The sequence below is a fragment of the Hordeum vulgare genome, chromosome 5H (genome assembly GCF_904849725.1).
Source record: "Hordeum vulgare subsp. vulgare chromosome 5H, MorexV3_pseudomolecules_assembly, whole genome shotgun sequence".
In the NCBI taxonomy this organism is placed as follows: Eukaryota; Viridiplantae; Streptophyta; class Magnoliopsida; order Poales; family Poaceae; genus Hordeum; species Hordeum vulgare.
The window spans coordinates 343,673,799-343,962,156 of NC_058522.1; the positions used below are offsets into that span (position 1 = coordinate 343,673,799).

The window sequence follows — 288,358 nt, forward strand, 5'->3', positions numbered from 1 at the left end:
TTGGGAGAAGTGCCACTTTATGGTTAATGAAGGTATCATCTTAGGACACAAAATTTCTGAGAGAGGCATTCAAGTTGATAAGGCTAAGGTCGATGCAATTGAGAAAATGCCTTGCCCCACAGATATCATAGGTAAACGAAGTTTCTTAGGTCATGCTGGTTTCTATAGAAGGTTCATTAAAGACTTCTCTAAGATTTCTAGGCCTTTTACAACCTCTTGTAGAAGGATGTTCCTTTTGTTTTTGATGAGGATAGTGAGGAAGCTTTCGAAATACTTAAGAAGGCTTTGATAACCGCACCTATTGTTCAACCACTTGATTGGAACTTGCCCTTTGAAATCATGTGTGACGCTAGTGATTATGCTGTTGGTGCTGTTCTAGGACAAAGAGTTGACAAGAAGTTGAATGTCATTCACTATGTTAGTAAAACTCTAAACAGTGCCCAAAGAAACTATGCCACTACGGAGAAGGAATTTTTAGCAGTCGTGTTTGCATGTGAAAAGTTCAGATTTTATATAGTTGACTCCAAAGTCACTATTCACTCTGATCATGCTGCTATTAAGTACCTTATGGAGAAGAAGGACGCTAAGCCTAGGCTAATCAGATGGGTTCTCCTGCTACAGGAATTTGATTTGCACGTTGTTGACCGAAAGGGTGCTGATAACCCTGTAGCAGATAACTTGTCTAGGCTAGAGAATGTCCTTGATGACCCACTACCTATTGATGACAACTTTCCTGATGAGCAATTAAATGTCATCCGCACTTCACTTAGTGCACCGTGGTATGCCGATTATGCAAACTATATCTGTAACATCCCAAAATTTTAAATTTTGGAATGTTCAAATAATTATTAGATTGTTTGTTTGTTTGCTTGAGTGATTGAAACTTGTGTGAAATTTGAAACTTTTCAAAAACTTTTGAATGAGAGGGAATAAAATGACTTTCCCCATCTCCGATGAATTCAAATTCAATCTTCTAAAAGAAAAGAGAGAAGATGACATGACTTCTTCAACTATAAAGAATTGGAACGGAGTTTGCATTTGAATCCTTTCAAAATATTTGCCCTTGCTTTTATATTTTTCTTCCCCGAGAAAATGCCCCGACAAAATTCTTGCACGCAAGAAAGAGCGGAGGAAAATGACCCTCCAAAAACCAGGGCCATTCATTGAAATATTTTGAGCCAAGAAAAAACCAAAATTTAATTTGAGAAAATAATTGCAAAAAGAAATAATGCTTTTAGGGATTTTTTGGAAAAACATTTTTTTTAAGTTTTTATTTTGGCCGTGGAAAAATGCCCATCATTTAGATTTTATTTTTCTGATAATTTTAGTATATAGAAACTCTATATTCTGAATTGATTTGATTTCCCTTTTGTCGTTTTAGTTTCCTAGTTTTGAAAAAAGGAAAGAAATCGTGTTTAAACGGGAATAAATGGTGGCCCATTAAGACCTTTCCTTTTCTCTGGCCCAACAAGATCTTCTTCCTCCTTTGTCTCTTCCTCACGTCACAGAAGCTTTCCTTAGCCATGGACAGAGAGATCCCCACCTCCGGGATTCGCGAAGTTCCTTCCCTCCTAGCCTCTCCCGTCGCCCCTATAAGAAGGCCCAGGTCCTGCTCGTTCCATTCCCGTTGGAACCGCCGCCTCTCCCCACCTCCTCCTCCCCCTGTGGACCTCGCCGGAGTTCATCCCCGGGAGAGCCTCGCCGGACTCCTCCTGCCTCGCCCAGCCCCACCTCGCCCCCTGGCACCCCTGCCGCACCGCCCCACCCCTCCTCCGTCGATTCCCTAGTTATCTGGATTTCTCAGCACCATTAAATATATTTGATGAGGGTAATTATTGACAACTCGGGTACGAGAATTGGTTGGTGGAACCATCTCGCTAACAACCAACAACGTAGTAACATTTTGCTCTTAGCCCTCTCTTGATGTAGGAGAAAACTTGCTTTTCGCTAAAAACTTATAGCCCCACCTGCCATATATGCATATAGTATAGATGACATTTTACCCCCTCTCATATGTGACTTTCCGGCATATTCAATATGCTGACCTACACGGCTGCAACGTCTTATGTTGCAGATATTTTTCTTCGACGAGTAAGAGTACGATTCAGGGTTACGGTCTACACTCAACTTGCCGTTGGTGTTTATTGGGACTCCACTCCCTTGACTGCTTCCGCTGAAATATTTAAGGTATATATATCAGTTTTACGCTATTTACATGTGATTGCACTTTGATATATACATTGATGTACTATGTGTGCCAGCATACTGATCCAGGGATGGCACAGAAACACACAGGCTTGACTCGTTTTGAGTCGGGTCGCTACAATATCGTAGCCAAATACATACCATCCAGTTTCACCTATCAGCAAAAGAAGAAATTCTTCTTTCATTTGAGACACTACTTTTGGGATGATCCTCACCTTTATAAGGAAGGAGTAGATGGTGTTATTAGACGTTGTGTGCCTGAACATGAACAGGGACAGATCCTACAGAAGTGTCATTCCGAAGCCTACGGAGGACACCATGCTGGAGATAGAACTGCCCATAAGGTATTGCAATAAGGTTTCTATTGTCCCACTCTCTTCAAGGATGCTCGTAAGTTTGTCTTGTCTTGTGACGAATGCCAAAGAATAGGGAACATCAGTAAGCGTCAGGAAATGCCTATGAACTATTCACTTGTCATTGAACCATTTAATGTCTGGGGCTTTGATTATATGGGACCCTTCCCAAGTTCCAATGGGTACACTCACATCTTAGTTGCTGTGGATTACGTTACTAAGTGGGTAGAAGCTATCCCCACTAAAAATGCTGATCACCACACCTCTATTAAGATGCTTAAAGAAGTCATATTCCCAAGATTTGGAGTCCCTAGATACTTGATGATTGATGGCGGTTCACACTTCATTCATGGTGTTTTCCGCAAGATGATAGCTAAGTATGATGTCAACCATAGAGTTGCATCTCCTTATCATCCTCAGTCTAGTGGTCAAGTTGAGTTGAGTAATAGGGAGATCAAGTTGATCCTACAAAAGACCATCAATAGATCTCGAAAGAACTGGTCTAGCAAACTTGACGATGCACTATGGGCTTATAGGACTGCTTATAAGAATCCCATGGGCATCTCATCATATAAAATGGTTTACGGTAAGGTCTGTCATTTACCTCTTGAGCTGGAGAACAAAGCTTATTGGGCAATCAAAGAGCTCAACTTTGATTTCAAACTTGCCGGTGAGAAGCGGTTGTTTGATATCAGCTCGTTAGATGAATGGAGAGCCCAGGCATATGACTATGCCAAGTTGTTCAAGGAAAAGGTTAAGAGATGGCACGACAAACGAATACAGAAACGAGAGTTCAATGTAGGTGATTATGTCTTGCTATACAATTATCGTTTGAGATTCTTTGCAGGCAAGCTTATCTCTAAATGGGAAGGTCCCTATGTTGTTGAGGAAGTATATCATTCCGGTGCCATCAAAATCAATCACACGGAAGGAAATTTTCCTAGAGTGCTAAATGGGCAAAGAATCAAGCATTACATCTCTGGTACTCCCATAAATGTTGAGACCAATATCATCAATGTCATAACTCCACAGGAGTACATAAGGGATGTTTATCAGCCTGTTTCAGACCTTGCAAACGAAGATATATCTATTTCGGTAAGAAATTGGACTCCGATACTTTTCCAATAGGAAATTTCTTCCATTTTGGATTTTTTGGAAAATTAGAAAAATAAAAGGCAGTCCGGAGAGCGAACGAGGCGGCCACAAGCCCTGCCACCACTCCCTACCCCCTGGTGGCGGAGGGCAAGCTTGTGGGCACCTCGTGTGCCTCCCGGACTCCGTTTTCTTGCGGAGGACTCCTTCTGGCCCAGAAAAAATCAATATATAGTCGCCCGAAGGTTTTGATCTCCGTATCGCGCAGTTTTCCTCTGTTTTCATTTCGAGCTTGTTCTGCCATAGATCTAGGTCAAGATGTCTTCTCAAGATTCAGAGGGAGAGAGCTATGTGGCTGACTACCTTGCTAACCCCAAGGTCTATGGGGACTTGGAACCATATGGCTGGACCACTGATGAGGAAGAGGACTATGAGCCCAAAGGGAAGGAGCAAACGAGTTCCGATGAAGAGGAGGCTCCTTTACCTCAACCTACAAACACACATGTGGAGTTCAAGAAGTCAAGCCTCCCTGACCATAGGAAGAAGTCTAAGACCTTGTTTATCCCTTCTCGTTTCTTGCAGGAGAGTAAGAAAGAGCTTTGCCATAGAGTTTTGAAACTTGAGGAGGAAAATGACGATCTAAGGGAGCAGAACTTTTTGCTCAAGTGGAAATTAGACAAGCTCAAGACTGCTCCAACAACACTACCATCACCACCAAAGGAAGACAACTAAGCATTGGTATGGGCAATCCCCTTGGCTTCTGCCAAGCTTGGGGGAGTTGCCCTGGTATCGTATCACCTTTATATATTTTGCTTTTACCTTTGTTTTAGTTATTTCCTTTTCAGTTTTTATTTCTTCTTTTAGAGGAATAAGACTTTAGTTTTTAGTTTGAGTCAATTGCTTTTGTCTCTCCCCCGATGTATTCGAGCTTACGATCTTTATAATAAAGAGTTTCTTAGTCAAGGGCTTTGCTTTGTGCCATGATCAAAAGTATGAAAAGAACGATAGCATGAAAGATCATGAGACGATCTTATGGAAAGTGATAACTTCACTTATGACACGTATGATGATTGAAATTTGTTGAGAATAAATCAACATAGACAATAGTCATTGTTGCAATTAATAAGAAGTAATAAGGAAAGAGAGGTTCACATATAAATATATCATCTTCGACACTTTCTACAATTGTGAGCACTCACCAAACTATTACATGCTTAGGAGTAGATGTTGGACAAGAAAGACAACATAATGAATTGTGTTTGCTTGGTTCCAAACAATGTTATATGATTAGAGATCCCTTAGCATGTGACGATTGCTTCCACCTCATATTAGCCAAAACTCCCGCACCAAGTAAAGATACTACTTGTGCATCCATAAACCTCCAACCAGTTTTGCCATGAGAGTCCACCATACCTACCTATGGATTGAATAAGATCTTTCAAGTAAGTTGTCATCGGTGCAAGCAATAAAAATTGCTCTCTAATATGTATGATTTATTAGTGTGTGGAAAATAAGTTGTGTACGAACCTGTGATGAGGAAGACATAAAAGCGACAGACTGCATAATAAAGTTCTTTATCACAGGAGGCAATATAAAGTGACGTTCCTCCGCACTAAGAGGACACGCATTCAAACCTCAAAAGCGCATGACAACCTCTGCTTCCCTCTGCGAAGGGCCTATCTTGTACCTTTACTTTTTACCCTTGTAAGAGTCATGGTGATCTTCACCAATTCCCTTTTTGCCTTTGTCTTGGCTACCGTCACATGCTTGGGAAAGATCTATATTCATATATCAACTTGGAGTTGAGTACTCATGCTTTATTGTTGTTGACTTTATCCTTGAGGTAAACCGTTGGGAGGCAAAACTATAAGCCCCTATCTTCCTCTGTGTCCAGCTGAAACTTTGACACCATGAGTACCACGTGAGTTGTAACAATTGTGGAAAGCAAAAGAGATGATTGAGTATGTGAATTTGCCTTGCAAGCTCTTATTTGACTCTTTCTGATGTTGTGATAAATTGCAATTGCTTCAATGACGATGGACTATTGTTGGTTACTTCTCGGTAATATTTTTGCTTCATGCTTTGCTTTGTGAAGGAATTGTTACTTTCCCATAAGAATCTTTATGATATATTTCTGTTCTATGTGTGATCATGATGCCCTCATGTCCATATTATGTTTTATCGACACCTTCGTCCCCAAACATGTGGACATGTTTATGGGACTTGGTTTTCGCTTGAGGACAAGCGAGGTCTAAGGTTGGGGGAGTTGATACGTCCATTTTGCATCATGCTTTCATGCTGATATTTATTGTTTTTTGGGCTGTTATATTACTTGTGGTACCATATTTATGCATTTTCTCTCTTATTTTACAAGGTTTATTTGAAGAGGGAGAATTCAGTCAGCTGGAATTCTGGACTGGAAAAGGAGCAAATCCTAGTCCATTATTCTGCACATCTCCAAATGCCCTGAAAAGTTACGTGGATTTTTTCTGGATTATATAAAAAATACTGGGCGAAAGAACTACCGGAGGGGGGCTACCAGGGCGCCACAAGCCCTGACACCGCCACCCCCTGGTGGCGGATTGGGGGCTTGTGGGCTCCCTGATGGCCCACTAGCCCCCCTCTTTTGCTATATGAAGCGTCTTGGTCCAGAAAAAAATTAGAAGGAAGCTTTTTCGTGGTTTCGCCGCCGCCACGAGGCGGAACTTGAGCAGATCCAAGCTAGAGCTCCGGCAGGACGATCCTGCCGGGGAAACTTCCCTCCCGGAGGGGGGAATCGTCGCCATCATCATCACCAATACTCCTCTTGTCAGAGGGGAGGCATCTTCATCGACATCTTCATCAGCACCATCTCCTCTCCAATCCCTAGTTCATCTCTTGTAACCAATCTTCGTCTCGCAACTCCGATTGGTACTTGTAAGGTTGCTAGTAGTGTTGATTACTCTTTGTAGTTGATGCTAGTTGGATTACTTAGTGGAAGAGTTTATGTTTAGATCCTTGATGCTATTCATTACACCTCTGATCATGATTATGATTATGTTTTGTGAGTAGTTACTTTTGTTCCTGAGGACATGGGATAAGTCATGTTAATAATAGTCATGTGAATTTGATATTCGTTCGGTATTTTGATATGTTGTATGTTGTCTTTTCCTCTAGTGGTGTTATGTGAACGTCGACTACATAACACTTCACCATATTTGGGCCTAGAGGAAGGCATTGGGAAGTAGTAAGTAGATGATGGGTTGCTGCAGTGACAGAAGCTTAAACCCCAGTCTATGCGTTGCTTCATGAGGGGCTGATTTGGATTCACTAGTTTAATGCTATGGTTAGACTTTGTCTTAATTCTTCTTTTGTAGTTGCGGATGCTTGCGAGAGAGGTTAATCATAAGTGGGATGCTTGTCCAAGTAAGGGCAGTACCCAAGCGCCGGTCCACCCACATATCAAACTATCAAAGTAATGAATGTGAATCATATGAACATGATGAAACTAGCATGACAGAAATTCCCGTGTGTCCCCGGGAGCGTTTTTCCTCCTATAATACTTTGTTCAGGCTTGTCCCTTGCTAAAAAAGGGATTGGGCCACTTGCTGCACCATTGCTACTACTTGTTACTTGTTACTTTTTGCTCTCTACGTTTCACCTCACTACACCATCATTTGTTACCGCTACTTTCAGTGCTTGCAGTTATTACCTTGCTGAAATCCGCTTATCAGAGCCTTCTGCTCCTCGTTGGGTTCGACACTCTTACTTATCGAAAGGACTACGATTGATCCCCTATACTTGTGGGTCATCAGTTATCACGTCCCATTCGTCTTTATGTTCTATCTCCTCCGTCTCGGTGTCGACTTCCCAAAACAAGAAGACTAGTGGCATATGATCCTTCTACGCCATGGCGTAGGTGAGTGGAGGTCTGAATGATAGAGGGGAATGGGAGGAGAAGAGAGAGGATTGTGATTGAGTGGGAAGTAAAACCGCTTACTAAACAATGGCTCGGGTACCATGGATGGACAAGTTGGAAGCGAGGTCAAAGGGCTTGCTTCTCGGTGAGCCTGCAACATACTGCTCACATGCCTCCCGCTGAGCCTGCGTAGCGGAGGCCAGCTCACACGCCTCCCGTCAACTCAAACAACTGGTCGCATGACACCTCCTATAGCCAATAAAAGAGTCTGATGTGTGGCAACACGTAAGGGTAGTAGAACGCCCATGGTTTGTAAAGAATGCAATGTTAGCATGGTAATGTGGAAGTTTGTAGGATCGAAAGTATGTCTACCGAGGGGGTGATGAGACTACTTGACAAGATAAAAACTTAGCCTTTTCCTAATTTTAGTTGTGGGCCAGTTTTAGCAATTATGGCAAGTCAAGTACACCCAAAACATGCAGTTCTAAGAGTATAGCAGCGGAATGTAAAACATGCAAGTGTAAAGTAAAGGAGTAAGGTAGGGAGATCAAATGCATGAGGTTTACACGATTGTTTTTGGCATGGTTCCATAGGTGGCTCTATCGTACGTTCATGTTAGTGGAGACTTCAACCCACAGAGGATAACGACTGCGAGAGTCCACAGAGGGCTCCACCCAGAAGGGGTCCACGAAGAAGCGGGCTTATCTATTCCACCACGGTTTTCGTCCATGAAGGACTAGCCTCACTCACGGTAGATCTTCACGAAGTAGGCGATTTCCTTGCCCTTACAAACATCTTGGTTCAACTCCACAACACGAAGTAGGAGGCTCCCAAGCGACACCTAACCAATCTAGGAGGCTCCACCCTCCAAAAGGTAATAGATGTGGTAGAACGATGATCTCCTTGCTCTTGTGCTTCTAAAGATAGTCTCCTCGGCACACAATCACTCTCTCATAGAATAGGCATGGCTATGAGAGGTTGATTTGATGGAAAGCAGCTTGGGGAGGCTAGAGATCAAGTTCTAATGATTGGATTGGAATATCTTGATCTCAACACATGAGTAGGTGGCTTTCTCTCAGAAAAATGGATCTGGCAATGAAGTGTGTGTGTTCTGAGTGCTTCTCCCTTGAATGAGAGATGGGTGGAGGGGTATATATAGGCAGTCCCCAAAATCCAACCGTTACACCTAAAGTGACCAACTCGGTGACACCGAAGTCATGAACTCGGTGGTACCGACTTGCACTAAAGGCATCAACTTTTGAATCTCGGTGGAACCTATATATACAATTCAGTGACACCGAAAAGGTGGATAACGGTTCAAATGACACAACTCGGTGACACCAATACCAAAACTCAAAAATTCCGATTTTGTGTACCGAGGCAACAGAAAGTTGGTCACCTAAACTCGGTAGCACCGACACAGTTTCAGTTGCACCGATTCGGTGCCTTTGGCTAGGGTTTTGTGTGGGATGAAAATTGGTAGGGCCGAATTGAGAAAATTGGTGGCACCGATTTTGTGTATGTGGCTTTGGACATAATGGTTATGTGGTAAAATGACTCAGTATTTTTGGTGGCTATCTCAGAGCACTTGAGCAACCATTTCGTTTTAATACCTTGCCCCTTTTAATAGTATTGGCTTTCCTATGGACTCAAAAGGGATTTATCACAAATATAAAATGAAGAGTCTTCTAGCTTGAAGCTTGGGACAATCTTATTCCTTTCTTGCATCAAGGGATATCTCGACATAGGCCTTTAGCCAATGCATCTTTTGAACTTTTCTGAAATATACTTGGATAAACATATTAGTCCAATGATGCATATGTTGTGATCAATTATCAAAACCACCTTAGGGAGCAATTGTGCTCTCAATCTCCAACTTTTTGGTAATAGATGACAACATATAGACCAAAGCTTCGACAAAAGATATAATCAATGATTAGCATCGATGCTTCGAGAAGTATGTGAAAAGCAAGAACCCCCCCTAAATTTGTGCATTATTTGTAATTTGCATTTGAATGCAAATGCATAATCAATTTGGATCATGGGTCACTCTTCCATGTCACATACATCTTGGTGGTGTGCATACATGATAAGAATGAATAGTAATGCACATGGCACCAAAAAGATAAGTAAAAGATCATCACATAGATAGCTTAAATATAATAATGTAGCATCAAACAATCAAAACGTATGATCAAACATAGGAACAAGTATAAGGTCATCCAAAAGACCAAAGTTTTGTAAAACCAAAATGAGAGAAAATAAAGTCGAAAGCTCTCTCTCTCTCTCTCTCTCTCAGTCCTATGATATATACATTTCTCCCCCTTTGGCAATGATACGTCTCCAACGTATCTATAATTTTTGATGGTTTCATGCTATTATCTTGTCAAAGTTTGGATGTTTTGCATGCCTTTTATTTATTTTTTGGGACTAACTTATTAACTCAGTGCCAAGTGCCAGTTCCTGTTTTTTCCATGTTTTTGACCCCTTTCAGAGGAGATTTTGAAACGGAGTCCAAACGGAAGAAAATCCCCGAAAAGATTTTTTTCTGGAATGGAAGAAGATCGGAGAACTTGGGAGCCAAGCCAGAAGAGCCCCAGGGGCCCCACAAGCCCCCACCCCGTGGCCAGGAGGGCTCCATCCAGTGTTGTGGGCCCCCTGGAGGTCCCCTGACATAGATCTTGCGCCTATATATTCCCAAATATTCCCAAAAAATCAAGAGAGTATCGCAATCGCTTTTCCGCCGCCGCAAGCTTCTGTCTCCGCAAGATCCCGTCTGGGGCACGTCCTAGTGCCTTGCCGGAGGGGGGATTCAGACACGGAAGGCTTCTCCATCAAAACCATGACCTCTCCGATGATGCGTGAGTAGTTCACCATAGACCTACGGGTCCATAGCTAGTAACTAGATGGCTTCTTCTCTCTCTTGGATCTTCAATACAAAGTTCTCCATGATCTTCATGGAGATCTATCCGATGTAATCTTCTTTTGCGGTGTGTTTGTCGAGATCCGATGAATTGTGGATTTATGATCAGATTATCTATGAATCTTATTTGAGTTTCTTCTGATCTCTCTTATGCATGATTTCATATCCTTGTAATTCTCTTCAAGTTGTGGGTTTTGTCTGGCCAACTAGATCTATGATTCTTGCAATGGGAGAAGTGCTTGGTTTTGGGTTCATACCGTGCGGTGACGTCACCCAGTGACAGAAGGGGTAGCGAGGCACGCATCATGTTGTTGCTTAAAGCGTTACTTTGTTCGTCCTGAACTCAATACACTAGATGCATGCTGGATAGCAGTCGATGTGTGGAGTAATAGTAGTAAATGCAGAAAGTATCGGTCTACTTGTCTCGGACGTGATGCCTATATGTATGATCATTGCCTTAGATATCATCATGACTTTGCGCGGTTCTATCAATTGCTCGACAGTAATTTGTTGACCCAGTGTAATACTTGCTATTTTGAGAGAAGCCTCTAGTGAACACTATGGCCCCCAGGGTCTACTCCACACCATATTTTCAGCCTTACACATTTTACTTCGTTGCACTTTCCGCCTTCAGATCTCACTTTGCAAACAATCTTGAAGGGATTGACAACCCCTTTGAAGCGTTGGGTGCAAGCTTGTTTGTGTTTGCGCAGGTACTCTGGACTTGACGAGACCCTCCTTCTAGATCGATACCTTGGTTCTCCAACTGAGGGAAATACTTACTGCTCCTGTGCTGCATCACCCTTTCCTCTTCAAGGGGAAAACCAACGCAAGCCCAATCTCCGTCAACATGTCAATTTCTAGCACTGTTGTTTGAGAAGTAGCAGAAGGATTTCTGGCGCCGTTGCCGGGGAGGAAGATCAAGTCAAAAAATCATCCAAGTAAGTGTCGCAAACTCATCTCGTGCATTTACTTTGTTTGCCAGTTGCCTCTCGTTTTCCTCTCCCCCACTTCACCAATTTGCCTTTTTTGTTCGCCTTTTTCGTTTGCCCTTTTCTTCGTTTGCCTTTTTCGTTCGCCCTTTTCTCTCACTTGATCTTTGTTCACTTTTGTGCTATGTGCCTTCAATATGCTTGCATCTTGGCTTGCTGAAAATCTAGTGATATGGATCCTCATCCACTTGCTAATCTTTTTAAGAGATCCAATTATGTTGATCCAATTTCTAGTGAGTTGAGTGCACTTGACTATCTTTATGGAGTTTTGCTTGAGATGTGTGAATCTAAAAATTGTGAGGAAGAAATTTATGAAGTGATTCACGAGGACTCCTTGGATGAAAAGCATGATTGCAATGGTTTCACTATAAATTCTATTAGTGACAATCATGCTAAAAATATGCAAAACCCTAAGCTTGGGGATGCTAGTTTTGCTATGTCCAGTACTTGTTGCAATGATCATGAGTGCGGCGATGATTTTTCTTATGATCTTGAAAAGAAATTTAAGCCTCATGATGAATATGATATTTGCAATATTATTGAAAGTGGGTTTGGAGAAGTCATGACTTTAGTTGATGATAATCCCACTATTTTTGAAGAGCGTCAACTTTGCATGCATGTGGATCATGAAAAGAATATCCTTTGTGATAGCTATATTGTTGAATTTGATTTTGATCACACATGTAATTGCTATGAGAGAGGAAAATATTGTGGTAGAAACTTTCATGTTACCAAGTTACCTCTCGTTATGTGGAGATTGCTATTGTCTCTTTCTTCTTCCTTGCATATGGTAACTATTGGTTGTCTTGAAAATCTGTTTTCCTATAAGATGCCTATGCATAGGAAGTATGTTAGACTTATATGTGATTTTCACATGCTTTATGATGCTCTCGTTGTGCTTCAATTCTTGTCTTTTGTGTGAGCATCATTGAATTATCAATGCCTAGCTAAGGGCGTTAAACAATAGCGCTTGTTGGGGGGCAACCCAATGAATTTATCTTTTTCTTTCTGTTTTGTTGCGTCCACACTTTCATAATTCTGTTGTGATTGTGTTTTTTGTGTTTCTTTTTGTGTTTGAGCCAAGCAAAGCCTTTATGATTAGTCTTGGTAATGGTTGTTTGATCCTGCTGGAAAAAGACAGAAACTTTTTGCTCACAAGATGATTTTTCATTTTTATTCAGAAAGAGCTTTTGAGTTGATTCCTTTTTCTGCTGATTGATATGCTTTTTCCCCAGACCGTCGTAATTTTTCAGATTTGTTGAGGTACCAGAAGTGTACGAAGTATACAGATTGCTACAGTCTGGTCTGTTTTTGACAGATTCTATTTTTGTTGAGTTGGTTGCTTGTTTTGATGAAACTATGGTTAGTATCGGGGGGTACTATCCATGGGAAAGTGAGAATAGAGTAGCCCATCATCAATATAGATAGAATTCAAGTTTGCTACAGTACCAAAAGAAGTGGTAGTTTGTTTTCTTGTACTAATGTTATCACAAGTTTATGTTTAAGTTTTGTGTTGTGAAGTTTTCAAGTTTTGGGTGATGTTCTCATGGACAAAGAGATAAGGAGTTGAAAGAGCTCAAGCTTGGGGATGCCCAAGGCACCCCAAGCAAAATTCAGGGACACCAAAAAGCCTAAGCTTGGGGATGCCCCGGGAAGGCATCCCCTCTTTCGTCTTCAATCCATCGGTAACATTACTTGGAGCTATATTTTTATTCACCACATGATATGTGTTTTTCTTGGAGCGTCTTGTATCTTAGGAGTCTTTTCTTTTTGTTGCGTCACAATCATCCTTGATGCACACCTTTTTGAGAGAGAGAGAGACATGCACTCATCGTGATTTTGCTAGAATGCTCATTGTGCTTCACTTATATGTTTTGAGCTAGATACTTTTGCTCATGTGCTTCACTTATATCTTTTGAGCTAGATACTTTTGCTCATGTGCTTCACTTATATCTTTAGAGCACGGCGGTGCGTGATTTGGTAGTTGGATTATGCTATGAAAGTAGTCCCATGTGCTAGGTACCCAAAGAGGATGCGAAAACCTCCATCTTCATGTGCATTGAGTAGAAAGACAAGTTTCGACTCCTCTCAATTAGTTTTGAGACATGGATTCGGTAATATTAAGAGTTATGTTAGTAGGGTGTTGTGAATCTAGAAATACTTATGTTGAAGTTAGTGATTCCCGTAGCATGCACGTATGGTGAACCGCTATGTTAGGAAGTCGGAGCATAATTGATCTATTGATTGTCATCCTTTGTGTTGAGGTCGGGATCGCGCGATGGTTTACACCTACCAACCCTTCCCCTCGGAGTATGCGTTTAGCACTTTGTTTCGATTACTAATAAAAACTTTCGCAACAAGTATGTGAGTTCTTTATGACTAATGTTGAGTCCATGGTATAGATGCACTTTCACCTTCCGCCATTGCTAGCCTCTCTAGTGCCGCGCAATTCTCGCCGGTGCACAAACCCACCAAATTCCTTCCTCAAATCAGCCACCATACCTATCTACTATGGCATTTTCATAGCCATTCCGAGATATATTGCCATGCAACTACCACCGTTCCATGACTTGTGCCGTCACTCTCATATTGCCATTGCATGATCATACTAGATCATTGCACATCCCGGTACACTGCCGGAGGCATTTCCTATGGAGTAATCATCATTGTGATCTTCGAGCTGTGAGTAAATAAAAGTGCGATGATCATCATTATTAGATCATTGCCCCATGTGAGGAAAAAAAAGAGGCCAAAGAGCCCAAAAAAGAGAAAAAAAGAGAGTCCTAAGAGCCCAAATAAAAAAAAGAGAAAAAGAGAGAAGGGACAATGCTACTATCTTTTTTCACACTTGTGCTTCATGATAGCACCATGTTCTTCATGATTGAGAGCTTCTTGCTTTGTCACTACCATAAGCTAGTGGGAATCTTCGTTTTATAACTTGGCTTGTATATTCCAATGATGGGCTTCCTCAAAATTGCCCTAGGTCTTCGTGAGCAAGCAAGTTGGATGCACACCCACTAGTTTCCCTTTTGAGCTTTCATATACCTATAGCTCTAGTGCATCTCTTGTATGGAAATCCCCGCTCATTCACATTGATATCTATTAATGGGCATCTCCATAGCCTATCGATACGCCGAGTCAATGTGACCATCTCCTCCTTTTTGTCTCACAACCACCACCACACTCTATTCCACCTATAGTGCTATATCCATGGCTCACGCTCATGTATTGCGTGATAGTTATAAAAAGTTTGAGAAAGTAAGAGTGCGAAAACAATTACTTGGCCAATTCCGGGGTTGTGCATGATTTACATTAGTTGTGTGAGGATGATGGAGCATAACCAAACTATATGATTTTGTAGGGATAACTTTCTTTGGCCTTGTTATTTCGAAAGTTCATGATTACTTTGCTAGTTTGCTTGAAGTATTATTGTTTTCATGTCAATAGCAAACTATTATTTTGAATCTTACGGATCTGAACATTCATGCCACATGGAAGAAGTTGCAAGGACAACTATGCTAGGTAGCATTCCACATCAAAAATTCATTCTTTATCACTTCCCTACTCGAGGACGAGCAGGAGTTAAGCTTGGAGATGCTTGATACGTCTCCAACGTATCTATAATTTTTGATGGTTTCATGCTATTATCTTGTCAAACTTTGGATGTTTTGCATGCCTTTTATTTATTTTTTGGGACTAACTTATTAACTCAGTGCCAAGTGCCAGTTCCTGTTTTTTCCATGTTTTTGACCCCTTTCAGAGGAGATTTTGAAACGGAGTCCAAACGGAAGAAAATCCCCGAAAAGATTTTTTCTGGAACGGAAGAAGATCGGAGAACTTGGGAGCCAAGCCAGAAGAGCCCCAGGGGCCCCACAAGCCCCCACCCTGCGGCTAGGTGGGGCCGCGCCATCCAGGCTTGTGGGCCCCTTGGAGGTCCCATGACCTAGATCTTGCGCCTATATATTCCCAAATATTCCCAAAACAATCAAGAGAGGATCGCAATCGCTTTTCCGCCGCCGCAAGCTTCTATCTCCGCAAGATCCCATCTGGGGCACGTCCCGGTGCCCTACCGGAGGGGGGATTCAGACACGGAAGGCTTCTCCATCAACACAATGACATCTCCGATGATGCATGAGTAGTTCACCATAGACCTACGGGTCCATAGCTAGTAACTAGATGGCTTCTTCTCTCTCTTGGATCTTCAATACAAAGTTCTCCATGATCTTCATGGAGATCTATCCGATGTAATCTTCTTTTGCGGTGTGTTTGTCGAGATCTGATGAATTGTGGATTTATGATCAGATTATCTATGAATCTTATTTGAGTTTCTTCTGATCTCTCTTATGCCTGATTTCATATCCTTGTAATTCTCTTCGAGTTGTGGGTTTTGTTTGCCCAACTAGATCTATGATTCTTGCAATGGGAGAAGTGCTTGGTTTTGGGTTCATACCGTGCGGTGACCTCACCCAGTGACAGAAGGGGTAGCGAGGCACGCGTCGTGTTGTTGCCATCAAGGGTAAAAAGATGGGGTTTTCATCATTGGTTTGAGATTATCCCTCTACATCATGTCATGTTGCTTAAAGCATTATTCTGTTCGTCATGAACTCAATACACTAGATGCATGCTGGATAGTGGTCGATGTGTGGAGTAATAGTAGTAGATGCAGAAAGTATCGGTCTACTTATCTCGGACGTGATGCCTATATGTATGATCATTGCCTTAGATATCGTCATGAGTTTGCGCAGTTCTATCAATTGCTCGACAGTAATTTGTTGACCCACCGTAATACTTGCTATTTTGAGAGAAGCCTCTAGTGAACACTATGGCCCCCAGGGTCTACTCCACACCATATTTTCAGCCTTACACTTTTTACTTCGTTGCACTTTCCGCCTTCAGATCTCACTTTGCAAACAATCTTGAAGGGATTGACAACCCCTTTGAAGCGTTGGGTGCAAGTTTGCTTGTGTTTGCGCAGGTACTCTGGACTTGACGAGACCCTCCTTCTGGATCGATACCTTGGTTCTCAAACTGAGGGAAATACTTACTGCTCCTGTGCTGCATCACCCTTTCCTCTTCAAGGGAAAAACCAACACAAGTCCAATCTGCGTCAACGTGTCAATTTCTGGCACTGTTGTTTGAGAAGTAGCAGGCAACAAGTTACCAAAAAGTTCAAAAGTATAGAGCTAATCGTCTCTGTGGGCAGTTGATGAAGGAGTGAACAGAAGAGCGTCCACGAAGGCTTCTGCTGAGGTTCCTGGAGGTGGAAAAGGTGATACTGGAGGTGGAAGAGGTGATACCGGAGGTGCTTGAGGTGGAGCTAGTGCTGGAGTAGATGCGTGAGCTAATGAAGTCTGTCTTGTCTCCTGAACTGGCACAACAGTTGACCTAAGCTTGGTGGTGAACTGAGTGGTAGTGCGAGGAGGAAAATCTTCATCATCACTGGTAGAAATGGATGTCTTCACCCTATCAACTTCATGCTTAAGATGTTCTACACTTGTAGCCATCTCTGTCACTTTGACATCCAAATCATGGAACTTTGTTTCCACGATTTTCTCCAAACTCTTCTGTTTTGCAGAATCTCCAAAATGTTCTTCTTCATTCCTTTGACAGAGCTTAATAGAAAATCCATTTGCTCAGCTTGAGTTCTGGGTTGTGGAACTGGTGGTGGCACATTTCTAGCAGCCTCAGCATTTGTTGCCTCTGCTTCCATTCTAGCTGCAGCTGAGCTGGGATCATTGGCATCCATCACCACTTCGTTGTCTTCAAATTTTGGCTGAAGGGGTAAATGGGGACGATCAAGTAGATATGCATGCTTGCCTAGCTTGGCATTAATAAGCATTTGAATGTATGTGGCATATCCACAAGATCTTTTCTGGTCAGCAGCAGTCCTCCTAATAGTCTCTACTATCAAGTCCATCACTTTGAATCTAGTGTGAGAGTCCAAATGGTGCAACAAGTTGATGGAGCGACCTCTAGTCATTTTCTCATCACCTGATTTAGGCATCAAGGTGTATCTCATAATGGTATTGGTTGTAGGTATCCCTGCTTGCAAGAAGTACGCTGAGCCAAACTTGTGAGTTGCCAAGAACTTGTGAGGAATTGGCTTGTACATGTTGGCCATGGAGTTGTGGCTCATCATCAGCTTAGAGTATACATCCACATAACATTCTTTATGCTTAGGGGCACCAATGATAGTGGCCCAATCATCAACAGTGGATTCATACTTGTGACCATCAGTCTTCGAGACTATAGAACCATCACCATAGAAATGAATAGTTGAATAGAGTTGCATAATCAGTTCATCGTTCCATGGGGTCACCCTCTCCCAACAAACTCTTCAATGTCCACAAACTTGAAATTATCTTGCACATGGGAAATAAATATTCATTGGCTTTGAGGTAAGCTCAGTCAACATATCTCATGTTACTAACAGTTGGACTTGTCATACAGAACAGTCTCATAGAAGTCTTGTTGTTCCCTGGTGTGGAAGCTTGGATCAACAGGAGTTCTTCTCCTTATGGCATATGAATCTACAACTCTCCATTTTCTCAATCCTGCATCTTTCCTCTTCTTCATATCTTCAGGTACTGGATGAGTAGCATTGTGTAGTGGCAGATGAGGTCTTGAATTTCTGAGAATGGGTGCATCATCTTTTTCTTCCACTACAGCAAAGGCACTTGAAGCAGGGCCTTTCTCCTTGGCAGCTGCAGGAATATCCTTCGTAGTCCTCTTGGAAGCTACAACCTTTTTAGCCTTAGAAGCAGGTTTTGGAGCAGATTTCCTGGGCATGGCATCAACCATGAGCTTCTTCTTCTTTTGAGGTGGAGCTTCGAATGGGATCTCTTCTTCTCTAGCAACATCTCGGCCCTCATACATTGAGGTTCGTTTCCCAATAACATGAATCACCCTCTTCCTGGCTCTCTTCACACGAGCCTTCTTAGGAGGATTGTCAAGGGAAAGTGTCATCCCTTGCCTTGCAAATTCAGGGGCTCTAAGATCAGAAGGCATTGCATACTCTTTCCTGACAGTCTTCTTGACAGGAGCTTTCTCTTTCAGTTTCTCAGGTGCTGAAGTTTCCTCTCATAGAACATCTGAATCCTCTTCATCTGAATTAAGCTTCTTTCTCTGCCTGGTGGCTGCCTTGGGCAAGCCATGGGAGCTGTAAGAACCAGGGTTAGAGTCTGTCCTCTCAGGACTTGTGCCTAAGTCCATCTCAAGGCTATTTTCCCTGAAGTTGTTCTCGCTGTTCTCTGAATTAGACATATTGGCAGACAAGCAACAACACACCAACAAACCAGCAAACATCAACCATGTGAAATAGATATAGAAGAGCAGAAGGGTTGAGCATCACAAAACACAACTGATTTTTCAATGTTTGATTTCACAAATTGTGGGTGTGATTTACTGCAGAACGCAATTTGGTGGAACCGGGTTTTTCGTTTTGGGGTCACTGAGATTGTCCACTCGAGTAACAGAAACTTGGTAGCCTTTTCTGTGTCACCAAAAGAGCTACTCAGTCTCACCGAGATGGTTCTCAGAAACCCTAAACACGAAATTGATGGAATAGATTGCACAAACTCGGTGTCACCGAGATGCATGCTACGGGTCAATCTCTATTCTACGGGAGATTTCTGGTGGATAGAAGAACTTGCACATGGTGGATTTTAGATAAAAACAAGTATTGCGCATGGATTGGATTTGGAAGTGCAAAAAAGGAGCGAATCCGTACCCTAACTTGACAGCGGTCCGACTACAACGGCGATGGTGGTGTAGATTCCATCGACAGTGTCGAATCCCAGCGGCTGAGGAGCTCGGGGATGCAAAGGCGACGACAAGGGGTCCTTGGAGGCAAACTAGGGTTTGGGGACGAAGGGTTTTGAGGAAGCGACTTCAAAAACCCTGTCTGCCAGATTATATACCCGTCACAGTCGGTGTCACCGAGATGACAAAATCGGTGTCACCGAGTTCCTCTGCTGTCAGCTGACAGGGAAACTCGGTGTAACCGATTTAGTGATTTTGGTGGTACCGAGATGGAAAATTCTGATCAACTTTGAATTCTGTGGAACCGATTTTGTGGGATTGGTTTCACCGAGATTCATAAAAGGGTTCTGGAAGGCAGCCATTGATGATACGGAACTCCGAGTGCTCCTTCACACCGAGGGATCGAGAAGTGCTTGTTCAAGTTTTGTGATGAAGCATGAATATAACTTGAGATGAGAAAGCATAGATAACTAGAGGAGGGTCCTAGGCATTCTTATACATTCAATTGGCAAAAGATGAATCATGAACCAAATAACCATAATTGGATCTCCTCGAATGAGCAAAAATATGGAGACCAACATGCTCACACAATAAGATGATAGATAAAACATGGTGAACATGCACAAACATTCCATATATGAGCAAAATTCATCTATATATCTGAGTATATTGACTTAGGAGCCAAGTAAGAATACTTGATCATAGGTCATACTCATCATTTAAACACAAGTGGGGTTACCACTTTTACATAAAGCATTAATGTGTTCATATCCTTAGGATATGCTTATACTCAAAATTTAGAGTAAAGTTCCCCCTTGGTATTACACCCCCTAAGAGGGATAAACTAACCTTGGGTTTTGTTGGAGATGATTTCAAGTAGGTGAAGTAGTGGCCGATGCTCAATGTTGATGACGATCATCTTGAGTTGGGAGCAATCCTTGTTGTTTCTTACTCTTCTCACCTACATGGGTTAGTCCCAAAGCACAAGGAACATATGCAAGAATATCTATGGACATGGAGTGAAACACATATGGGATGATGTCCAAAGATACATTAATGACCTTGTTCCTTGCTTACCTTTGAGGGAATGTGTGACTCCTTGAACTAATGCATATGGTTGAGGTTGATTGCATATAGTTCTTGCCAAAATGAAGAAGAGTGAATTTCATTGGCGGAATCACCCCCTCAAGAACTTCCTAGTTCTTCCTCTTGGGGTGTGGCACCCCGATAGAGGGCCGACACACGCCCGTCCCCAGGATAAGACTGGACACACGCCAAAGACATGATACAACAATTCTAGGAAAAAATGGCTTTATTGATTAAAATGGAGTATTACAATACTGTTGCTTACAACAATATTACATAACTCCAGAGCTAACTAATTGGCAGCAGAGGTCTTGGTTCAGCGGCAACGACGTCTCTAGCTGGGCTCCATAACTCGCAGGACTGGCTGGGTTACGATCTAGCACGGCGAATCTTCTCCTGCAACTGGCCACGTGCAAGGCCAGGTGAGTACTTTGAATGTAATCGCAAGACAACCAAACACATAGCATCCAAACAAGCAGAGAACAAAGAAAGCCCTATGCTATATAAGAATTATTCTAAGCATGGCATGAAATTAACAGGAAAACATTGATCAAGCATAGCATGCCATGGATCAAGCATCTAATCTACATAGCATGGAAATGATCACACTAGGTACTTGAAGTATTTACTGTTACTGGATACCAACTTACTCTCTTCTGGGTTGTCCCACAACTCTCGATATACTCATAATCTAACCTGAACGGATCCAAATCCCATCCAAGCCATATGGTCATCCGACCACTCATCATATAGCCATCTCTTGGCTAAGATATCATATTCCCGACATCCTTTGATGTCCACACAAGATGAGTTCTTCCATTATTATTATCATTGTTATGGTTGACCACCTAGTGAGGTCTAGACGGGCTGTCCAATACTATGGACTCGACTATTCGAATAGATTCTTACACTATGCAGAGGTTGCACAGTTTACCCACACCATGGAGCACTGACCTCGTAATCCCATTCGGGCGGACCAGTGTTGCTCCAACGAAACTTGTCTGACCCGTGACTCTTCCATCGTACCACCGGCATTCATCCTCCCCCGGAGTCCTGCCCTGGGTGGCCCTGTGTCCTCATGACACCTGCCACCGTCATGGCCAAACTAAACTGTCCCAAACGGGGACGCCGACACAAAACAACTCAACTGTCTCACAAGGTTATCACCGCCTACCTGATCAGGGTAGCGCGCGTGCATAACCCTCCCTCTTTGGAGGTACCGATGAAAGAGCACGCAGTCAAACCAAGTCAAGACCGTCCCATACATGCAAATGTGGTTGCACGGGTAAGCCCACACAGGTGACTCAAGATCAACCAACTAGGTTGCATCTGTTAACTCAACTCAACCTATCCATCACCGTACCATTACCTCGACAAGTATAAGTGCTAACCAATAGCATAACAAAATCATAGTGCTGATAATCATGGCATGAGATCAAACCATAGTACTAACATGTCAATGTTATTAACAATATTATTATTAGTATGGTAATATGTAAGCAAGACAAGGCATTAGATGAAAAGTAATGCTAGTAGCTACTACCGATGTCATCATTAGTGTATGCAAAGGCAGACTAACAGGTGATACAGATAAACACACAAGGTGCAAGCAAAGTCATCACGCAAGTCTGGAGCTCATGATAAGAGGTGGGCTTGCCTAGGGGTCGATGAATACGTCGGGAAGAAGCACGATAAAACACCGGAAAGATTTGCGGGAGAAGTTTCCTTCTCGGAGGACTCAATCGGAGGGCAAGGGCAAAATGGTCAATTTCCACTATATTAAAACAGTATGGAAATGGTAGCAACATGACGGGCTCGAAGAGATGAAGGAGTGGGCGCTGGTTTTACCTCAATCGGAGTTACGGTCGCGAAGTTATGAGTGTTAGAGCACCAGGGACCAATCTGTGAAAAGAATTGCTACAAACAGGTCCGTGGGGCTAAAACAGAAAGCGCCTCCGGCTAGAGTACACTTTCCAACTGGGAAAGCGTATTTAGAGAAATAAGTTTCCACTTAAAACACGCGGGCCCGGGCGCTATCTCACTTACAGCCGGGCCCCACCTTATCCACTGTCTCTCTCTCTAACGAGTGGGGACCGCCCCATCTCTCTCTCTCTCCTCCTAGTGCCTTGTTCTCCAACACGACACCAGGACAGAGGAGGAGCGGGGGCCCTCGGCCGCTAGCGCTGCCGTTGCCTCAACGCCTGGGAGGGGCGACCGGAGGGTGCAGGGGCTCCGCCAGTCCACACCGCTCCCGTTGGTGGCCTCGGGGCCGACTGGGAGTGCCCACGGCGCCCGCGCCAGAGGGGACCACGGCGGCTTGGAAGGTACTCGCCGCCGACGCCTCACTGCTCGGCTAGATGATGCCGGACGGAACTTCGAGAGCCATGGCGAGATTCCGGTCGGCAGACACCTCCAGGAGCAAGGGGACGAGGGGGAGAGGACTCTGGAGGGCTCACGTACGCCACGGGAACCTCCACGACACTCCTAGATGTGGGGACCCCGACTAGCAAGTCGAGTTCGCCGTGCCCGGTGACCCCAAGGATTAGTGTTCACTGAACACAGATACTGAATAATAGAGTCTTACATCCAAGTACCGAAATTATTACATCAAACGACCAGAAGGTCGGGTTCAAGAGGGAGGCCTAAAGACAAATTAAACAGATACATCGAGTAGCGGAAACTCGTAAGGGCTAAGCGGTGCCCATGCCATCAAGCCTACACCGACAGGCATTCTGACGTGGAAGCATCCTAGATCGCAGGTTCGTCTCCGACGGCGTACTCGTCGCCAAACTCCGGTCCTTCCATGTCTGGTCAATAATATAACCAGTGGCAAGCCAATGAGTACTTTGAATGTACTCGCAAACAGCCCATGATACGAACAATGAAAGTGAAGGATAACAGTATCATGCATCTTTAGTGTAACTCATCTGGGTGGAATGATCAGGTATATGCAACAAGTTAAAGAACTACTCTTGAAGAATAGGTTACAGATATCGACATATCTGACAAGGGTTGAACACACCGGGTTCACCCTATATGCCAAGTCACCGAACTTGGTCATATCAATTCCTCAAGTAACTCCGGTTATTAACACCATTCACCGAACTCACACACACACACTTGGTTTATGCGGAAACGCTAAATATTTTTATAAAAATTCATTTAAGCTGCAGGTTCAAAAAATAAAAGAAAAAGGCCACGGGGGAGACCGAGTCGGCCCAGTCAGCAGACCAGCCACCAGGCGCGCGCGGGCCAGGTTCAAACCTGACCTGCAGGCCCCTGGGGTCAGTGTCAGCGGCTGCACGCGCTGGCTGCCCCAGGACACCGACAGGTGGGCTCCACCTGTCGGGTCCTTCTCCTACCTCCAGCCAGAGAGGTGGAGACGGACGCCGGCGAGGCTACCGTTGCCCTTAGGCTAAACTAGGAGTGGGAATGGGTCCCTCGTTCCTCCACCTACCTGCTCGTGGTCGGGACGTCACCGGAGGTGGTTTGGGTCGCCGGCGACGAGGTGATCGTGGCGGAAAGGTTTCGGGCTGGCGTCGAGCTAGTGGCTAGGCGCACGGATTCGCTCGGGGAAGTTGGGGGAAATGATCCTGGCGTCAAGGGGAGTGCAATGGGAGGTCGGGCGGCGCAGGAGCCGGCGTGTAGCCGAAGATCGACCGGAGCTCCGAGGCAGAGGGGCCTCGGTCGATCTCGAGCACCGGGGCTCTGCGAGCTCGATTGGGCGGCTAGGGGGAGTCTAGTGGTTGTGCTGAAGCTGCTTGGGGAGTGCTGGGGTGCCGGTGGGACCTATTTATAGGCAGCGGCGATGAGCCGACTCGGGCGCGCCGGTGACTCACCGTGGCGCGCGTGCGTGCACAGTGAGGTGCTGGCCGCGAAACCACGGGTTCGGGACGTGGTTTAGGACCTCCTGGTGCATCGGCCGCAGAGGGAAAGCGAGTGGGGTCGAGCCGCAGCGACCATGCATGCTCGGCCGCGTCGGGCGCGCGTGGGCACGCTTCGCCTGAGCTCTTGCGCAAGGAGAGGGCCCCCTGATGGTAGCTTTGCACAGAGTGGGTGTCGGGGGAGCGTTTGGACATTACTGGGGGTTGGAACTGGCCGGGGCGACGTCCCCTTGCTGGAGGATCTCTGTAGCGCGCCCAGAGCGCAGTTTTGGCATGCCACGACATGCTGGCGCGCTCTGGGGCACTTGGGACGTGTCCTCCATGTCCCGAGTGTTGCTGGGAGTGTGCCTAGCCGTTGTGTGTTAGTGGGAGCACGAGCTGGTCAAAGGAGGCAAGGAACACCAGTGTTGCCAGTACTGGCGTGCGGCTCAAATTGAAGATCTTGTCACTAGTGCTTGGAGTTGGGGAGGGGCTGGTTGACTCGGTGCTCAGGGTGTTCTAGGGCTCTAACTCACCAAGTTTCGGGCTTTGCCATTGGGTAAAACATTGGCTAGGAGGGTTTTTACCTTCCTGTCAGTAGGTGTTCGACAATGATTTGGGGTGCTTCCACTCCACCACTGGAACTGAAACTTAACAGGTTTGGTCTTGGGGTAAAAACATGGGGTTTCACCAAATTTGAGCTCCATTGAACAAGTTTAGCTTTGTAAACTTGAAAATGCTTCAAAATGACCAGTACTGTCCTTTACAAAGGAAGTGTGGCCAAACAGAGTCTCACAAATCCCATCTTTGGTGTGGAGTCCTTATTTGGGGTGTCAAACACCTCTGCAAAGTTTTAGCTCCATTGGAGAAACTTTGCAATGTAGAGTTGTTCCAACTCTTCTCTGGACAGAGAGGGTTTTGGGCTCATTAGGTGCATTTCCCCACCTTGGATGAAGGTGAGATTTCATGTGAGCACCTAATATGGTTTGGGAGGGCTCCTGTAATTTTATGGGAATTTATTGAGATTATTTCCTTTGGAAACATCTCAAAAAGCTAAAATAGACAGAAATGATTTTCAGGGTTTTACTCAAATAATATTAATATAAAATAGGGTTGAAAATCTTATATATGGAAAATATATGCCCTTGTGAGCTTCCATGAATTTACTCAGAATTTTCTAAGGCAGGAAAACAATTTTCCTTGTGGGAATATCATTCCTGGCCTTAGAAACAGACATAAATATAAAATAGGAAAATAATATTTTAAATCACCAATTAATGTTTTCAATGAAAGAAAATAATATTTGGATCAGATCACCAACTTTTGTTGGAAGTGCCACTTGGGTTCATGAGCTAGTAGTGTATCCCAACATGATGAAGGTGATCTTGATATAAAGGAAAAAGGGTTTTTGAAGAGAGCAAGATAATAAGTTTTTCATGGGTTTGAGTCATCAAGCAAGCAAGCATTCACTCATACAAGGGCTGACATTGCACTCACAACATTATTTGAAAAAGTTTTAACAAGCTCTGATTTTTGCAACATAAAATACTTGTGATGAAAAACAGGGTGTGACAGACCTATCCCTCTTACAAGAATCTCGTCCCCGAGATTCCTAAGCTAAGCGTTAAATAGCTCGGGAAATTCTGATCGGAGATAGTCTTCACGTTCCCACGTGGCTTCTGCTTCGGTATGGTTGCTCCACTGAACCTTGAAAAACTTGATGGTGCGGCTTCTGGTGCAACGTTCGGCTTCATCCAAAATGCGGATCGGTTTCTCGCGGTAGGTAAGGTCCGGTTGAAGGTCAATAGCTTGATGATCAATGTCCTTGTAAAGATCGGGACGGTTGGCACTTGTAAACACTTCCGGAGCTGTGACACGTGAAACACGTTGTGTACACCCGAAAGCTCAGGAGGTAGCTCCAACTGGTAAGCTACTTCCCGCGCCTTGCCGTGATCTTGAAGGGTCCAATGAACCTGGGAGCTAGCTTCCCCTTGACGTGGAAACGCTTGGTCCCCTTGAGAGGCGTGACTCGCAAGTACACCTGGTCTCCGGGAACAAACTCCACATCTCTGCGGCGATGGTCCGCATAGCTCTTCTGCCTTGACTTAGATGCCTCCAAGTTCTCTCGGACAAGCTGAACCTTATCCCCTACTTCCTGAAGTGCTTCTGGTCCGAAAACTATTCCTTCACCGGTTTCGGACCAATTGAGCGGGGTGCGGCACTTCCGCCAATATAACACTTTGAATGGGGCCATCTGAAGACTAGACTGGTAGCTGTTGTTGTAAGAAAACTCAGCAAATGGCAGGCAATCTTCCCACTTGGCACCATGAGCCAAAACACAGGCGCGGAGCATGTCCTCAAGTATCTGGTTTACCCTCTCGGTCTGTCCGCCCGTTTGCGGGTGGAAAGCCGTACTGAAGGAGAGTTTGGTTCCGAGAGCTTCTTGAAACTTCTTCCAGAATCTTGAGGTGAATTGTGTGCCGCGGTCGGACACGATCTCCTTGGGAACTCCATGGAGACTCACCACTCGATGAATGTATAGACTGGCCAGCTGGTTGCCATCATAGGTGGTGTTAACGGGGATGAAATGGGCCACCTTGGTCAAATGATCGACTATGACCCAAATGGAGTTATGACCCTTATTCGACCGGGGCAACCCGGTGATGAAGTCCATGTTGACTTTATCCCACTTCCATTCCGGCACTTGAAGAGGTTGCAGCAATCCAGCAGGTCGCTGGTGTTCAGCCTTGACTCGCTGGCATACATCGCATTTAGCGACATAGGAGCCAATTTCCCTCTTCATGCCATGCCACCAGAATTGTTCTCGAAGGTCTTGGTACATCTTGGTACCACCTGGATGGATAGAGTACGGTGTGTCATGAGCCTCTTGCAGGATCAAGTCCTTAAGTTCGGCCTTGTTAGGTACGCATAAGCGCTTCCCGTACCACAGTACTCCTTGCTCATCAATCGAGAATCCTGGGGCTTTGCCTTCTCGCACCTTCCTCTTGAGGCCTTCGATACTCTGGTGTCCCTTCTGGGCTTCCTTGATGTCGTCTGCCAGAGTAGGCTTGACTTCGAGGTTGGCCAGGTATCCTGGTTCGACTATCTCAAGCCCGAAGCTCTCCATCTGTTCATACAAGACGGGTAACCTTTCCTTGAGCGTGACGTTCAAGGAGCCTGCCTTCCGGCTTAAGGCATCGGCTACCACGTTCGCCTTGCCGGGATGATATTGAATGCTGAGGTCATAATCCTTGATTAACTCAAGCCATCTCCGCGGCCTCATATTCAGCTCCCTTTGAGTGAAGATATATTTCAGACTTTTGTGGTCTGTATATATCTCACATCGCTTCCCCAGAAGGTAATGCCGCCACGTCTTCAGAGCATGCACTACAGCTGCTAGCTCGAGATCATGGGTGGTGTAGTTCTCCTCATGCGGTCGCAGTTGCCGTGACAAGTATGCCACGAACCTGCCATCTTGCATCAGGACTCCACCGAGCCCGGTTCCAGAGGCATCACAATATATCATGAATTCTTTGTTGATGTCTGGGGTAGCCAATACCGGGGCGGTAGTTAGCCTCTTCTTCAACTCCTGGAAACTTGCTTCACACACCGGTGTCCACTCGAACTTTCGGCCTTTCTTCAAGAGCTGAGTCATAGGTCGAGCGATGCTGGAGAAACCTTCTACAAACTTGTGGCAGTATCCCGCGAGCCCGAGGAAACTCCTGACATCCTTCACGTCCTTTGGTGATTCCCAGTTGGTCACTGTAGTAATCTTGGACTGATCTACGGCCAAACCGCTTGCCGTCAGGGTATGACCCAGAAATCCAACTTCGTTCAGCCAGAACTGACACTTGCTGAATTTGGCATAAAGCTGGTGCTCTCGAAGCTTTCCTAGAACTAACCTCAGGTGTTGCTCATGCTCCTCTTCGGACTTGGAGAAGATTAATATGTCTTCGATGAACACGACGACAAACTTGTCCAAATATTCCATGAAGACCTTGTTCATGAGGTACATGAAGTAGGCTGGGGCATTTGTCAAACCGAAGGGCATGACAGTGCATTCATATAGACCGTATCGGGTCACAAATGCAGTCTTGGGTATATCTTCGGGTCGAATCTTCAAATGGTAGTATCCCGATCGAAGATCGATATTGGAAAATACCCTGGCCCCGTTTAACTGGTCAAACAGGTCTTCGATCTTGGGGAGCGGGTACTTGTTCTTAATTGTGACTTCATTAAGAGAACGGTAATCGACGCAGAGTCGAATGGTACCATCCTTCTTTGAAACAAATAGAACAGGTGATCCCCAAGGTGATGCACTCGGACGGATGAACCCTTTCCTGAGTTGCTCATCCAGCTGCTTCTTCAGCTCTGCCAGCTCTTCGGAACCCATCCTGTAAGGCTTTTTATATATAAGACTCTATCCGGGCATGAGCTTGATGATGAACTCGATGTCTCGGTTGGGAGGCATTCCGGGTAGCTCGTCAGGAAAGACGTCCGGGTATTCACAGGCTACAGGCACTTGATCAAGCTCTACCTCAGATAGATTGTTAACTCGAGGCACTTGAGCCGATACTGGCTCGGAGACAATCTTGACCTTGACCCCTTGGTTGATTCTCATGGTAATGGCCCTGTTGGCATAGTCCAAAAGACTCTGGTGCTTGGCCAACCAATCCATGCCGAGGATTACTTCTACACCTTCCAATTTAAGCACAATGAGGTCTGCCAAGAAACTTGTTCCATTGATAGCTATCTCGACCCTTTTACACCCTAGGTTGGTCCTCAATACTGCTCCCGGGGTTTGAATTGCCATCTGTCCACGAAGTAGAGTGGGTTTTAAACCACCCTTCTCCGCAAACCTTTGAGTAACAAAAGAATGCGAGGCACCACAATCAAACAACACTGTTGCTAGAGTTGAGTTGACGAGGAACGTACCCAGAATGCTGTCCGGGTCTTCCTGCGCCTCTTCTGCAGTGATGTGATTGATCCTGCCCCTGCCATTGAACTGCTGGTTGCGGGGGGCCTGGTTCCTTCCTGGTGCACCTTGACCGGGGTTGGGTGCATTGGGACGCGGTGCGTCGGGCTTCTTGTTGGGGCACTGCCTGGAATAGTGCCCGGTCTGACCACACCCAAAGCAGGTGACCTGCCCCGGAGGGTTGGTCTTGACTCCACCGTTGTTCGGCTGGTTGACTACTGGCTTGGCTTGCTGCTGAGGCTGATAATTCTGGCGGAACACCGGGTGCTTGTACTGCTGCTGCTGAAAGTTGGGTCTTGCAGGTGCTGACTGCCATGGTCTTGGTCTTGCGCTACTGGGTCCTCCACTGCCTATCAGTTTGCGCTTGCGGGTGTCGTCCATCGCACGACGCTTGCCTTCCAGCATACGCGCCTTGTTAACCAACTCGCTGAAAGTCTGGCAGTCGCAAACCACCAGCTGGTATTGCAGGGACTGCTGTAACCCTTCCATGAAGCGTTCCACCTTAGCGGCCTCAGTGTTAACATCTTCGGGCGCGTACCTCGAAAAGAGGTTAAACTTCTGCAGGTACTCCTTAACAGTTCCACTGCCCTGCCTCAAGGCTCGGAATTCCCGCTTCTTAATGGTCATCAGTCCAGGTGGAATGTGAGCTGCGCGAAATCCTTCCTTGAACATCACCCAAGTGATGACTTGCCCTATCCGCATGATCTGGAATCCATCCCACCATGCCCTGGCGGTGCCTCCGAGACAGTGAGAAGCATAAATGACCTTCTCATGATCGTCTGTGCACTTGACCAGCGCAAGGAGGTCTTCAATGGTGCGGATCCAGTCATCGGCGTCCAGTGGTTCAGTTGTCTCCGTGAATATGGGGGGCGTAGTCCGCATGAACTCAGAAAGAGTAGAGCGGCCACCGCCATTCCCATTCCACGGCGGGTTGTCCACCAGGACTTGAGTCAGCTGCTGAATAGCGGCATTGCTGGCTTGACGCTCCTCCCAAAGAGATTGAAGGAACTGAGCCATCGTCAAGTTCTCAGGAGGAGGTGGTGGCGGAAGTTCTCTAGGCTACTCGTGGTGACCTCGAGCGTGAGCTTCTCCTTCGGTTCCCTGTGGCGTCCCTGAGGAGCCGGTGCCGGGGTTGCCGAAGGTGCTGTTGCAGGTTGCGTTCACCATCCTGTCATAGAAACAGACATGTCAAAATTCCACCTTGCTCGGGAATACAAGGATTCGTTCCTAGTAAGAGGGGGTCCAATACGTGCAAGTGCCAAGTTTTCAAAACCAAAGTTTTTGACAAACGAAAATTGCATTCATAAAAACTAGGTGATGTAGTCACTTATAGGCTGCCTAAGGCAATAGGTGACTTACATCATGTACACATACATAAATTAGAAACGGATACATGGATACCCTATGCTCGGGGTACTCCTAATTGCCTACGCTAAATCCTACGCGGCAGACTGCTCAGTCTCAAAGGCCGATTCAACAGGATCCTCATCTTTGTCCTCATCTTCAACAACATCTTCTTCCTTTATAGGAGTGGAAGAAAGAATCCGCACATCACGGCGTCTCTTCGGCGAGGCGGCGAAGATCTCAGTGTACTCTTCCGCTGTCAGGCGGCGACTCCGAAGAGGGACTGCCTGGATGGGTAACACACCACCCCTAGTAGCAACAACTGTCCTCCCTTCAGGTGCGCCTACCTTCTTTACTTTGCGATTCTGCATCTTCTCAGTGTGGAGCAGGCCCTTGACTAGGTGCAGCTCTTGGCGAAGCTTGGCTGATTCCTTAACCAGGAAGTGCGTCAGGGTGTCCGACGAGAGGCTGATGTAGGTCTGAAACCTTAATGGCATCCCATCCTCCGTGGCTGGGGTGAGTGTCCAACTCCCATCCACCCCTTCCTTAATGAAAGGTAGGTGACGAGTGACAGGCTCATTAGCCATCTCAGGGAGGATGCTGCGGAGACGAACGAGCGCCTCCCGTGCGGCCGTCTCCACTCCCATCATCAGCTCTCCCATCTGTGGTCCTTGGAAGAACCAACTAGACGGGGAGTCATTAGCCTTCACTATCACGTCCACGTGATATTCCTTAGTGTCGGCGTTGACCGAGTGCTCGTGGTAGAGGAAGATGGGCGTGCGACGTACGTGGCACTTCTCGAGACAATCCACCAGGAGTAGTGGAAAGCCGGTCTCCAGAAGCATCTCAGGTACGACAGCCATCTACAAGGCATAGGAGAGAGGTCAGAAGGTTGTATGTGCAAAAGTTTGCAAGGCTAGCGTTCTAACGTTCTCGGCTAATGTCCATGCTATCTAAGGCTTCCTATAGTCAGGATGGCTCTGATACCTGTTCTGTGGGGACCCCGACTAGCAAGTCGAGTTCGCCGTGTCCAGTGACCCTAAGGATCAATGTTCACTGAACACAAATACTGAATAATAGAGTCTTACATCCAAGTACCGAAATTATTACATCAAACGACCAGAAGGTCGGGTTCAAGAGCGAGGCCTAAAGCCAAATTAAACAGATACATCGAGTAGCGGAAACTCATAAGGGGTAAGCGGTGCCCATGCCATCAAGCCTACACCGACAGGCATTCTGACTTGGAAGCATCCTAGATCGCAGGTTCGTCTCCGACGACGTACTCGTCGCCAAACTCCGGTCCTTCCATGTCTGGTCAATAATATAACCAGTGGCAAGCCAATGAGTACTTTGAATGTACTCGCAAACAACCCATGATACGAACAATGAAAGTGAAGGATAACTGTATCATGCATCTTTAGTGTAACTCATCTGGGTGGAATGATCAGGTATATGCAACAAGTTAAAGAACTACTCTTGAAGAATAGGTTACAGATATGGACATATCTGACAGGGGTTGAACACACCGGGTTCACCCTATATGCCAAGTCACCGAACTTGGTCATATCAATTCCTCAAGTAACTCCGATTATTAACACCATTCACCGAACTCACACACACACACACACACACACTTGGTTTATGCGGAAACGTTGGACGTAGTTTAAGCAGCACCACCCAACTGTCCTTGACCGTGGACACAGCTATTCGAATATTTTACACTCTGCAGAGGTAGTACGCTGGAACCACGAGAAACAGGAAACTTCCGTGTCATCCACGACTCGCGGTATATCACATATACCCGAGGTAAGTACCCGATCATCATCTTTCCCCTGACGATAATAGACAAAGAGGTCCACTCGATTGGTACCCAGCCCACATGTTGTACGTCTTACGAGCACCGACTCTCGATAGTATCAACCATGCAGGGACCAACGGTGTGCCTGGAACTCATAATAATGGCATAGTCGTCCTACCTGGGACGACCCTATCACGAGAGTGACACCGATCACTCCCGCCACTAGTAATGTGGCTCTTTGCTAGCACCGACCAGAGTAATCAACAAAGCCCCGTCCCATAAAGGGGTATCGTGGTCGTACTAGTAAGGTTGGGACGGTCGACACATCATAAATCTAATCCCATTTCCGAAACCATACTCACACAAAACACCGGTGCATCACTTCACCAAAAGTGATCACCAACTCATCATCATCCTCAGGCATTAGTGGCACCCGACGGGGTTTTCATAAACTCTTTATTTAACTCATCATCATGCTCATGATAATATGCTCTATCTTTACTTGTCAACATGGTATTATCATGACCCTCAAGGGGTAGGGTCAAGCTCAATGCAATGATCTTACTCTACTAGTCAGCATGACACTTGCATGATCCTAATAGATGGTAGGGTCAAGCTCATCATGCTTGTGCTCCGAGGAGCCATATGAATAACATTACTATCATGCAAGTGCTTCGAAGAAGCCTTCGGTACCGTCACCACAATGATGAACCGGCATCGTGATCACATGCAACGGGAGAATGCCAACTCTACTAGCATGCAACAATGTTTGTGCTCAAGTCATGGTCAAAGGGCTGCTTGCCTTGGTCAGCTAGGTATCCGGGGTCTTCGAGGTCTTCCGCTCCGGATCCTCCGTCACTCGGTAACTCTACCGTCGAGAAAGGAATAAATAAATAATAGCTCACACCAAACAGATCACAGGGTGCTTTTAAAAATGTTGCAACGCTTGAATAAATCCAGTTTATTATTTTGGAAAATGTTTCCTATGGTTTTTATTAGCTAAGCATATTTATTTAAAAGCAAACAGGAGCAAACAAGTGCTTTTAATATCATTTTATTATACCAAAACAGATTCTGTTTTTGATAAATGTCAAACTCTACAGAATCAATTACTACACATTTTTAGAAAATTGTTGGTGGAAGAATCATATTTTTCTACTGGCTGAATATTTTTATAAAAATTCATTTAAGCTGTAGGTTAAAAAAATAAAAGAAAAAGGCCAGGGGGGAGACCCAGTCGGCCCAGCCAGCAGACCGGCCACCAGGCGCGCGCGGGCCAGGTTCAAACCTGACCTGCGGGCCCCTGGGGTCAGTGTCAGCGGCTGCGCGCGCTGGCTGCCCCAGGACACCGACAGGTGGGCTCCACCTGTCGGGTCCTTTCCTACCTCCAGCCAGAGAGGTGGAGACGGACGCCGGCGAGGCTACCGTTGCCCTCAGGCCAAACTAGGAGTGGGAATGGGTCCCTCGTTCCTCCGCCTACCTGCTCGTGGTCGGGACGTCACCAGAGGTGGTCTGGGTCGTCGGCGACGAGGTGATCGTGGCGGAAAGGTTTCGGGCTGGCGTCGAGCTAGTGGCTAGGCGCACGGATTCGCTCGGGGAAGTTGGGGAAATGATCCTGGCGTCAAGGGGAGTGCAATGGGAGGTCGGGCGGCGCAGGAGCCGGCGTGTAGCCGGAGATCGACCGGAGCTCCGAGGCGGAGGGGCCTCGGTCGATCTCGAGCACCGGGGCTCTGCGAGCTCGATTGGGCGGCTAGGGGGAGTCTAGTGGTTGTGCTGAAGCTGCTTGGGGAGTGCTGGGGTGCCGGGGGACCTATTTATAGGCCAGCGGCGGTGAGCTGACTCGGGCGCGCCGGTGACTCACCGTGGCGCGCGTGCATGCACAGTGAGGTGCTGGCCACGAAACCACGGGTTCGGGATGTGGTTTAGGACCTCCTGGTGCATCGGCCGCAGAGGGAAAGCGAGTGGGGTCGAGCCACAATGACCGTGCATGCTCGGCCGCGTCGGGCGCGCGCGGGCACGCGTCGCCTGAGCTCTTGCGCGAGGAGAGGGGGCCCCTGATGGTAGCTTTGCACAGAGTGGGTGTCGGGGGAGCGTTTGGACATTACTGGGGGGTTGGAACTGGCCGGGGCGACGTCCCCTTGCTGGAGGATCTCTGTAGCGCGCCCAGAGCGCAGTTTTGGCATGCCACGACATGCTGGCGCGCTCTGGGGCACTTGGGACGTGTCCTCCATGTCCCGAGTGTTGCTGGGAGTGTGCCTAGCCGTTGTGTGTTAGTGGGAGCACGAGCTGGTCAAAGGAGGCAAGGAACACCAGTGTTGCCAGTACTGGCCTGCGGCTCAAATTGAAGATCTTGTCACTAGTGCTTGGAGTTGGGGAGGGGCTGGTTGACTGGGTGCTCAGGGTGTTCTAGGGCTCTAACTCACCAAGTTTCGGGCTTTGCCATTGGGTAAAACAGTGGCTAGGAGGGTTTTTACCTTCCTGTCAGTAGGTGTTCGACAATGATTTGGGGTGCTTCCACTCCACCACTGGAACTGAAACTTAACAGGTTTGGTCTTGGGGTAAAAACATGGGGTTTCACCAAATTTGAGCTCCATTGAACAAGTTTAGCTTTGTAAACTTGAAAATGCTTTAAAATGACCAGTACTGTCCTTTACAAAGGAAGTGTGGCCAAACAGAGTCTCACAAATCCCATCTTTGGTGTGGAGTCCTTATTTGGGGTGTCAAACACCTCTGCAAATTTCAGCTCCATTGGAGAAACTTTGCAATGTAGAGTTGTTCCAACTCTTCTCTGGACAGAGAGGGTTTTGGGCTCATTAGGTGCACTTCCCCACCTTGGATGAAGGTGAGATTTTTTGTGAGCACCTAATATGGCTTGGGAGGGCTCCTGTAATTGTATGGGAATTTATTGAGATTATTTCCTTTGGAAACATCTCAAAAAGCTAAAACAGACAGAAATGGTTTTCAGGGTTTTACTCAAATAATATTATTATAAAATAGGGTTGAAAATCTTATATATGGAAAATATATGCCCTTCTGAGCTTCCATGAATTTACGCAGAATTTTCTAAGGCAGGAAAGCAATTTTCCTTGTGGGAATATCATTCCTGGCCTTAGAAACAGACATAAATATAAAATAGGAAAATAATATTTTAAATCACCAATTAATGTTTTTAATGAATGAAAATAATATTTGGATCAGATCACCAACTTTGGTTGGAAGTGCCACTTGGCTTTATGAGCTAGTAGTGTATCCCAACATGATGAAGGTGATCTTGATATAAAGGAAAAAGGGTTTTTGAAGAGAGCAAAATAATAAGTTTTTCATGGGTTTGAGTCATCAAGCAAGCAAGCATTCACTCATACAAGGGCTGACATTGCACTCACAACATTATTTGAAAAAGTTTTAACAAGCTCTGATTTTTGCAACATAAAATACTTGTGAGGAAAAACAGCGCTTGGCCTGATCTTAGGCAGGGGTCAATCATCTGCTAAGGTCACTATCCTGCCAAAATTTCAGCTCAAATGAGCAAAGATAACTAGCACTTCCTTTGTAACCTGGCAATTTGACCAGAAATGAAAAAGATGATGCTGGGATCAAATGGTTAGATGAAAATGTTTCCAATTTGGTGGAGATCAGTGATTTAGGCATATGGAGGCACTATAAAAAATTGGTACCATTTGCATAAGTATAAATGGGACTTCCTTCACAGTGCTCCAATCTGGACAGAAACTTGGATAATTTGCTAAGGAAGAATGGATTTATGGAAGGGGCTAAATTTTGGTGGACAAGGGTCATTTATCATAATGAACTACCGTGCATAATTTCAGCCCAAGGGGATCAAGGAATCAAGCACTTCCTTTGCAAACAGGAAATCTGGACAGAATTTGTAAAGGGATGTTGTGCTCAACTTTTGCATTGTGGAACTTAATATTTTGATGGAAGTGGTGAATATATGGATATGAGAAGCTTCACAAATTATTTGGTATTTTTCCTAGCTACCAAAATGGTAGTTCCTTTGGGAAGGCCCCAAATTGGAATATTAGATGCATGCTTGTATCTTGCTCGGAGGACATGCCTTCTCTCTTACTTACTTTCTCTTGCGAGAGCCTTGAGTTTTTCCTTTCATCTCACTATTGTATTTGTTTATTCAATATAATATGTTTCCTTTTTTGCAAAAAAGGTCAGATCTATTATAAAAATTCATGAGAAGTAAAATACCTCTCAAACATAATAGAAATTATTGAGATTCCGACACCATCGAGGGACCACTACTATTACTAGAATTAGCCGCCGATGCGCCGCTGGCACCTCTCCCCTACCGGTGTTGGCTTGATTTTGTGGATGACAGCTGGAAAGTCTTCGTGCACGTGTCCTAAAGACCAGCGCCCTAGAGCCACAATCGTCATTCTTAAACCCTTGGATAGATCTGAAGCATCTAACATCAAATCTCATCACATGACGAGAAATCCTAGCCTCACTATCCCAAGAAGACATCTGAAATCTATATCGGAGCTCCATCAACCACATCCAAAACTCGAGAAGGATCAAAATCCGAAAGACAAACTTGAAGAAGTGTCTGTGTGCCGCACCTACGAGGACTAAAAAATCCTAACATAAACTACTAGACATCCAAAGCGACGAGGGGAGAAGAAATGCATGGGCTCGCTGATGAATTCTGGAGGGAAAATTTGCTCTGGCCGCCTAGGGTAAGGATATCCTTTCTACATGCTCTTTTGGCTTTTCAGTGTTGAGCTTGTAATACTTTTGGTCGCTGCCGTTTCAACATCTATTTTTCGCTATAAATCACCTGTTGTCTGTTGGTCCCAAAAGAAATTAGTCTTCTATTTCTGGGTCACAAAACACTTTCTATGGCTATGGGACATCCAAGAGATTTAAAAAAATAAAACTCATAATTGCCACACGTCAGGTATAGACACATGTTAACTCCGAACAATTTTTGTGACAAGTTTAGTGACGCGAGGATGACAGCTTCAGTTGCCAAGCATGACAACTTTGATGCTTTAGTTTATTTTTGACAAAAACTTGTCGCGCGTCACTGAATTGCCATCCTTAAATGATTGATGTTGTCAACAAAAAACATCAGGGCCAGAGTGTCACGCTCCTGATATGTGGTACTCCCTTCGTAAACTAATATAAGAGCATTTAGAATACTACTTTAAACAGAGCTGGTCCAAAACAGTTTTGGGCCCGGGGCCATATAAACAATTATTTTTTATACTAAAATTTTATATTTATTCTAAATTAAGTGAACCATATTATAGATGTAATTAATATATATTTTATTACTTAGTTACATAAGAATATTTTAAAATAGTATTATATTATTAATTGTTAAAAAGTTGTGGTGTATATCATAATTTTTTTTTTCAAAATAGAATTCTTGTGATATATAATTTTCCCTTCATTGTTAAAAAAATGTTTCAAATTTATTTTATAATATTGCATAAATAATGTAGTGTATACATATTTGCATATCCATGCGTGTGTTCATATTAATCTTTTAATATTATTGAATATTACGGTAAAGATTTCTAAATCATATAAACTAATAAATATCATAATAATGGTTTCTAGTGTATATTAGGCAGCCATATTCATGGAAAATTTATGGCATAACAATGCAGCTTGCAAGTTGGGTTCAGTAATTGAATCATCGAAGAACCAAAGCTATTGTTGATTATACTTCAACATATGATTCAGTTACATATTATGCTCGTCTAGTTTCACTTGGTTTGGTTTGATGCAAATGAGATGTCCTACATAATTATAAAATTAAAAATTGTGCATAGGTTTAAATATTGAAATCTAGTTATCATTATTTTCATTATGATACTAAACATTCATCCTAAAGGGAGACTACTGTAATTAAACCTAAAGTTCGCAAATCGAATTGATTTGCCTATATATGTGTGGTATACTTGTATGGAGGCTATATTTTATCCATTTAATAATCTTTTAGATGTAACATATACTTCTATGATGTTGACTGGTATAAATTTTAGTTAGGCCCTCCCCTCTTGGGCCCGGGGCCGTCACCCCCTTTGCCTCACCCATGGATCAGTCCTGACTTTAGAACAGTACTTAATGTAAACGTTCTTACATTAGTTTAGAGAGGGAGTACTTCTCATATGGGAAAGAAGGATGCATGTCTTGAAAGAAAAAAATTCAACCCAACACGTGAATGAATTGTGAGTTGCACGTCTAAACACAGGAGGTATATGCAAACATAGGCATGGGGAATGGACGAAACACCCGGCCAGCCAGAGATGGGAACGGATTCACGAGGCGCGCGCGTATATATACGTGGAGGAATCACGAGGGGGGGTCGGCCTGGTTAGCGCTTGGCAGGGAGGGGAGGAGGAGGCGAGCTAGCAGCGAAAGAACCAAGGAGGACGATGCCGAGGACGACGAGGACATGGCTGCTGGTGGCGATGGTGCTGGCGGCCGCCACGGTGGCGACGGCGAACGTGGACTCGGGCGAGCTGGGGGAGTACTATCAGAAGCGCTCGCAGGAGACCCGGTTCCGGCGCGGCGGCCCCCTCCATGACGTCCTCAGCGCCGCTAGTCGCTACCACGAGGACCTCTTCAGTTCCAAGTACGTGCTTCCTCCGTAAAGAAATACGAGTTGCATGGCGTCCTAGACATGGATAGCTAGCTGGGTCCATTTTGATGGATGGATCGGCCGTGCGCAGGTTGTACGGCACAGGCCGGCGGTACCTGCTGGAGGAGGGAGGAGCAGCACCATCCGACGCGGAAGCCCCCGCCGCCTCCACCGGCGATGCTACTCCTATCCACAATACGCTCAAGGATCACGAATTTCTTGGCGCATAACGACTGATTTTGATGATTAATTCCTTACTATATTTGCGTACGTGCATGTATGTGCGTATCTATTACACAAGTTGTAAACTGTACGTACATTCTTTTCCCCTTTTATCATTAACTGGAACCAATATGATCCACGCATGAAGCCGCTGCAAAACATGTGTACAAATGTGCGTAAGAGCAATTCTCCGAACGGATGCGTACTTTGTTCGTTTTTTGTCCGTTTGGCTTGGGGGTGTCTGTTCCTTTTTGCAAATGGATCGGCCGTGCGTCTAACTGACGGAACCAAATCTCATCCTTACGGCCCGTCGGCATTCATTTTTAATCATACAATTTTTGGTTGATATTTGCTCGTTATTTTTATTTCATCAAATGCATGAGCTTAACAATATCTTTCTTCTTGGATTCTAAAGAACTAAACATAGCTTTATCTTTGATCTCTTCTTTACTCTCATCTATAGCTTAAATTCTAACTAGAAGTACATAAACATCTAGCAAATTTCATGAAATACATGATGTATTCTTCTTCCCAATACCAAAAGTACACACAAAATTTAGCAAATAAGCTACAGAAATTGCATCGAATCAAAGAGCAAAAGGCCTAACAAAAATCACTTGCCCCGTCATTTTTGCACTCGACGAACACCCAACCGAGATGTTCTGGCTTCCAAGAAACGCGTCGAGCGACCTGCAGCGGGCAGTTGTCGCACTTCATGAACGGCAATGGTGAGCCGGCAAACATCTAGGCAAGCGTCGAGTTAGGGAGACAGCCAGCTGTTGCTTTGCCAGCGGACCGACGACGGTACAGAACTGAGCGGCTAGAGGCGGATTGAGCACCTGCATGCGGCATCGAGGCATTTTTCAGGCTGGGTGGACCGGTACCCGGCCAATCCATGACAAGCGCAATCCGTCGGGGGGGGGGGGGGGGGTCGTTAAATCCCATCGGTAGGATGCGCCAAATCTCGCCGCCGCCACCGCAGATCTACCACTCGGCCTTCCGCACTGGGACAAAGGAGGCACCCTGCTGATGGATGTGCTGCTGGGTGGAGGATGGAGGGGCTAGAGATCAAGGTGGCCCGGAAAAATGGACTCCGGCCTAAGATTTGTGCACTTGCGGACGACGGGTAGAGGAAGAGGATACAAAAAGAGAGATTGTGCCATCGATGGGCGGGCAAGGAAAGGAGCACGCGGACGAGGCGTGTGTCGACTTTGTGTCTGACCAACGAAAATGCGGCTCAAATTTGGGCATGGAATGGGTCACGGGCGGACAAAAAACGGGGCACATTCATTTGAGTCGTCGCGTTGGACTGTGTTTTGTGTCCACGGCGATCCAAATGGACACGCACGATTGAAATGGATCGCCCGGTTAAAGTTGCTGTAAGCACTGATTAATTTATAAAACTTTGCGTGAGACTAATTTGTAACTAAGTAATGTAATTATATTTTGTATGCCTTGTAAAAGGTTATATACACACATATGCTCCACCTCTAATGACCTCATGTATACGCGATAGCATACCAAAGTTATATAATGTGCTCAAGGGTATGTCTTACCATTGTAAAAAAATGTTTTTCTCTCACTTTATATTATATAAATAATAAAGCGCGCAACGCTTCTGTTATCCATCGCGGTCATTTTGCAAAAACACCCCTCGCTTTTCCAGTATTCATCCCGCAGTTCGGTTTTGAGTCAAAAAAGAATCGTTTTTTGCATTTTTCAAAAAACCCCTGATGTTTCAGGTAATCAACCCGCAGTCCGGATTTAAGTCAGAAAATGAATCTTTTTTTTGCATTTTTCCGAAAACCCCCTAATGTTTCAGGTAATCAACCCGTCCTCCGTATTTAAAAAAAAAATACCCTAACTTTTCAGTTAATCAATCCACATTTTATGTGAAACAAAATTATCCATATCTTTTAAATCGTAACTCTGATTTTAACATGTTACATGTGAAATTTGATTAAAAAATGTGTAGAATCTAAATACGATGTTATTTTTAGTTGTTGAATATTTCTTAAATATTATTTTTGGTGCAAACTTAATCTGTAGTGCACGGTCCTTTTTTCTCTTTTTCCGGTGACGATACGAATTGCAATAAACATCCATTAAATTAAAACCAAATTGAGAGGAAAGAAAACATCGTTAACAACACATGCACACCTTTGGAAAACCTCGTGGGGGAGAAACAACATATTTCTCATCTTATTCCGAGTGACTGTATATTCAAATGTGTTTTTATTGTGTGAGCACTAAAGCCATCGTCGGCAACACAAATGTGATGCCATGTGAAAATATATTACGTTCAGAACGTGTGTTATTTTCTCTTCCGCTGCAACGCACGAGCTCTTTTGCTAGTATTATATAAAGGAACCATTACTAAATACATCAAAAGGACCGAACAAACACGTACCAACACCATACATAGCGCACACATCCAAGGCAAGATGCAAAAGGTGTCGGGAACCAACACACCATCTCACCGACAACCAAACAAACTACAAATGAACGAGGAGGACCGCTTGTAGCCGACAAAGACCTTCACAATGGGCATCCACAATAGAGAGGTGAACCGGACAACAACGAATCCAGGCCTCCAAAATGGTGCCTCCCACAAGGGTACGACCATGCATTGCCACCACCGTCCGATCACGAAGATCATGTTTTCACCTGCAGCAAGATGACAAGAGTGGGAACGCCGCAACGGAGCCTTCAGAAAGGATACAACATCATTTGTCGCCACCATATTCTGCTAGTAAGAGGTCTGGGCAAGTGGTGTACGCCGTCGCTCACACCCCTCCATCGCACCCTACCTCCGTCAACCACCCACAACCATGCCACCCGCATGGCCATGGTTGCCCGCCCGCACCTGAGACGCATGCTCTGTCCCAAACACTGCGCCTCCCGCTGCCAGAGTTACCGCCCTACAACCAGACAACCCCGAGACCTACGCAAAGGCCCCGGCTTTGGACCAATAAGCAGCCCTCGACCGACCGACAGATCCACTCGCAGATGCTCCGTTCGCCACCCTGCGCCAACCCGCCCGCTGCCGAAGGAAAGGGGGAGAAAAGGGAGCAGACGAACCCAGACCGACACATCTATGCCGGTGACAGGTGACGCGACCGCATTGAGGCCATTCATCCCTCGAGCCGACCTCCCCGCCAAACTCGGTGGAAGGGGAAGAAGGAGCAGCGCACGCATCCGGACCGACAAATGTGCCGACAACAGGTGGCCCGACCGCATCGAGGACACCCATCCCTTGTATCGAGCTCCACATCACCTTCGGGTCACCCCATCATGGTAGCTGACACACATCTCCGTGAGGCCACCTGCAATCGCGCAGATGCCAAAGAGGGAAACCAAATTAACCCACGGCAGCAGCCAAGGTAGCTCACGAGGGAGGCCCTCCCGTGTCGAGCGTCGCCGTCCAGCTGCAAGGGTCAACTGGATGAGGGCCACCCACCTTCACCATTGCTATGCCGCCCCGTCACCATCGCGTCACGGCGAGAGGGTCGCCCACGGCCTAGGGCACCCGCAGCCCCAGAGATGGAGGTGGATCTGGATGCGTCGTCGAATTATCGTACCGTCGCCACCCGTTGGCCTGCACCATCAGTACTATTGCGCCATCACGCCCCAACAGCATATCGCCACCCCAAAGGGAGGTCGCCCGCACAAGGTCGCCTATGACTCACACCGCGCGCCGACCGGATATGTCGCCACCGCAAAGTCGCCCACGCCATCTGATGCATACACACTCGCGCCACTACGTGCCGCCTATCACACCGCCAACCTGCATAGCTATCGCACCTCAGTGTCGATGAGCCGCTGCGTCCCTGAGTAGCCGTCATAGCCCACCCCGAGGCCACCACGTGAGGAGACGAATGAGAGCTGCCGCTTCCGGCAACGACCATCCTTCGCCTGGTCTAGCCCTCGGGTGACGGCGAGGGCGGAGGAGAGTAGGAGGAGGAGACCCCGGAGGCGGTGGCTAGGGATCCTTCTTGATCGCATGTGGGGTGACGCGAGAGGGAGATGCCGTTAGAAAATCCGATACTGCTACTCCATGTTGACGTGGAGCATCCGGTAATCATCCCCATGGACTCTACACCAACATCTCAAGCTCCAAGTGGTCCTATGACAAGAGTCCGCGCATGCGACCTATAAACCAAGGTGATATCTCTCCTTAATGGAATTTCGTTCGAAACACTCAAGACATGCATACTACCTCAAGCAAAAACACTATGTATACTTAGGTACCATTCAGAGCAAAGGTCAAGTCCACACGAAGACAGATGACAGAGGAAATCAAGTGAAGATGTAGGAAGCCTACAACGGCCGGACATCCATGCCAGGTCCCGAACATCCGACGCCCCAATACCCAACCCACAACAAGGCACGACCGAAGCTACATCGGTCGGACATTGATACTTATGATTTGCGTTGGGTTTTTCATGAAGAGGAACGGATGATGCATCACAATATAGGTAAGTATTTCCCTCAGTAGAGAACCAAGGTTTGTCAAACCAATAGGAGTAACAACCAACCCCTGTCTTCGGTGATTGCACACAAAAGAAACAAACGCTTGCACCCAACGCGGGCAAGAGGGTTGTCAATCCCCTTGTCTCGTTATTTGCAAGCAAGTACGTAGTGTGGTTGGAAGTTGCAAAGTGAAAAGTAAATAAAAATTAATTAAAGGCATCAAGGAAATTGTAATGTTTGTAAATATTTAACTGAATAGACCTCGAGGCCATAGTGTTCCCTAGTGGTATCGCTCATGAAAGCAAGCGGATAGTTATGAATTAGTATGTGATATTCACGGCAATGATCATGTGTATATAGGCATCACATCCATAAGCAAATAGGACGACTCCTTCCTGCACCTATTAATATTACTCCACCCATCGACCGCTATCCAGCATGCATCTAGAGTATTAAGTAAAACATAGCAATGCTTGAAGAATGATTACATCATGTAGACAAAGAGAACTCAACTAATATGAATTAACCCCATTGTTTTACCCTTAGTGTCAACCATACAAAGACGTGTCTTGTCCCCTACTATGTCACTGGGATATAGAAACCCCTCAGATCGAACCCACTACAACACACCTCTCTCACTGAAGAAAGATCAATCTACTTGGCCAAAGCAAATGAATAGATCGAAGAGATTTACGAAGCTATGACGATCTTGCACATAAGAATCATATTTAGAATTCAGAGAAGACTCAAATATTTATCATGACTAATCTGAACATAAACCCACAATTCATCGGATCCCAACAAACAAATCGCACAAAAGAGTTACATCGAATAGATCAAAGAAAAGATGCGATGATCATTGTATTAAAGATCAAGGGAGAGAGCGATAACCATCTAGGTACTAACTACGGACCCGTAGGTCTGTGGTGAACTACTCAAACATCACCATGGGAGAAGCGAGGCTTATGTAGAGGTCATCCGTGGTCGATTCCCCTCCGGATGGCACGGAAAAAGGGCTTCAGATGGCCTCTCGGTGGAACAGAGACTTGCAATGGTGGAAAAGGTGTTTCGGGGTGCTCTCTAGGATTTTCGGGATTAATTTGAATTTATAGGACGAAGAGGTATGCCAGCAGGCACCCGAGGGGGGCATGAGGCAACAGGGCATGGCCACCCCCTGGACGTGCCTTATTGTGTGATCCTCCCCTTGTTAGGCCCGTGGCCTTCTCCCAAAGCTTCGAGGTCTTCTTTTGGTACAGAAAAAATCTCCAAAAATTTCATGGCAATTGGACTTTGTTTGGTCCTGTAAACCTGAAAAGCTAAAACACGCAGAAAATAGCAAATGGCGTTGGGCACTTGGTCAATAGGTTACGGCTCAAAAATAATATAAATTGGTAAATAAATACCCAAAAAAGTATCCTAAAATGATAATATAGTAGTATGGAACAATTAAAAATTACAGATATGTTAAATACGTATGAGACGTCCGGCCTCGCCCTGGACATCCGGTGCCCTACCAAATATACGGCCTTTGACCGGAAATCCGGTCCGAGGACATCCGAATGCAATGCTCCCTCACTAGCTCTAGCCCGGACATCCGACCTCCAGCTCGAACATCCGACACATCGTGATGTCCCGGATATCCGGCCCCTGCGTGGTGATGTTTGCTGTGTATCCCCGGCAACGGCGCCAGGAATACTTCTGATGTTTGCTGTGTATCCCCGGCAACGGCGCCGGAAATACTTCTGCTACTGCCACAAAAGACCTTCCAACGGCGCCTGAAATAGGAGTGTTGCTTGATACTCCTCAGCAACGGCACCAGGAATCCTTCAGCTGCGGCTACGCCTTAAGGGACTTCTTAGGCAAGTATGCAAAGGATTTCCCCCACGGCCTTGGAGCCTTGCGTTGGTGTTCCCTCGAAGCGGAAAGGGTGATGTAGCACAGCGATGGTAAGTATTTCCCTCAGTTTGAGAACCAAGGTATCAATCCGGCGGAAGAGTATCTCAAGATCCTGCACAAACACAAAAGCTTGCACCCAACGCTATGAAGGGGTTGTGAATCCCTTATAGATTGTTTGCCAAGTGAGAACTGAAAGCAACAAAGTAACAAAGCAAAGTAAAAGCGTAGATGTATACGATGGATGTGAATAGACCCCGGGGCCGTAGTGTTTACTAGTGGCTTCTCTCATGAAAGCAAGTAGACGGTGGGTGAACAAATTACTGTCGAGCAATTGACCGAACAGTGCAGAGTCGTGACAATATCTATGCAATGATTATTTCTATAGGCATCACGTTCGAAACAAGTAGACCGATACTTTCTGCATCTACTACTATTACTCCACACATCGACCGCTATCCAGCAGGCATCTAGTGTATTAAGTCCATAAGAACAGAGTAACGCCTTAAGCAAGATGACATGATGTAGAGGGATAATCTCAAACCAATGATAAAAACCCCATCTTTTTACCCTTGATGGCAACTGCTTGATGTGTGCCTTGCTGCCCCTACTGTCACTGGGAATGGTCACCACATGGCAGAACCCAAAACCAAGCACTTCTCCCATTGCAAGAATCATAGATCTAGTTGGCCAAACAAAACCCAAGACTCGGAGAGACTTAAAAGGATATCAAATCATGCATATAAGAAATCAGCAAAGACTCAAATATATATCATAGATAATCTGATCACAAGTCCACAATTCATCGGATCTCGACAAACACATCGCCAAAGAAGATCACATCGGATAGATCTCCATGAAGATCATGGAGAACTTTGTATTGAATATCCAAGAGAGAGAAGAAACCATCTACTCCCTCCGTTCCTAAATATAAGTCTTTTAAGCAATTTCACTAGGGGACTACATACGGAGCAAAATGAGTGAATCTACATTCTAAAGTATGTCCATATACATCCGTACGTAGTCTTTTAGTAAAATCTCTAAAAAGACTTATATTATGGAACAGAGGGAGTAGCTACTAACTACGGACCCGTAGGTCTGAAGTGAACTACTCACGAGTCATTGGATGGGGGATGATGATGAAGAAGCCCTCCAGCTCCAAAGTCCCCTCCGGTAGGGCGCCGGGAAGGGTCTCCAGATGAGATCTCGCGGAAACGGAAGCTTGCGGCAGCGGAAAAGTATTTTCGAGGCTCCCCGATTTTTTGCGGAATATTTGGGAATATATAGGCGCAAAACCTAGGTCAGGAGGCGGCCAGGGAAGCCACAAGCTTGCCCACCGCCGCCTCCCCCTGGTGGCGTGGTGCAAGCTTGTGGGCTCCCTGGGGCCCACCTGGCTTGGCCCAAAGGCTCCCAGGTCTTCTTTCGTTCGGGATAAATCATTTCGGGGATTTTATTCCGTTTGGACTCCGTTCCAAAATCACATCTGAAAAGAGTCAAAAACACGGAAAAACAGGAACTGCCACTTGGCACTGAATCAATAAGTTAGTCCCCAAAAAAGATATAAAAAGGTACATAAAATATACAAAGAAGACAAGATAACAGCGTGAAACCATCAAAAATTATAGATACGTTTGAGACGTATCAAGCATCTCCAAGCTTAACTCGTGCTCGTCCTTGAGTAGGGAAGTGATAAGAATGAATTTTTGATGTTTTCATGCTACCTAACATAGGTGTCTTTTGTAATTCCTCTTATGTGACGTGAATGTTCAGATCCATTAGATTCAAAACAATAGTTTTCTATTGACGTGGAAACAATAATAATTCAAGCAAACTAGCAAAGTAATCATGAACTTTCAAAATAACAAGGCCAAAAGAAAGTTATCCCTACAAAAGCATATAGTCTGGCTATGCTCTATCATCATTGCACAAAGAATTTAAATCATGCACAACGCCGGTATTGGCCAAGTAATTGTTTCACACCTTTACTTTCTCAAACATTTTCAACTCTCACGCAATACATGAGCGTGAGCCATGGTTATAGCACTATAGATGGTGTGGAATGTGGTGGAGGTTGCAAGACAAAAAGGAGAAGATAGTCACATTAACTAGGCATATCAATGAGCTGTGGAGATGCTCACCAATAGATATAATTGTGAATGAGTAGGGATTGCCATACAAATGATGCACTAGAGCTACAAGTATGTGAAATCTCTTAAAGAAAACTAGTGGGTGTGCATCCAACTTGCTTGCTCACGAAGACCTAAGGCAATTTTGAGGAAGCCTATCATTGGAATATACAAGCCAAGTTATATAATGAGAATTTCCCACTAGCTATATGGTGGTGACAAAACGAGAGACTCTCAATCATGAAGATCATGGTGCTCAAAATGCACAAGTATGGAAAAAGTGGTAGCATTGTCCTTTCTCTCTTTTTCTCTCATTTTTTTATTTTTTTATTTTGGTGGGCTCTTTGGCCTCTTTTTTATGGGCTTCTTTGGCCTCTTTTATTTCCTCACATGGGACAATGCTCCAATAATGATGATCATCACACTTTCAACTCAAAACTTAGAGCAATTATGACTCTATATGGAATGCCTTCGGTAGTGTACCGTGGCAACGATCTAGCATGGCATAGACATCAATGGAAACATCCTGCTAGCTATCTTACGATCATGCAAAGGCAATGTAGACGTGGTGGCACATATCATGGTGGTAGTTGCATGGCAATATATCTCGGAATGACTTTGAAAAAGCCATTGTAGGTAGGTGTGGTGGCTGTTTTGAGTGAGGCTAATGGTGGGTTTTGTGCACCGGCGAAAGTTGCACGACACTAAGAAGATAGTGATGGTGGAAGGTGAAAGTGCATCTAAACAATGGACTCAACATTAGTCATGAAGAATTCATATACTTGTTGCAAAAGTTTTATTAGTAATCGAAACAAAGCATTCAACGCATACTCCTAGGGGAAGGGTTGGTAGGTATAAACCATCTTGCGATCCTGACCGCCACGCAAAGGATGACAATCAATATACTAATCATGCTCAGATTTCATCACATAGAGGTTCTCCATACGTGCATGCTACGGGAATCACTAACTTCAACACAAGTATTTCTAGATCCACAACACCTTACTAGCATGATTTCAATATTACCATAACCACAACTCAAAACTAATTGAGATGAATCAAACTTCTCTAACTATTCAATGCACATGAAGGAGGAAGTTTTAGTATCCCTTTGGATAACTACCCCTTTTTGAGACTACTTTCAAAGCATAGATCAACTACCAAGCCACGCACCGCTGCGCTCTAAAAGATATAAGTGAAGCACATAGAGCAAAAGTATCTAGCTCAAAAGATATAAGTGAAGCACATGTGAGCTGAATTGTCTACTAAAAGATATAAGTGAAGCTCGACAAAATCACGGTTTGTGCATGTCTATATCTATAGGTGTGCAGCAAGGATGATTGTGGCACAACAAAAATAAAAGACTCCCACGATACAAGACGCTCCAAGCAAAAATACATAACATGTGGTGAATAAAAATATAGCCCCAAGTAACGTTACCGATGGATTGAAGACAAGAGTGGGGATGCCTTCCCGGGGCATCCCCAAGCTTAGGCTTTTACGACATCCTTGAATCTCTTGGGGTGCCTTGGGAATCCCCAAGCTTGAGCTCTTGCCACTCTATATCTTTTTGTCCATAAGAACTTCACCCAAAACTTGAAAACTTCACAACACGAAACTTAAACAGAAACTCGTGATAACATTAGTACAAGAAAGCAAACCACCACTTCCATAGGTACTGTAGCAAACTTAAATTCTACTTGTGCTGATGTTGGGTTACTATACTTTCAATCTTCCATGGCTACTACCCCCCCTATACTATCCATATTTTCATCAAAATAAGCAACCAACACAACAAAAAACAGAATCTGTTAGCAGCAGACTAGTCTGTAGCAATCTGTATGTTTCGTATATCTCTGTACTGCAAAAATTCTGAAAAATTATGACAGTCTGAAGAATTTGCGTAGCAATCAGAAGAAAAAAGAATCAACTCAAAAGCTCTTACATAAAAAAATGAAAATTCTTTTCGTGAGCAGAAAGTTTCTGTCTTTTCCAGCATGACCAAACGATCATCCTCAAGACTAATCATAACGGTTTTGCTTGGCACAAACGCAAAAAGAAACACAAAAAACACAATCATAAAAAAATTATGAAAGTGTGGAAAACACAAAACATAAAGAAAAAGGATAGATTCGTTGGGTTGCCTCCCAACAAGCGCTTTTGTTTAACGCCCTTAGCTAGGCATTCAATGATGCTCACACAAAAGACAAGAGTTGAAGCACAACGAGAGCATCATAAAGCATGTCAAAATCACATCTAAGTCTAACATACTTCCTATGCATAGGAATTTTATAGGAAAACAGATTATCAAGGCAACCAATAGTTACCACATGCAAGGAAGAAGAAAAAGACAAGAGCAATCTCAACATCACGAGAGGTGATTTGGTAACATGAAGGTTTCTACCACAATATTTTCCTCTCTCATAGAAATTACATGTGGGATCATATTCAAATTCAACAATATAGCTATCCCAAGGGATATTCTTTTCATGATCCACATGCATGCAACGTTGACGCTCTTCAAAAATAGTGGGATTATCATCAACTAAAGTCATGACTTCTCCAAACCCACTTTCAGTGTTATTGCAAATATCATATTCATCATGAGGTTTGAACAAATTTTCAAGATCATAAGAAAGATCATCACCCCAATCATGATTATTGCAACAAGTAGTGGACAAAGAAAAACTAGCATCCCCAAGCTTAGGGTTTTGCATATTTTTAGCATGATTGTCACTAATAGGATTTATAGTGAAATCATTGCAATCATGCTTTTCATCCAAGGAGCCCTCATGAATCACTTCATGAATTTCTTCCTCACAATTTTCAGATTGACGCATCTTACGCAAAACTCCAAAGGAATAGACAATTTCCCTCAACTCAATAGCAATTTGTGCCACACGAGTGGGTCTCTTAAAGAGACTAGCAAGTCAATGAGGATCCATATCACTAGATTTTCAGCAAGCGAAGATGCAAGCATATTGAGGGCACATGGCACACAAGAGAACAGAAAGCAACCGAGAGAAAAGGGCGAAGGCGAAAGGCGAATGAAAACGGCAAATGTGAAGTGGGGGAGAGGAAAACGAGAGGCAACTGGCAACAAAAGTAAATGCAAGAGAAGAGTTTGGGAGACCTACTTGGATAGATCTTGATTTCTCCTCCCCGGCAACGACGCCAGAAATACTTCTGATGTTTGCTGTGTATCGCCGGCAACGGCGCCAAAAATACTTCTGATGTTTGCTGTGTATCCCCGGCAACGGCGCCAGAAATACTTCTGCTACTGCAACGAAAGACCTTCCAACGGCGCCATAAATAGGAGTGTTGCTTGATACTCCTCAGCAACGGCACCAGGAATCCTTCAGCTGCGGCTACGCCTTAAGGGACTTCCTAGCCAAGTATGCAAAGGATTTCCCTCGCGACCTTGGAGCCTTACGTTGGTGTTCCCTCGAAGCGGAAAGGGTGATGTAGCACATCGATGGTAAGTATTTCCCTCAGTTTGAGGACCAAGGTATCAATCCGGCGGAAGGGTATCTCAAGATCCTGCACAAACACAAAGGCTTGCAGCCAACACTATGAAGGGGTTGTGAATCCCTTATAGATTGTTTGCCAAGTGAGAACTGAAAGCAACAAAGTAACAAAGCAAAGTAAAAGCGGAGATGTAAACGATCGATGTGAATAGACCCGGGGGCCGTAGTGTTTACTAGTGGCTTCTCTCATGAAAGCAAGTAGACGGTGGGTGAACAAATTACTGTCGAGCAATTGACCGAACAGTTCAGAGTCGTGACGATATCTATGCAATGATTATTTGTATAGGCATCACGTTTGAAACAAGTAGACCGATACTTTCTGCATCTACTACTATTACTCCACACATCGACCGCTATCCAGCATGCATCTAGTGTATTAAGTCCATAAGAACAGAGTAACGCCTTAAGCAAGATGACATCATGTAGAGGGATAATCTCAAACCAATGATAAAACCCCCATCTTTTTACCCTTGATGGCAACTGCTTGATGTGTGCCTTGCTGCCCCTAGTGTCACTAGGAAAGGCCACCACATGGCAGAACCCAAAACCAAGCATTTCTCCATTGCAAGAATCATAGATCTAGTTGGCCAAAAAAAAAACAAGACTCAGAGATACTTACAAGGATATCAAATCATGCATATAAGAAATCAGCAAAGACTCAAATATATATCATAGATAATCTGATCACAAGCCCACAATTCATCGGATCTCGACAAACACACCGCCAAAGAAGATTACATCGGATAGATCTCCATGCAGATCATGGAGAACTTTGTATTGAAGATCCAAGAGAGAGAAGAAGCCATCTAGCTACTAACTACGAACCCGTAGGTCTGAAGTGAACTACTCACGAGTCATTGGAGGGGCGATGATGATGAACAAGCCCTCCAGCTCCAAAGTCCCCTCTGGCAGGGCGCCGGGAAGGGTCTCGAGATGAGATCTCGCGGAAATTGAAGCTTGCGGCGGTGGAAAAGTATTTTCGAGGCTCCCTTGATTTTTTGCGGAATATTTGGGAATATATAGGTGCAAAACCTAGGTCAGGAGGCGGCTAGGGAAGCCACAAGCTTGCCCACCGCCGCCTCCCCCTAGTGGCGTGGTGCAAGCTTGTGGGCTCCCTGGGGCCCACCTAGCTTGGCCCAAAGGCTCCCTCGTCTTCTTCCGTTCGGGAAAAAATCATTTCGGGGATTTTATTCCGTTTGGACTCCGTTCCAAAATCAGATATGAAAAGAGTCAAAAACACGAAAAAAGGAACTGGCACTTGGCACTGAATCAATATGTTAGTCCCCAAATAAGATATAAAAAGGTACATAAAACATACAAAGAAGACAAGATAATAGCGTGAAACCATCAAAAATTATAGATACGTTTGAGACGTATCACGTGGTTATATGCGGGCCAAAGGCCCATGTATTTCCTCTCTCCCTCCTATCTCGCTTAGGACTATATAAAGTACCCATCATCCTCCATCTAGGGTTAGAATATGTTTAGCTATTGAATTAGTTGAGTATTTCTCCTTCTACTTCCTCCTTCTCCATGGAGATTCCCTCTATGTGAGAATATCTAAGAGGATAGCAAGGCCCCTTATCATAAGGAAGACCCTCCTAGGATTCAAGGCCCCATCTATTTGACTGGGAAGAATTATCATCTTTACTTGTATCACATGTGGAATTTGAATCATTGTATCCTCTTGTGGTTCATGGTTTTAGCAGATGTGTGAGCGGGGATTGTCTTGAGTGTTTTCTTTTTTCTCTCCTTTTCCCCTCCAAGTGTGAAAAGATCGACACCCTCGGGTTTGCCCCGTATCTTGTTGGTATGAAGAGCCATGTTGATTCACATCTTGGAGTCTCCCCCCATTTGGTAGACAATTTCCGTTTGTTTCGACCTAATTTCGAAAATCTCCACAAAAATAGCCATACCAAAATTTCTTGGATTTGTTGGTTTTGACGAGATTTTGTTGATTTTGATATGTGGATTCAAAGTGTTACACGTGGATCTAGATATTCCCCATCATTTCCATCCACAAATTTGTCCCAATTTTGCCAAAAAAAACTCGTGTTCATCCCCATAATTCGTGAGATCTGATTTGGATCGGGCTGCCCGGACATCCGGTCAGACCCTTGGACATCCACCTCCCCCACCCCCACCACCACCTCGTACATCCGGCCCGTCGCAGCCACTTCAGCAGCTTTGCCCCTATCTTGGCTGTTTTTGTCGATTTCCATCACTTTCTTCTGCAACCACCGCAATTATTTCTGCAACCTTTTTCCATTTGAGATTTTGAGCCATGGATTTTCCGTTTCCTAAGGTGGTTTGGCTAATTATGAGTTGTTCATCATCATAATCACCACTCATCATCGCCCGGAATCATTGCCAACCAACTCATCATTGACACTTCACCATAAGAAAGGACAGTAACTGCAACGACACTCTCATATATTCCCTTGCCATTCCATTGTCACCTCTAGCCTATTTGTGTTACTTGCCTATCAAGACTAGCCATTAAGTATTGCGAGGTGATACGTATCCAACGTATCTATCATTTTCTATTGTTCCATGCTATTATATTATCATTCTTGGATACTTTGTATAGATTTATATGTTGTTTTATATCATTTTTGGGAACTAACCTATTAATACAATACCTAGTGCATGTTGTTGTTTTCTGCGTGTTTTCGGCTTCTCAGGAAATTAGTACCAAATGAAGTCCAAATGCCACGAAACTTTTTGATAATTTTTCCTGGAGAAAAATAAGACTTGAAAGCTTTGGAGAGAGGTCGAACGCCGCACGAGGTAGTGCCAAGGCAACAGGGCGCACCGAGATGCCTTGGGACCACCTCGTGGCTCAGTTTACCCTAAATCCGCCTCTAGAAATTCTCGAAAATAAAAAAAACACTAGAGAGCCACTCAAAATACTTTTTCCTCCACTGCAATCTTTTGTTCGTCCCTGATCCCATCTCGACCCATTATCTAGTGCCCTGTCGGAGGGGGTCGATCAGGGAGGGCCTCTACATCAACCTTGCTTCTCCCATGATGTTGTGTGAGTAGTCTACCACACACTTATGAGTCCATAGCTAGTACTAGATGGATATCTCTCTTTCTCTCTCTCTCTCTGTGTGTGTGTGTGTCTCTCTCTCTCTCTCTCTCTTTATGATCTTCAATACAAAGGTCACCACGATTCCCGCGGTGATCTATTCGATGTAATATTGCTTGTGATGTGTTTGTTGGGATCCGATGAATTATGGGTTTATGATCAGATTATTCATGAATATTAATTAAGTATTTTCTGAATTATTTTAAGCATAATTATTATTGATTCATATTTCTCTCTGATCTATCAATTTGGTTTGGCCAACTAGATTGATTTATCTTCGGTGGGTGTGGTGCCTTGTGATGCGTTCAATCTTGTCGTGCTCAATCCTAGTGACAGAAGGAGACTTAACAGGTATTTGTATTGATATACTAAGGATAAAAAGATGTGTTTTATTCATATTGTTTGAGTTTATTTTGTCTACATCATGCCATCTTGCCCCGGAAGGCATCCCCTCTTTCATATCCATTCCATTAGTATGTCACTTGGAGCTATATTTTTATTCATCACATGATATGTGGTTTGCTTAGAGCGTCGTGTATTATAGTTTACTTTTGTTTTAGTTTTACACAATAGTTGTTTGCTGGACACACCTATTTAAGAGAGACACATGTTCATCATGATTTGCTAAAATACTTTGTGCGCTTCACTTATATCTTTTGAGCTAACCAGGTGCTCTAGCGCTTCATTTATATATTTTAGAGCACGACGGCGTGTAGATTTTATAGAAATAATTGCACTCTCGTTGTTCACTTATATTTGTTTGAGACTCTCATAGGGAGTAACTGTCATGGCCTGGCTTATTAGGGATGATAGACTACTCATATCAATAAGGAATTCCTTCTTTTCTGGGAGCCCATTCAAACAGAACTCCCAGGTTAAGCATGCTCGGCTTGGAGTAGTTTTAGGATGGGTGACCAACCGGGGAGTTGGTCCCGGGTGCGCATGAGTGAGGACGAAGTGCGTAGAAAAGACTAGTATTGATATGTGCGGCCAGTCTAGATCGCGCTAGGAGTAACGACCGCCGGTGGGTGTGTCCGGGGTGTTACAAGTTGGTATCACAACCGACCCTCGTAGTTACACGGATGTTTGCGGACAGATGTGTGGTCATGTTGTTCATGACGTTTGTGACCCGTCGTGGCACACATCATGGCACATGTACTGGACTGGATGCACAGACGTTTGTGCCAAGAGGGAACGCTCCTGTGGCCAGACGAGGACGTCGGTTCCTATGAGTGGTGGTGTATGTGATGACCTGGCTTATTAGGGATGATAGACTACTCATATCAATAAGGAACTCCTTCTTTTCCAGGAGCCCATTCGAACAGAACTCTCAGGTTAAGCGTGTTGGCAGGTGTGTCCGGGGTGTTACAGTAATGGTAATTTGCATTGGTTATAAGACTAGTCCAAAAATGACAGGTATTCAAGGAGGATATAATAGAAACTTTCATGTAGCACACAAAAGAGAAATTATGGGTTAATGATATTTATGTAGCAATATGAAAGGGCATGATTACATGGTTGTTGGATAGTAGAAATATCTATAATTAAAGTTACTTGTCGTTCCTCTAAATATTGGTTATGGCATGGTGATGATGTGTGAGCATTCTTATTCTTTGTTAAGACCCTAGTGTTGTTCAGGTTGGGGGCATGCGATGGTTAACTCCTACCACCACCACCACCCAGGGGCATGCGGTAGTACTTTGCTTCAATAGAGCGAATAAGGTTTTGAAATAAGTATCTGAGTTCTTTAAGACTAATATGAATCCATGGATGTACGCACGCTCACCTTTCCATACTTGCTAGCCTCTTCGATACCGTGCATTGCCGATTCTCACCTCGAGGATCGATGCAACCTTCACCGGTAAGTCCAAACCCCGTGATATGATACTCTGTGTCACACATAACACACCTTATATCTTCCTCAAAACAGCCACCGTACCTACCTATTATGGTGTTTCCATAGCCATTCTGAGATATATTGCCATGAAACTTCCACCCTTACATCAAATGACTTGTGGGTTCATGATCATATTGCTTTGTATAATAATGTAGCTGACATAGTATTTGTGGCAAAGCTACCATTCATCATTACCTACATGCTACTTGATGTCTACTATGCAACTTTATTCTTGTAGAAGTTATTGAGCTCCAAGTGCAGAGTTTTGTAGGATAGCAGCAAATTTCTCTCAAGTGGATGAAGCAAGGTTTAACAATCCATGGGAGGTGTAGGATGAAGATGGTCTCTCTCAAACAACCCTGCAATCAAATACAAGAAATCTCTTGTGTCCCCAACACACTCAATACAATGGTAAATTGTATAGGTGCACCAGTTTGGCGAAGAGATGCTGATACAAGTGTAGTATAGATAGTACATATAGGTCTTTGTAATCTGAAAATATAAAAACAGCAAGGTAGCAAGTGGAAAAGAGAGAGAAAAACTTTGTATAAATTCTTGAAATAAGGCCTAGGGTTCATACTTTCACTAGTGTAATCTCTCAACAATGCTAACATAGTAGAATCATATGATCATCCATCAACATGCAATAAAGAATATTTCTAAAGCTCATATCTAGCGGAGAACATATGAAATTGTTGTAGGTAGTAGAACCACCTAAAAATTGTTCTTTCCGATTAATCTTTTGGGCTATTCATATAAGTGTCACAAATAGCCCTAGAGTTTGTACTACAATAACACCCATGATACATATCATTCTACCCTAATGTCACCTAGATACTCCAATGTCACCTCAAGTATCCGTGGGTAATTATTCGACATGCTTCAAACAATTTAAGATTCACCATATTCAATCCAACACAAAGAACTTCAAAGAGTACAACAAGATTTCTATCAGAGAACGTAGGATGAAAACGTGCAATCAACCACTATGCATAGATCCCCAAGGTCACCGGAATCCGCAAGTTGACGCCATAACATACATCAAGTGAATCAATAGAATACTGCATTGTCACCATGGGTATCCACATGAAAGACATATATCAAGTGTTCTCAAACCCAAAATATTCAATCCAACGTAACGAGATCTCAAAGGAAAAGATTCAATTCATAACAACAAGATAGCAAGGGAAGAAGACCATATGATCCAACTATATTACAAAGCGTGATACATCAAGATCGTGACATCTCAAGAACACGAGAGAGAGAGAGATAGAGATCAAAAACATAGCTACTAGTACATACCTTCAGTCCCGAGGGTGAACTACTTCCTCCTCGTCATGGCCTCCGTCAGGATGATGAAGATGGCCACCAATGATGATTTCCCCTCTCTTGCAGGGTATTTGAAGGGCTCCAGATGGTTTTTTCTTCGATACAAAGATTTGCAGCAACGGAATGGAAGTTCTAGGTTAAATTTTGGAGGTTTGTGTATATATAGGAATTTTCAATGTTGGAATTAATTACGCCAAACGAAGCCACGTGGGCCCCACCACACAACAGGGTGCGACCAAGGGGAGTGGTCGCGCCCTATTGCCTCATGGCCCACAGGTGGCTCCCCTCCGGCGGTTCTTCGCTTCGTATTTCTTATTTTCCTAGAAATAATCATAAAAAAGTTCTGGGTAATTCCGAGAACTTCTATTTTCTGCACAAAAAACAACACCAAGGTAATTATACTAAAAACAACGTTAGTTCGGGTTAGTTCTAAATAAATCATATGAAGTGCATGAAAACCATATAAAAGTAATGTAAACATAGGTAAATATGTAATTAATACTTCATAAATTATCGATACCTTGGAGACGTATCAGCATCCCCAAGCATAATTTCTACTCATCCTTGACATGGTAAATGATAAAAGAAGAAATTTATGAAGTGTGAATTCTATCATAGTGAGTAGTTTTGATCATTGATAATTTCAGTCACTTTGCTAGCATCATAACCAGCAAGTTTTTCTCATAAAAATCATCATGATAGAGTCGCAATCACTTCACATGTCATGTTTCAAATAATGCATTCTCTTGAAACTTAACAACACATGTTCTTAGTTGTCAAACAATTTCAATGCATCATCAAGTCTAAGTAAGAGCTCCACATACTCAATTATCATATAGTCTTCTATGACTGCTAATACTCAAAGCATATTTTTAGAATAAACAACATCCAGCGAACACACATAAACATAGAGGCTTAATGTTTCGCCTCCCAACGCACTTACCATGAAGATGATTGTTAACAATAATGAATCATGATCAAATATATTTGACTCGATATATGTGTTTAGATATTTCCCTCTACATGGTGCTTGCTAATTAATAGATTGGGGTTGTAATAGGAAGTTTACTCAATATTAAATGTAAATAACATAAAAGTAAATAGATTTTCCCTTCGCACAGGAAATCAGGGATTTGTGTGGGTGCTAGAGCTCATTGTTTAACACGGAGATGAAAATATTTTGGGTGGTGTGCTTTTGTTGTCAATGTTACAAAAAGCGATTTCAATATCTTCCATGCTATTCACATTATTGGCAGTTCCCAAACAGAATTGAAAATTTACTCCCCCTCCACCATTCAAACACATTCCATGGCTAGCTGTACCACGGGTGCTCTCCAAACAATCAATTTTCTAGGGGGGTTCTTCTTTATTTATTATTGTATTATGCATGATTAGTCATCCTTTTTACCAACCTCTCTCATGCAATGACAAGTGAATAAACACTCATCTTGAGAACAACCCACTTAGCATGGAAGGTATTGACCACCCCGGTCGCTCTATGAGTGGTACGAGCACACAAAACAGATGTTTATTTGAAGGATTTGGAGGTGGCACATACAAATTTACTCGAAATGGCAGTGAAATACCATATATAGGTAGGTATGGTGGACTCTCATGGAAGAAACTTGGCTCAAGGATTAGGATGCAAAATTAGTATCTCTACTTAGTACGAAGTTTTGGCTAACAAAAGGTTCTAAACAAGCACCACATGTTGGAGGATCCATAACAATATAACTTCTATGCAAATATAACCAAACATAACCATTATACTGTCTTCCTTGTCCAACATCAACTACTTGATAAAGTTTTAAAATAATTAATGGACATTCACAATCATAAAATATGTCCAAGATAATATATTTGTATGTGAAAGTTCTCTTTCTTGTATTAATCATTCATGAATTGCTTGTATATATGCCCAATATTGTGGTTATCAAACTTCAATAGATTTTACTTTCTGAACCAAATGTGAAACTGCTACTAAGGATATAGCACACTGATAATTTCAGAATTATTATATTTGATTCATTCCCAATTTACTGTTAGGATATAGTGAAGTACATGAGTAAACATCAAACTACTTTCAAAAGGTATAAGTGAAGAACAATGAGTAGTCGAACAATTAAGTAGCTATATGACGACTCTCTCAATGAAGATTTTCAGATATGATATTTATTTCAAATGTCGAACTAAACAAAAATGCACTCCAACAATAGCACATATCATGTGGACAAATAAAAACTTAGGATCAACATAGGCTAATCGATAGTTGTTGATGAAGAGAGGTGGAATGCGTAGCATCCCCAAGCTTATATGTTTTGAAATTCTTGTAATATTGACTTGGGGTGTCTTGGGCACCCCCAAGCTTGAGCTTTAGTATCTCATCCAATCCTCTCATATCCCGGTTTCACCTTAGTCTCAAAAACTTCATCCACACAAATGAAAGGAACTCGTGAGATCGGTTAGTACAAAGAGAATAAATGAACACTTCATGTACTTCCAAGGCAAGTTTCATAATAATTTTCAACCATTATTTACTGTTTACTATCATTTCCGCACTTTATATATACTAATATAAGCCATGAAAACTATAGGATAAGTAGATAACAAAACTATGGCAGCAATCGGTCCAAACAGAACACTCTATAGAAATCTATTTAAATAGTGTACTTATGTATCTCCAAACATTATGAAAATTTAGGAAATCATAAATAATTTGTATGAAAGTATTTCATAAAAAATCATAAACTTTCCAGGTTCCACTAAAATATGATAATTAAAATACTACGGCAAAAGTTTTTGTTTTTGTACAACACACATCACACATGCAATTCAAGCATTCTAAAGACAATTCTTGGAACTTTTTATCGAAAAACAAGATTATAAATAACATCTACCATATAACAACAAAATAAAATGACACTCCAAGAAAGACACATATCATGTGACAAATAAAAACATATCTCTAAGTAAGGTATACTGATGTTTGCTGCGTATCCCTTGCAACGGCGCGAGAAATAGTTGTGTCGACGGCACCAGGAATCCTTCAGCTGCGGCTACGCCTTAAGGCACTTCCTAGGCAAGTATGCAAAGGATTCCCCCCCCCCCCGTGGCCTTGGAGCCTTGCATTGGTGTTCCCTCGAAGCGGAAAGGATGATGTAGCTCAGCGACGGTAAGTATTTCCCTCAGTTTGAGAACCAAGGTATCAATCCGGCGGAGGAGTATCTCAAGATCCCGCACAAACACAAAAGCTTGCATCCAACACTATGAAGGGGTTGTCAATCCCTTATAGATTGTTTGCCAAGTGAGAACTGAAAGCAACAAAGTAACAAAGCAAAGTAAAAGCGGAGGTGTAAACGATGGATGTGAATAGACCCGGGGGCCGTAGTGTTTACTAGTGGCTTCTCTCATGAAAACAAGTAGACGATGGGTGAACAAATTACCGTCGAGCAATTGATAGAACCACGCAAAGTCATGACGATATCTATGCAATGATTATATCTATAGGCATCACGTCCAAAACAAGTAGACCGATACTTTCTGCATCTACTACTATTACTCCACACGTCGACCGCTATCCAGCATGCATTTAGTGTATTAAGTCCATAAGAACAGAGTAACGCCTTAAGCAAGATGACATGATGTAGAGGGATAATTTCAAACCAATGATAAAAACCCCATCCTTTTACTCTTGATGGCAACTACTTGATGTGTGCCTTGCTGCCCCTACTGTCACTAGGAAAGGTCACCACATGGTAGAACCCAAAACCAAGCACTTCTCCCATTGCAAGAATCATAGATCTAGTTGGCCAAACAAAACCCAAGACTCGGAGAGACTTACAAGGATATCAAATCATGCATATAAGAAATCAGCAAAGACTCAAATATATATCATAGATAATCTGATCACAAATCCACAATTCATCGGATCTCAACAAACACATCGCCAAAGAAGATTACATCGGATAGATCTCCATGAAGATCATGGAGAACTTTGTATTGAAGATCCAAGAGAGAGAAGAAGCCATCTATCTACTAACTACGGACCCGTAGGTCTGAAGTGAACTACTCACGAGTCATTGGAGGGGCGATGATGATGATGAATAAGCCCTCCAACTCCAAAGTCCCCTCCGGCATGGCGCCGGGAAGGGTCTCCACATGAGATCTTGCGGAAACGGAAGCTTGCGGCGGCAGAAAAGTATTTTCGAGGCTCCCCTGATTTTTTGCGGAATATTTGGGAATTTATAGGCCAAAGACCTAGGTCAGGGGGCGGCCAGCGATGCCACAAGCCTGCCCACCGCCGCCTCCCCCTGGTGGCGGAGTGGGGGCTTGTGGGCTCCTTGGATCCCACCTAGCCTAGCCCAAAGGCCCCCTGGTCTTCTTCCGTTCAGGAAAAAATCATTTCGGGGTTTTTCTTCCGTTTGGACTCCGTTCCAAAATCAGATCTGAAAAGAGTCAAAAACACGGAAAAAACAGGAACTGACACTTGGCACTTAATTAATAAGTTAGTCCCAAAAAAGATATAAAAGGTACATAAAACAACCAAAGAATACAAGATAACAACATGAAACCATGAAAAATTATAGATACGTTTGAGACGTATCATATACCGATACTGTTGGAGACGAAAGAGGGGATGCCTTTCGGGGCATCCCCAATCTTAGACGCTTAAGTTTACCTTGGATATTACCTTGCGGGCGCCTTGGGAATCCCGAAGCTTAGGTTATTGCTGATCCTTATCACCTCATATCGATACCTCACCCACAACTTGAAAACTTCAATCACACAAAACTTAATGGAACTTCGTGAGATGGGTTAGTATAATAAAGATAGATCATTCACTTAGGTACTGCCAAGACAAGATTCATAATTGTGCTCACATAATACCTACTGTATTATATCATTCTCATAATTTATCTCACTCAATATAAGCTATGGAAGCACTAAAACAAGAAAACTATGCATGCAAAACAGAATCTGTCAAAAACAGACCAATGTGGGAAGATCTGAATGAACACCATACTTCCCTGACTCTAAAAATTCTGAAAACCTAGGAAAATGCAGAGAATTTTCATATAAAAACTTTTTAGAAAAAATCAGATTTTTTTGAATATCCAATAAAATCATAGAAATTCTACATTGGATGTAGAAGTTTTTGTTTGTGCACAGAATCAAACACTCAAGTATCCACACTATCCCAAAGGTTTTACTTGGCACCTTATTGAAATAAAAGACACAAAACAAAATTACTACATTAGCTTAATCATCTGAACACAAAAAAATAGAAAGGAAAAATGTTGGGTTGTCTCCCAGCAAGCGCTTTTCTTTAATGCCTTTTAGCTAGGCATGCCGATTTCAATGATGTTCACATAAAAGTAATGAATTGAAACACAATGGCAGCATCATGAAGTATATGAAAAGCACATTCAAGTCCAACCCTTTTCCTCTGCATAGGGATTTTGTGAGCAAACAATTCATGGAAGCAAGAATCAACTAGCATAGGAAGGCAAAACAAGTATAACTTCAAGATTTTCAACACGTAGAGAGATAACTTGATATTATTGGAATTCCTACAAGCATATGTTCCTCCCTCATAATAATTATCACTAGAATCATAAAGTAATTCAATAATATAACTATCACATAAAGCATTATCTTCATATCCGCATCCATATAACTTCTGTTACTACCCACACAAGCAAAATCCTTCTCATTCAAAGTAATGGGAGCAAACTCAACAAATTAACTATCATGAGATACTTGGTTGATATACTCGAAATGAGAATTAAAATCATGATGAAAAGTTTGATTGTTATCATTATTCCTTATAGCATACATGTCATCTCTATTATCATCGTAGATAGAAACTTTGCTTTCATGGTCAACTGAAACCTCTTCCAAAATAGTGAACTCATCACTAAATAAAGTCATGACCTATCAAAATACACTTTTATAACTACTACAATAATATTAAACACCCTCCAAAATAGTGGGATCATTGGTACCCAGAACGGACACTCTTTGAAACCCACTTTCAACAATACAATCATCATAAATAGGAGGCATGCTTTCATCATAATAAATTTGCTCATCAAAACTTAGGGGACTAAAAATATCATCTTAACCAAACATAGCGTACCCAAGCTTATGGCTTTGCATATAATTAACATCATGGATATTGAGATAATTCATACTAACAATATTACTATCATGCTCATCACTAAAATAATTCACATTAAGCATTTTATAACTTCTTCCGCTAACAATTGAGCACAATTTTCCGAACCATCATTTTCACAAAAGACATTAAAAAGGCAAAGAAATTGAGGAAACCTAAATTCCATTTTTTGTAGTTTTATTTTGTAGAACAAAACTAGTGAAAGGCAAGAAAATAAAAGAATTAATTATAAGATCTAAATATATACCTTCAAGCACTCACCTCCCCGGCAACGACGCCAGAAAAGAGCTTGATGTCTACTACACAACTTTGTTCTTTTAGACGTTGTTGGGCCGCCAAGTGCATAGTTTTGTAGGACAACATCAAATTTCCCTCACGTGGATGACAGAAGGTTTGTCAATCCGTGGGATGTGTAGGATGATGATGGTATCTCTCAAACAACCCTGCAATCAAATGCAAGAAATCTCTTGTGTCCCCATCACACACAATACAATGGTCAATTGTATAGGTGCACTAGTTCGGCGAAGAGATGGTCATACTAATGTAGTATGGATAGTACATATAGATTTTTGTAATCTGAAAATATAAAAACAGCGAGGTAGCATGTGGAAAATAACGAGCAAAACATTGTATAAATGCTTGGAAATAAGGCCTAGGGTTCATACTTTCACTAGTGTAATCTCTCAACAATGCTAACATAGTAGAATCATATGATCACCCCTCAACGTGCAACAAAGAATCACTCCAATGTTCATATCCAACGAAGAACATAAGATGAAATTGTTGTAGGTAGTAGAACCACCTCAAAGTTATTATTTCCGATCAATATTTTGTGCTATTCCTATAAGTGTCGCAAACAGCCCTAGTGTTCGTACTAGAATAAAACCCATGATACATGTCAACCAACCCTAATGTCACCTTGATACTCCAATGTCACCTCAAGTATCCGTGGGTTAATTATTCGGCATGCATCAAACAATTTAATATTCACCATATCCAATCCAACACAAAGAATTTCGAAGAATACCATGAGATTTCTATTGGAGAACGTAGGATGAAAACATGCAATCAACCCCTATCCATAGATCCCCATGGTCATCGGAATCCACAAGTTGACGCCATAACATATATTAAGTGGATCAATAGAATACCACATTGTCACCACATGTATCGACATTCAAGACATACATCAAGTGTTCTAAAGCCCAAAATATTCAGTCCAACATAATGAGATATCAAAGGAAAAGATCCAATTAATCACAACAAGATAGCAAGGGAAGAACACCTTACGATCCAACTATATTAACAAAGCATGTGACACATGAAGATCATGACATCTCAAGAACACGAAAGAGAGAGAGAGATCAACCACATAGCTACTGGTAAATACAGACAACCCAGAGGGTGAACTACTCACTTCTCAACATAGCCTCCGCCGAGATGATAAAGATGGCTACCGGTGATTATTTCCCCTCTCTGGCAGGGTACTGCAAAGGCTCCAGATGGGTTTTTCGTCGATATAGAGAGTTGTGGCGGCGAAACAGAAGTTCTAGGTTAACTTTTGGAGGTTTCTATATATATAGTAATTTTTAGCATTTGAATTACACCAAACGGAGCCACATAGGCCCCACCACACAATAAGGCGCGACCAGGGGGTGGTCGCGCCATGTTTCCTCGTGTCCCACAAGTGCCCCCATCTCCTGAATGGTTCTTCACTCTGGTATTTCTTATTTTCCCAAGAAAATCCATAAAAAATATTCGGGCGATTCCGAGAACTTTTATTTTTTGCACAAAGAACATCATCACGGTAATTCTGCTGAAAACATCATCAGTCTAGGTTAGTTCTAAATAATTCATATTAAGTGCATCAAAACCATATAAAAGTATTGTAAACATAGGAAAATATGGCATGAATACTTCATAAATTATTGATATGTTAGAGACGTATCACTACTCTAGATCATTGCACATCCTAGTACACTTCTAGAGGCATCCATATAGAGTCATTCTTTCATTATCATTGAGTTGTTATATCGAGTTGTAAGTAGATAAAACTGTGATTTTCATCATTATTAGAGCATTGTTTAAGTGAGGAAAGGATGATGGACACTATGATTCCCCCACAAGTCGGTATGAGAATCCAGACAAAAAAAGAGAAAAAGAGAGAAGGGGCGGTGCAGCTACTTCTTTTTCCACACTTGTGCTAATAGAGAACACCGTGTTCTTCATATAGAGAGTCTCATGAGTTGTCATTTTCATATACAAGTGGGAACTTTTCATTATAAAACTTGGCTTGTATATTCCGATGATGGCCACGCCAAATGAATGAGGTCTTTATGAGAAATAAAGTTGGATGCACGCCCACTTAGCTTTCATTGAGTTTTCATACACTTATAGCTCTAGTGGATCCATTGCATGCAATCCCTACTCCTCGCATTGATATTGATTGATGGGCATCTCCATAGCCTGTTGATCCGCCTAGTTGATGCGGGACATTCTTTTCCACTTCTATTCCTTTTGATCTCTATCGCCACACTCTATTCCATCCATATGCTATGTCCATGGTTCACACTCATGTATTAAGTGAAGTTGAAAATGCTGAAGTGCGTTAGAAGTACGATCCAATTGCCTCATTTGACACCATGGTGCTCATTGTTTGTACTTAATTATGTGGTGAAGACGGAGCCATGCCATGCTAATATGATAAAATGAGTGGGGAGTAACATTCTTTAAGGATCGTATATTTTGAAAGTTAATGGTTGTGTTATTTATGTTTATGGGTATTACTATGTCGATGCTTATTAATTCATCATTTCCCAATGATTATACCTGAAAAAGATTACATGTTCGGTAGCATGTCACATCAAAAAATTTGTTTTTATCATTTACCTACTCGAGGATGAGCAGGAATTAAGCTTGGGGATGATGATACGTCTCCAATTTATCGATATATTTTTATTGTTCCATGCTATTTTATTATCTTATTGGATATTTCATATGCATTTATATGATATTTTATATCATTTCTAGGAATTAACCTATTAACCCTTTCCTAGTGCCAGTTATTGTTTTCTGCATGTTTTTGGCTTTTCGGGAAATTAATACCAAACAAAGTTGAAATGCCATGAAACTTTTTGACGATTTTTTCTAAACAAAAGTAAGACATGGAAGCTTGAAGGGAGGCCGGAGGCCGCACAAGGTAGCGCCAAGGCAACATGGCGCGCCCTGGGGGTAGGGCGCACCCTGATACCTTGGGACCACCTCGTGACTCCGTTTACCCTAATTCCACCTCTACAAATTCTAAAAAAGGGAAAACACCAGAGAGCCACCCGAAAATACTTTTTCCGCCGCCACAAGCTTTTGTTCCACCGTAATCCCATGTGGAGCCCTATTTCGATGCCCTATCAAAGGGGGGTTGATCACGAAGGGCCCCTACATCAACCTTGATGCTCTCATGATGTTGTGTGAGTAGTCTACCACAGACCTATGGGTCCATAGCTAGTACCTGATGGATATCTCTCTCTATGATCTTCAATACAAAGTTCATCACGATTCCGACGGTAACCTATTCGATGTAATTTTCTTTGTAGTGTGTTTGTTTGGATCCGGTGAATTGTGGGTTTATGATCAGATTATATAATCTGGTTTATAAAAATAATCCACGTGGACATGTTTGGTGGCCAGATTATATAAACTATAATTCAGGTTTTACATTGCATAATGACCTGTCCGCCTCTGTTTTTTTAAAAGAGAAGAGTGACGGTGGTAGGAATGTAATTATCTCCAACTTTACAAGGGTAATGGATCATTAGCAATCCATAATCTGATTTTAGCTGGTGTAAAGTAGATTATGAGTTTTTAATAATCTGTCCATCTAGTTTTTTATAATCTACACCATAATCTGTCCTGTTTGGAGACATAATAGATTATAAAAACTCGATTATATAATCTAGGTGGTTCCAAACAGGGCCTTAATAGGTACGGCTGCTAGCGGTTTACAAGTTCCTGTCCACGTTCGCTACTCCCAACGAACCTGGTTGCATAGTACTACGAACCGGGACACATGGAGGCCAAGGAAGGTGGTGGTAACTACCACTGCTTGTAGATAAAATTTATCCTATATATATATATATATATATATATATATAGGTTCGTGCTATTCGTCATTCTGGGTGAGGAATAGTTATTCTTCACCCCCTTCTATTTTAATATCAATGCACCGTAGTTTTACGTTCCGTAAATTTTAACTTCACACATAAAAAGGAAATGTAAGAAAATACATAATCACCGTAAAATTATTTTATGTTACGTATATTTATGAACGTAAAATTACAGTGTAAAATGTACATAAAAACAATTTTTCACGTCTTGTGACTCATAAATTTTTTTATGTCAAATTTTACGTTGCGAATCAATATGAATGTAACTATTTGTATATCATATGTAATTTATGTATAAAACAATCGTAAAATTACCTCGGGTGAAGAATAACTTATTCTACATCCTGGATGATGAATAGTGTTAGAGTTTCTATATATAGGGTCGCACTATTCGTCACCCAGGGTGAGGAATAGTTATTCTTCACCCCCTCTATCTTAACTCAATGCATCGTAATTTTACATTGTGTACATTTTGTCTTATTTGATTTGTAAAAAGAGACCGTAAAAATATTTTATGTCACATAAAATTACGAACGTACAAAAATAGTGTAAAATACATAATAAATTCATTTTTTTCTCGTCTTGTGACTTATATTTTTTGTTTTCTTATGTCAAATTTGCGTATTGATACAATATAAATGTAACTATTTGTGTTCTAAATATAATTTATTTATAAATTGATTGTAAGATTATGTCGGGTGAAGCACCCTAGGTGAAGAATAGAGTTTCTATATATATATATATATATATATATATATATATATGATTGTTGCTGTTAATAAATATTTCATAACTAAGTGCTAGTCTTTCCAACAGTAATTTGTTTACCTACCGTATACTATCTTCGAGAGAGAGGCCTCTAGCAAAAACTATGGCCCCCGGGTCTTAACAAAATATATTAATAAAACCCTTAAATTATCGCTTCCATTTATATTATCAATCTATCACTAGTTAATCCTTGCAAGTAACAAGTTCTAGGGGCTTGACAACCCGCTTGCCCGTGTTGGGTGCAAGTGTTTGGTTTTTTTAGTAGGTGTTGATGCGAGAATTTGCATGGTTCTCCTATTGGTTCGATAACCTTGGTTCTCACTAAGGAAAGTACTTATATCTACTATGTTGCATTTTCTCTCCTCTTCGGAAAAAACCAACGCAGTTTACAAGTAGCATCAGGCTATGCTACTTTTGCTCTTTAGTGATGCATACTCCGCATAGCATCAATTATGTGCATCAATCATCGTATCATCTCTTGTGTTACAAATTGTACCCACATATACATAACTTCTATCTTGGTGTGCACGTTTCACATGGTGACCATACAAAATAGCATCGCCAAAAGAAAAGATAAACAAAGCTTTTAAGCAAAGAGAAAGAGCAAAAGCAATGACATCGCCAAATTGCATATCGTACTTGATCATCTTGGATAACTTGAGTGAATGTCATCGTGCCTCATACGTGCATAGCATATTCGTTATAGAAAGACGACATATTTTGTTTCTTATAGGTTGTGCACAAGTTTGTATCACGCCCATTTGAGCAATCATGCTAGTGTCTCTCTAGTGTTGTGCAACACTAGCTTTTTTCATGGATACCACATTTTGTGTTCGTTGCTTGGTTGCATGACCCCACTTAGCTATCTTTATGTGTGTTTCCGTGTACTCATTTCCTTTAATATATTTGTCTCACTTGAGAATATGCGAATATTTTTCAAACATTTTTGAATCTTGCCTCACGAATTGCTTGAATTGTGTGCCACTATCCTAAAGAAGTTACTCGATAAGCCTTATTTGTGTAGGTAAGAGAGTGACAAGCTCCCGTACCAATTCTACTACTTCCATATTGAACATTGAGTGATCTTTTATCCATTTTCAACATACATAATGGTAAATTTGGTATTGTTCTTCTCATTTTCCACTCACATTTTCTTGAGTACGATGGATAGGTCAAGCATACCCAACCCGACATTTGAGGAGAAGATGGCGACGTGAATGATGATACGTCTCCAAAGTTTATGTAATTTTTTATTGCTCCATGCTATAATATTATCATTATATGTTACTTTTTGGGAATTTATTTCCTCATTCATATTCTTTTTTAGCACTAACCTATTAACCCAATGCTATGTGCCACTTGTTGTTTTCTACAAGTTTTTGGCTTTTCAGGTTTATAGTAATAAACAGGGTCCAAATACCACGAATCTTTTTGATGACTTTTTGGACCAAAAAAAGACCTAGAGGCTTTGGGAGAAAACCGGGGCCGCACGAGGGCCCCACAACCCAATAATGCATGGCCAAGGGATGGTCGTGCCCTGTTAGCTTGTGGCCCCCTGCTGACTCTCCTAACCTCGTTCTCTGACCAATAAATTCTCACTTATTCTCCAAACCCTAGGAAATCTCCCTAAACACTTTTTCCACCATCACGACCTTCTATTCCGCTGTGTGCACATCTTGAGCCATGTTCCAGTGCCCTGCCAGAGGGGGGCAACTAGGTAAGGCCTCTACATCATCCCTGTTGCTCCCATGTTGTTGTGTGAGTATTTCACCATAGACCTACGGGTCCATAGCTAGTACCTAGATGGATCTCTCTATCTATCTATCTCTCTCTGTGTTCTTCATTTCCATAATCACCGTGATTCCCGCGGTGATCTATCTTATGTAAGCACTTTGTGCATTGCTTTGTTGGGGTACGATGAATTGTGGGTTTATGTTCAGATTATTCATGAAAAAGATTTGAGTCTTCTCAGAAGTATTATTTGATTCTTATTTGCATGATTTTTATAGCTTCGTAAATCTCTCCGATATTTTTGATTTGGTTTGGCCAACTAGATTCATCTATCTTAAGTGAGAGGGGTGTGTTTTAGTGGGTTCAATCTTATAGTGCTCTATATCCCAATGACAAAGTAGGGGACAAGACATGTATTTGTATTGCTGCGACTAAGGATAAAATGATGGGGTTGATTCATATTACTGTTGGGGAATGTTGCATGGAAAACAAAAAAATCTACGCACACGCAATACCTATCCATGGTGATGATCATCTACGAGAGGGGAGAGTGAATATACATACCATTATAGATCGCTAAGCGAAAGCATATATAACGCGGTTGATGTAGTGGAACATCTTCGCGATCCAAATTGCAGCCCGTCCCGCGATCTCATCACGATCCGTCCCGCGATCCCATCACGATCCATCCCGATCCATTCCGATCTAGTGCTGAACGGACGTCACCTCCGCGTTCAGCACACGTACAGCTCGATGACGATCCCCGCCTTCTTGATCCAGCAAGAGGGGCGGAGAGGTAGATAAGTTCTCCAACACAAAGGCATGGTGGTGGTGAACTAATCCAGCACGGCTTTGCCTAAGCACCGTCGGACTAGAGTAGAGGAGAAATAGATCTAGAGAGAAGTAGAGGGAGCACGTGGCAATTAGGGTTATCCCTCACCTCTAAAACCTCTAGTATATATAGGAGGAAGAGGAGGGGAGGCTTCCCTGGCCCCTCCTCCAAGGAGAGGTTTGACCGAGCCAACAAGGGAGGAATCCACCTCCCACGAGGGAGGTGGAATCCTATTAGGACTCCTTCCTAATTTAGAAACTCTTTCCACCTTTTGGCTTTTTTCCTTATTCCTCCACTCCGACCGCATGGGTCCTTAGGGGAGGCTTCGGCCAGCCCACCAGGGGCTGGTCTGCCTCCTCTCATAGCCCATGAAGCCCTTGGGTCGTCACACCCCTCCTCATGGTCCCCCGGTACCCTCTCGGCACTCCCGATACACTACCGATGAGCCCGAAACTTTTCCGGTGACCAAAACAATACTTCCTATACATCAGTATTTATCTTCAGACCACTCCGGGGCTCCTCGTGATGTCTAGGATCTCATCCGGGACTCCAAACAACCTTCGGTCACCAATACCTATAACTCAACTATACCGAAACGTCACCGAACCTTAAGTGTGCAAACCATGTGGGTTTGAGAACTGTGTAGACATGACCTTAGACATTCTCCGGTCAATAACCAATAGCAGGACCTAGATGTCCATATTGGATCCTACATATTCTATAAAGGTCTCTATCGGTTGAACCTCTATGTCAAGGATTCAGTTAATCCCGTATGTTGTTCCCTTTGTCCTTCGGTATGTTACTTGCCCGAGATTCGATCATCGGTATATCTATACCTATTTCAATCTTGTTTCCGGAAAGTCTCTTTACACGTTCCGTAATACAAGATCCCCTAACTAAATCCTTAGTCACATTGCTTGCAAGGCTTGTTGTGATGTTGTATTATTGAGTGGGCCCCGAGATACCTCTCTGTCACACGGAGTGACAAATCCCAGTCTTGACCCAACCCAACCCAACAAACACCTTCAAAGATACCTGTAGAGCACCTTTATAGTAACCGAGTAACGTTGCAACGTTTGATACACACAAGGTATTCCTCCGGTGTCCGGGATTTGCATGATCTCATGGTCATAGGAACACATACATTGACATGCAGAAAACTGTAGCAATAAACTAACACGATCATATGCTACGTTCATAGCTTGGGTCTTGTCCATCACATCATTGTCCTAATGATGTGATTCCGTTATCAAGTGACAACACTTGTCTATGGCCAGGAAACCTTGATCATCTTTGATCAACGAGCTAGTCAACTAGAGGCTCACTAGGGACAGTGTGTTGTCTATGTATCCACACATGTATTCGAGTTTCCAATCAATACAATTCTAGCATGGATAATAAACGATTATCATGAATAAGGAAATATAATAATAACCAATTTATTATTGCCTCTCGATCATTTTTCCAACAATGAATTGGATTTTCTTTGTCTATATCATGTCATTATTCTCCAAGCATTACTCTATTTACTTAATACTCTAGATGCATGCTGGATAGCGGTCGATGGTGGAGTAATAGTAGCACATGCGGGCAGGAGTCGGTCTACTTGCATATGGTCGTGACGCATATATAGAAATGATCATTTTCTTGAACAAATATTGCATAACTATGTGCTTTTCTATCAATCGCCCAACATTAATTTGTGTACCCACTATATCCCTTCTTCGAGAGAGAAGCCACTAGAGAACACTATGGATACCGTGTCTATTCAAATATATATTTACAAATGCTACTATTTCCTTGTTGGTTTTATTTACTTTTTATTTATTTTCCAATTCATATTTATACAACTATCATCTACACTACGCATTTGCTTACAAGTAACGATTTCAAGGGGATTGACAAATCTCTTGCACACCTTGGGTGCAAGGGTGTGCTCTTTTGTGTGGAGGCGCTGAAGACGGGAAGTTGTGTGACACTCCTATTGGTTTGATAACCTTGGTTCTCAATCAGGGAAATATTTATGTATACTGTGTTGCATCATCCACTCCTATTTTGGGGAAAACCCCAACGTAGATCACAAGTATAAGCGACTACATAAAAAAGATGCATTTCTTTCTCGTGCAAAAAGCCATGTGTCAATCGTAAGATGTCTTGAATGACCGCATTGCTACTTGTAAACTGCATTGGGTTTTTCCCTGAAGTGGAGGGGAGATGCAGCATAGTAGAGATGATTATTTACCTTAGTGAGAACCAAGGTTATAAAACCAATAAGAGAACCAAGCAAACTCCCGTCGTCAGCACCTACACACGCGAAACCAAACACTTGCACCCAATGCAGGCAAGAGGGTTGTCAAGCCCCTTGAACTTGTTAGTTGCAAGGATTAAATCTGATAGATAGATAATATAAATAACAAAAGTAGATAAAAATTAAATAATGTGCAGCGAGGTAAACAAACTTTTTAACAATAGGATTAAGTAGACCTTGGGGCCATAGTTTTCGCTAGAGGCTTCTCTATCGAACATAGCACACAGTGGGTAAACAAATTACTGTTGGACAATTGACATAATAACACATAGTTATGACATGTTATTCAGGGCACTCATTATGTGTACTTAAGCATAATTCTCATAAACAAGTAGACCGACTCCCGCTTGCATCTACTACTGTTACTCCACTGCAAGAGCGCTTCTATGCTTGCCTCTCTAGGTATTAAGTTCATGAAAACAGGGTAATGCTTGGAGCAAGATGACATGATGTAGACAAAGTAAGAGAAACAATATGTTCAGACCCCGTTGTTTTATCCTTAGTAGAAACAATACAAATATGTGTCTTTCCCCCTCTATCACTCGGACACACATGACTACAAGATTGAACACACTACGACACACCACTCCCATTGAAGATAAATCAATCTAGTCGGCCAAACCAAACGAATGGTTCAGAGAGCAATACGAAGCTATAACAATCATGCATAATAGAATTCAGAAAAGACTCAATTGTATTCAATGAATAATCTGATCATTAATCAACTATTCAGCGGATCCCAACAAACACATCGCAAAAGAGGATTGGATCAGATAGATCACCGTTGGAATCATGACAAACATTATATTGGAGATCATAGAGAGACGATGTTGATGTTGATGGCCTCTGATCGATTCTCCCTCTGGCAAGGCACCAAAAAAGGTCTCCAGGTGGGATCACGGTGGAACAAAGACTTGTGACGGTAGAATAAGTGTTTCTGGTAGCTCTCTGTTGGCTTTTCGAATTTAGAGAATTTATGGAAGTGGAATTAGGTTAGATGGAGCCACGTGGGGCACACAAGGCATCAGGACGTGCCTACCCCCCTAGGTGCGCCTTGTTGCCTTGTCATCTCCTCGTTTGTCATCTGGTCTCCTCCCGAAGCTCCTATGGTCTATTTTGCTCAGAAAAAATCTTCAAAAAGTTTTGTAGCATTCGGACTTTGATTGGTACTGATTTCCTGGAAAACCAAAAAAAAACAAAAAAACATCTGGCATTTGGGACCGGGTTAATAGGTTAGTTCCCAAAAATGACATAAAATAGCATATTATTTCATATAAAGTAGGTCGATAATATAATAACATGGAACAATAAAAAATTAGCGATACGTTGGAGACGTATCAGCATCCCCAAGCTTAATTCATGATCGTTCTCGAGTAGGTAAATGGTAAAAACAGAATTTTTGATGCGACATGCTACCCAACATGTAATCTCTTTTAGGTATAATCTTTGATAAATGATGAACTAATTGATATAAACATAATAATATCCATAAACATAAGAATCATAATCATTCATATGCAAAATATACAATCCTTAAAGAATGTTATTACCTACTCATTTTATCATATTAGCATGGCATGAGTCCGTCTTCACCGCATAAGTACAAATCATGAGCACCCCGGTGTCAAGTCAGGTAATTGGAGCATACTTCTAACGCGCTTCAACATTTTTGACTTCACTCAATACTTAGTCGTGAACCACGGATATAGCATATGAGTGGAATAGAGTATGGTGGTAGATATCAAAAGGAGTCAAAGTGGAAAGAAAGTCTCACATCAACTAGGCGGACCAACGGGCTATTGAGATGCCCATCAATCGATATCAATGAAAGGAGTAAGGATTAACATGCAACAGATGCACTAGAGCTATAAGTGTATTGAAGCTCAAATGAAGCTAATTGGGCGTGCGTCCAACTTTTTTGGTCACGAAGCCCGTCATCGGAATATACAAGGCAAGTTTTGTAACGAAAATTTCCCACTGCCATATGAAAATGATGCCTCACGGGACTCTCTATATGAAAAACATGGTGCCCTCTAAGCACAAGTGTGGAAAAAAGGATAGTAACGCCGCCCCTTCTCTATTTTCTCTCATTTTTTTTTCTTTTCCTTTTTTCATGGTGGGCTTATTTTTCACATCCCCCATTTCTATTTTCTTTCTTATTTTTTTTCGTCTGGAGTCTCATCCTGACTTGTGGGGGAATCATAGTCTCCATCATCCTTTCCTCACTGGGACAATGCTCTAATAATGACGATCATTGCACTTCTATTTACTTACAATTCAGTATGAAAAACTATACAAGATGACTCTATATGAATATCTCTAGCAGTGTACCAGGATGTGTAGTGATATACGTAGCGAAGACATAAAAAAATGGACAAGCCATAGAAATATCATGCTTGATATCTTACGATCATGCAAACAAATATGATGATGAATACACAACTCATATGACGGAACGGTAGAAGTTGCGTGTCAATATATCTCAAAATGGCTATGTAAATTCTATGATAGGTAGGTGCTGGTAGTTTTGAGGAATATGGAGGGTGGCTTATGTGCAATAGAGCATACCATATCATGGGGTTTGGATGCATCGGCAAAGGCTTCACAGACTCTTGAGGTGAGGATCGACAATTCACGGTGAAGGCTGCACCGACTCACAAGTCATGTGAAGGAACGATGGAAGTCGCATGGCAATATATCTCGGAATGGCTATTGAAATGCCATGAAAGGTTGGTATGGTAGCTGTTTTGAGGAAGATATAGGGTGGCTTACGTGCGATAGAGCATATCAAATCACGGGTTTTGGAAGCACCATCGAAGACTGCACCGACTCTCAAGGTGAAAACGCACAACGCAAGTAACGAACAGGCTCGCAAATTATGGAAAAGTGACAGTGCGTACATCCATGGATTCACATTAGTCATAAAGAACTCACATACTTATTGTAAATACTTATTAGCTCTCTCTCTCTCTAAGCAAAGTACCACCGCATGCCCCTAGGAAGGAGGTTGGTAGGAGAGTTAACCATCATGCGTCTCCAACCCGAACAACACAGTAGGATTTCAACCACACATAAAAATGATCACACCTCATCACCATAAGAAATATTTAGATGAATAACAAATAACAAGCTTTAATACTTATATTTCTACCAACCAATGATATGTACTCATGCCCTTTCATATTACGACATCAATATAATTAGCCCACATTTCTTTTGTATGATGACCTACATGAATGTTTTTATTATATACCCCTTGAGCACCTATCCTTTCTGGACTAGTCTTGTAACACGTCCGCATTACTATTACTATTTCATAGATTCTCAAAAATATATAGGTGAAGCATGAGAGTATAATTATTTCTCTAAAATCTAAAACTGGCATGCTCTATAAGATATAAATGAAGCACTAGAGCAACTACCTAGCTCAAAAGATATAAATGAAGCATAAAGAGTATTCAAACAAATTATGATGAACATGTGTATCTCTAAAATATGTTTGTCCAGCAAACAATAATTCTGTCAAACTAAAACAAAAACAAGCTATAATACATGACACTCCAATTAAAACTCATATCATGTGATGAATAAAAATATAAGTCCAAGTGACATACCGATAGAATGAAGACGAAAAAGGGGATGCCATCTGGGGCATCCCCAAGCTTAGATACTTGGGTCTTCCTTGAATATTAACTTGTGGTTCCTTTGTGTGACCCCTCGATTTGATCATACGCTAATCATACACGCAAATGCGTACGACCAAGCTCAAGGACTCACGGGAAGATATCACAACACAACTCTAGACACAAATAAAACATACAAGCTTCATATTACAAGCCAGTGGACTCGAGGGCTAGAATACAGAAGCTCGATAAACACACGAGTCAGCGGAAGCAACAAATAATTAAGTACAGACATTAAACATGAGGTGCCTTAGAGAAGGCTAGCACAAAATATACAATGATCGAATGAGGCGAGGCCTCCTGCTTGGGAGCCTTCTAACTACTCCTGGTATTCAGCGGCCTCCACGTAGTAGTAGGCACCGTCGGGGTAGCAGTCGTCGTCGGCAGGATACTCCATCTCCTGGGCTCCATCCTCTGGTCGCAACAATGGATCAAGGGGACAAAGGGGGAGCAAAGCAACGGTGAGTACTCATCCAAAGTACTCGCAAGACTGACATCAGAACTATGCTAAGTATACATTGGTATCAAAGGAAGGGGATTTATATGTGGACTAATTAAAGTAATGTGAGAAAGAGAGAGAAGACCTAGTCCTATCGAAGACCAGCATCTTCAAGGTTCTTGCAGCAATAGACGAGAGTAGAATAGGTAACACAATTAATCGTCATATTGGTGCAACAATAATTAATATGAGGTCACGCCCAGAGATTCTCCCTCGACTCCCTCCGAGGAAGCAATCCCGGAGCAACTATTCCAGTTAAGTAACAGTTGTGGTTGTATAAGATCGGGGGACAACTCTAAGTCGCCATGTAACCGTGGACACGGCTATCCGAATAGTTAATGTTCATCCCTGCAGGGGTGCACCAAGTTTCTCGTCACGCTCGATAAACTCTGGCTGGACACACATTCCTGGGTCATGACAAGCCTCGGAACATCGACATATCACAGCCCCACCTAGACTCAACAGAGAGGCCAGCCCGCCGGTCTAAATCCTAAGAGCGCAAGGGTCACGGGCACATCACACTTTGCACTCCTGCATGATGCGTGAACGACCGAGGTCAGTCCTAGAACCCCTTATTACAAGCGTGATGCCTATCCGGACCACTCGGGCGCGCGCCACTCCATTGCTGACATTTGAAGAGCTTCGGCTGGTACCACGACGCCGTGTACCCATAACTTCTCTCGCTTAGCCGGTTAGTGCGAAAAGGTCTCCGACCAACCGAGATCAAATACCCAAATCCATTAACATTTCAATTAACTCATCGACACATCCACGCGGGAATCCACCCGCCTAATATTTCTTCATACAATGATCCCAGCAACATGGTCAAGTAACTGTGCGGTTGTAACATCAGGGGGATCTGAGGTATCACCCTCCTTGGATCCCGAACGATGTAACCGTCAAGGTGGACTTAGAGGAATCACCCTCGAGGGTATCACACTTGAGGGGTTGCACGATAGAGTCATCATTGGGAGTGGTCAAGGAGGAATCACCCTCTATAACCATGACCGACTAGCTGCACTACAGAGATATCATCATGAGTACTTCGCGAGGTGTCACCCTCGGTACCCGATAGTAGCTCTACAGCGTCGTACAACTAAGGGGGTTGTAAGTGCTGTGTCGGGTCTTGGCTCATCGATCAGGGATCGACACTCGACGATAAAGCGGGGCAACTGGACTAAGGGGTCAGAGGGGTTGACTGCTCCACCTATACTAAGCAGTTTAAAGTGCGGTACTGAAAGTAGTAGTTCATCAAAATTAGGCTATGCATCAGATATAGGAGCTAACTACAACAGTAGCAAAATTCTAATGCAAGCATGAGGGAGAAAGAATAGGCGATATAGGGATGATCAAGGGGGGTTTGCTTGCCTTGCTGCTCTACGACAAAGGGCTGGGTGTCAGGAGGGTAGATGTACCCGGCAACAGTGTCAGTCTCGGGGTCTACCGGTAAGAAGAGAGGGGAGAAAACAATAAATATAACACCGATGCAAACACTAAGAGTGACATGACAATATGAAGGTCTATGCATGAGCTAACACAGTGCTATCCTTCATAGACGGATGGGGAAAATATCAGATGATATTTTCCGCGTCTCTCGCTACTACCGGTCAGACGAAAAACGATGGATACACAGTGATATTAATTATGAAAGTTTTATTCATTATTTAGGAATTGACAGATTTAATTATATTGATAAATGCAATTATGACATCAAGGTGATGTCATGCTGACATCAACAGTCAACACGGGTTGACTGGTCAATATGACTAGTGGGTCCCTTGTGTCATAGGCACATTTACTTTTAAGGTTTAATAAATATTTAACCATGTTAATTAGTGGTGTGGGACCCAGCTCTCATATAATGCTTAGGTTTATTAATTAACAGAATTAAATTAACAGTTTTAATTATTCGTTAATTGGGTTGGACCCACATGTCATTTTCTTATCAACTTAAGAGGTATTAAAACTATCTAATTGCACTAGTTGAGTTAATTAATTAATTTATTCATTTATTTATTATATATTATCATTTTTTATTCATTTTAAATTCTGTTTTTGTGTTTTTATTTGAGGCGAGGGCCCGCATGTCATTGGAACAACGAGCAAAATACATTACATCTACACACATAAATTCATACATACATATTTTCATGTTTACACACACATATAAATCTGCATACATTCACATACATATGCTTACATACATACATATCCTGTTTTCTTTCTCTTATTATTTTCTTTAAACAACTACATGGCTAATCCCCTCCTAACAGGAAGGGCCAGGGGCTCGGTGGAGGCCGCCGGCCAGCAGCGGACGTAGCGCGCGCGACGGCTGGAGTTCGCCGGAGTGCGGGAAAACGGGAGGAGGATGGTGGCCGGAGCCGTGGTCCCTCACCACCGTTGACGGGGAGAGGGGGCGGCAAGGCTCGTGGGAGCTGATACGTCTCCAACGTATGTATAATTTTTTTATGGATTCATGCTATTACCTTGTCAAACTTGGGATGTTTTTGCTACTGCAACAAAAGACCTTCCAACGGCGCCACAAATAGGCACGTCGACAGGAGAATACCTGGCTTGATCTTTCTGCTGCAGCTACGCCTTAAGGGACTTCCTAGGCAAGTATGCAAAAGATTTCCCCCGTGGCCTTGGAGCGTTGCGTTGGTGTTCCCTTGAAGCGGAAAGGGTGATGTAGCGTAGCGGTGGTAAGTATTTCCCTCAGTTTGAGAACCTAGGTATCAATCCAGTGGAGGAGTATCTCAAGATCCTGCACAAACACAAAAACTTGCTCCCAACGCTATGAAGGGGTTGTCAATCCCTTATAGATTGTTTGCGAAGTGAGAACTGAAAGCAACAAAGTAACAAAGCAAAGTAAAAGCGGAGATGTAAACGATGGATGTGAATAGACCCGGGGGCCGTAGTGTTTACTAGTGGCTTCTCTCATGAAAGCAAGTAGACGGTGGGTGAAAAAATTACTGTCGAGCAATTGATAGAACCGTGCAAAGTCGTGACGATATCTATGCAATGATTATTTGTATAGGCATCACGTCCAAAACAAGTAGACCGATACTGTCTGCATCTACTACTATTACTCCACACGTCGACCGCTATCCAGCATGCATCTTGTGTATTAAGTCCATAAGAGCAGAGTAACGCCTTAAGCAAGATGACATGATGTAGAGGGATAATCTCAAACCAATGATAAAACCCCCATTTTTTTACCCTTGATGGCAACTACTTGATGTGTGCCTTGCTGCCCCTACTGTCACTGGGAAAGGTCACCACATGGCAGAACCCAAAACCAAGCACTTCCCCCATTGCAAGAATCATAGATCTAATTGGCCAAACAAAACCCATGACTCGGAGAGACTTACAAGGATATCAAATCATGCATATAAGAAATCAGCAAAGACTCAAATATATATCATAGATAATCTGATCACAAATCCAGAATTCATCGGATCTCGACAAACACACCGCCAAAGAAGATTACATCGGATAGATCTCCATGAAGATCATGGAGAACTTTGTATTGAAGATCCAAGAGAGAGAAGAAGCCATCTAGCTACTAACTACGGACCCGTAGGACTGAAGTGAACTACTCATGAGTCATTCAAGGGGCGATGATGATGCTGAAGAAGCCCTCCAACTCCAAAGTCCCCTCCAGCAGGGCGCCGGGAAGGGTCTCCAGATGAGATCTCACGGAAACGGAAGCTTGCGGCGACGGAAAAGTATTTTCGAGGCTCCCCTGATTTTTTGTGGAATATTTGGGAATTTATAGGCCAAAGACCTAGGTCAGGGGGAAGCTAGGGAGGCCACAAGCCTGCCCACCGCCGCCTCCCCCTGGTGGCGGAGTGGGGGCTTGTGGGCTCCTTGGAGCCCACCTGGCTTGGCCCAAAGGCCCCCTGATCTTCTTTTTTTCGGGAAAAATCATTTCGGGGTTTTTCTTCCGTTTGGACTCCGTTCCAAAATCAGATCTGAAAAGAGTCAAAAACTCGGAAAAAACAGGAACTGGCACTGAATTAATAAGTTAGTCCCAAAAATATATAAAACGGTACATAAAACATCCAAAGAAGACAAGATAACAGCATGAAACCATCAAAAATTATAGATACGTTTGATACGTATCAAGCATCCCCAAGCTTAACTCCTGCTCGTCCTCGTTTAGGGAAGTGATAAAGAATGAATTTTTGATGCTTTCATGCTACCTAGCATAGGTGTCGTTTGTAATTCCTCTTATGTGACGTGAATGTTCAGATCCATTAGATTTAAAACAATAGTTTTCTATTGACGTGGAAACAATAATAATTCAAGCAAACTAGCAAAGTAATCATGAACTTTCAAAATAACAAGGCCAAAAGAAAGTTATCCCTACAAAAGCATATAGTCTTGCTATGCTCTATCATCATTGCACAATGAATTTAAATCATGCACAACCCCAGTATTGGCCAAGTAATTGTTTCGGACCTTTACTTTCTCAAACCTTTTCAACTCTCACGTAATACATGAGCGTGAGCCATGGTTATAGCACTATAGATGGTGTGGAATGTAGTGGAGGTTGCAAGACAAAAAAGGAGAAGATAGTCACATTAACTAGGCATATCAATGAGTTGTGGAGATGCTCATCAATAGATATATATGTGAACGAGTAGGGATTGCCATTCAATTGATGCACTAGAGCTATGAGTATGTGAAAGCTCTTAAAGAAAACTAGTGGGTGTGCATCCAACTTGCTTGCTCACGAAGACCTAAGGCAATTTTGAGGAAGCCTGTCATTGGAATATACAAGCCAAGTTATATAATGAAAATTCACCACTAGCTATATGGTGGTGACAAAACGAGAGACTCACAATCAGGAAGATCATGGTGCTTAATATGCACAAGTGTGGAAAAAGTGGTAGCATTGTCCCTTCTCTCTGTTTCTCTCATTTTTTTTATTTTGGTGGGCTCTTTGGCCTCTTTTTTTATATATATTTTGATGGGCTTCTTTGGCCTCTTTTATTTCCTCACATGGGACAATGCTCCATTAATGATGATCATCACACTTTCAACTCAAAACTTATAGTAACGATGACTCTATATGGAATGCCTTCGGTAGTGTACCGTGGCAATGATCTAGCATGGCATAGACATCAATGTAAACATCATGCTAGCTATCTTACGATCATGCAATGGCAATGTAGACGTGGTGGCACATGTCATGGTGGTAGTTGCCTGGCAATATATCTCGGAATGACTTTGAAAAAGCCATAGTAGGTAGGTATGGTGGCTGTTTTGAGGGAGGCTAATGGTGGGTTTTGTGCACCGGCGAAAGTTTCACGACACTCAGGAGATAATAATGGTGGAAGGTGAAAGTGCATCTAAACCATGGACTCAACATTAGTCATGAAGAACTCATATACTTGTTGCAAAAGTTTTATTAGTAACCAAAACAAAGCATTCAACGCATACTCCTAGGGGAAGGGTTGGTAGGTATAAACCATCGCGCGATCCCGACCGCCACGCAAAGGATGACAATCAATAGACTAATCATGCTTAGATTTCATCACATAGCGGTTCACCATACGTGCATGCTATGGGAATCACTAACTTCATCACAAGTACTTCTAGATCCACAACACCTTACTAGCATGACTTTAATATTACCATAACCACAACTCAAAACTAATTGAGATGAATCAAACTTCTCTAACTATTCAATGCACATGAAGGTGGAAGTTTTTGTATCTCTTTGGATAACTACCCCTTTTGAGACTACTTTCAAAACAAAGATCAACTACCAAGCCACGCACCGCTGTGCTATAAAAGATATAAGTGAAGCACATAGAGCAAAAGTATCTAGCTCAAAAGATATAAGTGAAGCACATGTGAGCTGAATTGTCTACCAAAGGATATAAGTGAAGCTCGACAAAATCACGGTGTGTGCATGTATCTCTCTCTAGGTGTGCATCAAGGATGATTGTGACACAAAAAAAATAAAAGACTCCTACGATACAAGACGCTCCAAGCAAAAACACATAAGATGTGGTGAATAAAAATATAGCCCCAAGTAACGTTACCGATGGATTGAAGACGAGAGAGGAGATGCCTTCCCGGGGCATCCCCAAGCTTAGGATTTTACGGCATACTTGAATCTCTTGGGGTGCCTTGGGCATCCCCAAGCTTGAGCTCTTGCCACTCTTTATCTCTTTGTCCATAAGAACTTCACCCAAAACTTGAAAACTTCACAACACGAAACTTAAACAGAAACTCGTGATAACATTAGTACAAGAAAGCAAACCACCACTTCCTTAGGTACTGTAGCAAACTTAAATTCTAATTGTGCTGATGTTGGGTTACTTTACTTTCAATCTTCCATGTCTAATACCCCCAGATACTATCCATAGTTTCATCAAAATAAGCAACCAACACAACAAAAACAGAATCTGTTAACAACAGACCAATCTATAGCAATCTGTATATTTCGTATATCTCTGGTACTTCAAAAATTCTGAAAAATTACGATAGTCTGAAGAATTTGCGTAGCAATCAGCAGCAAAAAGAATCAACTCAAAAGCTCTTACATAAAAAAATGAAATTTTTTTCGTGAGCAGAAAGTTTCTGTCTTTTCCAGCATGACCAAACGATCATCCCCAAGACTAATCATAACGGTTTTGCTTGGCACAAACGCAAAAAGAAACACAAAAAACACAATCATAACAGAATTATGAAAGTGTGGAAACACAAAACAAAAAGACAAAGGGTAGATTCGTTGGGTTGCCTCCCAACAAGCGCTTTTGTGTAACGCCCTTAGCTAGGCAAAAGTGATGGAATCACGTATAGTCATCTTTGGTGCTCAAACCATAGGTAGCCCTCATCATAGATTAATAAGGCAATCTCATTTTCTTTCTAGGAAAGTTCTCCATGCCCTTCTTTAAAGGGAATTGAAATCTAATATTCCCTTCCTTCATATTCATGATAGCACCAATAGTCCTTAGGAAAGGTCTACCAAGAATAATGGGACATGAAGGATTGCAATCTATGTCAAGTACAATGAAATCCACGGGTACATAGTTCTTATTTGCAACAATAAGAACATCATCGATCCTCCCCATGGGTTTCTTGACAGTAGAATCCGCAAGATGCAAATTAAGAGAACACTCTTCAATCTCATGAAAACCAAGAATATCACATAAAGACTTTGGAATCGCGGAAACACTAGCACCCAAATCACACAAAGCATTGCACTCATAGTTTTTGATCTTGATTTTGATAGTAGGTTCCCACTCATCATGAAGTTTTCTAGGTATAGAGACTTCTAGTTCGAGCTTCTCTTGAAGAGATTTCATCATAGCATCTACGATATGCACGGTAAAGGCTTTGCTTTCGCTATAAGCATGTGGAGAGTTTGCAATGGATTGCATCAAAGAAATGCATTCAAACAAGGGGCAATTATCATAATTGAATTCCTTGAAATCCTAAGTGGGAGTTTCATTACTACCCAAAATTTTGACTTCTTCTACTCCACTTTCCACACCTTTATCATCAAGATAGGTGGACTCCGAATCATTGGGGCGTTTTTCAACCAAAGTGGATTCATATCCAGCCCCTCCATAAGTAGGTTTGACACGCAAAAACAAAGATTCAAGAGGAGACACACCAAGCACTTTCAGATCTTCGTGATTTGCATCACTAGAACGCACCCTTTTAAACCATTCATGTCTAGCGCGAATTTGGGCGGTTCTTTCTTTGCTCTCATTCATGGAGATACGCATAGCTTTCAAAGTTTCATCCAAGTTGACCTTGGGAGGAGCGCATCTAACTTTCAAAGCATCAATATCACAAGACATCCTATCAACGCTCTTAGCCAAATCGTCTATTTTGAATAGTTTTTCCTCTATGGACGCATTGAAAATCTTTTGAGAGTTGATGAACTCTTTGATATTACTCTCTAAATCAGAGGGTAATTTGTTGTGATTTCCATAAGTGTTGCTGTAGGAATTGCCATAATTGTTATTGGAGTTACTAGGAAAAGGCCTAGGAACATAGTTTCCTCTAAAAGCATTGTTGTTGCCAAAATTGTTCCTACCAACAAAATTCACGTCCAAACTAGCGTTGCTACTCTCAATCAAAGAAGATAGTGGCATGTGAGTAGGATCTACAGTAGCGTTTCTACTAGCAACCAAATTAATGAACTCGTCCATCTTAGCACTAAGTGAGTTAATCTCTTCTATAACGTGCACCTTTTTGCTAGCACGCGACCTTTCAGTGTGCCACTGAGAGTAGTTGGTCATGATATTGTCTAGGAGTTTTGTAGCGTCTCCTAACGTGATTTCCATGAACGTTCCACCTGAGGCAGAGTCCAAGATATTGCGAGAAGCGAAATTCAAGCCAGCATAAAAGATTTGTATAATCATCCACAAACTCAAGCCATGAGCGGGACAATTTCTGATCATAAGCTTCATCCTCTCCCAAGATTGTGCAACGTGTTCATGATCAAGTTGCTTGAAATTCATGATATCGTTACGTAAGGAGATGATCTTAGCCAGCGGAAAATACTTGGATATGTAAGCATCTTTGCACTTATCCCAAGAATCGATACTATTTTTAGGCAAAGAAGAAAACCAAGTTTTTGCGCGATCTCGCAACGAGAAAGGAAAAAGTTTCAACTTAATCACGTCATTATCCACATCTCTTTTCTTTTGCATATCACAAAGCTCAATGAAGGTATTGAGATGGGATGCGGCATCTTCACAAGGAAGGCCAGAGAATTTCTCTTTCATAATAAGATTCAACAAAGCTGCGTTGATTTCATACGATTCCGCACTAATGGCGGGAGCAATCGGAGTACTAATAAAATCATTATTATTAGTGCTCGAGAAGTCGCAAAGTTTGGTGTTTTCAGCCATGATGACTTCAACAAACAAACAAGCACACACGCAAGCAAGAAAACCGGCAAAGGCAAAAGAAAACGGCGAAGGCGAAAGGCAAATGAAAACGGCAAATGTGAAGTGGGGGAGAGGAAAACGAGAGGCAACTGGCAACAAAAGTAAATGCAAGAGAAGAATTTGTGATACCTACTTGGATAGATCTTGATTTCTCCTCCCCGGCAACGACGCCAGAAATACTTCTGCTACTGCAACAAAAGACCTTCCAATGGCGCCAGAAATAGGCACGTCGACGGGAGAATACTTGGCTTGATCTTTGTGCTGTGGCTACGCCTTAAGGGACTTCCTAGGCAAGTATGCAAAGGATTTCCCCCGTGGCCTTGGAGCCTTGCGTTGGTGTTCCCTCGAAGCGGAAAGGGTGATGTAGCATAGTGGTGGTAAGTATTTACCTCAGTTTGAGAACCAAGGTATAAATCCAGTGGAGGACTATCTCAAGATCCTGCACAAACACAAAAACTTGCTCCCAACGCTATGAAGGGGTTGTCAATCCCTTATAGATTGTTTGCCAAGTGAGAACTGAAAGCAACAAAGTAACAAAGCAAAGTAAAAGCAGAGATGTAAACGATGATGTGAATAGACCCGGGGGCTGTAGTGTTTACTAGTGGCTTCTCTCATGAAAGCAAGTAGACGGTGGGTGAACAAATTACTGTCGAGCAATTGATAGAACCGCGCAAAGTCGTGACGATATCTATGCAATGATTATTTCTATAGGCATCACATCCAAAACAAGTAGACCGATACTGTCTGCATCTACTACTATTACTCCACAGGTCGACCGCTATCCAGCATGCATCTAGTGTATGAAGTCCATTAGAACAGAGTAACGCCTTAAGCAAGATGACATGATGTAGAGGGATAATCTCAAACCAATGATAAAAACCCCATCTTTTTACCCTTGATGGCAACTACTTGATGTGTGCCTTGCTGCCCCCACTGTCACTGGGAAAGGTCACCACATGGCAGAACCCAAAACCAAGCACTTCTCCCATTGCAAGAATCATAGATCTAGTTGCCCAAACAAAACCCAAGACTCAGAGAGACTTACAAGGATGTCAAATCATGCATATAAGAAATCAGCAAAGACTCAAATATATATCATAGATAATCTGATCACAAATCAACAATTCATCGGATCTCGACAAACACACCGCCAAAGAAGATTACATCGGATAGATGTCCATGAAGATCATGGAGAACTTTGTATTGAAGATCCAAGATAGAGAAGAAGCCATCTAGCTACTAACTACGTACCCGTAGGTCTGAAGTGAACTACTCACGAGTCATTGGAGGGGCGATGATGATGATGAAGAAGCCCTCCAACTCCAAAGTCCCCTCCGGCAGGGCGCCGGGAAGGGTCTCCAGATGAGATCTCGCGGAAATGGAAGCTTGCGGCGGCGGAAAAGTATTTTCGAGGCTCCCCTGATTTTTTGCGGAATATTTGGGAATTTATAGGCCAAAGACCTAGGTCAGGGGGCGGCCAGGGAGGCCACAAGCCTGCCCACCGCCGCCTCCCCCTGGTGGCGGAGTGGGGGCTTGTGGGCTCCTTGGAGCCCACCTGGCTTGGCCCAAAGGCCCCCTGATCTTCTTCCGTTCGGGAAAAAATCATTTCGGGGTTTTCCTTCCGTTTGGACTCCGTTCCAAAATCAGATCCGAAAAGAGTCAAAAACACGGAAAAAACAGAAACTGGCACTTGGCACTGAATTAATAAGTTAGTCCCAAAAAGATATAAAAAGGTACATAAAACATCCAAAGAAGACAAGATAACAGCATGAAACAATCAAAAATTATAGATACGTTTGAGACGTATCAGTTTTGCATGCCTTTTATTTATTTTCTGGGACTAACTTATTAACTCAGTGCCAAGTGCCAGTTCCTGTTTTTTCCATGTTTTTGACCCCTTTGAGAGGAGATTTTGAAACGGAGTCCAAACAGAAGAAAATCCCCGAAAAGATTCTTTCTGGAACGGAAGAAGATCGGAGAGCTTGGGGGCCAAGCCAGAAGAGCCCCAGGGGCCTCACAAGCCCCCACCCCGCGGCTAGGGGGGCCGTGCCATGCAGGCTTGTGGGCCCCCTGGAAGTCCCCTGACCTAGATCTTGCGCCTATAAATTCCCAAATATTCCCAAAAAAACCAGGGGAGCATCGTAATCACTTTTCCGCCGCCACAAGCTTCTGTCTCCGCAAGATCCATCTGGGGCACGTCCTGGTGCCCTGCCGCAGAGGGGGATTTGGACACGGAAGACTTCTCCATCAACACCATGACCTCTCCGATGATGCGTGAGTAGTTCACCATAGACCTACGGGTTCATAGCTAGTAACTAGATGGCTTCTTCTCTCTCTTGGATCTTCAATACAAAGTTCTCCATGATCTTCATGGAGATCTATCCGATGTAATCTTCTTTTGCGGTGTGTTTGTCGAGATCCGATGAATTGTGGATTTACGATCAGATTATCTATGAATCTTATTTGAGTTTCTTCTGATCTCTCTTATGCATGATTTCATATCCTTGTAGTTCTCTTCGAGTTATGGGTTTTGTTTGGCCAACTCGACCTATGATTCTTGCAATGGGAGAAGTGCTTGGTTTTGGGTTCATACCGTGCGGTGACCTCACCCAGTGACAGAAGGGGTAGTGAGGCACGTATCGTGTTGTTGCCATCAAGGGTAAAAATATGGGGTTTTCATCATTGGTTTGAGCTTATCCCTCTACATCATGTCATCTTGCTTAAAGCGTTACTCTGTTCGTCATGAACTCAATACACTAGATGCATGCTGGATAGCGGTCGATGTGTGGAGTAATAGTAGTAGATGCAGAAAGTATCGGTCTACTTGTCTCGGATGTGATGCCTATATGCTAGATCATTGCCTTAGATATCGCGATGACTTTGCGTGGTTCTATCAATTGCTCGACAGTAATTTGTTCACCCACCGTGATATTTGCTATTTTGAGAGAAGCCTCTAGTGAACACTATGGCCCCCAGGGTCTACTCCACACCATATTTTCAGCCTTACACTTTTCACTTCGTTGCACTTTCCACCTTCATATCTCACTTTTGCAAACAATCTTGAAGGGATTGACAACCCCTTTGAAGCGTTGGGTGCAAGTTTGTTTGTTTTTGTGCATGTACTTTGGACTTGACGAGGCCCTCCTTCAGGATTGATACCTTGGTTCTCAAACTGAGGGAAATACTTACTGCTCCTGTGCTGCATCACCCTTTCCTATTCAAGGGAAAAACCAACGCAAATCAGAGAAGTAACAAGAAGAATTCCTAAGTGCCAGGGAAGGACTCTTGTTGCCGCAGCAGGAGCCTGCGAGGAGGAGGTCCAGCGAGGTCAGTGTAGGTAGTCGACAAAGAGATGGGCGGCGGGGAGCTGCACGGAGGAGTCTAGCCAGAGTAGATCCGGCACCGGCCGGTGTCGTGGTGGCCGGAGGAAGCGGAGGGGGCCGACCGGTGGTGCAGGAGGCCAAGGCGACCTCCGGTGGTGGGCGATGGGGCATCGGTGGAGCAGCGCGGGGCGGCGCCGGGTCGATGTTGGAGGTCGCAGGAGTGCCGCGGGGGCAGCACTGGCCAGTGCCGGCGAGGGCGGCCGGAGGAGGCCGGTCGACAGTGGGGTTGTTGCGCCGGGGGAGAGGGAGACGACGAGGGAGCGAGGAGGCCCTAGGCGAGCGCGGGTTGGTGAGGCAAAGGTGAGCTGGCGAGGCAAGGGAAGCTGGCGCGCTGGGGGATGCCGAGCGAGGCGAGTGGAGCTGGCCTCGAGGGGGGAACGAGGGAGAAGGGGCTGGTGCAAGCGGGGCCTGGTGAGCGATGGGAGCGGAGTGGGGCGAGGGATCGGGGTGAGGTCAGGGAGGCGCTCTTGAGGGACGGAACGAGGGGTGGGATTCCCCTCGTGGGCTCTGGCAGCGAGGTGGATGGAGTTGGACTCGGTGCGTGAGTTAGGGTTAGAGTGGGGGTTTAAATACCCCCACGGGTATTATGTGGGCTGGGTGGCCGGCTAGGCTGGGCTGGCTGGCCCAGTGGGGTTTTCTTTCTTTTTATTTTTCCCTTTTGCTTTTTTTCTTTTCATTTTATTTTTAGTGTCTGTTTTAGCTTTATTTTTTTTGTGAACTTAAATATCTCCAGAAATATTGATTCCTAAAAGTAATTATCTATGCAATATTTGACACACACCGAACATTTTTATTTTGACATTGGAAAACTTTTATCGTTTGTTTTTATTTTAAATTTGAATTTGAATTTGAATAGGGTTGGATCAAAGCGTGATTTACATCAATAACAGTGATAACATGACATCATTAGCATAGGATTACTGTAGATTAATTACAGAGATCACTGTAGCAAAAGCTGAGGATGTCACAACTCTCCCCTACTAACAAGAATTCTCGTCTCGAGAATTAAGAGCTAGAAGGAAAGAGTTCGGGGTATTCATCACGAAGATGATCCTCGCGTTCCCAAGTGGCTTCATCTTCAGAATGATTTGACCACTTCACTTTAAGGAACTTGGTGACTTTGCGACGAATCTGACGTTCAACTTGATCAAGAATGCGGATCGAATGCTCTTTATAAGAGAGGTCTTGTTACAGTTCAATCATATCATGATCCACTGCTCGAATAGGATCCTTGAAGCAGCGGCGGAGTTGAGACACATGGAAGGCATCGCGAACCTGAGAAAGGTTCGTCGGCAGTTCCAATTGATAAGCTATTTTTCACGCCTTTCGAGAATAGTGAATGGACCAATATAGCGAGGAGCTAACTTGCCCTTGATCCCAAAACGGTGTGCACCTCTCATTGGTGTGACACGAAGATAAGCCTTTTCGCTAGGTTGATAGACCATATCTTGATGATGACGGTCATATTGACTTTTCTGACGAGACTCAGCAGCCTACAGATTGTCGTGGATAATGCAAACTTGATCTTCAGCATGTTGGATAATATCCAGACCGAAGAGTGATCGGTCCATTGAACGATGGCTCTAGAATTCCACACGAAGCCAAGTGTAAAGGATACCTTCGAGTCAAAGATGTACAAGAGAGTTAGGTTTCGATCATGTGGAACTTAGCTTATGGGTCCAACATGTGGGCCAAGAGTAGCCACATCGATGACATCTTGCACGTTCTTAGGAGCAAGCCATGTCAGACGATAGTCTGTCAGTTATGTTGGCAACAACATCGGTACCAAGGGCGGGGGACGAATAGAACCATTTTCCTGCTCGTTGAAACGAGGCGGACCAATAGGCAAAGTTCTCGTCCACCGGCGGCTACCGTAATGTTATCCACAATAGTAACAGGGTCTTACTGACAGAGTTGTACACCAAGGTTTCTACCTAAGTAGGGGGTTAACACTGCTTAGATAAGTTATGCCACAAGAAAGTTCAAACAGACCAATGGGAAGGAAAATGTGTTCACACACACAAGTATTAAAGTATACCATTCCCGAGGAAAACACAGAGTATGGTATACATGATAGGTCACCAAGTACATAACCATTTTGATAAAAGGGCAAGGAGAATCATGATGTTTACCCATACCGTGCGGTTTGGATAATTCATCAGGAACAATTTAGCATTGCGCTTCCATTGTTCCTGTTGACATTTGAAGTACCACACCCGTGCTTCGGGGTAGCGTCGACATGGTCATCTGATAAAGGTGGGACCTTGGGTATACAAAACGATCCATGAGGAACAACTTATAAAACTTAGTCATACAATTTCCTCACGGGAGAATGGCTAACCTTACACATGGAACAAATTATAACAATAGGTCCTTCGGCCACGTGTGCGAGACAAGGCATCACCGTACCAGGTTACACAAGACCAAAGTTACAAATATTGAGAAATGTTCCAACCATCATATCTGCTCGAGATTAAGATCTGATTGGTGTCAGGATACCTCAGGCTTAGGGTGCTTGAGGTGAAAAGGGGACCACCAAAAACAGACGAGATGATAATGCAAGATTCTCGGGATATGAACTACGGAAGCAAGTTTTGGATCATGAGTTGGAACGTAAGTCACATGAACACAACGTCAAGACATTCGTACCCACGTGGCATTCTTACAACACAATGCAACTGAGATCTGAATTGGGAACCATCATCGAGGATAACAAGGTTCCATGTGTAAGTCTAGATTAGCTCTTATGAAGGAACTTCTTTTCCTTGATCAAATAGTTACTCGCTTGGCGTGCTAAGAGAAGTTATATGAAGTGAAGATAACAAATCTTCAACACATATAACACTTCGCACATGCGTGAATGATTTGGGATGTCCAGAGAGGAACAGAAACAAAACTTTCTCGTATTCACGGCGATAAGAATGCACATGAACTTTGGGAAAAACACTTCTTCTATTGAACATATTTTTCATGAGCTAGGCACAAGGATAGTGCTTTCAAGAGCTTCATCGTGGAACATGGAGAAGTTGAGGGTGTGGCTGATGGGCTCAACAACAATCCCTCATGATTTTGACAGGGATGAATTTCCAAAATTATAATATCAAGGAGATAGCATTTGTCAAATCAAATGGTACAATGTCGTATGCTCGAGGGAACAACAAGAACTAAACATTGGTCAAAGGGTGCACTCAGAAATACTCAATTTGTAGCACGACCATTGCTAGAATGGTGAGTCAACATCCAACACACCAAGAATGAAACAATCAATTGTTAACCTCAAGGCAATAGGGTTGCCAGAAGTCTTGGGATCACACATCAAAGTCCACTTGTTGGTATTCCGGTTTGAAACAACACGGGACCAAGAAATGAATGGTGATGGCGAGAAGTATTACTATATCAAGAATTCTTAAGACGTGTGCAATTTTTACGACATTCTTGACGTAAAAGATAGTAATACTCCAAGGTAGAGGATAACATAAGTTGAACAGCACGGAACTTAAGGGACACACAAAACATGATCAAGTTTGTGTTGGAGGGAAGGCAATAAGGTTTGTTGATGATAACACAAATCATCGAGGGGAAAGGATGGTAGTTCTTATCATCAAGAATCTGACTGATACCCTAGAAGAGTTTAGAATGCTAATAATTGATCACGACACATTTGTCGAGAAGTTTCATGAAGATGTAATCATTCAGCGACATCATCTAGCAAAGGAATGGTGGCGTGAAAGGTTGTCGGAACCATAGATAAGACTGCTAGCTCAGAATCAAATTGCCTTTTAAGACAACCAACATGATGTTGACAGATCGATGTAAGCTTATCACACTGTTGAAAATGTGTTCCGGGGATGAAGGACAGAGATAACATGGTCAAGCTTTAGCATGATGATGATGATGTAGCTTAACAACTTGGAATGACCTGATCGAGTACAAACTCATAAGCAAGGAATATTAGTAAGAGTTGTTGAATCGTAGTGCATACTTGATTCAGTTATCGGTGTCGTTGAGTGTCCAACACCTCAAAACACGAGGAAACTGGAATCAACAAAATATAATAGTTGATGAGGAGCTCACAAGAAGTTATGTAGCTCCGTGATATCCTCGAGATACCAGGGCCAATACTCGGAGATATTTCAGAATAGAGGTTAGACTGGTGTATTGATCTGTGGAAGACAAGCACTTTAATTTATCTACATATGGGATCAAAGAAGAACAATCATGGCTAAAACCACGATTGCAAAGCACAACGAATGATTATTGATACGAGAAGTTACTATGATAGGATCAACGTCGTTTCCTTGGGCATGAACACAAGTTCAAGGTCGACTCCCACTTCATCAATGCATCACCTTCAATTTACCCCTCGCCTTTGATGAGGTTGCAGTTTTGAAGGAATATCGGGAAAACACGAGAAGAATAAGACTCGTGAAAACTCTTCGGATCATATTGATTAAGGAAGGCATATGTTCAACCCATTTGGGAATCTTAGGAACATATACCACAAACTTCAAGAGTAATCAACACATGCTTAACAACAGAGCATGTCCTGACAAAAGCATAGGATGTAATTTATCAAAGGGAGAAGACACAATTTACCAATGGCATCATGTATCAGGGGAGGAATATCACAAGAATTTTTTCAATGTGAAGGATGTCGTTGGATAATGACCCAACAATGGGTCTGATGGTCCACAAAGGACCCGATGTAAGTATAAGTACTCAATCAGAGGGAGATATAATGCAAGGCATCGTATTATAGAACATCTGAAAAATATCGATACTTAAGTACCAAAGGAATTTTTATTTCCATGTTGGTGTATCAGATTCAGATGCTCCGATCAAACATAAGTAAGGTGAATGGACTTATATGGACAATCAATCAAGGTTGATTTGTCTAGAACCAGCTCCTGTCTGGAAGGGCGTCTGAGCCGGAAAGCTAATTTATGACTACCAACAAATGATTGTATGCATTCACACAAAGGTTGAATCAACAAGATCAAAGGAAAATCACAAAAGATTTTAATGAATGTTGCTAGACATAAGGATTTGACCATAATGCAAACAGGTGAGAAAGGAAAAGAGCAATAGGCTACTGGGGATTTCAGAAGATCGAATGGTAACTTGAAGGACTTTGTGAAATACATGAATAACCGTGGACAAACAAATCCCCGATAAGATAATCCGTTGTAACTTGTATAGCAAGAACAACTGGAAAGAATATATGAACAACATTTGTATGTAGTCATCCATAGGGGTTGACAGAGGAAGGAAACTGCAAAAGGGATGAGCACAAGTTCTCGAGAGAACATCGGAGAGTATCTTCGGAGTCTTCTGACGACTCAAGTCACCGTATGGAAAACGGGGCTCTCCGGGAGGCAGTATTTACGAGAACCTAATGTTAGCAAAATCTTTAACCCGAAAGAGAAGAGAGAGTAGAACCCAGAGTATAAGAATGGAGTAAAAGATACTAATACCACTCGATTGAGATGTGATCCCGTAAGCCACAGCATCAGTGTTAGTAAAGTTCTTCAAGTACTAGACTCAACTTCGGCCAAGGAGTTGGAAAGGGGGCTTGATGTATACTACGCAACCTTCTCCTTGTAGACGTTGTTGGGCCTCCAAGTGCAGAGGTTTGTAGGACAGTAGCAATTTTCCCTCAAGTGGGTGACTTAAGGTTTAGCAATCCGTGGGAGGCATATGATGAAGATGGTCTCTCTCTAGCAACCCTGCAACCAAATAACAAAGAGTCTCTTGTGTCCCCAACACACCCAATACAATGGTAAATTGTATAGGTGCACTAGTTCGGCGAAGATATGGTGATACAAGTGCAATATGGCTAGTAAATATAGGTTTTTGTAATCTGAAATTATAAAAACAGCAAGGTAATTAATAATAAAAGTGAGCACGAACGGTATTGCAATGCGTGGAAACCAGGCCTAGGGTTCATACTTCACTAGTGGAAGTTCTCTCAACAATGATAACATAATTGTATCATATAACTAGCACTCAACATGCAACAAAGAGTCACTCCAATGTCACTAATAGCAGAGAACAAACGAAGATATTATTGTCGGGTACAAAACCACCACAAAGTTATTCTTTCTGATCGATCTATTCAAGAGTACGTAGTAAAATAACACGAAGCTATTCTTTCGTTCAATCTATCCTAGAGTTCATACTAGAATAACACCTTAAGAGAAACATCAACCAAGACCCTAATGTCACCTAGATACTCCATTGTCACCTCAAGTAGCCGTGGGCATGATTATACGATATGCATCACACAATCTCAGAATCATCTATTCAACCAACACATAGAACTTTAAAGAGTGCTCCAAAGTTTGTACCGGAGAGTCAAAACGTGTGCCAACCCATATCCGTAGGTTCCCGATGTCACGAAACCCGCAAGTTGATCACCAAAACATACATCAAGTACTCACATGAATATCCCATTGTCACCACAGATAGACACGTGCAAGACATACACCAAGTGTTCTTAAAGACTCAATCCGATAAGATAACTTCAAAGGGGAAACTCAATTCATTACAAGAAGGGAGAGGGGGAAGAACATCATAGGATACAACTATAGTAGCAAAGCCTACGGTACATCGAGATCATGACATCTCAAGAACACGAGAGAGAGCGATCAAACACATAGCTACTGGTACATACCCTCAGCCCCGAGGGTGGACTACTCCAAATCCATTAACATTTTAATTAACTCATCAACACATCACGCGGTAATCCACCCTCCTAACATTTATTCATACAATGATCCCAGTAACATGGTCAAGTAACTGTGCGGTTGTAACATCAGGGGGATCCGAGGTATCACCCTCGTTGGATCCCGAACGATGTAACCGTCAAGGTGGACTTAGAGGAATCACCCTCGAGGGTCTCACACTTGAGGGTTGCACGACAGAGTCATCGTCAGGGAGTGGTGAAGGAGGAATCACCCTCGGTAACCGGATCCGGCGCTGGCCGGTGTCGCGGTGGCCAGAGGGAGCGGACGGGTCCAACCGGTGGTGCAGGAGGCCGGGGCGAGCTCCGGTGGTGGGCGATGGGGCGTCGGTGCGGCAGCGCGGGGCGGCGTCGAGTCGATTGTGGAGGTCGCAGGGGTCCCACGGGGGCCGCACCGGCTAGTGCTGGCGAGGGCAGCTGGAGGAGGCCGGCCGACAGTGGGGTTGTTGCGCCGGGGGGAGAGGGAGACGGCGAGGGAGCGAGGAGGCCCTGGGCGAGCGCGGGCTAGTGAGGCGAAGGTGAGCTTGCGAGGCGAGGGAAGCTAGAGCGTTGGAGAATGCCGAGCGAGGCGAGTGGAGCTGGCCTCAAGGGGGAACGAGGGAGACGGGGTTGGTGCGAGCGGGGCCTGGCGAGCGATGGGAGTGGAGCGGGGCGAGGGATCGGGGCGAGCTGGGGGAGGCACTTGCGAGGGAGGGAACGAGGGGTGGGATTCCCCTCGTGGGCTCTAGCGGCGGGGTGGATGGAGTGGGAGTGGGTGCGTGAGTTAGGGTTAGAGTGGGGGTTTAAACACCCCCAGGAGTATTAGGTGGGCTGGGTGGCCGGCTGGGCTAGGCTGGCCAGTCTGGGCCGGTTGGCCAGTGGGGTTTTCTTTCTTTTTCTTTTTCCTTTTTTTCTGTTTTATTTTCATTTTATTTTTAGTTTCTGTATTAGCTTTATTTTTTTGTGAACTTAAATATCTCCAGAAATATTGATTCCTAAACGACAATTATCTATGCAATATTTGACACACACCGAACATTTTTATTTTGCCATTGAAAAACTTTTATCGTTTGTTTTTAATTTAAATTTGAATTTGAATAGGGTTGGACCAACGCGTGATTAACATCAGTAACAGTGGTGACATGGCATCATTAACATAGGATCACTGCAACTTAATTGCAGAGATCATTGTAGCAAAAGCTGAGGATGTCACACTTTGTCATCTCCAAGCTTAGGGACTTGCCACTTCTTATTCCTTCATCCATCGTTGTATTACCAAAACTTGAAAACTCAAGCACACAGAACTTAATAGAACCCTCGTGAGATCCGTTAGTATAATAGGTAAATAATAAACTTTAGTTACTCTTGTAAATTGGTTCATATTTACATATTTGAATAATGTGTTGTATTATAACTTATCCATGACTTATATCCCCCGATATAATCCATAGCGTCATCAAAACAAGCAAACTATGCAAGCAAAAACAGAATTTGTCTAAAACAGAATAGTGTGTAATGATCATACTTAAAACCATACTTCTATAACTCCACAAATTCTAAAACATTAGCAAAACCAGAGAAATTTGTATATAAATATATTGTGTGAAAAATCAGATTAAAAATATTTCCGAGTGAAATCAGAGAACTTCTGCACTCGATGTAGAAGTTTCTGTTTTTGCACAGAATCAATTCTACTATCATCGAAATCACCCCAAAGGCTTTACTTGGCACAAACACTAATTAAAACATAAAAACACAAACATTACATTTGAAATAATCATCTCAACACACCAAAAACAGAAAATATTGGGTTGTCTCCCAACAAGCTATTTTTTATAGCCATGAAGATAGGCTTGGGATAATGATGATACTCACATAAAGACAAGAATTGAACAACAAAGAGAGCATCATAAAGCATGTGAAAATAGACCTAAGTCTAACATATTTCCTATGCTTCGGCATTTTATAGGAAAAAAGTATCAAGACAATTAATATCTAGCATATGGAAATACGAAGAGTGAAGCTTCAACACAAAGAGAGATAATTCAATAACATGCACATTCTTATAACCATATTTGCCTTTCTCGTGAAGTAGAATCATAATCAAAATAAACAATATAACAATCATGTAAAAGATTCTCTTTGTGATCCATATGCATACAAGTCTTATAATCTTCCAAGGTAGTGGTATTAACATCAACTAAAGTCATGACCTATCCAAACTCACTTTTCTCAATAGTTTCAAACGATTGATCACTCTACAAAGTAGTGGGATCATTATTACCTAAATTTGACGCTCTTACAAACCCACTATTAGTAGTATTGCAAATATCATTATCAATAATAGATTCATCATGAAGCTCAAATGAAGTTTCAAGATCACAAGAAACATCATGATTATCACCCCAATCATGATCACTAGAACAATTGAAATTCATAGAATTTATACTAACAACATTGCAATAATAATTTATGTTCAACGAATGTATTCAAATAGCATTTTAACTTATCACTTCTTCATTATTATCTATTAGTTTACAACATGCACCAAGTTTAAAAAGATTAGCTAGCGGATGAGGATCGCTTTATCTCAGATTTTTGTTTTTTCCTTATGGTCTTGTGTTAGAGATAAGGGTAGCATAGTAGGCAAGTTGAAAGTAGAATAAGTAAATGATACTTTGTATGTAGGTACCTCGTGAAATTTGATGATGTCTCCTAGGCAATAGGACCATAAATTCTTCCTGCTACTTGTAAAATGTGTTAGGTTTTCCCGCACAGAGGAGGAGAGATGCAGTATAGTAGAGATAAGTATTTCCTGTAGTGAGAACCAAGGTTATCGAATGAATAGGTGAACCAAGAAAACTCTCATCGTCAGCACCAATACACACAAAACCAAACACTTGCACCCAACACGGGAAAGAGGGTTGTGAAGCCCCTTGAACTCGTTATTTGGAAGGATTAATTCTGATACATAGGTAATATTTAAATAAGAAGTAAATAAAGTGCAGGAACGTAAATTGAATTTCTAACAATAGGATTATGTAGACCTAGGCACCATAGTTTTTGCTAGAGGCTTCTCTCTCGAACATAGCACACGGTGAGTAAACAAATTGTTGTTGGGCAATTGACAGAATAGCACATAGTTATGACATGTTATTCACGGAAATAATTATGTGTATATAGGCATCACGTCCATAAACAATTAGACCGTCCTGCCTGCATCTACTATAATTACTCCACTTTGAGAGCGCTTCTATGCTTGCCTCTCTAGGTATTAAGTTCATGAAAACATGGTAATGCTTGGAGCAAGATGACATGATGTAGACAAAGTAAGACAAGCAATATGTTGAGACCCCATCATTTTATCCTTTGTAGCAACAATAAAAATATGTGTCTTTTCCCCTTCTGTCACTCAGATATAGCTCATCGCAAGATTGAACCCACTACAACGCACCACCCCCACTGAAGATAAATCAATCTACTCGCCCAAACCAAATGGATAGATATGAGAGCAATACGAAGCTATAATAATCATGCACAATAGAATTCATAAAAGACTTAATTGCTTTCAATGATTAATTTGATCATAAACCCACAATTCATCAGATCCCAACAAACACACCGCAAAAGAGGATTCCATCGAATAGATCACTGTAGGAATCGTGGCAAACATTATATTGAAGATCATGGAGAGAGAAGAAGTCATCTAGATACTAGCTATGGACCCGTAGGTATGAGGTGGACTACTCACACATCATCATGGAGGCAGCAAGGTTGATGTAGATGGCCTCTCTACTCGATTTCCCCTCTAACACGGCACCGAAAAAAGACTCCAAACGGGATCACAATAGAACAGAGATTTGTGGCGGGAAAAAAAGTGTTTCTGGTGGCTCTCGGTTGGTTTCCTTATTTAGAGAATTTATGGAAGTGAAGTTAGGCCAAACGGAGCCACGTGGGGCCCACAAGACATCAGGGCATGCCTGCCCCCAGGGCTTGACATGTTGCCTTGTTGTCTCCTCATTTGCCATCTTGTTTCCTCCTCAAGCTCCTAGGGTCTCTTTTGTCTAGAAAAAAAATCGTCAAAAAGTTTTGTACCGTTTGGACTTGGTTAGGTATTGATTTCTTGGAAAACCAAAAACAAGCAGAAACAACAACGGGCACTTAGCACTTTGTTAATAGGTTAGTTTCTAAAAATGACATAAAATAGCATATTATTGCATATAAAATATCCAAGATTAATAATATAATAGCATGGAACAATCAAAAAATATCGATACGTTGGATACCTATCACGCATCGAGCAGTTCTCCAGCTACTTGCGCCAAATGGAGGAGTGTACGAGGGACAACCTCAACAACAAGCTATCAAGACAAATGGTTGATTTCCATGCCATGATGGTTAACTAAACTTCTTCAACATCTAAATCGTCAAGGCGATGCCCCTCATCGGTTTCATTTTTTGGCGCAAGTCCACGTTGAGCTCGACATTATCATGTTGACGACCATCGCAACCATCATGAGTCGGACAATCATCTCCATGGCAATGGATTGCAAGACTGCCTTCATGAGCATGAACGGCGTCGTCACCAAGAACATGAAGTTTTGGAACAAGAACATCACATGAAGTTTTGGAACAAGAACCAACGCCGCAAACAACAACATCACCGTGAGAAACAAGCGCTTCAACCTCAACGTGCCCTCCATGATGCAACTTGTGCCTTGGAAAAGCGCCACCGCCAAGCGCATGAAAAACAATAAGCATTCTGGCATGAATGCCAAGAAGAATCCGGCTACCAAGAGGGGCGCCAAGAAGAGAGGAACTAGGTGTGTTTGCCTCACCAATACCCTCAAGAAAATCACGACGACCCTGATGAACCAAAACCACCAAGGCAAGAGCATTACATTGACAATGATGTGCCACCTCCAAGAGAAGGGCATCTTCATCAACACCACAATGATGAACAACATTTCGGCAAGCTCAAGTTCACCATGCCTTAGTTCTTCAGAAGAAATGACCCTGAAGACTACCTCTCATGGGCACTTAAGGTTGATAAGATCTTCCGTCTCCATAACTATGAAGAACAAAAGAAGATCACCATGCTTCACTTGAGTTCCAAGATTATGTTCTCATTTGGTGGGAACAAGTGATCGAGGAGAGAAGATAAAAGGGTGAATGTCCTATCACCACTTGGAATCAAATGAAGGACCTCATGAGAGCTCGCTTCATGCCAACCCACTATAATCGTGATCTCCTAAAGAAGTTACAACTCCTCAAGCATGGAACCAAGTCAGTAGAAGAGTACTAGAAAGAGATGAAAATGGCCATGATATGAGCCAATGTCAAGGAAGATGATGAGCAAACAATGGCGTGTTTCTTGAATGGGCTCATCTAACAAATCAAGAATACCACGGACTTCCAACCCTACTCCAACCTACTCAAGCTAGTGCATCAAGAATCAAAGGTGGAACGCCAAGTGCAAGATGAGTACAAGTACTCTGAATTCTCTTCCAAGACCTACGACTCAATTATTCAGTCTTTTGCAACTTTGACGCCTTCAACTAAAAGAACTCCAACAACTACCAGTGACAATTCAAGTTACAAGCAAACAACAACATCTTCAAATCGTCCTCCTCCTACATGAAAATACAAACCAAGAGCTTCATCCTCTATGACTCCAACGGATGCACTCTCCAAGACAAGTTTGATACAATGTTTACTTGCAAGGGCCGAGGTGATAAGACATTCAAGTGCCCCAAAAGAAGAACTATGATCGCTCATGACAATGACACCTATGACTCCATGAGTGATGAAGAGATGGAAGCTTTGAAGCACATGGTGATGCACCACCAAGACATGAATACGCACAAATATATTGCTACACTGACCTAAGCCCTGCTCCAGTTGTTTTCCAGGTTTCCACACAAAAGCGTGCATCCAAGGGAAATTCGTCGATGTCGTTATCGATGGTGGAAGTTTCCACAATTTGGCAAGTGAAGAACTTTGTTCCTAACTACAATTGGTCAAGAAGAAGCACCTACGCCCCTATAAGGTTCAATGGCTAAGTGACTCCGGCACCATCTAAGTCGACCATATTGTGTAAGTCTCCTTCAAGATTGGTGCGTATGAAGACACCTTCGTGCAATCCTCCTTCAAGATTGGACAGTTTGGACCTGACAAGACATTTGCCATGCTATCCAAGAAGTACTTTTGGCTGAAGATGTTCCGTGATGTGGCACGCTTCACCAACCGATGCTCTACATGTCGCAAAGCTAAGTCAAAGAATCAAACCCATGGTCTATAAATGCAATTTCCTATACCTTTTGCCCCTTGGGAAGATATTAGCATGGACTTTGTGCTTGGTTTGCAAAGAACTAAGAATGGCCAAGATTTTTTATTTGTTGTTGTGGACAGTTTTTCCAAAATGCCTCATTTCATTCAATGTCATAAGATCGACGATGATTCACATGTTGCAAATCTCCTTTATAGGGAAATATTGAGACTACATGGAGTCCCCAAGACAATCGTGTCGGACCACAATGTCAAGTTCCTAAGCCACTTTTGGAAGACACTATGTGGCAAGCTCGTAATCAAGATACTCATATCTTTAGCTTATCATCCACAAACAGGTGGCCAAACGGAGGCCTGAAACCACAACTTCTCCCTATGTGGTTTTGGTAATTAATAACAACACATATTTCATTGGACTAATGCTTCTAACAAGTATATTTCAGGAAAAGTTCAATGAATGGATTGACAAAGGATTGTGAGGGGATCCCCTAGATGCAAGCAACATAAAATGGCTTCAAGATTTAAGAGTCTACTTTTTTCATTTTGTGAGAAATCACATTTGAGTCCATAGGAAAGCCAAGACTATTAAAAGGGGATGAGGTATCCATGATGATCTAATTGCTCAAGTGCTTAGAGTTAGCCACCAAAAACCCTAATGAGATTCTCCCACATGAATATTATATCTAAAGTCTAACACTCAAATTCGGTGCCACCAACTTTTCCAAATCATCCCTACGAGTTTCACACTAAACAGATCCAGAGCCAAATCCTAGCATCTCAGCGACACCAAGCTTGATTTCAGTGCAAGCGAAATCACTGACCAACTTTATGGTAACCAATTTATAATAATCAGAAACTCCAATTTTTAGGAATTGGTAACACCAAAAGTGGAAAGTGACTAGGCCAGCCAAAATCTGAACCATCAAGAATTATATATCGGTCTCACCGAAACGCAAAAAATTGCCATATTTTGCAATATTCGGTGCAACCGAGTTTGGGTTTGATTTCACCAAGTTAGGGAATAATGTTGTAATGGTTGAATTTTTGGAGATGCCTATTTGTACCCCTCAACCTCCCTCTCATTCATAGAGAGAGAACTCAGAACAAGCCAACACTTGCCCTATCTATCTTGTGAGAGAGAACCTCCTACTCATGTGTTGAGATCAAGATATTCCACTCCAACCATATGAATCTTAATTTCTAGCCTCCCCAAGTTGCTTTCCACCCAAGCAATCTCTTCTACCAAACCAAATCTATGAGAGAGTGGTTGAGTGTTGAGGAGACTCTAAATTCATGTGGATTTGAACCAAGAAGTTTGTAAGGGCAAGGAGATTGCCTACTTCGTGAAGATCTACCCCGAATGAGGCTAGTCCTTCGTGGACATAAGCCTTGATGGAATAGACAAGGTTGATTCCTCGTGGACCTTGCGGGTGGAGCCCTTTGTGGACTCTCGCAGCCGTTAGCCTCCATGGGTTGAATTCTCCATCACTATGGACCTATTATAGCACCAGCTATCGGAACCACAGGAAAAATCTCTGTGTCCCCATTGAGTTTCATCTTCATATCCTTTCCTTCTAGTTACATGTGCATGTCTTTACTTTCTGCCGCGATACTCTTAGACTTGCATGTGTAGGGTGTGCTTGACTTGGTATAATTGCTTAAATTTTCCAACTATTAAAATTGGGAATAGGCTAAGTTTTTATTTCTTCAAGTAGTCTCGTCACCCCCTCTAGACATACTTCGGGTCCTACAAGTGGTATCAAAGCTTTGGTATGCATTGCATTGGTTTCACAACCTAGGAGAGTATGGTGTTTAGTGAGGGAAATTACCACCGAAGAGGTTCATATTTTGATGGTACAAACTTTGCCAGTTGGAAGCATAAAATAAAAATGCATATTCTTTGTCTAACCCCACCATTTGAGTTGCTGATCGTGTTGGATTGCAAGGTGAACTCTTTGGTCATGGAAAGGAATCGAATCATGAAGCGACTGTAGAAGAATTGAAGATGTTGTAATATAGCGCTCAAGCATGTGACATTCTATTCAAATGCCTATGCCCCGAAGAGTTCAGCAAGATTAGTCGTCTTGAGAATGCAAAGGAAATTTGGAATGCTTTGGTTGATATGAACGAAGGTACCAAATTCATCATGGAATATAAGTTGGATGTGCTACAAAGTCAACTTGACAAGTTCAACATGAAGGATGATGAAGGAGTCATTGAAATGTACTCTAGGCTCACTCTCATAACAAATGACATTGGCGGCTTAGAAAATGAAGAGATGGCCAACACATTCATCATCAAGAAGATCCTTAGAGCCTTGGACGGAAAGTATGACACCGTGTGTACATTAGTCCAAGAGATGGCAAACTACAAAGATCTCAAGCCTACGGAAGTTATTGGAAGGATTGTTTCTCATGTAATGTCACACAAAGACAAAGAAGAGCTTCACGACTAGTCAAGCGGTGCATGCAAAGCTTCAAGTGACACTCCCGCTACCTCAAGTGACAACATTGTTACCAATGAAGAGGTAAGTCTCATGATCAAGAAATTCAACAAGTTATACAAGAATAGAGGCAAAGAGAGAAGCTCCAACTCAAGATATGAAGAGAAGCGTTCATCTAGTCGTGAATAAAAAATTTATAATTTTGGAAGGCCCGGACACTATTCAAATGAGTGCACCCCCTCTGCAAAAGAAGAGAGAGTCACCTAGAATAAGAAGCTGAAGACATGAGCCACCTCGTAGACACAGAAGTAGTAGAGAAGATGGTTATGCATGAAGACCCTCCCGGAGAAGCAAGGACTCGGAGAAGAAGGACAGGTACACCAAGAGCTACTCAAGAATAAGACATCAAGATCATGTTGGTGAATGGGTTTCTTGCTCCGATTCTGACAACAAATCCGAGAGAAGCTACCACTCCAACTCTGACTATAGTCAAGATGAAGGTGTTGCCGAACTAGCACTCATATTCTCCAACTCTATGACATATTTGATTCACCAAATGAAGGAACTGGAAGTTACTTCGTGGTTAAAGGCCCCAAGGTATCATACCCCGAATACTTTGACTTTAATAGTGATGAGGATAACTTACTAGGAGATGATGACTTGTTGTTTGGTTAAACAAGTGAGGATAGTCAAAATGAACTTGATAATAATCATTCTAGTCAAGATAAGTCGTGTGATAATGATAAGAAGGATATTGAGCATCTAACTAAGGAATTAAACTCGTGAATCTACTCAAGATGATCATAGAGAGCTTGTAAGAACTCGTGGAAAGCTACGCCTTGAGAAGCTAAATTTAGAGCAAGAACACGAGTATCTTAAAGCTATCAATGACGGTCTTCGAAAGAAGAGTTCTTCTTATCTAGACAAAAGATTACTCTTGTCTACTTTTGTTCCAAAAGTTAAATCTAAGCAAAAAAAGTAACAAAGGCAAGAATGCTTCTTCACCTAGTAGCAACAATAAAATTGCTAAATCAAATGGTGTTGCTTCTAGTGCTTCTATTGATTCCAGTAATGATTCTCTTAGCCAAGTTATAGTTGAGCAAGAAAACAATTTATTGAAAGGGATTACAGTGAAAGGTGTCTACATGAGTTTTTCCAGAAGTAAGCAATTTGAGGAGATTGTACGGAGGCAAGGATGGCATCGGAACCAAGGCATTGGTTATTTCAATGCCAATGGATTTGAATGGGAAGAAGGTCAACACCCCAAGACTAAGTTTGTTCCCCAAAAGGAGAAGTATGATCCTACTCTCCTCAGGGGAACAAAGGCTCCAAATGACCTTCCACCACAAGACCACAAGCTCAAGGGAAAGGACAAGCTTCAACATGACATTGACTCATATGAATAAGAATCCCAAACCATAGTCAAGTGGGTTCCGAACGCCACCACTAGCTCTACTTCATCAAGTGCTACCTCAACTCCAAGGATCCCCATCAATTTGATATGGATCTCCAAGAAGAACTAGAGAAGTTCTTGAGGGGTGACTCCGCCAACAAAATTAACTCACATTCATCATTGGCAAGAACTATTTGCACTGAAATCCAACCTTATGCAATAGTTCAAGGAGTCACACATTCCCTCATAGTAAGCAAGGAGCAAGGTAATTAATGTATCAATGGACATCATCATACATGTTCTTCATTGCATGTCCATAGATATTCTTGTATTTGTTCCTTGTGTGGGACTAACCCATGTAGGTGAGAAGAGTACAAAAACACAAGGATAGCTCCCAACTCAACATGATCTTCATCAACTATGAGCATCCACTACTACAACACATACATGAAGTCTTCAATGACAAACCCGAGGTTAGTTTATCCCTCTTAGGGGGCTGTCATATCAAGGCAACATCACTCTAAGACTTGAGTCAAAGCATCTCACAAGATGTGAACCCATTAAAAGATTCATGTAAAAGCATCTCACAAGAATGCCTATGTACCCCCTCTAGCTATCTATGCTTTCTTGCCTAAAATTCTACTCATGCTTCATCACTAAATTTGAGCAAGCACTTCTCGGACTCTTTGTGTAGGGAGCACTTGGAGTTACTATTTTGACAAGAGCTGGCTACCAAAATCTCTCATGGGTCTCTCGGTGTAACCAACTATCAAAAGTCAGTTCCACCAAAGCACTAGGCTTGATCCAGGTTTTCAATCTCCGTACCACCAATCCCAAAGTCTCGGCTTCACCGAGTTTCCATGTCTACACGTAGTTGTGCATCTCGGTGGAACCGAAACTTTTGGCTCGATGTCAACAATAGTAGGTGGGTATAAATACCTCCGCAGGTCCGTACTTTGAAATTTTGCTTCAAACGAAAACCCCGAACCCCAAGGCTGCCGCCCCTCGAGCCAACGTATGATCTACCTTGCCTCTCGTGCGCCTTCGCTGTAGGAGTCCGCCGCCATCAACGGGAATCCCCTCCGCCGTTGCCGCCATAGCGAAGTTTCACCTAGTTAGGGTAAAACTTTGACCCCCTCTTGCACTCCAACCTCTGATTCTTGCGCATTAGGATGCCTTCCTCTTCTTTTCGCTATTTGTAATGCCCCTATCCATGAGAAATTTCCATAGAGATAGTCGAACGAGATAAAATAGGTTTAGGTGTCTGTCGTATGTGTTTTGAAGTTGCCGAGTGGAAATGAATCGGTGTAACCGATGTGGGTCTCCCACAGCACGAAGGGCTTCTCCAGGAAACAAAAAGTACCTATCAATTGTTAGCGATTTGGAGTTTTAGGGTTTCTCGGCACAACTTCAGTGAGACTGAGTCACTTTTCGTGAAACCAAAACTGGTGACCAAGTTTCTATTAGTGAACTTGGTTGACTCGGATGCTCCGAAGTTGAAAACTCGGTGGAATAGAAACCCATACGGTGAAAATCAGAAAATATGTTTTTGAATTCTTATTTTGCAAAAAGACTATATTTTGTGATGCTCATATACTCCACTACTCTAAATCTAATTCACAGTGTTAGAGCTCAATCATGTCAAGATCAGAAGAGAGTTAGAATGATTTCACAAAGCCAAGTCATGATGTTTAAGCTCGAACTAGTCTTGAGGCTAGTTCTGAGAACCCGGGCACCCCCAACTCACATGGCTTGCCCAAGGCAGCTGCTCATATGTCCATTTTGCATCATGATTATTTATTAAGATTTGTCTTATTCTTGTCCATTATTCCCTATTATCGTACAATTGTTATTCCCTTTCACTTTGAATGTGCAAGGTGCATCACAAGGAGGAAAATATCTTGAAACTGGAATTCTGGACCGGGAAATCGAGAAAAAGGCAGAAAAATCAACATACTCCAAATGATCTGAAACTTACCGAAGAAATTGTTCGAAATATTTCAGAATTATTAGGCCCAAAATATACCAGAGGGGGCCACCTGCTGGCCACAAGCCAACAGTGCGCCCCACCATGTCGTGCCCTGATGGCTTGTGGGACCCCATCAGGCCCTCTCATGTCTTTCTTTTCCTCTATGGTGTGTTTTGACCTATAAAAAATCATAAGAAACCTTTTGAGATGAAGAATTTCTGTCTTGAGGCGGAAACTTGGGTATATGCCCTTTTGCTCTCCGGCACAAAGATTTTATCACGGGAATTCCCCTCCATGAGGGGGAAATCGAAGCCATCGTCATCACTAACGTTTCCTCCTTTGTGGGAGGACCAATCTTCATCAATATATTCACCAGCACCATCTCATCTCCAACCCTAGTTCATCTCTTTTAATCAATCTTTGTCTCAAAACCTCATATTAGTACCATGGGTTACTAATTGTGTTGATTACATCTTGTAGTTGATGCTTGTTGGATTACTTGGTGGACGATATTATGTTCAGATCCTTAGTCATTATTATTATACCTCTAATATTGAACATGTTGCTGAGGTGTGCGTAGTTACTATTGTTCCCGAGGACATGGGAGAAGTCTTATTATAAGTAATCATGTAAAGTTGGTATTCGTTCGATATTTTGATGATATGTATGTTGTTACTTCTCTTAGTGGTGTCATTTGAACATCAACTACATGACACTTCACAATGTTATGGGCCTAAGGGAAGTCATTGGGGAGTAACATGTAGATGATGGGTCGCGAGAGTGACAAAAACTTAAACCCCAGTTTATGTGTTACTTCATGAGGGGCTGATTTGGATCCACATGCTTAATGTTATGGTTAGACTTATCTTAATTCTTCTTTTATAGTTGCGGATGCTTTTGAGAGAGGGTAATCATAAGTTGCTTGTTTGTTCAAGTAAGTACGACACCTTAGCACTGGTCCACCAACATATCAAATTATCCAAGTAAGGAACGTGAATGAACTCAACATGATGAATATAACTAGAGAGAAATTCCCATGTGTCCTCGGGAGAACTTTCTTAACATAAGAGTACTTTCAGGCATTTACTTTGCAATAAAAAGGATTCGGCTACCTTGCTGCACCTTTTCTACTATTGTTACTTTTCACTTGTTATGAATTATCTTGCTACAAAACTATCTTTCACTGTTACTTACAGCACTTGCAGAGAATACCTTGTTGAAAACTGCTTGTCATTTCCTTCTGCTCCTCATTGGGTTCGGTACTCTTTCTTATAAAAAGGACAACAATTGATCCTGTATACTTGTGGGTCACCAAGACTTGTTTCTAGCTTCATTGCCGGGGAGTGAAGCGCCTTTGGTAATTGGAAATTGGTAAGGCAATATTTTTGGTTTGTGCTTGTCACTATGAACGGTCACCCTTTAAATGGCTTGTTCGGGGCATCTTCGCCTTGAACATAAGTTAAGAAAGTTGTTACTCAACCTACTGAAAATATTTATTATGAGATTCCTTCGGTTATGGTAGAGAAACTATTGGCTAATCCTTATAATGGTTCAACTCATCGTGATTACCGTTTGATATATGTCGAAGAGATTTGTGGATTGTTTCAGATTTCAAGTCTATCCGAAGAAAAAGTTAAGAAGAAAGTTTTCCTATATCTTTGGAGGGAAAAGCAATAATTTGGTATAGGCTATTGGATGATATTTGATCATGCGACTAGAATCTCTTAAAGCTAGAATTTCACCAGAAGTTTTATCATATGCATCTAATTCATCGTGATCGGAACTGTATTTATAATTGTTGGCCTCGTGAAGGAGAAAGCATCGCTCAATCTTGGGGGAGGCCTAAATCTATTATGCACACTTTTTCCAACCATGACCCCGAGAAAGAAATGATTATACTTTTTTTTGCTCGGCTTTCTCATGATGATCAAGCATTACTCAATTATTGTGCTATTTGTTCCTATATGAAGGAGACTATTGAATTCAAATGGGATCTTTTGGAAAGGATTAAACACAACTCTGAAGATTGGGAACTCAATGAAGGTAAAGAGTGAGGTATAAAGCTTAATTTGGATTGTGTTAAATCTTTTATGGAAACTCCATCTTTCCATGAGTTTAGCAATAAATGTGGTATTGACTCTCAACTAGTAGCTACTTTATGTGAATCTTTTGCTACCCATGTTGATATTCTCAAGGAGAAGTAGTTTAAATATCATCCTCCCATTGAAAAATTATTTGAGGAACCTGTTAAAATTAAGAAGGAAGAAATAATTGTTAGCCATGTTGATCCAATTGTTCCTACTGCCTACAATGATAAACCTCCTTTTCCTATTAGGATTAGAGAAGATGCTAAGGCTACAACTCTCGTTAATAAAAGTCATGTTAGGACACCTAAACCTTTTGAACAAATAAATGGCGAGCCTAATGTTGCTATAGTTGAAGATCTCCTAGTTGATAATATTGATGGGTAAGTTATTTACCTCTGTGGTGAAGCTGATGTAATTGCAAAACCTGTTAGAAACAAACGAGATGAGCGCGATAAAAATAAACCAGTTGTAGGTATACCTGTCATTTCAGTTAAAATTCGAGATCATTGCTACCATGACTTTGTCGGATATTGGTGCTTGTGTTAGTGATACACCTTTCACATTATATCAAGAAATTATGCATAATATAGCACCATGTGAGATTGAATATATTGATGTCACTATTAAACTTGCAAACCGTGATACTATTTCACCACTTGGGATTGTTAGAGATGATGAAGTCTTGTGTGGAAAAGTCAAGTACCCCACTGATTTCCTAGTACTTGGCTTAGAACAAGATAAATTTTGTCCCATTATATTTGGTAGACCTTTCTTGAATATTGTTAATGACGAAACTAATTGTGCTACTGAGAAGGTCAAAGTAAGCTTTGGTGGTATGTCTCATGAATTTATTTTCTCCCATTTTAGTAGACAACCACATGAAAAAGAATTGCCTAATAAGGATGCAAAAATTGGTGTTGCTTCTATTTTCGTGTCTGCTACTAATCCGCTAGAACAATATTTGCTAGACTATGAAAATGATATGCATATAATTGAAAGGAATGAAATATATAAGATGTTCTTTCAGCAACAACCATATTTTAGGGTATCCTCCTTCACCCAAGGGAGATCTCCTGTTTGAGCTTAATACATTACATGATACTTTGAAATATGCTTATCTCGATGAAAAGAAGATATATCATGTTATTATCAGTGCTAACCTTTCACGGCATGAAGAAAAGAGATTACTTAAAACTCTAAAGAAGCACACGGGTGCTATTGGATATATGATACGTCTCCAACGTATCTATAATTTTTGAATATTCCATGCTATTATATTAGATATTTTGGATGTTTTATATATTGTTTAATATTAGTTTTGGGACTAACCTATTAATCTAGAGCTTAGTGTCAGATTCTGTTTTTCCATGTTTTGGAATATTGCAGAAAAGGAATATTAAATGGAGTCATGCTAGTAAGTAATTGTGAATTAGAAAAAATAATTGTGTTAAAGCTTGTGATTCCCATAGCATTCACGTATGGGGAACCATTATGTGATGAAGTTGGAGCATGAGTGGTTTAATGATTGTCAACCTTTGTGTGGAGGTCGGGATCAGGCGATGGTTAACTCCTACCAACCCTTCCCCTACGAGAATGTGTCTAATACTTTGCTTCGATAACTAATAGGCTTTTGCAATAAGTATGTTAGTTCTTTATGACTAATGTTGAGTTCATGGATTATACGCACTCTCACCCTTCCACCTTTGCTAGCCTCTCTAGTACCATGCAACTTTCGCCAATACATTGAATCCACCTTCCTCAAAAGAGCCACCATATATTTTCGTGAAAACAACCACCATACCTACCTATTATGGCATTTTCATATCCATTCCGAGATATATTGCCATGCAACACCACCGTCCCGTTTTCATTACACGCACCATCACTTCCATAATGCTTGTAGAGCCATACTTTGTTGTAGATATCGAGTTGTAATATTTTGAGTTGTAAGTAAATAAAAGTGTGATGATTTGCATTATTAGAGCATTGTCCAGTGTGAGAAAAAGGATGATAGAAGCGATGATTCCCTCACAAGTTGGGATGAGTCTCCGGACGTTACAAAAAAATAAAAGAGGCCAGCGAAGCCCATAAAAAAATAAAAGAGGCCATAGAACCCCATCCAAAAAAGAGAAGAAAATGAGAAAAAGAGAGAAGGGACAATGCTACTATCTTTTTCCACACTTGTGCTTCAAAGTAGCACCATGTTCTTCATAGAGACTCTCCTATCTTTTGCACAACCACATAGTTTTCTTTTTGAGCTTTTATACACATATAGCTCTAGTGCATTTGTTGCATGGCAATCCCTACTCACTCACATTAATATCTATTGATGGGCATCTCCATAGCCCTTTGATATGCCTAGTTGATGTGAGACTATCTTGTTCCTTTCTTTTTGCAACCTCCACAACATTCTATTCCACCTATAGTGTTATATCCATGGCTCACACTCATGTATTGCGCGAGCGTTGAAAAGGTTTGAGAACATAAAATGTGTGAAACAATTTCTTAATTTTCATCGGGGTTGTGCATGATTTAGATACTTTGTGTGGTGAAGATGGAGCATAGCCAGACCATATGATTTTGTAGGGATAACTTTCTAAGACCATGCTATTTCGATAGGAAGCAATTACCTTATTAGTATGCTTGAAGTATTATTGTTTTTATGTCAATGTAGACTTTTGTTTTGAGTCCTATGGATCTAAATATCCATGCCACATTAGAGAATGTTACATGGATAAATATGTTAGTTAGCATTCCACATAAAAAATTCTGTTTTTATCATTTACCTACTCGAGGACGAGCATGAATTAAGCTTGGGGATACTTGATACGTCTCCAACGTATCTATAATTTGTAATTGTTCCACGATATTATATTATATGTTTTGGATGTTTTATATGCATATATATGCTATTTTATATTATTTTTGGGGCTAACCTATTAATCTAGAGCCTAGTGCCAATTTCTGTTTTTTCCATGTTTTTGAATATTGCAGATTAGGAATATTAAACGGAGTCCAAACAAAATAAAATCTCCGAAAAGATTTTTCTTGGACCAGAAGACACTCAATAGACTTGGAGTAGGGGGCAAGGCAGTTGTCGGGAGGCCACAAGCTTGTAGGGTACGCCCTCGGGGTGGCCGCGCCCCCTAGCTTGTGGGCCCCATGCAAGTCTCCTAACCCTAATTCTTGGCCTATAAATTCCCAAATATTCCTGTATCACCAGAAAGAGCAACGAAAATACTTTTACGTCGCCGGGAGCCTCTGTTCCCGAGAGATCCAATGTGGGAGCTTTTTCTGGTAATCTGCCGGAGAGGGAATTGATCACGGAGGGCATCTACATCAACTCCATTGGCCCTCCGATGATGTGTGAGTAGTTTACCACAGATCTACGGGTCCATAGCTAGTAGCTAGATGGCTTCTTATCTCTCTTTGGTCTTCAATAACATGTTCATCATGATCTTCATGGAGATCTATCCGACGTAATACTCTTTTGCGGTGTGTTTGTCGAGATCCGATGAATTGTGAGTTTATGTTCAGATTATCCATGAATATTATTTGATTCTCTTCTGAATTCTTGTATGCATGATTTCATATCTTTGCAAGTCTCTTCGAATTATTTGTTTGGTTTGCCCAACTAGATTGGTAATTCTCGCAATGATAGAAATGCTTAGTTTTGGGTTCAATCTTGCGGTGTCCTTAGCCAGTGACAGTAGGGGAAGCGAGGCACGTATTGTATTGTTGCCATCAAGGGTAAAAAGATGGGGTTTTCATCATATTCCTTGAGTTTATCCCTCTACATCATGTCATCTTGCTTAATATGTTACTCTGTTCTTCATGAACTTAATACTCTAGATGTAGGCAGAAGTCGGTCAATGTGTGGAGTAATAGTAGTAGATGCAGAATTGTTTTGGTCTACTTGATACGGACGTGATGCCTATATGCATAATCATTGCCTTGGATATCTTCATAATTATTTGCTTTTCTATCAATTGCTCGACAGTAATTTGTGCACCCATCGTATTATTATCCTTTATGAGAGAAGCCTCTAGCGAAACCTATGGCCCCCGGGTCTATTTTCCATATCATATTTTCATATCTATAAACCAAAAATACCAAAAATCCTTTTCTGCAATTTATTTACTTCAGTTTTACTTTCAGATCTATCAATATTTTATATCTATGTCTATTAGATCTCATCCTTGCAAATAACTCTGAAGGGATTGACAACCCCTTTATGGCGTTGGGTGGAAGTGTTTGATTATTTGTGTAGGTATTACTATTGGAGTCTCGCTTGTTCCTCCTACTGGATTGATACCTTGGTTCTCAACAAATTGAGGGAAATACTTATCTACTTCGCTCCATAACCGTTTCCTCTTCAAGGGAAAACCAACGCAGGCTCAAGAGGTAGCAAGAAGGATTTTTGGCGCCGTTGCCGGGGAGGATACATAGCAATATTACTAAGTACGCATCACCAACTCATCTCTTCTGCTTACTTTATTTTCCATTTGCCTCTCTTTTTCCTCTCCCCCACTTTTAAAAAGATTTTCAGAAAATACCAAAAAGATTTTTCCCTTTTATTCGCCTTTCTTTCTTTGTCTTTTACTCGTCTCCATGACTAGCATTACCATTTCCCCTTTGTCACCAGATTTTGAAGTTCTATACTTCAAACAAAAACAAAGGGAAAATTTGAAAGATGCCTGGTATAGGCTAATGGAATCCTATCGTGTCTCCAACTTAAAAGGGGATGCAAAGGTCTTGCTCAAATTTTTTTACATTGGATTGGCTTTGCATCATAGAGAACTTCTAGATTTTGCCTCGAAAGGGAATTTTATTGAATTAAATACAACCGCTGCTTATGAAGTCTTGGAGGGGATTTTGGGGGTTCCTCCACAAAAAAGGGGCTTAATTTTTTAGAAGAGGGAGTTCAAATTCTCAAAAAAATGAGTGGCTTACAGAAGCACTTAATCGAGTTACAACAATCACTACTGAAATTCAGAAATTTGCCAAGGCAGACGACAAAGGGGGGAACCACGGACCGCAAAGGCTTTGCCGTCGGTCAAGAGACGGCAAAAAAAAATCCGGTGAAGAGGTTCTTTGCCGTCTGCTTTTTAAAGCGGACGGCAAAGAATCTTTGCCATGAGGGGCAGACGGAAATTCAGAAATTTGCCGTCTGCCATGGCAGACGGCAAAGGGGGGAACCACGGATGGCAAAGGCTTTGCCGTGGGTCAGTAGACGGCAAAAAAAACCGGTGAAGAGGTTCTTTGCCGTCTGTTTTTTTAAAGTGGATGACAAAGAATCTTTGCCATGAGGGGGCAGACGGCAAATTAAATGGGACGACAGATACACCAACGGTCCCGTTAAGTGTTAATGGCAGGCCTCCTCTCTTTTTCGTCTGCCATCCCCCCTTTGTCATGAGGGGGCAGACAGGAAAGGGGGGAACCAAGCCCCCCTCTCTCCCCTCTTTGCCATCTGCCATTCCCCCCTTTGCCATGAGGGGGCAGACGGCAAAGGGGGGAACCAAGCCCCCTCTCTCCCCTCTTTGCCGTCTGCCATTCCCCCCTTTGCCATGAGGGGGCAGACGGCAAAGGGAGGAACCAAGCCCCCCTCTCTCCCCTCTTTGCCGCCTGCCATGCCCCCTTTGCCATGTGGGGGCAGACGGCAAAGGGGGGAACCATCCCCTTTTTATTTTAGTTCTTATTATATCCAACATTTTTCACAATAATAAGGATATATATATATATATTTGACATAAATAAATTTGTTTCCATACTCATAACCATATTAAAATAACTTTCATCCATAGTACATACATATTATACAAGTTCCATCCGTACCAAACCATATATTACACCATATTCATCCACATGCATACAAACTTTCATATATATCCATATACTAAAATAGTTTCAATACAAGCTTCCGTGAAGCCATGGTACAAGAAATGATCTTCAAGCATTCCATCAATATAATCCAAGTTCCCGTGAAGTGAATGTAATCTGCAAAATGACAAATAAGAAAGTTAGAAGAATAATACTAGATGAAGAAGTATATATAGGTTATTTCGGAGAGAAATTAGCCAAGTGAGAAGAAGAAGAACAACAACATATGATGTTTATGAGGTAATCAACAACAACAACAAAAATGTGAATATGAAAGAGGAGAAGAAAGAGGAGGAGTAGGAGAAGAAGAAGAAATCAAGAAGAAGGAGAAGAAGAAGGATAAGGAGGAGAAGGAGGAGAAGAAGGAGAAGGTCTATCCTCCTTCTCCTTCTTCTCCTCCTCCTCTCCTCCTCCTTCTCCTCCTCCTCCTCCTTCTCCTTCTCATCTTCTTCTCTTCTTCTTCTTGTTCTTCTTCTTCTTCTTCTTTTCATTTTTCCTATTTCTTCTCCTCTTCTCCTCTTCTTGGAGCTAAATTATCTAATTATGTCTTTTTGTAGCTAAATGAGCTAATTATGTCATTTTAGAGGAAAACAAGCTAAGTATATAATATTCATGAGCTAACCAAAGTTCTTATGCCATTTTTATCTTATTATGTCATTTTGGAGCTAAATGGGCTAATTATGTGTTTGTTGGGGAAAATAAGGTAAGGAGAATATGAAATAGGAGAAGAAAGAGGAGGAGGAGAAGAAGAAAAAGAAATCAAGAAGAAGGAGGAGAAGAAGGAGAAGAAGGTGGAGGAGGAGAAGGAGGAGAAGAAGGTGAAGGTCTTCTCCTTCTCCTTCTTCTCCTCCTCCTTCTTCCTCTCCTCCTTCTACTACTTCTCTTCTTCTTCTTCTTCTTCTTCTTCTTCTTCCTTCTTTTCATTTTTCCTATTTCTTCTCCTCTTCTCATCTTCTTGGAGATAAATTATCTAATTATGTCTTTTTGTAGCTAAATGGGCTAATTATGTCATTTTGGAGCTAAATGGGCTAATTATGTCATTGTTGGGGAAAATAAGGTAAGGAGAATATGAAAGAGGAGAAGAAAGATGGGGAGAAGAAGAAGAAGAAATCAAGAAGAAGGAGAACAAGAAAGAGAAGCAGAAGGAGGAGAAGAAGGAAAAGGTCTTCTCCTCTTCCTCCTTCTTCCCCTCATCTTCTCCTCCTCCTTCTTCTCCTCCTCCTCCTTCTCCTTCTCTTCTTCTTCTCTTCTTCTTCTTCTTCTTCTTCCTTCTTTTTATTTTTCCTATTTCTTCTCCTATTCTCCTATTCTTGGAGCTAAATTTTCTAATTATGTCTTTTTGGAGCTAAATGAGCTAATTATGTCATTTTGGAGCTAAATTGGTCATTTTGAGCTTATTATTTCATTTTTAAACTAAATTGGTCATTTTAATGAGCAAACCAAGGTTCTTATGACGTTTTCACCTAACTAAGCTAATTATGTCATTTTGTAGGATAATTAGCCAATTTAGTCTTTCTTGGACGAGTCTAAGCTACGTAGAAGAAGAGAAAGATAAGAATCAAGAAGAGAAGAAGAAGTAAAAGAAGAAGGAGGAGGTGGAGGAGGAGGAGAAGGAAGAGGAGAAGAAGAAGAAAAGAAGAAGGAGAAGGAGAAGGAGGAAGAAGGAGGAAGAAGAAGGAGAAGGAGGAGCTCCTTCTCCTTCTTCTCCTCCTTCTCCTTCTTCTTATCCTTCTTCTTCTCTTCTTCTTCTTCTCTTCTTCTTCTTCTTCCTTCCTTTCATTTTTCCTCTTTCTTCTCCTCTTGTCCCCTTCTTCGGGCTAAATTAGCTAAGAATGCCTTTTTGGAGCTAATTATGTCATTTCGAGGATAATTAGCTAAGTTAGGCCATGTTTTACTGAATAGACAATTTTGGAGCTCACTAAGCTAAGTATGTCATTTAGGTGGAAGCCTAGCTAACGATAGGTCATTTCGGAGCTAACTTGGGTAAAATGTGTCATTCATGAGCAAACTATGCTTATTAAGCCATCTTGGATCTAGCTAAGCTAATTATAGGCCATTTAATACCTAAGTTAGGGGGAATTGGTCATCTTTGAGCTACCTGAGCCTTATTATGTCATTTAGGAGAGAACTTAGCTAACTATAGGTCATTTTATATTAAATAGGTAATTTTGGAGCTAACTAAGCTAATTATGTCATTTAGATGGAAGCCAAGCTAAGTATATAATATTCATGAGCTAACCAAGGTTCTTATGCCATTTTGAGCTTATTATTTCATTTTTAGCTAAATTGGTCATTTTAATGAGCTAACCAAGGTTCTTATGATATTTTCACCTAACTAAGCTAATTATATCATTTTGTAGGATAATTAGCCAATTTAGTCTTTCTTGGATGAGTCTAAGCTACGTAGAAGAAGAGAAAGAGAAGAAGCAAGAAGAGAAGAATAAGTAAAAGAAGAAGGAGGAGGAGGAGGAGGAGGAGGAGGAGGAGAAGGAGAAGGAAGAGGAGAAGAAGAAGACAAGAAGAAGGAGAAGGAGAAGGAGGAAGAAGGAGGAAGAAGAAGGAGAAGGAGGAGCTCCTTCTCCTTCTTCTCCTCCTTCTCCTTCTTCTTATCCTTCTTCTTCTCTTCTTCTTCTTCTTCCTTCCTTTTATTTTTCCTCTTTCTTGTGCTCATGTCCCTTCTTCGGGCTAAATTAGCTAAGAATGCCTTTTTGGAGCTAATTATGTCATTTCAAGGATAATTAGCTAAGTATAGGTCATATTTTATTAAATAGACCGTTTTGGAGCTAACTAAGCTAATTATGTCATTTAGATGGAAGCCTAGCTAAGTATAGGTCATTTCGGAGCTAACTTGGGTAAAATGTGTCATTCATGAGCAAACTATGCTTATATATTAAGCCATTTCGGATCTAGCTAAGCTAATTATAGGCCATTTAATACCTAAGTTAGGGGGGATAGGTCATCTTCGAGCTACCTAAGCCTTATTATCTCATTTAGGAGAGAACTTAGCTAACTATAGGTCATTTTTTATTAAATAGGTCATTTTGGAGCTAACTAAGCTAATTATGTCATTTAGGTCGAAGCCAAGCTAAGTATATAATATTCATAAGCTAACCAAGTTTCTTATGCCATTTTGAGCTTATTATTTCATTTTTTTAGCTAAATTGGTCATTTCAATGAGCTAACCAAGTTTCTTATGATGTTTTCACCTAACTAAGCTAATTATGTCATTTTGTAGGATAATTAGCCAATTTAGTCTTTCTTGGATGAGTCTAAGCTACGTAGAAGAAGAGAAAGAGAAGAAGCAAGAAGAGAAGAATAAGTGAAAGAAGAAGGAGGAGGAGGAGGAGGAGGAGAAGGAGAAGGAAGAGGAGAAGAAGAACAAAAGAAGAAGGAGAAGGAGAAGGAGGAAGAAGGAGGAAGAAGAAGGAGAAGGAGGAGCTCCTTCTCCTTCTTCTCCTCCTTCTTATCCTTCTTCTTCTCTTCTTCTTCTTCTTCCTTCCTTTTATTTTTCCTCTTTCTTCTCCTCTTGTCCCCTTCTTCGGGGTAAATTAGCTAAGAATGCCTTTTTCAAGCTAATTATGTCATTTCGAGGATAATTAGCTAAGTATAGGTCATGCTTTATTAAATATACCATTTTGAATCTAACTAAGCTAATTATGTCATTTAGATGGAAGCCTAGCTAATTTTTATTGAAACACTAGGAATAACATACCATTATCGTCGTCACGGCGGTGAAGTATGGTGGCTGTGGCTTGTTTCACCTAGAGAAGGCTGCCGTGGAGAAGGCTCCACTGTAGAAGGGCCGTGCGATGCTTTCGGGAGATATTCTGCACCAAATATTGTTTGCAATGTGTCGTTAGCATGAGGACACTCTTAAGATCACTACACTGAAATGAAACTCACCGTCCCCGCCATGTTAATGACTGGCATCGGCGGAGGGACTTGGCCGCTCTTCTCGCACATAGACTATACATTTGGTTTTGACAAGTCAAACTTTTTATTTATTAATGAAACGGACATTAAAATGCAAGATTTGAAATAACATGAAGAAGAAACTTACCACGAAGAGCTCGTATATGGCCCTATTAGACGCATCATTCTGTGCCCTCTCCGCCTCCACCAATGCAGTCGTCCTCTCCTCCAGCTCCCTCATCTCCTTATCCTTCTCCGCCATAGCCGCCTGCATTGTCTCTCTCTCTTTCTGAATAGCAGCCTGCAACACAACTCATTGTTAGCAATGTAATCATATTGGTTCCAACGCACAACATAATGCGGAAAGATAGTTGAGTCCATTAAACTAACCTCGATGCCTCGCTCGACTGGCCGTGGACGAGGTGTTATCTCTGGACAGGATCTTGTTTGGCGTGCCTTTATCTGCCGGAGAGTGCTAGGACAATGTATAAGGCCGTCTCCAATGGCGAGCGAGCCATGGGGCCTCCCGTTGCCAGCTATCATCACCAGCTCTGGATCAATAGGCCCCTCGCTCGGGTTAAAGTCCTCCCCTTTCCTCGCCTTCCCGTGATCTCTGTACTTCACGAGCTTGTGGTAGGAGGAGATGTTGGTGAAGTTTTCTGCATGCTCGAGGTCAGACTAAGAGAATGCCTTGACCTTCTTGTACGAGGCAGTATGGGCCATCGCATACAGGTCGTACATCTGTGGCACCTCCGTCTTATTGTGACGCGCCTAAAAGAGAGAGAGAGAGGAAAATTGTAATAGTAAAGGGCTCAAGATAACATTAAGAATGAATTGCATGAGGCACGAAGCAAACCACATACCCAGTTCTCGCCAAATTGGATTAAGTTGACGCTCCCTTGATGGTGTGGCACACCAACCATTTTGCCATGTCTCTCCTTGGCCTTGTTCTGGCTGGCCTCCCACGTTTCGGAGCACCACTGATCCACCAAGGCCTCCCAACAATCCATCTTATCCACACACCATCTCGGGGGCACCTAAGTTAATAAAGAGAAATTTGAGCGCGTAAGAACCAAATCAAGGAAACTAACAACAAAGCCTTAATAATATGTAATTACCTTCATGTAATGCTCCTTCTCCATCTTAGAATAACGGCACTTAGCCTTGTCCATCCTAATACGCCGCGTGGCATAGTAGTGTCGAACAACCTGCACCCGAGCCTCGTGCCAAAAGTTTTGAAGTAGGCGGCGACATTCGGTTTCAATAACCTTTGTCGTGTCCTCCTCGTATCCCTCCTCACACCTGTAGTAGGTCTGCAAAAGAGACAACACCGATTAGTACAATAACTAGCTATGGTTGATTTATAATTGTGTGAAGGAGAAATTACCCAGAACTGTCGCATCAACATGTCGGCCCTCGTGTGGCACAAAACACCGTCGATATCCACCTCCGGCGGGGCCGGGGCACCCAAGTAGTGCTCCCAGGTCATTCCTACCTCTCGCTCCCAACCGGGCAACGTAACAAACCATGGGAAGTTTTTACGGCAAAGCACACCAAGGATGTTGTTGGGCTTGCGGACACCCTTGGCAACAATCCAACCCCTACGGTATGACAAATTAAAGCCAAAACATTAGATATTTGAGAAAACGTGAAGGCAAAAGGTTAAATAAGAGTAAATTAACTTACTTGTCCCCATTTGGCCTAATCGACCACCTCTTCTCGGGGGTCGCCGGCACGAGCGGGAGCCCCGAACTACCACGCTAGTAGACGGTAGCCCCCTCACCCAGCTCCTCGTTGCTATGAGCATGGCCACTTGGCTCAGCCCAGGTATCCCACTGGGTCTCTCGGAATGTACCCTCATCCCTACTTTGCTCCGGAGTCGCCTGGAATGAAGCCTCTGGGACACGAGTCTCGTGGGTTGAAGGCTCGTCGACCCAAGGCTCGTGAACCGGAGACCGTGTAGCCTCCACCTCAGACGAATCCACCCTAGAAGTCGTGTGCTCAGGTGAATCAGCTTGAGGTGGTGGCGGAGACCGTGTAGCCTCCACCTCGGAAGGCGTGGCAGCCACCGCCCTACCTCTCCCGCGGCCACGTGTAACTTTAGTACAACATAAATACCAACATGAGTAATAAAATGTATATAAATACCAATATGTATACAACATGAGTACAACATAAATACTAACATGAATACAACGTGTACCTTTAGTACCTCTCGGCTTCGCGGGGGGTTGACCTCCTCTCACGGGGGCGCTCCTTGCATAGTAGAGAGCAACACTCTCCGAAGAGGCAAGGCAGGAATGGAAGTACCCATCCCATCACCCGCCGACGAAGGAGCCGCGGAGTGCTTTCGACCCTTTCCCACCATCTTTCAACACATGTCATGACAAACAGTAAATGAAACTAGTACAACATAAATACCAACATGAGTAATAAAATGTATATAATTTAAGTGTATCATCGTCATAAATACCAACATGACTAATAAAAATTGAATACCTAACATGAACTCAAAATTTATATATAGTATAATAGTTGAATACCTGACATGAACTAATAACAATCGTGCTCATCTATATATGCTTCGGGGTCAATAGACGCATCATGATCATCACTATCATAAATAAATGCATCATCATCATCACTATCACGAAGAGCATGTGGAAGGCCACCATTATGTAATCGGTCAAGAAGTGACAGGTCATCCCCAGCAGTAACCTCTTCTTCTTCCAGCTCTTCCTGTTCGGGCTCAGGTGTTAAGACGGATTCACTGTCGCTGTCTACTTCAATGTTCTAGGGTGAAGTAGAGCGGTTCTTGAAACGTTTCTTGGACATACGTGTTTCTTGGAAGAATCCTCCTTCATATGTGTCTGGGTTAATGTGAGGTTCGTAATCCTCTTCATTGAGGGTAGGTGGTCTAAAATGTGGTGGCACTTCATAAACGACATCCCAACCTTTGAGATTTGGATCAGTTTGGCAGGCGCACGGTAGATAGAAAACTTGTGTCGCCTGTTGAGCCGTAATATAGACATCGGGAACATCTAAGTGGGTGTTTTGGTTGATTTCGACTAGTCCTATATGTTCATGAGTCCTTCTAGTCTCCCTCGGCTCAAACCAATAACATTTGAAGACTACGACGGTCGGTGGATTTTCACCATAGAATAGAAGTTCATAAATTTCTTCAACTCTTCCATAATACTCGGTGTCTCCTTCGCCGATAGCAGAGACAAAACAATTTGTAGTCTTTAGGTCGGGCATAGATAACTCTTTGCCAAAGGTACGAAAGTGATATCCGTTGATGTGGTATTTGTCAAATGAACAGACCTTATAGTCAAAACCATTAGGGACTTGTCTCAACTCGGCGTCCATAGACTCTGCATCAGCCTACAAGTTTAATACGAAAGAATGGATGCATTAGCCGCAAATTAGACCAAGAAATCAAATGGACCCTTAATGGTAATTAATTACCCTTTGTTTGAACCAAGATATGAAACCGGGATAGTCGCCTCCATGCTTTGCGAGAAGCTCATAGTCTTCGACGGAATCCTTTTCGATGACCGCTCCATCCGAGAATTCGGCGACATATCGACTATATCAAATATCCGGGAATAAGAGTAGTTCAAAACAATTAGAAGTTGCGGAACAATAATTTACCGAGAACTTACTCGATGTACGGCCGCACTTCTGTTAGGTTGGTGAAGATATACAATGAAATGGTCCGCCATTCTTCGACATCCAACGATTTCCCTTTCGAAGCACCAGATGGTGCGAGCTTACCTTTGAATAGGCTGAGGTTGGATCAAAAAAATTTTGGATCGCCATGATTGTACCGAGGCTTCAATTCTACGTTTATTTTTACACTTAGCTCGAAGCGTCTTCTACATCCTCTCAGTTGAGTAGCACCATCGATTTTGAACGGGCCCCCCCATTCTTGCCTCGGTCGGGAGATGCAAAATCAAATGTTGCATTGGATTAAAGAAGCCCGGTGGAAAGATCTTTTCTAATTTGCAGATCAACTCCGGCCCCAACTCTTCCATTTCATCTAGCACGTGAGGCGATAGTTCTTTCGCACAAAGAGAACGGAAGAAATAGCTCAGCTCTACCAGTACTAGCCATTCATCCTTAGGGATAAAGCCACACAACATCACCGGCATTACCCGCTCAATCCATATGTGCCAATCATGACTCTTGAGACCAAATATTTTCAATTTCTCAAGACTCGCTCCCCTCTTTAGATTCGCAGGATACCCATCGGGGAACATCAACCGCATTTTCACCCACAATAGCATTTCCCTCATAGCCGGCCTTTCAAGATTGAACCATGCCTTTGGCTTCGCTATGCTTTGCTTTCCTTTCCGTTGTCGCAAGTTTTGCAACGGTCTATCACATAGAGCCTCCAGGTCAATTCTAGCCTTAGGATTATCTTTTGACTTCCCCTCTATGCCGAACAATGTACCAAAAATGGCCTCCCAATATTATTTTCAGTGTGCATCGCGTCGATGTTGTGTGGGCAAAGGAGGTCTTTGAAGTAAGGCAGATCCCATAAGCATGACTTGTGAGTCCACGCGTGTTCTGTATTATACCCTTTGAAGTATCCTGGACGCAAAGGATCAGGCTCGAGAGCGTTTAACTGATCAAGGGTCTGTTGGCCTGTTAACGCAGCTGGTGCAGTGTTTTTGACAACTCTACCTTTGATGAAATTCTTCTTGTCTTTTCTGAACATATGGTCAGGATCCAGGAATTGTCTATGCATGTCGAAGCAAGAATACTTGCGACCAGCCTACAGCCAACGGAACTGAAGAGCTTCCTTGCATGTGGTGCACGGGAACCTTCCATGCACACACCAGCCAACGAATAGCGCAAACGCCGGATAATCATGCGTCGAGTACATGTACCACACATGCATTATGAAATTTGTTTTGGTAGCCGCGTCGTAGGTCTTGATCCCATTATCCCAGGCTTCTTGCAACTCATCCTTAAGTGGCTGCATGTACACATTCATATTCTTCCCCGGATAGTTGGGCCCTGGAATTATCAACGTCATGAAAATGTTCTTTCTTTTCATAATCTCTCCGGGTGGCAAATTTAGTGGAATGACAAATACATGCCAACAACTGTATTGTGCTGTCGTCATACCATACACATTGAACCCATCCGTGTTGATGGCAACTCTAGGTTGCCTTGGATCTTCCGATTTATCCTTATGTAATGCATCAAAGTGCCTTCACACAAAACCATCTCAAGTGTGTACCAGCATCTTGTTCCCATCCGGATCTAGTTCGGTTCTTTTGCCCAATTTGTGCCATGTCATCTGTCTGGCCGTCTCTTCGACCATGAAAAGACGTTGAAGTCTTGGTACGATTGGCACATACCGAAGAACACTAATGGGGATTTTGGTCTGATTCTTCTCACCCATACAGTTGTCTACCACAATATACCTGGAAGAATTGCAAATGGGGCAATAGTTCAAGGCCGCATACTCAAGCCTAAATAAGGCACATCCATTCTCACAGGCATGTATCTTCTCATAGGGCATCTTAAGTACACGGGGGATTTTCTCTGACTGGTACAGGTTTGCAGGCAGTACATGACCTTTGGGTAGAAAGCGTCCAAATATCGTCATCATCGCGCCGTAGCATTCTCTGCCTATGTTGAATTGAGCCTTCGGAGCCATTACTTGCGCGATGGCATCCAGCTGACAAAGCTCAGTCTGGTCATGGAGAGGATGTTTTGAAGACTCCAACATTTCATAGAAGGCCTTTGCAGATTCCTCCATCTCATCGTCCGAATCCCGAGCATCATCAAAGTCTTGCACCATGTCTTCAATCCCGGTACCATGCTCGTCGGTGCGATGACGAATCACCTCAGCTCTGGCACATTGGTTAGACTCATCATGAAAAGTCCACACCGTATAATTAGGCGTAAAACCCCACTTCTGCAGGTGTTTACCCATTTCAAACTTTGTCTGCTTTTTCCAGTTGTCGCAGTTGGGATAGAGGCACCATGTTTTTTGCTGGCCATTTGTAAATGCGGCTCTCACAAACCCCCTGGTTTTTGTTAACCATTCATGGGTCATGTATTTCTGACTAGGGTGACCAGTGTACATCCAAGCACGATCACTCATGTTGCCTAGCTACCTATGGGGGCACAAGAAATAAATATATAATTCATCATCTACATTCATACGCTAATCAAGTTTGTCAGTTTTATTACGTCCATGCAACCTACACGCTAATAGGTAAAGATAGGTCCTAATCCCACCTGAGTATGTGTAGATTGGGTTCGTTTTCCCATGCTCTGCTCTAGATGCGACGCAGAATTTCGGCAGCACCTCCCCGCTGTTCTCCTGATACACGTCTTGGCAATAAGCAGAGAGGATGTGTACCCGGAGAACAACAAGGAGGCACTGACAAAATTATGCATCGGATCCAGAGCACAGCATACGGGAAAACGAACCCAATCTACACATACTCGGGCTGTCCATGGATAATGTTGGACAATTCGAAAGGATGGCGGTTATAAATATGCAAAGAAATGCATAGTTATAGATGTCGCCCTTTCTAACGGGAGACGCATACTGGTCATGCATACTCATGATTGAAGAAACCTATAGCTAGCAAGTTTCATCGGCACGAAGACCGGGACAGAGCAAATTAAGTGGGTAGGAGGAGAAGTCATTTGTGCTCGCCAACAAACGCAAGGGCGGAGCTCGTCCAACGCACGTGGAGGTCGTCGAACAACTGCACATTGAAATTCACACGATCAACACAAATACGATGTTTTTGTAATTAACATAATCGGAAAATATGTGGCCTAACTCATAATTTATAAACTATGACCCTCGTCGGCCTCTAGAAGGCCGAAATGCACCTTCTCATTCAAAGTAGGCAGAAGAGGTGTCGGGGGTCGGGGCTTAGTGGCGTCGAGGGTCGGTGGTGTGGGGTGTCGGTGGCGTCGGGGGTCGGGGGTTAGTTGCATCGGTGGTTGGGGGTCAATGTCATCGGGGGTCGAGGGTCACTAGCGTCGGGGGTTGGGGTCTTTTCGGTCAACAAGAGGCCGAACATGTGTCGGGGGTCGGGGGTCGAGGGTCAGTGGCGTCGGGCATCGGGGATCGAGAGTCGGGGGTCGATGGTCAGTGGCTCGGGGGTCGAGGGTCGAGGGTCAGTGGCGTCGGGCGTCAGGGGTAGGGGGTCGAGGGTCAGTGCCTGGGTGCCGGGGTTCCTTTTTCCTCTCCTTTCTTCTTTTCCTCTCTCTTCTTTTTCTTCGTCTTCTTCTTCTTCTTGATCATCTTCTTCTTATTCTTCTTCTTCTTCTTTTTTCTCCTCCTCCTCCTCCTCTTCTTCTTTTCTTCTTTCCTTTCTCCTTCCCCTCCTCTCCTCTTTCTTCTTCTTCTACTTCTTCTTCTTCTTCTTCTTCTTCTTCTTCTTTCTTCTAGTTTTTTTCTTCTATTATTATCTTCCAAGTTTTTTCTTTTCTATCTATTTTATTCTACCTAAAATAACTATCCTCTAAGTTATTTTTTCTATCTAGTACCTAATAAACTAACTATCTAATTTAACAAAAAAAATAGAAAACAATAATTATCTAATTTTAAAAAGAAAAAGAAAATATGGGTACCGGAGTTGGGGACGGCCGGTGAGGGGAGGGGCGTCGCCGGAAGCCGGTGAGGGGAGGGGGCGGCGGCGGGGGCGGCGCCCGCAGCCGGTGAGAGGAGCGGCGGCATCGGGGGCGGGTGAGGGGAGGGGCGGCGCAGGGTGCGGGTGAGGGGAGGGGCGGCGCATGGGCGGGTGAGGGGAGGGGCGGCGCAGGGGGCCGCGCCGACGGCGAGTGAGGAGAGGGGGCGGCGCAGGGGGCCGGCGGCGGGTGAGGAGAGGGGGCGGCGCAGGGGGCCGCGCCGGCGGCGAGTGAGGAGAGGGGGCGCAGGGGGCCGGCGGCGAGTGAGGACAGTGGGCGGCGCAGGGGGCTGCACCGGGGGCGGGCGGCGCAGGGGCTGCACCGGGGGACGTCGTGGCGGCACGGTGAGGGGAGGGACGTCCGGGCAGCATGGGAGGGACGTTGGGCGGGGTAGGTTCGAGCAGGCCTAGGGCTACGTGGGAGGAGGGGGTTGGCCTGATGGTGGTTGGTGGGCCGCCCCTTTGCCGTCCGCCGTGCCCCCAGGCAGACGGCAAAGGACTCCCAGGCAGACAACAAAGGGGCGGGGTGGGGAGGCATCGGGTGGGGGTAACCGCCGTCCCCTTTGTCGTCCGCCATGCTCCCAAGCGGATGGCAAATGGCACCCAGGCAGACGCCAAAGGGGAGGGGTGGGTGGGGGTGGGGGTTTCAGCCGTTTGGGTGGGTGGGGTGGGGGATTTGCCGTCCGCCAGCGGACGGCAAAGAGGTGGCCGACGGCAAAATAAACCTTTGCCATTAGACACCTCTTTGCCGTCAGCACTGCAACAGCTGATGGCAAAGAGTACCTTTGCCATGCGTCAGCAGATGGCAAAGGCCAGGCAGACGGCAAATTTATGAATTCCAGTAGTGAATATCATGAACCCCTTAAACATATCAGTGGAAATCTCAACCGTTTGAACACTTTGATTACCCTTTGCAATAAGCGTTCGGATATTTTGGACAATAAGGTGGTTTCTTCACCTACAAAACCGAGGAAGAGGAAAGAACCCCCCGGATTTGAGAAAGCCCTCATGAAAATTGCCAACACCAAAGATGACAATTCCTAGATCTATTGCATTATGTCTAGCTAGGGGTGTTAAACAATAGCGCTTCTTGGGAGGCAACCCAATTTTATTTATTTTTGTTTTGTTTTTGTTTTTGTTTTTGTGTGCTGCACACATTATTACCTCTATAATAATTGTGTTTTCATGATTTAATTATTGTTTGAGCCAAGTAAGACCTTTGGGATGGCCTATGGTGCTTGCAAGTTGATTTTGCTGAAAAACGAAAACTTTCGCTCTCAGTCCAGGAATTTTATAAATTCATTAGAACGCGCGTTTGATCTGAATGTTTTACACAATATTAGTTTACAAATTTCCCAGATCGTCTAAATTTTTCAGAATTTTTGGAGTTACATAAGTATTCGAAGTAAATAGATTGCTACACACTGTTCTGTTTTTGACAGATTCTGTTTTTTCTTTCTGTTGTTTGCTTATTTTCATGAATCTATGGGTTGTATCGGGGGGTATGAACCATGGAGAAGTTGGAATAAAGTAAATATTACATCAATATAAATAAATAATGAGTTCACAACAATACCTAAGTGATGATTTATCTTTCTTATACTAAAGGATCTCATGAGTTTTCTGTTATGTTTTGTGTTATGAAGTTTTCAAGTTTTGGGTACAGATTTGATAGACTATGGAATAAGGAGTGGCAAGAGCCTAAGCTTAGGGATGCACAAGGCACCCCAAGCCATATTCAAGGATACCAATGAGGCTAAGCTTGGGGATGCCCCGGAAGGCATCCCCTCTTTCATCATCAATCCATCGGTAAATTTACTTGAGGCTATATTTTTATTCACCACATGATATGTGTTTTGCTTGGAGTGTCATGTATGATATGAGTCTTTACTTTTTAAGTTTCCTCAATCATCCTTTCTTCACACATATTTAGAGAGAGAGAGACAGTGAATCATGAATTTATTAGAGTACTCTTTATGCTTCACTTATATCCTTTGAGCTAGGCAATGTTGCTCTAGTACTTCACTTATATCTTTTAGAGCACGACGATGTTGCGAAATTATTAAAACTCTCGCTCTTCACTTATATTATTTTGATAGTTCTTTAAACAGCATGTTAATTGGTTTAGGTTATGAATTTCGTCCTAATATAAAAGGCATCCAAGAGGGATAGAATAAAAACTTTCATATTAAGTGCATTGAATATGATGAGAAGTTTGATTCCTTGCATATAGTTTTGAGATGTGAAGATAGTGATATGAGAGTCATGCTAGTAAGTAATTGTGAATTAGAAAAAATACTCGTGTTAAATCTTGTGATTCCTGTAGCATGCACGTATGGTGAACCATTATGTGATGAAGTCGGATCATGACTTGTTTAATGATTGTCAACCTTTGTCTGGAGGTCGGCATCACGCGATGGTTAACTCCTACCAACCCTTCCCCTAGGAGCATGCGTCTAATACTTTGCTTCGATAAGTAATAGGCTTGTGCAATAATTATGTGAGTTATTTATTACTAATGTTGAGTTCATGGATTATACACACTCTCACCCTTCCACCTTTGCTAGCCTCTCTAGTATGCGCAACATTCGCCGGTACATTAAACCCACCTTCCTCGAAACAGCCACCATATATTTTCCTAAAAACAGCCACCATACCTACCTATTATGGAATTTTAATAGCCATTCCGAGATATATTGCCATGCAACACCACCGTCCTGTTTTTATGACACGCACCATCACTTCCATATTGCTTGTAGAGCCATACTTTGTTCTAGATATCGAGTTGTAATCTTTTGATTTGTAAGTAAATAAAAGTGTGATGATTAACATTATTAGAGCATTGTCCCATGTGAGAAAAATGATGATGGAAGCAATGATTCCCTCACAATTTGGGATGAGTCTCCAGACTTTACAAAAAAAATAAAAGAGGCCAGCGAAGCCCATAAAAATAAAAGAGGCCATTGAAGCCCATCCAGAAAAGAGAAAAAAAGAAGAAAAAAATAAGAGGAAGAGATAAGGGACGATGCTACTATCTTTTTCCACACGTGTGCTTGAAAGTAGCACCATGTTCTTCATAGAGAGTCTCCTATGTTATCACTTTCATATAACTAGTGGTATTACATCTTTTGCACAACCACTTAGTTTTCTTTTTGAGCTTTCATACACTTATAGCTCTAGTGCATTTTTTGCATGGCAATCCCTACTCACTCACATTAATATCAATTAATGGGAATCTCCCTAGCCCTTTGATATGCCTAGTCATTGTTCAAGAAATCAGTAACTGGTAGCTGCTCGGTTGGCTTGGGTGTAGCGATTAATCGGTGAATAGACCTATTAACTGGATTAATCGGTAGATTAAACAAAAACTTGCCAACATATATCTAAATTTTTTATGTATCATACCATAATTCCATGCACCGAGCTATGTAATATACCAAAATATTCTATTGTAGGCATATAAAAAATAGATAAGAGGTAAAATTAATAATCGTTATACATCTAAATATATAAAATCTCAAAATTCAAAATGAGAAATTAAACATTTAAACTTATCCATATACTTGCTAACATACACATAATATACTACAGATAACAGCCAAAACCAACAGTTCCATCCATCCATCTACAAAATTGTAATTCATAATCTACTAATATATGACTGTTGAATTCTCCAGTAAGCCTGATAGTGACGCCATTCAGGAAGAGATTGGGAAGCATCCCATGGGAGAGGATGGGGAGTGTCCAAGGGGGGTGGTGTCGAGGCAAGCGACCAGAATTGCGGAGCAACTAGATCTTCGAGGTACAGTGTGGAGACTCGCACTGGTGAGAACATGACTAGCCACCAGCCAGGTTAGGAGGGGATGAAAGGAGCATGAGGAAGCGCGAGGAGGGCCAAACCCTAGGTATTTAGTAGAAAGAGGGGGTGGGAGGCATTATGTGCCAAAATTTTGGGATTTGTTTGCCCACCAGTTAATAGGCCTGTAGTGATTAATCGGTCTGGCAACTAATTAATCGGTCCAACTGACCAATTAATTGGCATGGCAAGTTAACACGATGAATAGGTGTTATTCGATTCGGTCACCCTAAGAGTAGCAATTAACTGGCAAGTTAACTAGTTAATCGGACGAATTCTTTAGCAGTGTGCCTAGTTGATGTGAGACTATCTTCTTCCTTTCTTTTTGCAACCGGCACCACATTCTATTCCACCTATTGTGCTATATCCATGGCTCGCGCTCATGTATTGCGTGAGAGTTGAAAAGGTTTGAGAAAATAAAATGTGTGAAACAATTGTTTGATTTTCATCGGGGTTGTGCATGATTTAGATACTTTGTGTGATGAAGATGGCGCATAGCCAGACCATATGATTTTGTGGGGATAACTTTCTAATACCATGCTATTTCAAAAGGAAGCAATTACCTTATTAGTATGCTTAAACTATTATTGTTTTTATGTCAATATAGACTTTTGTTTTGAGTCTTATGTATCTGAATATTCATGCCACATTAGAGAATATTGTTGGGCAATGTAGTAGTAATTCAAAAAAAATCCTACGTCAACCAAAGATCTATCTAGGAGAAACCACCAACGAGCAGAGGGGTAGAGCATCTTCATACCTTTGAAGATCGCTAAGCGGAAGCGTTACTATAATGCGGTTGATGGAGTCATAATCGCAGCAATTCAGATCGCGGTGGGCTCCGATCTTAGCGACGAACAACAGCGCATCCGCGTTCAACACACGTGCAGCCCGATGACGTCTCTACGCCTTGATCTAGCAAGAAGAGAGGAGAGATTGAGGGAGAGCTCCGGCAGCACGACGACGTGGTGACGGTGGAGCTATGCAGTTCTCCGACAGGGCTTCGCCAAGCACTGTAGAGGAGGAGGAGAGGGAGAGGTAGGGCTGCGCCTTGGAGAGGCTGAATTGTGTGTGAATCCCTCCCTAATCCCTCTCTATATATAGGAGGGAGGCAGAGGGGGGGCCAGCCACCCCTAAGGAATACCTAGGAGGTGCGGCGGCCAAGGAGGAGGAGGGGTGGCGCCCAAAGCAGTCCCCACGCCTAGGGCTTGCCCCCTTAGCCCTCTTATGCCCCTTGGGCCCTTAGTGGTGGCGCACCATCCAACCTAGGGGCTGGTTACCATCCATGTTTGTCCCATATTGCCTCTTGGGGCTGCTAGACCCTCCCGGTGGACCCGCGGAACCCTTCCAGTGGTCCTCATACATTACCGGTGATTCCCGAAACACTTCCGGCTATCAAATCTCCACTCCCTATATATGAATCTGTACCTCCGGACCAATCCGTAGCTCCTCGTGACGTCCGGGATCTTATCTCAGACTCTGAACAACCTTCGATAACCACATACTATTCCCATTACAACCCTAGCGTCATCGAACCTTAAGTGTGTAGACCCTACGGGTTTGGGAACCATGCAGACATGACCGAGACACCTCTTCGGTCAATAACCAACAACAGGGTCTAGATATCCATGTTGGTTCCAGCATATTCCACGATGATCTCATCAGATGAACCACGATGTCTGGGATTCAATCAATCCCGTATGCAATTTCCTTTGTCTATCGGTATGACACTTGCCCGAGAGTCGATCGTCGGTATCCCTATACCTTGTTCAATGTCGTTACCGGTAAGTATCTTTACTAGTTCCCTAATACATCATCACGTGACTAACTCCTTAGTCACATTGAGCTCATTATGATGATGGATTACCGAGTGGGCCCAGAGATACCTCTCCATCACACGGAGTGACAAATCCCTGTTTCGATTCATACCAACCGAACAGACACTTTCGAAGATACCTGTAGTGCACCTTTATAATCACCCAGTTACGTTGTGACGTTTGGTACACCCAAAGCACTCCTACGATATCCGGGAGTTGCACAAACTCATGGTCTATTGCTATGCTTAGGATTTGGTCTGGTCCATCACATCATTCTCCTAATGATGTGATCCCGTTATCAATGACATCCAATGTCCATGATCAGGAAACCATGACCATCTATTGATCAACGAGCTAGCCAACTAGAGGCTCACTAGGGACACATTGTCATCTATATATTCACACATTTATTACGGTTTCCGATTAATACAATTATAGCATGAATAATAGACAATAATCATGAACTAAGAAATATAATAGTAACCATTTTACTATTGCCTCTAGGGCATATTTCCAACAGTCTCCCACTTGCACTAGAGTCAATAATCTAGTTACATTGTGATGAATCGAACACCCATAGAGTTCTGGTGTTGATCATGTTTCGCTCGTGGAAGAGGTTTAGTCAACGGATCTGCGACCTTAAGATCCGTATTTACTTTACAAATATCTATATCTCCATCCTGGATGTATCCACGAATGGAGTTGAACCGACGCTTGATGTGCTTGGTCTTCTTGTGAAACCTGGGCTCCTTGGCAATGGCAATAGCACCAGTGTTGTCACAAAAGAGAGTCATCGGGCCCAATGCACTGGGAATCACTCCTAGCTCGGTGATGAAGTCCTTCATCCAGACTCCTTCGTGTGCTGCTTCCGAAGCAGCTATGTACTCCGCTTCACATGTAGATGCCGCCACGACACTTTGCTTGCAACTACACGAGCTGACTGCCCCACCATTCAAAATATACACGTATCTGGTTTGTGACTTGGAGTCATCCGGATCTGCGTCAAAGCTAGCATCGACGTAACCCTTTACGACGAGCTGTTCAGCACCTCCATAAATGAGAAACATATCTTTAGTCCTTTTCAGGTACTTAAGGATGTTTTCTACTGCTATCCAGTGATCCATTGTTGGATCACTTTGGTAACTCCCTACCAAACTTATGGCAAGGTTCACATCAGGTCTGGTACACAGCATAGCATACATAATAGAGCCTATGGATGAAGCATAGGGGATGGTACTCATCTTTTCTCTATCTTCTGTTGTGATCGGGCGTTGAGTCGTACTCAACCTCACACCTTATAATACAGGCAAGAACCCCTTGTTAACCTTATCCATATTGAACTTCTTCAATATCTTATCAAGGTATGTGCTTTGTGAAAGACCAATGAGGCGTCTCGATATATCTCTATAGATCTTGATGCCTAATATGTAAACAGCTTCTCCAAGGTCCTTCATTGAAAAAATCTTATTCAAATAGTCCTTTATGCTTTCCGAAAGTTCTATATCATTTCCCATCAACAATATGTCATCCACATATAATATGAGAAATGCTACACAGCTCCCACTCACTTTCTTGTAAATACAGGCTTCTCCATAAGTCTGTATAAACCCAAACGCTTTGATCACCTCATCAAAGAGAATGTTCCAACTCTGAGATGCTTGCACCAACCCATAGATGGAGCGCTGGAGTTCTCATACCTTGTTAGCATTATTAGGATCGACAAAACCTTCTGGATGTAGCATATACAATTCTTCCTTAAGAAAGCCATTCAGGATTGCCGTTTTGACATCCATTTGCCAGATCTCATAATCATAAAATGCGACAACTGCTAACTTGATTAGGACTGACTTCGACATCGCTACAGGTGAGAAGGTCTCCTCGTAGTCAATCCCTTGAACTTGTCGGTGACACTTAGCAACAAGTCGATCCTTATAGATGGTCACATTACCACCCGCGTCAGTCTTCTTCTTAAAGATCCATTTATTTTCTATGGCTCGCCGATCATCGGGCAAGTCTACCAAAGTCCATACTTTGTTCTCATACATGCATCATATCTCGGATGTCATGGCTTCAAGCATTTGTTGGAATCCGGGCCCGCCATCACTTCTTCATAGTTCGAAGGTTCACTGTTGTCCAACAACATGATTTCCATGACAGGGTTGTCGTACCACTCTGGAGCGGAACGTGTCCCTGTGGATCTTCGAGGTTCAGTAGCAACTTGATCTAAAGTTTCATGATCATTATCATTGACTTCTTATCTAGCCGGTGCAGGCACCTCAGAAACATTTTCTTGTGCTGCGCTACTCTCCGGTTCGAGAGGAGGTACAATTACCTCATCAAGTTCTACTTTCCTCCCACTTACTTCTTTCGAGAGAAACTCTTTCTCTAGAAAGGATCCATTCTTGGCAACAAAGATTGTGCCTTCGGATCTAAGATAGAAGGTATACCCAATAGTTTCCTTAGGGTATCCTGTGAAGACGCATTTTTTTGCTTTGGGTTCGAGCTTCTCAGGTTGAAGTTTCTTCACACAAGCATCTCAGCTCCAAACTTTCAGAAACGATAGCTTAGGTTTCTTGCCAAACCATAATTCATACGATGTCATCTCCATGTGTCAGGGGGATAACCCCGGGGTAGGCTCATCGAGTGTGCTTCTTCATTTCCTGACCAAAGGTTATGACCAAGTACAGTTTCCCAAGGCCCAAGTCTTCTGGCCGGCTAGGCTGCGCCTGCCGACTGGAGGACAAGGCAGCCAACTCTCTGACCGGCCAGGAAACCTCTATCGGCTAGAGCCGAGACGGCTACCTCTTCCTGACCGTCTTGGCCAAGCCAGCCGACTAGGAACGAGGCAGCCATGCCTAAGCCGGCTAGCTAAGCAGGCTAGCCGGCCGGGGATCTCAAGTCACATCAGATCATAGGTCATGACGAGACCCTACGATTAAAGGCTGCTACACGTCAGCAAAGGTACTCGATCGGAGTGCCCGGCAGGGACGAGCGTCGGCGGCCACGCCGCTGACCTACCCCGGCTCTGATCCATCACCTAGCATAGTGTTGGACCGTTAAACTCCCACTCCATTACTGTACTCGGCGTGGGGGACAGTGGAGGCGGTCGTACTATTTGCCCATGACGAATCTCGCTGGACGATGCCGGACGTACAACGCGTGCTCGGCGTCAACCTTATGTGAGAGCTTCATTGGCCAGCCGACGGGTCCCACCGCCAGACGAGACCATGCAGCAGGCGGGCCCCTCAAGCGACAAGACAAGACCCTCATGGGCCCCCTGGCCAGCCGGCGAGGCTGCCAGGCGGTTCCCACTCTTGTACCCTTTATCCATATTGTAGGCCGGTGGGTTCGTCTATAAAACCCCCCTGTCACCCTCCATGCATAGGGTCGGTCGAACAACACTTCACACCCACCAACCACATAGAGAGAGGCAGGGACGAGTTGGCTGCTCCCCTCTTCCTCCTCCTCAACACAGCTCCAGGAGAAACCTTGTAATCCATCCATATACATCATACACTCCGGCAGGACTAGGGGTCTTATCTCTATGGAGAGCCCTAGACCTGGGTACATCGTGCGTTCCATGCTTGATCCAACCTCGTCCCCAGCGCCCTCTATTGTCCCTTCGGTTTTCACCGACTTTAGCCTACCTATGGCATATGTTGTCAATATTCACCGACATTTGGCGCCCACCATGGGGACGATCGCGACATCGGCTGGCTTTACGCGCTGGGCGGGGCCCCGCACCAACATCACCGGATGCATCGCGTTCGGATCAATCTGCATGCCCGTGGAGCCCGCTTTCGATGAGGCAACACCAATGATGATCAACGTCCTTGTCCGCCATGCTTATTCGGATAAAGATTCTGATGACGAGGCGCCTCCTAGCATCGTCGTCGTTGCTATGCAGAACCTCAACGTTCTCTTTAGCGACCTGTGTCTCAACGACGGTCCTCGCTACTTCGGCGAGGACTTCGACGTTGAGGCGATATGCGCCACTTTCAGCACGCTCTGTATCACTGAGATGCCTGCACATGACGTGTACCCCTGCAACGTACTCGTCTTCGACGGCCCTCCGCCGTCGGTGGGGTTCTTCACCCCGTACCATGTCGCCGCCGTCTCCAACGTCGTGGAGATGATGGTTATCGGCGCTGGCACCAGCATGGCTCATGGCAAGGCATCAGCAGACGTTGGTGAGCATGTTGCTGTCCCCGCTGATACCCTTCAGGACGCTTTTGCCGGCCTGAAGACACCCATCGCTGCTTCCGCAAACCCTAACAATGCCTGAGCCTCACTTGAGGAGGCTCGCAAGCATATCTTGGAGGAGGGCATTATTGTCGCCTCGGCAAAGCGTCGGATGGAGGCCACGCTGCGCGGGTATAACTCCGCATACGGTCTCACTCCGATTTCTGAGGCCCTTAGCCGTCTTGGCTCGGTCCGCAGTCGCGACCGGTTTGTTGCTGAGATCTTAGGCGACAACCAGCCCACCTACGAGACCCCTGCGTCCAACTTGCGAGCGGCGCAGGCTGCCATGGAAGAAATGACAAGCTTGGAGGGCGAGGAGTGCGCCTTCGAGGAGAAGCGGATCAAGGATCTCCTTGACGCCGCCAACGAACGACAGACCCGGCTTGACCCCGGTCAGGCCCAATCAGAGTCTCCGGGACCCAACCCCGGAGCGCGCCACAACCCCAGCGGTCAGCACCACGCGGAGGGATCTTCCTCGCATCGCACCTCCAGCCAGAGGGGCGAGGGAAGTCAAGACCGGTGCTCCCAGCGCCAGAACAAGCATACTTCGAGCAGGCGTCGCGGAGGCGACGACAGTGACTCGGCGTGTGAGGTTCCTCGTCCTGGGAGGACTCACGCTTCCGGTTCGCGAGGTGCTTCTCCTCTCGCAGCTCGGATCGGCGCTCGCATTCCCCAGGGTGACCAGGATCCCCACATGCCTCTCATCACCCTGGCCCAGTCAGCCCTCCTGGAGGAGGACGGTCCCATCAGTCTGGCCTGCTTCGGCCCCCGGATTCGATGGGAGCCATTCCCCCGAGGCTTCACCTTGCCTCAGGACACGCCCAAGTACAATGGCACTGCAAACTCATGGGGTTCTTTGTGTCCGCTCGTGGCATCGGGGCGAACCCCGAGAAGATCGGCACCATCGAGCGGATGGTGCGGCCGGCTCGGATCCTAGACGTCCATAAGTTCGCCGGTTGCCTGGCGTCCCTTAGCCGGCTCGGCGAAAAGGCCCTTCCACTCTACCAGCTCATGAAGAAGACGACGAAACTCGAGTTGAACGACCAGGCGGACGAAGCCTTCCGCGACCTCAAGAGGGTCATCTAGAGCCTGCCAATCTTGTCAACGCTGGCTGAAAGGGAACCCATACTCATATACATTGCAGCGACCACTCGCGTGGTTAGTGTAGTGTTTGTAGTTCAACGCAAGGAGGAGGGCAAGGTACTGTTAGTGCAGCGCCCTGTCTACTACATCAACGAGGTCTTGTCCGCCTCCAAGCAGAACTATCCCCACTACCAAAAAAGGTGTTATGGTGTTTACCTTGCTGCAAAGAAGTTGAAGCAATACTTCCAAGAGCATGCTATCACTGTGGTGAGCACTGCTCCACTTTGAGAAATCATGGGAAACCGTGATGCAATGGGCAGGATCGCCAAGTGGTCAATCGCCAAGGCGGACCACGATATCCGCTACGAACCTCGCACCGCTATCAAATCTCAGGTGGTGGCCGACTTCTTAGTCGACTGGGCCGAAACCCAGTTCGAGCCGCCACCTCCAAATTCTACGCATTGGCGGATGCACTTCGATGGCTCAAAGATGCGGACCGGTCTGGGAGCTGACATCGTCTTGACATCTCCGAAAGGAGACCAGCTCAAGTATGCTCTCCAGATCCACTTCACCGCCTCCAACAACGTCGCCGAGTACGAGGCACTGGCTCATGGCCTCCGGCTCGCCAAGGAGATTGGCATCCAGTGGCTCATATGCTTCAACGACTCAGACTTGGTGGTGCAGCAAGTTTCTGGCGAATGGGACGCCAGGCACGCCAACATGGCAAGCTACCGCTTCCTCATCCAGCAGCTCAGCGGCCCCTTCGAGGGCTGAGAGTTCCACCATGTTCCCAGAGCAGACAACGAGGCGGCTGATACACTGGCCAAAATTGGCTCCATGAGACAGGCTATCCCAGTCGGCGTCTCCCTCGAGCAACTCCACAAGCCGTCTATCAGGCCATCTCCAGAGTCGGCATCGATCTTCGTGCTGGCTGATTCTATGATGCAAGCGCCGCCGGCTACATCTCCTGTCCCGGCTATGCTGGCTATGCCGATTCGAATTGCGGCACCGGCTGAATCTTCGGTGCAAGCGCCGTCGGCTCCACCAGCTACGCCGGCTACAGCTCCTGTGCCGGCTATGCTGGCCATGCCGATTCCAATAGCAGCACCGGCTACAACAACAACTCTGGCTCCGCCCTGCCTCGAATCATGTCGTCTCGACACCCAGTGTGTGGATGTCATGGAGGTAGACGGCGAGCCAGCTTCCACGAAAGCACCAGAGACACCTCGTCTCGAGCCCACGACTACTGCTTCATCAAGCGCGGGGGCTGCAGAAGCCCCTAACAGTCAGGTCGAGGCGGAGCCAACCCTTGTGTCGGCTCCGTCATGGGCTCAACCCATCCAGGCCTTCCTCCTTCGCAGCAAGCTTCCTCAAGACGAGGCGGAGGCGCGGCAGATCCAGCGCAGATCTACAGCCTATGCCATCATCAATCGCGAGCTGGTGCGGCGTAGCGTGACTGGCGTGTTCCAGCGCTGCGTCAAATTAGAAAAGGGACAAGAGATCCTCAGAGACATTCACCAGGGGGGAGTGCGGGCATCATGCCGCCTCTAGAACCCTGGTGGCCAAGGTGTTCCGCCACGAATTCTACTGGCCCACGGCCCTCGAGGAGGCCGTGGATCTAGTCGATAAATGTGAAGGCTGCCAATTCTTCAGCGCGAAGAGCCACATGCCGCATTCGGCCCTCAAAACCACCCCCCTGTCATGGTCGTTCGCCGTTTGGGGGCTGGACATGGTGGGGCCCTTCAAGACGGCTTGTGGTGGCATGACCCACCTCTTGGTAGCCGTCGACAAATTCACCAAGTGGATCGAGGCCAGACCTATCAAGAAGCTTGATGGCCCCACGGCTGTCAAGTCCATCACGGACATCTCTGTTCGATATGGCGTCCCCCACAGCATCATCACCGACAATGGCACCAACTTCGCCAAAGGCGCTCTGGCGCTCTACTGCTCCAATGTAGGCATCCAGCTCGATTTGGCGACAGTGCCACATCCCCAGTCAAATGGCCAAGCGGAGAGGGCCAACGGCCTGATCCTGGCCGGCATCAAGCCAAGACTGGTGGCACCACTTGTCAGGCCGGCCGGCTGCTAGATCGAAGAACTGTCGTCTGTACTATGGAGCCTCCATACCACGCCCAACCGGTCGACCGGCTTCACTCCATTCTTCCTTGTATACGGGTCCAAGGCTATTATTCCTATGGATATCAAGTTCGACTCGCCTCGGGTCACCTTGTACACGGAAACGGAGGCGAAGGAGGCAAGATAAGATAGTGTGGATCTCCTCGAAGAAGCAAGGGACTTGGCCTTGAGCCAGACGGCCATCTATCAACAGAAGCTGAGATACTACCACAACAAGAAGATCAAGCCTCTCTCTTTCAGAGAGGGAGACTTGGTCCTCAGAAGAATCCAGCACACCGCCGGCCAGCACAAGCTCTCATCCCCATGGGAGGGACCCTTCATCATCAGTAGGGCATTGCACAACAACGCATACTACTTGATCGATGCCCAAAAGGCAAGGAAGCGCCAGAGGGACGACTCCGGCCAGGAGACGAACGTCCATGGAACACGGCATTGCTTCGCCCATTCTACTGCTAGAAGGCAAGTATCAAACACGGAAAGAGCATGCACATATGTATCTTTCTCCCTCTTCAGGGATTCCCAATGAATGCAATGAAAAAAGCATGCCTCATGCTTCTTTTAAATTCATATCTAGAGTGCTCACTCTGCGAAGCCCCTTGCTGGATCTGATAAGCTCGGGGGCTCGCAAGCCGCCCGGACGCCTTCCTTACATTGTAGAAGAACACATAGTGTACACCTGATCGATCCCTGGTCACCTCGTAACAACTGCAGACCGGCTCCCGGCCGTCCGGCCAGCGAGGCAACGCCAGGTAAGGCCGGATGCATGCAAAGTTTGACTACAAAAAGGTTCTTGGCTCGAGTTGGCTTGATCTATTTTATGATCTCATTCTAGCTGGCCTCTGCTGGTTTATGTCTGAATCTTGAAGTCTTGATGGCTTCGAAAAATCTAAGTCTTGTATTCTAAGGCCAGAAACCTCGACCCAGTCATAGACCGGCTCTCGGCTGTTGGGCTGGCGGGGTGGAAACTTGGGAATACAGGGATTGGAGAAAAACAAGTCAACCAGGAATCAAAAGATAAAGATCTAAAACAACATGCATGGCAATACGAATATAATGCTGAATACATACATTCAAAATGCGTTGGCCCACGGCCGAGGTTCATTACACCCCCCAGTGGGTGGAACTGTTGGACTGACAAAATAATTTCAGACAACAAAAACAGGACACCGGCTACGGGGCTGCGGCCTCATTGGTCGCCTCGGCTGCTGCTCCTGAAGTGGTGGCTTCACCATCTCGGGCTGCTCCCGAGGCGGTTGTGCCGTCTCCTTCGCGTGGTCTCCCGGCTCCGTCCGCACCAGAGTTGGCGTATGTCGCGCCGCTAGAGGCGGCAACATTATCCACCTTGTGGGCCATCTCGTCGAAGCTGCCATCAGAGTCATAGGGCTGAAGGCCATGTAGATCCTCAGGGATCACATCGCCGCCTTCACCCCGCTCCAAGTTGAACTCGTCCCAAGCGGCGTACATGGCGATGTCGTTGGCCCTCACGCGCAGCGCCTCCTCCACAGCCTGCAGCTCTGCCTCCGAGCCGTCATGCTGAGCGACAAGCTTGCCCAAGTCCAGGTTTCGGTACGAGGACTCGGCCAAGCACAGGGCCATGAAGGCTCCAGCACGCGCAGCCGAAGCGCGCCAGGCGTCAAGGCGATCCTCGCCGGCCGCAAGCCAGCGGGCGAGCCGGCTCATCGACGTTGGCTCCACGCCATCCGACCACACGGCCGCCACCATCGACGAGCCTGCGACCTAGAGCCGAGCCACAGACTCGCCCAGGACGCGTAGGTGGGCCCTGAGGCCCACTCCGATCTCCTCCATGCTCTAGCCGGAGGTAGCATCTACCTCCTGCCCAGTCGCGCGGCGCTCCTCGCGTCTCACCTCGACGGCCGTGTCGGCTGCGCCCTATGTCTCAGGGAAGAGGCCTGAGACAGGGAAAAGGTGCAAAAATGAGTAAAAAGAGGAGACGGCCATGAAAGTTCAAGACAAACCAAAAAGAAGACTCGCGATGGAAGGCGCCATCGGTCTCCTGAGCGCTCTCCAGGACCTCGAGCTCCCGCACCTTGCTCGCTTGAGTAAGGCGGGCAACTTCCTCCTGGAGGGTCTCCACAGAGTCCAGGGCCTTGGCCAGCTGCGTCCGCTTCTGGACAAGGGCCTCCTCCTTCTCCCTCAAGGCGGCGTCCTTGAGCTTCATCTCCCCGAGATGAGCTGACACGAGGCGTTCCACGTCGACAGAATGGGAGGCGTCCTTCTCCTGCAGAGAGGCACGCAGCTATTGGAATTATGCCCTAGAGGCAATAATAAATATAGTTATTATTATAATTCCTGTATCAAGATAATCGTTTATTATCCATGCTATAATTGTATTGAATGAAGACTTATATACATGTGTGGATCCATAGACAAAACACTGTCCCTAGCAAGCCTCTAGTTGGCTAGCCAGTTGATCAAAGATAGTCAGGGTCTTCTGATTATGAACAAGGTGTTGTTGCTTGATAACTGGATCACGTCATTAGGAGAATCACGTGATGGACTAGACCCAAACTAATAGACGTAGCATATTGATCGTGTCATTTTGTTGCTACTGTTTTCTGCGTGTCAAGTATTTGTTCCTATGACCATGAGATCATATAACTCACTGACACCGGAGGAATGCTTTGTGTGTATCAAACGTCGCAACATAACTGGGTGACTATAAAGATGCTCTACAGGTATCTCCGAAGGTGTTCGTTGAGTTAGTATGGATCGAGACTGGGATTTGTCACTCCGTGTGACAGAGAGGTATCTCGGGGCCCACTCGGTAATACAACATCACACACAAGCCTTGCAAGCAATGTGACTTAGTGTAAGTTGCGGGATCTTGTATTACGGAACGAGTAAAGAGACTTGCCGGTAAACGAGATTGAAATAGGTATGCGGATACTGACGATCGAATCTCGGGCAAGTAACATACCGAAGGACAAAGGGAATAACATACAGGATTATATGAATCCTTGGCACTGAGGTTCAAATGATAAGATCTTCGTAGAATATGTAGGATCCAATATGGGCATCCAGGTCCCGCTATTGGATATTGATCGAGGAGTCTCTCGGGTCATGTCTACATAGTTCTCGAACCTGTAGGGTCTGCACACTTAAGGATCGACGTTGTTTTATGCGTATTTGAGTTATATGGTTGGTTACCGAATGTTGTTTGGAGTCCCGGATGAGATCACGGACGTCATGAGGGTTTCCGGAATTGTCCGGAAATGAAGATTGATATATAGGATGACCTCGTTTGATTACTCGAAGGTTTTCGGAGTTACCGGGAATGTACCGGGAATGACGAATGGGTTCCGGGTGTTCACCGTGGGGGGGGGGGGGGCAACCCACCCCGGGGAAGCCCATAGGCCTTGGGGGTGGCGCACCAGCCCTTAGTGGGCTGGTGGGACAGCCCAAGAAGGCCCTATGCGCCATAGGAAGAAAATCAAAGAGAAAAGAAAAAAAGAGGAGGTGGGAAAAGGGGGAAGGACTCCTCCTTCCAAACCTAGTTGGATTCGGTTTGGAAGGGGAGGACTCCCCCCCTTGGCTCGGCCGACCCCCTTGAGGGTCCTTGGACACCAAGGCAAGGCTCCCCCTCTTCCCCCTATATATACGGAGGTTTTAGGGCTGATTTGGGACAACTTGGCCACGGCAGCCCGACCACATATCTCCACGGCTTTACCTCTAGATCGCGTTTCTGCGGAGCTCGGGCGGAGCCCTGCTGAGATTAGATCACCACCAACCTCTGGAGCGCCGTCACGCTGCTGGAGAACTCATCTACCTCTCCGTCTCTCTTGCTGGATCAAGAAGGCCGAGATCATCGTCGAGCTGTACGTGTGCTGAACGCGGAGGTGTCGTCCGTTCGGCACTAGATCGTGGGACTGATCGCGGGACGGTTCGCGGGGCGGATTGAGGGACGTGAGGACGTTCCACTACATCAACCGCGTTCACTAACGCTTCTGCTGTGCGATCTACAAGGGTACGTAGATCGAATATCCCCTCTCGTAGATGCACATCACTATGATAGGTCTTCGTGCGCGTAGGAAAATTTTTGTTTCCCATGCGACGTTCCGCAACAGCAGCTGCTCCAGCTCGACCCGAATGGACGCCTCGAGCTCCTTCTTCTCCGTCTGGAGAAGAGCCAGTTGCTCCTGGAGCTGGCCGCCTTCGCCCAGCCGGGCTTGGAGCTCGGCAACCTGGCCATCGGCCTCCTGGTTCTGAGCCCCCAGCTTGTTATAAGCCTGCACCTGGGCTTCATAAAGATCCTGCAAAGCAAAGAAGAAGCAGAAGTGCGATTCGGCCTGGTTAAGTCATAACCAGCCCGATTCTCGGGGGCTACACCCAGTGGGTGCGCTAGCGCGCCCCCACTAAAGAAGCAAAGCAAGAAGAGAAGCTCAAAGAGATTCGGCCTGGCCGATGCTCGGCCGGCCCGGTTCTCGAGGGCTACACCCAGTGGGTGCGCTGTCGCGCCCCCACTGATTCAAGAAGAAGAAAAGGAAAAAAATCGAAGACCAAGTGGAGGCACTTACCCTGGTGCGCTCCTCCAGGCGCTCCAAATCGCTGCCCACCACACGGGCCGCCTGGTCCACCTTGAACCGGCTGTTGGCAAACAACGACACCAACTCTGGGACACCATGGAGCGCGGTGCCTGTGGGTAGCCTCGCGAGCGCCAGGTTGGCCGCTCGCCAAGACTTCATCGACCGGCTCCCGACGCAGCCGGACCGTGGTGGGGGACGACGATGGCACCGGCGTGGCGGCCGGCTCCGCCGATGTCCCGGCCGGCGCCGCCTCCTCGATAGGAGGTGGATGAGCCGCGTCCGGTGCATCCATAGTCACCCCTAGCGCATCCAGAATCACATCCGGCGCGTCGGGCGCTGCCTCGGCCCTAGGGGAGTTAGGGATCACCTCTAGGTCCACCGGTGCAGAGGCGTTCGGCTCGGAGGGCTGGGCCTCCTCAGCCCTTGCGGCGCGCCTCGAGCCCGCCTCGCTAGCTGGCCCCTCCATGCGAACGTGCACAGAGGGGTCGTGTCTAGCCTTCGTACGCTTCTCCACCAGCTTCTCGGCCCGGCTGGGCGTCACTGGCCCTCGGCCGTCTTCCCCGCGGCCGCGTCACACCGGCGCTTGGACTGCTCCTCGAGCTCCCGCTGGGCAGCATCGGCTGCTGCCCAGCCGGCCCGCTCGGCTGCGGAGGCGGTGTCTTCCTTCACGTCCTACACCTCCCTGCCGAGCGACATTCTTAAGGCACAAAGCTTCCCACAAGACAAATGAACAAAAGGGGGAGGAACCCTTACCCCGCGACGATGGGCACCTGCCTCCTGCCGGCACCACGACGCTTCTTGGCACCGCATGCCCGTGTTCCGGCTGGAGGACCCGTCGCCAAGCGCTTAGGAGCCGGCCTGGAAGCTGTGGCACCCTTGTCCTTCTTCCTGGCCGCCTCGTCAGTACCGGCCGCCTCGGCCCTTTGACGCCGTCTGCGCGTCAGCGGCGGGCTGGTGACCTCCTCCACCCTGTCGGAGTCTCCCTCGAAGGTTGCATCAGATAGGAATGAGGAAATCTCGTCATCATGCATCCAGTCTGCGACAGAGGGCCGTGGATACTCTCCAGACGGCTCCGTCCCTTCCGACTCCAACGCGTTCTCCGAGCCTTCGGAGGAGTCCGAGAGGAACTCGATCGCGCCCTCATCCTCGATCTCCGAGGTGTCGTACACCGCCACGTCGGGAGCTGGCGGGCAGAGGGCTGCCTGCAGCTTCTCAAACATCTGCGCAAAGGATTCAACAGCCGGCTCAGCGAGACGGCCAGTCGCGAGACAAACATCAAAGAACAGAACATAAGAGAACACTTACCACCGGAGGCGGACGGGACCTGTTGTAGGGGGTCATCCCCCATGACCAGTTCCCGTTGTCTTCCATGCGGGCGGTGGAAATCAGGTTCACCCCTCGTGCCACCGCGTTGGGTGTGAATCTCTTGGTGGATGTCCTACAGGGGTCATGCCGGCCGCTCATCTGGCACACTAGATGGGGCCGCCTCTGCAGCGGAAGGATCCTGCGAGTCACCATGGTGGTGAGCAGGTCGCGGCCAAGAAGGCCGCCTTTCTCCAAAATCTCAAGGTGGGCACCGATCTGCGCCACCTCGGGAATCGGCGTCAGGAGCTTCGCCGCCCAGTTCAACTTCGTTGGAGGATTGACGTTGAATGGGGGCATGTTGAGGGCATCCCGGGCAGGGTCGGCGTTCTTCACGTAGAAGAAGCCCTTCTGCCACTGCTTGATGGACTCTTGCAGCGGCAGCTGGGGGAAACCGGACTTCGAACGATGATGCACCAGTGCGGCTCCGCACAGCGTCATCAGGCGCGGTCCGGCGAGCTTCTCCAGCTCGGCCTTCTCCATCGTGATGGACTGCTGCTTAAAGAAGAACAAGCTTCGCCAGAGATCGAGGCGGGGCTCGATCCCAAGAAACCCTCGCACAAGACCACGAAGGCCGACAGCGGCAAGATAGCGTTCGGCGCCAGGTGATGCGGCTGCAGGCCGAAGAAGTGGAGCCACTCGGAGAAGAAGGAGCTCGCCGGGAGCTCGAAGCCCCTGTAGAAATGCTCGTTGAAAATGATGACCTCTCCCACGGCTGGTGTTGCGGCGGTCTCGGCGCGAGGGATTCGCACCAGCACCTGGGAGGCCGGGGGCAACAATCGGTGATGGCGGAGCGCCTCGATATGGCCTTCGTAGATCTCGCTGCCTAGCCAAGCTCCCTACAATGAGGTCTTCTTCGAGGAGGAGCCGTCGACCATGGCTGCGGGCGGTTGGAGCTCGAAAGGGCTGGTGGCTCAACGGCGACGAAGATGACGAAGACGAAGAGGACGGACTCTTTCTCTCTGGGCTCAGGGAGGAAGAGGGCGTCGATGCGGGGCGAGAAGGGGGGCGAATGGCCTCCTCGGAACCCCACATCCTATTTAAACCCCACAAAGCGTCATGGGGAGGGGATCCGGTGCACGCGGAACCCCACTAACCCCGTGTATTATGGGCGGAAGCGCTTCCCTAAGCCCAACCGTCGCGGAGTAAATCCGCAGAGGATCTCTCGCGTGGAGGCTGAGGAGGAGTCGTGGCGGGACCCGGGGCCCAGGCCCGGTCCCGTCACCAGTAATCACCATCATTACGTCAGGCGGGGCCTGGCACGTGGCGCGTTCTGGGCGACCTACGACGAAGCCGAGGTGTCGCTTCGAAGCCAACCGGTTTCGGAGCCGGCGTCGCCTTCCGCGGATGGCAACAAGAATACCAAGACAAAATATCAAGCCAGCGAGGCCGCCCGTCCGCAGACGGCGGGCCTCTCCAGCTTTGGGGACTACTGTCGGGGGAATAACCCCGGGGTAGGCTCATCGAGCCTGCTTCTTCATTTCCTGACCAAAGGATATGCCCAAGTACAGTTTCCCAAGGCCCAAGTCTTTTGTTCGGCTAGGCTGCGCCTGCCGGCTGGATTACGAGGCGGCCAACTCTCTGACCGGCCAGGCAACCCCTGCCGGCTAGAGGCAATACAGCTACCTCTTCCTGACCGTCTTGGCCAAGCCAGCCGGCTAGAAACGAGGCGGCCGTGCCTATGTCGGCTAGCCAAGCAGGCTAGCCGGCCGGGGATCTCAAGTCAGATCAGATCGTAGGTCATGACGAGACCCTACGATTAAAGGTGGCTACGTGTCAGCAAAGGTACTGGATCGGAGTGCCCGGCAGGTACGAGCGTCGGCGGCCACGCCGCTGACCTACCCCGGCTCTGATCCATCACCTAGCATAGTGTGGGACCGTCAAACTCCCACTCCATTACTGCACTCGGCATGGGGAACAGTGGAGGTGATCGTACTATCTGCCCATGACGAATCTCGTTGGACGACGCCGGACGTACAACGCATGCTCGGCGTCAACCTTACGCGAGAGCTTCATTGGCCAGCCGGCGGGTCCCATCGCCAGACGATACCATGCAGCCGGCGGGCCCCTCAAGCGACAAGACAAGACCCTTGTGGCCCCCCTGGCCAGCCGGCGAGGCTGTCAGCCGGGTCCCACTCTTGTACCCTTTATCCATATTGTAGGCCGGTGGGTTCGTCTATAAAACCCCCCGGTCACCCTCCATGCAGAGGGTCGGTCGAACAACACTTCACACCCACCAACCACATAGAGAGAGGCAGAGACAAGCCGGCTGCTCCCCTCTTCCTCCTCCTCAACATAGCTCCAGGAGCAACCTTGTAATCCATCCATATACATCATACACTCCGGCAGGACTAGGGGTCTTATCTCTACGAAAAGCCCTGAACCTGGGTACATCGTGCGTTCCATGCTTGTACCAACCTCGTCCCCAGCGCCCTTCGTGGTCCCTTTGGTTCTCACCGACTTTGGCCTACCTATGGCATATGTTGTCAGTATTCACCGACACCATGGATTTAGACAGTGCCCTATTTAAAGTGAATGCGGTAGTTTCAAATGCATATCCCCAAAATGATAGCGGTAAATCAGTAAGAGACATCATAGATCGCACAATATCCAATAGAGTGTGATTACGACGTTCAGACACACCGTTACGCTGCGGTGTGCCAGGCGCGTGAGTTTTGAACCAATTCCACATTTCCTTAGGTGCGTGCCAAACTCGTGACTCAAATATTCTCCTCCACGATCACATCGTAGGAACATCATTTTCTTCTCATGTTGATTCTCCACCTCACTCCGAAATTCTTTGAACCTTTGAAAGGTTTCAGACTTGTGCTTCATTAAGTAGAAATACCCATATCTGCTTAAATCATGAGTGAGGTGAGAACATAACGATAGCCATCGCGAGCCTCAATGCTCATTGGACCGCATACATCGGTATGTATTATTTCCAACAAGTTGGTTGCTCGCTCCATTGTTTCGGAGAATGGAGTCCTGGTAATCTTGCCCAGGAGGCATGGTTCGCATGTGTCAAATGATTCAAAATTAAGAGACTCCAAAAGTCCATCTGTATGGAGTTTCTTCATGCGTTTGACACCGATATGACCAAGGCGGCCGTGCCACAAGTATGTGGGACTATCATTATCAACCTTACATCTTTTGGTACTCACATTATGAATATGTGTAACATCACGTTCGAGATTCATCAAGAATAAACCATTGACCAGCGGGGCATGACCATAAAACATATCACTCATATAAATGAAACAACCATTATTCTCATATTTAATTGAGTATCCATCTCGCATCAAGCAAGATAACAATACAATGTTCATGCTCAAAGCTGGTACAAAATAACAATTATTAAGGTTTAAAACTAATTCCGAAGGTAGATATAGAGGTAGCGTGCCGACGGCGATCACATCGACCTTGGAACCATTCCCGACGAGCATCATCACCTTGTCCTTTGCCAGCCTCCGCTTATTCCGTAGTTCCTGTTTGAGTTGCAAATGTGAGAAACAACACCTTTATCAAATACCCAGGAGCTACTACGAGCGCTGGTAAGGTACACATCAATAACAGGTATATCATATATACATTCAACATTGTCGACCTTCTTATCCGTGAAGTACTTGGGGCAGTTTCTCTTCCAGTGTTCGGTCCCCTTGCAATAATAGCACTCAGTCTCAAGCTTGGGTCCTTTCCTTGGCTTCTTCCCGGCAACTGGTTTGCCTGGCGCGGCAACTGCTTTGCCGTCCTTTTTGAAGTTATTTTTACCCTTGCCTTTCTTGAAACTGGTGGTCTTATTCACCATCAATACTTGATGTTCTTTCTTGATTTCTACCTCCGCAGATTTCAGCATTGAATACAACTCGGGAATGGTCTTCTCCATCCCTTGCATGTTGTAGTTCATCATGAAGACCTTATAGCTAGGTGGAAGCGACTAGAGGATTCTGTCAGTGACCGCGTCATCCAGAAGTTCAACTCCCAGCTGAGTCAAGCGGCTGTGTAACCCAGACATTCTGAGTATGTGCTCACTGACAGAACTATTTTCCTCCATCTTGCAGCTAAAGAACTTGTCGAAGAACTCATATCTCTCGACCCGGGAATGAGCTTGAAAAACTAGTTTCAGCTCCTCGAACATCTCATATGCTCCATGTTGCTCAAAACCCCTTTGGAGCCCCGGTTCTAAACTGTAAAGCATGCCACACTGAACCAGAGAGTAATCATCACTCCGCGACTGCCAGACATTCCGGACGTCCTGGGTTGGCGCGAGAATGGGAGGGTCACCTAGCGGTGCGTCAACGACATATGCCTTCTTGGAATCCATGAGTATGAACTTTAAATTATGAGCCTAGTCCGCATAGTTGCTCCCATCGTCTCTGAGCTTGGTTTTCTCTAGGAACACATTAAAGTTGAATGGGACATTTGCGTTGGCCATTGGATCTACAATATTTGTAAAGACAATTTTAGACTAAGTTCATGATAATTAACTTCATCTAATCAAATTATTCAATGAACTCCCACTTAGATAGACATCCCTCTAGTCATCCAAGTGATACATGATCCACGTTGTCTAGCCCGTGTCCAATCATCACGTGAGACAGACTAGTCATTAATGGTGAGCATCTCCATGCTGATCATATCATCCATACGACTCATGTTTGACCTTTCGGTCTCCTGTATTTCGAGGCCATGTCTTTACATGCTAGGCTCGTCGAGTCAACCTAAGTGTTTTGCGTGTGTAAATCTGGCTTACACCCGTTGTATGCGAACGTTAGAATCTATCACATCCAATAATCACATGGTGCTTCGAGATAACGATCCTTCGCAACGGTGCACACTTAGTGGAATACTTATCTCAAAATTTAAATGAGGGATCATCTTATCTTTGCTACCGTCGTTCTAAGCAATAAGATGAAAAACATGATAAACATCACATGCAATCATATAGTGACATGATATGGACATTATCATCTTGCACCTTTGATCTCCATCTTCGGGGCACGGCATGATCATCATTGTCATCGGCATGACACCATGATCTCCATCTTTGTGTCTTTGCGAAGTCGTCTCGCCAACTATTACTTCTACTACTATAGCTAACGGTTAGCAATAAAGTAAAGTGAACACATGGCGTTGCATCTCATACAATAAATTAAGACAACTCCTATGGCTCCTGCCGGTTGTCATACTCATTGATATTCAAGTCGTGAATCCTATTACAAGAACATGATCAATCTCATACATCACACATGTAACATCACATCCCTTTGTCCATATCACATCACATAGCATACCCTGCAAAAACAAGTTAGACGTCCTCTAATTGTTGTTGCAAGTTTTACATGGCTGATTTGGGTTTCTAGCAAGAACGCTTCTTACCTACGTGACAGCCACAACGTTGATATGCCAATGCTATTTACACTTCATAAGGACCCTCTTCATCGAATCCGATCCGACTAAAGTGGGAGAGACAGACACCCGCTAGCCACCTTATGCAACAAGTGCATGTCGGTCGGTGGAACCAGTCTCACATAAGAGTACGTGTAAAGTCGGTCCGAGTAGCTTCATCCCATGATGTTGACGAATCAAGATAAGACTAGCACCGGCAAGCAATTGACAAAATCATCTCTCACAACTTTTGTGTTCTACTCGTGCATAGAATCTACGCATAGAACCTGGCTCTGATACCACTGTTGGGGAACGTAGTAGTAATTCAAAAAATAATCCTCCGACAACCAAGGATCCATCTAGGAGAAACCAGCAACGAGCAAAGGGGTAGAGCATCTTCATACCTTTAAAGATTGCTAAGTGCAAGCATTACTAGAATGCGGTTGATGGAGTCGTAGTCGCAGCAATTCAGATCGCGGTGGATTCCGATCTAAGCGCCGAACAACAGCGCCTCCGCATTCAACACACGTGCGGCCCGATGATGTCTCCTACGCCTTGATCCAGCAAGGAGATAGGAGAGGTTGGGGAGATCTTTGGCAGCACGATGGCGTGGTGACGGTGGACCTATGCAGTTCTCTGGCAGGGCTTCGCCAAGCACCGCGGAGGAGGAGGAGAGGGAGAGTGGGAGTTGCGCCTTAGAGAGGTGGAATTGTGTGTGCAGCCCTCCCAAATCCCTCTCTATATATAGGAGGGAGGGAGATAGGGGGCCGGCCACCCCTAGGGAAACCCTAGGAGGAGCGGCGGCCAAGGAGGAGGGGCGGCGCCCTAGGGTGGGCTTGGCACCCAAGGCAGCCCCCACGCCTAGGGTTTGCCCCCCTGAGCCCTCTTATGCACCTTGGGCCCTTAGTGGTAGCGCACCAGCCCACCTAGGGGCTGGTTCCCATCCACTTTTGGCCCATGTAGCCTCTTGGGGCTGGTGGTTGATGACCCACAAGTATAGGGGATCAATCGTAGTCCTTTCGATAAGTAAGAGTGTCGAACCCAACGAGGAGCAGAAGGATCTGACAAGTGGTTTTTAGCAAGGTAAAATCTGCACGCACTGAAATTGTCGGTAACAAGTGATTGTGTGGTGAGATGATTTGTAGCAAGCAACAAGTAACAAAAGTAGCAATGGTGCAGCAAAGTGGCCCAATCCCTTTTGTAGCAAGGGACAAGCCTGGACAAAGTCTTATAGGAGGAAAAACGCTCCCGAGGACACACGGGAATTTCCGTCATGCTAGTTTTCATCATGTTCATATGATTCGCGTTGGTTACTTTGATAGTTTGATATGTGGGTGGACCGGTGCTTGGGTACTGCCCTTACTTGGACAAGCATCCCACTTATGATTAACCCCTCTCGCAAGCATCGGCAACTTTGAAAGAAGAATTCAGACAAAGTCTAACCATAGCATTAAACTAGTGGATCCAAATCAGCCCCTTACGAAGTAACGCATAAACTAGGGTTTAAGCTTCTGTCACTCTAGGAACCCATCATCTACTTACTACTTCCCAATGCCTTCCTCTAGGCCCAAATAATGGTGAAGTGTTATGTAGTCGACATTCACATAACACCACTAGAGGAAAAACAACATACAACATATCAAATTACCGAACGAATACCAAATTCACATGACTACTATTAGCATGACTTATCCCATGTCCTCAGGAACGAAAGTTACTACTCACAAAGCATAATCATATTCATGACCAGAGAGGTAATGAGTAGCATCAAGGATCTGAACATTAACTCTTCCACCAAATAATCCAACTAGCATCAACTACAAAGAGTAATCAACACTACTAGCAACCTTACAAGTACCAATCGGAGTCGCGAGACAGAGATTGGTTACAAGTGATGAACTAGGGTTTGGAGATGAGATCGTGCTGATGAAGATGTTGATAGTGACGAGTCCCATCCAATGAGAGGAGTGTTGGTGATGACGATGGCGACGATTTCCACCTCCGGGAGGGAAGTTGCCCCGGCAGGATCGTCCTGCCGGAGCTCTAGATTGGTTCTGCTCAAGTTCCGCCTCGTGGCGGCGGCGAAACCACTAAAAAGCTCCTCCTTGATTTTTTTCCTGGATGAAACCCTTCATATAGCAGAAGAGGGGGCAAGTGGGCCAGCAGGTTGCCCACAAGCCCTCATGGCGCGACATGGGGGGTGGCTGCACCGTGCAGGCTTGTGGCCAACCCCTGGCACCCCTCTGGCACTTCTTCGGCCCAGTATTTTTTATAAATCCGGAAAAAAATCCTCATTGATTTTTACGGCGTTTGGAGTTGCGCGGAATAGGTATCTCAAACTTGCTCCACTTTCAGGCTAGAATTCCAGCTGCCGGCATTCTCCCTCTTCATGTAAACCTTGCAAAATAAGAGAGAAAAGGCATAAGAATTGTACCGTGAAGTGAAATAACAGCCCAAGAAGCGATAAATATCAACATGAACACATGATGCAAAATGTACGTATCAACTCCCCCAAGCTTAGACCTCGCTTGTCCTCAAGCGAAAGACTAGCTCAATAAATATGTCCACATGTTTTGGGAGAGAGGTGTCGACAAAACAAGACACGAACATGCATGCATCATGATCATAATTAGAACAACAACACCAACATATAATCTCTCATGCTAAAGTGATAATTCCTTCACAAAGTAAAGCATGGATCAAGAACCATACCGAGAAGTCACAACCGATATCATTTAGTCATCGAAGCAATTGCAATTTATCACAACATCAGAAAGAGTCAAATAAGAGCTTGTAAAGTAGATCCACATACTCAATCATTCTTTCGTTCTCTACAATTGCTACAGTTCACGTGGTAATCATGAGATCAAAGTTTCAGCTGGACACAGAGAAAGATAGGGGCTTATAGTTTTGCCTCCCAATTGCTTACCTCAAGGGTAATGTCAACAATAATAATTCATGAGTACTTACCTCCAAGTTGACATATGAATATAGATATTTCCCAAGCATATGACGTTACCCAAGATAAAGGCGAGATAAGGAATTGGTGAAGTTCACCTTGACTCTTTCAAGGGCAAAATGTAAACGTACAAGATAGGCCCTTCACCGAGGGAAGCAGAGGTTGTCATGCGCTTTTAAGGTTTGGATGCGTGTCCTCTTAGTGCGGAGGAACGTCACTTTATATTGCATCCTGTGATAAAGAACTTTATTATGCAGTATCTCGCTTTTATGTCTTCCTCATCACAGGTTGGTATAAAGCTTATTTTCCACACACTAATAGATCATACATGTTAGAGAGAAATTTTTATTGCTTGCACCGATGACAACTTACTTGAGGGATCTTATTCAATCCATAGGTAGGTATGGTGGACACTCATGGCAAAACTGGGTTGAAGGTTTATGGATGCACAAGTAGTATCTCTACTTGGTGCGGGAGGTTTTGACTAATATGAGGTGGAAGCAATCGTGACATGCTAAGGGATCTCTAATCATATAACATTGTTCGGAACCAAGCAAACACAATTCATTATGTTGTCTTCCTTGTCCAAGATCTACTTCTAGGCATGCAATAGTTTAGTGAGTGTTCACAATCATAGATGGTGTCAGAGATGATATATTTATATGTGAACCTCTCCTTCTTTATCACTTCCTATTAATTGCAACAATGACCAAGGTCTACGTTTTCCTACCCTCAACAAGTTTCAATCCTCATTCTTTTTATATGTGAAGCCATCACTTCCCATACGATCATTACATGATCTTTCATGCTTTTGTTCTATTCTCAATCTTTTGATCATGGCAAGAGGCAAAGCCCTTCAACTAAGACACTCTTTATTATATGTCTCACGAGCTCAAATACATCGGGGGTGACACAAAGCAAAACTCAAGACTAAAACACTAAGACTTATAATCTACTAGAGAAAGAGAAAACTGAAAAGGCAAACTAAAACAAAGGTAAAGGAAAAAGATGTGATGGTGATACGATACCGGGGCAACTCCCCCAAGTTTGGCACAAGCCAAGGGGGTTGCCCATACCAATGCTCAGTTGTCTTCCTTTGGTGGTGGTGGAGGAGTTGTTGCAACATGGGTTTGATCCTCCATCTTCCAAGGCATAGGTGCTCCATCATGGAAAGATGAACGAGTCTCCGGAATTGTCAAATCTGTAGCCAACCGTATTGATTTAAATCTATACTCATACTCATAGTTTTGGTTCTGCAGGTCAAAGATCTGGGCCTGGAGTTGATCAATCCTATCATAGAGCCTGGAGAGGTGCTTCCCAATGTCATTGGCATCAATCTTGTGCTTCCTGGTGAACTCCGTGATCATCATATGGTTGGCGTTGAGTCGACGCTCCACCATCCCTTGGCACTTGAAAACTTGTTGCTCCATTGCTTCGAGCCTCGTCTCCAGGCTTCCGGTCTTCTTGGGCCCCTCAACATCACGGATGTGCAACATCCCCTCACGCATCTCGATAGATTGAGGGTGTTGCAGCACTCCTGTGAGGTAGGGATTGATGACCTTCTCGAAGATCTTGTCCTTCGGAGCTTTTGGGGAAGTCATAGCAATCTAGATCTGCAACAGAAACAGGCTCGAAACGAAAAACAGAGGAAACCTGGGTGATGCAGGGGTCAGACCAAACGGGAGTATATATAATGATTTTTTCCAGACCAGAAGGAGTGCCGTGCATGAAAACAGAGTCCGGGAGGCGCACGAGGTGGCCACAAGCCCTCACAGCGCGGCCAGGGGGTGGGCCCGCGCCGTGCAGGCTTGTCGCCTCCTCGCGCACTTTCCGGACTACTTCCAATTTTTTTATTTTTTTCAAATATTCCAAAACGGAGAAAATTTCCTACTGGAAAAATTTTGGACTCTATTTTCTTACCGAATCACATACCTCTTCGTTTTCGGAGTCTGAAACAGGCTGATAAATATCCCTTAGGTATTCTTCCGGAGTTATGGTATTGATAATATTGCTCTCAACATTTATGGGAGTACCTGAGATATAATGCTTGATTCTCTGCCCATTTACAACTCTCGGACAATTACCTTCCCTGTTGTTGATCTTGATAGCACCGGAACAATATACTTCCTCAACAACATAGGGACCTTCCCATTTAGAGAGAAGCTTGCCTGTAAAGAATCTTAAACGAGAGTTATGTAGCAAGACATAATCACCTACATTGAACTCACGCTTTTGTATCCTCTTATCATGCCACCTCTTAACCTTTTCTTTGAACAACTTGGCATTGTCATATGCTTGAGTTCTCCATTCATCAAGCGAGCTAATGTCAAATAACCTCTTCTCACCGGCATGTTTGAAATCAAAGTTGAGCTCTTTGATTGCCCAATAAGCTTTATGCTCTAGCTCAAGAGGTAAATGAAATGCTTTACCGTACACCATTTTGTACGGAGACATGCCCATGGGATTCTTATAGACAGTTCTATAAGCCCACAGTGCATCATCGAGCTTCTTAGACCAATTCTTTCTAGACCTGTTGACAGTCTTTTGCAGAATTAGTTTAATCTCTCTGTTGCTTAGCTCTACTTGACCACTGGACTGAGGGTGATAGGGAGACGCAATTCTATGGTTGACATTGTACTTAGCAAGCTTTTTATGGAAAGTACCGTGAATGAAGTGTGAACCACCGTCGGTCATTAGATATCTAGGGACTCCAAATCTAGGGAAGATAACTTCTTTAAGCATCCTGATAGAGGTGTTGTGATCAGCACTACTAGTGGGGATAGCTTCTACCCACTTAGTGACGTATTCAAGAGCAACTGGGATATGAGTATACCCGTTGGATTTTGGAAAAGGTCCCATATAATCAAAGCCCCAGACATGAAATGGTTCAATGACAAGTGAATAGTTCATAGGCATTTCCTGACGTTTGCTAATATTACCTATTCTTTGACATTCGACACAAGACAAGGCAAACTTACGGGCATCCTTGAAGAGAGTGGGCCAATAGAAACCTGATTGCAATACCTTGTGTGCAGTTCTATCTCCCGCATGGTGTCCTCCGTAGGCCTCGGAGTGACACTTCTGTAGGATCTATCCCTGTTCATGTTCAGGTACACAACGTCTAATAACACCATCTACTCCTTCCTTATAAAGGTGAGGATCATCCCAAAAGTAGTGTCTCAAATCAAAGAAGAATTTCTTCTTTTGCTGGTACGTGAAACTAGGTGGTATATATTTGGCAACGATATAGTTTGCATAATCAGCATACCACGGTGCACTATGTGAAGCATTGATGACACTCAGTTGCTCATCGGGAAAGCTAACATCAATAGGTTGTGGGTCATCAAGAACGTTCTCCAACCTAGACAAGTTATCTGCTATGGGGTTATCAGCACCCTTTGTGTCAACAACGTGCAAATCAAATTCTTGTAGCAAGAGAACCCATCTGGTAAGTCTAGGTTTAGCGTCCTTCTTCTCCATGAGGTACTTAATAGCAGCATGATCAGTGTGAATAGTGACTTTGGGATCAACTATGTAAGACCTGAACTTTTCACATGCAAACACGACTGCTAAAAATTCCTTCTCCGTAGTAGCATAGTTTCTCTGGGCACTGTCTAGAGTTTTACTAGCGTAGTGAATAACATTCAACTTCTTATCGACTCTTTGCCCTAGAACAGCACCAACAGCATAATCACTAGCATCACACATGATTACAAAAGGTAAGTTCCAATCAGGTGGTTGAACAATAGGTGCAGTTATCAAATCTCTCTTAAGTATTTCGAAGGCTTCCTCACAATCATCGTCAAAGACAAAAGGAATATCCTTTTGTAAGAGATTGGTAAGAGGCCTAGAAATCTTAGAGAAGTCTTTAATGAACCTTCTATAGAAACCAGCATGACCAAGGAAACTTCTTATACCTTTGATATCTGTGGGGTATGGCATTTTCTTGATTGCATCAACCTTAGCCTTATCGACTTCAATACCTCTTTCAGAAATTTTATGTCCTAAGACGATGCCTTCATTAACCATAAAGTGGCACTCCTCCCAATTCAAGACAAGATTGGTGTCTTTACAGCTCTGTAAGACTCGATCAAGGTTGCTGACGCAATCATAAAAGGAAGACCCGTAAACGGAGAAGTCATCCATGAAAACCTCGACAATCTTTTCACAAAAGTCAGACAATATAGCCATCATACATCTTTGAAAGGTGGCAGGTGCATTACATAAGCCAAAAGGCATACGTCTATAAGCAAAGGTACCGAAAGGGCAAGTGAAAGTGGTTTTCTCGTGATCAGATTGTGCAACTGGTATTTGGGAGAAACCAGAATAACCGTCTAGAAAGCAGAAGTGTGTGTGTTTAGACAGCCTTTCTAGCATTTGGTCGATAAAAGGCAAAGGGTAATGATCCTTCCTAGTGGCTTTATTCAGTTTCCTGAAATCGATCACCATCCTATAACCAGTAATAATCCTCTGTGGGATCAATTCATCCTTATCATTAGGGACAACAGTAATGCCTCCCTTCTTAGGGACGCATTGCACCGGACTCACCCAATCGCTATGAGCAACAGGATAGATAATACCCGCTTCCAGGAGCTTTAGTATTTCTTTTCTTACAACCTCTTTCATCTTAGGATTTAATCTCCTTTGATGATCAACAACTGGTTTGAAATCAGGATCGGTTTTAATCTTGTGCTGGCATAGAGTGGGACTAATGCCCTTAAGATCATCAAGAGTATATCCTATAGCAGCACGGTGCTTACTTAGATTTTTTAGCAACTTCTTTTCTTCATGCTCTGAGAGGCTAGCACTAATAATGACAGGATATATCTCTTTTCATCAAGATAGCCATACTTAAGAGTATCAGGCAACTGTTTAAGCTCGAACACAGGATCACCCTTTGGTGGGGGTGGATCCCCAAGCAGTTCAACAGGCAAGTTATTCTTAAGAATATGATATTGTTCTAAGACAACTCTATCTATCTCATCCCTTTCATCCATATGCATATCATTTTCATGCTCAAGCAAGTATTGCTCTAAGGGATCAGTAGGAGGCACGACAATAGAAACTAAGGCAATAGTTTCATCCCTACTAGGCAACTCCTTTTCATGAGGTTGTCTACCAAACTTGGAGAAATTGAACTCATGTGACACACATTCAAAGCCAACAGTGACAGTTTTCTTCTCAGTGTCAATATGAGCATTAACGGTATTGAGAAAAGGTCTACCAAATACGATGGGACAAAAGCTATCTTGTGTGGTAGCAAGAACGAGGAAATCAGCAGGATACTTCGTTTTACCACACAAGACTTCAACATCCCTAACAATTCCCACAGGGCAGATAGTATCTCTATTGGTAAGCTGAATAGTGACATCAATAGGCTCTATCTCAACAGGTGCAATCTCATCTTTGATTTCATCGTATAAGGATTGAGGTATTGCACTAACACTAACACCCGCGTCACAAAAACCATGATAACAATGATCTCCTATCTTAACAGAAACCACACGCATGCCAACAACAGGCCTATGTTTGTCTCTAGCGTGAGGTTTAGCAATTCTAGCAGCATCTTCACAGAAGTGAATATTATGTCCCTCAACATTGTCGGACAGAAGATCTTTGATAATAGCAATGCTAGGTTCAAATCTAATTTGTTCAGGGGGTGTAGGTGTTCTAATATAGCCTCTACGTATCACAGTTGAAGCTTTAGAATGATCCTTTATCCTAACAGGGAAAGGTGGTTTCTCAATGTAAGCACTGGGAACCACAGGATCATTATAGGCAATGACTTTCTCTTGAACTGCAGTGGGTTTAACTACATTGACTTCTAAAGGAGGATGATATTTGAACCACTTCTGTTTGGGGAGATCAATATGGGCAGCAAAGGATTCACACAATGAAGACACTATCTCAGAGTAAAGTCCATACTTAGCACTAAAGTCACAAAAAGTATTTGTCTCAACAAAGGATTTAATGCAATCAAACGTGAAATTCATACCTGACTCCTTACCTTCTTCAAGCTCCCAATCTTCAGAGTTGTGTTTAATTCTCTCCAATAAATTCCATTTGAAGTCACTATCTCTCTTCATAAAAGAACCGGTACAAGAAGTGTCAAGCATGGTGCGATCATCATGAGAAAGCCGAGCATAGAAGTTCTGAATGATAATTTCTCTCAAGAGCTCATGATTGGGGCATGAATATAGCATTGATTTAAGCCTCCCCCAAGCTTGAGCGGTGATTTCTCTGTCACGAGGCCAAAATTTTATAAATATAATTCTGATCACGATGTACTAAATATATAGGATAAAACTTTTGATGAAATTCCAATTTCAACCGATTGTAGTCCCATGATCCAGTATCATCACATAGCCTATACCATGTCAACGCTTTATCCTTCAAAGATAAAGGAAAGACCTTCTTCTTGACCTCATCCTCGGGAAAACTTGCAAGCTTAAATAAACCAGAAACTTCATCTACATAGATTAGATGCAAGTCTGGATGTGATGTTCCATCTCGTGTAAAAGGATTTGCTAGCAGTTTCTCAAGCATACCCGAAGGAAATTCAAAGCAAATATTTTCAGTAGGTGCAGCAGGTTGACGAGCAACTCTTTGTGCTTCCGTTCGAGGTGAAGATACCCCGAACAAGCCCCTCAAAGGATTAGTATCCAAAGTGACAAGTGATAAAAAAAATTCAGCACATTATATGAATGTTTCCTTACCAAGTTCCACTTACCAAAGGCGCTTCACTCCCCGGCAACGGCGTCAGAAAAGAGTCTTGATGACCCACAAGTATAGGGGATCAATCGTAGTCCTTTCGATAAGTAAGAGTATCGAACCCAACGAGGAGCAGAAGGATCTGACAAGTGGTTTTCAGCAAGGTAAAATCTGCAAGCACTGAAATTGTCGGTAACAAGTGATTGTATGGTGAGATGATTCGTAGCAAGCAACAAGTAACAAAAGTAGCAATGGTGCAGCAAAGTGGCCCAATCCCTTTTGTAGAAAGGGACAAGCCTGCACGAAGTCTTATAGGAGGAAAAACGCTCCCGAGGACACACGGGAATTTCTGTCATGCTAGTTTTCATCATGTTCATATGATTCGCGTTCGTTACTTTGATAGTTTGATATGTGGGTGGACCGGTGCTTGGGTACTGCCCTTACTTGGACAAGCATCCCACTTATGATTAACCCCTCTCGCAAGCATCCGCAACTTTGAAAGAAGAATTAAGACAAAGTCTAACCATAGCATTAAACTAGTGGATCCAAATCAGCCCCTTACGAAGTAACGCATAAACTAGGGTTTAAGCTTCTGTCACTCTAGGAACCCATCATCTACTTACTACTTCCCAATGCCTTCCTCTAGGCCCAAATAATGGTGAAGTGTTATGTAGTCGACATTCACATAACACCACTAGAGGAAAAACAACATACAACATATCAAATTACCGAACGAATACCAAATTCACATGACTACTATTAGCATGACTTATCCCATGTCCTCAGGAACGAAAGTTACTACTCACAAAGCATAATCATATTCATGACCAGAGAGCTAATGAGTAGCATCAAGGATCTGAACATAAACTCTTCCACCAAATAATCCAACTAGCATCAACTACAAAGAGTAATCAACACTACTAGCAACCTTACAAGTACCAATCGGAGTCGCAAGACAGAGATTGGTTACAAGTGATGAACTAGGGTTTGGAGATGAGATGGTGCTGATGAAGATGTTGATAGTGACGAGTCCCATCCAATGAGAGGAGTGTTGGTGATGACGATGGCGACGATTTCCCCCTCCGGGAGGGAAGTTTCCCCGGCAAGATTGTCCTGCCGGAGCTCTAGATTGGTTCTGCTCAAGCTTCTCCTTAATTTTTGTGTGGACGAAACCCTTCATATAGCAGAAGAGGGGGAAAGTGGGCCAGCAGGTTGCCCACAAGCCCTCATGGCGCGGCCTGGGGGGGGGTGGCCGCACCGTGCAGGCTTGTGGCAAACCCCTGGCGCCCCTCTGGTGCTTCTTCGGCCCAGTATTTTTTATAAATCCGGAAAAAAATCCTCGTTGATTTCTACGGCGTTTGGAGTTGCGCAGAATAGGTATCTCAAACTTGCTCCACTTTCAGACCAGAATTCCAGCTGCCGGCATTCTCCCTCTTCATGTAAACCTTGCAAAATAGGAGAGAAAAGGCATAAGAATTGTACCATTAAGTGAAATAACAGCCCAAGAAGCGATAAATATCAACATGAAAACTTGATGCAAAATGGACGTATCAGTGGACCCCCGGAACCCTTTCGGTGGTCCTGGTACATTACATGTGATTCGTGAAACACTTCCGGCGATCAAATATCCACTTCCTATATATGAATCTTTACCTCCGGACCATTCCGGAGCTCCTCGTGACGTCCGGAGTCTCATCCGGGACTCTGAACAACCTTCGCTAACCACATACTATTCCCATTACAACCCTAGCGTCATCGAACCTTAAGTGTGTAGACCCTGCGGGTTCGGGAACCATGCGGACATGACCGACACACCTCTCCGGTCAATAACCAAAAGCGGGGTCTGGATATCCACGTTGGTTCCCGCATGTTCCACAATGATCTCATCGGACGAACCACGATGTCGGGGATTCAATCAATCCCGTATGCAATTCCCTTTGTCTATCGGTATGACACTTGCCCAAGATTCGATCGTCGGTATCCCTATACCTTGTTCAATCTCATTACCGTCAAGTCTCTTTACTCCTTCCGTAATACATTATCCCGTGACTAACTCCTTAGTCACATTGAGCTCACTATGATGATGGATTACCGAGTGGGCCTCAATATACCTCTCCGTCACACGGAGTGACAAATCCCAGTCTCGATTTGTACCAACCCAACAGACACTTTCGGAGATACCTGTAGTGCACCTTTATAATCACCCAGTTACATTGTGACGTCTGGTATACCCAAAGCACTCCTACGATATCTGGGAGTTGCACAATCTCATGGTCTAAGGAAATGATACTTGACATTAGAAAAGGTTTAGTAGACGAACAACAAGATCTATTTCTATGCTTAGGATTGGGTCTTGTCCATCACTTCATTCTCCTAATGATGTGATCCCGTTATCAATGACATCCAATGTCCATGATCAGGAAACCATGACCATCTATTGATCAACGAGCTAGCCAACTAGAGGCTCACTAGGGACACATTGTGATCTACATATTCACACATGTATTACGGTTTCCGGTTAATACAATTATAGGATGAATAATAGATAATTATCATGAACTAGGAAATATAGTAATAATCACTTTATTATTGCCTCTAGGCCATATTTCCAACAAATATTACATGGATAAATATGTTAGTTAGCATTTGTAAGTGCATCTAGTGCCCTTAGTGATTTTGGCGGTTTGAAGACTTATAGGTTACGTATCTAATGTCTTTATAAGTGTACACATGCTCTATAAGTCGCTGAGTAGTTTGAGTTATACGATGAATATCGACCCCTAAAAATGTATATCTTCAGCTGAAGAAATTGTTCTTATGCTGAAGACTTTAATCGCGAAGAAATTGCGATGAAATTGATATTCCTCATGAAGATACTGAAGATGAGAAACTTGGTGTGTCCTGAAGAAAATCAGTGCAAACACTTTGAAGCGTGAGGATTTATTCTTTCTGTTTCATTTTCTTCACTCTTGAGTCATAGGAACACCGTACTGTTAAAGGGGGTCGAGGTAACACTACGGAATAAATTTCCTCATGATACTCAACCCAAGCCTAATCCTACAAAAGCCTCAAGTGAGGAATATGAGAGACATGAGGACTCTCACAGTTGAGAGTCCTGACCGTTGCCGCGATTCACGCCACCTGACCGATCTTTTCCACACCAACGTTCATAATTTTTAAGGGCATTTATGTCAAACCATGTCGGGATGCTCCCAGGTTATAAATAGCCGCCCCCCACAACCATTAGATGGTTGTCTGCTCCGCGAGAAACTGACACTTTTCATTTAGAGCAACCCAAATTCCTCAGAGTCTTCGAGAGAAAATCATCAGTGAGGAAATACCCCAAACACCAAACCCCAAACCAAAAACCAAGTGATTGCGCATCATTGAAGAATTGTTCGTGTGTGGAACTGAAGCCCTTTACCTTTGAGGACTGTGCATCCTTCAGACGGTTAGGCATCATGGTCTAGAGAAATCCAGCAGTCAATTGTGGATCGTCGGGTGACCAAGTTTGTGCGGGTTTGGAAGTCTGCCCTAAAGACTTACCACGAGTATTGGGCGAGGACTATGTATCCTTAGCTCAAGGAGAATACGGTAGTGACTCTGTGTCCCGGGACTATGTGTCCTTTGGTTTCAATACCAAACCGCTCCAAACCAGACGTACGACTATCACAGCAGTTGGAACTCGGTCATCAACAATTGTCTTCACTGTGATACGGGTTCTATTTCTTCAACTCTTTCAATTCCTCAATATTGTATGTTGAAGACTTTCATTGTCTCTGGTTGAAGAATTTGCTGAAGATTTTCTCTGAACTTCCTCAACCCAAATTTTTCACACCCGTTAATCCTCACCTGCTTCCTCTGTGTCTGCATACTGTGCAAACTGTTTTTCATAATCCTCATCGAGAAAACTGATGTTGTAATACTTTGCACTTCTTATCCTTTGCTATTTCCGCTGCAAGTTATTTATCAGCGAGGAATTTCCTCAAAAGGAATTTCCTCAGCGATGCAATTCTAAAAATCTCCTATTCACACCCCCCTCTAGTCGATATAACGCACTTTGAACTAGTATCAGAGCAAGGTACTCCCTTGTTTTGTGTGATTTTGGTTTAACCACCTGGAGTTTTAGTTATGCCGACTGCACGCATGATCAAGGTTACTACAGGATTTCCTGCCTTCGAAGGAAAGGATTTTCCCTACTGGAAGACCAAGATGCACATGCATCTTCAAGCTATTGACAATGATCTCTGGTATATTGTGGAACATGGCGTTTCCTCCATCGCTGGTACTGTCTCTGCCTCTGATGTGAAGAAATTCAAGCAACTTGATTCTCAAGCGAAGAATATCATCTGTGGCCATCTGAGCAAAGGTCAGTATTGCAGAGTGAGTACTTTGGGCTCAACAAAACAAATCTGGGATAGGTTGTCCAAAGTCAATGAAGGAATATCAACTCAGTGTTACTCTCGTGTTGATGTTCTTCGCAATCTCTTCAATCGCTTCAAGAGGCTTGACAATGAAAGCTGCCAAGATACCTTTGATCGCCTCACTGACATCTCAAATGAACTGCAAGCATTGGGAGCTCAAGACAATACTGACCATGAAGCTGTGAAGAAACTGCTAAGATCTTTGGATTCATGATTTGATACACTGGTTCTGATGATTCAAGAAAGATCATACTACAAGATGCTTGATCCTGCTGATATACTCGAAAGACACAATACTCACGAATTACAACAGGGAGAAAAGAGAGTTTTGTATGGACCAAGCTTCTCTAGACCTCGTGCACTGAAGGCCAAAGCAATTTCCTCATCTGAAGAAGAAGACTCAGATTGTAGCATTGGTGATCCTGAAGAACTTGGACAAGAGCTTGCAATGCTCGTGAGGAAATTCTAGAAGTTTACAAGACATGGCCAGTTTGGTAAATCTTCAAGAAGAGATATGAGGAAATCAGAATCTTCATCTGAGGACTAAAAGAAAAGAACCTGCCACAAATGCAAGAAATCAGGTCACTATATGTTGGAAATATGCCCTAGAGGCAATAATAAATTAGTTATTACTACATCTCTTTGTTCGTGATAATCGCTTATTATCCATGCTATAATTGTATTGATTGGAAACTCAAATACATGTGTGGATATATAGAAAAAACAATGTCCCTAGTAAGCCTCTAGTTGACTAGCTCGTTGATCAAAGATGGTCAAGGTTTCCTAACCATAGACAAGTGTTGTCGCTTGATAACGGGATCACATAATTAGGAGAATCATGTGATGGACTAGACCCAAACTATGGACGTAGCATGTGATCGTGTCATTTTATTGCTATTGTTTTCTCTGTGTCAAGTATTCATTCATATGACCATGAGATCATGTAACTCACTGACACCGGAGGAATACCTTGTGTGTATCAAACGTCACAACGTTACTGGGTGACTATAAAGGTGCTCTATAGGTATCTCCGAAGGTGTCCGTTGAGTTAGCATGGATCAAGACTGGGATTTGTCACTCCGTGTGATGGAGAGGTATCTCGGGGCCCACTCGGTAATACAACATCACATACAAGCCTTGCAAGCAATGTGAATCAAGTGTAAGTCACGGGATCTTGTGTTACGGAACGAGTAAATAGACTTGCTGGTAACGAGATTAAAATAGGTATAGGGATACCGATGATCAAATCTCGGGCAAGTAACATACCGAAGGACAAAGGTAATATTATACGAGATTATATGAATCCTTGGCATAGAGGTTCAACCGATAGTATCTTCATAGAATATGTAGGATCCAATATGGACATCCAGGTCCCTCTATTGTATATTGACCGAGAAGTCTCCCGGATCATGTCTACATAGTTCTCAAACCCGCAGGGTCTGCACACTTAAGGTTCAATGATGTTTTAGTATAGTTGAGTTACATGTGTTGGTGACCGAAGGTTGTTCGAAGTCCCGGATGAGATCACGGATGTCACGATGGTTTCTGGAAACGAATATTGATATATAGTAAGTTGGTGTTCGGATTCCGGAAAGCTTTCGGGCTTTGCCGGCAGTGTACCGGGAGTGACGAATGGGTTCCGGGGGGGCACTGGGTGGGCCCACCACGCCCCAAGGGGTCCAAGCGGGTTTATTGGATGCACAATAATGTATAATGGGCTAACAAAGTCATCCAAGAAAGGCCATGAGGAAAAAGTGGAAAATTCAAAAGAGGTGGGAAAATAAGGAAGGAATCCTAATCCAAGTGGGATTGGAGAAGGACTCTTCCCTTCCCCAAGTCGGCCGACCCAAGGAGGCCTTCTTGGCCGGCGCCCTAAGGGCTTGCCTGTCATGCCCAAGATGCGACCCGATCCTCAATTTGGCACGAAGGCCTCGTCAGGGATAGAAGCGCATCTCGTCGTGTCGCAAGAATGGATATCGTTACAAGTACATGTACTGAAAAGATGATATATATAGAATTGGCTTACACTCGCCACAAGCTACATCAGAGTCACATCAGTACATTACATAACATCAAGAGTAAGAGCAGGGTCCGACTATGGACGAAAACAAACGAGAAAAATAAGAACGACGTCCATCCTTGCTATCCCAGGCTGTCGGCCTGGAACCCATCCTAGATCGATGAAGAAGAAGAAGAAGCAACTCCAAATGAACAATCAACGCGCTCGCCTCAAGTAACCTTTACATGTACCTGCAACTGGTGTTGTAGTAATCCGTGAGCCATAGGGGACTCAGCAATCTCATTTCCAAAGGTATCAAGACTAGCAAAGCTTAATGGGTGAGTTAAGGTTAAGTGGTGAGGTTGCAGCAGCGACTAAGCATATATTTGGTGGCTAAACTTACGAGTACAAGAAATAAGAGGGGGAAGATCTACACTCAGCGGACGTGAACTACGGATGATCAAATGAATGATCCTGAACACCTACCTACGTCAGACATAACCCCACCGTGTCCTCGATTGGAGAAAGAACTCACGAAAGAGACAGTCATGGTTACGCACACAGTTGGCAAGTTTTAATTAAGTTAACTTCAAGTTATCTAGAACCAGTGTTAAACAAAGCTTCCACGTTGCCACATAACCGCGGGCACGGCTTTCCGAAAGATTTAACCCTGCAGGGGTGCTCCAACTAGTCCATCATAAATTACCACAAGCCGCATAGAAATCCTCAATCACGAAGCTCGCGATCTCGTCGGTTTCCCTAGTGGAAAACCTCAACTCTGAGATTACCCAAAGCATCACCGGAATTCCGATGCACAAGATATCTCGTCAAAGGTAAAACTAATCCAGCAAGGCCGTCCGGCGTGTCGACGATCCCGATAGGAGCCGCGTATCTCGTTCTCAGGACACGACGGATAAGCACAGCGTACGGTGGCCTGATAGAAATCTCCCGAGTTTCCCCGGGTTGGCCCCGCAAACGGCTCTAGTTTTGGACCAGCATCAACAGCACTGGCCCCCCTGTATTATGTAGAATTACTCCTCGGGTAGCGCTAACTCCCTATGCATTTCATTTTAACAGAATTATTATGTTGGGCAAATAGTACCAATGTTGGGCCTTGCCAGACCAGCTTTAATCTAAAACAAATTATCAAGGGGGTCCCCATAACAACCCCGATCGTGTTAGGAGCGCTCGTTTATGGAACATAACACCGGTAGCCGAAACTAAGGGGGCAAAGGTGGAACAAAACACCAGGCTAGAAAAGGCCGAGCCTTCCACCTTTTACCAAGTATATAGGTGCATTAAGTTAAATAGCATTTAATATGATGATATAACAAGGAACCCATGTTTTCACATGGAAGCAACTGCACCTGCAACTAGAAACGCTAACAACATGGTTAAGCAAGCAGTAACATGGCCAATCAGTGGTTTGCTAGGTCGAACAGGTTGAAGGTAATCATGGCATTGTTGAGAGGCTGATATTTGACATGTGGTAGGCAACGAGACATAATCGGTAGAAACGGTAAAACTAGCATGGCAATGATAGTAATGGTATCTGGGGAAATGATCATCTTGCCTGAGATCCCGCTTGGAAGAAGAATGCCTCCGTGAAGCAGACGAACCGACGTAGTCGAACGGTCCTCACATCCGACACGCTTGCGGAACTCTATCGAGACGGAGGAAACCGGAAACAAGCATCAACACACGAGAATCACCACACGATGCAAGACACATATGATGCATGAATGGTCTAATGCAAGGCATGACAATCACAACAATCAAACACTACACATTAAGTGAAGCTCGATATGCAACGAGTTGCATATCGACGAAACTCCACATTTACCTATTTAGTTCTATCCCGATTATTTACACGGCGATGTTAATGTTTTCAAACATGCAAGAGGTGAAGCGGAAATTAAACTACCTATCTAGACATTTTAAATGAGGTCGGAAATGACATATAGCACCTCCGAAACGACCTCACAAGTTAATTTACAATTCTGTCCAGATCTGAACTAATGCATTTAATTAGTTGTTAAACAGCAAAACAAATAGGTTCACGTGATTCTACGCGTCAAGGCAAGCAGTCCACACATAAAGAACATCTCCAACGGAGCTACGGTTCAAAAGATACAAGCACCACAAGATATGATGGCATGAATGCAATATGTGTGCAACGACGGTCACGAGCACTTCAAAACATACAAACAGCAAGAGAAAACGAAACTACATAAGATCCTAAGCAAGTTTCATGTAGGACATGATCAAATCGGAGCTACGGTTCAAAAACTACGAGCAAAACAAGAAATGACTACAATCTGCCAAAATCAGCCACATAGCACTTTCTACGCCCCACAACTACGAGCTACACAACTCCGATAAACTCAAGCAAGGCATGGCACGGAAGAGGGCAAGAAGCACTACTACGAACAACTAACAACACCTAGCATGGCATCATGGATCGCTAGGAAACGAAGACACAACATGGCATCTCACACACTATTCCAGACTTAGTGAAAATTACACCTCGTGAAAGTGCAGTTTTCGATCTGAAGCTATATTGACAGTAGCAAAACCTATATCTACAGGACTCCAAATGGCATGAAACTTAACAGCATGCTAGAGAAACATAAGGGGTACAACTAACTCCATTGGACCAACCTCAAAAGAGCTACAGATCACAAGATGTAAGCAAGACAAGACAACAACAAAATAATAACAGAATCCAGACTTAGAAATATTTCAGCTCCTCTAAACAGCACTATTTCTAGCAACTTGAGAACAAGCAAACAACACCTAAACATGCATTTCTATTGAAACCAAAATTACTAGGGGCTAAACAAAACATCCAAGACCAACTCCCTAGTTGACAACTAACTCAAACGAGGCACGAAATAAATCCTACGAATTAAACAAAAGGGCATCACGACAAAAGATCGCGCGAACTAACTTACTCGAAAGCTAAAACTAATTGCACAGAAAAATCCATGGGATTTTTCTACCCCGAAAACATATAAAATATGTGGCGTCTGCAACACAAAATAAAGCCACACGAAAATGCGGGAAATAAACCTAGACACGAAAAATAATCTAACGGCAAATCCCTACACGCAAAAATATCAATGACCGCTCTAAAATACGTGCAAAAATGATTCCTAAAACGTGGGCATTTATACCACGGCATCCGGGTTATCCGAACATGCGCGAAAATAAATACTGGACGTTCCCCTATTGGGACAGCACGCTAAACAAATCATTTGGCATGTTAAACTACGTCAAACAAAAGTGCAAGATGTAAAAATGGATTCTACGCGAAATTCTACACCAAAAACGTATATAATTCATCGCGATCCGACTTACGGAATAAAAGATACGACGTTTTTAATATTCGATTATAAACTGGAATTATCTAAAACTAAATAAGAACCTAAATTACTAAATGGGCCGACAAGGGCAGCGCAAGACACTAAGAAGCGCACGCGGCGCTGGATAGGGACGGGACTCACCTGGGGCCATGGGCCAGGTCGGGGCGCAGCAGGCCCACGCGGTGACGGGGTTGTGGCGGCTGCTGGGGCTGCCTGCTGGGCCGCTGCGAAGGCCGGCCTGGCCTGGGCTGGCTCCTGGGCCTCGGATGCCTGGCAGTGGGTCGGCTCGAGGAGCGCCTGGGAGCCCGCGTGGGGGAGCGAGTGACGCGAGGTCAACGCGGGCGAGGGCTGCTCCCCTCGGCGGTTCCTCGCCCAGGATGCTGGCGGCGGCGCTTGACGGCGACAGGAACGGCGGGGAAGACAAGGGGAAACGGTGGGGGGCGGCCGGATCTGGAGGGATCCGGGCACGGCAGCCCCATTCCCGGCGGCGGCGGCGAGCTTCGGGCGGAGGACGGCGAAGATCTGGCAGCGGCCGGTCGGGGCGACGAGCAGAGACCTCGCGCGGCGGGGCTCGGTTCGGGCACGGGATCCTAGCGGTGGGGCGGCACGGGACGCGGTTGCCACGCCGGCGAGGGCTCCGGCTCGCCGCGCGGGATGGCCACCTCGGGCAGGAGGAGCTCGGGACGGAGATCTCCGGGCACGGCAGCCTCGGGCCCAGATGGGCTCGAGCGGGCTCAAAACGGGACCCGCGGGCCTAGCTCGAGGTGGGAGGAGGGAGAGGCTGGCTAGGGTTTCGGGGTTGGCACGGATTTCGAGGAGAGATGGGAGGGGGCTGTCTAATTAATGGCATGGGGCCTATATATAGGCAAACGGGGGGGGGGCTCGGTTAACCAGAATCACGTTCCGGATCCAACCGCGGGGTCGGATTCGGACGATTCCGAACGCGGGTATGGGTACGCGGCCGTGTAGAGGGGATATCCGGAGACGAGAGGGAGAACGGGCAGCGCGGCAACGCAATTTAAAACACCGGAACACGTCCGACGGTAGACCGAATACGGTGCCGCTACGGTCGACCGTTCGGGTACCAGACGAACTCCAATCGCGACGAAATTCGACAGGCGGCCTAGCTACAAATTAATAATACCGCACGACAAATCTCAACCCGATCAGAGGAAGTTTTACGCACACTTTTAAAACAGGGTTTGACGATGCCACGTGCGCGTGCGAGTGCGGTCAGGCTCGGAACGAACAACAACGTTAACCGGCAACTAACAACGGATGCAACGTTTGAAAACTGGCGGCAACGGAGATGCCGATGCCATGCAGATGATGCGAATGATGCGATGATGATGCGACAAATGAAAATACCCACACGACGAAAACGGAAAGAGAGGGGAATCTTCTGGAACGTCGGCATCGGGCTGTCACGTTGCCCCACCCCTTGGCTCCTCCTATATATACTTGAGGTTTAGGGTTGTTTGAGAGACATCTTTGCCACGTGCAACTCAAACCTACACCTCATAGTTCTTCCTCTAGATTAGATTTCTGCGGAGCTCGGGCGGAGCCCTACAGGAATAGATCATCACCAACACCGGCGCGTCGTCAAGCTGCCGGAGAACTCATCTACTTCTCTGTCTCTCTTGCTAGATCAAGAAGGCCGAGGTCGTCATCGAGCTGTACGTGTGCTGAACGCGGAGGTGCCGTCCGTTCGGCGCTAGATCGGAACGGATCGTGGAACGACGGTGATTTGAATCATGAAGTTGTACCACTAAATCAACCGCGTTTCTTAACGCTTTCGCTTAGCGATCTACAAGGGTATGTGGATCCGATCTCCCTCTCATAGATGATCGTCACCATGATAGGTCTTCGCATGCGTAGGAAATTTTTTGTTTCCCATGCAACGTTTCCCAACATTATATTGTTGATTGTCTTCACTGGGTGAAGGAATCAAAGAAGAAGAAATACAAGGATGAAAGTTCTGATGACTCGAAGAAAGAAAAGAAATCTTCAAAATCCTCATCCTCAAAGTCCTTATCGCACAAGAAGACTAGTTTCAGAAAGGCTCAGGCACTCATTGGCAAGGAAATGGATTCCGAGGAAGAATCTCAGGAATGTGATGAAGGGGAAGGTTCTGAAGAAGACTCGGAGTCTGGTGTGGCTAGTCGTGCAATGGCTACCACATTAGTCCGCAAGTCAATCTTCAACCTTGAAGAAAACGACAACGCCATCTACACTGATGACTATGTTGATGACTTCGCTCCAACCTATTGCTTCATGGCAAAAGGTTCAAAGGTACCGAATGGCACTTCCTCCTCTAATTCAAGTGACTATGAACCTGATGATTATAAAAAAACCCATTTACAGTAAACTGGCCAACATTTCAACTAAACAATAAACTTCCCTTGAAAAGCTTCAGAAACTGCTAGACAGAAGCGATGACCTGTTGAATGATGAAATGAGTCTTACCCAAATCCTCACTGAAGATATGAAAAGTCTTCAGTCCAGATTTGATAATCTTCAAGATCATCATGGCACACTCTTGGCTGATCATGAGAAACTTTCCTATGAATTTCTTCAAATGAAACTTGATCTTGAGAAGTTGAGGATGTCTCATGATGATCTTCGAATGGAAAATGATTCATTACTTGCTCAACAGATCAGTGCCGCTCAGGTTGAATTAATTCCACCATGTCTTAAATGCATCAAACGTGAAACTGCCACTTCTTCACCAGAATCATCAAATGCTTCTATTGCTATAAAATTTTCGACTGCTCATGTGGTATCAAATTCCTCACTTGAGGAAACCACAAATGTTACTGACGAAAATGCAGGGCTGAAGGAATTGTATGTGACAGGCATGTACAAAAGTTTCAAAGGGCATCAAACCCTTTACGATGTGCTCAAAGAGCAGATATTGAACAAGAACCCGAGGAAATAAGGAATTGCTTTTGAAAGGAAACTGAATGCTGATGGATCATACTGGAAACCTGAGAAGTATCCCAAAACCTCATGGGTGGCTGCTAAAGGACCTCCTATTGATCCATCCAATCTAACAGGCTTTGCATGTGAATTATCCTATTCCTCAGATGAGTCATTTGACTCCAACTATAAACTGTTGAAAAATCAATCTGGTGAAGTATTTGCTCGATATGTTGGAACTAACTGTAGGAATGGACCACCCTTGAGGAAAATCTGGGTCCCCAAAAGCTATTTGGAAAATCTTCAGGTGAATGTCCTCATGAGACCACCCGTGAAGAATTTGAACCCCAGATCAAATTCCTCAGGTGGACCGAAGTCTTCAAGATGATCAAAATTCTCAACTGGTCTAAACTATAATCGTACTCGTGCTAATGCTTCTGATATGTAGGGAAATTATAAGGGATATGAATATGAGCATTACTCCTCAAATCATTATGTTCATAAATCCTCAAAGAACTTCTCTGCCTATTGATTTGAGTACTCTAACCCCCCTACTATGAAGAGAAGTGCATTAGCTTCAATGCCCCCTTTCTCATATGGTGCTCGCAGGATGATGAACTCTTTACCACCCCTTCAGATGTGGGTGGTGAAGAAATTGAACTAATCACTTCTGTAGGTCAGGTCTCTAGATGAAAATCATCATTTGAATAATTTGCTGGAGACCTAAGGAAAATGTTTGATTGGACGCAAGCTAACATTGATGAAATGATAACATTTCACACATCCTCAAATTTACTATTTATGATGAAATTCATATCTGATGAAATTGATATCATATTCTTCAAGTTCGAAGCATATGAGATGGTAAGTTGTACTAATTCATCTGCAGGATGACAAACCCAAGAGCACTGAGTGGGTTCTTGATAGTGGTTGCACATACCACATGACTGGTGACAAAAGCTTGTTGATGAATATGCCACTGACTCCATCACCACTGAAGCAAATCACTTATGTTGACAAAGGTAAAAGCAAGGTATTGGGACTTGGCAAAGTGTCTATCTCCAAGGACAGGCACATGGACAAAGTGATGCCTGTTGAATCCCTTGGGTTAAACCTCATGTCAGTCTCAATGATCTGCGATCTTGATATGGTTGTTATCTTTGGAAAATATAGATGTGTAGTCATCATGGAATCTAACAGATCCAAAGTCTTCGAAGGTGTTAGGAGAGGAGATTTGTACATTGTTGATTATTCCACATGTCCTCAACCAGCCACATGCTTACTAGCAAAAACATCGGAAGGATGGCTATGGCATCGAAGACTTGGTCATGCAGGCATGAGGAATTTGCACACGTTGGCGAAGAAGAAGCATGTCATTGGCACCAAATCAGTCAAATTCCTCAAGGACCACCTCTGTGGTGCTTGTGAGCCTGGAAAAATGACCAGATCCAAACACCCCTCGAAGACCATCATGAGTACTAATCGTCCATTTGAATTGCTTCACATGGATCTATTTGGACCTACTCATTATGCTACTCTAACCAATGCAGCATCCTTATATGGCTTTGTCATAGTTGATGATTATTCTAGATATACTTGGGTGCATATCATTCTGTATAAAACTGAAGTGCAGTCTTCAAACTATTTTCTTCAAGGGCCTCGACGAACTTCGGCGTCAAGATCAGACACATCAGGAGTGATAATGGGACAGAATTCAAAAACACTGGTCTTGATGATTATCTTGATGAACTTGGTATTACTCATGAATTATCTGCTCCTTATACTCCTCAACAGAATGGCGTCGTTGAAAGAAAGAAGAGAACTCTGGTTGAAATGGAATGGACTATGCTTGAAGAATATCAGACTCCTCGTCGTTTCTGGCCTAAAGCAACCAACACTTCTTACCATATCATCAACAGGGTATATCTTCACAAATTCTACAAGAAAACTTCATATGAACTCCTCACTGACAAAAAATCCAATGTAAGTTATTTCAAAGTCTTCTGTGCAAAATGTTGGATTAGAGATCCTCACCACAGCTCAAAATTTGCACCTAAAGCACATGAGGGTTTTATGCTCGGTTCCAGAAAAGACTCGCACACCTACACAGTCTTCAACAACTATCACAACAAGGTTGTTGAAACTGTAGATGTGCGGTTCGATGAAACTAATAGCTCGCAAAGAGAGCAATTGCCTCCTGATCCAGATAAATTATCCCCTGAGGAAGCAATCAAGTTCAAAGCTACTGAAGACATTGTTCCTACTGAGGAAATTGCTGAAGAAATCGTTCCCAGCGCTGATGAAATTCAGGAAGACGCTCCTAAGGAAATTGCTCCAGATCAAATTCCTGAGCCCAGACGAAATCCTCAACTAGCTCATCTGAGGATTGCAAATGAAGTAGAACTTGACAAAATCCTCGATGACATCAACGCGTCAGGTCCTCTCACTCGCTCAAAAGCTTCACACTTAGTTAACTTGTGTGGGCATTCTTCTTTTGTGTCTGTCACAGAACCTTCAAAAGTTGCTGAGGCTTTCATGGAACCTGAGTGGATTCAAGCCATGCAAGATGAATTTCTTCAATTCAAGCTAAATGACGTGTGGGAGCTCATCAAAAGACCAGATCCTCGCAAGCACAATATCATCGGCACCAAGTGGATTTTCAGAAACAAGCAAGATGAGGATGGTCAAGTGGTGAGGAATAAGGCACGACTTGTAGCCCAAGGCTACACACAAGTTGAAGGAATTGATTTCGATGAAACTTTCGCACCTGTTTCTAGACTTGAAGCTATTCGAATACTACTTGCTTATGCTAATCATCATAACATTACTTTATATAAAATGGATGTGAAAAGTGTATTCCTCAATGGTAAGCTTGAGGAAGAAGTATATGTTGCTCAGCCCCCAGGTTTTCAGGATCCAAAGAATCCACACAAAGTCTTCACACTCAAAAAGGCACTATATGGCCTCAAGCAAGCCCCTCGGGCGTGGTATGATACATTGAAGGAATTCTTCATGAAGAAAGGCTTCAAACCTGGTTCACTCGACCCAACTCTTTTCACAAAATCCTATGAAAATGAACTATTTGTGTGCCAAATATATGTCGATGACATCATATTTGGTTGTATTGACAAACATTACATTGATAAATTTGCTTACATGATGAGTGAAGAATATCAAATGTCTATGATGGGGGAGCTGAAATTCTTCTTAGGTCTTCAAATTCATCAACAACGCAATGGCATCTTCATATCACAAGAGAAATACCTCAAGGATGTTATGAGGAAATTCGACATGCATGAATGCAAAGGTGCCAAGACTCCCATGCCTACCAACGGCCACCACTGCACTGATGAAAATGGTAAAGATTTCGATCAGCAGGTATATCGCTCAATGATTGGCTCTTTCTTGTACCTGTGTGCATCGAGGCCAGATATTATGCTTAGTGTTTGCATGTGTGCTCGTTTTCAAGAAAAATCGGAGGAATCACACCATAAGGTTGTGAAGCATATTCTTCGATACTTAGCTCAGACACGAACACTAGGATTATGGTACCCCAAGGGCTCAAATCTTCATCTCGTGGGATATTCTGATTCTGACTATGCTGATGACCATGTGGATCGCAAGTCAACTTCTGGCACTTGTCATTTCCTCAGAAGATCATTAGTCCGCTGGTGCTCAAAGAAGTAGAACTGTGTTTCTCTCTCCACTGCCGAAGCTGAGTACATTGTTGTTGGATTCTGCTGTGCTCAATTGCCATGGATGAAGCAAACCCTCAAGGACTATGGCATCAACATGAAGAATGTGCCTCTCTACTGCGACAATGAGAGTGCAATCAAGATTGCATACAACCTAGTACAACACTCGAAGACTAAGCACATCCAGATTCGTCATCATTTTCTTCGAGACCATGTCCTCAAGGGCAATATCATCATCGACCAGGTGCAGACTAATGATCAACTAGCAGATATTTTCACAAAGCCCTTGCATGAGAAAAGGTTTTGCAAGTTGAGGTGTGAGCTAAATATCTTAGAGTCTTCAAATGTTTTGTGAAAACATGCACACATCCTAACACTTATGCAAAATTGATGACTTAGATGTGCAAGACACGAAGAATCGATTTTCTTCAATCAATGAAGAATATCATTCTTAGTGTGAGGAAATTAATGAAGAATTTGGTTCTCAAGGCCCTAGGACAATTGTACGCGGCGCCTGAAATCATCATTCTTATACGGTGGGTCACGCTACCACCCAACTTCGAAAACCTTCAAGCTGTTTTTCTTCAAAGTTGAAATTCGTCAACCTGATGCTTTGTCACAAAATCCTCAAGTTTTACAAAATCTTCAAAACACTTAATGTTTTTTTCATTTGCCTATATATATATATATATATATATAAACTAAGATTTCAAAGTCCTCAACAGCGTTCACTTATAGCTATTTCTTCAATTTGATATTTCATCTAACTGAATGTGATCGGACCCGACTCCCCTCTATGCTATACTCAACCCAATCTATTCAATTCTTCATATGCGTTCTACTTGAAACCTGTTCAAAATCCTCACTGTCTCCTTGTCAACTGAGGTTTTTGCAACGAAATCCTCAAATCTTCAAAAATTGTTTTTTTACGTTACACTGTAACTGAACCCACTTCCCACGCTAGGATAAGCACGATCTCCACCACTTCTATTATGGGCTACATGTGTCGTGCGAAGATGAACAGGCGAGGGCACTTCGGTCCTAAAGATTCGCTTGAACAGTTTTCCACCTGAGCTATAAATAGGTCCTTACCCCCTTAGTTAAAACCCTTCGACCTCTCTTCATCTCTCCACTTGAGATCAAACCTAGCATCACGGCTAGCAATCTCGTCGCCGGTGAGGAACACCTTCACTGCCTCGACCTCGTCGTCGCCGAACTCACGCCGGAAGGGGAACATCTTCCTCCGCTGCCGCCGTAGCTGTCTTCTGCCGCCAAGTTAGGGAGCAGTAGACTTGAACCGTAGGGTGTGTCATTGTTACTGCCACTGTTCTTCGTGTTCGTCACATAGGGTAATTAAAATCTTATTTTACTGCCCCTTTTGGTCTACTATTTCACCTTAGATTCGAAAAATCTGTTTTTCCTCAGTGTTTGTGAGCTTCACACACTCAATTCCTCAAACACTTGATGAATTTCACTAGGCCACTAAAATTCTTCATGTGATTCCTCGATTGTGTAAATTCTCGAATCTGCACAACTCTGGAAGCCAATATCAGAATGCTTAGTAAAATTCCTCAACCCACTGGTCAAATTCCTCAACTTCTAAAATTTCAATTTCTTCAAATCTGAGAACGCATATGACCTCTCCAAATTTCTCGCACCCATACTCTGTTCACAGGTACAAAATGGCAGTTGATGAATCTCTAGGTTCTCATCAACTTAACTCATTTGCAGCGTTCCTCGAAGAAACTTTGCCAGGGTCATCAGAATCTTCAAGAGTGCAAATTCCTCAGCAAAAGCATCAGTTGAAGAAAATGGAAGATGATAGAAAGCAAAAGGGTGGAAAGAAACTTGAACAGAACACTGCAGTTGATATCCCTGATGATATATACGTTGATTACTGCACGTGAGATGAGGAAATACATGGAAAAGAACCCATCCGAAAGCGGAAAATTAGGCTTCATAAAATTGAACGCGGGTGGACTAAGGAGTGGAAGGAATATCGCTATGCCACTCCAAAGTATGCGAAGAAATTCACCCTCCAGCCACCTTGCAAGAGGCCTCCTCTTGGTAATCAACAGGCTGCACATCCCTCAAGCGTCAAAATAGTTGAGGATTACCCTGAGGAGAAAGACAAACACTTGTCTAAACTTCAAAGGAAAGCAGAAGTTGCAGTGAAGAAATTCAATGAGTAATCTGCTACTGCCACTGCAGCCACCTCTTCTGCTACTGAAGCTTCTGGTACAGCTATTCCTCAAATGAAGATTGTGCCAAAGAAACCAAAGGCCTCAGTGCCTAAAGAACAATTGCCTCAGAAAGCTGCACCAACGCCAAAATCTTCAATAACAACACAGGCCTCAAAGCCTGAACAAAAGCAGATTGTCAAGCATCAACCTGCTCATTCTACCTCCTCTGTGCCATCTGCCACGAGCTCAGCGACAAAGTCTACACCAACACTTCTGAAGACTCAAATGACTGCTGGAAGAGGCATCAGGCCCAGCCCAAGCACAGGTTCTGCTAGATTTCATCAATGTCTGGTAAGACCCAAACACTCCCATTGATGATTTGAAGTTTCCCCCTGGTCTCAGCCACATGGTTTCCACATTCATCAATGAGGCAAAATGGAAAGAGCAGCAAGCCAAGCAAGCAAAGGCTGCAAAACTGAAGAAGGAGAAATTCCTCAGGCAGAATCTCCTCAATCTGACGCCTGAAGCTCTTGTGTCCACCCAGGCTGAACTAAAGACTTTGACTGACAAGTACACGAATCTATCTGATCGTCAAATTCTCAAGGTAAATTTCATCAAGTTTGCAACTGATGCAATTGATGAATACAACAAGAAGGTTGCTCCTCCTGTGAAACAAAAGTTGCCTAAGTCCAGCTATTCGGTTCAGCTGACCGAAGAAGATGAAGTAGATGAACCTGTTGTTGTGGAAATGCCTCAAGATACTCCAACTGATGAATCTGCTCCAGCTGATGAAAATGCTCGAGCTGAAGAAAATGCTTCACCTGAGGAAACTGCCAGTACTGAGACTGCACCATCTCCTGAAGAAAGAATTCCTTCACCTCAACCCTCAAAGGTGAAGAATATGGTTCCGTCTGCATCAGACGTGAAGAAAACCAAGGTTGCTGAGAAAGAAGCAAAGAAACGAAAAGCTTCAATGACCTCAGAATCATCAGAGGACAAGCACCCAAAGGTCACTCAGACAAAGCCTTCAACTGCCCTAATGGATGCTACGCCTCTGAATGTAGCCCCATCCTATGAACTTGGTCCCTTCAGAATTGACTATGTCATTCCTGAAGAAGATGAGGAAATGAAAGATGTTGAATCTGAAGAAATCATGGATTAGAAAATACAAATTGATGGTATTCATCAGTCCTCCATTCCTCAAAAGACATCTGATGATATTGATTGCACCACTCGTGTTTTCCGTGATGACTTATGGGAAGATACAACCCAGGTCCCTCCTACCCCTGTTGCAACAGAAATCCTCACAAGATCTTATGGGAAGACCATCTGTGATGAATCTGCTCAAGGATCAGCTGCATCAGCTGAAGATTTTGCCTCCTCCACCAAGCAAATCCTCAAGCTGAGGAAAATCCTCAACCTGGGGAAAAAGGACAAAATGAAGAAAATGCTCCTGCACCTAACACCAAAACTGCTATTGTTGTGGTCAACACAGAAACAACAATGATAGTAGCTCCTCTTCAAGAACATCAGCATAATCTTCAACCGTAGCAAAATCAGCGTTTGTCAAGGAGGCCAAAGTTTCAAAACGAAGCTTTCTATGAAGAACGGATGTACTTCACTAGTGCAAATCCATATGATAAGCTTCGCATCAGGCACAGGAAATTCTAGACAAGGACTCAGCTCAACTACTATGCCTTTGTGCTCTGTGGGAGGAACAAGATATTTTAGCACAAGCATATTCCTCATGTCGACATGGAAGAAATTCCTTGCTTCGTTCCAGTCCTCAATGTTCTTCATGAAGATGGACTGCTGACTCTCTGCACTGACATAGGTGACTAGAACAGCGACATAATTCTTCAGTTTTATGCTACTTTGCATATCTCTGGAGACTCGAAGGATGTCAACACTTGGGTATTGGACTAGATGACTCAGCACACGCATTACGAAGCACCAGCCACTGAATTGCTTCGTGCACTTCTTGTCTCAATTCCCTTAGAAAATGCCATGCTGATGTATGATGAACGGGTTGCCCAACAGACTGATGGAAGTCTTCATGAAGCCTTTGGCCAAGGATCAACCTCCAAGAACAACCTTTCTGGTTTAAGACTTGAAGTATGAACCACGAACTGTCTACAGGATCTTGTGCAATGTCATCGCTCCAATCAAAGGCCGTGATGATGAAGAAGATGTCGTAGGCATCATGAAGAATGTCCTCTTCAACATCATCCATGGCATACCAATAAATCTTCACGACTTCTTCCTGAGGACTCTGGCTGATAATGCTCTGTCGCCCTTCGACATGAAGATTTATGCTCCTTGGATCATGAGATTCATCAGAAGCAGGTCAGGCATCAACTACCTTGCTGATTTTCCTAACCACATTGGGGATCTGCTGCCTGTCAGAGTCATCAAGAAGACATTTGAGCCAGTTGAAGGCGAAGGAAAGTTTGTCATTGATGAAGGAAAAAGGCCCCTTGATGGCCAGTTCCGTGAAGCGGAATCATATTCTTCATATGATGACACTGCTACCCAAGATCCACCAAGCCCTCTTGCCCCAAGAGTGATGAATAACAGAGAGCTAGTCCTCAGTCTTCATTAAAAGGTCGATTGCAATCACAAATGGGTAGAACGTCAGTTCCGTGCCATTGTGAAAACCCTCAACGCTACTCAGAATGCAGTGAAGAAAAATCACTACTATCTTCATGAGGTGTTTGATCGTACCTGGGTCACCTTGGCTCATCTGAAGACTCAAGAGGAACTTGATGAATTGTAGTTCACTCAGGACTTCGACTGGTCGTGGACTCCTAAGAAGAAATTCAAGCCAATTCTAGTTCCTGACCTTGAGGACAGTTCTTTTTCTTCATTCCGCACTGCAGAATCTGATGAAGAACCAGAAGACACTGGTACAGTCCCAAAGAAGAAGCCCGTCACCAAGAATCCTCACGCCTCTTCATCAGCCAAGAAGTGAAAGTCTTCATGGGGCGTTAGTCCTCTGTTTTGTCCCTTTTTTGTCACTTGATGACAAAGGGGGAGAAATCTGAGTTAGTCTTCACGCGGGATATATTTTGGGGCTTATGAACTTCATTAAGTTCCAAACTCTTGGTTCTTCTGAAGTGTTTTATGTAATGAGTTGTAACTTAATCCCGATGGTACTCTGACGCTTTTGAATGTTTTTATTCGCGTGCTTATTCCTCAAAATATTAATGCACGCTTGCTGAAATTCATCAGATACCATTTCTCATCATGCATTCTCAAATTCCTCATTTATATGTCAAATGTATGCATGATTTACAAGATACAGGGGGAGATCTCCATGATATAAATCAACAGTGTGCATTTGTTGTGAAAAGCAATTTCCTCAAAATGTGCACATCTTCAGGGGGAGTCTCTCATTATCTTGTTTTCAAATTCCTCAATTGGGTATTTACACTTCATATTTTTATCCCCGTTGAAAACTTAACATAATTGTCATCAACCACCAAAAAGAGGGAGATTGTAAGTGCATCTAGTGCCCTTAGTGATTTTGGTGGTTTGAAGACTTATAGGTTAAGTATTTAATGTGTTTATAAGTGTACACAAGCTCTATAAGTCGTGGAGAAGTTTGAGTTATACAATGAGTATCGACCCCTAAAATGTACATCTTCGGCTGAAGAAATTGGTCTTGTGTTGAAGACTTTAATTACGAAGAAATTGCGATGAAATTGATATTCCTCATGAAGATACTGAAGATGAGGAACTTGGTGTGTCCTGAAGAAAATCAGTCCGAAATCTTTAAAGCGCGAAGATTTATTCTTTCTATTTCATTTTCTTCACTCTTGAGTCATAGGAACACTGTACTGTTAAAAGTGGTTGAGGTAACACTACAGAATAAAATTCCTAATGATGTTCAACCCAAGCCTAATCCTACAAAATCCTAAAGTGAGGAATATGAGAGACATGAGGACTCTCACAGTTGAGAGTCCTGATCGTTGCCACGATTCGCGCCACGTCACCGATCTTATCCACACCAACAGTCATAATATTTAAGGGCATTTATGTCAAATCATGTCTGGATGCTCCCAGGCTATAAATAGCCGCCCCCCACAACCATTAGCTGGTTGGCTGCTCCGCAAGAAACTGACACTTGTCATTTAGAGCAACCCAAATTCCTCAGAGTCTTCGAGAGTAAATCATTATTGAGGAAATACCCCAAACACCAAACCACAAACAAAAAACCAAGTGACTGAGCATCACTTAAGAATTGTTCCTGTGTGGAACTGACGCCCTTTACCTTTGAGGATTGTGCATCCTTCACACGGTTAGGCGTCATGGTGTACAGCAATCTAGCAGTCACTTGTGGATCGTCGTATGACCAAGTTTGTGAGGGTTTGGAAGTCTGCCCTGAAGACTTACCACGAGTGTTGGGCGAGGACTGTGCATCCTTAGCAAAAGGAGAATACGGTAGGGACTGTGTGTCCTAAGACTATGTGTCCTTTGGTTTCAATACCAAGCCGCTCCAAACCAGAAGTACGACTGTCACAACATTTGGAACTGGGTCATGAACAACTGTCTTCACTGTGATACTGATTCTATTTCTTCAACTCTTTCAATTCTTCAATATTGTATGTTGAAGACTTTCATTGTGTCTGGTTGAAGAAATTGCTGAAGATTTTCTCTGAACTTCCTCAACCCAAATTCTTCACACCCGTTAATCCTCACCTGCTTACTCTGTGCCTGCGTACTGTGCAAACTGTTTTTCATAATCCTCATCGAGAAAACTGTTGTTGTAATACTTTGCACTTTTGATCCTTTGTTGTTTCTGTTGCAAGTTATTCATCAGTGAGGAATTTCCTCAAAAGGAATTTCCTTAGCGATGAAATTCTAAAACTCTCCTATTCACCCCCCCCCTCTAGCCGATATAATGCACTTTCAGCATTCCACATCAAAAAATTTGTTTTTATCATTTACCTACTCGAGGACGAGCAGGAATTAAGCTTGGGGATGCTTGATATGTCTCAAATGTATCTATAATTTGTGATTGTTCCATGCTATTATATTATATGTTTTGGATGTTTTATATGCATTTATACGTTACTTATATTATTTTTGGGACGAACCTATTAATCTAGAGTCTAGTGCCAGTTTCTGCTTTTTCCACGTTTTTGAATATTGCGGATAAGGAATATTAAACAGAGTCCAAACGGAATAAAATCTTCGGAAATTTTTTTGTTGGACCAGAAGACATGCAACAGACTTGGATTAGGGGGCAACGCAGTTGTTGGGAGGCCACAAGACTGCAGGGTGCCGTGGGGGGGTCGCACCCCCTAGCTTGTGGGCCCCCTTCAGGTCTCCTAACCCTAATTCCTCACCTATAAATTCCCAAATATTCCCGTATCGCCAAAAAGAGCAATAAAAATACTTTTACGCTGCGAGGAGCCTCTGTTCCCGAGAGATCCAATCTGGGAGCCTTTTCCGGTAATCTGTCGGAGAGGGAATTGATCACGGAGGGCATCTACATCAACTCCATTGCCCCTCCAATGATGTGTGAGTAGTTCACCACACACCTACGGGTCCATAGCTAGTAGCTAGATGGCTTCTTATCTGTCTTTGATCTTCAATACCATGTTCTTCATGATCCTCATGGAGATCTATCCGATTTAATACTCTTTTGTTGTGTGTTTGTCGAGATCCAATGAATTGTGAGTTTATGTTCAGATTATCCATGAATATTATTTGAGTCTCTTCTGAATTCTTATATGCATGATTTCATGTCACATCCCTAATCCCTAATAGAGTATAGCAAGTTTGTGCTCATGTCTTCTTCATTGCAACCAAGAAAATGACAAGAAATCAAAGGCAAAGCAAAGAAAACAAAAGTGAACCCTAGCAACTCTATATTCAAAAGCAATTCAAATTTGGTGACAAATTAAAAATTCTAAAATGGCCATTAGAAAAGTTAATCATTTCTGATAAATGTTGAAAACAAAATATCAGGGGTGAAATATATTTTCAAAGTGCTTTTGGCATTTTAAATTAAAGTTAAAAACTACTGAAATCAACTATATAATTGATTTAGAATAATCCAAAGTTTTCAAAAATGCTGAAACTTTTATATATGTTTGGAAATATTCCAAATAACACTTCACCATGTTTCGAACTATGTTCGGAATAGTTTGGAGCAAAAAATAAAACAAAACCATATCAAAAATGTTTTAACAGAAACAGAAAAGAGAAAAAAAATAGAAAAAGAGTTATAAGACACTTACCTAGCCCAGGCCCAGCTTCTCCCCTGTCGTCTACCTTCTGCCAGTCGGGAGCAGGAGGTGGCCGTCGCCTCCTCCGGCGCGGCCACGCACCTGCGTGCCTGCCTGGCCGCCGCTTCGTGCTGGCGAGGAAGGGATAAGCCTCCCCGAGCTCATTCCCAGCCTCTCCCCCTCCTCATTTGCCCCTGTTCTTTCCCCTCTCGACCGCCATTGTTGCGAGCTCGAGCTCGAGCTAGCCTTCGTTCCGGCTGTCCTCCCTCGCCTCTGAGTGCACCGTTCGCTCTGCCTCGACGAGCTGGTTGTCCCTGCCAAAGGAGAAGAGCCCCCGGGCCCTACAACGCCCTCGACACCGTCGTCTTCAACCTTCGGCCGCCGGCAAGCCACGGTCGATTCACCGGATCCAGTGCCTCCCCGAGCAGCCTGAGCATCCCTTCGTCACTGCAGTGAGCTCCAGAATGTGCCCCCCCCCATTTTCCCCTCTCTTTCCCGAGCTCTAGGCCCAGTTTCACCGGAGCCCGACGAGGACCCCCGCTGTAGCTCGTCGCCGGTGACCCTGCGGTGACTGGTTGGTCCATCTGAGGCCCGCAACAGCTTCAGCTCAACGCGTAGGTGCTTTAGGAGCCCAGCCCCATGCGTTTTTCCCCCGTCTTTTATGACCTCGACGATGGCCGAGCTTCGGCCGCCGCGAAGCTCGTCGCCGGCGTCGATTCCGGCCACCCCAGCCCCTGGGGTTTGCTCCATCGTGCGCGTCGTCGAGTGGTCGTTCTCCCTGTGCCTTCTGCCGCTCAAATGGTCATCGGAGACGCGTTTCCCACGCCCTCCGCCATCTCTGGTGCTGCCGGAGGCTCACCGCCGGCGAGATCGACCTCGTCGCGAGTGGGTTCAACCCCCCTAAGCCTATGACAGGCGGGGCCAGCCCCTGAATAGTTAAATTTAAGTTAAGAAAAATAAATAATTAGTTAAATCCCTAACCAGCCACTGACATGTGGGACCAACCCAGTTAATTAGCTAATTAAGTTTAAACTTAATCTAAAACTGGCCAGAGTCACTGATCAGTGGGTCCCACTGGTCAGGTTTGACTTTCAACGGCCAGCTGACCTGTTGATGTCATGCTGATGCAATAATTCTAATTCTGGTTTTAATATAATTCCGGAATAATTGCAAAACTTTGGAGATTCATAGAAATTTGAATATAACTCCAAATTAGACAAATAATATATGCAAATTGATCAGAAAAATCAATGAACACAATGGTGGTTCTTTCACGCATGAAAAACAAAGTTATGAAACAGCATCAGGTCAAATCAATTAAATGATTAAGATAAATATGCCATTTCAAATAATATTTGAATTTGGAGTTCAAACCAGGTGCAAACTAAGGTTTCACCAACTACATTGAAACATATCACCTTCATTTCATGTCATGTTCATGCATCCTGACTATTGCATATGATTGTTAATACTTGTATGTTGCTATTTGGTAGGCCCCGCCCCTCCGGATACGACTGATTATCCGACCGACGGATATCACCCCTCTGCTGAGCAACAAGGCAAGCAACCATTTTGATCATCCCGATAAATCCCATGTTATCGCTCGTGCTCTTCTTTATTGCATTAGGTAAAAATGCTTCCAATGCTTTTACCAAGTTAGTTGAACCCATTCCTTTGCATGACCTGTCTTTGTCACAGTAATTAGCTAAACCTTGCAACCTAGCATACCTGGTAGATGCTTGAGCCATGATGTGTCTTATCCTGCTATGCATGCTATGCTTAGAGTTGTGTCTGGTCTGTCATCTGGGTGATGAACAGGATCATGAGAATGTGCTCAGTTAATAAGGTTGTGTGTTGAACTTGATTTGGTAAAGGTACCAGTGAAAGGCTATGTAGGAGTACATGGCGGGTTGTTTCATTGGAACCATCCTTAGGAACTGAGTTCCGTGTATGTAATCCAAGACTAGATACTACCACACGTTGGGATACTTAATCGACCCTCTTGACTTATTAATCGCCTAGTACTTGGTCCAGGAGTTGCAAGTAGTTTCTGGTGTTTATAGTCATGCTGGAGGCCGTGCATAGTGCTGACCTTAGAGGTGGGATATAACGCGGTAGGCAGTGGCACGGTGTACCAAGTGGCACCCAGATGGTGGGCTTGGGAACCCTGCGCACATCGTTTGTGTCCGTGGCAGAAACCTCGGCCAGACTTCCCTGCGGGATACCCTCAGATAGGCGATAAACCTGGACTAGGTATTAGCATGGTTAACGGTCGTGGCCGACTCCCTCGTTGGGCTTCCGCTTGAAGGTTGCCGAGGTGCATGACGTGAAAATAGCGATAAGTGGTGAGAGCATGTGTGAAGAAGTACACCCCTACAGGGTTATGATCTATTTGAATAGCCGCGTCCGCAGATATGGACTACTTGGAAACATATGTTGTTCATAGAGAACTACAATGGCTACTCCTAAAAGTATCAAGATAAGTGTGAGTGTCGTGGATGGAATTCCCATAGGGAGACGGGAATGATTCCATGATGGTGTATTGTTGTGGAGTTAGTGGACTTGTGTGCGAGAAATCAAAGTTGTTAAAATTGTTTTAAAATGTAGTTTTGTCTAGCCAAGAGTCAAAGCCGGCTTTCTGCATGAAACCCCACAACACCTTGTTGATACATTGCATGAGTAGATAGATTATTCTAAAGTCTTGCTGAATACTTTTGTACTCATGTTTGCTTAATAAATTGTTGCAGAAGTTGATAATGACCCTAATGATGGGTTCTATCTAGATGTTGACGACGATGAGTAGCTGGTGTCCCAGCTACGATCTGGCCCTAGGTTGGGTCTCTAGATAGTCAGGACATGTGTCTTTTACCTTTCCATCTGTCTATACTCAGACATTTTTAATCTTCCGCTGGCTTGTAAGACTTGTTTGAATGACTTGTGATGATGGGTCGTGAGACCCCTATCTGTGTAATATTATGTGTGAGGCTCTTCCGAGCCCTCTAAATAAAGTTTGTATGTTTATGGTTACGTTGTGATGCCATCGATGTATCTATGCATATCGGGTATGCGATGCGTACGTGTGTTGTACTTGATATGTATGGGGTTCGAACACCTAGTCGTATGCCTTAGTAGCACTCTTTACGGGGAAATGCCCCTTTGTGTTTCCACCGAGCCATGGTAGTTCGCTACTGCTCCAGACACATTGGTTGACCGGCATGTGTCCTTCTTAGCTGTTGTGTCTGTCCCTTTGGGGAAATGTCACGCGGTGTAATGGAGTCCTTGTAGCTTGCTACGACTCGTCTACACTCACTCATGACCGACACCTGCTTCGCTGGGTCATGTATGCATGTCCCTGTACGGAACTGCCACTTGAGTTTATGACTAGACATGTCGACCCGGTTTCTTTGACATCGGAATGCTAGCGACACAATTGCATACGCGAGTCAAAAGGCGCAAACGGTCCCGGCTAAGGTAAGGCTGCAGTCGTGGGGATAACCGTGTGTGAAAACGCGAAGAGATGTGATGTGTTACAGGCTGGATTTCTATGGCTTAGGATCGGGGTCCCGACATTTCATATCTTTGCAAGTCTCTTCAAATTATTTGTTTGGTTTGGCCAACTAGATTGGTAATTCTTGCAATGAGAGAAGTGCTTAGTTTTGGGTTCAATCACCTAGGGACAGTAGGGGTAGCGAGGCACGTATTGTATTGTTGCCATCAAGGGTAAAAAGATGGGGTTTTCATCATGTTGCTTGAGTTTATCCCTCTACATCATGTCATCTTGCTTAATGTGTTACTCTGTTCTTCATGAACTTAATACTCTAGATGCAGGCATGAGTCGGTCTATGTGTGGAGTAATAGTAGTAGATGCAGAATCATTTCGGTCTACTTGATACGGACGTGATGCCTATATGCATAATCATTCCCTTGGATATCTTCATAATTATTTTCTTTTCTATCAATTGCTCAACAGTAATTTATTCACCCACCATATTATTTTCCTTTATGAGAGAAGCCTCTAGTGAAACCTATGGCCCCCGGGTCTATTTTCCATATCATATTTTTAGATCTATAAACCAAAAATACCAAAAATACTTTGCTGCAATTTATTTACTTTAGTTTTACTTTCAGATATATCAATATTTTATATCTATCTCTATCAGATCTCATCATTTAAATAACTCTAAAGGGATTGACAACCCCTTTACGATGTTGGGTGCAAGTGTTTGATTATTTGTGTAGGTACTACTATTGGAGTCTTGCTTGTTCCTCCTACTGGATTGATACCTTGGTTCTCAACAAACTGAGGGGAATACTTATCTACTTTGTTGCATCACTCTTTCCTCTTCAAGGGAAAACCAACGCAAGCTCAAGAGGTAGCAATATACTCTTGATGATCTTAAGGGCACAAGTCCTACTCTATGTGAGCACAAGATTAATATGGAACCGGATGCTAAACCTGTCGTTGATGATCAACATCGTCTCCAACCTAAGATGAAAGAGGTGGTAAGAACTAAAATACTAAAACTTATGGAAGCATGTATAATTTATCCTATTGTTGATAGTAGATGGGTAACTCATGTTCATTGTGTTCCTAATAAAGGGGGCATGACCATTGTTCCTAATGATAACAAAGAATAGTAACTGTTTATAGCATGGTAATTGATTTTAGGAAATTTAATAAAGCTACTAGAAAATATCATTACCCCTTGCCTTTTATTGATCAAATGTTAGAAAGATTATCCAAGCACACACACATTTGTTTTCTTGATGGATATACTGGATTCTCTCAAATACCCGTGTTAAAAGAGGACCAAGAAAAAACTACCTTTACTTGCCCTTTTGGAACTTATGCTTATAGGCGCATACCTTTTGGACTATGCAATGCACCTCTACCTTTCAAAGATGTATGACTGCTATATTCTCTAACTTTCATGAAAAGATTGTTGAGGTTTTCATGGATGATTTTTTCTATTTATGGGACTTCTATTGATGATTGCTTGGGAAAACTTGATTGAGTTTTACAGAGATGTGAAGCAACTAATCTTGTGTTGAATTGGGAGAAGTGCCACTTCATGGTGAATGAAGGTATAGTACTTGGGCATAAAATTTCTTAACGAGGCATTGAGGTGGATAAAGCCAAGGTTGATGCATACCAAAGGCATAAAAAGTTTCCTCGATCATACTGGTTTTGGTAGGCGTTTCATTTAATATTTCTCAAATAATTATAGGCCATTAACTAATCTCCTTCAAAAAGTTATTACTTTATTTATGATGATTGTGTAGAAGCCTTTGAAATACTTAAGAAAGCCTTAATTTCTGCACCTATTGTTCAACCACGTGATTGGAACTTACTATTTGAAATCACGTGTGATGCTAGTGATTATGTTGTTGGTGTTCTTCTAGGGATTATAGTAGACAAGAAATTGAATGTAATTCATTATGCTAGTAAGACCCAAGATAGTGCTCAAAGAAATTATGCTATTACTGAAAATGAATTATTAGCAGTTGTGTTTGCATGTGATAAGTTCGGACCTTACATCATTAATTCTAAAGTAACTATTCACATCAATCATGCTTCTATTAAATATCTTATGGAAAATAAATATGCTAAACCTAGACTTATTAGGTGGGTGCTTTTACTCCAAGAATTTCACTGGCATGTCGTTGATAAGAAGGGAGCTGAAAACCTTGTAGTAGATAACTTATCTAGGGTGGAAAATGTACTTGATGACCCACTACCTATTGATGATAATCTTCCCAGTGAGCAATTTGCTATTATAAATACTTCATGTAGCATTCCTTGGTATGCGTATTATGCTAATTACATTGTTGCTCAATATATTCCGCCTAGCTGCACCTATCAACAACAAAAAATTATTTTATGATTTACGACATTACTTTTGGGATGACCCACATATTTATAAAGAAGGAGTAGATGGTGTTATTAGACATTGTATATTTGATCATGAACAGGAACAGATCCTAAGGAAGTGTCACTCCGAGGCCTACGAAAGACACCATGCTAGTGACAGAACTGCACACAAGGTATTACAATCTGGATTCTATTAGCCTACTCTTTTTAAAGATGCTTGTAAGTATGTCATTTCATGTGATGAATGTCGAAGAGTTGGTAACATTGGTAAACGTCACGACATTCCTATGAATTATTTATTTGCTACTAAACCATTTGATGTTTGGGGCTTTTAATTTATGGGACCTTTTTCCTTTCTCTAATGGGTACACTCATATTATAGTTGATGTTTATTATGTTACTAAGTGGGTAGAAGCTATTCCAACTAGTAGTGCTGATCATAACACATTTATTAAAATGCTTAAAGACATCATTTTACCTAGGTTTGGAGTCCCTAGATATTTAATGATTGATGATGGTTCGCATTTTATTCATGGTGCTTTACGTAAACTTCTAACTAAATATGATGTTAATCATAGAATTGCATCACCTTATCATCCTCGGTCTAGTGGCCAAGTTGAACTAAGTAATCGAAAAATAAAATTAATTTTGCAAAAGACTATCAATAGGTCTAGAAAGAATTGGTCTAAAAAACTTGATGATGCTTTATGGGCTTATAGAACTGCTTATAAAAATCTCATGGGTATGTCCCCATATAAAATGGTCTATGGAAAAACTTATCATTTACCTCATGCGTTAAAACATAAATCTTATTGGGAAATTAAAGAACTTAATTATGAATTTAATCTTGCCGATGAAAAGAGGTTTTATTTGATATTAGCTCATTAGATGAATAGAGGACACAAGCCTATGAAAATGCCAAGTCATTAAAAGAAAAAGTCAAAAGATGGCATGATAAGGGAATCCAAAAACGAGAATTAAATGTAAGAGATCTAGTGCTTTTGTACAATTCTCTTTTCAGATTCTTTGCAGCTAAACTCCTCTCAAAATGGGAAGGCACATATTTTATCGAGGAGGTCTATCGCTCTGGTCCTATAAAGATCAATAACTTTCGAAGGCAAAAATCAGAGAGTGGTAAATGGGCAAAGAGTTAAGCATTACATCTCACATACGCCCATTAATGTTAAAACTAATAATATTCCTGTAATAACACTGGAGGAGCACATAAGAGAGACCTTCTGGAATGCTCCAGAAACCTGAAAAAGGAGTACGTACGTGAAATGCTAAGAAAACCGACTCCAAAAATTCCAAAAAGTGTATGTTATGTTGGTTGGGTATTTTAGAAAAAATCCAAAAATAAAAATGAGTGAGGGGTACACGTGAGGGAGGCACAAGCCAACACGGCGCGCCCACCCCCTAGGCACGCCGTGATGGCTTGTGCGGCCCTCGTGTGCCTCCTGAACTCTGTTTTCTTCCTCGACTCATATTCTGACCTGGAAAAAATCATTATGTATACTCCTAACTGTTTTGACAACCATATCGTGAGTTTCTCCTCTTTTCTTGTTTCATGCTATTGTTTTGGCAGATCCGGAAATATGTCATCACAAGATTCAGATGGAGAGAGCTATGTTTCCCACTATGTTTCAGATCCAAGGATCTTTGGGGATATTTATCCCTTCCTTTGGTCCATATATGAGGAGAAATACACCGCCTTAGAGGAGACAAAGGATGCCAGTTCAGATGAAGATGAGGTTCCACTACCTCAGCCTGGCGATACGCATGTGGAATTCAAGAAGTCAAGTCTCCCAAACGGAGTAAACAAATCTAAGATCCAATTTATCCCGTCCCATTTTCTGCTAGAAAGCAAGGAGGCATTTTGCAAAAAGATATTGAAGCTTGAGCAAGAAAACAATGACTTGAGGTAGGAAAATTGTATCCACAAACGTAGGCTGGAGACGAAGAATGACACCTCAACATAACCACCATCAACCAAGAAGGACGCCTGAGTACATGGGTATGGGAACCACCCTTAGCTTGTTCTATGCTTAGGGGAGGTGCCCCGATATCGTATCACCATCACTTATACTATTACCACATATCTTAGTTTGATTCTTAGCTATTTCATGAATTAGAGAAATAAAATTTCAGATTTTCTTTTCTTAGAACTTTTGCTTTGAGTTCTACCTACCCTTGTAATCGAGTATAAGAGTTATATAATAAAGATTAGTTGAGTTTGTGTGCTATACTTGTGTGCGCCCATCATCATAGCATGGGAATAAAAGAAATAGAAAGATCATATGCTTATCTCATGAGGAGTAATGACTTCACATAGAAAAGTTGTTGAGAAGAAACAAACATAGTATTAGTCATTGTTACAACCTAAGCACGATTATGATAGAGGAGAGGAGATCCTCGTATAAATACACTATCTTAGACATATTTTATGATTGTGAGCCCTCACTAAATAGTATATAATGATCAAGTGTTGATGTAGGACATGGAAGACAACATAATGATCATGGTAATTTATATTCACATAGAAGTTATATGGTCATGGATCCTTTAACATGTGATGCTTGCTTTAGATCCTTTTCTAGCCCAAAAACTCGCGCTAAGTACAGATACTACTTGTGCATCCATAACCATGAAACCCAGTTTCTTGCCATCAGAGTCCATCATACCTACCTACGGATTGAATAAGATCCTTCAAGTAAGTTTTCATTGGTGCATCAAGAAATAAAAATTGCTCTTAAATATGTATGATCTTTTATTGCAAGGGAAAATAAGCTTTGTACGATCTTGTGATGGCAAAGGAATAAAAGCGACATAATGCATAATAAAGTTTGCTATCACAAGGGGCAATATAAAGTGGTGTCCCTTTGCATTAAGAGTTTGCACATCCAAAAACTTAAAAGTGCATGACAACCACTGCTTCCCTCTGTGAAGGGACTTTCTTTTATCTTCAGGAGTTCACCCTTGTGTGTGAGTCAATAAAGTTTATTCCTCTTCCTTCCTATTAACTCTATAGTGGCAAGCGTCATGTGTGGGGGGAGATTCAGACTTACATATCCAAGTGGATGTAGATGATCATGATGTATTTTTGTTGACACTATCCTTGAGTTAAATGAGTTGGGTGGCAAATCATTTATGCCACTATCTTCATGTGTGTCGTATGGAAACATGAGATCCAAAAATTTGTCTTGAGCATGAGCAATCATAGAAGATTAAATGATTGTTGAGTATGTGAACTTGCCAACAAGAAAGCTCTTACATAGACTCTCCGCTCAAATATGATGAATTTTGATTGCCTCAATGACTGAGAACATAGTTTGTTTGATTGTTAGTAAAGTTTATGCTTCATACTCCAATAATTGTGAATTGATTGTTACTTGTTTATCACGAGATATATGATTAAATACTTGTTGCTATCATATTATTCATGATGCTTACATGTCTATTTTTATTTTTATCGACTTCTCTCCCTGTTATCATGCGGTCATTATTTTCGAGCTCGGCTTTTGCTTGAGGACAAGCAAGGTCTAAGCTTGGGGGACTTGATACGTCCATTTTGGATCATGATTCTTTATTGATATTTGTCTTATTCTTGTTCATTATTCCCTATTATCATACAATTCTTATTCCCTTTCTATTTGAATATGCAAGATACATCACAAGGAGGGAAATATCTGGAAACTGGAATTCTCGACCGGGAAACCGAGAAAAGGGAAGAAAATAAATAGACTCCAGATGGCCTAAAACTTCATGGAGAATTTTTCTAGTATATTTAAGAATTATTGGGCAAAAAACATACCAGAGGGGGCCACACCTGCTGGCCACAAGCTAACACGACGCGCCCTGATGGCTTGTGGGCCCCCTATAGGCCCTCTCACATCCCTCTTCGCCTATATGGTGTGCTTTGACCTAGAAACAATCATAAGACACATTTTGAGATGAAGCGCCACTGTCTCGAGGCGGAAACCTGGGCAGAGTCTCTTTTGCTCTCCAGCGGAGAGATTCTACCAAGGGAATTCCCCTTCGGGAGGGGGAAATCGAAGCCATCATCATCACCAATGCTTCCTCCTTCATGGGAGGACCAATATTCATCAACATCTTCACCAGCACCATCTCATATCCAACCCTAGTTCATCTCTTGTATTCAATCTTTGTCTCAAAAGCTCAGATTGGTACCCGTGGGTTACTAGTTGTGTTGATTACATCTTGTAGTTGCTGCTTGTTGGGTTACTTGGTGGAAGATATTATGTTCATATCCTTAATAATTATTATTATACCTCTAATCTTGAACATGTTGATGAGGTGTGAGTAGTTACTATTGTTCCTGAGGACATGGAGGAAGTCTTATTATAAGTAATCATGTAAAGTTCGTATTCATTCGATATTTTCATGATATGTATGTTGTTACTTCTCTTCATATGAATGTCGAAGACATGACACTTCACTATGTTATGGGCCTAAGGGAAGTCACTGTGGAGTAATAAGTAGATGATGGGTTGCGAGAGTGATAGAAGCTTAAACCCTAGTTTATGTGCTGCTGCATGAGGGGTTGATTTGTATCCACACATTTAATGATATGGTTATATTTATCTTAATTCTTCTTTCGTAGTTGCGGATGTTTGCGGGAGAGGGCAATCATAAGTTGGTTGTTTGTTCAAGTAAGAAATACACCTTATCACCAGTCCACCCACATATCAAATCATCAAAGTAATGAACGCGAATCAACTTAACATGATGAATATGACTAGATAGAAATTCCCATGTGTCCTCGGGAGCGCTTGCTTAATATAAGAGTAGTTTCAGGCATGTCTTTTTCTATAAAAAAGGATTGGTCTACCTTGATGCACCTTTGATACTATCGTTACTTGTCACTTGTTACGAATTATCTTGCTACAAAACTATATATCATTGTTACTTACACCACTTGTTGAGAATACCTTGTTAAAAATTGCTTGTCATTTCCTTCTGCTCCTCGTTGGGTTCGACCGCTTACTTATCGGAAGGACTATGATTTATCCCCTATACTTGTGGGTCATCACCCACGAGGGCGTGGAAGAAGAAGAATTATGATGAGGAGGATGAAGATTTCATTCTTGATGATGCTACATCAAAAAGGAAGCCTATCAGAAAGGAGTATGCCAATGTCATTGTTTCGTCACGGCTGATGACATGGGTTGTCCTATCAAGTGTGGTTGGGCCCAAAGTGCGTCGACGGGCTTCGTAGGAGGGATTGGGTGTGCTGGCTAGCGGCCCCACTTACAGCACTATAAGTCATGGTAATCAGCTACGTTGCCCTCTGCAAAACCATAGTGGATGGCAAAGGTGTTGTCGTCGGTCTTCCTAACCAAGCTGACGGCAAAGGTGATAGACGACAAAGTATAGTTGTTAAGCCCATTAGGTGGCTAACGGCAGCCTTTGCCATCCACTTGTAGATGGCAACGAACACCTGCCTTTGTTGTCTGCTCTTTGATGTCAGCAGTCCTATGGCTGCGCGTCACTCGTGCCTCCACCTTTGTCGTCTTCCAAGTGTGTCTTTGCCATCTGTCGACCACCAGCTAACAGAAAAGTGACAAAAGACTCGGTGCTCCCAGGTTGCACATGTAGCTTCCATGTGGCACCTTTGCCATTAGCTGGCAGATGGCAAAGGTCTTTGTTGTCAGCTGCCACATGGCAAAGTGTTTGTATTACCACTTTTAAAACTGTTTTCTGTTATTCCCTGCATTTTCACAACACATATATGACATATATAGTTTCAAGCACTAATGTAGTCCATGTATTCCAACAATTACTATGTAATGTCCAACATCATCGTGAATTATTAAACAAGAGAACACATATGCTATTAAAAGAACTAATACATACATAGTTTCACACTATTCATCCATACATAGTTTCACATTGTTCATCAGTACAAAACAAAAAAAAACTAAACACTAGTAGTCCATCAATGCCATCTTCCATGAAGTGAATCAAATATGCAAAATGGGAATAAGGAAGTTAGAAGAAGAAGAACAAGAAGAAAGAAAAAAGAAGGAGAAGAAGAAGGAAAAAAGAAGAAGATGATGATGATGAAGAAAGAGAAGAAAAATACTAAGAGAACTTACGTGCATCATCATGACGGAGGTGAAGCACCGGGGTTGCTCGAGCCTGTTTCACCTAGAGAAGGGGTGTGCGATGCGGCTCAGGAGTTACGTTGCACCAAAGATTTTTTGCAATGTCTCATTAGTGTGATGACACTCAAATGTTAAGACCAGTAACTAATGACCATTGAAGTGAAACTCATTGTCCCCGCCGTAGTAATGACTGGCATCGACGGAGGGGTCAGACCGGTCTTCTCGCACACACACTGCACATTTGGTTTTGATGATTCAATCATATTAGTTAGTAAAGAAACATACATTTATGTGCATGATTTTGCAAATATGCAGAAGAAACTTACCATGAGGAGCTCGTACATGGCTCGGTGAGATGACTCATTTTGTGCCCTCTCCTCCTGCAACAACCGAGCCGTCTTCTCCTCCACTGCTCCATGACCAGTTCCTTCTCCGCTGCCACTCGGTCCCTCTCCTCTACAAGCACCTGGGTTGTTGCTCTCTCTTTATGAAGAGCAGCCTACAACACCACTCCTTGTTAGCATTGTAATCATCGTTGGACACACACACAATGTAATGGAGGAAAGATATCGGAGTCCGTATAACTAACCTTGATGGTGAGATCTACTAGCCGTGGATGAGTCCTTATCTTAGGAGAGGAGCTTGTTTGGCATGCCTTGATCTACGGGAGAGTGAGAGGACAATGTATCAGTCCATCACCAATGGATATCGAGCCATGGGGCCTTCTGCCACCAGCTGTCGTCACCAGCTCTAGATCAATAGGATGCCGGCTCGGGTTAAAGTCCTCTCGTTCCCTCGCCTTCCCCTCCTCGTTGTATCTCATGAGGTTGTGGTGGGAGGAGATGTTGGTGAACTTTTCTGGATGATCGAGGTCAGACTCAAAGAATGCATTGGCCTTCTTGTACGAGGCAATATGGGCCATGGCATAGAGGTCGTACACCTTGGGCACCTCTGTGCTATTGTGTCTTTCCTAAAAGAGAGGTACAGAGTATTAGTGAAGATCTCAAGCTAGCATGAAGAATGAATTGCATGAATCATGAAGCAAACCACATACCGAGTTCGCCCGAACTGATATAAGTTGGCATTGCCTTGATGGTGTGGCACACCAACCATTTGAGCATGCCGGTCCTTCGCATTGTCATGGACGGCTCGCCAGTGTTCTATGCACCAGTCATCCAGCCATGCCTCCCAACAATCTATCTTATCTACACTCCATCACGGGGGCACCTAAGTTAGTAAAGAGAAGTTTGAGCACTACACCTACGAATCAAATCAAGGAAACTAAGTACAAGGCCTTAAGAATAAGTGATTACCTTCAAGTACTCCTCCTTCTTCAGAAACTTTTCATGGCACGAAGGCTTGTCCTTCTTAATACAACGCATGGCGTAGTAGTCTCGAACAGCTTTGCGCTCGAGCCTTGTGTCGTAAGTTCTGCAATAGGCGCTTGCACTCGGTATTGATAACCTTTGTTGCGGCCTCCTCGTATCCCTCCTCACACTTGTAGAAGGTCTACAATCAAACAAGAAAACACTGATTTGTACAATAACTAGCTACAGTTAATTTTTTATCGTGTAAAGGATAAATTACCCAAAAGCTTTTTATCACCATCTCGGCCCTTGTATGGCACAAGACACCATCGATCATCTCCTCTGGAGGGGACTGGGCAGCCTTGTAGTGCTCCCAACTCAATCCTAGTTGTGCAAGCTCACCCTCACCGGGCAATATGACAAACCCCGGGAAATTTTGCCGGTAAAGCACACCAAGGACGGTGTTGGGCCTGCGGACTCCACAAGCATGATCCCAACCCCTACAGTATGACAAGGCCAACACATTATATATTTGAAGAAATGTGAAGGCAAAAGGTACAACAAGAGTAAATGCACTTACTTCTCCACATTAGGCCTAATCACCAGCCTCTACTCACGGTTTGCCGGCAGAGGCGAGTGTCGTGTACCACCACATTGGTACACGATGACCCCCTCAACCACCTTGCCATCACTATCAGTAAACTGATCCCCCTTCGGATCTGTTGGCCTGTCAACGCAGATGGTGCGGAATTTTTGAGAACTCTACCTTTGATGAATATCTTCTTGTCTTTTCTGAATTCATAGAGAGGATCTAGGAACTGTCTATGCAAGTCGAAGCAAGAATACTTCCGACCTGCCTGTAGCCGATGAAACTGAAGATCTGCCTTGCATGTCGGACACGGGAACCTTCCATACACACACCAGCCAACGAATAGTGCATACACCGGCAAGTCATGCATCGAGAACATGTATCAGACATGCATTTTGAAGTTTTCTTTTCTAGCGGCATCATATGTCTTGAACCCATTATCCCGAGCTTCTTGCAATTCATCCTTAAGCGGCTGCATGTACACATTCATATTCTTCCCCGGATAGTTGGGCCCTGGTTATTAACGTCAGTAATATGTTCTTTCTTTGCATAATCTCTCCTGTTGGATTGAGTGGAATGACAAATACATGCCAACAACTATATTGGGTTGATGTCATACCAAAGGGATTGAACATATCCGTGCCAATGCGGACTCGAGGATGCCTTGGATCAACCGCTTTATCCGGATGTAATGCATCGAAGTGTTTCCACGAAAAAGCATTTGATGTGTGTACCAACATCTGATTCCCATCTGCATCTAGTTCGGTTATTTTGACCTATTTGTGCCATGTCATCTGTCTGGCCATCTCTTCGACCATGAAAATACGTTGAAGTCTTGGTGTGATTGGCATATACCGAAGAACATTAACAGGGATTTTGTCTGCCTCTTCTCACCCATATTGTTGTCTGCCACAACATACCTAGAAGACTTGCAAATGGGATAATAGTTCAAGCCCGCATACTCAAGCCTAGATAAGGCACATCCTTTATCACATGCATCTATTTTCTCATAGGGCATCTTAAGTACACGGAGTATTTTGTCCGACTGGTACAGGTTTGCAGGCATGACATGGCCCTTGGGTAGAAAGCGTCCAAATAGTGCCATCATCTCATCATAGCATTCTCTACCCAAGTTGAATTTGAGCCTTCAGAGCCATTACTTGTGCGATGGCATCCACCTGACAAAGCTCAGTGTGCTCATGGAGAGGATGTTTTGAAGACTCCAACATTTCATAGAAGGCCTTTGCAGATTCAACCATCTCATCGTCCGAACCCCGAGCATCATCAAAGTCTTGCACCATGTCTTCGATTTCGGTACCATGGCGTTGGTGCGAAGATGAACCACCTCAGCTCTGGTATGTTGGGAAGGCTCAGCATGAAATATCCACACCCTATAATCAGGCATAAAACTCGTCTTCTCCAAGTGTTTACCCATTTCATCCTCTGTCATGTGTGAAAAGTTGTCGCACCTACGACAGGAGCAACAGGTATTTCTCTCACCCTTTGCAAATGCGGCTTTCACAAACCCCTTGGTTTTTCTCAACCATTCATTGGTCATGTCTTTCTGACTAGTGCGATCACCCATGCCGCTGCTTGCACTCACAATACAAGCACCAAATTCCTATTCATCAAATTATATATAGTGTAATTAAGACTAGATACATAACTAATTATTGTTGCCATATTATTTACGCCATAGTTTTATGGTTTACCATACAAAAGGGAAATGGGCATTCATGGATTTAATCCTATCTCTAATAGATAAAGATGGGTCCTAATCCCACCTGAATACGTGTAGAATGGGTTTGTTCTTCGTGCTCTACTCTGGTCCCAGGAAAAAATTTGGCAGCACCTCCCCACTGTTCTCCAGATACGTGTCTCGGAAACAAGCCGAGAGAATGTGTACCCGAACAATGGGGTAGCGCTGACAAAATTTTGCCTCAGACCAAATTAGAGCATGGGAAACAAAACCCAATCTACATGTACTCGAGCTGTCCATGGACAACGTGGACAATTCGAAAGGATGATGGTTAAAAATATGCAAAAACTTGCATATTTATAGATGCCGCCCTTTCAAACAGGAGACACCTAGGTTATGATACTTGACATGAAAGTAAAATCTAGTCACATAAGCACGATGACCGGAATAGAGCAAAATGGGGGAGGGGGAGGAGATGACAGCCGAGCTCACCCCTAGACCGTAGAGGCGGTATTCGAAAGATGAAGGCAACACGGGAATGATGGTGCTCCTAGAGGTAAAGAAAGGATCTGCACATGAAAATCACCGTCACAACAAGCATAAGCACTCGCACAACAACCTAATAAACAACAACATCAGCATCATCTCGCACTTCAACAACATCTAACCTAAAGAAACTAAGCCGGAAACTAACTTTTAGATGCCACCCTTTTGAACAGAAGACACATATTGGTCACGCATAAATTTGCTACTGGGTATTCCTGTCAAAAAAATTGCCAAAGCAATAATATAGATTGTGGAAATATCTATGACTCAATGACCATATGGATAAAAGTAGCAAAATATCATTGTGGTAATATCTCTAACACTTAATGAAGGTTACAAATATCAAAGAAAATTACAATATGACTTTACGATCTCCCTTTTGGAAGAGATTGATAACATCCTCATCTTTCACTTGTTGAAGAATTCTCTCTCAACAAGTGTAACCAAACAATTGTTCAAATATTCATCATCCATTTTGTTTCTTAGAAAAAATTTCACATATTTCAGCAAGCAAAATAACCTCTCAATAGTAGTATGGCTACTTGAAAAATGAGCAACAACGTAAGTAGTTTGTAGACAATATAATATTGTTCATTCTTTTTTGACAGAATCATCAAATCCATCACATAAACATTCTTCTTCTTGAAACTTCAATGTCCATTTAGTTCAATTTCAGTTTACAAACAATCAGTGAATGGCTTCTACTCCTTATAGCAATCATAGGCAGTGCCATTTATAACAAATATTAAGATTTTTTAAATAAACAAAGGGAAAAATACCTTGCGATGGAGCGGCGGAGCTGTGCCGCGGTGAAGCCATGGAGGAGAGGATTAGAGGTGGAGGATGCCAGCAGGCAACGGTAGCACGGGGTCTGGGGAGGCCAGAGGCTGGATTCTCGAGCGGCGGAGGGGCATGGAGAGAAGGCCCTTGCCGGAGTTGACCAGGGCTCCGGGCCGCGGGACGATCCCCTCGACCTCACTGGTCGAGGAGGCGAGCACGCTAAAGGCGAGGGAAAGAGTGCGGGCCGTCGCTGGAGCCGTGCGTCGTCTCAGGGGCTGAGAGCACGTGGAGACGGAGGCAGAGACGGAGGTGGTGGGTCCTCAGCTCCAGTGGTGGCGAGAGAGGGAGAGACCAGCGGCGGCGAGACACGGAGAGAGAAGGGGAGTACTTGTGTGACTAGACACGGGGGCATGGCTAGTGGAAATAGACGGCGTTTCCCATCGAATTTTCTTTGTCGTCTACCGGCAGCATCTCTTACCAGTCAGCTGGCAGATGGCATTTGGCCTTCCGTTTGACCTAACCTTTTTGTCGTCAACTAGAGGACGGCATATTTATCGTCCATTTCACCTAAACAGTGCCAGACTCTAGTGGGGCCCATATGGTCTCTTTGTCGTCTATGATTTGGTATGTTGCCATCCGCCTACCTTTGTTGTCCGCTTTTTGTTGGCCGACGGCAAAGACCGGACTGACGGCAAAACATATGTTTGTCATGATGCCAATCTTTGTCGTCCGCCTTTAGGAAACATATGGCACAAACCATCTTTGTTGTCTGCTAGCAGACGTCAAAGACAAGATTGGTGGCAAATTCTCTGATTCCAGTAGTGGGCGTGATACGCTCATTTTGCATCATGAATTAGTATTGATAATTGTGTTTATTCTGCCCATTATCCCTTATTATCATACAATTCTTATGCCCTTTCACTATGAATATGCAAGGTACATCACTGAGAGGGAAACATCTGGAAATTGGAATTCTGGACCACGCAACCGAAAAAAGCAAAAAAAAACCAAGTTGCTCCAAATGACTTGAAACTTTAAGGAGAATTTTTCTGGAATATTTGAGAATTTCTGGGCCAAAAATATATCGGAGAGGGGCGACCAGCTGGACACAAGCCAATAGCCCCCCCCCCCCCCCGTGTGCCCTGATAGCTTGTGGGGCCCCAACCGGCCCTCTAGCGACCATCTTCTCCTATATGGTGTGTTTTACCCTAGAAAAAAGCATAAGTCATCTTTTGGGACGAAGCTCTGCTGTCTCAAGGCGGAAACCTGGGCAGAGGCCCTTTCGCTCTCTGGCACAGAGATTCTACCGAGGGAATTCCCCTCCGGGAGGGGCAAATCAAAGCCATCATCATCACCAACTCTTCCTTCTTTGTGGAAGGACCAATCTTCATCAACATCTTCACCAGCACCATCTCATATCCAACCCTAGTTTATCACGTGTATTCACTCTTTGTCTCAAAACCTCAGATTGGTACCTCTGGGTTACTAGTTGTGTTGATTACATATTGTAGTTGATGCTTGTTGGATTACTTGGTGGAAGATATTATGTTGAGATCCTTAATTATTATTATTACACCTATGATCTTGAACATGTTGATGATGTGTGAGTAGCAATTATTGTTCCTCAGTACATGGGAGAAGTCTTGTTATAATTAATCAGATAAAGTTGGTATCCGTTCGATATTTTGATGATATGGGTGTTGTTACTTATCTTAGTGGTGTCATGTGAACGTCGACTACATGACACTTCACCATGTTATGGGCCTAAGGGAATTCATTGTGTAGTAACAAGTAGATGATGGGTTCCGAGAGTGACAGAAGCTTAAACCTCAGTTTATGCGTTACTTCATAAGGGGTTGTTTTGGATCCACAAGTTTCATGCTATGGTTAGATTTATGTTAATTTCTTATTTCATAGTTGCGGATGCTTGCGAGAGGGATGATCTTAAGTGGGTTTTTAGTTAAATTAAGAACATCACCTTAGCACGGGTCCACCCACATATCAAATAATCAAAGTAGTATGATGAACATGACTAGACAGAAATTCCCATGTGTCCTTGATACATCTCCAATATATATATAATTTTTTATTGTTCCATGCTGATATATTATAATTCTGTAATACTTTGGGGGTACTTATTTATCAAATTATATTATTTTTTAGCACTAACCTATTGACCAAGTGCCCAGTGCCATTTGTTGTTTTCTGCGTGTTTTTCACCTTTCAGGTTTTCCATACCAAACGAAGTCTAATTGCACTAAAAAATTTTGGTGATTTTTTCTGAACCAAAAGAAGACCAACGAGCATCGGAAGATGGTTGGAGGCCTCATGAGGGGCCCACAAGCCAATTGGGCGCAGCCTCGGGGCGCCATGATGGCTTGTGCCTCCTTCATGGCCCTCCCGACTCCATTCTCTGGCTTATAAATTCACATCTACCCTAAAAACACTTTTTATGCCGCCGCAAGTCTCTATTCCGATGGGGGCCATGTGGAGCTCCATTTTGGCACCCTGCCGGAGGGGGGATCGATCACGGAGGGCCTCTTCATCAGCCTTGCTACCCTCACGATGATGTGTGAGTAGTTCACCACAAACCTATGGGTCCATAGCTAGTACCTATATGGCAATCTCTCTCTCTTTGATCTTGATACAATGATCATCACATCTTCGCTTTGATCCATATGATGTAATTCATTTTATGCGGTGTGTTTGCTGGGATCCAATGAATTATGGGTTTATGTTCAGATTATTCATGATAAATATTTGAGTCTCCTCTGAATACTTATATGATTTTTATGTGCATGATTATGATAGCTTCGTAATTCTCTCTGATCTATTGAAATAGTTTGGCCAACTTGATCGATATTTGTTCGGCGAGAGAGGTGTGTTGTGGTAGGTTCAACCTGACGAATTTCTATAACCCAGTGATAGAAGGGGACAACCTGCGTCTTTGCGCTGCTGGTACTAAGGATAAAAGGATGGGGTTTATAAATATCATGTCATTGTTCTTCATGCATTACTCTGTTTTACTTAATACTCTAGATGCATGCTGGATAGCGGTCGATGAGTGGAGTAATTTTATCTTTCTTTTTCAATATGCATCAACTTTTTATTCTTTACGCAATACATGAGCGTGAACCATTGGACATAGCATAAAGGTGGAATAGCATATGGTGGTAAGTTTCAAATGGGTAAAAGTGGAGAAGATTGTCTCACGTCAACTAAGTGTACCAACGAGCTATGGAGATGCCCATCAATAGATATCGATGCAAGGAGTGGGGATTGCCATGCAAATGATGCACAAGAGCTATAAGTGTATGAAAGCTCCACTGAAGCTAAATACGGTGTGCATCCAACTTGCTTGCTCATGAAGACCTTAGGAATTTGAGGAATTCCGTCATTGGAATATACAAGCCAAGTTTATGAAAAAGTGATTACCACTAGCATATGAATGATATAACATGTAACTCTCTATATGAAGAACAAGGTGCCACTTTGAGGCACAGGTGTGGTAAAAGATAGTAGCAAAGTCCCTTCTCTATTTTTCTCTCATTCATTTTTTGATATTTTGTTTTATTATGGTGGGATCATTTGGCCTCCCTAATTTTTATTTCCTCACTTGGACAATGCTCTAATAATGATGATCATCACACTTTTATTTACTTACAACTCAATATGAAAACTGATAGGACGATATGACTATATATGAATGCATCAGGCAGTGTACCAGGATGTGCAAAGATCTACCGTGACATGTATCAAAAATATGATGAACGGTGGCTTTGCCACAAATACTATGTTAGCTCTATATGATCATGCAAAGCATTCTGATGATGAACGAACTAGTCATGTGAAGTGACGATGGCATTTGCATGGCAATATATCTCGGAATGGCTATGGAAATGACATGATATGTAGGTATGGTGGCTGTTTTGAGGAGGATATAAAAAGGTTCATGTGCAACAGAGCGTGTCATGTCATAATGTTTGGATGCACCGGCGAAAGTTGCACCAGTCCTCAAGGTGAGAACGGGCAATGCATGGTACCGAAGAGGCTAGAAAATATGAGGAGTTGAGGTTCTGTATGTCCATGGTGTCACATTAGTAAAGAAGAACTCGTATACTTATTGCAAAGTTTTATTAGTTTGAGATTGCGTATGTCCATGGTGTCACATTAGTCAAGAACAACTCATATACTTATTGCAAAGTTTTATTAGTTTTATCACAAATCAAAGTACTACTCGCATCCCCGAGGGAGAGGGTTGGTAGGAATTAACCATCGCGTGACTCCGATTCAAAACAATACTAGGATTTCAATGAGGAATAGAAATGCTCACACATCATCACCATGCCCTTTTAATTTTTTAGATGAACAAAAAGTTTAACATCTCTTAATATCAACACCTTTCTGAATTAATAATAATGCACTCACACCTTTTTCATATCACCACATCAATATCATTATCTCCCAATTTCTCTATATGTGCTACATCATGCTTTTAATTATCACTCAGTGAATATCCATTATTTTTTATCTAGTACCATGAGCCATGCAAATTACCATCACTATTTGTCTAGATATCAAACAAATATAAGTAAAGAACGAGAGCATAATATTTCTATAAAATCTACAAGCCACCGTGCTCAAAAAGATATAGGTGAAGCACTATAGCAATTTCTATGCTCAAAAGATATAAGTGAAGGACATAGAGTATTCTAAAAAAATGTGTTGATGTGATATCGCTCTCAAAGAGGTGTGTCCAGCAAACAATGATTGTGGAAAACTGAAAGTAAAAGAAAACAAAAGAAACGACGCTCCAAGCAAAACCCATATCATGTGATGAATAAAAATATAGCTCCAAGTAACATACCGATGGATTAAGACGAAAAGAGGGGATGCCTTCTGGGGCATTCCCAAGCTTAGACGCTTGAGTATTCCAAGAATATTACCTTGGGGTTCCTTGGGCATCCCCAAGCTTAGGATTTTGCTGCTCCTCAATCCTTTGTCCACGGGGATAATACCCAAAACTTGAAAACTTCAATCTCACAAAACTCAACAAAACTTCGTGAGATCCGTTAGTATAAGCAACGTATCAAATACTTGCAGGTGTTGTTATAAGTTCATTATTATTTTATTTTAGCATAGGGTACAGTATCCTAACTCCTGCATGGCTTATACCCCCCCCCCCTCACATAGAATCCATAGCATCATCAAAACAAGCAAAATACGCAAGCAAAAAACAGAATTTGGCTGAAATAGAACAGTGTGTAGTAATTTGTAATGAACCTATACTTATGTAACTTAAAAACTTCTGAAACATTAAGAAGACGTCAGGAATTTGTATAGTAGTACTTTGTAAAAAATCAGCTTAAAAGACGTTTTTGTGAAATCAGAGAAATTCTGCACTGGACATTAAAGTTTTTGTTTTTGCACTGTATCGATTCTCCTCATCATGCAAATCATCACAAAGGCTTTACTTGGCACAAACACTAATTAAAACATAAAAAACAATAATTACAGAGTCAATAATCATGTTAGCACAAACTAATAGAAAGTGAAAAGCAAAAATAAAGATAACTATTGGCTTGCCTCCCAACAAGCGTTGTTGTTTTATGCCCCTAGCTAGGCATATTGCATAGTTTCAAGTGTTTTCAGCTTCGACACTCCACCCATAAGTGGCTCTCATGATTGATTCATAGGGTGGTCTAATTCTATTCCTAGGGAAGTTTTCCATTCCTTTCTTTAATGGAAATTGGAACCTTATATTTCTCTCTTTCATGTCAATGATTGCACCTCTACTGCGTAGGAAGGGTCTTCCAAGTATAATTGGACAAGTAAGGTTGCAATCAATATCAAGCACAATGAAATCTAAAGGCACATAATTTTTTTTTTGGAATTATCAGAACATCATTTATTCTTCCCAAGGGTTTCTTAATGGTAGAATCCGCAAGATGCAAGTTTAGGGAACACTCTTTAATATTGGTGAGACCAAGCACATCACATAAAGTTTTAGGTATAGTTGAAACACTAGCACCAAGGTCACACAAAGCAATGCATTCATATTTATTTATTTTAATTTGGATAGTAGGTTCCCACTCATCATGCAACTTTCTAGGAATATAAACTTCAAGCTCAAGTTTCTCGTCATAAGCTTTCACCATAGCTTCCACTATATGTTAAGTAAAAGCTTTGTTTTGTTCATAAGAATTGGATGAGCTAATAATGGATTGCAGAAAGGAAATATATTATACTAAAGTGCAATTATCATAATTAAAGTCCTTGTAATCCAAGATAGTGGGCATATCACCAGTTAAAGTTTTGACCTCTCCAAACCCACTCTTTCAATTTTAGCATTAAAATCATCACCCTCCAAGAAAACGGGGCGGTCCCTTACTAGAGTTGACTCATATCTAGTACATTTATCATTAACATTCAGATAAGTAAACAAAGATTCAGTGGGAGAAGTACCAATTATTTTAAGGTGTTCATCATGATTCCGATAAAAACCGAGTGGAAGAGCCTCTTCTTCTAGAAATTCCCGTTTAGCTTTCAACTTAGTGGTCCTATCCTTAATTTAATTAATATAAAATTGTATAGATTTAATAGTATCATTAAAATCATGCTTAGGAGGCAAAGCTTTTTTAAGAGTTTCTACATCAAGAGCAATCATATCCATGTTTTTAGCTAAAGCATCAACAACATGCAATTTTTCCTCTGTCATAGTATTGAAAACTTTTTGAGGATTAATAAATTCCTTAATTTTTTTCTCAAGATCAGAGGGTATACTATTATAATTTGTCGAATAATTTCCAAAAGAATTATATAAAAACTTCCATAACCATTAGGATTATTACCGGGATTAGACTAGCATTGAAATTACCCCTATAAGCATTGTTGTTGAAATTATTTTGCGAGACAAAGTTCACATCAATAGAATCATTATTTTGTTCAATCAATGTAGAAAAGGTCATATCATTAGGGTCAAACATGGGTATTTTTATTAGCAACCAAATGCATAAGAGCATTCACTTTTTCACTCAAAGTAGCGGTTTCCTCAACAGAATTTACCTTCTTGCCAGTTGGAGCTCCCTTGCTATGCCACTGAGAATAATTGACCATGATGTTGTCCAGAAGTTTGGTGGCATCTCCTAAGGTCACCTCCATGAATGTACCACCTACGGCAGAATCTAGAAGATTTCTAGACACAAAGTTTAGTCCAGCATAGGAATTTCGGATAATCATCCACAAGTTTAAACCATGTGTTGGGCAATTTCTTATCATCAATTTCATCCTCTCCCAAGATTGTGAAACATGTTCATGATCTTGATATTTAAAATTCATTATTTATTTCTAAGGGAGATGATCTTAGCACGAGGAAAATACGTGGCAATAAAATCATATTTACACTTATACCATGTTCCAATACTATTACGTGGTAAACATGAAAACCAAGCTTTAGCTTCCTCTCTTAGTGAAAAAGGAAACGTTTTTAATTTCAAAATATCATTATCCATATCCTTTTTATTTTGAATATCACAAAGTTCAACAAAGGTATTGAGATGTGAAGCGGGATCCTCATTAGGACTTCCCGAAAGTTGCTCTTTCATGACAAGATTCAGTAATGCAGCATTAATATCAAAAGCATCCGCACTAGTGGCGGGTGGTATAGGAGTACTAATAAAATCAGTGTTATTAGTATTTGAGAAGTTACACAACTTACTAGTATCTTGAGACATGGTGATCGAGAGAGCAAAGTAACAAGCAAGACAAGCAATCTAGAAAGCGAAGATGCAATCTAGTGACAAGCAAAACAAGCAAAGATAAATGTTTTTGTATTTTTATTTTTTATGAGACAATCTAAATATACAAGAAAATAAAAATAGGAACAAGTGAATGGAATTTTGTGTGGAGTTACTTGGTACTTGTTGATAATATTCCTCGGCAATGGCGCCAGAAATCCTTCCTGATACTTGTGATCTGTGTTGTGTTTTCCGTGAAGAGGAACGGGTTATCGCAGCACAATGTGGGTAAGTATATCCCTCAGTTATGAAACCAAGGTTTATTGAACCAATAGGAATATCAACCACAACCGTCTTCAGCGGTTGCACACAAAAGAACAAACAACTTGCACCCAACGCGATCAAGAGGGTTGCCAATCCTCTTATCTTGTTATTTGCAAGCAAGTGAGGTGTGTAGATGATTGTAGATAGCAAGATAAAATAAAAATAGGTAAATGGAAGCAAGGTATTTAAGGTTTTATCAATATGTTGTGAATAAACCCGGGGGGCATAGTTTTCCCTAATGGCATCTCTCATGAAAAATAGCATACGACGGGTAAACAAATTAGTGTTGGGCAATTGACAAAAAAGCGGATAGTTACGCGATATTCACGGCATGATCATGTGTATATAGGCATCACGTCCATAAACACCTATTACTATTACTCCACTCATCGACCACTATCCAGCATGCATCTATATTAAGTAAAATAGAGTAATGCATGGAGAACAATGACATGATGTAGACAAAGTAAACTCAAGCAATATGAATAAACCCCATCTTTTTATCCTTATAGCAGCAAAAAAATATGTATCTTGTCCCCTTCTATCACTGGAATATAGAAATTCCCCGTGTTGAACTTCCCGCAATGCACCTCTCTTACCGAAGAAATATCGATATAGTTGGCCAAACTATTTCAATAGATCGGAGAGAAGTACGAAGTTATCAAAATCATGCACATAAGAATCATATAAGTATTCACAGGAGACTCAGATATTTATCATGAATAATCTAAACAAAAACCCACAATTCATCGGATCCCAACAAATGCACCACACAAAAGGAATTACATCATATGGATCAAAGTGACGATGCGATGATCATTGTATTGAAGATCAAAGAGAGAGAGATTGCCATCTAGATACTATCTATGAACCCGTAGGTCTGTGGTAAACTACTCACACATCATCATGAGGGCAGCAAGGTCGGTCCCCCCTCTAGTGGGTGCCGAAACGGAGCTCCATATGGCCTCCCGTTGGAATAGAGACTTGTGTAAAAAGTGTTTTGGGACTCCCCCTGATGTTTTTAGGGTAGATGAGAAATTATAAGCCAGAGAACAGAGTCGGGAGGGCCACGAGGGAGGCACAAGCCATCAAGCCCCCCCCCCCCCAGTTGTGCCATGTTGGATTGTGGGCTCCTCGTGAGGCCTCCAGCCTTCTTTCAATGCTCGTTGGTCTTATTTTGGTCCAGAAACAATCACCAAAAAGTTTCAGGGCAATTGGACTTCGTTTGGTATGGAAAACCCCAAAAGTGAAAAACACGCAGAAAACCACAACTTGCACTGGGAGGTGGGTCAATAGGCTCAAAAACAATGTAAATTGGTAAATAAATACCCCAAAAGATTCTAGAATGATAATATATCAGCATGGAACAATCAAAAATTATAGTTACGTTGGAGATGTATCAATATGCTTAGCTAGTGTTCACGTTTTCAGCATAAGTCATAAGTAATCATATCCATGATAACAATTAAGCATCGTATTCAATCATGACAATACATAACCAACTAGAAAGAAATAATAAGATATCTCACATGCCAACAATTTTTCAAAACAATCATGATATAATATGGTGACATGGTATCTCGCTAGCCATTTCTGAGACCACCAAACATAAATGCAGAGTACCTCTGAGGTTCATGCAACGACAAAACATTATAATTCAGGGAAGAAGAGATCCACTTCATGCTCACATCCAAAATTAGCTAGACTCAATGCATAAGAATGACAATAGTGCTCTCCAGTCTCGTGCTTTTAGTAAGAGGGTGATGACTCAACATGAAAGTAAGTAGATAGGATCTTCGCAGAGGGAAGCACTGTTTTACAGAGGTGTGAGAGCTCAAGTTTTAAAGCAGGATTGAAAATATAGTTTCGGGGTGGTATACTTTACTATCAATGTTACAAAAAAGGTTTTTAATATCTTCCATGCTAAACTCAGTATTGGCAGTTCCCAAACAGAATTGTAAAGTTTGCTCCTTTCCACCATCCATACACAAACCATGGCTAGCCGAATTTATGGATGCCCTCTCATACGTCTCCAACGTATCTATACTTTTTGATGGTTCCATGCTATTATCTTGTCAACTTTGTATGTTTTGTATGCATGAATGTGCTATTTTATATCTTTTTGGGACTAACCTATTAACTGAGTGCCAAGTGCCAGTTTCTGTTTTTTTGTGTTTTTGACCTTTTTCAGAGAAGAATATTAAATGGAATCCAACCGGAATAAAACCTGCGGAATGATTTTTTCCATAACAGAAGATACGCATGGGGACTTGAGAACCAAGGCAAAGGACCCCGGGGGAGGTCACAAGCCCCCTAGCCGCGGCCTGGGGGCGCGCCTAGCAGGCTTGTGGGCCCCCCGTGGCTCCTTTGCCCTACTTCTTCCGCCTATAAATTCTCTAAAAATCCAAAACCACCAGAGAGAGCCACGAAAATACTTTTCCACCGCCGCAAGCTTCTGTCTCCGCAAGATCCCATCTAAGGACCGTTCAGGTGCCCTGCCGGAGGGGGATTCGGACACGGAGGGCTTCTTCATCAACACCATTGCCTCTCCGATGATGCGTAAGTAGTTCACAACAGACCTTCGGGTCCATAGCTAGTAGCTAGATGGCTTCTTCTCTCTCTTGGATCTTCAATACAAAGTTCTTCATGATCTTCATGGAGATCTATCCGATGTAACCTTCTTTTGCAGTGTGTTTGTCGAGATCCGATGAATTGTGGATTTATGATCAGATTATCTATGAATATTATTTGAGTTTCCTCTGATCTCTTATATGCATGATTTCGTATCCTTCTATTTCTCTTCGAGTTGTGGGTTTCGTTTGGCCAACTTGATCTATAATTCTTGCAATGGGAGAAGTGCTTGGTTTTGGGTTCATACCGTGCGGTGTCCTCACCTAGTGATAGAAGGGGTAGCGAGGCACGCATCTTGTTGTTGCCATCAAGGGTAAAAAGATGGGGTTTATATCTATTGCATGAATTTATCCCTCTACATCACGTCATCTTGCTTAAGAAGTTACTCTGTTTGTTATGAACTCAATACACTAGATGCATGTCGTATAGCGGTCGATGTGTGGAGTAATAGTAGTAGATGCAGAAAGTATTGGTCTACTTGTCTCGGACGTGATGCCTATATGTATGGTCATTGCCTTAGATATCATCATGACTTTGCGCGATCCTATCAATTGCTCGACAGTAATTCGTTCACCCACCGTAATACTTGCTATCATGAGAGAAGCCTCTAGTGAACACTATGGCCCCCGGGTCTACTTCACATCATAATTTCAGATCTACACTTTTACTTTGTTGCACTTTCCACCTTCAGATCTCACCTTGCAAATAATCGTGAAGGGATTGACAACCCCTTCATAGCGTTGGGTGCAAGTTTGTTTGTTTTTGCACACGTACATTGGTGCCTCATCTTGATACTCCTACTGGATTGATACCTTGGTTCTCAGACTGAGGGAAATACTTACTGCTACTGTGCTGCATCAACCTTTCCTCTTCAAGGGAAAAACCAATGCAAGCTCAAGAGGTAGCAAGCAGAATTTCTGGCGCCGTTGCCGGGGAGTATTCAAAGTGAAGCATATCGAAGTAACTATCACAAACTCATCTCTTGCATTTACATTATTTGCCTTTTGCCTCTCGTTTTCCTCTCCCCCACTTCTGGAAAAAAAATACAAAAATATTTGCCTTTTTCGTTCGCCCTATCTTTCGCTTGCTTTCTGTTTGCTTGTGTTGCCATGTGCCTTCAATATGCTTGCATCTTTGCTTGCTAAGTATCTATTGATATGGATCCTCATCCACTTGCTAATCTTTTCAAGAGATCCAATTATGTTGAACCAATTGCTAGTGAGTTTTGTGCACTAGATTATCTCTATGGAGTTTTGCTTGAGATGCGTGAATCTGAAAATTGTGATGAAGAAATTTATTAAGTGATTCACGAGGGCTCCTTGAATGAAAATCATGATTACAATTGTTTCACTATAATTCCTATTAATGTCAATCATGCTAAAAATATGCAAAACCCTAAGCTTGGGGATGCTAGTTTTGCTATGTCCACTACTTGTTGCAATGATCATGATTGGAGAGAGGATTTTTCTTATGATCTTGAAAATATGTTTAAGCCTCATGATGAATATGATATTGATAATAATGTTTGCAATAAGATTGAAAGTGGGTTTGGAGAAGTCATGACTTTAGGTGATGATAATCCCACTATTTTTGAAGAGCGTCAACTTTGCATGCATGTGGATCATGAAAAGAATATCCTATATGATAGTTATATTGTTGAATTTGAATATGATCCCACATGTAATTATTATGAGAAAGGAAAATATTGTGGTAGAAACTTCCATGTTACTAATTTACCTCTCGTTATGTTGAGATTGATATTGTCTCTTTCTTCTTCCTTGCATATGGTAGCTATTGGTTGTCTTGACAATTTGTTTTCCTATAAAATTCCTATGCATAGGAAGTATGTTAGACTTAGATGTGATTTTCACATGCTTTATGATGATCTCGTTGTGCTTCAATTCTTGTCTTTTGTGTGAGCATCATTGAATTATCAATGCCTAGCTAAAAGGCTTTAAAGAAAAGCGCTTGTTGGGAGGCAACCCAATGAATTTATCTTTGCTTTTTGCTTTATGTTTTGTTGTGTCCACACCATCATAATTCTGTTATGATTGTATATTTTGTGTTTCTTTTTGTGTTTGTGCCAAGTAAAACCTTTATGACTAGTTTTGGTGATGGTTGTTTGATCTTGCTGAAAAAGACAGAAACTTTGCGCTCACCAAAGTATTTTTAATTCCTACCCAGACATAGCTTTTGAGTTGATTATTTTTGCTGCTGGTTTATATGCAAAGTTTTCTAATTTTCATTATTTTTCAGAATTGTTGAGATACCAGAAGTATACGAAGTATACAGATTGCTACAGACTTGTGTGTCTTTGACAGATTCTGTTTTTGTTGTGTTGATTGCTTATTTTGATGAAACTATGGATAGTATCGGGGGGTACTAGCCATGGAAAAGTGAGAATACAGTAATCTAACATCAATATAAATAGAATTCAAGTCTACTTCAGTACCTAAAGAGTTGGTAGTTTGTTTTCTTATGCTAATGATATCACGAGTTTCTGTTTAAGTTTTGTGTTGTGGAGTTTTCAAGTTTTGGGTGATGTTCTCATGTACAATGGGATAAAGAGTGGAAAGAGCTCAAGCTTAGGGATGACCAAGGAATCCCAAGACAAATTCAAGGACACCAAAAAGCCTAAGCTTGGGGATGCCCCGGGAAGGCATCCCCTCTTTCGTCTTTAATCCATCGGTAACGTTACTTGGAGCTATATTTGTATTCACCACATGATATGTGTTTTGCTTGGAACATCGTGTATTATAGGAGTCTTTTCTTTTTGTTTTGTCGCAATCATCCTTGCTGCGCACCTTTTTGAGAGAGACATGCACTCATCGTGAATTTGCTAGAATACTCATTGAGAATCACTTATATCTTTTGAGTTAGGTAATTTAGCTCGCATGTGCTTCACTTATATATTTTGAGCTAGATAACTTTGCTCTAGTGCTTCACTTAGATCTTTTTAGAGCATGGCGGTGTCATATTTTCAAGAAATAAAAACTCTCGATCTTCACTTATATATTTTTGAGAGTGCTCTCTCTAAGTAACTTGGTAATTGGCTTGTGTTATGAAAGTAGTCCTAAAGATGATAGGCATCCAAATAGGATATAATAAAAACTTCCATATTCAAGTGAATTGATTAGTAAGAGAAGTTTGATTCCTAACAATTAAGTTTTGAGATATGGATTTGGTAATATTAGAATTATGTTAGTAGGGTGTTGTGAATCTAGAAATACTTGCGTTGAAGTTAGTGATTCCCGTAGCATGCACGTATGGTGAACCGCTATGTTTGGAAGTCGGAGCATAATTGATTTATTGATTGTCATCCTTTGTGTGGCGGACGGGATCGCGTGATGGTTAACACCTACCAACCCTTCCCCTAGGAGTATGCGTTTAGCACTTTGTTTCGATTACTAATAAAACTTTTGCAATAAGTATATGAGTTCTTCATGACTAATGGGAGTCCATGGTATAGATGCACTTTCACCTTCCATCATTGCTAGCCTCTCTGGTGCCGCGCAACTTTCGCCGGTGCACAAACCCACCATATACCTTCCTCAAAACAACCACCATACCTACCTATTATGGCATTTTCATAGCCATTCCGAGATATATTGCCATGCAACTTCCATCGTTCCGGCTCATGACTTGTGCCATCACTTTCATATTGCCATTGCATGATCGTAAGATAGCTAGCGAGATGTTTCAACACCATACGCTAAGCTAGATCGTTGCACATCCCAGTACACTGCCGGAGGCATTTCCTATAGAGTCATCATTGTCCTAATCATTGAGTTGTGAGTAAATAAAAGTGTGATGATCATCATTATTAGAGCATTGTCCCATGTGAGGAAATAAAAAAAGAGGCCAAAGATGCCCACCAAAAAAATGAAAAGAGGCCAAAGTGCCCAAACAAAAAAAAGAGAAAAAGAGAGAAGGGACAATGCTACTATCTTTTTCCACACTTGTGCTTCAAAATAGCACCATGTTCTTCATGATAGAGAGTCTCTTGTTTTGAAAGTTCCATATACTATTGGGAATTTTCATTATATAACTTGGCTTCTATATTCCAATGATGGGCTTCCTCAAAATTGCCCTAGGTCTTTGTGAGCAAGCAAGTTGGGTGCACACCCACTAGTTCTCCTTTTGAGCTTTCACACACTTATAGCTCTAAGTGCATCTGTTGCATGGTAATCCCTACTCATTCACATTGATATTTATTGATGGGCATCTCCATAGCCCTTTGATACGCCGAGTCGATGTGACCATCTCCTCCTTTTTGCCTCACAACCTCCACCACACTCTATTCCACCTATAGTGCTATATCCATGGCTTACGCTCATGTATTGCATGAGAGTTGAAAAAGTTTGAGAAAGTAAGAGTGCGAAAACAATTACTTGGCCAATACCGGGGTTGTGCATGATTTAAATTCATTGTGTGGGGATGATGGAGCATAGCGAGACTATATGATTTTGTAGGGATAACTTTCTTTGGCCTTGTTATTTCAAAAGTTCATGATCACTTTGCTAGTATGCTTGAAGTATTATTGTTTTCATGTCAATAGTAAACTATGGTTTTGAATCTTGCGGATCTGAACATTCATGCCACAAGAAAGAAGTTACAAAGGACAAATATGTTAGGTAGCACTCCACATCAAAAATTCAGTCTTTATCACTTCCCTACTCGAGGACGAGCAGGAGTTAAGCTTGGGGATGTTTGATACGTCTCCAACGTATCTATAATTTTTTATGGTTCCATGCTATTATCTTGTCAACTTTGGATGTTTTGTATGCATGAATATGCTATTTTATATCTTTTTGGGACTAACCTATTAACTCAGTGCCAAGTGCCAGTTTCTGTTTTTTCTGTGTTTTTGACCTTTTTCAGAGAAGAATATTAAACGGAGTCCAAACGGAATAAAACCTGCGGAATGATTTTTTCCATAACAGAAGATACGCAGGGGACTTGAGAACTAAGGCAAAGGACCCTGGGGGAGGTCACAAGCCCCCTAGCTGCGGCCTGGGGGTCGCGCCTAGCAGGCTTGTGGGCCCCCCGTAGCTCCTTTGCCCTACTTCTTCCACCTATAAATTCTCTAAAAATCCAAAACCACCAGAGAGAGCTGATACGTCTCCAACATATCTATAATTTTTGATGGTTTCATGCTATTATCTTGTCAAACTTTGGATGTTTTGCATGCCTTTTATTTATTTTCCGGGACAAACCTATGAACTCAGTGCCAAGTGTCAGTTCCTGTTTTTTCCATGTTTTTGACCCCTTTCAGAGGAGATTTTGAAACGGAGTCCAAACGGAAGAAAATCCCCAAAAAGATTTTTTTTTCTTGAACGGAAGAAGATTGGAGAGCTTGGGTGCCAAGCCAAAAGAGCCCCAGGGGCCCCACAAGCCCCCACCCCGCGGCCAGGGGGCGCGCCATGCAGGCTTGTAGGCCCCCTGGAGGTCCTCTTACCTAGATCTTGCGCCTATAAATTCCCAAAAAATCAGGGGAGCATCGTAATCACTTTTCCACCGCCGCAAGCTTCTATCTTCGCAAGATCCCATCTAGGGCACGTCCTGGTGCCCTGCCGGAGGGGGGATTCGGACACGGAAGGCTTCTCCATCAACACCATGACCTCTCCGATGATGCGTGAGTAGTTCACCATAGGCCTATGGGTCCATAGCTAGTAACTAGATGGCTTCTTCTCTCTCTTGGATCTTCAATACAAAGTTCTCCATGATCTTCATGGAGATTTATCCGATGTAATCTTCTTTTGTGGTGTGTTTGTCGAGATCTGATGAATTGTGGATTTATGATCAGATTATCTATGAATCTTATTTGAGTTTCTTCTGATCTCTCTTATGCATGATTTCATATCCTTGTAATTCTCTTCGAGTTGTGGGTTTTGTTTGACCAACTAGATCTATGATTCTTGCCATGGGAGAAGTGCTTGGTTTTGGGTTCATACCGTGCGGTGACCTCACCCAGTGATAGAAGGGGTAGCGAGGCACGTATCGTGTTGTTCCCATCAAGGGTAAAAAGATGGGGTTTTCATCATTGGTTTGAGATTATCCCTCTACATCATGTCATCTTGCTTAAAGCGTTACTCTGTTCTTCATGAACTCAATACACTAGATGCATGCTGGATAGCGGTCGATGTGTGGAGTAATAGTAGTAGATGCAAAAATTATCGGTCTACTTGTCTCGGACGTGATGGCTATATGCTAGATCATTGCCTTAGATATCGTCATGACTTTGCGCGGTTCTATCAATTGCTCGACAGTAATTTGTTCACCCACCGTAATACTTGCTATTTTGAGAGAAGCCTCTAGTGAACACTATGGCCCCCAGGGTCTATTCCACACCATATTTCAGCCTTACACCTTTTACTTTGTTGCACTTCCGCCTTCAGATCTCACTTTTGCAAACAATCTTGAAGGGATTGACAACCCCTTTGAAGCGTTGGGTGCAAGCCTGTTTGTGTTTGCGCAGGTACTCTGGACTTGACGAGACCCTCCTTCTGGATCGATACCTTGGTTCTGAAACTGAGGGGAATACTTACTCCTCCTGTGCTGCATCACCCTTTCCTCTTCAAGGGAAAAACCAACGCAAGCCCAATCTCCGTCAACGTGTCAATATTCTGACGCTGTTGTTTGAGAAGTAGCAAGAAGGATTTACGGCGCCGTTGCTGGAGAGGAAGATCAAGTCAAGAACTCATCCAAGTAAGTGCCGCAAACTCATCTCTTGCATTTACTTTGTTTGCCAGTTGCCTCTCGTTTTCCTCTCCCCCACTTCACCAATTTGCCTCTTTCGTTTGCCTTTTCTTTCGCCTTTTTGTTAGCCCTTTTTCTCGCCCGCTTTTTGTCTGCTCGTGTGCTTGCTTGCTTGCTGAAGTCACCATGAACGAAAACACCAAGCTTTGTGACTTCTCGAATACTAATAATAATGATTTTATTAGTACTCCGATTGCTCCCGCCACTAGTGCGGAGTCATACGGAATCAATGCCGCTTTGCTGAATCTTGTTATGAAAGAGCAATTCTCTGGCCATCCTAGTGAAGATTCTGCATCCCATCTCAATAACTTCATTGAGCTTCGCGATATGCAAAAGAAAAGAGATGTGGATAATGACGTGATTAAATTGAAGCTTTTTCTTTCTCGTTGCGAGATCGCGCAAAAACTTGGTTTTCTTCTTTGCCCAAAAATAGTATCGATTCTTGGGATAACTGCAAAGATGCTTATATATCCAAGTATTTTCTGTCGGCTAAGATCATCTCTCTCCGTAATGATATCATGAATTTCAAGCAACTTGATCATGAGCATGTTGCACAAGCTTGGGAGAGAATGAAATTAATGATTTGAAATTGTCCCGCTCATGGCTTGAGCCTTTGGATGATTATTCAAATATTTTACGCTGGCTTGAATTTCGCTTCTAGAAATATCTTGGACTCCGCCTTAGGTGGAACATTCATGGAAATCACGTTAGGAGAAGCCACAAAGCTCTTAGACAACATCATGATGAACTACTCTCAGTGGCACAATGAAAGGTCACCTACTAGTAAGAAGGTACATGCTATAGAAGAAATTAACTCGTTGAGTGCTAAGATGGATGACTTAATGAATTTGGTTGCTATTAGAAGTGCTCCTTTGGATCCTAATGATTTGCCTTTGTCTTTCTTGATTGAGAGTAGCAACTCTAGCTTGGACGTAAGTTTTGTTGGTAGGAATAACTTTGGCAACAACAACGCTTTTAGAGGAAACTATGTTCCTAGGCCTTTTGCTAGTAAATCCTCTAATAATTTTGGCAACTCCTACAACAATACCCATGGAAATTACAATAGATTACCCTCTGATCTAGAGACAAATATCAAAGAGTTCATCAACTCTCAAAAGATTTTCAATGCGTCCATAGAGGAAAAACTACTCAAAATTGACGATTTGGCTAAGAGCGTTGATAGGATTTCTTGTGATGTTGATGCTTTGAAAGTTAGATGTGCTCCTCCCAAAATCAACATGGATGAAACTTTGAAAGCTATGTGTGTTTCCATGATTGAGAGCCAAGAAAGAACCGCCCAAATTTGTGCTAGACATGAATGGCTTAAAAAGGCGTGTTCTCGTCATGAGAATCACGAAGATCTTAAAGTGCTTGGTGTGACTCCAATTGAATCTTTATTTTCTTGTGTTAAACCTAATGATTATGGGGCTGGATATGAATCCAATTTGGTTGAAAAGTGCCCCAATGATTCGGAGTCCATCTATCTTGATGCTAAAAGCGTTAAAAGTGGAGTAGAAGACGTTAAAACTTTGAGTAGTAACAAAGTTACTACGGTGGATTTCAAGGAATTCAATTATGATAGTTTCTCCTTGATTGAATGCATTTCTTTGATGTAATCCATGTTAAACTCTCCGCACGCTTATAGCCAAAACAAAGCCTTTACCGATCATATCGTCGAAACTATGATAAAAACTCTTGAAGAGAAACTTGAATTGGAAGTCTCCATCCCTAGAAAGATTCATGATGAGTGGTAACCTACCATCAAAATCAAAATCAAAAACTATGAGTGCAATTCTTTGTGTGATTTGGGTGCTAGTGTTTCTGCGATTCCAAAGTCTTTATGTGATATTCTGGGTTTTAATGAGATTGAAGAGTGTTCTCTTAATTTGCATCTTGCTGATTCTACTATCAAGAAACACATGGGAAGGATCAATGATGTTCTTATTATTGCAAATAGGAACTATGTACCAGTGGATTTCATTGTGCTTGACATTGATTGCAATCCTACATGCCCTATTATTCTTGGTAGACCTTTCCTAAGGACTATCGGTGCTATCATCGATATGAAGGAAGGGAATATTAGATTTCAATTTCCCTTAAGGAAGGGCATGGAACACATTCCTAGAAAGAAAATAAGATTGCCTTATGAATCCATGATGAGGGCTACTTATGGTTTGAGCACCAAAGACGACGATATGTGATTCTATCGCTTCTATGCCTAGCTAAGGGCGTTAAACAATAGCGCTTGTTGGGAGGCAACACAATGAATTTATCTTTTTATTTATGTTTTGTTGCGTCCACACTTTCATAATTCTGTTGTGATTGTGTTTTTTGTGTTTCTTTTTGTGTTTGAGCCAAGCAAAGCCTTTATGACTAGTCTTGGTAATGGTTGTTTGATCTTGCTGGAAAAAGACAGAATCTTTCTGCTCACGAGATGATTTTTCATTTTTATTCAGAAAGTGCTTTTTAGTTTCTTCTTTTTGCTTCTGATTGATATGCCTTTTCCCTAGACCTTCGTAATTTTTCAGATTTTTGAGGTAACAGAAGTATACGAAGTATACAGATTGCTACAGACTGGTCTGTTTTTGACAGATTCTGTTTTTGTTGAGTTGGTTGCTTGTTTTGATGAAACTATGGTTAGTATCGGGGGGGTACTAGCCATGGGAAAGTGAGAATACAGTAGTCCATCATCAATATAGATGGAATTCAAGTTTTCTACAGTATCAAAAGAAGTGGTAGTTTGTTTTCTTGTACTAATGTTATCACAAGTTTCTGTTTAAGTTTTGTGTTGTGAAGTTTTCAAGTTTTGGGTGACGTTCTCATGGACAAAGAGATAAGGAGTGGAAAGAGCTCAAGCTTGGGGATGCCCAAGGCCCCCCAAGCCAAATTCAAGGACACCAAAAATCCTAAGCTTGGGGATGCCCCGGGAAGGCATCCCCTCTTTCGTCTTCAATCCATCTGTAACATTACTTGGAGCTATATTTTTATTCACCACATGATATGTGTTTTGCTTGGAGCGTCTTGTATCATAGGAGTCTTTTCTTTTTGTTGTGTCACAATCATCCTTGCTGCACACCTTTTTGAGAGAGATATACATGCACTCATCGTGATTTTGCGAGAATGATCATTGTGCTTCACTTATATCTTTCGAGCTAGATACTTTTGCTCTAGTGCTTCACGTATATCTTTTCAGCTAGATACTTTTGCTCTAGTGCTTCACTTATATCTTTTGAGCTAGATACTTTTGCCCTTGTGCTTCACTTATATCTTTAGAGCACGACGGTGCGAGATTTGGTAGTTGGCTTATGCTATGAAAGTAGTCCCATGTGCTAGGTACCCAAAGAGGATGCAAAAACCTCCATCTTCATGTGCATTGAGTAGAAAGAGAAGTTTCGATTCCTCTCAATTAGTTTTGAGACACGGATTCGGTAATATTGAGAGTTATGTTAGTAGGGTGTTGTGAACATAGAAATACTTGTGTTGGAGTTAGTGATTCCCATAGCATGCACGTATGGTGAACCGCTATGTTAGGAAGTCGGAGCATAATTGATCTATTGATTGTCATCCTCTGTGTTGAGGTCGGGATCGCGCGATGGTTTACACCTACCAACCCTTCCCCTCGGAGTATGCGTTTAGCACTTTGTTTCGATTACTAATAAAAACTTCCGCAATAAGTATGTGAGTTCTTCATGACTAATGTGAGTCCATGGTATAGATGCACATTCACCTTCCACCTTTGTTAGCCTCTCTAGTGCCGCGCAATTATCGCCGGTACTCAGACCCACCAAATTCCTTCCTCAAAACAGCCAACATACCTACCTACTATGGCATTTTCATAGCCATTCCGAGATATATTGCCATGCAACTCCCACCGTTCCGTCTCATGACTTGTGCCGTCACTCTCATATTGCCATTGCATGATCATACTAGATCGTTGCACATCCCGGTACACTGCCGGAGGCATTTCCTATGGAGTCATCATCATTGTGATCTTCGAGCTGTGAGTAAATAAAAGTGTGATGATCATCATTATTAGAGCATTGTCCCATGTGAGGAAATAAAAAAAGATGCCAAAGAGCCCAAAAACAAAAAAAAAGAGAAAATAAAAAAAGAGGCCTAAGAGCCCAAATAAAAAAATGAGAGAAAAAGAGAGAAGGGACAATGCTACTATGTTTTTCCACACTAGTGCTTCATAATAGCACCATGTTCTTAATGATTAAGAGCTTCTTGCGTTGTCACTACCATATGCTAGTGGGAATCTTCGTTTTATAACTTGGCTTGTATATTCCAATGATGGGCTTCCTCAAAATTGCCCTAGGTCTTCGTGAGCAAGCAAGTTGGATGCACACCCACTAGTTTTCCTCTTGAGCTTTCACATACTTATAGCTCTAGTGCATCTTTGGCAATCCCTACTCATTCACATTGATATCTATTAATGGGCATCTCCATAGCCTATTGATACGCCGAGTCAATGTGACCATCTCCTCCTTTTTATCTCACAACCACCACTAGACTCTATTCCACCTATAGTGCTATATCCATGGCTCGCGCTCATGTATTGCGTGATAGTTATAAAAAGTTTGAGAAAGTAAGAGTGCGAAAACAATTACTTGGCCAATTCCGGGGTTGTGCATGATTTACATTAGTTGTGTGAGGATGATGGAGCATAGCCACACTATATGATTTTGTAGGGATAACTTTCTTTTGCCTTGTTATTTTGAAAGTTCTGATTACTTTGCTAGTTTGCTTGAAGTATTACTATTTTCATGTCAATAGCAAACTATTGTTTTGAATCGTACAAATCTGAACATTCATGCCACGTGAAAGAAGTTGCAAAGGACAAATCTGCTAGGTAGCATTCCACATCAAAAATTCGTTCTTTATCACTTCCCTACTCGAGGACGAGCAGGAGTTAAGCTTGGGGATGCTTGATACGTCTCCAACGTATCTATAATTTTTGATGGTTTCATGCTATTATCTTGTCAAACTTTGGATGTTTTGCATGCCTTTTATTTATTTTCTCAGACTAACCTATTAACTCAGTGCCAAGTGTCAGTTCCTGTTTTTCCATGTTTTTGACCCATTTCAGAGGAGATTTTGAAACGGAGTCCAAACGGAAGAAAATCCCCCAAAGATTTTTTCTGGAATGAAAGAAGATCGGAGAGCTTGGGCGCCAAGCCAGAAGAGCCCCAGGGGCCCCACAAGCCCCCACCACGCGGCCAGGGGGCCGCGCCATGCAGGCTTGTGAGCCCCCTCGAGGTCCCCTGACCTAGATCTTGCGCCTATAAATTCCCAAATATTCCCAAAAAAATCATGGGAGCATCATAATCACTTTTCCGCCGCCACAAGCTTCTGTCTCCACAAGATCCCATCTGGAGCACGTCCTGGTGCCCTGCCGGAGGGGGGATTCGGACACGGAAGGCTTCTCCATCAACACCATGACCTCTCCGATGAATTGTGGATTTATGATCAGATTATCTATGAATCTTATTTGAGTTTCTTCTGATCTCTCTTATGCATGATTTCATATCCTTGTAATGCTCTTCGAGTTGTGGGTTTTGTTTGGCCAACTAGATCTATGATTCTTGCCATGGGAGACGTGCTTGGTTTTGGGTTCATACCGTGCGGTGACCTCACCCAGTGACAGAAGGGGTAGCGAGGCACGTATCGTGTTGTTGCCATCAAGGGTAAAAAGATGGGGTTTTCATCATTGGTTTGAGATTATCCCTCTACATCATGTCACCTTGCTTAAAGGGTTACTCTGTTCTTCATGAACTCAATACACTAGATGCATGCTGGATAGCGGTGATGTGTGGAGTAATAGTAGTAGATGCAGAAAGTATCGGTCTACTTGTCTCGGACTGATGCCTATATGCTAGATCATTGTCTTAGATATCGCATGACTTTGCGCGGTTCTATCAATTGCTCGACAATAATCTGTTCGCCCACCGTAATACTTGCTATTTTGAGAGAAGCCTCTAGTGAACACTATGGCCCCCAGGGTCTACTCCACACCATATTTTCAGCCTTACACCTTTTACTTTGTTGCACTTTCCGCCTTCAGATCTCACTTTTGCAAACAATCTTGAAGGGATTGACAACCCCTTTGAAGCGTTGGGTGCAAGCTTGTTTGTGTTTGCGCAGGTACTCTAGACTTGACGAGACCCTCCTTCTAGATCGATACCTTGGTTCTCAAACTGAGGGAAATACTTACTACTCCTGTGTGCAGCACCCTTTCCTCTTCAAGGGAAAAACCAACGCAAGCCCAATCTCCGTCAACATGTCAATATTCTTGCGCTGTTGTTTGATAAGTAGCCAGAGCCACGAAAATAGTTTTCCGCCGCTGCAAGCTTCCGTCTCAGCAAGATCCCATCTGGGGACCGTTCCAGTGCCCTATCGGAGGGGGGATTCGGACACGGGGGGCTTCTTCATCAACACCATTTCCTCTCCGATGAAGCGTGAGTAGTTCAACACAGACCTTCGGGTCCATATCTAGTAGCTAGATGGATTCTTCTCTCTCTTGGATCTTCAATACAAAGTTCTCCATGATCTTCATGGAGATCTATCCGATGTAACCTTCTTTTGCGGTGTGTTTGTCGAGATCCGATGAATTGTGGATTTATGATCAGATTATCTATGAATATTATTTGAGTTTCCTCTGATCTCTTATATCCATGATTTCGTATCCTTGTAATTCTCTTCGAGTTGTGCGTTTTGTTTGGCCAACTTGATCTATAATTCTTGCAATGGGAGAAGTGCTTGGTTTTGGGTTCATACCGTGTCGTGTCCTCGCCTAGTGACATAAGGGGTAGCGAGGCACGCATTGTGTTGTTGCCATCAAGGGTAAAAATATGGGGTTTATACCTATTGCATGAATTTATCCCTCTACATCATGCCATCTTGCTTAAGGCGTTACTCTATTTGTTATGAACTCAATACACTAGATGCATGATGGATAGCGGTCGATGTGTGGAGTAATAGTAGTAGATGCAGATAGTATCGGTCTACTTGTCTCGGACGTGATGCCTATATGTATGATCATTGCCTTAGATATCATCATGACTTTGCGCGATTCTATCAATTGCTCGACAGTAATTCGTTCACCCACCGTAATACTTGCTATCATGAGAGAAGCCTCTAGTGAACACTATGTCCCCCGGGTCTACTTCACATCATATTTTCAGATCTACACTTTTACTTTGTTGCACTTTCCACCTTCAGATCTCACCTTGCAAATAATTGTGAAGGGATTGACAACCCGTTTATAGCGTTGGGTTCAAGTTTGTTTGTTTTTGCGCAGGTACATTGGTGCCTCATCTTGATACTCCTACTGGATTGATACCTTGGTTCTCAAACTGAGGGAAATACTTACTACTACTGTGCTGCATCACCCTTTCCTCTTCAAGGGAAAAACCAACGCAAGCTCAAGAGGTAGCACCCTCCAACATATCAATTGCTACAAGGAGTGTTGTTTAATTTAATTTTGGTTATGCAGGCCTAGGCATCCTTTTTACCAACCTCTCTCGTGCAATGACGGCGAATAAATGACCATCTTGAAAATAACTTACTTAACATGGAAGATAGAGACTGCCTCGTCGCTCCATGAGCGGTAGGAGTGCACAAAATAGATGTTTATTTGAATACTAGAGGTGGCACATACAAATTTACTTGGAACTATAGGGTAATACCGTATATAGGTAGGTATGGTGGACTCATGTGGAATAACTTGGTTTAAGGATTTTGGATGCACAAGTAGCATTTCCGCTTAGTACACGTGAAGGAAAGCAATAGGTTGAGAATTGACAAGCTAGAGAGCGTAAACGGTGATGGGTATGCGTTTTGAATAATTAACATTTAGACATAGCATGAGAAGGATATGAACACTCTGAGTTTAAACATCATGTAGGTTGCGTTGGTTTTGAATCAGCTTCATGTTTGCACATGGGCCAAGTCAAGCTGCTCGAATTACTAAGAGGGAAATACCATACTACCATACCACATCATAACCATTTTAGTTCATGTTAGCATATAAAATGAATCATTATCCACTCCTAGCTATTTGAGCATGGCATGAGAAACTATAATCACTAATTGTCATCATAAACATGTTCACTCATGATATACTAAATCGAGATCGAACAAGCTAAACATATTTACAAAAACGGAAAACAAAAAGAGTTCATACCAGCCTCCTTTTCCATGATCACTTAATTAAATAAAGTCATTATTGCCTTTCACTTGCATGACCAAATGATGTGATTATAGTAATAGTGCAAGAATGTGGTGGACTAAGCTGGAATATGCATGCCAGTTTTATAGAAAGGGGAAGATGTGGTAATATTGGCGTTGTGTTAGATCAACAATAAAGCGTATGGAAGCCACTCAACATTTTCATCATGGTCTTCTCCTTTCAACAATTCAACAAAAAGGAAGATAAATTCATAGAAACATACTGAAATATTTTTGGAGTTTTTGATTTTCTCAAAAAAGCAAATAAACCAAGGAAAACAAGAACGAGAAAAATATTTGCACGGGAAAACTGCCAACATGCAAAGGAAATACTTTTGGATTATCTTTCAATACTACAACTAAATAAACGGAAAAGGAGAGTTGAAAAGAAGCAAGAGATATTTTTGGATTTTCTGAAGTTTTTCAAACACACAAGAAGAAAGTGAAAAACATAAACTAACATGGATTTGCAATGAACAAGGATGAACACCAACAATTTATATGGACTATGTGGACATGAATGTAATGTTGGTGAGAAATATGTACTCCCCCAAGCTTAAGTGTTTGTCGAGCTTGGTAATCACCATCGCTGGTCTAGATAGTAGTCGAAGTGGTAGCTCGGGGAGGCATTCTATGTCGCCTCCTCTTCCAAGCGAGTTGCCTCCACCGTAGCGTTATACTCTTGCACCTCGCTCTCAAGAACATAGTACCTCCGTTTATTCTCAAAATCAAAGAGAGCAGGAGCACGCAAAGTAACAAAAACATGATTATATTAATTAAATATTAAGTTATACTCATATCCTCTGGCACTATCCATAATGAAGTCATGACGGTGCATGGCTTCAAAGTCTAAATATCTCTCACGCAGCATAGGGTCATTGGGTTGGGGTGAAATATTCAGTCTTGTGGCTACACGAGAAGCATAAATGCCTCCATATAAGTCGCCACTACTTGTGTTAGAATGCAACCTTCGGGCAACAACGGCACCAAGGTTATAATGTCCCTCGCCAGTCTCCAAAGTGTGACTAAGACTCAAATTGGGGGCGCACAATGCACTGTAATCCTGCTTACCCACTACACATTTTCCATTAAACAATGCAAAGTAGCGAATAGAGGGAAAATGAATACTTTTTATTCTAGCTTGTGTCACCCCTATATCTTCTCCAACGTAAAGACTTTCTAGGAACAAATTATAATCATATTTTCACGGTTTTTCTAGCAAGCCCCAATAGGGGAGTTTGCTGCCTCGCAAAATTCCTCTAAAGATATACTCTAAGACCTATCATAGAGGTTAAACAACACTCTAGAAGTGTGAGGATGATATAAAAACCCATGCATAAATGAACGAGTAAGATTATAGTGTTGGACACACTTATCTGCAAGGAAGTCAGTGAGGTTGGTATTGTAAATGTAATGATTTAATTCTTCCTTAATGCTTGCACTGCTCATGAACTCATTGCATGGCCAACAACATGATTTAGTATCTGACATGACTATCAGGCTTGCTCTGTGTTCCACATAAGCTTGTCGTACTGAGCCATCGCTCGATGACTCACCCAAAGAACGCCTCCTTGAGTAACTTCTCCTAAGGAGTTCATTTTCCTACACACAGATTTTTGAAACTTTTGGACCACAAATTATGTGAGTAAAACTTTGCAAGATTGATAGCAACTACTCATATAGGTCCATAGAGGGCATATCAAGCATTCATACTACTTAGAACTCAAAGAATTCAACATGCAAGCTCATTTTATATAGCACCAAGTGCAGCAAAGTATGCAAAATATAAACCACTAAAGCAAAAACTAATTGGATGAATGGAGGAGTCACATACCAAGGAACAATTCCTCAAAACAGTTTTGGAAACGGAGATCCGAGCAAAGAGATCGAAAATTTTAGTTTCTAGAGGAATAACACGGGAGAGACAAAGTTGAAGAATTTTTTTCTGAAGGTATGTGATGAAGTGAGCTGAAGGGATAAGGTAGGGGTGTTGTCTGCCCCATAAGCCATCTAGGTCCACCCATGGGTTGGGTGCGCCCTGTTGGCTTGTGGCCCACAGGTGCACCTCCCTGTTGTAATTTCTACAACAAAATTCTTAAATATTCCAGAAAAATCATGTTAAAATTTTGTGGCAATCTGAGACTCCTTATTTTTGGGTCATTTTTCTATTGCACAAAAAACTTAGAAAATAGGATAATCATGGCATTTTATTTTTCTGAGCTAAGAATAACAGAGAATAAACTTGTGATGCACACAGTTGTCAATACTCAATTCATCAATCACATGTGTTTCAAAAGGATCCATTAATAAGGTTGATCAAGCCTTATTAACAATCGTTTCCGGTTGACATGAAACCAAAGAATTTTTGTATAACACTAGGTTGCCTCAATGGGGATTTGCATCTCCCCACCAACAAGAGTATAATAACTTTTCTTGGCAGTAGGTAGAGGGATTTTAAAAACTCCAATGGTAACCATGGCACATGGCTCAATGACATTAATATTATTAAACAAACTTTGCTTCATCGGAAAATGCACGGTATGTTGCTTGCCATTGACATGAAAAGTAACCTTGCTTTTGTTGCAATTAATAATAGCCCCTGCAGTATTTGTAAAGCGTCTACCAAGGATCATCGACATATTGTCGTCCTCGGGCATATCAAAAATAACAAAGTATGTTAAGATAGTAACTTTTGCAACCACAACAGGAATGTCCTTGTAAATTCCAATAGGTAAAGCACTGGATTTATCAACCATTTGCAAGGATATCTCACTAGGTGAAAGCTTATTCAAATCCAGTCTTTTATATAGACATAAAGGCATAACACTAACACAGTAACACTGGATCCTAAATCACATAGAGAAGTTTTAACATAAATTCTTTTAATAGAGCAAGGTATAGTGGGTATACCAGGATCTCCCAACTTCTTAGGTACTCCACCATCGAAAGAATAATTAGCAAGCACAGTAGCAATTTCAGTTTCACGTATTTTTCTTTTGTTGGTAATAATATCCTTCATATACTTAGCATATAGAGGCATTTCCAATATATCACACAAGCGAGTGCGAAAAATGACAGACTAATCATTTTAGCAAAGCATTCAAATTCTTCCTCGTCCTTACTTTTAGAAGGCTTGCGAGGGAGGGTCATGGGTTTTTGAACCCATGGCTCTTTTTCTTTTCCATGTTTTCTAGCAACAAGGTCTCTTTTATCATAGCGTTTATTCTTAGTGTGTGGGTTATCAATATTTCAGCAGGTTCTATTTCCACATCATTATTATGTTCCTTATTACTATCTCGTGGAGCTTATACATGAACATCATTATTATCATTATCATCATCACTAAGTTCATGTTCAGTACCAGATTTTGCCTCACCATCACAAATAGAAACATAATTATGTTTCTCAACAAGTTCGCTACAAGCATGCAAAGCCCTATCATATTTCCTTTTCTTTTTATTACTAGATGATCTAGGTGCATTTTTATTAATTCTCTGAGAATCTTGTTCAATTATTTTAGGGTGATCCTCAGGATAAAGAGGTTCCTGAGTCATCCTACCTCCTCTAGTCATTACTCTAATAGCATGATCGTTCTTATTTGTCAGATTTCGGGCTGAGGAAAACCCTAAGAATTCGAACACTAGGGCATGTACAAAGGTCTCTCCGTGCTCTGCCTCGCTTAGCCCACTACTCGATGGCGAGGGTAGCACAGGAGACAACAGTTTACCCAGGTTCGGGCCGCTGCAAAGCGTAAAACCCTACTCCTGCTTTTGGTGGATTGCCTTTTGCGGAGGTGGTGGATGAATTAGTACAGTGTTCTCGAGCCTCCGGAGGCCAAGTGTCTAGGTGTATTGTTCTACCGTCCGAATGAACTCTCCCTCTCAAGTATCCTACCCTCTATATTTACAGCGGTGGCTCGGGTCCTCTTCCCTCATAGCTTCGGCGGGAAGGGATCCCACAATGGCCAATTTTGAAGGGGAACAGGGGAACATGCTCCCCTTCCCAAAGGTGGTCTTCGCCTACAAAGTAAATGTGCGCGCTGCAGGGATGGGCCCATGGGTGACGTTTGCCCTACTGGCGAGCGACTGCGGCATTGTTGCACCTGAAGGGAAACCTTTGGAAGATGCCTTTGGAACCCCTGTATGATCATGCCTCCTTTGCACCAAAGGGGAAACCGCCTTGTCCTGCCATCTCCTGCTCGCCTGTCCTTGCCTCGGAATATCCGCCACTCTGGAGGAGTCCTGAGGAGGCCTCCTGCAGGTATTGACGTTGCTCCTCCTCATGAGGCTTGGCCCCTCACGAGGGCCTTACCTTGAACGATGTCGGGTGTTGGGTAACGTAGCAAAAATTCAAAATTTTCCTACGCCATATTCAGATCTTCCTATGGAGAGACCAGCAATGATAGAGGGAAGAGAGCATCTTCATACCTTTGAAGATCGCTAAGCGGAAGCATTGCTAGAACGCGGTTGATGGAGTCGTACTCGCTGCGATTCAGATCGCAGTGTGATTTTGATCTAGTGCCGAACCACGGCACCTCCGTGTTCAACACACGTGCAGCCCGGTGACGTCTCTCGTACCTTGATCCAGCAAGGAGGAGGGAGAGGTTGGGGAAGAGCTCCGGTAGCACGACGGCGTGGTGGCGATGGAGCGATGAGGTCTCCCGGCAGGGCTTCGCCAAGCACCGTGGGAGAGGAGGAAGAAGAGAGACAGGGCTGCGTCGAGAGAGAGAGAAATTCCCATGTCTCCAAAGGCCAAAACCCCCATTGTATATAGGGGGAAGGGAGGGTGGCGCCCCCCTAGGGTTCCCACCCCTAAGGGGTGCGGCAGCCCTAGATGGGGCTGGAGGTTGCGGCTAGGAGGGGAGAGAGGGGTGGCGCACCCCTGGTGGGCCTTAGGCCCACCTGACTTGGGGTTTCCCCCCCCCCCCCCCTCTTCCCCCTCTAGGCGCCTTGGGCAGGGTGTGGGGAGCGCACCAGCCCACCCAGAGGCTGGTTCCCTCTCACACTTGGCCCATGTATTCTCCTGGGGCTGGTGGGCCCTCCCGGTGGGCCTCAGGAACCCTTCCGGTGGTCCCGGCACTTTGCCGGTGGTGCCCGAAACATTTTCGGCGTCCAAACCCATCCATCCTATATATCAATCTTTACCTCCGAACCATTCCGGATCTCCTCGTGACGTCTGGGATCTCATCCGGGACTCTAAACAACCTTCGGTAACCTCATATAACAATTCCCTATAACCCTAGTGTCATCGAACCTTAAGTGTGTAGACCCTACGGGTTCGGGAGGCATGCAGACGTGACCGAGACACCTCCCGGCCAATAACCATCAGAGGGGTTTGGATACCCATGGTGGCTCCCACATGTTCCTCGAAGATCTCATCGGATGAACTACGATGTCAAGGATTCAATCAATCCCGTATACAATTCCCTTTGTGTGTCGGTATAGAACTTGCCCGAGATTCGATCGTCGGTATACCTATACCTTGTTCAATCTCGTTACCGGTAAGTCTCTTTACTCGTTCCGTCGCACATTGTCCCGTGACTAACTCTTTAGTCACACTGAGCTCATTATGATGATGTTCTACCGAGTGGGCCCAGAGATACACTCCGTCATACGGAGTGACAAATCCCGATCTCGATTCGTGCCAACCCAACAGACACTTTCGGAGATACCCGTAGTGTACCTTTATAGTCACCCAGTTACGTTGTGACGTTTGATACAACCAAAGCACTCCTATGGTATCCGGGAGTTGCACGATCTCACGGTCGAAGGAAAAGACACTTGACATTAGAAAAGCTTTAGCATACGAACAACACGATCTAGTGCTATGCTTTGGATTGGGCCTTGTCCATCACATCATTCTCCTAATGATGTGATCCCATTATCAATGACATCCACTGTCCATGAGCAGGAAACCATGATCATCTATTGATCAACGAGCTAGCCAACTAGAGGCTTGCTAGGGACACATTGTGATCTATTTATTCATACATGTATCACTGTTTCCTGCTAATACAATTATAGCATGAACAATAGACGATTATCATGAACAGGGAAATATGATAATAACCATTTTATTATAGGGCATATTTCCAATAGTCTCCCACTTGCACTAGAGTCAATAATCTAGTTACATTGTGATGTATCGAACACCTATAGCATTGTGGTGTTGATCATGTTTTGCTCGTGGAAGAGGATTAGTCAACGGGTCTACAATATTCAGATTCGTGTGTACTTTACAAATATCTATGACTCCTCTGTGGACCTGGTCCTGGATGGGGTCATAGCGGCGTTGGATGTGCTTGTTCTTTTGGTGAAATCTGGGCTCCTTGGCTATGGCAATGGCTCCCGTGTTATCACAGAAGAGTGTCATCAGACCTGGCACGCTTGGAACCACTCCAAGGTCGATGATGAACTCCTTCATCCAGATCCCTTCATGAGCCGCTTCCGAAGTAGCTATGTACTCCGCTTCACATGTAGATGCTGCCACGACGTCTTGCTTGCTGCTGCACCAGCTCACTGCCCCGCCATTCAAAACATACATGTATCCAGTTTGTGACTTAGAGTCATCCGGATCTATGTCGAAGCTAACATCGGCGTAACCCTTTACGACGAGCTCTTCATCAGCTCCATAAACGAGAAACATCTCCTTAGTCCTTTTCAGGTACTTAAGGATATTCTTGACCGTTGTCCAGTGTTCCATACCGGGATCACTTTGGTACCTCCCCACATAACTTATGGCAAGGTTTATATCAGGTCTGGTACACAGCATGGCATACATTAGAGAGCCCACGGCTGAAGCGTAGGGGATAATACTCATCTTCTTTCTATCTGCTGCCGTGGTCGGTGACTGAGTCTTGCTCAATCTCTTACCTTGCAAAACTGGCAAGAACCCCTTCTTCGAGTTTTCCATATTGAACTTCTTCAATATCTTGTCAAGGTATGTACTTTGTGAATGACCTATGAGGCGTCTCGATCTATCTCTATAGATCTTGATGCCTAATATGTATGCAGCTTCTCCAAGGTCCTTCATTGAAAGACTCTTGTTCAAGTAGGCCTTTATGCTCTCCAATAACTCCATATTATTCCCCATCAATAATATGTCATCCACATATAGTATGAGAAAAGCTACAGAGCTCCCACAAACTTTCTTGTACACATAGGCTTCTCCATAAACCTGTATGAACCCAAACGCTTTAATCATCTCATTAAAGCGAATGTTCCAACTCCGAGATGCTTGCACCAGCCCATAGATGGAGCGCTGGAGCTTGCATACCTTGTTAGTACTCTTAGCATCGACAAAACCTTCTGGTTGCATCATATACAACTCTTCCTTAAGATACTCGTTAAGGAATGTTGTTTTGACATCCATTTGCCAAATTTCATAATCATGAAGAGCGGCAATTGCTAACATGATTCGGACGGACTTCAGCTTCGCTACGGGAGAGAAAGTCTCATCGTAGTCAACTCCTTGAATTTGTCGAAAACCCTTTGCGACAAGTCGAGCTTTATAAACGGTCACATTACTGTTTGCGTCAGTCTTCTTCTTGAAGATCCATTTATTTCTATGGCTCGCCGAGCATCAGGCAAGTCCACCAAAGTCCATACTTTGTTCTCATACATGGATCCTATCTCGGATTTCATGGCCTCAAGCCATTTGTTAGAATCCGGGCCCGACATTGCTTCTTTATAGTTCGAAGGTTCGCCGTTGTCTAACAACATGATTTCCATCACAGGGTTGTCGTACCACTCTGGTGCGGAACGTACCCTTGTGGACCTTCGTGGTTCAGTAGCAACTTGATTTGAAGCTTCATGATCATCATCATTAACTTCCTCTCCAGTTGGCGTATGCGCCACAGGAATAATTTCCCGCGCTGCGCTACTCTCCGGTTCGAGAGGGGGTGCAATTACCTCATCAAGTTCTATTTTCCTCCCACTTACTTCTTTTGAGAGAAACTCTTTCTCTAGAAAGGATCCGTTCTTGGAAACAAAGATTTTACCTTCGGATCTAAGATAGAAGGTATACCCAACAGTTTCCTCAGGGTATCCTATGAATACGGATTTCTCCGCTTTGGGTTCGATCTTTTCTGGTTGAAGTTTCTACAAATAAGCATCGCAGCCCCAAACTTTCAGAAACGACAGCTTAGGTTTCTTGCCAAACCATAATTCATATGGTGTCGTCTCAACGGATTTAGACGGTGCCCTATTTAAAGTGAATGCTGCAGTTTCCAATGCGTATCCCCAAAATGATAGCGGTAAGTCGTTAAGAGACATCATAGATCGTACCATATCTAATAAAGTGCGATTATGACGTTCAGACACTCTGTTACGTTGCGGTGTGCCAGGCGGCGTCAGTTGTGAAACAATTCCACATTTCCTTAGGTGTGTGCCAAACTCATGACTCAAATATTCTCCTCCATGATGAGATCATAGACACTTTATTTTTTTTGTCATGTTGATTCTCAACCTCATTCTGAAATTCCTTGAACTTTTCAAATGTTTCAGATTTGTGTTTCATCAAGTAGATATACCCATACCTACTCAAATCATCGGTGAGAGTCAGAACATAACGATACCCACCACGAGCTTCAATGTTCATTGGACCACACACATCAGTACGTATTATTTCTAATAAGTCGATTGCTCTCTCCATTATTCCTGAGAATGGAGTCTTAGTCATCTTGCCCATGAGGCACGGTTCGCACGTGTCAAATGATTCAAAGTCAAGAGACTCTAACTGTCATGGTTTTGTCACGGCAGATGTCCTCGTGAAAGGACTTAAAGATGGAGCCATCGCACCTTGGTGGTGACTCGAAGGGGGTGAGCGAAAGCGAGACTCAGATTTACCCAGGTTCGGACCCTCGTGAGGAGGTAAAAGCCTACGTCCTACTTTGTGTGGATTAATGGTGATTTCGATTACAAGGAGGGCATAACTCGCCTGACCTAGCTCTCGATTCTCTCTAACTCGCCTAACCTTTCCCCGTGACTCGCCTTTATATACAAGTCGAGGCCCTAGGGTTTACAAATGTCCTGCCATGCTACTCCTCGTGGCTTTCCCTATCTCTGAGTCACCGTGCTCTCCATGATTGGGAACTCCCTTGGTAATCTACCATCTCACGACCTCTTGAACCGCCATCCAGCTTCTAGGCCACGAGACACACTTCGAATGGTAAGTCGCCCCTTTGATGACCCGGCCCACTAAGGGTGGGTTATCTGCAGGTAATATCCCCAACATTAGGCCCCAGATTGTCTTGAATTCATTCATGTCAATAAACCTCCACCAATTTGGGGCGACCCTTACCATTTCCATCTTTCGACGATCGATAAGTCGCCACTCGTTGTAACTTTATCTGACCCGCCGTGCAATCTTTGGTGATATCACCTTATCCCCTTAATTCTGGGGTTTTTAATACCGCAACCGCCCAACGGATCTTTTGCTCCATATTCGCTGATCCCGAAAACCTAGGCGCCATTATCGCAGATTCTGACTTGTCGCCTTGATGTCCTCCTTGACAGCCTCGATTCCCGTTCCGGCCCTTTAAATAACCGCAGGGAAAATGGGGGGAAGCTCCGTCACCTACCTCCATCTCTTCCCTCGTCTTCCTCGCACTCTTCCTCTTCCTACGCCAGCACCTCGGCGTCGTCACCGGCTCCTGAAGCTCCTCCGTCGACCGTGGTCTTGCAGGCGCCTTCAAGCCAACAAGAAGCACGAAGTTCTTCGCTCTCGTCTCCGGCTCTGGTCTCCTTTCCTCAGGTACACACACTCCCCTTTTAGGATTAAGCCGAGAATGGCATTGCCATTGTTCCCGCGAGCTAGCTCCGTGACGTGACAAACATCCTTTCCTGCTTTAGATCCACTTTACATCTTCGTAGCAGATTTCGACAGTGGCAAACCATGGCCACATTATCGCGTCCTTTCGTTATCTTAAACCTTCATGCCGTGGATCTAGTACTGTCGCTGCCTTATGTTCATAGCCTTTCGTCATTTTCCGAGCATTATTCCCTTATTTTGATCCACTCGTAGATCCATAGTTTACTGCTTGCTTTTAGAAACATGTTTATTCGTCTCCCGAGAATATCCCTAAGGAAAAAGGACCCTTGAGAGTCGCCATTTAGCTCCAGCTTCCATAGCGACTTAAATTTATCACCATAGCTATGCCCCTTCCTTTCCAATTGAAGAGCGAGTTACAATACTTCAAAGATACTTCCATGAATCGCCCGAGTAGCGGGTTATGATGTATGTCACCCATTGGCGAGTCACCAAATTCTTTTCGAACATACTGTAGACCCATACGGGCGAGTTAGAACACTTCATAGTTTTTACGGAATCGCCTCGTTCCCCTCTCTTTTGTAGTCATGGCTATTTCGAAGTGCAATTGGTTACCAACAAAAATTGATGACGCTACTCTCGAGAAGTTTGTTAAGGCGGGTCTTCTTGACAACAAGGAACTCATTGGTTGGAGAACCGCCCCACGCGAGTTGATTCCCAATCCCGCTGCAGAAGAAGTAGTCATCTTTACCGATTACCTTGAACGGGGTTTTTAACCGCCCGGGTCAAAGTTTTTTCGAGATGTCTTGCATTTCCTTAACGTTCATCCTCAAGACCTGGGACCCAACTCCATCAGCAACCTTTGCCAGTTCCAGGTCTTTTGTGAGGTATGCAGAGAGATCCCATAGTTTCTTTATTTTGGAACTTCTTCCATTTGAATCGCCAGACCGAGTTTCCCAACGGTCCCAACCATGAACTTGGAGGAGTCAACATTCAAAGACGTCGCTAGCATGGATTTCCATCAGTCCTTCTGCCCAGCCATCCCAAGGGCTGGGCCGAGTCATGGTTTTATTGCCGGGACACCTCTCCACCTGTGAAAACCCACTCCCGGGTTTCAGAGTAGATCGCCTACCTATGGACTTCAAGCTGCCCGAGAAACTCACGGAAGAGGAAGAGTCAGAATTTATCCCCATTTCCTCCGAGTTAAAGTCTTTAACCAACAACGGGCTCATCGAGATTGATCTGTTCCGCTACTGGGTGGAGTGGAATATTCTTCCCATGAGTCGCCGAGACGGATTAATGTATGAATATGATGGTACGATAAACCATCTGTAGTGCTTCCACCACAAAAGACTCTCAGAGAGTGAAATTGTTGGAATCATCAAGAAGCTAACCGGTGAGCCTTTAGAAGAATGTGCCAAGATTGGGCTCAAGGCCTTCTGCAGCTCCAACCCGGTGCCGCCAGTAAGAACCCAAGTCGCCTTTCGTTTCTTTATACTTACCAATGCTCTTGGTTTGAAATTCACTTCTATTCATCGGAAAAGTGGTCCATTTTGGCGAAGGGGCCCCGAAGTGACCGCCCAAAAGACCACCAAGCCGCCACCAAAGAAGAAGAATAAAACAAGCAAAGGTAAAGCCACCGCCAAAGATTTATCTATTGTCGGCGAGTCACGAGCTGACGAAGAACACTCAGAGGTAAGACTTCCCCCTCACTTATTTCCTGTATATTCCGACTCATGCTTATACCATGCGCCTTTATGTGTAGGACGAGGACAATGAAAGCCAAGATGATGCGGCCGAGGTAATTTCTATTTCTTCCGACTCACCTTCTCCTTCTCCTAGACCAGCCAGACGGATCTGTGCGAAAGTGCCCATGTCTCACCTATATGCTTATATGGACCCTGATTTCCTTTTGAAGAAAGCAAGCTATACCCCCAAGCGCAAAACCCGTAGTCACTCTGGCGACTTAATCTCCGGACTGCCTGAGAAGATAACCGGTCGAAAGCGCACCAGCGAAGTACATTTTTGTTTTATCATACCCTTCCTTGTGCAAAATATAACTCGCAACTTCTTTAACTTTTAAGCCTTTATTCTACCAGACTTCTCCCCCTACATCTGGCGACTCCGCAATATCAGCTCTCCCGCCGATGGTTCGTGTGCAAGGGTGAGTCCCTTTTTTAATGCCAATTTCTTCTAAATAACGATATGTGCTTTTTATTTTGGTGCCTTTGTCTCAGAGCACAAGCGAAGAGAAGGAAAACAGGTGACTTATCTTCTACTCCTAAAACAACTGAAACCTTAGGCACGAGCGCCTCTGTCCCAGAGGTTGATGAGGAGCAAGCAGCGGCTCATGATATTCCTTTGGACGATATTCCCGATGTCTCAGATGACTCGCCTGTAATTTTGAAGGAAACTGCTGACAAGGTTAACCCGCCAAGCCCTCTCAAGGCGACTGAAGATCCAGATGATCTCGTAGTCACCGATACTGGCTACTCCACTCCTCCATTGCGGTACTGTCCAAGCATACCTCCAAGGAATCTCATCCTTCCCCTGATCAAGACACCAGTAAATTCAAGCTCCCCCATTATGAGAAGCTGGAATTTGACCAACTTTGCTCTGGCTTCGTAAGTCACCTAGAGAGGGATTATGAGATGAATAGAAGCTTGATTCATCTTATGAAGGTTAGGCATGAGGTACGTTTACTTATGTATTCTCTTCCATCCATTAGCCTTCCAAGGGCCGGCTCATCTTTTGAAAGATGTGCCGGGTCTTGAATATAGTTAAAATCTTCAACCTGTAGCCCCCAAGGGCCGGGTCATCTTTTGAAAGATGAGCCGGGTCTTGAAATAGTTAAAATCTCCAACCTGTAGCCCCAAGGGTCGGGTCATCTTCTAAAAGATGAGTCGGTCTTGAATATAGTTAAAATCTCCAACCTGTAGCCCCCAAGGGTCGGGTCATCTTTTGAAAGATGAGTCGGGTCTTGGATATAGTTAAAATCTTCAACTTGTAGCCCCCAAGGGCCGGGTCATCTTTTGAAAGATGAGTCGGGTCTTGAATATAGTTAAAATCTCCAACCCGTAGCCCCCAAGGGTTGGGTCATCTTTTGAAAGATGAGCCGGGTCTTGGATATGGTATGACTTTGAATAAAATCATACATTAGCCCCCAAGTGTCGGGAGTATTGCTTGCAATAGTGTTGAAACTTGTCTCCCCAAATTTTATGTGCAGGAGTCTATGACCCATACTGAGTCGGCTTTAGCCAACTTAAGGAAGAATCTGGCTGAACAACAAGATGCACAATCTGAGTCGGAGAGGAAATACGCTTGATTCTGGCTGAACTGGAGAAGATGAAGGCTGACCATCAAAAACTTGAGAAGAAAGCCAAAGCTGACCAAGCCGCCATCCTTAAGCATGCTGAGCAAGCTGATAAAAAATTGGAAGCCGCCCAGCAAGAGCTTTCCGGCTTAAAAAAGCACATTTCCAACATGATTGTCGCTATGTTCGGTAAGCATTAACCCTTGCATGTTGAAGAAATAATCTGGTCTCCCAAAAAACTATCAAATACTGATGTGTCCTTTGTAGGTTCATGAGCCGCCAATCTTCCAGACGACTGCTTGCTGAAGCTAAAGGCTATATATACTTTCACCGAGCAGCTATATACCGGGGGCGTGCTGACGATTAAGGCGGTGATGGGTAGCAAGGTGCCAGTCAGAACCATCAACCACATGCTCGGCTATTTGTCCACATTGGCTCCTCAAATAGAGGAACTGAAAAGATCAGCCGCCCGAAAAGGAGTCCTGAACACCCTGAGTTGGTGTTTAGCTTACGCCCGGGAGCTCAAACCAGAAGAAATAGCCGCTGGCTACCCTGAGCTGAAGGATGACGGGTCAGAGTTCACCGAGGTGGACTACCACCGAGTTATCATAGAATCTCGCTACTCGGCGACTCAACTGGCAGCCGGCTTGGATTTGATTAAATACCAAGCCGCCTATGACGAGAAGAAAAAGAAGGTGACGCCTCCCTCGTACGAAACTGCTAGCTTGGTTCCTCGTCGACCCAAGAATCCTTTTGATCTTGAAATGGACCTATCCCTCTTACTTGATGATGAAGATGAGTTCGTGGCCCTATCCAAGTGTAATTGGAAACTGGGCGGCTTACAAATCGAAGGCGGAGAGAGCTCAAGGCAAGGTGACTCAGAGGCGGCTTGATTCATCCACTGATCATTTCTTCAATGGAGGATGACACCCGTTTTGGCCATGCGAGCCATGTAATAGCTTGTTAGATTTTGTGGAACAACAATCAGTTAGTAGTACCTTTTGATGGAATATTTCCTGAACCAATTTTATTCCTTGAATCTGTGCGTGAATCGCCTGTAAATTTAATGAAACAGGGAGTGTCATATTTTGACAAAAAAGTCTTCACCTTATGTGTCAGGAAAAACATAAGCTGACTCAGTGAGTGCATGGAAAAGAATAGACCAGCCCCCTGGATTATGGCAAAGAATAGATCAGCCCCCGGGTTATGGCAAAAAATAGATCAGCCCCCGGGTTATGGCAAAAAATAGATCAGCCCCCCCGAGTTATGGCAAATAGTGGTTAAAAATGAGTCGGGGTGAGTTATAACCAAAAGCCGACTCAAAGATATTAGGAAACCTTGTGGCCTTGCCATCAAGAAATAAAATTTTATCGACTCAGTGAGTTACGATAGGATAAGACGAGTTTGCAAAACTCTAGTGTTACCCTTAGAAAGCCTTTGCAAAAAGCCTTGTTGTTTTAGACCAGCTGATCAGGCGCAAGTCAAGCTTCCATGAAGAAGGTTCAATGAACCAATGGTTTCTCTATTTCCCATGTGTGACTCTGGCCGGTACCTTTTATGTTTTAACCAAGGCGAGTTCAGGGTCCACTTGACGGATTGACTCGCCCTGAGTACATAGGTCCATGTGGCGACATGTTCAACACATAGTCCAGTATAACCATTTGTAATGCGGTAATTTTTCGCTAGCCAAGAGGGTATTCAGGCTGAACTCAATGAGTGGAAGCCCCCAAATGACCTATGATTCAGGAAAAAGCCGGGCATAGGATCACAGAAGCGTATACGCTCTTACTGCGAAACGACTTGGGGACTAGTAGCCCCCAAGTAAGCCGGCTTAATTCTCAAAACCACATAAGGAGCCTATGTTTGAACCGTGCGACGTGGCAACATTGGTCCTCTTTGGCTTTATCAAGGCCTAGTTTTGAAGTAAGTGTAGCATGGCGACTTACGTTCTTTGACTTTGATAGCGTCCATGTTTGGATGACTTATAAAACAATAAAGACTCATGATTTCAAAAGCTGAAACAGCAAAGGACCCTGAAATTCGTGGGCGTCGGCTTTATTGCTTTCATAATTCATGGATTACAATTTTCTGAAAACTGGTAAAAAAAAAGGGAGCTCATGGCTCTAAGTGTAGTAAGGCCGCGGATGGGCTATGTTCCAGGCGTGAGTTGTCTCAACCTCTGTAGTTGGCCGATCCGGGCGAAGATCCACCAAGTAATATGAGCCGTTCCAAAGATTCTTGCTGATGACAAACGGTCCTTCCCACGGAGGTGATAGCTTGTGCATACCAGTATGATCTTGAATCAAACGAAGCACCAAGTCGCCTTCTTGGAAAGTCCGGCTCTTGACCCGGCGACTGTGGTAACGTCGCAAGTCTTGTTGGTAAATCGCCGATCGTGATGCGGCCAAGTCACGTTCCTCCTCCAAGGCGTCCAGCGAGTCTTGTCGCGTCAGCTCGTTGTCCTGTTCCACATAGGCAGTGACTCGTGGGGAATCGTGTTTGATGTCACTTGGAAACATCGCTTCTGCTCCGTAGACCAGAAAGAAAGGAGTAAAACCCGTGGAGCGATTTGGAGTTGTCCTGATGCTCCATAATACTGACGGTAATTCCTCCACCCAACACCCTGGAGAGCGTTCCAAAGGTACCATGAGCCGAGGCTTAATCCGTCGCAATATTTCATGATTCACCCTTTCCGCCTGCCCATTAGACTGGGGATGTGCAACCGCGGAAACAGCAAGCCGGATATGCTCTCGTGAACAAAACTCTTGCATTGCACCTTTGGATAGATTAGTACCATTGTCAATAATGATACTATGACGATATCCGAATCTGAAAATCAGTTTCTTCAAGAATATGACGGTCGTATCTGCGTCACAGCTGCTAACAGGTTCCGCCTCCACCCACTTGGTAAACTTGTCAACCGGCACCAATAGGTGATTCTTTTTAGTGGAAGACATCTTGAAAGGGCCAACCATATCAAGCCCCCAGACTGCAAACGGCCAAGTGATTGGTATCATCCGCAATTCCTGAGCCGACACGTGCATATGACGTCCAAATTTTTGGCAGCCATCACATCGGTGAACGATCTCCTCTGCGTCTGCGTGAGCCGTCAGTCAATAGAACCCATGTCTGAAGGCCTTAGAAACCAAGGATCGGGACCCAGCATGATGACCACAATCGCCCGCGTGAATCTCATTTAGGATCATACAGCCTTCTTCAGGAGAGACGCATCTTTGAAACACCCCTGAGGTGCTTCGTTTGTGTAACTCGCCATTGTGTATGACCATGGATTTACACCGACGGACGATTTGGCGAGCTAATAACTCGTCGGCAGGTAACTCGCCTCTGGTGAGATATCCCATGTAAGGGGTCGCCTAGTCTGGAGTAGCGTGAACAGCCGCCACGAGTTGAGACTCGGGGTCTGGTACCGTAAATCTTCCTCTGAAGGCAGTTTTACCGAGGGGTTATGCAATACATCCAAAAAGACATTGGGAGGAACTGGCTTACATTGTGAACCGAGACGAGAAAGAGCATCTGCTCCTTCGTTAAGCCGCCGATCGATGTGATCCACTTGATAACCATTGAAGTGACCCGCTACATCTGACACAGCTCGTCTGTAAGCCGCCATCAAAGGGTCTCGCGAATACGAGGTGCCGGAAACCTGCTGTGCCACCAGATCTGAATTGCCCAGACACCTGACTCGCGTGAGGTTCATCTCTTTGGCGAGTCACAAACCATGGATTAAGGCCTCGTATTCCGCTGCATTATTGGTACACAAGAACATGAGCCAAAGGACCTAGCAAAACTTGTCACCTTGAGGCGAAGTTATCACCACACCAGCCCTTGAGCCTTCCAATTGCCTGGACCCGTCGAAATAGATGGTCCAATAAGTAAGGTCGGGCTTCTCCTTCGGGATTTGTAACTCGGTCCAATCATTGATGAAATCCACGAGTGCTTGAGATTTGATGGTCGTCTGAGGCGTATACCGCACATGATGGGATCCGAGCTCGATGGCCCACTTAGCAATCCGTCCAGTGGCCTCTCGATTCTGTATGATGTCGCCGAGAGGGGCGGAACTGACGACCGTTATCGGGTGTTCCTGGAAGTAGTGCTTCAGCTTTCGACTCGCCATAAACACACCAAAAACCAGCTTCTACCAATGTGGGTAACGTTGCTTGGAGAGGGTAAGGACCTCACTGATGAAGTACACCGGTCGCTGGACCGGATACTCCTTTCCTTCTTCTTTCCGCTCGACAACTACTGCCACGCTGACTGCCTTGGAATTGACTGCAATGTACAGGAGCATAGGTTCCTTGTCTGCCAGAGCAGCCAACACTGGCAGGTTAACTAATTGCTGCTTCAAGGCTTCAAAAGCTTCATCGGCTTCGTCTGTTCACACGAAACGATCAGTTTTCTTGAGCAACTGATAGAGAGGGATGGCCTTCTCTCCGAGGCGACTTATAAAGCGGCTCAGAGCTATGATTCGACCCGCCATACGTTGGACTTGGTTAACATTGGTCGGCTTCCCCAGTGAGGTAATTGCCTCAATCTTGTCCGGTTGGCCTCAATGCCACGCTCCGACACCAAGAAACCCAATAACTTCCCCACAGGGACACCAAAAACGCACTTGGTGGGGTTAAGCCTCATCTGGTAAACGCGCAGGTTGTCAAAGGTTTCCTTGAGATCCTCCAAGAGTGACTCCTTTTGGTGAGACCTGACCACGATGTCATCCACATAAGCATGGACATTACGGCCTATCTGGTTGTGCAAGCAATTTTGGATGCAACGCTGATAAGTTGCCCCCGCACTCTTGAGCCCAAACGGCATAAACACGTAACAGAAGGCCCCAAATGGGGTTATGAAGGATGTCTTCTCCTGATCCGCCACCGCCATCTTGATCTGATGGTATCCCGAATAAGCATCCAAGAAACACACACGTTCACAACCCACCGTCGAGTCAATAATTTGATCAATGCGGGGAAGGGCGAAGGGATCCTTCGGACAGGCTCTGTTGAGGTCAGTGTAGTCGATGCACATGCGGAAAGTGCCATTCTTTTTTAGCACAAGGACCGGGTTAGACAGCCATTCAGGATGGAAAACCTCGATGATAAACCCGACGGCCAGAAGCCGGGCTACTTCCTCTCCGATCGCCTTACGACGCTCTTCATTGAACCTGCAAAGGTACTGTCGAACTGGCTTAACTTTAGGGTCAGTGTTAAGATGGTGCTCATCGAATTCTCTCGGTACACCCGGCATGTCAGAAGGTTTCCATGCAAAGATGTACCGATTCTCACAGATGAATTCGATGAGCGTGCTTTCCTATTTGGGGTCGAGACCCGCCCCAATAGTAAAACGCTTGGTGGAGTCGCGAGGTGTAAAGTCTATAACCTTGGTGTCGTCCGTTGGTTTAAACTTGAGGGGCGGCTCAGAATCGATGGTTGGCATCTTGAGCGGCGTCGTGTCTGTCGGGTCAACATTAGCTTGGTGAAATTTAAGCTCCTCAGCCGCGCAAGCCGACTCGGCGTAAGCCGCGTCTGCTTCTTCACATTCTTGAGTTATCTTCCTATCTTTGCTAATGGTAATAGGACCCTTAGGGTCGGTCATCTTGAGTTTGAGATAGACATAGCATGGGTGGGCCATGAATCTGGCGTACGCCGGCCTTCCAAACAATGCATGATAGGGGCTCTTGATTTTGACCACTTCGAACATGAGAGACTCGCTCCTGTAATTTGACTACGTGCCAAAGGCCACGTTAAGTTTAATCTGCCCAATTGGATACGCCAACTTGCCGGGGACGATGCCATGGAAGACCGTGCATGATGGCATCAGGTCTTTCTCCAAGAGGTTCATCCGTCGGAAAGTATCAAAATATAAGATGTTGATGTTGTTGCCTCCATCCATGAGGACCTTGGAAAGGGTGTACCCTCCGACTTGGGGAGCCACAACCAAAGCCAAGTCTCCAGGGTTGTCTACCCGGGGGGGATGGTTTTCCCTGCTCCAGGTTATGGGTTGTTCAGACCAGTGAAGGTACCGGGGGAGCGTCGGCTCAGCTATGCTTCACCTTATGATCCCGCTTGCAGGTGCTGATGGTGAACACGTGATACTACCCACTGTTCAATTGTTTGGGGTTATTCTGAAACCCGCCACGATCGTCCTGTCACTGGGGATCCCCTTGCGGGGGGGGGGGGGGGGGGGGGTTGCTGGAACACTCCCGACGGGTGGTTTTGTCACGGCAGATGTCCTCGTGAAAGGACTTAAAGATGGAGCCATCGCACCATGGTGGCGACTCGAAGGGCGTGAGCAAAAGCGAGACTCGGATTTACCCAGGTTCGGCCCCTCGTGAGGAGGTAAAAGCCTACGTCCTGCTTTGTGTGGATTAATGGTGATCTCGATTACAAGGAGGGTGTAACTCGCCTGACCTAGCTCTCGATTCTCTCTAACTCGCCTAACCTTTCCCCGGGACTCGCCTTTATATACAGGTTGAGGCCCTAGGGTTTACAAAAGTTCTACCATGCTACTCCTCGTGGCTTTCCCTATCTCTGAGTCGTCGTGCTCTCCACGATTGGGAACTCCCTTGGTAATCTACCATCTCACGACCTCTTGAACTGCCATCCAGCTTCTAGGCCACGAGACACGCTTCGAATGGTAAGTCGCCCCTTTGATGACCCGGCCCACTAAGGGCGGGTTATCCGCAAGTAATATCCCCAACACTAGCAGTCCATCAGTATGGAGTTTCTTCATGCGCTTAACACCGATATGACCAAGGCGGCAGTGCAACAAGTATGTGGGACTATCATTATCAACTTTACATCTTTTGGTATTCACACTATGAATATGTGTAACATCACAATCGAGATTCATCAAGAATAAAACATTCACCAACGGAGCATGACCATAAAACATATCACTCATATAAATAGAACAACCATTATTCTCTGACTTAAATGAGTAGCCGTCTCGCATTAAGCAAGACCCTGATACAATATCCATGCTTAAAGATGATACTAAATAACAATTATTAAGGTTTAAAACTAGTCCCGAAGGTAGATGTAGAGGCAGCGTGCCGACGGCGATCACATTGACCTTGGAGCCATTCCCGACGCACATCGTCACCTCGTCCTTGGCCAGCCTCCGTTTATTCCGCAGTTCCTGCTTTGAGTTGCAAATGTGAGCAACAGCACCGGTATCAAATACCCAGGAGCTACTACGAGCGCTGGTAAGGTACACATCAATAACATGTATATCATATATACCTTTAACGTTGCCGGCCTTCTTATCTGCTAAGTACTTGGGGCAGTTCCGCTTCCAGTGACCTTTTCCCTTGCAATAGAAGCACTCAGTCTCAGGCTTGGGTCCATTCTTTTTCTTCTTCCCAACATCTGGCTTACCGGGCGCGGCAAAGGCTTTGCCATCCTTCTTGAAGTTCTTCTTACCCTTGCCTTTCTTGAAACTGGTGGTCTTATTGACCATCAACACTTGATGCTCTTTCTTGACTTCTATTTCTGCAGATTTGAGCATCGAGTACAACTCGGAAATTGTCTTCTCCATTCCTTGCATGTTGTAGTTCAGCACAAAACCCTTGTAGCTTGGTGGCAGAGACTGGAGGATTCTGTCAATTATAGCATGATCCAGAAGTTTGACTCCAAGCTGAGTCAGACGACCGTGCAACCCAGACATTCTGAGTATATGCTCACTAACAGAATTGTTCTCCTCCATCTTACAGGTGAAGAACTTGTTGGAGACTTCATATCTCTCGACACGGGCATGATCTTGAAAAACTAGCTTCAGCTCCTGGAACATCGCATATGCTCCGTGTTGCTCAAAACGCCTTTGGAGCCCCGTTTCTAAATTGTATAACATGCCACACCTAACCAGAGAGTACTCATCACTCCGCATCTGCCAGACGTTCTGAACATCTTGGGCTGTCGTGGGAACAGGAGGGTCACCTAGCGGTGCATCAAGGACATAAGCCTTCTTGTATGCAATGAGGATGAGCTTCAAGTTGCGGACCCAGTCCGCATAGTTGCTACCATGATCTTTCAGCTTGTTTTTCTCTAGGAACGCGTTGAAATTGAGGTTGATAGGTGCGTTGGCCATTGGATCTACAATATTTGTAAAGACAACTTTTAGACTAAGTTCATGATAATTAAGTTCATTTAATCAAATTAAGTATGAACTCCCACTTAAATCGACAACCCTCTAGTCATCTAAGTGATACGTGATCCATGTCGACTCACCCATGTCCGATCATCACGTGAGACGGACTAGTCGTCATGGTGAGCAACTTCATGCTGATCGTATTCCACCATACGACTCATGTTGGACCTTTTGGTCTCTCGTATTCGAGGTCATGTTTGTACATGCTAAGCTCGTCGAGTCAACCTAAGTGTTTCGCGTGAGTAAATCTGGCTTACACCCGTTGTATGCGAACGTTAGAATCTATCACACCTGATCATCACGTGGTGCTTCAAGACAACGATCCTTCGCAACGGTGCACACTTACGAAAATGCATTCTCGAAATTTTATGAGGGGTAATCTTATTATGCTACCGTTGTTTCTAAGCAATAAGATGAAAACCATGATAAACATCACATACAATCATATAGTGACATGATATGGCCATTATCATCTTTGCTTCTTCGATCTCCATCTTCAGGCATCGCACGATCATCATCGTCACCGGCATGACACCATGATCTCCATCGTCGTGTCTCTGTGAAGTCGTCATGCCAACTACTACTACTACTACAGCTAACCGTTAGCAATGAAGTAAAAGTAGTAAACACATGGCGTTGCATCTCATACAATAAATTAAGACAACTCCTATGGCTCCTGCCGGTTGTCATACTCATCGACATGCAAGCCGTGAATCCTATTACAAGAACATAATCATCTCATACATCACACATGTAACATCACATCCTTTGGCCATATCACATCACATGTCAAACCCTGCAAAAACAAGTTAGACGTCCTCTAATTGTTGTTGCAAGTTTTACGTGGCTGATTTGGGTTTCTAGCAAGAACGCCTTCTTACCTATGTGACAGCCACAACGATGATATGCCAAAGCTATTTACCCTTCATAAGGACCTTTTCATCAAATCCCATCCGACTAGAGTGGGAGAGACAGACACCCGTGCTACTGCAACAAAAGACCTTCCAACGGCGCCAGAAATAGGCGTGTTACGGCACCAGGAATCCTTCTGCTACGGCTACGCCTTAAGGGACTTCCTAGGAAAATATGCAAAGGATTTCCCCCGTGGCCTTGGAGCCTTGCGTTGGTGTTCCCTCAAAGCGGAAAGGGTGATGTAGCGCAGCGGTGGTAAGTATTTCCCTTAGTTTGAGAACCAATGTATCGATCCAGTGAAGGAGTATCACAAGTGCCTGCACAAACACAAAAAGCTTGCTCCCAGCGCTATGAAGGGGTTGTCAATCCCTTATAGATTGTTCGCCAAGTGAGAACTAAAAACAAAAAAGTAACAAAGCAAAGTAAAAGCGAAAGTGGAAACGATAGGTGTGAATAGACCCAGGGGTCGTAGCGTTTACTAGTGGCTTCTCTCATGAAAGCAAGTAGACGGTGGGTGAACAAATTACTGTCGAGCAATTGATAGAACCGCGCAAAGTCGTGACGTCATCTATGGCAATGATTATATCTATAGGCATCACATCCAAAACAAGTAGACCGATACTTTCTGCATCTACTACTATTACTCCACACGTCGACCGCTATCCAGCATGCATCTAGTGTATTAAGTCCAAAAGAACAGAGTAACGCCTTAAGCAAGATGACATGATGTAGATGGACAATCTCATATCTACGACAAAGCCCACCTTGTTACCCTTGATGGCAACTACACGATGTGTGCCTTGCTGCCCCTACTGTCACTGGGAAAGGTCACCACACGGTAAGAACCCAAAACCAAGCACTTCTCCCATTGCAAGAATCATAGATCTAGTTGGCCAAACAAAACCCAAGACTCGGAGAGACTTACAAGGATATCAAATCATGCATATAAGAAATCAGCAAAGACTCAAATATATATCATAGATAATCTGATCACAAATCCACAATTCATCGGATCTCGACAAACACACCGCCAAAGAGGATTACATCGGATAGATCTCCATGAATATCATGGAGAACTTTGTATTAAAGATCCAAGAGAGAGAAGAAGCCATCTAGCTACTAACTACGGACCCGTAGGTCTGAAGTGAACTACTCACGAGTCATTGGAGGGGCGATGATGTTGATGTAGAAGCCCTCCAACTCCAAAGTCCCCTCCGGCAGGGCACCGAGAAGGGTCTCCAGATGAGATCTCGCGGACACGGAAGCTTGCGGCGGCGGAAAAGTATTTTCATGGATCCCTTGATTTTTTCTGTATTTTAGGGAATATATAGGCGAAAGAGCTAGGTCAGGGGGGCGCCAGGGAGGCCACAAGCCTACTGGCCGCCCACCCCCCCCCCCTCCCCTGGTGGCGGATGGGGGGCTTGTGGGCCCCGTGTAGCCCTCCTGGCTTGGCCCTCAAGCCCCCTGATCTTCTTCCGTTTGGGAGAAATTTATTTCGAGGATTTTATTCCGTTTGGACTCCATTCCAAAATCAGATCTGAAAAGAGCCAAAAACACAGAAAAAACAGGAACTGGCACTTGGCACTGAATTAATAAGTTAGTCCCAAAAAAGATATAAAAGGTACATAAAACATCCAAAGATGACAAGATAACAACATGAAACCATCAAAAATTATAGATACGTTTGAGACGTATCAACCCGCTAGCCACCTTATGCACCTAGTGCATGTCAGCCGGTGGAACCTGTCTCACGTAAGCGTACGTGTAAGGTCGGTCCGGGACGCTTCATCCCACAATACCGCCGGAAAAGAATAAGACTAGTAGCGGCAAGCAATTGACAAAATAAGCGCCCACAACCTTTTTGTGTTCTACTCGTGCAAAGAATCTACGCATAGAAACCCTAGATCGGATGCCACTGTTGGGTAACGTAGCAAAAATTCAAAATTTTCCTATGCCATATTCAGATCTTCCTATGGAGAGACCAGCAATGAGAGAGGGGTGAGAGCATCTTCATACCTTTGAAGATCTCTAAGCGGAAGCATTGCTAGAACGCGGTTGATGGAGTCGTACTCGCTGCGATTCAGATTGCGATGTGATTCCGATCTAGTGCCGAACCACGGCACCTCCGCGTTCAACACACGTGCAGCCCGGTGACGTCTCCCGCACCTTGATCCAGCAAGGAGGAGGGAGAGGTTGGCGAAGAGCTCCGGCAGCACGACCGCATGGTGGCGATGGAGCGATGAGGTCTCCTGGCAGGGCTTCGCCAAGCACCGTGGGAGAGGAGGAAGAAGAGAGACAGGGCTGTGCCGAGAGAGAGAGAGAAATTCATGTGTCTCCAATAGCCAAAACCCCCACTATATATAGGGGAAGGGGAGGGTGCCGCCCCCCTAGGGTTCCCACCCCTAAGGGGTGCGGCAGCCCTAGATGGGGCTGGAGGTGGCGGCTAGGAGGGGAGAGGGGGGTGGCGCACCCCTAGTGGCCCTTAGGCCCACCTGACTTAGGGTTTCCCCCCTCTTCCCCCTCTAGGCGCCTTGGGCTGGGTGTGGGGGCGCACCAGCCCTCCCAGGGGGCTGGTTCCCTCTCACACTTGGCCCATGTAGCCTCCTAGGCCTGGTGGCCCCTCCCGGTGGGCCTCCGGACCCTTCTGGTGGTCCCGACACTTTGCCGGTGGTGCCCGAAACATTTTTGGCGTCCAAACCCATCCATCCTATATATCAATCTTTACCTCCGAACCATTTCGGAGCTCCTCGTGATGTCCTGGATCTCATTCGGGAGTCCGAACAAGCTTCGGTAACCTCGTATAACAATTCACTATAACCCTAGCGTCATCGAACCTTAAGTGTGTAGACTCTATGGGTTCGGGAGGCATGCACACATGACCGAGACACCTCTCCAGCCAATAACCATCAGAGGGGTCTGGATACCCATGGTGGCTCCCACATGTTCCACGATGATCTCATCGGATGAACCACGATGTCAAGGATTCAATCAATCGCGTATACAATTCCCTTTGTCTGTCTGTATAGAACTTGCCCGAGATTCGATCGTCGGTATACCTATACCTTGTTCAATCTCGTTACCAGTAAGTCTCTTTACTCGTTCCGTAGCACATCATCCCGTGACTAACTCCTTAGTCACACTGAGCTCATTATGATGATGTTCTACCCAGTGGGCCCAAAGATACCTCTCCGTCATACGGAGTGACAAATCCCGATCTCGATTCGTGCCAACCCAACAGACACTTTCGGAGATACCCGTAGTGTACCTTTATAGTCACCCAGTTACGTTGTAACATTTAATACACCTAAAGCACTCCTACGGTATCCGGGAGTTGCACAATCTCATGGTCGAAGGAAAAGACACTTGACATTAGAAAAGCTTTAGCATACGAACAACACGATCTAGTGCTATGCTTAGGATTGGGTCTTGTCCATCACATCATTCTCCTAATGATGTGATCCCGTTATCAATGACATACAATGTCCATGATCAGGAAACCATGATCATCTATTGATCAACGAGCTAGCCAACTAGAGGCTTGCTAGGGACACATTGTGATCTATTTATTCATACATGTATCATTGTTTCTTGTTAATACAATTATAGCATGAACAATAGACGATTATCATGAATAGGGAAATATGATAATAACCATTTTATTATTGCATCTAGGGCATATTTCCAACACCGGGCCCGTTGGTTTGCTCCGGTGAGGTGGGCCCGCACTAGGCCACACGCAGGCATGATTGGGTACCCCTAATCCCAGAACGCCGACAGTAGCCCCGGGCCCGCGGAGTGCTCGGGTTGGCTTCGGGGCGGAGCCTTGGGATGCAGCATGAGACGACGTGGGTCCTCAAATGCGTGTGAGCCAGACTGGTGCGCGTCACGCGACTGGTGTCGGGTCCTCCTTGTCCTCTATCTCTGCCCCCCTTATTAGGTGCCCTGCTTGTAGCTTTGGTGCCTTATTGATTTCCTTCTTCCGTACTCGCCTTTCTTCTTAGGTCTCTGACTCCAACCAGCCCCTCCCAGATCCAGCGTCGCATAGTTCCTTGCTAGTTCAGCAATGGCGCCCGTCGGCAAGCAGAAGCCAAAGGGGCATGGTTCGGCCCCGACTTCTCCGCTCCTGGACTGCGCCCTCTCCAAGGACGCGGATCTCGTCCCAGTGCTTCCATGGACTACGGCCGAGTCCAGCGAGCACGGGCGAACCCTGATTTGGCCTGGCGCCGTAGAGGAGCGGCCCTTGCCCGGGGTGGTATACCCCTTCTTCCTTCACAGTATTTACGATGGGCTGGTGCCGCCTTTCTCCTGGTTCTTCACCGCTGTCTTGGACCACTATGGGATCCATACCCTTCATCTCCATCCCAACTCCATCTTGCTTATGTCCGTCTTTGCCTTCTACTGCGAGGCTTCCGTTGGCGTGCAGCCTTCTATTGCCCTCCTCCACCACTTCTTTAGCCTGCGCCTGCGCCTGCACGACGGTGCTCATTTCTCGGCATGTGTTTCCTTCATGGCGGCCAAGAGCGACATCGTTCTCTTGAAGGCCGGGAAGAAGGTGGAGAACTTCAGGCACCGCTGGGTCCTTATGTGCCTCAAGGATGCCAACCCTCGGCTGAAAGAGCCGAAGGAGTTGCCGGAGAAGACCTCCGCATGGTGCTCGCCGAAGCTCTCCGACCCTCGGGTTGTGCCCGTGCTGGAGCATTTTTCCCGCGACATCGGCGCCAAGAGGCTGACCGAGGGAATGATAGTGAAGGAGTTCCTGGCGCAGCGCTTGGCGCCTCTCCATGCACACTCCAGGCCCCTGTGGGAGTACCGGGCTGGTGATGACGAGCTCCGGCTTCGGTCCCGGGACCTTCCCACACAGGACCTGAGCAGGGCCGTGGCGATTTTGCTGGGCGGCGACCCTGGCAACCTTCCCGAGGCCCTGGATCCGTTATACCGTCGTGACGACCGAGCCGACCTGGTCCCTGCGATGCCTGTCTTCAACGAGCGGGGGCTCCTCCCGGCTGAATGCTCCGGTCCGATGGAGGTGTCATCCGGCGATACCTCGGATGAAGGGGACTCGGAGAATACTGTCGACGACCATGCGACGAGCGTGCATCTCCAGTCGCAGTTCGTCCTTCTGCGCGACCTCGAGGATGATGACGCCACTGGTGGTACCTCCACCGGGACCCCCTCGCACCTGGCCAGGGCCTTCAGGGGGCCTATGCCGACTCCGCGTGCCACGCGATCCGCATGCGTGCTTGCTTCCCGGAAGCCTGGGGCTGAGCCATCCCCGACGCACCCCGCCTTTGTCGGTGGGAGACCCAAGGCGCCGAGGTCGCCTCCCTCCATGGGGGGCCCGTTTCCTCTGCTGTCGCCGGGGCGAAGAGGAGGAAGAGATGGTGCGATGTCGAAGAGTGAGTTACCCGCTTGGGCACGCCTTGTGTGTCTATTGTTCGTGCTTGGCTGATTTACTCATTTCTACTTGACATCCAGGGATGTCGTCTCGCTGGGAGCGAAGAGGAAGAAGACGGTTGTCAAGCCGAAGGAGACTCCTGACTCCCCGCCTGCTCCCGTCGACGTGTCGCCGTCTGCGGGTGGGGAGGAGGAGGCTCGTGGGGCGGCCTCTCTGGCCCTGGTCGTCGAGCCCCCCGAGCCTCCGAAGCATCCTGAAGCGGCCGTGGGGACGCCGCTACTCGGGGGCAGGCCTGCGAGGGTCCTCGGGATCCTGAGGTATCGATGTGTGCAATTGTTAAGCAGTTTTCAAGGCCCCTTGTTCTCGTGGCGCTGCTCCTCTGGCAGCGCCACCCGCGCCAGCGCTGGAGACTCTTCAGGAGGAAGTCCAGAACACCTCGGAGCTCGCCCAAGGTGTCTTGGATGCGGCCTTCACTGCCCTGGGTGATGCCGCAGCCGAGATGACGAAGGTCGAGAAGGAGGCCGAGGCCTCCCGCGCCACGCGTGAGAAGGCGCTGAAGGAGGTCAAGGCGGTTGTCGAGTGCTGCGAAGAGGTGGAAGTCCGCATGAACGCCCTCCAGGGGGGAATAAGCCGAGCTGGTCGAGCAGCATCGCTTGCAGAGGAGGAACTCAAGGTCCGCGAGGCCAAGCTCGCTGCCCAGGAGGAAGAACTGTCCCGGGAGGCGAGTCTCCTGGGCACGAAGCACGCGCGCTTGGAGGAGCGGGAGAAGGAGGTCACCACGAGGAAGGCTCTCCTTGAGGCCCAGGAGGAAGCTCTCGCCGCGGCCGAGGAGACGAAGGCCACTGAGCTGGTTTGCTTCCCCGACGTCGAGCTCAGGCTTCGCAAGGTGCTCCGCTCCCTCTGCCGGGACGAGTTCGATGAGCCTCTGGCCACCCCGGAGGACGGCTTCGCCGTGCTCGCGAAGGGGCTCATCGCGGCGCTAGAGATTGCCGACGCGCAGATGGACAAGATCTTGGACAGCGAGTGTCGCTACCTCTTCTTCGCGGTTGCGACCCGCGTCTTCCATCACCTTCATCTTCGCGACCTCGGGTTCGATCTGAGCTCCATGATCATGCCGGTCCCTGCCAATGCCCGCGACCGCGCCGCGGAGGCGGTGAATGGTCTTGTGGAGGTGCTGGTGAGGAGGTTCGCCCGCGTCGCGGCTCCTTCGTATCCAGGTACCGCTCGAGTTGATGATGGGGAAGACGATGCCTCTGATGTCGATGACCAGCCCCCTGCGGAGGGGGTGACCGGCGGTGGCTCCTCCTGATTCCTTATCCCTGTTATTTTCTTGCAATGCACATCATGCCTCGTGGAGGCGTTAAACTTATTTGTGTTTTTATGAACCTGGTCGTGGTCTGTAATAATTGAATGCTTGAATGTTTTCCCCGCCTCGTTCCTGTCATGTTTGATGTGTTACTCTGCATCGGCAGGGCCCCCCTCGCGCGTACCTTACCGCGATTGTATCGACTGGAAACCAAGGACAACCCAAAGGGGGAAGGGGCTACGAGCGTAGTTAGGCTCCTGAGTCGTGATGCTCAGGAGTCCCCCTTGACGCACGAGCTGCCCTCATGAGGAGAATGCGGCGAAGATTTGGAAACTTGGAACACCTTCACCACTCCGCGTCAGTAGGGCCCGCCCCGCGCGTACCTCCCCACAATTGAACCGGCCGGAAACCAAGCACGGCCCAAAGGGGGGAGGGGCTACAAGTGCACTTAGGCCCCTCAGTCGCGGTGCTCAGGGGTCCCCCTTGACGTGCCAGCGGCTCCGATGCTCCTCCTAAGAAACCGATAATTTCAGACTCCCGAACTCCTTCAGCACATTGCGTCTGCACGACCCGCCCGCGCATACCTCTCCGCGGTTGAACCGACCGGAAAGGACGGCTCAAAAGGGAAAGGGGCTACTAGCACAGTCCAGGCTCCTGAGTCGCGATGCTTGAGAGTCCCCCTTGACGTACGAGTGACTCCAGTGTTCTTCCTAAGGGGTCCGAAGCGATTTGTCAAGCGCATTGGGCTCTGCGTCGGCAGGGCCCGCCCCGCACGTACCTTCCAACGATTGAACCGTCCAAGGATGGCCCAAAGGGGGAAGGGGCTACGAGCATAGTTAGGCCCCTGAGTGGTGATGCTCAGGGGTCCCCCTTGACGTGCGAGCGGCTTCGTACCTTCAGCTATTTGCCCCGTGCGCTGGGAGTGGGCGAAGTCACGGGTGGACTGCGTTGAACTCCTTGCTGGCCGAGGGTGTAGCCATTGATGGGTTGTGTTGGTGCCAGCTGGGGGCATAGTCATTGGTGGACTGCATTGGTGGCGGACTATGTTGATTGCCCCTGTCTGTACCCAGCGCGGAGCATAGGTCTTCCACTAGGCGTGGGATGGACCCCACCGCGTCCTCGGGGGGCCCTGGGCGTATATAGCCTCAGCTCGTGATTACGTGAGAGTGTCACGGTGGGGGTGTATCTGGGAGGTCGTGAGGATGCTTTGGCCTCGCGAGTGTCCCTACCCCCGAGGCATTGGGGCATGAGCTTCTCCCCAACGCGGAGCATAGAGCTGCCACTGGGCGTGGGATGGACCCCTCCGCGTCCTCGAGGGGGGGCTAGGTGTATATAGCCTCGGCTCGTTATTACGTCAGAGTGTCACGGTGGGGGTGTATATGGGAGGTCGCGAGGACACTATGGCCTCGCGAGTGTCCCTACCCCCGAGTAATTGGTGGACTCAATTGATTTTGTTTGGGTTATTGGAAAACCCTGCTGACTTCCTCTTCCTTGGGAGCGAGGCTGCATATCTGCATGGACAAACTTCGACCGGAGCCCCCAAGCGGGGCGCGACAAGCCAACAATATAACCAAGGCAGAACGTTAGGATGCCAAACAGGTGAAACTGAACAACCAAATGATGCATAAACGAAAGTAGCAGTCGGAGGAGTGTCCTGAGCTCGGGGAGGCCGCATGGCCCCGGAGGTGCCCTCTGACGGGGTGAACCAAGAAGTTACCTGGCAGCGGCCAACGAAAAGTCACCTGGCGTTCGTGCCTCTGAAGTGCCGAAGGCGCCGTCATTGCTTGATCTCTTGTCTCCGCGGTCGCGAACCTCACAGGTCCGCCGCCTCCCGAGGCTCGGGGCCTTCGCTTGGCCCGAGCATCTCCTCCTCTTCCTCGAAGCGCCCCAGCAGGCGGGGTACGAGCATGGCCCGCTGGAGCCATTGGTAGGTGGCAGCTGCATCTCCCGGTCTGAAGGGCATGAAGGCATTGGCGTCCGGGTATTCCCACCGGTAGCCAGCCAGCGTAGGCTAGAAGGGGTCGTGTTCCACGGCTATGTTGGTTGCGGACGCGTTGATGCAGATGTGGGGTCGGTCAACTATGCCGACGACGGCGACTGCGATTGGTGGTGCAGGGCAGCTGCCGTGTCGCATGGCCTGGGCCTCTCGAAGTTCTTGGATCTCTCTAATGACGGATTCACGGGAGCTGGGTGGACGTGCTCCGGAGCGGCTCTTCGGGATGTGCTCGGACGCCGCCCCCGCCTCACTGGTCAGGCCAGGGACCTCCCCGGTGGGAGCCCCCAGCCCTGACCCAAGGGGGGCGTCGAGAGCGCATCCCTATGCGATGGGGGGCATGGCCCCGTCCCCGGGCACGCAGCTCGAAGCCCCGAGGCACTCCATGGGGAGGAGCTCCTTCTTCTTCTTGTGTGGGTCCTCACGAGGCAGCTCATCATCTTCATCGCTCGAGCGTTCCGTCGTCGCCGCGCGGTAGGCGCGCTCCAATGCACATACGGCATCCTTCTCGTGACAGGGGATGGTGATGACGCCGCTGCTCCCCGGCATCTTGAGGACATTGTAACCATGGTGGACCACTGCCATGAACTTGGCGAGCGTCGGGTACCCGATGATTGCGTTGTATGGCAGGTGAATGTGCGCGACGTCGAAGACGATGATCTCAATGTGGTAGTTCTTGCGCTCACCGAAGGTGACGGGCAAATGCACTTGCCCAATGGGCACGGTGGACCCCTCTGTTACTCATGAGAAAGGCTTGGTTGGCATGAGTTGCTCATACGGCAGTTGGAGTTTCTCGAATGTCTCGAGTGAGAGGACATTGAGCCCTGCTCCGCTGTCAATGAGAGTCTTGGTGACGAGCACGTTGCTAATGGTCGGGGTGACATCATTGGGAGCTTGCTGACCATGAACGAGCACCTGAGCTGGTCGCTTGGGTCAAAGACGATGGTGGTCTGGGACCAGTTGAGGGGACGCATTGCTTCTGGCCTCGGGAGAGTGGCATTCACCTCCCGGGCAAACTACTTGAAGGCGTAGTTGGACGTTGGGGTCTGGGCACCGCCCACGATGGAGGCTACCGCCCTGTCTCCTGGAACCCCCCAGCCCCTTCGTCCTGCCCGTCTTCATCCCTCCTCCTGGGTTGCAGAGGCAACGGGGGCAGCCCGGCCTCCCGAGGGCGAGCCTCCCAAGGTTGGCCGCGTCGCTGCCCCTCCAGAGGATTATCACGCCAGCGGTCCTCCTGAGGCTGTTCACGCCACCCCTAACGTGGCTCACGGTCATCCCAGCGGCCCCCATTGCGGCCTCCTTCGCACGTGGGGCTTCTGTCGAACCGTCTGGGGCGCCTGTTGAAGTGCTCGGCACGGACCAAACGAAGTTCATGACATTCATAGGTATTATGGCCACAGGTGCCATGGAAGATGCACATCGGCCCCCCTCCATACGGGCGCTCTCTCCCTCAGATATGCTTCGCCTCGGGCTCGGCGGCGAGCACCACCGGGGCCTTGCGCTTCACCTCCTTGGCTTTGGCTTTCTTCTCTTCTGGGTCCGCCGCCTGGGGCCCGAGGAGCGACAAGCGTCCTTCTTCAGCCTTGACGCATTTGCTTGCCAAGTTGAACATCTCCAGTGCGGTGCTCATTTCATCGTTCATGGCGAGCTCTTGCTTCATCTTGAGGTCGGTGACTCCGTCGGAGAAAGCCGAGATGACGGCTTCATCCGACGCCTTGGGAATCTTGAGGCGCATAACTGTGAAGCGTTGTACGAACTTGTGCATGGTCTCTCCCTCCTGCTGCTTGACGCGTCGCGGGTCATTCACGGTGGGGGCGCGGTCGCGGGTGCCCTAGAAGTTGGCGATGAAGCGCTCGCGCAGGCCATCCCAGGAGGTGATGGACGCCTTCAAGAGGTTGAGGAGCCACGAGAGTGTGCCGCCCTTGAGCGCCATTGGGAACCAACACGCCATGATCTTGTCGCCTCCTCCCGCTGCCCTGATGCTCGGCGTGTAGAGTTGCAGGAACTCAGCCGGGTCTTGGGTGCCATCGTAACGCGGGGGCAGGTCGAGCTTGAACTTGCAGGGCCACGCATCGGGGTAGAGCTCGGGGGCGATAGCGAGGCACCCCACCGGTCCAAAGGGTACGGTACGCGCGGGGGCCGTCGGGTCTTGTTGCTCCACGGGGTCTGCTTCGAGTTGGACGCGCTCATGACACGGAATTTGCAGCGCCGGGGGCGCGCATACATTGGCGCGGGGCCGGGGGATCATCTGGAAGCTCGCTTCATCTCCGGGACCCGCCCTGGGTTCACGAGGTCAGGCGCGGGGTCGCGCTTCCTGCCCAGGCTCGGGGTCCGCGACACGCCGTGGGTGTGGGGGTGGCGCGTCTTGTTCCTTGTTGTTCGCCAGGGACGACTGGGGTCGGAGCGAGTAGGAGAGCGCCTTTGAGTCACCAGCAGCGGTGATGAGCTCCTCGATGCGATGGAGTCAGTCGTCGTGGCGGTCAAGAGCAGGCCGGTAACGGAGCAGCTCGGTGGCCATGGCAAGCGCACGCCGGCCGTGGGGCATCTCTGGCCGGGCGCGCGATGTCGATCCCGAAGGCCTGGCAAGCGACGGAGTGGCGGTGTGGCCATCGACCGGCTGGGAGGAGCCTTGTTGCTCTTAAACTTCGGGGCCGGTGGCAGCGTTCACCATGGGTGACGGCGATTGGCGCGCGCTGGCGGCAGCGACGAGCGCAGTCTGGGCGATGCGGGTGGCGCGGCGTTCTGCACGGACCCGGCGAGCGTCAACCATGGGAGCCGTGGAGCTTGGTGAAGGCGGAGCTCGGAGGAAACCTCGACACGCCCCTACCTGGCGCGCCAAATGTCAAATTTCGGGCCCGCAAAACCCTAAGGATTTGAACACTGGGGCGTGTACGAAGGTCTCTCCCTGCTCTACCTCGCTTAGCCCACTACTCGATGAAAACGACTAAGGACTCACTCGATGGCGAGGGTAGCACAGGACACAACAGTTTACCCAGGTTTGGGCCGCTGTGAACCGTAAAACCCTTCTCCTGCTTTTTGTGGATTGCCTTTTGCGAAGGTGGTGGATGAATTAGTACAGTCTTCTCGAGCGTCAGGATGCCAAGTGGCTAGGTGCATTGTTCTACCGTCCGAATGAACTCTCCCTCTCAAGTATCCTACCCTCTCTATTTATAGCGGTGGCCCGGGTCCTCTTCCCTCATAACTTCGGCGAGAAGGGATCCCACAGCGGCCAATTTTGAAGGGGAAGAGGGGAACATGCTCCCCTGCCCAAAGGTGGTCTTCGCATGCAAAGTAGTTGTCCGCGCTGCAGGGACGGGCCAGTGGGTGACGTTTGCCCTACTCGCGGGTTGCTGCGGCTTTGTTGCACCAGAAGGGAAACCTTTGGAAGATGCCTTTGTAACCCCTGTACGCTCCTGCCTCCTTTGCACCAAAGGGGAAACCGCCCCGTCCTACCATCTGCTGCTCGCCTGTCCTTTCCTATCTTCACCCTTGACTCCTGAGGCCCGGCCTTGCCTCGGAATATCCGTCGCTCCGGAGGAGTCCTGAGGAGGCCTCCTGTGGGTCTTGACGCTGCTCCTCCTCGTGAGGCTTGGCCCCTCACGAGGGCCTTACCTTGAACGGTGTCGGGCCCGTTGGTTTGCCCTGGTGAGGCGGGGCCGCCCTGGACCACAAGCAGGCAGGTCTGGGTACCCCCAATCCCAGAACGCCGACGGTATTATTATTTATTTCAGCAAGCAAATCATTTTGTGACTTAGCAACTTGGTCTAGTTTGGTGTGAACCATATATGCATGTTTACCTAGACCTTTCACATCATTAGCAATTCTAAACATCAAGTCACTTAAGTGGTCTATCATCATGGCATTACGTCTTAATTGATCCTTAACATGATTATTGAAGTGATTTTGCTTAACAATGTAATTATCAAATTCATCCATGCATTGACCTAGAGTCTTAGTATAAGATATATCACTTTCATTAAAGGAACACGGAGAATTTACCTCTAGTACCTGTGTCGGGGAATCAAGTCCATGTATTACTTCGATAGGTGGTAATTTCTTGATATCTTCGTTTTAATACCTTTCTCTTTCATAGATCTTTTTGCTTCTTGTATATCTTCAGGGCTGAGGAATAGAATACCTCTCTTGTTTTGAATACATTCTGGAGGTGGTTTTGGGAGTGTCCAATCATCAGCATTTTGCAATATATTATTCAATAATTCTTCAGCTTGTCCAACAGTTCTTTCCCTAAAAACACAACCAGGAGAACTATCCAGGAAGTCCCTAGAAGCATCGATTCACCCATTATAAAAGATATCAAGAATTTCATTTCTCCTAAGAGGATGATCAGACAAAGCTCTAAGTAATTGGAGAAGACACCCCAAAGCTTGAGGGAGAGTCTCTTCTTCAATTTGCACAAAGTTAAATATTTCATGTAAGGCAACTTGTTTCTTATGAGCAGGAAAATATTTTTCAGAAAAATAATATAGCATATCCTCGGGACTATGCATACAACCAGGAGCTAGAGAAAGGAACCATTGTGTAATACAAGATCTCGTGACTAACTCCTTAGTTCAATCTCGTTACCGGCAAGTCTCTTTACTCGTTCCGTAATACAAGATCCCATGAATAACTCCTTGGTCACATTTCTTGCAAGGTTCTTGTGATGTTGTATTACCGAGTGGGCCCCGAGATACCTCTCCATCATATGGAGTGACAAATCCAAGTCTTGATCCATGACAACTCAACACCCACCCTCGGAGATACCTGTAGAGCGTCTTTATAGTCACCCAGTTACATTGTGACGTTTGATACACACAAGGTACTCCTCCGGTGTTAGTAAGTCGCATGATCTTATGGTCATAGGAATAGATACTTGACATGCAGAAAACAATAGCAATAAACTGACACAATCATATGCTATGTTCATAGTTTGTGTCTTGTCCATCACATCATTCTCCTAATGATGTGATCCCATTATCAAATGAAAACTCATGTCTATGGCTAGGAAACCTTAACCATCTTTGATCAACAAGCTAGTCTAGTAGAGGCTCACTAGGGACACGGTGTTGTCTATGTATCCACACATGTATTTGAGTTCCCAATCAATACAATTATAGCATGGATAATAAACGATTATCATGAACAAGGAAATATGATAATAACTAATTTATTATTGCCTCTAGGGCATATTTATAATAGTCTCCCACTTGCACTAGAGTCAATAATCTAGTTCACATCACCATGTTATTAACACCCAATAAGTTCTGAGGTTTGATCATGTTTGCTTGTGAGAGAGGTTTTAGTCAACGGGTCTGCAACATTCAGATACGTGTGTACCTTATAAATCTTTATGTCCTACTGTAGATGCTTCTAACATGCTCCACTTGGAACTATTCCAAATGACTGCTCCACTATACGAATCCGGTTTGCTATTCACAATCATCCAGATTTTTGTCAAAGCTTGCATCAACATAAACCTTTATGACGAACTCTTTTATCACCTCCATAATTTAGAAACATTTCCTTAGAACTCTAGTTACTAAGGATAACTTTGACCATTGTCCAGTGATCCACTCCTGGATCACTCTTGTACCCCTTGACAGACTCATGGCAAGGCACACACCAGTTGCGGTACACAACATGGCATACTATAGAGCATACGGCTAAGGCATAGGGGACGACCTTCGTCCTTTCTCTTTCTTCTGTCGTGGTCGGGCTTTGGGTCTCACTCGAATTCACACCTTACAATACAGGCAAGAACTCCTTCTTTGACTGATCCATTTTAAACTCCTTCAAAATCTTGTCAAGGTATGTATTCATTGAAAGTTTTATCAAGCGTCTTGATCTATCTCTATAGATCCTTTGAAAAAAAGAACTCCTTTCAAATAACCCTATATGCTTTCCAAAAAATATACATCATTTCTGATCAACAATATGTCAACCACATATACTTATCAGAAATTCTATAGTGCTCCCACTCACTTTCTTGTAAATAGAAATTTCTTCATAAACTATGTATAAACCAAAAGCTTTGATCACTCATCAAACCACTTATTCCAACTCCTAGATGCATGCACCAGTCCATAAATGGATCACTGGAGCATGCATGCCTTTTAGCATCCTTAGGATCGACAAAACCTTCTGGTTGTATCAAATACAACCTTTCCTCAAGGAAACCATTAAGGAAAAGATGTTTTGACATCTGATGACCCACAAGTATAGGGGATCTATCGTAGTCCTTTCGATAAGTAAGAGTGTCGAACCCAACGAGGAGCAGAAGGATCTGACAAGTGGTTTTCAGCAAGGTAATATCTGCAAGCACTGGAATTATCGGTAACAAGAAGTTGTGTGGTGAGATGATTCGTAGCAAGTAACAAGTAACAAAAGTAACAACGGTGCAGCAAAGTGGCCCAATCCCTTTTGTAGCAAGGGACAAGCCTGGACAAAGTCTTATAGGAGGAAAAACGGCCCCGAGGACACATGGGAATTTCTGTCATGCTAGTTTTCATCATGTTCATATGATTCGCGTTCGTTACTTTGATACTTTTATATGTGGGTGGACCGGCACTTGGGTACTGCCGTTACTTGGACAAGCATCCCACTTATGATTAACCCCTCTCACAAGCATCCGCAACTACGAAAGAGAATTAAGACAAGGTCTAACCATAGCATTAAACTAGTGGATCCAAATCAGCCCCTTACGAAGCAACGCATAAACTAGGGTTTAAGCTTCTGTCACTCTAGCAACCCATCATCTACTTACTACTTCCCAATGCCTTCCTCTAGGCCCAAATAATGGTGAAGTGTTATGTAGTCGACATTCACATAACACCACTAGAGGAGAAACAACATACAACACATCAAAATATTGAACGAATACCAAATTCACATGACTACTATTAGCATGACTAATCCCATGTCCTCAGGAACAAAAGTAACTACTCACAAAGCATAATCATATTCATGACCAGAGAGGTAATGAGTAGCATCAAGGATCTCAACATAAACTCTTCCACCAAGTAATCCAACTAGCATCAACTACAAAGAGTAATTAACACTACTAGCAACCTTACAAGTACCGATCGGAGTCGTGAGACGGAGATTGGTTACAAGTGATGAACTAGGGTTTGGAGATGAGATGGTGCTGATAAAGATGTTGATGGTGATGAGTTCGCTCCGATGAGAGGAGTGTTGGTGATGACGATGGCGATGATTTCCCCCTCCGGGAGGGAAGTTTCCCCGGCAGGATCGTCCTGCCGGAGCTCTAGATTGGTTCTGCTCAAGTTCCGCCTCGTGGCGGCGGCGGCGAATCCACGAAAAAACCTCCTCTTGATTTTTTTCCAGACGAAACCCTTCTTGTAGCCAAAGGGGGGGAGCCAGAGGGCCAGCTGGGTGCCCACAAGCCCCCTAGGTGCGGCCAGGGGGTGGCCGCGCCTAGCAGGCTTGTGGCCACCTGCTGGCGCCCCTCTGGCACTTCTTTGGCCCAGTATTTTTATAAATGCAGAAAAAAAAAATCATCGTTGATTTTTACGGCATTTGGAGTTGCGAAGAATAGTATCTCAAGCTTGCTGCACTTTCAGGCCAGAATTCCAGCTCCCGGCATTCTCCCTCTTCATGTAAACCTTGCAAAATAAGAGAGAAAAGGCATAAGTATTGTACCGTGAAGTGAAATAACAGCCCAAAAAGCGATAAATATCAACATGAAAACATGATGCAAAATGGACGTATCAACTCCCCCAAGCTTAGACCTCGCTTGTCCTCAAGCGAAAGCCTAGCTCAATAAATATGTCCACATGTTTAGGGAGAGAGGTGTCGGCAAAACAAGATACAAACATGCAGGCATCATGATCATGATCTGAACAGCAATACCAACATATAATCTCTCATGCTAAAGTGATAATTCCTTCACAAAGTAAAGTATGGATCAAGAACCTTACCGAGAAGTAACAACCGATAGCCTTTAGTCATTGAAGCAATTGCAATTTATCACAACATCAGAAAGAGTCAAATAAGAGCTTGTAAAGCAAATCCACATACTCAATCATCCTTTCGTTCTCTACAATTGCTACAACTCACTTGGTACTCATGAGATCAAAGTTTCAGCTGGACACAGAGAAAGATAGGGGCTGCTTATAGTTTTGCCTCCCAACTGCTTACCTCTAGGGTAATGTCCACAATAATAATTCATGAATACTTACTTCCAAGTTGACATATGAATATAGATCTTTCCCAAGCATATGACGTTGGCCAAGATAAAGGCGAAACAAGGAATTGTTGAAGATCACCATGACTCTTTCAAGGGCAAAAAGTAAAAGTACAAGATAGGCCCTTCGTAGAGGGAAGTAGAGGTTGTCATGCGCTTTTGAGGTTTGGATGCGTGTCCTCTTAGTACGGAGGAACGTCACTTTATATTGCCTCCTGTGATAAAGAACTTTATTATGTAGTATGTTGCTTTTATGTCTTCCTCATCACAGGTTCGTACAAAGCTTATTTTCCACACACTAATAGATCATACATATTAGAGAGCAATTTTTATTGCTTGCACTGATGACAACTTACTTGAGGGATCTTATTCAATCCATAGGTAGGTATGGTGGACTCTCATGGCAAAACTGGGTTGAAGGTTTATGGATGCACAAGTAGTATCTCTACTTGGTGCGGGAGTTTTGGCTAATATGAGGTGGAAGCAATCGTCACATGCTAAGGGATCTCTAATCATATAATATTGTTCCGAACCAAGCAGACACAATTCATTATGTTGTCTTCCTTGTCCAACATCTACTTCTAGGCATGCAATGGTTTAGTGAGCATTCACAATCATAGATGGTGTCAAAGATGATATATTTATATGTGAACCTCTCCTTCTTTATCACTTCCTATTAATTGCAACAATGACCAAGGTCTATGTTTGTCTACCCTCAACAAGTTTCAATCAGCATTCTCTTTATATGTGAAGCCATCACTTCCCATAAGATCATTACATGATCTTTCATGCTTTTGTTCTTTTCTCACTCTTTTGATCATGGGAAGAGGCAAAGCCCTTCAACTAAGACACTCTTTATTATAAAGCTCACGAGCTCGAATACATCGGGGGTGACACAAAGCAAAACTCAAACCTAAAACACTAAGACTTTTAATCTACTAGAGAAAGAGAAAACTGAAAAGGAACAAACTAAAACAAAGGTAAAGGCAAAAGATGTGATGGTGATACGATACCGGGGAAACTCCCCCAAGCTTGGCACAAGCCAAGGGGATTGCCCATACCCATGCTCAGTTGTCTTCCTTTGGAGGTGATGGTGGTGGAGTTGTTGCAGAGGTCTTGAGCTTGTTTAATTTCCACTTGAGCATAAAGTTCTGCTCCCTCAAATCATCATTTTCCTCTTCAAGCTTCAATACCCTTTGGCATAATTCCTGCTTACTCTCCTGCAAGAAACGAAAAGGGATAAACAAAGTCTTAGGCTTCTTCCTTGAGTCAGGGAGGCTCGACTTCTTGAACTCCACATGCGTGTGTCCAGGTTGAGGTAGAGGAGCCTCCTCTTCGTCGGAACTTGTTTGTTCCTTCCCCTTGGGATCATAATCTTCTTCCTCATCAGTGGTCCAGCCATAAGGATCCAAGTCCCCATAGACCTTGGGGTTAGCAAGGTAATCTGCCACATAACTCTCCCCCTCTGAATCTTGAGAAGACATCTTGCCCTAATTCTGCGGCAGAAAACAGGCTCGAAACGAAAATAGAGGAAATTTGTGTGATACGAGGATCAGACCTTACGGGGGAATATATAATGATTTTTCCAGACCAGAAGGAGTACTCCGCACGAAAACGGAGTCCGAGAGGCACACGAGGTGGCCACAAGCCCCCTAGGCGCGGCCAGGGGTTGGGCCCGCGCCTGGCAGACTTGTCGCCTCCTCGCGCGCTTTCCGGACTACTTCCAATTTTTCTATTTTTTCAAATATTCCAAAACGGAGAAAATTTCCTACTAGAAAAGTTTTGGAGTCTGTTTTCTTACCGAATCACATACCTCTTCATTTTCGGAGTCTGAAACAGGCTGATAAATATCCCTTAGGTATTCTTCCGGAGTTATGGTATTGATAATATTGCTTTCAACATTTATGGGAGTACCTGAGATATAATGTTGATTCTCTGCCCATTTACCACTCTCGGACAATTACCTTCCGTGTTGTTGATCTTGATAGAACCAGAATGATATACTTCCTCAACAACATAGGGACCTTCCCATTTAGAGAGAAGCTTGCCTGCAAAGAATCTTAAACGAGAGTTATATAACAAGACATAATCACCTACATTGAACTCACGCTTTTGTATCCTCTTATCATGCCACCTCTTAACCTTCTCTTTGAACAACTTGGCATTCTCATATGCCTGAGTTCTCCATTCATCAAGCGAGCTAATATCAAATAACCTCTTCTCACCAGCAAGTTTAAAATCAAAGTTGAGTTCTTTGATTGCCCAATAAGCTTTATGCTATAGCTGAAGAGGTAGATGACATGCTTTACCGTACACCATTTTGTACGGAGACATGCCCATGGGGTTCTTATAGGCAGTTCTATAAGCCCACAGTGCATCATCGAGCTTCTTAGACCAATTCTTTCTAGACCTATTGATAGTCTTTTGCAGAATTAGTTTGATGTCTCTATTGCTTAGCTCTACTTGACCACTGGACTGAGGGTGATAGGGAGACGCAATTCTATGGTTGACATCGTACTTAGCAAGCGTTTTACGGAAAGCACCCATCGTCGGTCATTAGATATCTAGGGACTCCAAATCTAGGGAAAATAACTAGTTTAAGCATCCTGATAGAGGTGTTGTGATCAGCACTACTAGTGGGGATAGCTTCTACCCACTTAGTGACGTAATCAACAGCAACTAGGATATGAGTATACCCATTGGATTTTGGAAAAGGTCCCATATAATCAAAGCCCCAAACATCAAATGGTTCAATGACAAGTGAATAGTTCATAGGCATTTCCTGACGTTTATCGATATTACCTATTCTTTAACATTCGTCACAAGACAAGACAAACTTACGGGCATCCTTGAAGAGAGTGGGCCAATAGAAACCTGATTGCAATACCGTGTGTGCAGTTCTATCTCCCGCATGGTGTCCTCCGTAGGCCTCGGAGTGACACTTCTGTAGGATCTGTCCCTGTTCATGTTCAGGTACACAACGTCTAATAACACCATCTACTCCTTGCTTATAAAGGTGAGGATCATCCCAAAAGTAATGTCTCAAGTCAAAGAAGAATTTCTTCTTTTGCTGGTATGTGAAACTAGGTGGTATATATTTGGCAACGATATAGTTTGCATAATCAGCATACCACGGTGCACTATGTGAAGCATTGATGGCATTCAATTTCTCATCGGGAAAGCTATCATCAATAGGTTGTGGGTCATCAAGAACGTTCTCTGACCTAGACAAGTTATCTGCTACGGGGTTATCAGCACCCTTCCTATCGACAACATGCAAATCAAATTCTTGTAGCAAGAGAACCCATCTGATAAGTCTAGGTTTAGCGTCTTTCTTCTCCATGAGGTACTTAATAGCAGCGTGATAAGTGTGAATAGTGACTTTGGAATCAACTATGTAAGACCTAAACTTTTCACATGCAAACACGATTGCTAAAAATTCCTTTTCCGTAGTAGCATAGTTTCTTTGGGCACTGTCTAGAGTTTTACTAGCATAGTGAATAACATTCAACTTCTTATCAACTCTTTGCCCTAGGACAGCACCAACAGCATAATCACTAGCATCGCACATGATTTCAAAAGGTAAGTTCCAATCAGGCGGTTCAACAATAGGCGCAGTTATCAAAGCCTTCTTAAGTATTTCGAAGGCTTCCTCACAATCATCGTCAAAGACAAAAGGAATATCCTTTTGCAAGAGATTAGTAAGAGGCCTAGAAATCTTAGAGAAGTCTTTAATGAACCGTCTATAGAAACCAGCATCACCATGGAAACTTCTTATACCTTTGATATATGTGGGGTATGGCATTTTCTCGATTGCATCAACCTTAGCCTTATCGACTTCAATACCTCTTTCCGAAATTTTATGTCCTAAGACGATGCCTTCATTAACCATAAAGTGGCACTTCTCCCAATTCAAGATAAGATTGGTGTCTTTACATCTCTGCAAGACTCAATCAAAGTTGCTGAGGCAATCATCAAAAGAAGACTCGTAAACGGAGAAGTCATCCATGAAAACCTCAACAATCTTTTCACAGAAGTCAGAGAATATAGCCATCATACATCTTTGAAAGGTGGCAGATGTGTTACATAAGCCAAAAGGCATACGTCTATAAGCAAAGGTACCGAAAGGGCAGGTGAAAGTGGTTTTCTCCTGATCAGATTGTGCAACAGGTATTTGGGAGAAACCAGAATAACCGTCTAGAAAGCAGAAGTGTGTGTGTTTAGACAGTCTTTCTAGCATTTGGTCGATAAAAGGCAAAGGGTAATGATCTTTCCTAGTGGCTTTATTCAATTTCCTAAAATCGATCACCATCCTATAGCCAGTAATAATCCTCAGTGGGATCAACAAATCCTTATCATTACGGACAACGGTAATGCCTCCCTTCTTAGGGACGCAATGCACTGGACTCACCCAATCACTATGAGCAACGGGATAGATAATACCTGCTTCCAGGAGCTTTAGTATTTATTTTCTTACTACCTCTTTCATCTTAGGATTCAATCTCCTTTGATGATCGGCAACTGGTTTGGAATCAGGATCAGTTTTAATCTTGTGCTGGCATAGAGTGGGACTAATGCCCTTAAGATCATCAAGAGTATATCCAATAGCAGCACGGTGCTTCCTCGGAGTTTTTAGTAACTTCTTTTCTTCATGCTCTGAGAGGCTAGCACTAATTATGACAGGATATATCTCTTTTTCATCAAGATAAGCATACTTAAGAGTATCAGGCAACTGTTTAAGCTCGAACATGGGATCACCCTTTGGTGGAGGTGGATCCCCAAGCAGTTCAACAGGGAAGTTATTCTTAATAATAGGATATTGTTCTAAGACAACTCTATCTATCTCGTCCCTTTCATCCATATGCATATCATTTTCATGCTCAAGCAAGTATTGCTCTAAGGGATCAGTAGGAGGCACGGCAATAGAAGCTAAGGCAATAGTTTCTTCCTTACTAGGCAACTCTTTTTCATGAGGTTGTCTACCAAACTTGGAGAAATTGAACTCGTGTGACACACCTTCAAAGCCAACAGTGACAGTTTGCTTCTCACAGTCAATATGAGCATTGACGGTATCGAGAAAAGGTCTGCCAAATATGATGGGACAAAAGCTATCTTGAGCGGTAGCAAGAACGAGGAAATCAGCAGGATACTTCGTTTTGCCACACAAGACTTCAACATACCTAACAATTCCCACAGGGCAGATAGTATCTCTATTGGCAGGCTAAATAGTGACATCAATAGGTTCTATCTCAATAGGTGCAATCTCATCTTTGATTTCATCATATAAGGATTGAGGTATTGCACTAACACTAGCACCCACGTCACATAAACCATGATAACAATGATCTCCTATCTTAATAGAAACAACGGGTGTGCCAACAACAGGCCTATGTTTGTCTCTAGCGTGAGGTTTAGCAATTCTAGCAGCATCTTCATAGAAGTGAATATTATGGCCATCAACATCGTCGGACAGAAGATCTTTGATAATAGCAATGCTAGGTTCAACTCTAATTTGCTCAGGGGGTGTAGGTGTTCTAATGTAGCCTCTACGTATGACAGTTGAAGCTTTAGAATGATCCTTTATCCTAATAGGGAAAGGTGGTTTCTCAATGTAAGCACTGGGAACAATAGGATCATTATAGGCAATGACTCTCTCTTCAACTGGATTGGGTTTAACTACATTGACTTCTAAACGAGGATGATATTTAAACCACTTCTCTTTTGGGAGATCAATATGAGCAGCAAAGGATTCACACAATGAAGCTACTATCTCAGAGTCAAGACCATACTTAGCGCTAAAGTCACAAAAGGTATTTGTTTCAACAAAGGATTTAACGCAATCAAACTTGAAATTCATACCTGACTCCTTACCTTCTTCAAGCTCCCAATCTTCACAGTTGCGTTTAATTCTCTCCAATAAATTCCATCTGAAGTCAATATCTCTCTTCATAAAAGAACCGGTACAAGAAGTGTCAAGCATGGTGCGATCATCATGAGAAAGCCGAGCATAGAAGTTTTGAATGATAATTTCTTTCGAGAGCTCATGATTGGGGCATGAATATAACATTGATTTAAGCCTCCCCCAAGCTTGAGCGATGCTTTCTCTGTCACGAGGCCAAAAATTATAAATATAATTCTGATCACGATGTACTAAATGCATAGGATAAAACTTTTGATGAAATTCCAATTTCAACCGATTGTAGTCCCATGATCCAGTATCATCACATAGCCTATACCATGTCAACGCCTTATTCTTCAAAGATAAAGGAAAGACCTTCTTATTGACCTCATCCTCGGGCAAACCTACAAGCTTAAATAAACCACAAACTTCATCTACACAGATTAGATGCAAGTCTGGATGTGATGTTCCATCTCCTGTAAAAGGATTAGTCAGCAGTTTCTCAAGCATACCCGAAGGAAATTCAAAGCAAATATTTTCAGTAGGTGCAGCAGGTTGAGGAGAAAATCTTTATGATTCCGTTCGAGGTGAAGATACCCCGAACAAGCCCCTCAAAGGATTAGTTTCCATAGTGACAAGTCACAATAAATTTCAGCACACTATATGAATGTTTACTTACCAAGTTCCACTTACCAAAGGCGCTTCACTCTCTGGCAAGGGCGCCAGAAAAGAGTCTTGATGACCCACAAGTATAGGGGATCTATCGTAGTCCTTTCGATAAGTAAGAGTGTCGAACCCAACGAGGAGCAGAAGGATCTGACAAGTGGTTTTCAGCAAGGTAATATCTGCAAGCACTGAAATTATCGGTAACAAGTAGTTGTGTGGTGAGATGATTCGTAGCAAGTAGCAAGTAAAAAAGTAACAACAGTGCAGCAAAGTGGCCCAATCCCTTTTGTAGCAAGGGACAAGCCTGGACAAAGTCTTATAGGAGGAAAAACGCCCCCGAGGACACACGGGATTTTCTGTCATGCTAGTTTTCATCATGTTCATATGATTCGCGTTCGTTACTTTGATAGTTTGATATGTGGGTGGACCAGCGCTTGGGTACTGCCCTTACTTGGACAAGCATCCCACTTATGATTAACCCCTCTCGAAAGCATCCGCAACTACGAAATAAGAATTAATACAAAGTCTAACCATAGCATTAAACTAGTGGATCCAAATCAGCCCCTTACGAAGCAACGCATAAACTAGGGTTTAAGATTCTGTCACTCTAGCAACCCATCATCTACTTACTACTTCACAATGCCTTCCTCTAGGCCCAAATAATGGTGAAGTGTTATGTAGTCGACGTTCACATAACACCACTAGAGGAAAAACAACATACAAGACATCAAAATATCGAACGAATACCAAATTCACATGACTACTATTAGCATGACTTATCCCATGTCCTCAGGAACAAAAGTAACTACTCACAAAGCATAATCATATTCATGACCAGAGAGGTAATGAGTAGCATCAAGGATCTGAACATAAACTCTTCCACCAAGTAATCCAACTAGCATCAACTACAAAGAGTAATTAACACTACTAGCAACCTTACAAGTACCAATCGGAGTCGCGAGACGGAGATTGGTTACAAGTGATGAACTAGGGTTTGGAGATGAGATGGTGCTGATGAAGATGTTGATGGTGATGAGTCCCCTCCGATGAGAGGAGTGTTGGTGATGACGATGGCGACGATTTCCCCCTAAGGGAGGGAAGTTTCCCCGGCAGGATCGTCCTGTCGGAGCTCTAGATTGGTTCTGCTCAAGTTCCGCCTCGTGGCGGCGGCGAATCCACGAAAAAGCCTCCTCTTGATATATTTTTTTTGGATGGAACCCTTCTTGTATCCAAAGGGGGGAGCTAGAGGGCCAGCTGGGTGCCCACAAGCCCCCTAGACGCGGCCAAGGGGTGGCCGCGCCTAGCAGGCTTGTGGCCACCTGCTGGCGCCCCTGTGGCACTTCTTCGGCCCAGTATTTTTTATAAATCCAGAAAAAAATCATTGTTGATTTTTACAGCGTTTGGAGTTGCGCAGAATAGGTATCTCAAGCTTGCTCCACTTTCAGGCCAGAATTCCAGCTGCCGGCATTCTCCCTCTTCATGTAAAGCTTGCAAAATAAGAGAGAAAAGGCATAAGTATTGTACCGTGAAGTGAAATAACAGCCCAAAAAGCGATAAATATCAACATGAAAACATGATGCAAAATGGACGTATCAACATCCATCTGCCAGATTTCATAATTGAAAATGTAGTAACTGCTAACATAATTCCAACAAACTTTAGCATCGCTACGGGTGAGAAAGTCTCATCGTAGTCAACTCCTTGAACTTGTCGGAAAGCTCTTTGTGACAAGACGAGCTTTCTAAATGGTGACATTTACCATCGTCGTTTGTCTTCCTTTTAAAGACCCATTAGTACTTAATAGCCTTACAATCATCAAGTAGTTCTTTCAAAGTACACACTTTGTTTTCATACATGGATCCTTTCTCGGATATCATGTCCTCCATCCATTTGTAGGAATTCGGGCCCACCGTTGCTTTTCTATAGCTCGTAGGTTCATTGTTGTCCAACAACATGACCTCCAAGACACAATTATCATACCACTCTAGAGCAGTATGTGTCCTTGTCGACCTACAAGGTTAGTAGTAACTTGATCTGAAGCTTTATGATCACCATCATTAGCTTCGTCTTCAACTCATGTAGGCGCCATAGGAACACTTTCTTGTGCTCTGCTACTCTCTGATTGAAGTGACGGTTCAATAACCTCATCAAGTTCCACCACCCTCCCACTCAATTATTTTGAGAGAAACTCTTTCTCGAGAAATGACCCGTTCTTAGCAACAAATACTTTGCCTTTGGATCTGAGATAGGATGTATACCCAACTGTTTCCTTTGGGTATCCTCTGAAGATGCATTTATTCGCTTTGGGTTCAAGCTTATCATCCTGAAGTCTTTTGACATAAGCATCGCAGCCCCAAACTTTAAGATACGATAGCTTAGATTTCTCCAAACCATAGTTCATAATTTGTCATCTCAATGGAATTATATGGTGCCCTATTTAAAATGAATTTGGTTGTCTCTAATGCATAACCCCAAAATGATAGTGGCAAATCAGTAAGAGACATCATAGTACGTACCACATCCAATAGGGCACGGCTACGATGTTCATACACACCATCACATTATGGTGTTCCACATGGCATGAGTTGTGAAACAATTTTCACATTGTCTTAAATGTATAGCAAACTCGTAACTCAGATATTCACCTCTATGATCACATCGTAGACATTTCATCCTCTTGTCACGATGATCTTCAACTTCACTCTGAAATTGCTTGACTTTTCAACATTTCAGACTTGTGATTCATCAAGTAAATATACTTGTATCTACTCAAATGATCTGTGAAGTAAGAACATAACGATATCCACTCCGTGCTTCAGCACTCTTTGGACTGCATACATCAAAATGTATTATTTCCAATAAGTCACTTGCTCGTTCCATCTCACTCAAAAATGTGGTCTTCAGTCATCTTGCCCATGTGGCATGGTTTGCATGTCTCAAGCGATTCAAAATCAAGTGAGTCCAAAAGATCCATCAGCATAGAGTTTCTTCATGCGTTTTACACCAATAGGCATGGTTCGCATGTCTCAAATGATTAAAAATCGAGTGAGTCCAAAGATCCATCAGCATGGAGTTTCTTCATGTGTTTTATACCAATATGACCTTAGTGGCAGTGCCACAAGTAAGTGATACTATCATTACTAACTTTGTATCTTTTGGCATCAATACTATGAACGTGTGTATCACTATGATCGAGATTCAATAAACCATTCACATTGGGTGCATGATCATGAAAGATATTATTCATGTAAACAGAATAACCCATTATTATCTAACTTACGTGAATAATCGTCTCGCAATAAATAAAATAAATATAATGTTCATGCTCAGTGCAGATACCAAATAACATTTATTTAGGTATACCACTAATCCAGAAGGTAAATGGAGCATGCGATGGTGATCATATCAACCTTGAAAACACTTCCAACACACATCGACACCTCTCCATTAGCTAGTCTTTGTTTATTCCTCAACTCCTGTTTTGAGTTACTAATATTAGCAACTGAACCGGTATCAAATACCCAGGAGCTACAACGAGCACTAATAAGGCACACGTAAATATCATGTATATCAAATATACTTTTGTTGACATTGCCAGCCTTCTTATCTGCCAAGCCTCTCGGGTAGTTCCGCTCTCAGTGACCACTCCCCTCATAACAGAAGCACTCAGTCTCGGGCTTGGGTTCAACCTTGGGTTTCTTCATTGGAGCAACAACTGGCTTGTCATCCTCGAAGTTTCCCTTCTTGCCCTTACCCTTCTTGAAACTAGTGGTTTTACTAACCATCAACACTTGATGCTCCTTCTTGATTTCTACCTTTGCGGTGTCAAACATCGCGAATAGCTCAGGGATCATCATCTCCATCCCTGTTATGTTATAGTTCATCATGAAGCTTCAGTATCTTGGTGGCAGTGACTTGGAGAACTATGTCAATCATTATCTTATCTGGAATATCAAATCACACTTGATTCAAGCGATTGTAGCACCCAGACAATCTGAGCACATGATCACCGATTGAGCTATTCTCCTTCATCTTTCAGGCAAAGAATCTTGTCGGAGGTCTCCTACCTCTCAACACGGGCACGAGCCTGAAATCCTAATTTTAGATCTTGGAACATCTCATATGTTATGTGACGTTCAAAACATTTTTGGAGCCTCGATTCTAAGCCATAAAGCATGACGCACTGAACTATCATGTAGTCATCAAAACGTGTATGCCAGATGTTCGCAACATCCACACACGACGCTAGGGAGGTAGCACACCGAGCGGTGCATTAAGGACATAAGCCTTTTGTGCACCAATGAGGACAATCCTTAGTTTACAGACATAGTACGCATAATTGCTACTATCATCTTTCAACTTAGCTTTCTCTAGGAATGCATCAAAAATGCAAGGGAGCTACAGCGCGAGCTATTGTTCTACAACATACTTTATAAAGACAACTTAGACTATGTTCATGATAAAGAGTTCAATTAATCATATTACTTAACAACTCCCACTTAACTCAATATCCCTCAGGTTGTTTGAGTGTGACATGATCCAAATCCACCAACCCAAGTCCGATCATCACGTGAGATGAGGTGGTTTCAACAGTGAACATCTCCATGTTGATCATATCTACTATATGACTCATGTTTGACCTTTCGGTCTCGTGTGTTCTGAGGCCATGTATGTACATGCTAGGCTCGTCAAGTTTAACCCGAGTGTTCCGCATGTGCAAAACTGTCTTACACCCGTTGTATGCGAGCGTAGAGTCTATCGCACCCGATCATCATGTGGTGCCTCGAAACGACGAACCTTCGCAACTGTGCACACTTGGGGAGAACACAATTTATCTTAAAATTTTAGTGAGGGTTAATCTTATAATGCTACCGTCATCCTAAGCAATATAAGATGCAAAAAAGGATTAACATAACATGCAAATCATAATCGTGACATGATATGGCCACCATCATCTTGTGATTTTGATCTCCATCTCCAAAGCGTCGGCGTGATCTCCATCGTCACCGGCATGACACCATGATCTCCATCATTGTGTCTCCACTGGGGTTGTTGCACCAACTATGCTTCTACCACTATTGCTAACTCGTAGCGATCAAGTAAAGCAACAAAGGCACAAATTATTAAAGACGACCCTACGGCTCATGTCGGTTGCCGTACTCATTGACATGCAAGTCGTGATAATTCTATACAAAACATGATCATCTCATACATCACATATATCTCATCATGTCATTGGCCATATCGTATCACAACATACCGTGCAAAAACAAGTTAGACGTCCTCTACTTGTTGTTGCATGTTTTACGTAGCTACTATAGGTAACTAGCAAGAACCATTCTTACCTACGCAAAGCCACAACGGTGATATTCAAGTTGCTATTTAACCTTCTACAAGGACCGCCTATGTCGAATCCGATACAACTAAAGTGGGAGAGACAATCACCCGCCAGCCATCTTTATGCAACAAGTTGCATGTTAGTCGATGGAACCGGTCTCTCGTACGTGGACGAGTAAGGTTGTGTTGACACCTGATTTTGGCACGGCGCAAAATACAATTAATATAGCCTCGAATGAAAAGGTGTTCAAAAATAAAAAGGCTTTACTATGCCGAATGGAACAATTTTGATGTCTAGGCCATCATTATCCAATCTCATCTTAAGGCCCAAAAGTGTGTTCGAAATGCCAGAATTTAACTTCCTGAGTGATGTTCGGCCAATTACACCTCCAAGACGACCTCGGATGAGTAATGTCTCTACATGGATTGTCTTTGTCTCATCGAAGCGATCGATCTTGATATATATTTTGTCTTAATCCGAGTTCGTGTGTGACATGGATGGACAAAACAATATCAGGTTGAAGTTTCAGTCGGGAATCCAAGTGAAAAGTTTGTGAGCCGAGTGAAAAGTTTGCCAGCCGAGTGAGGATTGCCGGCCGAGTGAAAAGACGTTGCACAAATATAAAAGCTGTTTGGCCAGGTGAAATCCTATTAGGATAAAGAGATATGATCATGCGATCCGAGTGAAGAATCCTAACATCCGATTGAAAAGGTTTGAACCCAAGTGACATTGGCTAATATCCAATCGAAAGCTAAAAGATAGGTGCAAAGAGTTGTCTAGATTTCTTTATATGGAAAAGTGTTTAACATTAAAGTTGTGCATATCATCAAGGTGGTTAACTTTGCTTTTGGAGTCATCTGAGATGGTATACAGCCTGCAGAAACGATACAATATTCGGACAGTACAGTTAGTCGAGTGGTCAAATCCGACTCGGAGTTGAAGATGACCTCATAGAGTATTCAAGATGACCTTATATGGAAAAAACATTCAACACGGATTGTCTTCGTATCGTCGAAACGATCGATTTTGATATATAAATCATCTCAATACGAATTCGTATGCGAAAGTCAGAAACATCGGAGTGTGACCCTACCACGAGGCCAAAAATGACGCACCCAATCAGACACATGTCTCATAGGTAGCGCCATCGAGTCAACTACAGGACCGAATCTGACTGGAAGTTAAAGATGACCTCGTGGAGTATCCAAGATGGCTTTATTTAGAAAATTGATCAACGAAAGAATTGTTCGTCTTGTCGAGACGATTGATTTTGATATATAAATGGTCTCAATTGGAAGTCGTATGCAGATTCTATGGCCCGCGCAAGGAGCAAGACATGAGTTTGGGTCAGGTTGAATCCGAGTTAGACTGGAATTAAGATTCTAGGACGTGATTTGGTGTAATTTTCTTCTAAGAAAATCCTAGATGAATCCTTTGTTTGTACGGGAAGTCCAGCTGCCTCTTATATATATTGGAGGTGATGGCCGATTGAAACAACACAGAATCGAACAAATCAATCTACTACTTTTTACCTTTACCTTTATCTCTCTTCCTTGTTCTTATTCTTTCTTGTTCTTCTTTTGTTCTTCGTTTGGAGGGCAGCGATCCACGAGGCCCTAGGGGCGGTCAGGCCGACCTAGGGAAGCCCATAGCCGCCGCACTCCCTGACGGGGTCCCTCCCGGCCGTGTGGGGCTTCGGGTCTTCAAAAGCATCCATCGACTGTCTTGTGTATCGCGTTGTCGGTCAGATCTCCTTCGACGTGAGCTGCGGTGCATCACCCTGGCATCGAGGGTACACGTGACGTGTTCGTGTGTCAACACACTTTTTGGCGACTCCATTGTTGACACACGAACACGTCATGTGTCCCCTCGATGCCGGGGGTGATGCATCGCAGCTCACGTCGAAGGATATTCGACCGACAGCGCGATGCGCAAGATAGTCGGTGGATGCTTTTGAAGATCCGAAGCCCCACACACCCGGGAGGGACCCCGTCAGGGTGTGCGGCGGCTATGGGCTGCCCTAGGTCGGCCTGACCGCCCCTAGGGCCTCGTGGATCACTGCCTTCCAAACTAAGAATGAACGAAGAACGAGAAAGAATAAGAACAAGGGAGAGAGACAAAAGTAAAGGTAAAAAATTGTAGATTGATTTGTTCGATTGTGTGTTGTTTCAATCGGCCATCACCTCCAATATATATAAGAGGCGGTTGGACTTCTCGTACAAACAAATGATTCATCTAGGCTTTCCTTACAAGAAAATTACACAAATCACGTCCTAGAGTCCTAATTTCAGTCTAACTCGGATTCAACCCAAAACTGACCCAAACTCATGTCTTGCTCCTTGTGCGGGCCATTGAATCTGTAAACGGCCTTCGATTGAGACGATTTATATATCAAAATCAATCGGCTCAACGAGACGCACAATTCTTATGTTGATCAATTTTCTAAATAAGGTCATCTTGAATACTCCACGATGTCATTTTTAACTTCTAGTCAGATTCAGTCCTATAGTTGACTCGGTGGCGCTACCTATCAAACATGTCTCTAATTGGGCGCGTCATTTTTAGCCTCGTGGTAGGGTCCCACTCCGATGGTTCTAACTTCCGCATACAAATTCGGATTGAGATAATTTATATATCAAAATCGGTCGTTTCGACGAGACGAAGACAGTCCGTGTTGAACTTTTTTCCATATAATGTCATCTTGAATACTCCACGAGGTCATCTTTAACTCCTAGTCGGATTCGACCACTCGGCTAACAGTACTGTCCGAATCTTGTATCGTTTCTGCAGGCTGTATACCCTCTCAGATGAAGATGACTCCAAAAGCAAAGTTAACTGCCTTGATGATAAGCACAACTTTCATGTTAAACACTTTTCCATATAAAGACATCTAGATAGATCTTTGCACCTATCTTTCAGCTTCCGATTGGATATTGGCCAACATAGCTCGGATTCAAACATTTTTAATCGGATGTTAGGGTTCTTCACTCGGATCGCATGATCATATATTTTTATCCTAATAGGATTTCACCTGGCCAACAAGCTTTATATTTATGCAACGTCTTTTCACTCGGCTGGCAATCTTCACTCGGCTGGCAAACTTTTCACTCGGATTCCCGACTGAAACTTCAGCCTGATCTTGTTTTGTCCAACCATGTCGCACACGAACTCGGATTAAGACAAAATATATATCAAAATTTATCGCTTCATTGAGACGAAGACAATCCATGTAGAGACATTACTCATCTGAGGTCGTCTTGGAGGTGTAATTGGTCGAACATCACTCGGGAAGTTAAATTATGGCATTTCGAATACTCTTACGGCCCTTAAGATGAGATTGGACAATGATGGCCTAGACATCAAAATTGTTCCATTCAGCATAGTAAAGCCTTTTCATTTTTGAACACCTTTTCATTCGAGGCTATCTTGATTGTATTTTCCACCGTGGCAAAATCAGGTGTCAACGGGTTGGTCCGGCCGCTTCATCCCACAATACTGCCAAATCAAAATAATACTAAGGGAGTAAGAAATCTAAACATCAACACCCAAAAACTCTTTTGTGTTCTACTCGTGCATGTTATCTACGCATAGACCTTGTTCATGATGTCATTGTTGGGGAACGTCGCATGGGAAACAAAAAATTCCCTACGCTCACGAAGATCAATCTATGGAGACTAACATCTATGAGAGGATGAGCGCATATACATACCCTTGTAGATCGCTAAGCGGAAGCATATATAACGTGGTTGATGTAGTCGTGTGTCTTCACAATCCGATCGTGGTCCATCCCGATCTAGCGCCGAAAGGACGGCACCTCCGCGCTCAGCACACGTGCGGTTTGATGACGTCAACTCCTTCTTGATACAGCAAGATAGGAAGGAGAAGTAGATGGGATCTCAGCCAGCACAACGACATGGTGGAGTTGATGGTGGAGCAGTGCCAGCAGGGCTTCGCCAAGCGCTCCCTGAACCGATCTCAGGAGAAAACAGAGTTATGGGAGAGGTAGGGCTGCCATCGGGGCATGGGAATAGGTGTGTTCAGCCCCTCCCTCTCCCCCACTATATATAGGAGGCAAGGGGGAGGGTGGGGTCGCAGACCTAGCCCCTCCTCCAAGGAGGGGTGTGGGCCTAGGGAGGTTTCCTCCCTCCCCAAGGCACCTAGGAGGTGCCTTCCCCTTTAGGGACTCTTCCCTCCCAACCGCATGGGCCCTTGGAGGCTGGCCCAACAAGTCTTGGATGCCCCCTTACAGACCATGCACGTCCTAGGAGCTGGAGGGACCCTTCCGGACTCCTCTGTAACCCACTGGAACATTTTGGAACCTTCTAGAAGCTTCCCGATACAATACCGATAAAACTCGAAACTTTTCTGGTAGACAAAATATGACTTCCCATATATAAATCTTTACCTCCTGACCATTCCGGAGCTCCTCGTGACGTCCGGGATCACATCCAGGACTCCGAACAACATTCGGTCACCAACTTACCTATCCCAATACTACTCTAGCATCACCGAACGTTAAGTGTACACACCCTACAGGTTCGAGAACTATACAGATATGACCGAGACACCTCTACGGTCAATAACCAATAGCGGAACCTAGATGCCCATATTGGTTCCTTCATATTTTATGAAGATCTTTATTGGACGAACCACGGTGTCAAGGATTCAATCAATCTTGTATGGAGTTCCCTTTGTCCATCGGTATGTTACTTACCCGAGATTTGATTGTCGGTATCTACATACCTAGTTCAATCTCGTTACCGGCAAGTCTCTTTACTCATTCTGTAATACAAGATCTCGTGACTAACTCTTTAGTCACATTGCTTACAAGCTTCTTGTGATGTTGTATTACCGAGTGGGCCCCGGGATACCTCTACGTCATACGGAGTGACAAATCCCAGTCTTGATCCATGCCAACTCAACAGACACCCTCAGAGATACATGTAGAGCATCTTTATAGTCACCCAGTTACGTTGCGACATTTGATACACACAAGGTACTCCTCCGGTGTTAGTGAGTCGCATGATCTAATTTATTATTGCCTCTCGTGCATATTTGAATTTCTACACATGTATTTGAGTTTCCAATCAAACAATTACAGCATGGATAATAAACGATTATCATGAACAAGGAAATATGATAATAACTAATTTATTATTGCCTCTAGGGCATATTTCCAACATTGTCAACTCCTTCCACGACTACTGGTGTAGCTTCATCGCCCCATGAAGGAGAATATACTCATAGTGACACTTAGCTCTATACCTTTAAGATTTTTGGTAACTTTCTGCCAAAGGGGGAGAAGTGTTATAGATCATAGGGCTTCAAGAGAGAGTGTTGCATTTTGGTTGCTCTTCTCGTTTTAAAACATTTTTCCTATCTTTTGTTTGTCTTAAACTTCATGGTGTTTGATCATATGCTTTGTGTTTGATGTTACTACTTCCTATATCCTTGTGATGTTTATGTGATGATCATTCACTCATGTTTGGTGTTATGAGCATTGCAATACATTCATATATTTTATGCGCACCACCAAGTTGTATGTGACATGGAATAATACCCCATGAACCTAATTGATTGTGCATTTGCATTCAAATGCAAATTCAAAATAATGCACAAATTTAGGGGGAGCTCTTGCTTATCACACACTTCACAAAGCGATGAAGTTATTCATTGATTAGATTCTATGTTGAAGCTTTCATCTATATGTTGTCGTCAATTATCAAAAAAGGGAGATTAAAAGCACAACTTCTCCCTGTGTGGTTTTGGTAATTAATAACAACATATATTTGATACGTGTCCAACGTATCTATAATTTTGTATGGTTCCATGCTATTTTCTTGTCAACTTTGGATGTTTTGTATGCATGAATATGTTATTTTATATCTTTTTTGGGACTAACCTATTAACTCAGTGCCAAGTGCCAATTCCTGTTTTTTCCGTGTTTTTGATCTTTTTCAGAGGAGAATATTAAACGGAGTCCAAATGGAATAAAACCTGCGAAATGATTTTTTCCATAACAGAAGACACGCAGGAAACTTGGGAACCCAGGCAGGGGACCTCGGAGGAGGTCACAAGCCACCCAAGCCCGGCCTAGGGGGCGGGCCTAGCAGGCTTGTGGGCCCCCTGTGGCTCCCCTGCCCTAGTTCTTCCGCCTATAAATTCTCCAAAAATCTGAAACTGTCAGAGAGAGCCACGAAAATACTTTTCCGCCGCCGCAAGCTTCTGTCTCCGCAAGATCCCATCTGGGGCACGTTCTGGTGCCATGCCGGAGGGTGGATTCGGACACGGAGGGCTTCTCCATCAACACCATTGCCTCTCCGATGATGCGTGAGTAGTTCACCACAGACCTTCTGGTCCATAGCTAGTAGCTAGATGGCTTCTTCTCTCTCTTGGATCTTCAATACAAAGTTCTCCATGATCTTCATGGAGATCTATCCGATGTAATCTTGTTTTGCGGTGTGTTTGTCGAGATCCGATGAATTGTGGATTTATGATCAGATTATCTATGAATGTTATTTGAGTCTTCTCTGATCTCTTATATGCATGATTTCGTATCCTTGTAATTCTCTTTGAGTTGTGGGTTTCGTTTGGCCAACTTGATCTATAATTCTTGCAATGGGAGAAGTGCTTGGTTTTGGGTTCATACCGTGCGGTGTCCTCACCCAGTGACAGAAGCGGTAGCGAGGCACGCATCATGTTGTTGCCATCAAGGGTAAAAAGGTGGGGTTTATATCTATTGCATGAATTTATCCCTCTACATCATGTCATCTTGCTTAAGGCGTTACTCCATTTGTTATGAACTTAATACACTAGATGCATGCTGGATAGCGGTCGATGTGTGGAGTAATAGTAGTAGATGCAGACAGTATCGATCTACTTGTCTCGGACGTGATGCCTATATGTATGATCATTGCCTTAGATATCGTCATGACTTTGCGCGGTTCTATCAATTGCTCGACAGTAATTCGTTCACCCACCGTAATACTTGCTATCATGAGAGAAGCCTCTAGTGAACACTATGGCCCCCAGGTCTACTTCACATCATATTTTCAGATCTACACTTTCACTTTGTTGCACTTTCCGCCTTCAGATCTCACCTTGCATTTAATCGTGAAGGGATTAACAACCCCTTTATAGCGTTGGGTGCAAGTTTGTTTGTTTTTGCGCACGTACTTTGGAGTCTTGCCTTGATACTCCTACTGGATTGATACCTTGGTTCTCAAACTAAGGGAAATACTTACTGCTACTGTGCTGCATCACCCTTTCGTCTTCAAGGGAAAAACCAACGCAAGCTCAAGAGGTAGCAATATTCCACTAGACTAATGATTCTACCAAGTATATTTCAGGAAAAGATCAACAAATGGATTGGCAAAGGATTGTGACGAGATCCCCTAGCTGCAAGGAACACCAAATGGCTTCAAGCTTCAAGACTCTACATTTTTTCTTTTTGTGAGAAATCAAATTTTAATCCATAGGAAAGCCAATACTATTAAAAGGGGATGAGGTATCCATGATGATATGGTTGCTCAAGTGCTTAGAGCTAGCCACCAAAAATCCTCATGAGATTCTCCCACATAAATATTATGT

General features: G+C 44.0%; 1 protein-coding gene across 1 annotated transcript; it reads left to right on the forward strand.

Moving 5' to 3' along the window:
- The first annotated feature begins 38,637 nt into the window (after positions 1-38,637).
- On the forward strand, positions 38,638-39,442 carry LOC123398601. The gene is made up of 2 exons (XM_045093055.1): positions 38,638-38,906; positions 39,004-39,442. Exons 1-2 carry the CDS (start codon positions 38,707-38,709, stop codon positions 39,140-39,142), a joined length of 339 nt encoding a protein of 112 aa, XP_044948990.1. The 5' UTR covers positions 38,638-38,706; the 3' UTR covers positions 39,143-39,442.
- The last annotated feature ends 248,916 nt before the right edge of the window (positions 39,443-288,358 follow it).

Coding starts and splice junctions, on each gene's coding strand:
- LOC123398601 (XM_045093055.1), top strand. CDS start 38,707: ATGCCGAGGACGACGAGGACATGGCTGCTGGTGGCGATGGTGCTGGCG. Junction 38,907..39,003: donor GAGGACCTCTTCAGTTCCAA/GTACGTGCTTCC, acceptor GGCCGTGCGCAG/GTTGTACGGCACAGGCCGGC.